The sequence below is a fragment of the Anopheles funestus genome, chromosome X, assembly GCF_943734845.2.
Source record: "Anopheles funestus chromosome X, idAnoFuneDA-416_04, whole genome shotgun sequence".
In the NCBI taxonomy this organism is placed as follows: Eukaryota; Metazoa; Arthropoda; class Insecta; order Diptera; family Culicidae; genus Anopheles; species Anopheles funestus.
This window is the reverse complement of record NC_064597.1, coordinates 4,805,471-5,054,306: the sequence shown is the minus strand read 5'-3', so window position 1 is coordinate 5,054,306 and position 248,836 is coordinate 4,805,471. Positions and strand designations below refer to the sequence as shown.

General features: G+C 42.8%; 26 protein-coding genes across 54 annotated transcripts; 16 read left to right on the top strand and 10 right to left on the bottom strand.

Annotated features, from left to right (window-relative positions):
• Positions 1–3,544: 3,544 nt before the first annotated feature.
• On the bottom strand, positions 3,545–15,327 carry LOC125771472 (cytoplasmic dynein 1 intermediate chain). 12 transcript variants are annotated; one of them, XM_049442130.1, is made up of 11 exons: positions 15,194–15,327; positions 14,168–14,358; positions 13,955–14,101; positions 13,759–13,883; positions 13,206–13,268; positions 12,521–12,541; positions 9,225–9,272; positions 5,858–6,031; positions 5,625–5,781; positions 5,170–5,542; positions 3,545–5,089 (listed from the first exon to the last, which is right to left on the bottom strand). In XM_049442130.1, the coding sequence occupies exons 2-11, from the start codon at positions 14,311–14,313 to the stop codon at positions 4,268–4,270; spliced, it is 2,076 nt and encodes a 691-aa protein (XP_049298087.1). In that variant the 5' UTR covers positions 14,314–14,358; positions 15,194–15,327; the 3' UTR covers positions 3,545–4,267. The 12 variants fall into 12 exon arrangements, with proteins under 12 accessions (XP_049298087.1, XP_049298105.1, XP_049298114.1 ...); XM_049442148.1 differs by having other exon boundaries at positions 5,858–6,007; XM_049442157.1 differs by having other exon boundaries at positions 13,206–13,238.
• A 744-nt stretch (positions 15,328–16,071) lies between these two features.
• On the top strand, positions 16,072–22,557 carry LOC125771385 (dynein axonemal intermediate chain 3-like). Its single transcript, XM_049441944.1, has 3 exons — positions 16,072–16,371; positions 16,443–18,697; positions 19,154–22,557. Exons 1-3 carry the CDS (start codon positions 16,205–16,207, stop codon positions 20,233–20,235), a joined length of 3,504 nt encoding a protein of 1,167 aa, XP_049297901.1. The 5' UTR covers positions 16,072–16,204; the 3' UTR covers positions 20,236–22,557.
• Positions 22,558–22,770: 213 nt separating this feature from the next.
• Positions 22,771–26,688, top strand: LOC125771416 (protein obstructor-E-like). The gene is made up of 5 exons (XM_049442006.1): positions 22,771–23,092; positions 25,321–25,518; positions 25,604–25,810; positions 25,898–26,111; positions 26,189–26,688. The coding sequence occupies exons 1-5, from the start codon at positions 23,047–23,049 to the stop codon at positions 26,226–26,228; spliced, it is 705 nt and encodes a 234-aa protein (XP_049297963.1). The 5' UTR covers positions 22,771–23,046; the 3' UTR covers positions 26,229–26,688.
• Positions 23,921–42,194, top strand: LOC125771420 (protein obstructor-E). Of its 2 annotated transcripts, none has more exons than XM_049442030.1 (3): positions 23,921–23,924; positions 38,290–38,435; positions 40,738–42,194. In XM_049442030.1, exons 2-3 carry the CDS (start codon positions 38,378–38,380, stop codon positions 41,367–41,369), a joined length of 690 nt encoding a protein of 229 aa, XP_049297987.1. In that variant the 5' UTR covers positions 23,921–23,924; positions 38,290–38,377; the 3' UTR covers positions 41,370–42,194. The 2 variants fall into 2 exon arrangements, with proteins under 2 accessions (XP_049297987.1, XP_049297977.1); XM_049442020.1 differs by lacking the exon at positions 23,921–23,924 and adding an exon at positions 37,852–37,957 and having other exon boundaries at positions 38,205–38,435.
• Positions 30,507–33,003, top strand: LOC125771410 (protein obstructor-E-like). The gene is made up of 5 exons (XM_049441992.1): positions 30,507–30,788; positions 30,883–31,077; positions 31,170–31,379; positions 31,471–31,684; positions 31,777–33,003. The coding sequence occupies exons 1-5, from the start codon at positions 30,719–30,721 to the stop codon at positions 31,814–31,816; spliced, it is 729 nt and encodes a 242-aa protein (XP_049297949.1). The 5' UTR covers positions 30,507–30,718; the 3' UTR covers positions 31,817–33,003.
• On the top strand, positions 33,926–35,373 carry LOC125771402 (protein obstructor-E-like). The gene is made up of 5 exons (XM_049441980.1): positions 33,926–34,207; positions 34,321–34,539; positions 34,611–34,817; positions 34,893–35,109; positions 35,207–35,373. The coding sequence occupies exons 1-5, from the start codon at positions 34,150–34,152 to the stop codon at positions 35,247–35,249; spliced, it is 744 nt and encodes a 247-aa protein (XP_049297937.1). The 5' UTR covers positions 33,926–34,149; the 3' UTR covers positions 35,250–35,373.
• On the bottom strand, positions 41,546–46,480 carry LOC125771387 (actin-related protein 2). 2 transcript variants are annotated; one of them, XM_049441959.1, is made up of 6 exons: positions 46,179–46,480; positions 45,935–46,045; positions 45,642–45,656; positions 43,385–43,960; positions 42,975–43,308; positions 41,546–42,904 (listed from the first exon to the last, which is right to left on the bottom strand). In XM_049441959.1, the coding sequence occupies exons 1-6, from the start codon at positions 46,224–46,226 to the stop codon at positions 42,786–42,788; spliced, it is 1,203 nt and encodes a 400-aa protein (XP_049297916.1). In that variant the 5' UTR covers positions 46,227–46,480; the 3' UTR covers positions 41,546–42,785. The 2 variants fall into 2 exon arrangements, with proteins under 2 accessions (XP_049297916.1, XP_049297925.1); XM_049441968.1 differs by lacking the exon at positions 45,642–45,656 and having other exon boundaries at positions 46,179–46,478.
• Positions 46,481–53,426: 6,946 nt separating this feature from the next.
• LOC125771915 (uncharacterized) lies at positions 53,427–56,085 on the bottom strand. The gene has a single exon (XM_049443081.1). It carries the CDS (start codon positions 54,756–54,758, stop codon positions 53,538–53,540), a length of 1,221 nt encoding a protein of 406 aa, XP_049299038.1. The 5' UTR covers positions 54,759–56,085; the 3' UTR covers positions 53,427–53,537.
• A 6,558-nt stretch (positions 56,086–62,643) lies between these two features.
• LOC125774862 (uncharacterized) lies at positions 62,644–65,083 on the top strand. The gene is made up of 2 exons (XM_049445253.1): positions 62,644–62,753; positions 63,665–65,083. Exons 1-2 carry the CDS (start codon positions 62,673–62,675, stop codon positions 65,081–65,083), a joined length of 1,500 nt encoding a protein of 499 aa, XP_049301210.1. The 5' UTR covers positions 62,644–62,672.
• A 4,323-nt stretch (positions 65,084–69,406) lies between these two features.
• LOC125760453 (uncharacterized) lies at positions 69,407–73,007 on the top strand. The gene is made up of 5 exons (XM_049420632.1): positions 69,407–69,492; positions 69,638–69,770; positions 70,431–70,553; positions 70,617–70,921; positions 71,420–73,007. The coding sequence occupies exons 3-5, from the start codon at positions 70,432–70,434 to the stop codon at positions 72,178–72,180; spliced, it is 1,188 nt and encodes a 395-aa protein (XP_049276589.1). The 5' UTR covers positions 69,407–69,492; positions 69,638–69,770; position 70,431; the 3' UTR covers positions 72,181–73,007.
• Positions 73,008–73,575: 568 nt separating this feature from the next.
• LOC125766465 (protein virilizer) lies at positions 73,576–85,582 on the top strand. The gene is made up of 4 exons (XM_049432902.1): positions 73,576–73,937; positions 74,923–79,916; positions 79,994–80,862; positions 80,962–85,582. The coding sequence occupies exons 1-4, from the start codon at positions 73,878–73,880 to the stop codon at positions 81,606–81,608; spliced, it is 6,570 nt and encodes a 2,189-aa protein (XP_049288859.1). The 5' UTR covers positions 73,576–73,877; the 3' UTR covers positions 81,609–85,582.
• Positions 85,583–88,439: 2,857 nt separating this feature from the next.
• On the top strand, positions 88,440–131,729 carry LOC125760417 (low-density lipoprotein receptor-related protein 2). Of its 7 annotated transcripts, none has more exons than XM_049424780.1 (16): positions 88,440–88,616; positions 106,043–106,807; positions 113,926–114,069; positions 114,137–114,268; positions 114,943–115,215; positions 115,318–115,572; positions 115,668–117,983; positions 118,507–124,367; positions 124,432–124,838; positions 124,935–126,442; positions 126,510–126,822; positions 126,984–128,752; positions 128,956–129,117; positions 129,194–129,461; positions 129,600–129,877; positions 129,960–131,729. In XM_049424780.1, exons 2-16 carry the CDS (start codon positions 106,648–106,650, stop codon positions 130,187–130,189), a joined length of 14,076 nt encoding a protein of 4,691 aa, XP_049280737.1. In that variant the 5' UTR covers positions 88,440–88,616; positions 106,043–106,647; the 3' UTR covers positions 130,190–131,729. The 7 variants fall into 7 exon arrangements, with proteins under 7 accessions (XP_049280737.1, XP_049297495.1, XP_049276460.1 ...); XM_049441538.1 differs by having other exon boundaries at positions 88,440–88,622; XM_049420503.1 differs by having other exon boundaries at positions 88,451–88,517.
• Positions 131,730–133,140: 1,411 nt separating this feature from the next.
• Positions 133,141–193,190, bottom strand: LOC125761781 (uncharacterized). Of its 2 annotated transcripts, none has more exons than XR_007418144.1 (2): positions 193,016–193,190; positions 133,141–134,866 (listed from the first exon to the last, which is right to left on the bottom strand). XR_007418144.1 is itself a non-coding variant. In XM_049423291.1 (2 exons), exon 2 carries the CDS (start codon positions 134,687–134,689, stop codon positions 134,285–134,287), a length of 405 nt encoding a protein of 134 aa, XP_049279248.1. In that variant the 5' UTR covers positions 134,690–134,866; positions 178,979–179,068; the 3' UTR covers positions 133,141–134,284. The 2 variants fall into 2 exon arrangements, 1 of the variants encoding a protein (XP_049279248.1); XM_049423291.1 differs by lacking the exon at positions 193,016–193,190 and adding an exon at positions 178,979–179,068.
• LOC125760770 (uncharacterized) lies at positions 177,599–180,853 on the top strand. Its single transcript, XM_049421269.1, has 5 exons — positions 177,599–178,943; positions 179,017–179,501; positions 179,586–179,870; positions 179,977–180,044; positions 180,113–180,853. The coding sequence occupies exons 1-5, from the start codon at positions 178,806–178,808 to the stop codon at positions 180,181–180,183; spliced, it is 1,047 nt and encodes a 348-aa protein (XP_049277226.1). The 5' UTR covers positions 177,599–178,805; the 3' UTR covers positions 180,184–180,853.
• LOC125771606 (acetylcholine receptor subunit alpha-like) lies at positions 180,907–191,442 on the bottom strand. 5 transcript variants are annotated; one of them, XM_049444419.1, is made up of 11 exons: positions 190,798–191,441; positions 188,144–188,969; positions 187,933–188,072; positions 187,498–187,833; positions 187,318–187,433; positions 187,083–187,251; positions 186,835–186,971; positions 186,280–186,429; positions 185,917–186,045; positions 183,974–184,688; positions 180,907–183,891 (listed from the first exon to the last, which is right to left on the bottom strand). In XM_049444419.1, exons 2-11 carry the CDS (start codon positions 188,190–188,192, stop codon positions 183,691–183,693), a joined length of 2,142 nt encoding a protein of 713 aa, XP_049300376.1. In that variant the 5' UTR covers positions 188,193–188,969; positions 190,798–191,441; the 3' UTR covers positions 180,907–183,690. The 5 variants fall into 5 exon arrangements, with proteins under 5 accessions (XP_049300376.1, XP_049298793.1, XP_049300160.1 ...); XM_049442836.1 differs by having other exon boundaries at positions 186,835–187,251; positions 190,798–191,442; XM_049444203.1 differs by having other exon boundaries at positions 186,835–187,251; positions 190,844–191,442.
• Positions 192,596–200,239, top strand: LOC125761132 (uncharacterized protein CG5902). Of its 3 annotated transcripts, none has more exons than XM_049422130.1 (6): positions 192,596–192,803; positions 194,176–194,488; positions 195,472–196,095; positions 196,326–196,411; positions 196,486–196,716; positions 196,813–200,239. In XM_049422130.1, exons 3-6 carry the CDS (start codon positions 195,674–195,676, stop codon positions 197,007–197,009), a joined length of 936 nt encoding a protein of 311 aa, XP_049278087.1. In that variant the 5' UTR covers positions 192,596–192,803; positions 194,176–194,488; positions 195,472–195,673; the 3' UTR covers positions 197,010–200,239. The 3 variants fall into 3 exon arrangements, with proteins under 3 accessions (XP_049278087.1, XP_049278008.1, XP_049278173.1); XM_049422051.1 differs by having other exon boundaries at positions 195,465–196,095; XM_049422216.1 differs by lacking the exon at positions 192,596–192,803 and adding an exon at positions 192,854–193,021 and having other exon boundaries at positions 195,465–196,095.
• Positions 200,240–202,117: 1,878 nt separating this feature from the next.
• On the top strand, positions 202,118–205,550 carry LOC125775023 (tyrosine aminotransferase). The gene is made up of 3 exons (XM_049445466.1): positions 202,118–202,874; positions 204,139–204,938; positions 205,010–205,550. The coding sequence occupies exons 1-3, from the start codon at positions 202,682–202,684 to the stop codon at positions 205,358–205,360; spliced, it is 1,344 nt and encodes a 447-aa protein (XP_049301423.1). The 5' UTR covers positions 202,118–202,681; the 3' UTR covers positions 205,361–205,550.
• A 1,140-nt stretch (positions 205,551–206,690) lies between these two features.
• On the bottom strand, positions 206,691–208,046 carry LOC125761305 (NADH dehydrogenase (ubiquinone) complex I, assembly factor 6 homolog). The gene is made up of 2 exons (XM_049422343.1): positions 207,615–208,046; positions 206,691–207,555 (listed from the first exon to the last, which is right to left on the bottom strand). Exons 1-2 carry the CDS (start codon positions 207,713–207,715, stop codon positions 206,745–206,747), a joined length of 912 nt encoding a protein of 303 aa, XP_049278300.1. The 5' UTR covers positions 207,716–208,046; the 3' UTR covers positions 206,691–206,744.
• Positions 208,047–208,194: 148 nt separating this feature from the next.
• Positions 208,195–210,841, bottom strand: LOC125774639 (lysine--tRNA ligase). Of its 2 annotated transcripts, XM_049444799.1 has the most exons (3): positions 210,570–210,841; positions 210,210–210,439; positions 208,195–210,031 (listed from the first exon to the last, which is right to left on the bottom strand). In XM_049444799.1, exons 2-3 carry the CDS (start codon positions 210,350–210,352, stop codon positions 208,294–208,296), a joined length of 1,881 nt encoding a protein of 626 aa, XP_049300756.1. In that variant the 5' UTR covers positions 210,353–210,439; positions 210,570–210,841; the 3' UTR covers positions 208,195–208,293. The 2 variants fall into 2 exon arrangements, with proteins under 2 accessions (XP_049300756.1, XP_049300836.1); XM_049444879.1 differs by lacking the exon at positions 210,210–210,439 and having other exon boundaries at positions 210,500–210,838.
• A 404-nt stretch (positions 210,842–211,245) lies between these two features.
• Positions 211,246–214,522, top strand: LOC125774821 (uncharacterized). The gene is made up of 3 exons (XM_049445124.1): positions 211,246–211,588; positions 211,684–213,371; positions 213,449–214,522. The coding sequence occupies exons 2-3, from the start codon at positions 211,745–211,747 to the stop codon at positions 213,568–213,570; spliced, it is 1,749 nt and encodes a 582-aa protein (XP_049301081.1). The 5' UTR covers positions 211,246–211,588; positions 211,684–211,744; the 3' UTR covers positions 213,571–214,522.
• A 112-nt stretch (positions 214,523–214,634) lies between these two features.
• LOC125760832 (tRNA methyltransferase 10 homolog A) lies at positions 214,635–216,294 on the bottom strand. The gene is made up of 2 exons (XM_049421394.1): positions 216,086–216,294; positions 214,635–216,000 (listed from the first exon to the last, which is right to left on the bottom strand). The coding sequence occupies exon 2, from the start codon at positions 215,761–215,763 to the stop codon at positions 214,759–214,761; it is 1,005 nt and encodes a 334-aa protein (XP_049277351.1). The 5' UTR covers positions 215,764–216,000; positions 216,086–216,294; the 3' UTR covers positions 214,635–214,758.
• Positions 216,295–216,429: 135 nt separating this feature from the next.
• LOC125760582 (sin3 histone deacetylase corepressor complex component SDS3-like) lies at positions 216,430–218,503 on the top strand. Its single transcript, XM_049420882.1, has 4 exons — positions 216,430–216,553; positions 216,625–216,801; positions 216,873–217,606; positions 217,678–218,503. Exons 2-4 carry the CDS (start codon positions 216,702–216,704, stop codon positions 217,942–217,944), a joined length of 1,101 nt encoding a protein of 366 aa, XP_049276839.1. The 5' UTR covers positions 216,430–216,553; positions 216,625–216,701; the 3' UTR covers positions 217,945–218,503.
• Positions 218,504–219,510: 1,007 nt separating this feature from the next.
• LOC125769716 (3'-5' RNA helicase YTHDC2-like) lies at positions 219,511–223,767 on the top strand. Its single transcript, XM_049438963.1, has 3 exons — positions 219,511–219,929; positions 220,006–221,121; positions 221,205–223,767. The coding sequence occupies exons 1-3, from the start codon at positions 219,734–219,736 to the stop codon at positions 223,145–223,147; spliced, it is 3,255 nt and encodes a 1,084-aa protein (XP_049294920.1). The 5' UTR covers positions 219,511–219,733; the 3' UTR covers positions 223,148–223,767.
• A 498-nt stretch (positions 223,768–224,265) lies between these two features.
• On the bottom strand, positions 224,266–227,936 carry LOC125761035 (uncharacterized). 2 transcript variants are annotated; one of them, XM_049421829.1, is made up of 3 exons: positions 225,868–227,936; positions 225,456–225,699; positions 224,266–225,176 (listed from the first exon to the last, which is right to left on the bottom strand). In XM_049421829.1, the coding sequence occupies exons 1-3, from the start codon at positions 226,481–226,483 to the stop codon at positions 225,059–225,061; spliced, it is 978 nt and encodes a 325-aa protein (XP_049277786.1). In that variant the 5' UTR covers positions 226,484–227,936; the 3' UTR covers positions 224,266–225,058. The 2 variants fall into 2 exon arrangements, with proteins under 2 accessions (XP_049277786.1, XP_049277874.1); XM_049421917.1 differs by having other exon boundaries at positions 225,456–225,696.
• A 130-nt stretch (positions 227,937–228,066) lies between these two features.
• On the bottom strand, positions 228,067–229,674 carry LOC125775078 (serine--tRNA ligase, mitochondrial). The gene is made up of 2 exons (XM_049445589.1): positions 229,556–229,674; positions 228,067–229,481 (listed from the first exon to the last, which is right to left on the bottom strand). Exon 2 carries the CDS (start codon positions 229,416–229,418, stop codon positions 228,099–228,101), a length of 1,320 nt encoding a protein of 439 aa, XP_049301546.1. The 5' UTR covers positions 229,419–229,481; positions 229,556–229,674; the 3' UTR covers positions 228,067–228,098.
• Positions 229,675–230,065: 391 nt separating this feature from the next.
• On the top strand, positions 230,066–240,241 carry LOC125770963 (katanin p80 WD40 repeat-containing subunit B1). The gene is made up of 6 exons (XM_049441539.1): positions 230,066–230,592; positions 231,429–231,556; positions 231,649–231,982; positions 232,085–233,954; positions 234,026–234,100; positions 238,098–240,241. Exons 1-6 carry the CDS (start codon positions 230,556–230,558, stop codon positions 238,333–238,335), a joined length of 2,682 nt encoding a protein of 893 aa, XP_049297496.1. The 5' UTR covers positions 230,066–230,555; the 3' UTR covers positions 238,336–240,241.
• Positions 240,242–248,836: the final 8,595 nt, after the last annotated feature.

Sequence of the window (248,836 nt, the reverse complement as noted above, 5' to 3'; positions counted from 1 at the left end):
TAACAACTTTTTTTTGTGAATGAACTCAGAGTGAATGAGTCGTTATTTGGAGTCAGCTCGTTTAACGACTCATTTCGGAGTCATAAAAAACCCCGGCATTACCTTTTTTTGAACAATTTAGCAATATTGAAAAATGTGATATATTTTAATGGGAATTTGTTGCAATATGTTTCTTTTCACTCAAATAATGCTTTAAACTAAAAATAGAATAAAAAATCGAAAAAAAAAATTCCAAAAAAATTCAACTCGAAAATTTCATAAGGCTTACCCCTTACGTTTTTTTTGAGAAATTTTGCAAAAAAAAATAAAATTGATTTATTTTAATGCCAATGGGTTGCAATGAGTTTCTTTTCACTCTAATAATGCTTGAAATAAAAAAAAAGAGTGAAAAATAATGAAAAAATCAAAAAATTCAAAAAAATGAAAATTTACTAAGGGTCATTTTTGCACCAAATTTTGCCTATAACTCGGTCGGTATCCAACGGATCGCCAATCTTTAACCTGTGGTCGATAGATGGCATCAATGGCTACATTTTCTTCTTGGACGGCCATGCCCTCAGATGTCTGTGCCAGAAGTTATTCGAGGAACCAAGTTCCTTACCCTGTTTGAGAAAATGTAAAATTTTGCTCATTTTTGCACCAACTTTTGCCTATAACTCGGTCGGTATCCAACGGATCGCCAATCTTTAACTTGTGGTCGATAGATGGCACCAATGGCTACATTTTCTTCTTGGACGGCCATACCGTCAGATGTCTGTGCCAGAAGTTATTCAGGGAACCAAGTTCCTTACCCTGTTTTTGAACAATTTAGCAAAATTGAAAAATGTGATATATTTTAATGGGAATTTGTTGCACTATGTTTCTTTTCACTCAAATAATGCTTTAAACTAAAAAAAGAATAAAAAATCGAAAAAAAAATTTCAAAAAAAATTTCAACTCGAAAATTTCATAAGGCTTACCCCTTACGTTTTTTTTTGAGAAATTTTGCAAAAAAAATAAAATTGTTTTATTTTAATCCCAATTGGTTGCAATGAGTTTCTTTTCACTCTAATAATGATTGAAATAAAAAAAATAGTGAAAAATAATGAAAAAATCAAAAAATTCAAAAAAATGAAAATTTACTAAGGGTCATTTTTGCACCAAATTTTGCCTATAACTCGGTCGGTATCCAACGGATCGCCAATCTTTAACCTGTGGTCGATAGATGGCATCAATGGCTACATTTTCTTCTTGGACGGCCATGCCCTCAGATGTCTGTGCCAGAAGTTATTCGAGGAACCAAGTTCCTTACCCTGTTTGAGAAAATGTAAAATTTTTCTCATTTTTGCACCAACTTTTGCCTATAACTCGGTCGGTATCCAACGGATCGCCAATCTTTAACTTGTGGTCGATAGATGGCACCAATGGCTACATTTTCTTCTTGGACGGCCATACCGTCAGATGTCTGTGCCAGAAGTTATTCAGGGAACCAAGTTCCTTACCCTGTTTTTGAACAATTTAGCAATATTGAAAAATGTGATATATTTTAATGGGAATTTGTTGCAATATGTTTCTTTTCACTCAAATAATGCTTTAAACTAAAAATAGAATAAAAAATCGAAAAAAAAAATTCCAAAAAATTTCAACTCGAAAATTTCATAAGGCTTACCCCTTACGATTTTTTTGAGAAATTTTGCAAAAAAAATTAAATTGTTTTATTTTAATCCCAATTGGTTGCAATGAGTTTCTTTTCACTCAAATAATGATTGAAATAAAAAAAAGAGTGAAAAATAATGAAAAAATCAAAAAATTCAAAAAAATGAAAATTTACTAAGGGTCATTTTTGCACCAAATTTTGCCTATAACTCGGTCGGTATCCAACGGATCGCCAATCTTTAACCTGTGGTCGATAGATGGCATCAATGGCTACATTTTCTTCTTGGACGGTCATGCCCTCAGATGTTTGTGCCAGAAGTTATTCGAGGAACCAAGTTCCTTACCCTGTTTGAGAAAATGTAAAATTTTTCTCATTTTTGCACCAACTTTTGCCTATAACTCGGTCGGTATCCAACGGATCGCCAATCTTTAACTTGTGGTCGATAGATGGCACCAATGGCTACATTTTCTTCTTGGACGGCCATACCGTCAGATGTCTGTGCCAGAAGTTATTCAGGGAACGAAGTTCCTTACCCTGTTTCTGAACAATTTAGCAATATTGAAAAATGTGATATATTTTAATGGGAATTTGTTGCAATATGTTTCTTTTCACTCAAATAATGCTTTAAACTAAAAAAAGAATAAAAAATCGAAAAAAAAATTTCAAAAAAATTTCAACTCGAAAATTTCATAAGGGGTACCCCTTGCCATTTTTTTGAGAAATTTTGCAAAAAAAATAAAATTGTTTTATTTTAATGCCAATGGGTTGCAATGAGTTTCTTTTCACTCAAATAATGATTGAAATAAAAAAAAGAATAAAAAATTAGCAAAAAATAAAAAGAATATAAAAATTTGAAAGTTTTATATGTGATTTCATGATAATATGTTTTCTTTTCTAAGTCCTTTAAGCTCAGTTCAAATAGAACTTATAAATTAAATTAGTAGAACTTAAATAATTCCATTCCGGTCAGATTTTACCGAACCCTGGTTTAAGAGATCGCGCGTCTGCATCCAGTCTCGTGGGATGAGTAATGTGCCAGCGTGTTGTGCGTAAAAACACAAATCCACACACACACACGCACACAAATGCAGTCAAAGATCATGTGTCGCTAGAGCGAGAGCAAACAATTAAGCTCTCTCTTTCTTTCTCTCTCTGTTCACGTTCATCAATTGATGGTTTGTCGTCATTGACGGGCTTTTCATTCTTCCGGCTAAAGGCTTCCTCCTACCAAGAGTAGTAATGTAATGAGCTCATATGACACGCGTTTTTTTCTCTTTCTCTCTCTCGGTTTCACTTTCCTTCCCTCTCTCCCCACTGGAAATGGGTGTTCGTGTACGTGGCGGCGTCAGTCATCAGGTTTTTAGAGGAAAGAATTAATGAATTGCGTCATTTTTTCGCACTTGATGACGGAAGCAGCATCCATGCACGGCAAACAAATGAAATGGAGGGGGAGGAGGGAGATGGAAGATTGGTGAGCATAAATAAAGCGTTGTGCATTGAATTGTTCATACCATTCAGCCCCTTGGAGTAACAATCTGCGGAGGCGAAATGACTCATTTGAATCGCAATGGTCCTTTACAGAAGTGGGAAATGATGCCGATCGTACATAAATTGTTCATCGCTCGCCCAGACGACGGACTGACCTCATTCTGTACCATATCGGTGCAGTTGCATGCAGTGCAGTTCTCTCTGTCGCCGTGGGCATGAAGATATTTATCATGCATATAAATTATGCTATAATTTAAATATTAAATCATTCACCCAAACAGACGCGCGCAAAATCTCTACAAATGCAATACATGTGTTGCCCTGGTTGTGAGACAATCGAGGACAATCAAAAAAATCTCTAAAATCGTTGCAAATTATTTTTAAAAACAAAACTTCGTGTAAATAAAGTAACAAATCTCGTTTACAGGTTCTGAAGGGAAGAATATATTTTATGGTTTTATTGAAACACGTCTATTTCAGCTTCAATGTTTAAATAACTACAGCAGTAAGCGCATATTGAGTTGTTTTCCTTCATGTTAGTGTGTATATGTTTTGTTTATTTCAGTGGCGGGGCGCTTGCAAATGGGGTCCCGGTTGCGAAATGCTTGGGATTGAGAAAACAGGTCTGATTTTATACACTTCCAGGGGACCCCCCGGCGTTTAAACCCGCCACTGGTACTTTTTTTTTACAGTGTTTCTTCATAAACAGGAAAGAGCGAATTACACTTTTCTGACACGCTGTACACGCGATTAATTACATAGTAAACCATTTTGTGTTGTTTCAATATCGCAACTTCGCACTGCCCTATCTATTTGCAGAACGCTGCACCGTGACAAAATGACTGTATGGCGTTTATTTCCCCGCCGCTTTTCGTACTACCCGGAATATTATGTAACGTATGTTTTGCATGTTAAGTTATGTTAATAAATTATACAATCTATGCGTGAACAGTTTAGCGGATCAAGCTTTACGGAGGCCCCCGAAGCGGAATGGTAGAGTTTGGGGCCGTTAAAACTAAAGATGGTGGTCGCCTCTGTCGACAAAAAAAACTCCGCCTACCATTAGATCCGCCACGTGCGTGCGTGGATTTACGCTATCATGGATCCATCCATTCCGCCTCAGTATGGTCGCATCATTGTGTTTCATATGAGCGGCGTGCTGGTAAGCGATGTAAGCGACGTGTTGTTTTGCGGCACCGGTGACTTTTTGTCCTTTTCGTCGAACTCATCCGTCTGGTTCATCTTCAGCTCGTACAGTACCGCGTTCAGCTTGTTCCATTCGTCCATACGCGGGTTGGCGAGATTGTCCGCCACATCGTACACGTAGATCCGGCCGGCCTCATCACCCACCGTCACGTGCAAACCGGATGGTGTCCAGGAAACACGATTCAACGCTGGCTGACCGTCCACCGTGATCGATGCGGTCGGTACCTCCGTGTCCTGGTTCAGGTTCCACAGGTCGAGCCGTCCGCTACCATCAACGCCGGCGAAAAGGGCGGGATGAATCGGCGACCACGCAACGTCCATCACGTAGTCCGAGTTGTCCTCGAACGAGTACAGTGGTTTGTTATCCTTCAGGCTCCACAGCTTGATCGTCCAATCGATCGAGGAGGTAAGGAACAGATGACCGAAGTCCGGTGACGATTGGTTATGATGTGCCGAGATGCCAGTGACCGGACCGAGATGCTTCTCGTACGTTTCACCAATACCGGACCGATTGCCGTGCCTGCTCGCCGAATACACGTAACCATCCTCACCGCCCAGCACGAAATTGTTTACCTCGTTGTGCGGGAATGCCATGCAGGTGACGGAGATGGCCTTTGACTGGCGATGCTGCAGTTCCAGCACGTCCTGTGGTTGTGAAAGCATATCCAAACTCCACGAACACAGCTTACCGTCCGAGCTGATCGAGATGACGTTGTGCGCGTTCTGCGTTCCAACCATCGAGAGACAGTACACTGGTTGCTGTTAAGGGCGTAGAAGCGAAAACACGATCATTAAAACAATGTACACGAGTGGAATGGGGCAATCCAGGAGACTCCTACCGTATGGGCATTAGCGCTCAGCGGCGTTCGATGAATCGGTGTACGCTTCTGTACCCGATTATCCCACAGCACAATCTGCCCAGAGTAGGTACCGCCAAGGATCAGGTTCGGATGGAACTTTGCGAAGCAGGTCGACATGACGGCACTCTGACAGTGGAACACCTCTTCCGGTGTTTGCTTCTTGAACTTGGTGTTCCATACGACCACCACACCGTCCGGTTCGTTCGGTGTTTCCTCGTTGCTGTGGTACGATGCAACCATCAGCTCCGGGTGATGCGTCGACCAGTCGAACGATGTCACGCATCGGTTCTTCGACCAACGGTCACAGTAGAAGGTGCGGTTCAGCGATAGCCGGGCATGCGATTTCTCGTCACTGAAGAATAACGATTGCAGAAAGAGAGCACAGTTACCCGTTACAATCAAGGTGTATAGAAGAATCACACTAGCAGACTTACTTCATATCATCCGCCTCACCGTCACCGATGTAGTCTGTGTAGATATCGACCGTTTCGGACAGTGCCCGTTCCATTACCTTGCCAGCGCGCAGGATGAAACGCTGAAAGTCTTCCGAAAGTATGATCATCTGTTTCTGCTCAGCGGAAAGTTCTTTCACTGTTGTTGTGAGCAAAAAGAAAAAAAAAGTGTACCATGAGTGATCAGCAGTTCGATCGATTAGATTGTCACATACCTTCCTTCAGATCTTCCTTCTTTTGCTCCTGTGGCGTGATGGCCGGTGCCACTTCCTTCACCGTTGGTAAACCGTGCGGCAGTATACCGGGCGGCAGCTTCGAGTGAAACCCATGGTCGATATGGGTGAGGGAGCTTTCCTCATCGTCACCTTGACCGTCCCCAAAAGTAAGCACTGTATGAGTAAAACTGTTTCTGATCTAGTATGGTCTGAGACACGCAGCAACAATAAAAAAAAACTTAACAACTAAAAAGTAAAAACTAATCTTATAAGAGCAACAAATATAGCCACAATCATGCATTACACCAATCCTTTCTCTCTCTCTCTCTCTCTTTTTCTCGCTCTTATCTTTTTCTTCGTCTCTCTTACTTCCAACCTTCTCTTTACATCACTCCCAACCGCTCTGTGTGGTTGTTACTTGTTTGCACACTTATAGTATGGCATTCTCGTTGGCATTCACTTTGCATAAAAAACCACTAATACAGAAAAAAAGCAATTGAAAATTCACATTCACTTAAAGATAGTGACAATCGTATAACAACATATGTACAAACATATTCGCACCATCGCGACTATTTGCCGCGATGAGACGAACGGATTAATTGAAGAAGATAAAAAAAACAACAACAAAATCGTAGTACGATGCCATTTAAGAGCTGCCTAAGAAAATCAGTAATAAGTACACAGAGAGAGTAGAGAATCAAGTGGCAAAAATCGAAAGGGAAAGATAAGAAGAGAAAAGATAGTGAGATAAAAGAGTGGGAAAAAAGATGGAAATAGAAATAGGAATACACAGCGTGTGAATCGGATTCGGTGATATGATAGAAACGATGGAAGGTGCAAAACGAATTGGCGCAGTGAGACGATCGAATCTGATAGTTTACAAACTTTATAGAATGGAGAAACATTTGATTAATATTTCTTCAATGTTCAACACTGTCACAGTCAATAATCTGTACGATTGTAACATCTTCGAGGCGTTGTGCTTGGCATTTTACTACAATTTTGACTAACAAGATTACAAAACTAGCGAATGGAAGGACACTGCATTGCAACCTCTATTCAAGCACAAATCGTGGGAGGAAAGCGACCGAAAGGCTAGTGTAAAGAGAGTTGGCACAGTGACCATACGGGTGGCAGTTATTTACATATGAGCGAGCTGTCAAATGTGGACGTGTAATTTATGTAAATTTATGCAAAAGAAAGAAAAGGACAGCATGATGTCACTCACACATCATTCGCAACTTATCGTTTTGTATACTATTTCGAGCGTATATCACTAACACACATATTGAGAAGAATGGTAATGGCGGCGGTAGTAGATGGTGTAGGAGGAGGTGATAGTAATAGTAGTAGTAGTAATAGTAGTAACAGCAGTAGTAACACATTAGTCATATGTAAAGAGTAACGACTTATTTGAAATGGTCATAAACAATTGTTCCTTGATTTTTTTTTGCTTTTCGATTTGGAATCGCGTAGCGATCGGAGAGAGTTAAGAGCAACATGTACTCCCCTGGATGGATAAGCCGGTACCACTCCAGCTGTGGAGTATTGGTCGGTATGAATATAAGATACTATTTATATGATACTATTTCTCCACCCATTTTTTTTTTGCAGGATATATTAAAGATAGGGAAATAGACAGGAGAGCAAGAGTAGTAGAAGAGATAAGGGTATAGGACGGATACGGACAGAAAAGATGGTATATAGATGGTTAGAGAACAACGTCATGTTGCTCATAAGGAACGTTAGAATTTAGACGGAGAACACACAGAGATGGTGCACAGTTAACAGTTTTCACATTCGAGAATACCCCTTAATAGCTAGGATGGTAGTAGAAATGTCAAAACAAATGTGTCTTTCCCCTTCCTAGCACTAACAGTTCTTATTGCGCTAACCATCGTTACAGCTAGTTGTATGGAGTAAAGATGGGCAGATTTGAAGATGTAAACATTACTACTACTTTCCGTCCATTGGATATGATAAGCGAGAATAATGAGCGGATGGTGCTGGTTGGCTAAACAAAACACGAGGGGGAAAGGTTATTGCCAGTGGGGTGGTGGTGGTGGTTAGCCAAGTTTGAACCCAAAACCAAAAGCTACAAGAGGCACGTTGACAAACGTTAGTCACCTGTCAGGGTGTTAAATCGACGTAGATGCGGGTTAGGGGTTGAATGTTATCGAGGTATTACAGATTAGTTTGCCTACGTGTTACAGAAGTGGGGTTAGTGTTAGGAGAAGAAAATAAAACACCAGAACAGCATTCCCAAGTTCGCGGTCTGTCACATCACCTCGCACAACCACGATCAGCGCTACTGATTGCAGTTTTACAACAAAAAAAAGGACATAAGGGAGTGACGTAGACAGGGGTTTTGGTCTAATGGTGCATTGGTGTACTACTACACCCTGTTGGCGACTTTCTCCTTTATTGGGTTTTTAAGTGTAAGCGCCTAAAAGTATGCAATATATCGTTTTTTGGAAGGAAATGTTAAATATTAGAGAACAAAACGTGTATCGAAAGCAGCTTCTAACACTCCGTGCACATTCACGGATGGAATCGAAAAAAACTATGAATTTATTTATGACAAACTACAATTATAAATGTAATTCTTGCATACTTTCAGGCGTAATTACACCAAGATACAACTTAACAGGTAGTAGGACATTATACACCTGTGCCTAACAGTATCGCAGAGGATAGTAAAAGGTAATAGCATCATCAGAGTACAGGAAGTAAAGAAAGAGAGAGAGAGAGAGAGTAAGTTTGAGAGCATGGATTAAAAAAAAGAAACAAGAATCGAATGTTCACGATGAGGCTACTCATCCGTTGGATACGTGTGTTCTAGTTTTTTGTTTCTAGAAACACTGGCGAAAATAAAACATAATAAAACGTCAAAGTATGTATCGTTAAAAGACAGCAATCGCTTTCAAACGAGCATAATCTAACAACCAATGGCTACATTACAAATAAACCTGTGCAGTAATAAGAGTTCACCCACAAAACAAACTACCTTACTAGCACGCATCACGTATAAAAACATTCAAAACAAAAAAAAGAAAATAGGTTTTCAAAAGGAAGCAAAGCGATTGAATGCTTCAGGATAGGGAAAACACCTGGCTACGCTTTTAGGGTTTTGTGTGGATGTGTGTAAAATTTGCAAAAGAAAGTACCGTATGCAAGGAAAATCTATTAACAACATGATAACAACATAGAACCGACTATGTGGCGTATATAGAGAATAAAAAAAGTCTAACGAATAAAAAAAAACGAATAAAGAAATTTGCGCATTTGCAATAGATGTATAAAAAAAAAGAGAAACAAAAACAAAAGAGAGCAGATTAATTTGTTTGTTATGGCAAAAACCTACCTGTAAACTCATCCTCCCACTCTAAACCGGGGTTAAGATTGTATTCATCTTGAAATGGGAAAAAAGTCTAACTTAAACTTTTGTGTATCTGAAGTTTATGGTTTAGGTTTTATTGTTGTTTGTTGTTGTTGTTTGTTTTTTAAAAAAAGAATAGAAGAGAACATGTGTTTAATGACATCAGGTTTAATAGCGCATTTAGTGGGGAATACCAATTCATGTGCCTGTCATAAAGCGAAGAACACATGCAAATTGTGAACTTTTTTTTTGGAGTGTAGTTTTGTTTTGTTTTTTTTTGATTTATTATTTGGCTCGTTAGCGGTCACAAACATTGTAAACTGAACGCAGATAATATGAAATTATGGCAGTATTGGCAGGTATTGGTTCGCCGTTATGATATTGATTCGGAAAATATACACTTATGTATGGGTGAAAAGTGTTTCGAGCATAACGTTGTGTTCGAAAGAACGCAGCCACATCGTTTCTGTTTCTCGTTTGTTTCGGGGTGGTTTGGGTGGAGGGGGGGGGGCTTTGAAAGGGTGGGTGGGAGCCTGGGGGGAACAAAAAAGATATGTGTGTGTGTCGAGTGCGCAGTACTAGAGAGATGATAATAGTAACTCAGTTGAGTGAGTTACACTCAGAGCGAATGAGTCCGTTATAGAGAGTCAACTCGTTTGACGTCTCGAGCGCGGTGAGTCGAGTTGCGAAAAGAGTGAATCAGTGAGTTGAAACGAACCGCGTGATGAGCAAGTGACTCTCATTCACTAGTATGTTTTAACTCACTCTCTCACTCATATGGATTATGCGCATCTCTACACCGTGTTTGTGTATGCACTCGCAAAAAATGTTCTAAGGGAAAAGGGGATCGATATTCTACTGCTGCTGTACGTGGTTCAAACCTGGGAAAACCTTATTTCACCGGCTCTTTCGTTAACGGAAGCGATAAACTACTTACCGGTTGGAAAAAAAAGAGTGAATTGGAAAGGTGGTGGGGATTTATCCAAAAAACGTTCAAATACTCGTTAACAGATGAAGAGAGAGGGAGAGGGAGATGTACCGAGAGATGCAACCTAGGCGTGTACGTAACTCGAACGCTACCAAAGCTATACAATAAAGCTATCCTTATCCGTGTATTACTTCCACCGAGAGATTAATCTTACATTCCAAACAGCACCTAGAACTGCTCTACTGAAATGATGGATGTTTGTGGCATTAGATGTGGAATAGTTTAATATTGGTTTCCTACGTACGACACATGACTAGAATGGAGCTTAGACAAACTAAATGGAATGGTACAGAACACTTACGGAAGCATTCTGGCTAACAAAGGGCCTCAATACGTGCACCTAATGTTTCGATGCGTCATTTTTTGTTCAAGAATACATTAATACGCCATTTCATATGACATTCGAAATAGCTTACGTACACCAATAAGACATAGCAGGATATAGAATGTACGGGGGATTATCGCTTAGTTCCAGCTCCCGAAACAATACTGAGAGGCTGCGTTCTTTGACACACTTGATTTTGTGAGGAAATCAGTAAATCAGTTTTAAAGCAAATTGTCTTTGTAGAGACGATAAAGAGTTTGTGCGTGTCACTTCGGATTGTGAGATTGTGTCTTTCCAGTTAGAAATTGCGTTAGAATATTGTTTTAAAATAATTTTGCTGAAATTATTCATCTTCCACTAGACTTGAAGAATGTATTGAGTGTTTAACAGTAAAACATTTAGGTTTTTTAAAACATTAAAACATTTAAGAATTACATCTGTAGTGAGAGCAAGTAACAGCTATTATCACATACAACTAAAGTCTTTTACTAAAACAATTCTACACGACACTCATCAATAGAAGCGAAATAGAAACTCCATCGTCTATACAAAGGTAAATGATTAGGGTGAAGATACAAAAACAAAAACGAACAAATGTTGCAAAAGAAAAAAATACTATTCAAAACGGGGTACCCTTTCGGTCAACCGAAACACATAAAACAAAAGGGTGGAAAGAAATTAAATAAACTTATTGCATGCAATTTGCCTTTTTTTTTATTCCGCACAGATAAACATAATGGGGTAAAGAAAACAGGAAAGGAAAACAAGAAACAATAACAAATATAAACTACCATGTTTTGCTTGATAAGAGAAAAAAAAAGTTATAAAACCAACAACTGATGTGAAGTTACATTTCAATTCTGTGGTGATATGGGTAAGGGTGTAGCAGAAATGAATATATAAAAAAAATATATAGAAACGAACAGGAATGGTACGATTAAACGAATAATATATCCCGGAAAACAAACAAACAATTACACTTAATAGATATAAGTGGAATAAATAGAAGAAAGAGAGAAAAAAAGGGGGGAACAAATGGGTGGAGAAACTAAGGTTGTATTAACGCGCGAAAGGTTGTTTTTTTTTGGGATTTTATGTGTTTTTTTTGGTATATTTTTTTTAAAAAAAAAGCTCTTCTCATAATACAGGGAGTAAATGAAGCAAATGTTTTTTTATAAAAGAACAATAAATTAATAATTAATTAAATAGATATCACTAAGATTATAGCCAGAGTTGAAAGGGAACATAGTAATGATAATGATGAGAGAAGAGAAACAAAATAAAGTATTCGTTGCTACTGGCAGGATGAGCAAGAGTACGATGAAAACTTTAGTGGTTTATAAGATTTGATAAAGGATGAATAAATGGCAAAACTATTTATCATCTACGTTACTAAAGTAAAAACAAACTTCTTCAATCTACTTGTGCTCGATAATATTTTTACCCAGATCAGTAGAAGTATTGATTTACTCGTAGAAACAATAGATGAGAAGAAAGTACATAAATTTTCCATTTGATATATTCAACTATTCGATCTTTTACTTTTTATACCCATTTCGCAGTTGTGTCTTATTCCCTACGTGGTTGCAATGAACATCTGAACAGATGCGCATGTCTCCAAATGATGTTACTATATCTTGAAACTACACGAGCACAATGGGAAATAAATAATGCTGAATGAACTCTCTCACAATCGATAGTTGGATAGTCTCCAAATAGAAGATAATATTTTTGCAATTAAAATTCAAAATTCCTACCAAAGTGAAGTTTATGTATGCACAATGCCACAATTTAAGTTTAAGATCAAAATAGATTAAATATATCAAATGCAAATTTATATCCATTGTAGCAAGAAGATGACGGTTGTTGTTAGAAATTAAATAAAAAAAAACCTGCCTCATTTTGGTTTGTAAATTAACTAGTAATACAAAAGGTGTCATAAACGTAAAGTTAAAACGAATTACTCACCGTAATAGTCGGTTGCGTGGGCTGCAAATCGTGTCACAGGATCCATCGGTTCATCCGTAGGTTGTGTGTCATGCCAGGGGGGAACATAAAGTGTACCGTTTCCCGAAAACACCGGAAACGAGGGGTGGGAAAGAAAGCAGTAGTTAGTTTCACTCTAGCAAATATGTTGTGTTTGATTTTTTTTCTTCATTTCAGCTTCTAGAGCTCTGAGCCTGTCTGTCATAAACAGTACGGAAACAGTGAACGATACAAGCTAAAGAAAACTTAAAGAGAGACAGAGGAGTTTCCAGAGAACTATACAAAATGGCAGAAAGGGCGATTTGTCTTTTTTTTTTGGTGTGAAAAATGACTAATCATTACGAAACGATAGATAGAAGCTTAAACAAAAAGCTGAAGCCAATTTCCTGCATCTAACGAGAGTAGAAAACATTAAAACGAAACAAAAACTTATAAAAAAAAACAAAAAACATGAGCAAACCAAAGTAAGCATAGGAAGAACTTAGGACGTAAAAGCGGTAGGTTTTTGTACGATAATTTCGGTACCGATAATTTTTTTCTTCTGTTAATTCATATGGTTCAACAGTGTATAATAGTACTGATAGTTTCGGCAATCAAGGATTTATCGGTATTTTTGTTTTTGTTGGTACGATAGATGCATTTGGTACACATCGATATCATGCTTTACCTTTACGCGGTCTCCACCAATCCTCCATATATCCTGATAGAGGTGAGGAATGGCAAGAAAAAACTGTATTTGTTATTTTATTTCAATAAATGTTCCTCCGGAAGTGGCGGGTTGTAAGGGTAGGTATTGTTTTGAAAAGCTTTTGCGAAGCGCTTTGTTGTTAAGGGACGTACAAGGGAAGGAGCGAAAAAACGTACACGACAACTTGTGTTTTATAATCGTAGATTATTTTTACTAAATATAATATAAATTCATTTTCTTTGCTGGCTAATCGATCGATATAACTTGCATTTGTACTATCGTGGGACTAGCAAACTGGAAGAAAATATTTTCCATCATAATATAAGTTCTGTTTTGTTTGATTTGTCTGCCGGCACGACAAAAGGAAGAGATATATGCTTTCTATCCTATTTTGCAACAGACACTCCCCTTACAAGATACGTGATTACGGGCTAGGAGTCGTTATTCATTAACGTTGAAAGGTTTATGGCATTTGTGTACAAGATATCGAGTCAATCTGATAGAAAACAAAAAAGGATTCTAATACACTTACCGTCGCGCTCGTGGCCACCAGAACTGTTCGTTTGAGTCTGTTTCGAGTAAACGACCGTTTCCTTCGGGGGAATGTTGGTGGCCTGTACGGATACCAGGCAAAGGTTGACCGGCTTTTTGCGATAACTGTCGGTATGAGGGAAATGAATTAGATATGTTACGATAGCAAACATCAAACGAAGCATTCCTTGCTCTACCTTTGTCCATTGATGCTGGGCTGCAGGCTTGCATCGGGCGTGTGTGTGGTTGATTGATCAGAAGTGGCCGAATTAACCGAAGATAATGACGACAGTACCTCCGATACGGGAGCCACACCCAGTGAGGAAAGCATTTCATCTAGATCCCTGCAAGAATGGATGCTTAGGTTAAAACTGTTCGCTTCAATGGTTTTTTTTTGGTGGTCGGCGTACTTTCGTGTGCTAGTTTCCGAATGACCTAGCTTCCCGGCGGCCTCTTCTAGATCTTTTTGCTCTTTCTCCTTCCGCCGGCGATCCTTCTCTTCGCGGAGGGCCTGCAGTTTGGCCTTCTTCCGCTCCAGTTCCGCCTTTCGGTTCATCTTGGAAAGTTTCGCGAGTTGCTCTAATTGCTCCAGCTTTCACAGCTGCAATAGGGGAGGGATGGATTGCAAACAAAATATGGTATGAAGTTACGATTTCCTTTGCAATTAACCGAAATGGGAGAAAAAAAGAATATAAAACCAACGACAACACAAAAAGAACTGCACGGTGTAGAAGAGTGTCTTTCCGAAACATGACGTCATTTTGTCATTAGGTTTTTATTTTTCGATGTTAAAGCAGCATAGCATAGGAATTAGTGTGTAACTACAGAAAGCGTGCGCATAAAACAGCAAAAAACGTTAGTATTGTTTTAGAAGCGATTTAATGAACAATTTTGCTTGCAGTTTTGTTACCGGGACTCACTTTTTCTGCTCCACCCCAGGAAGATAATTATAAGTATGGATTTTTCAACCGTTTGGGTAAGTATTTGCTTTTGGTTAGAGTACAGGCGTTCGTACGCACGATTACAGTTATGGAAGAGTCAGTAATAGTTCTTTCTCGCTTTCTCTATTGTGGTGCTACAGTGAAGGGGAGCAAACTTGCCACCTGTACGTGTAGTGGGAAGCTACGATTTTTGGGTCGTTAAAACTTTTTCCACAACCCGTACGATGATGTTATTAACATTCCACTGAGATGATAGAAGACGCGTGACGCATATCGTTGATTTGACTCGAAGGGGAGGACACACACGGGGTTCACAAAAAAGGATATCGGGGTATAGGGCGTTTGCAGTGGAACCGTATGGTTGGCTAAACGGATTATGGATTTTGTTTGTCTGTTCGAGAGAACAGATGATGCTGTTGATTGTTAGTTCACTACAACAATTTACGTGGTTTCCCTTTTTTTGTTGGTGGTGGATGTAAAAATATATTTCAATACCCGAGCTGTGAAGGAAATTATCACTTTTTATTCCTTATTTTACGTCTGCACTTCACAAGAACGTTGCAACCACAAACACATTCATTCACACCGTACAGAGAAATCTGGATTGCACACGGATATTCGGACAGCACGAATTAAATAACGTCTCGGCTGTGACGTATCTCCGCTGTGTTTATATTGTGTATTGCAATGCTTGACGGAACACGCACATAAACCGGCCGTTTGTTTTTCAAAACGGGAAGGATTAATTTAAAATTGATGTAATGTGTTTTTATTTAAGTAAAATTATGAAATAAATACTATCAAATACCATTTGTGTGCCATTGGTGTAGTTATGTTACGTACTGTGTAAATTTATTGAATGGAAAGATGAAAGGGATTCTTTCCTTTGATCATTTGCTTTTTTTTGATAGTATGTGAACAATAGTAGAAGAGTTTGTGAACAATCATAATCAAAAATAACATGCAGAAAACAGATGATGGAGATTAGTGTTACCTGCTGCCATGGATGCTCTCTTGATATCAGTAACAAAAGTTACCGTTACGGGTGGATTTTCAATTTTAAAAGCGATTAAAGATAAACTCCACTTCAAACCATCTTTTCTTATGAACAAAACCGATTAGAATTTAATTTTTTTTATGAGAAAAATAATTGATTAGCTCGTATTTATCGTTTTGTGTTGATTTTGAAGTAGAAGAAACGATATGCACGTTACCGCGGTACGAACAAACGCTTGAAATGAAATATTTCAATTTTGATTGAAAAATACCATGGCAACGGTTGCGCAACTGTTTGCGCAACTGTTTCGTACCATTTATCCTTGGTAACTTGTTTATTTGATTTTCAATATACTTCCATAGTACAATAACAATCTTAGCTATAGAATTTGTTTTGGTATCGTTGTTGCTTTGCTAGCATTACAATTAATTATTTAGCTAAATGAAATATAGGTGATTGCACTTCGGACTTTTTACGCACTTTGAACACGCAAACTGGCTGGCAAAAGCATGGCTCAGCTAAAGTCATCCACTTCGAACGAAGCGAAAAGTGACACATATTCCAAGCTCAACTTCGAACCGGACGATGAGGAAGTGTCGATGATATTCGGGTTCGAGGAAAACGATGCACGCCAGAAGCTGCATAACTTTCCAAAATGTTCGCGCTTGGTAATCAGGTAGGGGTGGTGCGAATGCGCGCGATTGTACAAAGCTAGTCCACTAGTTCACCATTTTGAACCGTGAACAGTCCCGACCTGCAGGCCGAACTAGGTATGGAGATTGGCACTGCCGTCAGCGTGGAGCATCCGTGGAAGGAGATCAAGAAGGAGATGCTGGAGGATCACCTCCCCGGGAAGACGAAGGTTCAGCGGCAGCTGAAGGACAAGCTGAAGGACATGGAACCGGGCAAGCTGATACTGGTGGGCTATCTGCCCGACCAGAGCACCGAGGAGGAGGACCTGTTCGCGGTCTTCACGGACAATCGGGAAACGCGGGAAGCCCGTGAGCTGATCCGTCGCTTGGAGTTGGTGGAGCGGCTGTCCGCGGCCGCAGCAATGAGGAAAAAGCCGCGCCGATGGCAGACACGTGGCAGTGAGCAGGATGTGGAGAACTTTATACCGCAGAAGCGCACGAACGTTGTGAACGTGGAGTCGCAAAGCATCTACCCGGCACAGCGCGTTAGCTCTTACCACTTTCAGCTGCGTATGGTTGGGGATGCACGTGATGGATACGTGGAGCTCGTGCCGAAAACCGTTTTCCAAAACATTGTACGCAAGTCGATAGATTTCGGTGTCCAGTTACGTCCACAGAAGGTACACAAGTTCCAGCAAACGGATCCAACATTTCCCACCAATGCCTGGTCCCAGTATCTGTACGAGATTGGTAATGAGCGGAAGATGGCTAGTGGCGTGACGACGTCGACGGCGATGGTGGGTACCGGTGGAGCCGACTGTCAGCCAATATCCCCTAGCGATCATGTGGAGCAACTTCTGCACACGCTGGAATTTAACCAGATTGATATGTACCGGAACGACTATCCGATCATTTCGCGCCACAAGTCTATCACCAAGTATGAGACACCCGTGGTGGAGGAGACAATGTGCTTCATGGATCGATCTACCTGCGCCAACAGGCATGTGTCCGCCATCGAGTGGCATCCTCAGCTGACAGGTATGTTTGTGGCCGCCTATGTTCACCACATTCCAAGCGTGGTGATGGCGGTACCAAGATCCGGAAATGCAACTTCCATCCCGGAGGGCGTAGTTGGTATGCGGACGATACCGTCCGGGGCAACGGTTGGTGCTGGCAGTAGAGAAGACGCAGTTAATCGGCTTGTCTTCGAGAAATGTCCCGTGCTGGCGTGGAATTGTGAGGAATCGCTAGTACCGAAGCTCTGGCTAGATTCGCCGCGTGAGGTGACAGCACTCTCCTTCTGTCCGTATGACGGCCGGTTACTTGTTGGTGGTCTTTCCAGCGGTCAGCTTGCCATCTGGGAGCTGACGGATGGGCAACTGGAACACACCGGACCACGAATGGCTGGCCGGGAAGGGAAACAACACGGACAACATCCAACTCCGGAGATGTACCGCAACGAGATTAAACAGCTGCTAGGCAACGCCACACCGACGAACCGTCTGGCCCGTGGCCATGCGGCTAGTTCCGGCGGGCAGGCCGGCACACTGACGGACGGTGCAGGCGCACCGGAAACACCGTGGCATGTGCGTCCGGCCGTCATCAGCGCCCTCGACCGGTCGGCACGCAAACCGATCACCGTGATCCGCTGGTTGCCACAGAACTATCACTGCGTCACCACCGGGCAGCTGCGCGTCAACGGTGCCGAGGACCGACCGGGCCGGTTCCTGCTGACGGCCGCACTGGACGGTACCGTCTCCATCTGGAACCTTGACCTGTCCGTCCCGGCGGCGCTGTCGACACACGCGCCGGACAAGGAGAAGGCCACCGGTGAGGTAGATACGGTCGGCGAAATACCGACCGGCAGTGGACTGGCCCGACTGAACCACCTGTTCCATCCGACGTTTCGCGTCCGGTGCGATGTGCCGCTGGTAACGCTCGCTCTGGACGAACAGCCGATATCGTTACGGAGCGGTGGACCGTCGGGTGCATTCCAGCTGCCGCCGGTCATCTGCAACCAAGCGTTCATCGCTGGCACCCTGCTCGGTGGGCTGTTCTGGGGCAAGTGGGACGGGTACGAGTTCGATCAGGGTGCAATCGTGAACGAGGAGCCGGTGCGCGACCGGGACAACTTTGCGGCGGTCCACAACGGGCCACTGGTGGCGATCGCACGGAATACCTTCGTACCGGACGTACTGCTGACGGCCGGCGGTAGTGTGCTAGCCCTCTGGACGGCCGATTGTCGCCAGTCGCCCATCTTTTGGCGCCTGAAACCAGTGTCCGTGACCGCCTGCGTGTGGAGTCTCGATCGACCATCGGTGTTTTATGTCGGACTGGCGAACGGTGACCTGGAGATATGGGATCTACAAAGTAGGCAAATCATATTAGCGTCATTTGGTGCTAGTACTCTTCACTGTTTGAGGACTGATGGAGACTAGTATTAATAAAATTCGTATCCTGACACCTAGCACAATTAGATAGAATTTCATAAATAAGTGTAGAATTAGACATCCACATGTAGAATTAGACACGTCTGACATAGTACTAGTGAAATGTACTGCACATAGCACCTTCTTCTTCGTTTGTGGCACTATAATCTCCAGAGGTCTTGGTCTGTCATTGTTGGATTTGATAGTAGAGACCTGGTAGAGACCAGCGCTGCTACCATCTCCACCACCGGACATACCAACAGGACACAAAATAAGCTTTTAGTTGAGGTGAAGAAGATAACAATATTCACCAAAAATCTCATGCCTTTGTATAAAATATCTCTTTACTTGAATTTCTGCTGGCTCTTTTAATATTTTGTCTCACCCACTCTGCCAGTACACACCTCCACTGCCTGCGTGACACTAAACCTCGGTGCGAACGTGTTGTCTATCATCACGCAGCAGCAACATCGCCGTATACCCCAGCGCCATCTGGCGGTAGCCGATGGGAATTGCAACGTGCGACTACTCAGCGTACCGGCAGCATTTGCCGAACCGCATCCAAGCGAACGGAAGCGTTTCCGGCAGCTGATAAGGGCCGAGCTGGCTCGCAAACACGATCAGGACGCTTGGGTGCAGCGGTACTACGAGCAGAACCGGGAACAGATCGAGGCGAAACTCCGCGCGGAACGGGAGGCACGCGAACTGGCCGAACGGCTCGAGGTGGAAAAGCAGGAGCATGATGACTTCCTGCGCCGGCAGGCGATCGAGGAGGCGAAGAAGAAAGCGCTGCGCGATGCAGAAAAGCGTGTCGATCTGAGCCGTCGGCTTGAAGGCCGATGGCGGTCACGCTACTACCGGGCCCTGATCCGTACGATGATGGCACGCCGCCACCTTAGCCCGGAGCTGCTGGCGAAGCAGATGCATCCGGAGCGCGAACGGCGCCGGTATGACGTGCGGAAGCGGGCGACTATCGGCGAGAGTGTTGCGGCCGCTCCCGAGGACTATCGGCGCGTTCAGACGTCGCTCGAACCGGGTGAACTTCGGGCTAGGGTAGCGCTATCGCTCACCGAGGAAGCGGCCCAGTTGCGGGAAACGGTCCGTGCCCGGTTTCGGGAGGAGCTGGCCGACTATCCTCGCGTCAGCTGGGAAGCGAAGGAGGTCCTGCGTAACTTCCGCTTACCACTCGAGCTGGACAGTGTGGTCAGCATCGTTGCGAAAGGTCGTGCCCGCCGGGAGCTGGTGCTTTCGGACGACCACGGCAATCTGGAGCATCTGCAGTCGTACCTGGCGAAACAGACGGCACGCGGTTCAGCTGTTGGAGACGGCGGTATGGACGGTCCCGGCAATGGCGACGAAGCGGAGACCGCCGTTACAAACGTCAGCCCCGAGGCACGACGCACCGTTGGGTTACAGCGTGCCCGCTCGGTGACGTTTATTGACGACGTGCCGAAACCGAGTCCCGACCTACAGGGTTAAACAGGTTGAAACGGTACCTTAACCGGAGTTCCCATCCCTAATACGGGAGACAAAGACATACAAGTCCCGTTAGGCGCGTTTTTTCTTGTGCTGGTGACACGACACCTGAGTAGTCAAGTTCGAACTGTTTTTCGGCATAGCGGTACTTTTCGCGCCATCCAGTGACGCAATCGACCGACTTCCAGAACCAAACCAAGATGGATAACGAAATGTCGACAGAATTCCAGATGAGGCGTTAGGCCGTAGATTCAAAGCCCTTTTCAGGGGAAAAAAACATGCCCAGGGAATAGACGATGTATGTTAACGTGCCTGGAAATAAATGTTAGCCAATTTCTAATCTCAATCACCAAGAAGACACGATTCCAAATGATCCATTACAATGCATCCCGAAAGTCTAATATGGTGAAGCTATTGAAAGATGAATGATTCGCTAATGGCTGACAAGGGTGGGCAGCATAATATTAAAAATTTGAAGTTGTTTAGACACTCCACCCAATGCAAACACCACACGCGTTACGTTACGATATTACCATACACCTTCATTTCTTTGCCAAAACAAAAAAAATCAAAATGTCAAAATTAACCACCAACTCCGCCTCCGCCTCACAACGCTAAATGGCGTTAGATTTATCGCACCCCCACAAATTCCTCATTAGCTGAACAAGCTTTACGGCGATTGATTGTGCTTTTGTTTGCTTAGGCACCACTTGTTTAGACCGCTGAATACCTGCTGTTGACAAATTGTGCACTTACAACACCCTGGTGTCGTTTCGCACTTTTATAGTGTCTGGGCAACTACTTCTTCTGCTGCGTTCAACTTGGGTGATGGTGTGTAGTTTGGGAAGAACTTCATATATGCTGAAGACTGAAGATCCATTAGGCCGCATGGAGAAATTGCACCTTCTTTGTGCGGTTGCTTCATGTGCCGTACATGTGCCGTAAGGCACCAATATGTACATGGTTACGCGAAACAAGGTAAGGTGGCGTGTGTTATTGCGCATGGATTATAATACACATTGAACATTGGTTTTGCGCTATGTGGAAACGACACACGAGCTGCAATCTGAATTTAGCCGAAAAAAGCTTCTACCTTTTTTGGAAACTGTTTTCCCACGCGGAGACCAGCGGTCTGGCAAGGACATCTTAGCTTTATCACAGACAGGGCAGTTACGCATGGTGCATTGGTTACGCTTCATTCATTTTTCTGACGCGTTACGCGTGACAAGATACAACCGCATAGTCGGAAATGCGAGTGTCGTCTAGCATTTCCTTCCAATACTGCTCTTTACCGTCAAGATATCCGGACAAGAAGTGAATCAAAACGATACCCTTCAATTTGGGATGGCCTTGACTTTACGTTGGTTGTGATGGTAACGGTATTGCCCTCAGATGAAAGTAGTCTAAGAGCCTCAAAATCTCCAAAAAACAATAAAAACAACAACCTGTTGTTAAATTTCCCTTCCCAAGGGTCACGAATGGCATTGATGGCTCAGTTGTTCCTGTCGAGAATTGTCGACGACACAAAGGTTCCATTATGGCTGCGAGTGAATCTTGATCTGGAAACGTGTTCTCCTCAAATTTCAACAGAAAACCTACAGCGAAACGTTCGAACGTACATATTGCTAGGAGCAAGGTTACAGATCACGAATCTGGATCATGTTCTGCCGCTTCATCTAGTGCAAAGTCTTCACAGCAGATGCCCTTACGGTAGACATTCTCGCACAAGATCTGGCACACACTGCCTTGGATGCCGTCCACTTAACTGTTGGGAGACATTTAGACAACGTCTACCACGTTTTGCCACATCGTTCCTTTCGCTCAGGGCGATCAGGGCGTTATCCGTACCAGGGAGGGTTTTGAATGGTGCTCCATTTTTCCGGTGATCGTATGGTGTGGTAAGAAGCCGCCCTTCGGATTGAGCGATTACGCACCTAGACGACGCACTTGCCCGACCACAGCACGAGTCATGCATGTCAATGTTGCTATTTTTATTACTACCCTTTTTTTTGTCTGCAGACTCCAACGCTTCGTCGACGTGTCGGTTGCATTCAACCGGAAGGTTTGTTGCGAACGGGACCCCCCCTCAAAAAGGCGTACATCCAATGCTCAAGTCACCATTAGTGGATGGTAGGTACCCCTTGCTTCTCCCACCCTAATGAGCTACGAACATGCTCGGAATATGACAAGACGGCTAGCGCGACTGACAGTAGACCAAAGCGAGAAAAATAAAACAAGTGCGTCAGAGCGAGAGAGAGAGAGAAACAGAGAGCTACGAAGACGGATGAAAACGAAAGAAAAACCCCAGCGAAATGGAAGCCCCAACCGCAAACTGAAACCGAACGAAAAAGGTAGACCTACTGCGTGTTGCGGTGTGAACGGGTCCGAACACATCCTGTCTTCCATCGTGCATAGCCCCACTGTGTGGTCCTCCTCAGCCTGCTTCTCCACTTCCAAGCCTGCAGTGGTTGTTCCCTACCCCGGAGGTGGCGTAGAGGGATTCATCAAAAATAAGAGTATTATCACCTGCGCTGGATAGTCCATTCAAATCTACTGAAGTGCTCGGAAGTGCCTGACCTGGCAAGCAGAGAGCTGCCACAGCAAGAAGAGCTTTCATTCCACAGTGTGTGTTACTCGTGCGTGAACGTACACGTTTGCCCGATTGTGCTCAGTAGTCGTTCAGAATAGACATTAGTCTTTGCAGCGGAAGGATCTGTCGCGAATTCACTGAAGTTAGAGCGAAGTGTCTACATTCGGCATAGCATTTATCGTATCAACAATCAACCCGACGTTCAACCAGGTGTCGGACTCATCATGCGCTACATTTTGATCGTTTTTGCGGCAACCGCCGTTTGCATCTGTAAGTATTTCCTGGATTATTTTTGGTGTTTTATGCGTCTTGAGTAGTAGAGGTTGTGCAGTAGAGTTATCTGCTTAGTATCAGACATTCGTTTCTTATCGAAAAGAGATTTAACAGGTTTTTGTAGCAGTTTGATATTCTTACATCACTCTGGTGCAAAAGGAATTCTTTCAAGAAATTTTCAAGGAACTCTGTAACATATTCTTCTTAATAATCTGCTTCAAATTTTGTTATCAATGGAACTTGGGGAATTGTAAAACCCCCCAAACTAGTTGTACTCGTTGCAAATTATGCAATACACAACATGTTCACTGAATTGTGATCAATTGCAAATAGTATCGTCATCGGCAGTACACTGGAGGTGACGCTTTTGCCGTAGCGAATATTTATTTAATTTTTTTTTATTTTGAAAAGCTTATGTCATCGTGTACCGATGGCAGGAAGCTATATTGGTACCCGCGGGTATTAATACACCGGGCGACAATCGTGTAACAGCCGAAACGGAACTTTTACTTTCGTAACTCATTTATCTGGTGGCGAAGCGAATAAAGCGTTAAATGAAAAAAGGGGAGATAAATATACGGAAAGTAGTAATGCCGGTAATACACTCGTCCATACCGATGGCGGTGCGAGCGTGTGCAGAAAGTTGCAGTTGCTCTGTACGGGCGGGAAAACTTCCAAGACAAATCGGCTGCAAAATGGAAACATCCGATCAAATCTGCAACGTGGTGGTAACAACAACAACAAAAAAAACCTGCCGGTGTGCCCTGGATCGTTTGCGGGTGGTTATATAACGCTATTATACTTGCTCCGGTTTTTGTTTGTTGTTTTGCCACCAGTTTTTTTGCCCATTTCTTACAGATCCGGTTTGTCTTGCACGATGGTTGCCGTGGACGATACAAGAAAACTGACCGAGAGGTATAGCTACCTCGCGCAGAGGTTTTCATATTAGTAGATTTGGCTGCGTACGTAGTCACTGGCTGGCTGGCTGAATTTGCATCAAACTATCAATGTCAACTGGTTGTCATGGATGCTTTCTTCTTCTTACTTCTTTTTTGATAGAAAGCTTCCGGGAACTAAAATGGCAACCAAGTGTTTGAAAATACATAATATAATGAATTCATTTGTTTTTCATTAAATTTTTATGGTTATGTAGGTAAAGGATATACAACTTAAGTGGTTGGTCTCGAATACTTCGTGATATTGGAGCGTAAGCCCAATATTGTAGATTAGTATCAGAAGATTCAGGAAGATCTCTATATCTTATCAATGAAGTGTCCTAGATACAGAAGAATCAGAAGAAGAAGTTGCTATATACGTTACGAGACCTTGAAGTAGACACCTAAGCCCTTGTCACCTTCTGTCCCCATTTCATCGAACTCCAATTGAATGGTAATAGTCTCGGATGGATCGCGTCATTTATCGTTCAATTGTTCAAGCTCAGATACCACGTCAAGCGTTCCGATTCTTGGAAGCATCCATACGAGCAGATTTGCAAACCGACCGCAGTAGACATGCTAACAAACGATCCGGCATTACTGTACCAACAAAAGCCTTGCACGACCCTGAATGCGGGCGAATCAAAGACCCGGCTTTTCCACGAAAGCTGGTGGTGCTTTTGGTGAGGTAACGCCACTTACAGTCAAGAAACAGAATATTGAAGAGGGAAAAAAACCCAAACCAACGCGTCTTGGAACGTTTCAACACAATGGTTTGGATGCAAACGAAAGATGCAACGTGTACGTTCTTGGTGTTTTGATTTCTGCCGGTTCACCCAACGCCGACAATGATATCCATCAATACCCAATATTGATTTAATGCACTGCGATGCAGCGCAATTGTGAGGTTGCGAAATTGCGTACAACACCACACCGCACTGGTAGCCATTTCAGTCAGGTGGAACGAGCTTGTCTAGCATGGTGAAGCGTTGCATCTTAGGTTCATTGCTCCATTACGCAGGTTTGCAACTCTCGGCAATTGACAAACGGTGCTGCCGGGTAATATGCCTCCAGTATAATGGGGTTTTTCTTCTTGCCGACCCCACCTACCGATCGTACCGACGGCACTTTCACTGACGACGCGTCGAATCGAGCTTCAATTATGATAGATTGCTACATTTCTCCCAATTTCGGTCGAAAGTTTTTGGCTGCCAACGTGACTCAATTGGTTTGTGAAGCTAAGATTAAATCTTCCAAGACTAATGCATTTCTATTTTTTCGCACTTCCAGATGCACAGAGCTTCAAGTGCCCGCCCAAGGATGGTCAGTACGAGGATGCGCTCCAGTGCGATAAGTACTACGAATGTATTGATGGCCGTGCCACCGAACGGCTATGCCCAGATGGTCTCGTCTTCGACCCTACCATTCGCAAGATTAACAAGTGCGATCAACCCTTCAACGTGGACTGCGGAGACCGTGTAGAGCTGCGTAAGTAATCCGTTCTTCAGACATGTTGGCAAGTCTACAGCTTGTTGGAACTTTCTTATTTCATATTCCAATATACCGTCTATAGAACCACCGCGTGGAAACAATCTCTGCCCACGCCGTAATGGTTTCTTCGCCCATCCGGATCCGGCGGTGTGCAACGTGTTCTACAACTGTATTGAAGGAGAGGCTACCGAAATTACCTGCACGGCTGGACTTCACTTTGACGAGTATACGGGTACATGCGTCTGGCCGAATGATGCCGGCCGTCAGGGCTGCAATCCGGGCGCTAATAGTAAGTATTCGACTGTTGTACATCCTCCAAGCTCCATGTTTGTTTTTATTAATGCTCTACGTTTCGTACCTCATCATCCTAAATCAGAGAAACTGAAGGATGGATTCACCTGCCCGAAGGAACAGAAAACGGATGAAGCTGGACAGGTTGTGGCCCACCCGAAGTATGCGCATCCGACCGATTGCCAGCGGTTTTACGTCTGTCTGAACGGTGTGGAACCGCGCGATCTTGGCTGTCAGGTCGGTGAGGTGTACAACGAGGAGACGGAGCGATGTGATGCACCTGAGAACGTTCCCGGATGGTAGGCAACTTTTTGACACTAAGCTTTGATGATGTCCGGCTACTAACATCCAACCCTTTTTTCATTCTTCATTTCAGCGAGGATTGGTACAAGGAGAGTGATGAGAAGAAGAACTGAGCACACATTTCTTTCACGTTAACTCCCCATCCCTGTAATCCCCATCCTTCAGTATCCCCATCAAAACTATCGTCCAATGAAATGAGAGACGGTGACTCCATTTAAACCAAGAATTTGCAGACTGAAGACACCTTCCCGGACGCCTTACAGATGGAGTTCAAGGAATGCATACATTCTTACAACAACAAAAAAACAATAACAAAAATAAGAAGAAGATAGGAGCTCAAAAAGAAGTTAATGCAAAAAAAAATGGCGACGGTCGCAGACCGTTCGATGCCGTTTGTCTGAAAGTGCTCGGGTAGTAGCGCACGCCAATGAAAAGACTCATTACGTTTGTACTTTTGTTTTAAAATATGTTAACAAACCCCCCTTACTGTACGATCTGTACGTTTTTTTCTCAATTATTATTGAGCAATAAAAAATAAAACAAGTGACACAAAAATAAATACAAAAAAAAACATCTTTCAACTGTGCGTGTGAGCGTCATCTAGATCTGTCGGTTTATATGCCAAAGGTATATGACATTTAGTAGAATGTGGCCACGTCGTTATATCGTAGCGAGTTCGTGCTCGAAACGCGTTCGCCTATATCAGTGCATCCACACGGAACGTGTCGACTACTAATTACTCTCGAAACGAGCAAGTGAAAGGAGGATGTGTGGGTAAATAAAGCATCTAGAATGCGGGCCCATTCCCTTCAATGCCCTGTACCGCATGCACATATGAACACGGCATTTGGCATACAGACGCTCCGGTTGAGTTCCCTTCGCTTTTGTGACATTTGGATCTGTGGGGGGCCGTGCAAAGATTGGGAAAGGAGGAAAAAAAAAACACACACACACAAAGGTATGGTTCCAGCACGATGAGGCGCGGCCCCAACATCCTTGAAATCGTGTTTACCACCCATGTTCGAGATCGTGCTGTCCGTACGGGATGGTGAAACTGGATCACATTTACGTGAAAACTGTTTCAACGTTCACCGGTGACAACGTTGTTGTTGACGGTGAGAGGTACCAAACCGGTTCCATAGACACTAGCGTCTGAGGGACTGAAACGGTGATTGCGGGCAGGAATCGATCGGCTAATAATCGTCTGACTGAGCAACACACCGGTGATCCTTTCGGTGACAAACCGGAGCAGCCAAAAATTAACAACATGCCTGGTAAACTAGTTTCGACACATGTTTTAACAGTCGTGTGATGATCATTATACAATTTCCGCTGTCTCTGAGGAGCGCTTAAGCTTCAAGATGCAGAGTTCGTTTCATTTTTGTGGATGAGATGTTTCTAGTAAAAATGTCACTAAGAGAGATGTTCTAAAGCTCTCGAAGGTTTGATATGCTAATATCGTTAGGCAAGAAAATAAGAATAACATAACGAATGAGGCACGATTCTGATGGGTTATATCTCAACAAACGGAGATACCGTCGAAAGGAAAGATGTGGAGAATTCTTTTTGGTTTATAGACACGACGGAAAGAGCTAGCTCAACAATACCTTCTGAGCCAAAAGCTCGTGAGCTAGCGTATAGCAAGGTCTGTCGATCATACTTTGTAAGCCATCCTTTTCAAGGATTTGTCGTACCATGAACTGTAACCAGAATTGTTGGAGATGATGTTTTATAGTCAAATGTATGCAAATTATAACTCCTTCGGGACACAATGCAAGGTTAAAACAACTTTAAGATTATTCATTCTGGAACCCGGTCCTAATAAAGTTAAATAATTATGTGTACAGGTTCTAGATAATGCAGTCACCCTTGAAACAACCAATACAACGCACACCTACCGTTGACTGATAACCATCGGAGTGAAACAATGAAGCAAACCAGCAAAACACAGCGGAGCAAAAGCACACCCCAAAAAACCGGTCCCGGACGCCCGACTTTAGCCGGACGGTACGATGGAATCTTCGTTTTGCACCTGGGAGCAGCGAAGGCTATGTAGCGAAATCGAAAGTGAACCAATTCCAACCGCATCGCATTCGCAGATGAGGATGTTGCTGGCATAAAAATGCGAACACGGCACGGCTCCAGCGTGTGCAGGAATGGGGTGACGTGTGCGTGGATAGAACCGGCCCGGACGATATTGAATAACAGCCGACCAGATCCCAGGGTGGATGATGATTTGCGGGGAGCAGATTTGACCTACAAACCGGCTGAGAAGGTGATTATGAAATGGGTAACCTGAGCCCCCGGCCCCAGAAAACGAGAGTGTCAAAATGGTGCGTGGAAAGCGATAGTGTAACGGCTCAACATCTGGTGGCTTTAGTGGCTTTGAAATTATGGATGCTTTTTATCTCCAAATTTGGAGTTTAGGAGTCATCATTTAGAATCCTTGCAGAATGTCGAACATGTCAGTAGATACTTGTCTCTTTGATGTTCTATTGAATAGATGTACTATTAGCATGGTAATTCAGTTATCTGTCAGAACAAATAATTCTTTTTCCCAGTCCTCTACATCAGGTGTCTGCAAACTACGGCCCGCGAGGCCCTCCCGAGATATCCCGAGATTAACCCACAGCTGTGGCTATTCCACTCAATGCAGCCCGCTATCTAAAAAGTTTGGAAGCCCCTGCTCTACATCATAGACTATGCTGTAGACGTCCAATGTTTTAAAGTGACTCGAGCAATTGGCGGAAGCATTATCAAGGCTAACAGCAGCAGTTGTTTCGACTATCACGCACCTTCAACTAATTTTGCGTGCCTTAATACTCTGTACCTAAACATCCCAACTATTGGTTTTCTCCTTCGTTATCGTTAGGTGCGCTGTCATTACACTCCTCCTGAGCTCCTTCAGCTCCTGAGGGGCCTACCTGGTAAGTGACCAGGAAGCCATTTGTTGTTGTTGCTATTACTAAGTGACCTGACCGTTTCGTGCATGACGAGAGTTGGCCTTTGGTCTCGGTCCAACCATGATGCGAGACGGGTCTTAAAAGCGAGAGAGCATAAACAAAACCAAAAAAAAGAAAGGAGGAAAAGGAAAACACAATAGCGTAACGGAGGTGGCTGCGGCGTCACGGCTAACTTACGTGTTATTACTACCCGTCACCTTATGCAGTGGTGTTCTCTGCCGGTTTTTTTTTCTTGCCGTTGTAAGCGGCAGCAAAGCACAGTGGTAGAGAAGCAGGAAGCCAGTGTGCTGATTTGCCGTGTGTGTGTGTGGCTCCGGCGTTTGGGGCGGTTTGCCAATGCCCCGATTACCGATTGCCGAGTCGAAACGAGAACGGAAAAATTGTCATGTTCGCAAACTAGCAGCGAACAGGAAAGGTAGACATTGAGAGAGGTGAGAAGCCTACAGCGTCACGAGTCTCTGAACGTCTTTTCGAATTGCCCACGCAGCTCGCAGCACATCACAATTACTTATACAACGATCGATTCCCAGCGAGGTACCTCTCATTCCTCATGTCACGTTAGCAAACTCCAAATTATACTATACTTCCAATGTCCAAGCAATCCGCTGCTTTAGTCGATTTGATTACCCTTCCTCAATTTTTCGTCTTCTTCCACTACTATTCGGCTGGAGAGGCCTCGCCCTTCTTGCTACATCCATACTGTTCCTATTTTCCTCACAGCTCTCGCACCTTTAACACCGTGACATAGCTACACATTTCACATTCTTCTGACGTTCGCACCCGGGGTCGCACCCAGATTTTAGCCGATTTCTGCCGATCAATCAGGGTGAACCTGAGTGGAGGGTGGAGGATGATGGGTGTGATGTTTGGCTACCCACCAAACCAAACCGATCACGATTTACGTCGCTCAAGCAAGGAACGGAGCCTGAAATTCGATTCGTACGTTTCGCAATGTAAGATCCCCCTACCACACCACTACCACATCTGGCAGCTCTGGACATCTGGAGAAGGTTGGGGGGAATGGGTAACACTGTAGCATATGAAGTAGGGCTCTTGTCGTACCTTTCCCGATTCGTTCGACGGTACGACGTGTAGGTAATTCATAGCGCGGGAAAGAGACGGACGAAACGGTGCTCGTACTGTGTGACCCAGGAACCCAGCCTATTCCAATATCTCCACCTTCGCGTCTTCGATCACAGTATGCTGCCATCAACTGCTTTCCTTTCCCTTCGTTGCCCAGACCCCGCCCCATCCCACTCGCTTCATCAGCGGCACAGTAAGTAACTTCCTCGCCCCCACCCATGCCCCAAGCTACACTGGACCGGATCCGCCCGGCGAGTCCTCCCTTCCCCATTTCTGTTCCCCAGAGCGGGCGGGTTTCGACCGAAGTCTCGGTCGTGAGTTGGTGGCGTGCTAACAAAAGTGAGAGTCGCGTCATCGGCGTCGCGTAGTTTATCGGTAACTACGGGAACGTTTGGTAGCGCAGCCACAGTCACAAGCCGCTACTATCATCCTGTCAGCGCTAGTGAACCATCGCCGGTGGTGTCTATTTTCTGATACCCAAAAACCTCTCGCACCAAAAAAAGCCCAGTTTTTCTAGCAGCTAGTCGCAAGCGTCCCGCCGATTTTTTTTTACCAATATGGTGGCGCCAGTTAGAAGTAGCGTGCTGGCAGTGATGCTACTGCTAGCAATACCAGCTGCAATCGTAGGTAAGTTTTTCGTCTCGGTGCTTATACCTGCGGGTGCAGCAGTATCGAGGTGATATCTAACACAAATCGTATTGTTGGTTTACATTATGCGCAGATGCTCAGTTCAAGTGCCCCAAGAACCGTGGCCAGTTTGAGGATGAGGTACAGTGCGACAAGTACTATGTGTGCGATGAAGGTGAAGCCACCGAAAAGCTCTGCCCGGACGGTCTCGTCTTCGATCCCACGATCAAGCTGATTAACAAATGCGACCAGCCATTTAACGTCGACTGTGGTGATCGTCTCGAACTGCGTAAGTGTGCACTGGACCATAAGTGTTGCCTAATTGCCGAATGCCAGCACTAACGTGAATGTATTTCTATTTGAACGGATCGCTTAAAACAGAACCAGCACAAGGCACTACTGACTACTGTCCACGGAAGAACGGGTTCTTCAGCCACCCGGATCCATCCATTTGCAACGTCTTTTACAGCTGCATCAACGGTGAGGAGCTGGAGATGAGCTGTACTGGTGGGCTACACTTTGACGAGAAGTCCGGCACCTGTGTGTGGCCAGATGTGGCGGCTCGCGAGGGCTGTGGAAGCAATGCCAACAGTGAGTATGGGTTCGCGTATGTGGTTTGCAAAAAGATAGTAGAACCTTGTACGCTAACAGGATTATGGTCTTTTTTGTTATCATCGCACAGAGAAACTTAACGATGGCTTCCAGTGTCCGAAGGAAACGCGCTACGACAAGAACGGACAGGTCATCACGCACCCGAACTATCCGCATCCGACTGACTGTTCCCGGTTCTACTACTGTCTGAACGGTATTGAACCACGTCTTGGACAGTGTGACGCCAAGATGGTATACAACGAGGATCTGCAGCGCTGTGACGATCCGGAAAACGTCCCGGAGTGGTAAGTTTGCCCTCTTCCGCTGGTGTATCGGCAACAAACCCGGCCCACTAACCGTCCGACATTGTTATTTGTTCTCAATATCTCCAAAACAGCAAAGACTGGTACAAGGAGGAGGAAGCTACCAGGAACTGAATAACCTAACCGGCCGCAGCGCCCTCATTCTGTGTGCCCAGAGCTGCTATATGGCTGCTACTTTGCTTTGTGATACATGCTTCTTTTCCATTCACAATAGATGACTGCTTACCGTTTCAAGCTTTACCGTTAGCGTAACGTTAGCTCACTGCAAACCTTCTAGGTACTAGGTACCGGGAGACACCGGACCAGGGCAGGGCATAACAGAAGAAACTTCAAATCAATTCCCAGAAACGACGGACAGTTTCGTCCCAAAGCAGTGCAAACGGTGCTGTCAGGTCACGTCCGCTGTGCACCATCAATCAATCAATCACTCACGATCAATCACCCACATGTACCTGAGCACTTGAAGCACACCGCTGAGAGCTCTCCAACACCCCGAGAGTCTATTGACCTTCTGTCTGTCTTTTCATCTCCTTTACCGACTGATCTGTTTCAATCTTGCTTTTATCTCTTGTACTGTTTTGTCTATCATTTCCAACATTTTCGGATTAACATACTCTCTCCATTGCTTTTCTATCTTCTCTCCTCCTTTACTTAATTCTTCTTACGCACCGACGCCACCTTTTCACATTCACCATTTGCCAACACTTAATGCAATTCACCTACATCCTGATGAGCGTCAATACCCGTATGCAACGCATACCCACATCAACTTCATACTTTCATCATCTCTATGCATTAATATACCTCCGCCTTCGGTTTTCTGTTTCTCCCTGCTCCGGATACTTTTCGTTTTCCGTTCAGTTGGTTCCTCATCTTGTTGTTGCACCTCAGCTGACGTGACTCAATAGCCGCCGAATGCAATAAAGATGCCTCTTTTTTGGGCATCGCATAGTTTCGTTGTCTTTTTTTTGTTGTTGTAAGTTTCTTCTCACTGCGTGCGTGATGCGCAACGTTGCGTAAGCTTCCTACCGGGAGCGAATATTTGCATAATCTTAATAATCTGAATCCATAAGTAGTCAAATGTTGAGAGGGGAAAAAGACAAAAACAAAAAATACAACACACCCCAAAACCCCCCCCCCCCCCCAGGTAGGACGAATCAATACAGCAAATAGAGTCTGAAAGAAGTTGACCTTCGGCACAGGTAAAACTTTATCGGAATAAAACATAATGCCTGATGTATAAAGGAATAAGAATAATAAAATGAAGAAAACAAAACAAGAATTGCTGGCGAAAGCGAAAATTGACCTTTTTTTCCTCAATTGATTGTAGTGGGAACGGTATTTAAGTTAAGAGACTCCCCGTGTGTAAGTACTTGGGTAATTACGTACCCAGAGTATCAGAACTGGGCATTTATCTGAAGGAACTGACCGCTTGTAACTTGCAAGAGTTTCAGAGTCTCCGTATGCTTTATCAATTATCTTCCAAACCACACCCCCGATAGCGTCGGGCAGAGTGCAACGTGTGTACGTCTATGGCGTCACACCGGTGATGTGTGGTTGCATAAACTTCCACTGGTCGGCAAATTGAAGAGAAAGTGCAACATTACCGACCAGCATCTTCAACGAAAGTTGTATTTTTCGTGTGGGAGGCGACAACGCAGGCCGGTTACCCCATGGATGGAGTGGCATCTGGAGCGAGGACAAACAATCGCCGCTCCATTCCCAAACCTACCGTTACCTGTGCAGACAGCACGAGGAGGAAATAAACCAGTTTGGCAAACAACTGACCGTTTACATAATTACCCCAATCGCGCGCGGGGATGATTGTGTCCTACGGTAGTAGGAAGCATAGTACGCGGGAGTTCAAGCTATATGGCCCGAAGGAGTCACCTGGCAGTGGTGTTACACTTTTACCGTAGCGTAGAAGGGGCAAATGGGCTGGTTTTGCTGTTGAATAAGATCGACACACAACGGGCGCGATGTGGAGGCTGCACCACAACACCGCGACGGTGGAACCGTCCAGAGCGTATGGGTCGAGTGCCACCAATCATGCTCATCCGCTATATTGCGCAGCGGCGGGACCTGTGACGGACCAGAGCACAATCCGGGCTCTATGTCTGCCGCCTGGGACTTTCGGTCCGAGGGAAGGGAGAACAACGTCGCGCCACGAGAGCAAAGCAAATCTCGTCCACAAAGCACAAAAAGTACGGGTCTCATCATTGGCACAGCCTAGTTATCTGCTTGCACTGCTAACGTTCGGTTCGGGATCCGGGCTCCGGGAGCTGGACTGTGCTGAGGTCGAAGTTTAGTCCGTTTGACCTGAGATAGAGAAACGAAGAGCGAGAGAGAGATCTCAATTTGAAGAGACAGCTTTTTGAAGAGCACCTTAGACCTTAGACATCAACGTCCGAATAGCTGTAGTCTTCTCATTAAGTATCACTATCATCATGAGCAGGCGTATACACATCGTCCTACCTTTCCTACTAGCGGTAGCGCTAGTTTGCTGTAAGTGACTACACACTTTACATCAATTCTGTTCGACCAAAACGACATCACGAGCGGTGGGACGTGTAGGAGGAGAGCAGGCGTTTTTTATAGACTTACTTTCTAACCTACAGCTGCCGCCGACGAGCCGGAGGATTACTTCGAGTTTACCTGTCCCAAACCGGACGGACAGTTTGAGGATCCGTACCAGTGCGACAAGTACTACGAGTGTGATGATGGCCGGGTGTCGGAGAAACTCTGCCCGGACGGGCTCGTCTTCAATCCCGCCAGCAAGCTGGTAAACAAGTGCGATCAGGTGTTCAATGTGGAGTGCCACGACCGGAAGGAGCTTCGTAAGTAGTGTGGCAAACTATCGAAACTTACATAATCCTACAAAAACCTTAACTGCGGTACACAATTCTAGAACCTCCGCGGCCTATTGGTGTGTGTCCACGCCAGAACGGGTTCTTCCCGCATCCGGATCCATCCATCTGTAACATTTTCTACAACTGCGTGAATGGTCGCGAGCTGGAGATGACGTGTGTCGCCGGGTTACACTTTTATGAACCGACCGGTACCTGTGTATGGCCCGATATGGCAAACCGTCAGGGATGCGGTAGTAACGCAAACAGTACGTGTACACTATGCGGAAGATGATGTATTTTTTGTATGGTTATCGATATACTTTCCCTGTACCTTTCAATAGAGAAACTCAACGATGGTTTCCAGTGTCCGAAGGATGCGAAAAAGATGGACAAGAATGGACAGATCATCACCCACCCGAACTATCCGCATCCGGATGATTGTCAGCGGTTCTACATCTGTCTGAATGGTATTGAACCACGTCTTGGACAGTGTGAGGAGGGCATGGTATATAATGAGGATCTGCAGCGTTGTGACGACCCGGAGAACGTACCGGGATGGTAAGTGCTACTACATTTGTAAGACGTGTGGAGGTTGTTAGACAAACACTCTGTGATACTATTCTTCGTTTCTCCATCGTTTCATTGCTTCCGACAGTGAGGATTGGTACGTGGTTTCCGAGACGGACCGGGAAGCGTAAGACGTGTATCGGAGTAGACGATTAAAGATGCAGTCCCACCAATGTTTTGCATCAATAATAGCTAACTAGGTTCGTGAAAGTTTACAATAAATTGAAACTGTTCGTTGTTGTTTTTTTTTTAAAACTGATTCTCGCATGATTAATGAACCTTTACATGGATTTTCGATTGTGTGGTGTTGAACCGTGCATAGCACAATTAACGGCAACGTAAGTAGAAATGCGTCAAGTAAACGAGTTCTAGGTTAGGTTTGCCTACGCAGCTTCTACCACAAGATAATAATCAGAAGTTGTCCTTGGTTTCGTGTTTTATGGTTGTTGCTGATGTTGATAACGAGTTTTGGAACGGTTTTTTCTTTGCTCATAAGTTCACTTTCATACAGAATAGTGCTAGTGGGACTTGGTAAAAAAAGCCTACATGATATGTGGAGCACTACCGTGTGTACTATGTTATGGCACTATTAGACTATTAGACCAATCGATCTAAAACCGTAAAAGATCTTCTCGGCTATTTTATACCAACCAACGCCCAACATTCCTCGTGATCGATGGCTGGAGGATTATTCCTTTGTGTATATATTTTTTTTGTTTGTTTGCTCCCCCCTCCTTGGGAGACATTGGAGTGCGCACATAACCTCAACACCGTGTACTACTTCCAGCACCAAACCATTACGAGCACTGGTCTATTATTTCTACCAAACGGGCGCGCTAATAATGTCGATGTCGACGTCGCTGAATGGGGCCGAACGTCTCGAGACCGTCCGAAAGGGCAGCCCGTAAGACCTTTCGAAGTTTTTGTCATACGCGCAGTGAGTGGCTTTTGGTATGCATTTGCGTCTATGCTACGGTTGATTAGCTAACGCAAGCGGCCCCGGTAAACGCAAGCTACTCACGCAAGCGTGCACGCAACCGGCCAAATGCGCACACACACACATATATATGCATACATACACGACGTCCTCCTGGGGAATTGTGGACGCGAGAACACATTATTACACTTTCGATTTCCGTTCACTCGCGGGGTTGCATCGGGTGAACGGTTATGCCGTCACATTTGTGCGGCTTTCGATCACCTTTCGCAGCCGGTCAGTAGTGTGGATGAAGGAGAGGCAAAGGGAGAGGGAAGTTAGCAGGGCATGGCAAGAATGGTGGGAAAAAGGTTCTACCACCTCCATTTGCGTATTGCACGGGTGAACGCAATGAATCATCTATATGATTCGATTGGCAAAAAAAAAAGATTCTATTGATTATATACTACACAAGGGATGACTTAGATAAACCGATCTAAACAAGAATGTATTAAATAGATCATTTAAAGCGAGGCTAAAACGGTGCTATAATATTCAGAAAAGCGAAAACAAAGAACGGAAAGTGTTTATAAAATGATAGTAACCCGTTTTGTTTACAATATACTATTTTCGATGACATTTGCCAAATGTCAAACTGACAGCATGAAATATTGGGGTTTTTTTTTGTATATATATGTTAGTTTGAGTGTTGTAGCCTTTTGAAAGGTTAAATTTGGTGATTTAATATACATATGCTACTTGTGGCGAATGTACCCATTAGTGTGTAAATTTTCGTGACTACTTGACGTTGGCGTACTCAAGTACATTAATTGATAAGCTAATTGATTAAGTAAGTATGGAACTAATACAAACGAATGAGTTTTTTTTCTATGGAAATCAATTGTATCTGTTTGTCTTTCCATTTTTACAGCTGATAAAATAGTGGATTTCAGATACTGGAGATGGCTTCCTGGTTTAAGTGGGCACCTATATTCAACATCCGCAATAGAAATTAGTTTGTGCAAAGAAACGAAAACCAGAAGAAAAAAAGACAACAAAAAAATACATGGTGCATTAGCAATAAAATCTAAAGTGGAGAATGTCAAACAGATCAGCATCAGGTCGACCTGTGAAGGAAAGGGTAAGTAGGTACGTGGGCTTAAGTGGTTGGGAACAACACTCTCAAAATGCTAATGTTAAACTGGACCCTGCGGTACGGTTCAGGTGGCCCAGGTACGGGTGAAGTAGCGCTCAGTTCAATAGTCAGAAGCGTCTGAATGTCGAATTGTTTTCTCCCCACCTCGGTCGGTCTGTAGCAGACTGTCTCAGTCTGTTTCGTGTGCGATTCCCTTCCCACCTCACCGTGCCTCCTATGGGACATTCGTCTTAACCGTATGGCGTAAGGATTGGGCGTTGCTGGTGGTGGTGGTGGTGGCCCGAAAGCTAATGAAACGAAACCCAACGTCACTAGGGAGGACCCGGCATGCGCCGAACTCCCGAAGCGGGACGGTTGCGAACGAAGCATCAGCGAGCTCGGCTAGTTTGCGCCCCGTGCGACAACCAAACACACACACTCACGCACGCGGCACGTCGGATTGCGTTTTGTGCCGTGCTGTGGGCTTGTTTCACGCATTGATTTTGTTTCGTTCCTTTTTTTGTTGTTGTTGTTGCTGTTGGCCACTCTCTCGTTTTGCGTACGCGTCACATCAGTGGGGAAGGGAGAAGGGAGGGTGCATGAGAAGGTGGAGGGGGGGGGGGGGGAGGGAGTAGGGGGTGAAGGTGGTTACTGCTGGTGCTACCGTGCCGAGGTTCGAAAAACGGGGGCTCGAACGTCGGACCAAGCGGTTCGCTGGCAGCTGCAGCTTGATCGTGATACTGCGCACCGACCGTCAACCATTCGTTAAGCGGATTCGAGCCACACCGGTACGATTTTTTCGGGGGCTGATCTGGGCACAGTATTTGCGCCTCTGCACAGACTCCACAGGCGGGCCATACGATCTATAGATCGTGCGCCCCAAGTGTTCACGTCGATTTATTCGCAAAAGTGCGCGTTTTTTTTCACACCTTGTTTTTCTCTCTATCTTTCCTTTCTATAATTCATCCACCCACATACACGCACATATACCACTATTATACACATACATACACACCCCCACACTAATACATATAGTGAGTGGAGACAGTGCTTGTGCCGTTTTGTCTGCCGTACGAAAGATCGGTCACTTCCTCAATCAAACGGCCGGTTGTTGTTGTTTTTCGTTGTTGTTTTATTACTCACTCCAATCAACCCGATCCCGGATCGGTTCAGCGTGCACGCAGTCCGGTGGTAAATATCCAGTCAGCATGAAGCAGTTTGGCGCACTATTTGGATCTCTCTTCGTCCTGGCCCTGGTCGCGCAGGGTGAGTAAAGCAAAAATATATTAAAAAAATCAAAACACATTATCTGCATCGTATCATCGACAAAAAAAAGCAAACAGTTAAAAACAGTAAACAAAAAAAAATATTTCATTCAGTTTTACAAACAACGTGCGAAATCGTTCCGTGCGAAGGGGTTCGTCGCTTTATTCCATGCGCGCCGTGTGGAGTCTTTCGTTTGAAATTCGTACGCAAGGTGCACGCGTGACAGGTCGCTTTTGGGTTGTTTGTTATTGTTGGTACTTTCGCTACAGGTACCGCATCGGCAAACCCCTGGGGGTCGATCCGACCTCGAACAGTTTCCGTTCGAGCCCTTTTGAGTAACCGGTCCCTTTGGCGGTCCTTTTTGGGGCCACCACACATACAATGCGGTTGCTTGGTAAAGGTGTGTTTTTTTCTTTCTTTTCTTTTCCTTCACCTATACAAACGTATTGCTGTGGTGGACTTACTGCTCGCTGTGGTAAGCTCGTGTTACAGCGTGATTGCTTTACAATTAAAATTGTGCAATCCGGAGTATACATACCGCCTCCTCTCCCCCCCTCTTCCCCTTCCTTTAGCGTGGTACCGCCCGACTTTCCCTTTCCTCTGCCACGGGTCCTCGTTGCCGTGACAGACAGGTGTGTGCGACCGTCGCGCTACAATGTCGCTGTGGCTTTTGAATTTGTTCACCATGGGTTTTTGCTATTTTTGCTGCTGGCAGAGCGAGCAACAAACGGACCCGATACGAACGATCGTTGACCGTTTGGCAGATGGTTTGCCAAGAGTGGACATCTCGCAACCGGTAATAACCACCCCGGGGAGAGGAACGGGGTGGGACGTCGTTCATTAGAAGTGAATTTGATGTTATTTCATTTTTTTTTTGTTGTTTTGCATCATTTTATTCATGTTGGTTAGATTTCACCTTCCACGGTCGGAATGATTGACTTTCGAATTTCGGTTACTGTTGGCTTTCAAAGGCTCTCCAATCTTTAAAAAAAAGGTGTCTTTGTGTGTGAGAGTTTTGTTGTTGTTGTTGTTGTTGTGATTGTGTTTCAGATCGTACATCTCGTCGCATTCGATGAACCATTTGACAGTGTGCAATTAAGTGGCGAACGGCAACGGACCGGCTTTCCGAATGGCGTAATGGTGAACCTAAGGCCATTTCCTACCACGCCATGTTCCACCCCCCTCTCCCGCTCCTCCTCCACCCTTTCTTCGCCCACGCGCAATTCCGGATTTATTGGGAGCTTGTTTTTGGGTGATTTGCAAAAAAAAACCAAAAAAAAATATCGAAACCCACATAACACAAGCTTACGCAATGGACCCTAGCAACAGCATTGAGGAAGCAAAAATTCAGGAACAGTCCATTTTCGACACTTTAACGGACAGATCCTTTCACCGGACTGGTCCTGAACCAGTTGACGATAAAAAACAAAAATCAAAAAAAAAAAATTAAATGAAGCCAAAGTCCTTGGAACCGCTTAAAATGGATTTTAGTTAGTAGAAATACAGGAGACAGTAAAATGAAAGAGAAAAAGAGTGAAACAAAAAACAAAAGAATCATTATTTTTTAACTACATCCATGCCACAATCTCCAGTACAGTAAACCAGTTTATTCGGCATCACACACTTTTTAAAAAATCATTAATCTGCGCTGGTCCTATTTTTTTGTTGTTGTTGCACGTCGAGAAAGGACAAAAGGTTTATAATGTTGTTTTGTGGTTGAATGTTGCCCCCATTAGTGAACAATCAGAATCCTTTTACTAACCGTATCGGACATCGTAATCGGTTGCTAACTGACACAGGCGTTGCCTTTCACCTTCGTTACGAACGAGCGTATACACGATAAGACAGATTAAGCGGGTCCTCGACTATTTTGCGGTTGTTGCTGTCTTTCTGCACAAAACTTAAACCATGGAAGCTGGTAATGGTTCAAAAAAGGAAATGTTAAACGTGCGAAATGACACGTAGAAATGTAAAAGGAACTATTGCCAGTGGCCATTAACCTTGCTTAGTGGTGGAGCACGTTTTGCAAGATGGTGATGTATGAGGTTCTGACAGGTTAGGTGGATCAACCGAACATGGAAACAATATCATAAGAAGAATAGTTGTCATTCATTTTTGAACTTGAATCACTTTTTACTGATTCTGATTCTTTTGATACTGAAGAAAATTTCGCATAAACTAATTTTTTAAATTATTTCCTAGAAGCGTAGAAAAATATTTTTTAAAGTATTAAAGATACATTTTTATGTGGATCGTACAGATGATTAATTTAATGAAATTCTTACCTTGCTCTTTCAAACAGCATCAGCGGCTGCGGCTCCTAGCTGCCCGGAACCGTACGGCGAACAGGCGTACCTCCATCCGGACCACTGTGATCAGTTCTTCCTCTGCACCAACGGTACGCTCACGCTTGAAACGTGCGAGAATGGATTGCTGTTCGATGGTAAGGGTGCGGTTCACAATCACTGCAACTACAACTGGGCCGTCGACTGTGGTAACCGGAAGTTCGCAACCGATCAGACACCCCTGTCGACGCCCGGCTGCGAGTACCTGTTCGGCGTCTATCCGGATGCGGCCGAATGTTCCACCAGCTATCACAAGTGCGCGTACGGCGAGGTGCACCAGGAGCTGTGCGAACCGGGCCTAGTGTACGATCATCGCATCCATGGCTGCAACTGGCCCGATCAGCTGCTCGACTCGTGCAACCCGGAAGCGGTCGTTGGATTCAAGTGCCCACAGTCGGTACCGTCTGGTACGGTGGCGGCCCGTTTCTGGCCGTACCCACGCTATCCCGTACCCGGCGATTGCCACCGGTTGATCACTTGCGTCGATGGACACCCACGTCTGATTACGTGCGGCGAGGGTAAGGTGTTCAACGAGGAGTCGCTCACCTGCGAAAACCCGGAGGATGTACCGCACGTCTGCCGTCACTAGGATGACATACTGAATATGTGGTGTAAAGCAAACAAACTCCCGAACGCCAAGATTTGCACCACCCGAAAGAGTAGTCGCCCGAACAAATTCGTTTCCTTCCGTTGTTTTGTTTTATCGCTCACTCTATTTCCTTCTCTCATTGTCTATTTTCACTTTTTGTTGATTAGTCGTGTACGTTTGATTTATCGTTTCACTTGTAACTTTTATTTCTCTACACAAATAATACGTTTTTTCTTTTTTGGATGTCGCACTACCCCCCTTACATCGGTTCACAATCCGCCTTTAACTTGTTTCCTGCTCTTTTCTTTTTTATGTAGCATTGTTTGATTAGCGTTCTTTTGTTTAACTAACACGTTCTCCTATACACAGTTTGCACCTGCATATTCTTCTTTTTTGGCAGGGACGTACGTTTTCGACGTAATTGCACCTTACTTAATAGGTTCTTATCTATTTTTTGTTGTTGTTGTTGTTCTAATTTCCCCTTTCTTCTATCGATAATTTGCCGTTTTGGTTGCGGCTCACAATTTCCGATACAAAATCGAGTTTAGTTTCATATCGCGCATGAACGTACTATTGGAATAGCGGTTTTTGGCGGTTATCTTTTCGGTTTTTTCCTTTAGCGATTACCACGGTAAACAAAGAAAGAAAAAAAAACAAATGCAGGAAAGGAATATGACAGTTATTAAAAAAAAGGCACTCTAACATACTCAGAATACAGAAATGACCAGATGGAACAAAAAAAAAAAAACATTCGAAATTATACATCTTTTGAGTAAACAAATTTCTTGAATAAATAAAAAAACCTACACACATACACACATTTAATATGCTAACGTGGTTTTTCGGTGATTTTCTTCTTCTTCATCTACTGCATCCGGCACGGGAAAGAAATGGATGTATAACATTATAAAACAGCGAGGAAAACAAAAACGGTTAAAATACAGGTAAATTCATTAAAATACAGCGCTGTAGTTACTATACTAGCGCTTTCAACACCTATTAAACTAACTGGAATTCACAATTAGATGCTGCAGCCATTCTACTGCATTGGCATTTCTGTGCGACAAAGAAAACCCCCCATCGACAAGAAACATAATACAAAATATATCGTTACAAAAGAAGGTGAAAAAATGCTTCATAATCATAACCTCAACATGGTTCACGTCTAACCGTCCCGAACACCTGGCAGTAAACAATTAGACTAATTGGAACTTTACAATTAGCAAACCTATCCCACTTGCCAACAGCGTACGGGGTTGTAAGGGATTTCATAACTTCTTCATTCTAATTCCTGGTTCAAAGGACATTGGGGATTTGAGCGTTAGCTTGCGTGTCAAATATTCCCTATAGTTCCGGCTCTTAATTATGGTTGGCGTCACCATCTCTAAGGCGCATTACAAGCCACCCAAAAACACTTTAGTTGCTCGTTCTGGTGCTAAGCTTTTTCAGCACGTTTAGCCCCTGTTCTTGGTATTCCGCTTTGGACATCCAGAATGCATCTCTATCCTTCGTTACTTCCGCTAGAACAGCACCACCTGCGAAGAGGGAACGATAAAAACACAGTTATCTTAACAGAACAGAAAGAGAAGCGCCGATCCAACTCACCGATGAAAACCATATCCTTTCGTCGGGGCGGATCCTCGATGCGGATTTTAAACCTGGACAGCTTGTCGATGTCATTCTTGAGCACACGTTCTAGATAGAGTTGCTTTATCTCGCGCTCGAGCCGTGACGGCAGGCCGGGATACATGGTAGACCCGCCGGACAGCACGATGTGCTTGTACAGCTCCGAGCGCATGTCGATGTCAGCCGCCTGGATGGTGGAGAATACCAACTCCGCAATACCTTGGCCCTCCACATTGATCAAATGTGGCTGGAACAGTGCTTCGGGTGCCTCGAACCGTTCACCACCCACCTTTATCATACGCCCATCTGGTAGCTGTACAAAAACAAAGATGGCGATACGTCAAAAAAAAGCTGGAACTAGGACATACGTAAGCCGGGTAAACCCTTACCGTGTATGATTCAACTAACACCGTTGTTTCCAAGGCAAGCCGTTGCTCCATCTCGATGTCGTAGCCAATGTAGCATAACTTCTCCTTCATCATGCGCACCGTTTCGAAGTCAGCCGAATGATTGAACGCGTAACCGCGCAGTAACAGTAGCTTGATCAGGTAGCGCGTAATGTCCCGCCCGGCAATGTCTAGACGGCGCGTCAGATGCGGCAATGCAAACTCCTCGTACACCGGGCAGATGTGCGTGACACCGTCACCCGAATCAATGACCACGCCACTGATCAAACCCTGCGCGTACAGCGTCAGTACTGCCTGGATCGCAATGTACGCCGAATCGAATCCATACTTCTCGAACATAACCTCAATCATCTTTTCCCGATTCTTGGTCGGATTCATCGGTGGCTCGGTTAGCAGAATTTTCGTGTTGGATGGTTCGATGTTCATCTTTTTCGGGCCGAACGTGTAATCCCACACGTGGCACATATCTTCCCAGTTGCGCACGACACCGTTCTCCATCGGGTAGGACACTTCCAACAGGGACCGTAACTGGGATGCCTCATCACCCACCATCAAGTCCTGGAATCGGTAGCGTGGGTGACAAAATTGGAAAGAAAAATAAACGAAAAAAAGCAGAACCAGTTGAAATGAAAATCTTCTTGTAGTAATTGCGGTGCAACTGCCTGACACCACGTCCTAGTGACGGTATCCAGACAGCAGGTTAATTCCGAATAGCACAACGCAACAATAGCATACTATTAGGCAAAAATACATGTAGAAGAAAATGAAACAGTATTAGCAAAAATAAAACAAACGAGTGAAACTAACGAAAGTGGAATAAAACCAACAGCAATACAAACTCAAGGACGATCAAATTAGCACCGCTTTCGAATGAGTATGAGAGTAAAAACGAAGCTTTGAAAATAAAACACATTTTTCCTCAATGTAATGTTACAAACATGGCAAAGGGAAAACACTCACACACTTTTCTAGCAAAACGCAAAGAAAAAACAACTAGAAGATATAACAAATCATCAAGTAACGTCAAACCGCCAACTTACTATTAGGGGAATCAAAAGGAACATACAGCAGTAGTTAATCGGTACGGTTAACAAAAAAAAATAATGAAAAAGTAAACACAATTCCGTTTTTTGTGTGTTTAATTGGGGAATTTGCTAAACGTCACAATACTTACTGGTAATGTGCTGGTAGCTTCGACCTCCTTTCAACGTAATTTGGAAGGAATATTGTGATTGTTTGGGGGTTTGAAAATGATTTTTGTTTTGTAGTGTGGATTATGATGAGGTTAGATTGATGTTTTGTAATTTGAGAGCAAAAGATTTGAATGCGGTGGTGAGAGAGAAAGAGTGAGTTTTTTGTTTAATGAGCTGAACATTACGAAAAAAAAGTAAAACAAAAACAAACGAAAGAATACGGCGGAGTGATTGCGAAGGGAAAATAGTTCCGGATGCGCTTTCCAATACACACGCGGGGTTTGCAGTTTCAACGATCAGAATGTTAGGGTTGATGGTTGAAAAATGTTAGTTCGTTTCGAGCAGTATTATGAGTGAATCAGAAGATGTGCTAGCCAGCCGTGCGTGAGCTGGTGTACGATGAGAAACGATAGTTAAGCGTTAAGAGACCGGGTTGAAGCCGGAAGTGCACGGTAAAACGATATGTAGGCAAACATTTACAAAAAAAAACAATTCTTATGCTGCTAAATGATTATCGTTTGGATTAAATTTCTTTTCGTTTTGCCTTTCGAATATATCCGCAATTCACTGGCACAAACCACATAATGGAATTTTAAGCTAATTCGTGGCGTAACGCAAAGGAAAATTGTGAAGAATTAAAGAGAATGCTAACATTTGTAATTTGCTTCATTATATAAACGCAACGAATTAAGTTAAAATCTTAATCTTATGTTTTAAATTTACCGTACATCTCTTCACTTGCGCATCAAATTCACAGACATAACACAAAACGGGATTGATGTTATTGCAAAACGGTGAATGATGATTATAAACTTAAATGCAGTTTTTTTTCGTAGCCACATAGCAGAGCGTTAAGTGCGTTAAGGATTGTTGTGTATTAGTAAAGAAATACGAACGGGGGCTTTTACAATGTAACAAAGATAAAAGGAAGAAACACGTAAAAAAAAAACACATCTGCCTCTCGGAACAAACCATACTGACTGCTGATTCCAGGTATGTTTGTCCGGGGACGTAAACAACTTAAACGCTACATCAACATGACTTACATCAACGTGTAAATCCTGCAAAAATGGTAGAATAGAAAATGTTAATAAATGGACTCAGCCATTACGGGTTCGGGAAAATGGCCCATGAAAGCTGGGAATGCAACGAATTATTTCGCAGTGACCGAACCGACCACACGGACGTATCGAATCGTATCACATGGTCTATACCCAGCTCTCCACGAGTGGCAACAAGGATGGACAGATGTGTCCACAAATTCCGGTTTATCCTCCCAACGCATCCGCATACACCGGACATGTACGCACACAACTCAAGCCGACGCAGCGATATTTACCTTCACCTCGATGTCTCCGATTTTGTTCACCGCCCGGATAATAGGCCTCCCGACCATCGACGGGAAGATGTGGGCCGGAAAATTGCTGCCGGCGTAACCACATTTTACGAACTGAAAATGATAATAAGGGTTTCGTTTAGCGATTTGCTGAGAAAGGTGTTGCCCCACCCGTGGAGGAAGTTATCGGAACGGCTCTGATAACACACTCGAAGGCAGGTTGATCGGTACCGCTGCAGTGACTTACTCCTGTTCCGTTGTCGCAAACAATAACGTGCCGCCCTTTGCTATCCATCCTGTTGTGGGTTGTGGATTCTGCTACCGAACGGGACAGTTACGATTTCGCTCAAAACTACTTAATAGCACAATTCACACGAAAACATTTACTAACTAAGGTGTTCCCTTTAGCTTAGTCAGCTTCGGTTGGTTTATGAATGAGTAATAGCGTTGATAAATACGATTCGTTTTTTTTTACGCTCTCCTCTGCAGGGAAACCACCCAGACACACAATCCACCCAGGCAAAAAGAAAGAGATAGCATGAGAAGCCCATCTCATTGGTGGCCATCTTAGCTTATAATTTGACACATGACGAACAAGTCGTGTTGCCGAATATGTATTAAATATCGTGAAATCTTTCATTATTCATTATTATTCAATATTTTTAACAAAATATTCGAAAAAGGTGTTTTTTTATTTATTAACACAAACATCCCTTATTCTACTATAACAGGAATTTTGTTTTTTTTTATTCGGTTTGTCCATGTGCAACCTTGTTGCAAATAATTTGAAATCCATCATTTCGAGAAATGTCAAATTATGACAGCGTGGTACAAACTGTCTGCCGCATTTGCAGGGTTCGCTCTTTTGGTGATGCTATAAACATTTATGGCAGATTTGTAAACAAATACAATAAAAAAAAACTTTGCATTTCTGTGCGATTTTAGGTTTTATGGAATACTAGTAACAAAATTAGCGTAATCTTCTACATTTACACAACTAAAGCACACGTTTAATATCAGTATTCGATTAGCAATCTGAAGATCTTTGATTAATGGAAAAGGATGAAATGTAGAGTGACCAGCTGGCATACTGTCATACTGTTCTACTGAATTATTCCAACAGTTCAAAATTAAAATAACGATTTGAAGAATTACTTTAATGGCCATATTGTATGATCAACTACACGCCCATATTTATAGAGAAAGGAACGTAATAGAGACTGTTTTGTAAGCGTAATATAAGAAGGGTATCGCGAAAGAAATCGTTAAAAATCAACAATATTATGATATTTCCAAGGCATTTGCTAACAATCCCGTTCACACCTCATCATCGTCATCAAATTCCCATACAGTTCATATCGATAATATAACATATCGATCATATAACGATATTCTCATATCGTTCTCATACAGGTTCGACTCATTCGAGCTCGCTGTGCTCCTCCTCTACATCTCGTGCCGAACAAGTCGCTGACGAGCCCCTTCCTGGTAGGGCATGAGTCCGGCATCCTCATCACGTGCCCCAGCCATCGTATCCTTCCGGCTTTGACAACCGTCAGGATATCTGCATCGCCAAACAGCTCAGCTCATTCGTGGACGTGGTTCATTCTCCATCTCCGCACGTCCTGCTCGCACACACCACCTGAATTGGTTGCAATAAATTTCTTTTCACTCAAATAATGTTTTAAATTAAAAAAAGAATAAAAAAATAGAAAAAAATAACAAATTAGAAAAAATTGAAAATTACATTAGGCTCATTTTTCCACAAAGTTTTGCCTATAACTCGGTCGGTATCCAACGGATCGCCAATCTTTAACTTGTGGTCGATAGATGGCACCAATGGCTACATTTTCTTCTTGGACGACCATACCGTCAGATGTCTGTGCCAGAAGTTATTCAGGGAACCAAGTTCCTTACCCTGTTTCTGAACAATTTAGCAATATTGGAAAATGTGATATATTTTAATGGGAATTTGTTGCAATATGTTTCTTTTCACTCAAATAATGCTTTAAACTAAAAAAAGAATAAAAAATCGAAAAAAAAATTTCAAAAAAATTTCAACTCGAAAATTTCATAAGGCTTACCCCTTACGTTTTTTTTGAGAAATTTTGCAAAAAAAATAAAATTGTTTTATTTTAATCCCAATTGGTTGCAATGAGTTTCTTTTCACTCAAATAATGATTAAAATAAAAAAAAGAGTGAAAAATAATGAAAAAATCAAAAAATTCAAAAAAATGAAAATTTACTAAGGGTCATTTTTGCACCAAATTTTGCCTATAACTCGGTCGGTATCCAACGGATCGCCAATCTTTAACCTGTGGTCGATAGATGGCATCAATGGCTACATTTTCTTCTTGGACGGCCATGCCCTCAGATGTCTGTGCCAGAAGTTATTCGAGGAACCAAGTTCCTTACCCTGTTTGAGAAAATGTAAAATTTTTCTCATTTTTGCACCAACTTTTGCCTATAACTCGGTCGGTATCCAACGGATCGCCAATCTTTAACTTGTGGTCGATAGATGGCACCAATGGCTACATTTTCTTCTTGGACGACCATACCGTCAGATGTCTGTGCCAGAAGTTATTCAGGGAACCAAGTTCCTTACCCTGTTTCTGAACAATTTAGCAATATTGGAAAATGTGATATATTTTAATGGGAATTTGTTGCAATATGTTTCTTTTCACTCAAATAATGCTTTAAACTAAAAAAAGAATAAAAAATCGAAAAAAAAATTTCAAAAAAATTTCAACTCGAAAATTTCATAAGGCTTACCCCTTACGTTTTTTTTGAGAAATTTTGCAAAAAAAATAAAATTGTTTTATTTTAATCCCAATTGGTTGCAATGAGTTTCTTTTCACTCAAATAATGATTAAAATAAAAAAAAGAGTGAAAAATAATGAAAAAATCAAAAAATTCAAAAAAATGAAAATTTACTAAGGGTCATTTTTGCACCAAATTTTGCCTATAACTCGGTCGGTATCCAACGGATCGCCAATCTTTAACCTGTGGTCGATAGATGGCACCAATGGCTACATTTTCTTCTTGGACGACCATACCGTCAGATGTCTGTGCCAGAAGTTATTCAGGGAACCAAGTTCCTTACCCTGTTTCTGAATAATTTAGCAATATTGGAAAATGTGATATATTTTAATGGGAATTTGTTGCAATATGTTTCTTTTCACTCAAATAATGCTTTAAACTAAAAAAAGAATAAAAAATCGAAAAAAAAATTTCAAAAAAATTTCAACTCGAAAATTTCATAAGGCTTACCCCTTACGTTTTTTTTGAGAAATTTTGCAAAAAAAATAAAATTGTTTTATTTTAATCCCAATTGGTTGCAATGAGTTTCTTTTCACTCAAATAATGATTGAAATAAAAAAAGAGTGAAAAATAATGAAAAAATCAAAAAATTCAAAAAAATGAAAATTTACTAAGGGTCATTTTTGCACCAAATTTTGCCTATAACTCGGTCGGTATCCAACGGATCGCCAATCTTTAACCTGTGGTCGATAGATGGCACCAATGGCTACATTTTCTTCTTGGACGGCCATGCCCTCAGATGTCTGTGCCAGAAGTTATTCGAGGAACCAAGTTCCTTACCCTGTTTGAGAAAATGTAAAATTTTTCTCATTTTTCCACAAAGTTTTGCCTATAACTCGGTCGGTATCCAACGGATCGCCAATCTTTAACTTGTGGTCGATAGATGGCACCAATGGCTACATTTTCTTCTTGGACGACCATACCGTCAGATGTCTGTGCCAGAAGTTATTCAGGGAACCAAGTTCCTTACCCTGTTTCTGAACAATTTAGCAATATTGGAAAATGTGATATATTTTAATGGGAATTTGTTGCAATATGTTTCTTTTCACTCAAATAATGCTTTAAACTAAAAAAAGAATAAAAAATCCAAAAAAAAATTTCAAAAAAATTTCAACTCGAAAATTTCATAAGGCTTACCCCTTACGATTTTTTTGAGAAATTTTGCAAAAAAAATAAAATTGTTTTATTTTAATCCCAATTGGTTGCAATGAGTTTCTTTTCACTCAAATAGTGCTTTAAATTAAAAAAAGAATAAAAAATCAGAAAAAAAATTTTCAAAAATTTTCCACTTGAAAATTTCATAAGGCTTACCCCTTACGATTTTTTTGGGAAATTTTGCAAAAAAAATAAAATTGTTTTATTTTAATGCCAATGGGTTGGAATGAGTTTCTTTTCACTCAAATAATGTTTGAAATAAAAAAAGAATAAAAAATTAGAAAAAAAAAATTAAAAATATAAAAATTTAATAAGGCTCCTTTTCCACACGCCCTGGTTGGATATACCGCCAAAAATAGCCCTTAGTACTTTCGTCCTGCCGACGCGTGGGAACGTTTCTTTCAAAGGATTACTTCAGAAAAGACCTAGCGCTGAGCGTATCGGGCAAACATCCTTTATCAAATCCCGTCAAGATTCCAAACTAAAACCAAAGACGAAGTCGATCGTTCAGTGTCTAGTGTAAAAGATGATTTATTTTAAAATGTTGTTTCTTGTAAACTAGGTTCATTATAATGTATTGGTGCGTGTCTGGATATGCCTTCTTTGTGTTGGTGTAGATTTAATATGATATTTTTTTATGTTGCTTGGATGCGCCCTTTCGCAAATTATTGCTGTTTTGTTATCCCATCCTTAAAACACACCATAGTGGTTCTTAGCATTGTCCCTATTTGATGTCTTTTGCCGACCATAGTTGTCCTTTATTAGTTTTAAATAGTTTATTATCTTTGTTCCTTCTAACCTCCTAATATTTTACCTGAAAATATCATCTCGTTTCTATCCTAATCCTCAATCCTATCCTATCGGCCTCGCTTTTCAGTCGAGTGTACGCCTCCCACATCACCACAGAAGACCGCCTGATGATGCCGATGTCATCCGCGAAACTGAGAAATTGAAGAGAACGGGTGATGATCGAAGCCCGCACTTCGCATGACACCTTCCAGACCGATGTTAAACAGCAAACAGGAGATTCCGTCCCCTTCCCTCAGACTCCTTCCAGATACCAGCTTCCCTGAGAATTCGTACTGCTGCATGGTGTTCATAGTTCGGTCCGATCTATGGTATCGTAGGCCGCCTTAAAGTCAATGAACAGGTGGTGCGTAGCGATCTGGTGCTCTCGGCACTTCTGGAGCATCTGCCGTAGAGTAAAGATTTGATCGGTGGTCGATTCACCCCCAACAAATCCTGTTTGGTAGCTTCCGATGAAATCTGTGGCAACGGGCGCAAGACTGCAGAAGAGTATTCGGGACAGGATCTTATACGCAGCATTCAGGACTGTGATGGCTCGGAAGTTACCACAGTCCAGTCTGTCGTCCTTTTTGTACACTGGGTATATGACGCCCACTCGTCTGGTAGTTCTTTCCGATCCCAAATCCTTGGGACCCCAAACGGTGATGACTTTGTCCAAGGATGACGAGGGCACTTCGTCATCATCATGCTGGCTGTCGTAGTACTTCTCTCCTCTACTTCCTGCGCCTGGTTCAGTCTCTCCTGCATCTGCTCCATTCAGGTGTCTGTCGAAGTAGCACTTCCACCTGTCGATCACCTCTCGCTCATCCGACAAGATATCTCCATCCTCACTGCGGCACATAGCGATAATGGAAGCCGCATTCAACATCCTGTAGAATGACAGCATACGAGATTCCCCTGGGAAACTGGGATAGCTGCTGCATCAGTTGCTCATCCAACTCTTCGAAGCTGCGCATTTTGTCCTGGACAAGGTCGAGTCTGCTGCCTTCTCAGTCGTCTATAGTTTTGCACGTTCTCGTGCTGGATGCACACGGGTACATACTGTGTGCTTCTCGGATAGTGCTTGCCTGCACTCATCATCTAACCATTCCTTCCACTGGTTACGTGTTATGCGACGGCCATGCTGTTGATAGCTTGCTCTCGAAGGTGATATCCGGCACCGCTTCCCCAAGTCCCGCGACACATCAGCTTGCTTCAACCGATCTATGTTGAACCTTTGGGGTGGGCTGATAGCATACTTAACCGTATCCAGGAAGTGGTCTTAGTCGACGTTTGCTCTGCTATATGTACGTACGTCGATAATATTCGAGAAATGATAACCTTTCATCGATGAGAACGTAGTCAATCTGGGAATATGTCTGCTGTGGTGATCTCGAGGTGTATCGAGGTGATCTGGAGGGCCGAAGCCCGTTGTCTTCGTATATGTCGTTGTTCTGCCGATTCCGCCATTAAGATTTCAAGATAATAAGTGCCTGACCTCTGGTGGTTTGATTGCGTTACAGTCCTCTAATCTTTTGATCTATTGAAAGCGATATTTCTCCTAACAATTGAGCTAATCTACATTCATCTGGAGTGAATACTTTTCCTATATAGGCATATTCATTTTCGCATTTTGATGTGTGAGAGAATGTTCCGCAATGTGTAATTGAACGCTTGATTAGTACTGTACATTGGTGAACGTGAACTAGTGTCTTGCAATACTTTAATCTCAGATTCATTAGTGGTTGTAATTCGATTTGTCGGAACGCATGATGCTGCTTTCATCAAACAGTAGCTAGTGATATTGATGTCGTTGTTGGCAGCAATCATATGCGATTAGTCCTCTCATAGTGTTCCCAGTGGCGGATCAAGCTTGTCGGAGGCCCTAAGCGGAATGCTAATCGGGCCCCAAAAGTATGGTCGCACTGTCGATAAACTGAATTTTGAAAAATGACTGGGGATTTAACTGTTTTCAAAAGTGCTGACCGGGGGGGGGAGTCATTTTTAGAGGCCCCTGCAGCTACGCAAACGATGAACGAGGGGGGGGAGGCTCGGTGAAATACCATTAGTCAAAACACACTCGCAAACCTGTGCATATGGTTTTCAAGGAAGAACAACCCAATGATAGTGCTGGGGCCTCGGCTGTCCAAATCATTCCTTGGAAAACAGTGGATAGTGGATGAGCGGGGGGTAGGGGGTTGTACTCGGGCTCCGTTACGTATGAAATGTTTTGTCTTCTTTCGGGGCCCCTCCAAACGATGGGGTCCTAAGCGCCCGCCTACTCCGCCCACCATTAGATCCGCTACTGAGTGTTCCTCCAAATGCCTGACTGAAAATAAACAAGAATGTCATGAGTATGCATATCCAAGAACTCAATTTTATAGTTTTAGATTGTTTTATGGTACAATTTTATTTCATAATTGCTATAGGCTTCATCCCTTCTTTCACACCTCTAACGTATCTTGTATGCGTGAGACCAACACAGCTCGGGAACTCAACTTCGATTTCCAAGGTATCGATGCAGCTGAAGTGTACAAGAAGACTTTACCTCACAACCGTGTAAATGTGGTATTTATATGATACTCCAGCGAATGTAAACTACCTTTACGTTGGACCATTGCAACAGAGATTTGTATTGCATAAAGAAAAACATGTGTGTCATAATGGAGTGCAAATATTGAGATAGTTGCAGCGAATCTGATTTCTTTTTTCTTAAAAAGGTAAAGAAAGCTTAATAAAAGTGTCATCGGAACTACTTGTGTAAACCACACTGTTATGCTTGCATTAGAACCTAGAAGTTGCATCTGTATTTCATTGGTATCACTTATCTGCGCACAATCATCACTTATCCATGCTTTTCCATTTCCATACGGCGTTTTCCAAACTTACCATTTACTTTGATGTCGTCCAAGTAAATGCGATAGATTTGTTTATGGTCGTGTATTATTATTTTAAAGCCATCTTGAATTTTTTTGATACGATCCAGCTCCTGTTTGTTATTACCGGTCTGCCTAACTGTTCTGGCAAGTTTCTCCACCTCCAGTGCTAGCGTGGGTAGAATTTCCTCCCTTTTGTATAGGTCGCGATTATCGTAGATACTCACATACTTTAAGAACTTCTCAATCACCTGAAAACGATGACCTTTCGCTTCGAACATGCTCGGTATCTCAAAGAGGCGACGTTTTTCGATCTTATCCCATAGTTCGTGAGGAAACGTGTAGATATCGTCCAGGTATAACGTGTAGTAGCGCGGATATTTGTTCGCTAGCCATACATTAAAGTCGAACTTTAGATTTCGAAGCTCTTTGCGCAGGTTGTGGAACAACATGAAGACAACATTGGTAATGTAATCAGCCTTTTCTTTCGGTGAAGTAAATACGGCAGCCGCGTCTCCGGCGTACAGTAGAAGCACGTAGGAGGTGTAAAGATTATGTCTGCCCAATACCGGCGCCAGGGCTTTGTACAGATCGGCCCGTGTAGCTTTGAGCGGTAAGCCGCGTGCAAACTCGAGCAGATGCAACACGGCTACCTCGCTAACACTGTCCGGGTGTTCTACGATCGCCTTCACTAACTGCTGCGGTGTCCATGGGTTTTTCATCGTGAGATATAGCAACAGTGCGTCCTCAATACGACCCGCTTCAATGCTGTAGACGAGCAGCTTGAGATTGAGCTCAGGTATCATCTGAGGGACGCGATGCGAAAGATATTCCGCGTCCAGCACATGCCGATGAGACTCGTGTGCCTTCTCGATCATCCCGTACAGAAACTGATGATCACCCTGCCAGTAGTTAATGCGGAACAGGAAATGTTCCCGTTCACTCTGCCGCTTCGAAGCATTGATGCGACAATTTTCATACAGCTGGTAGTAGCTTTTCAGAACCTCCTCCCGGTTGCAGGCGACTAGCGGTTTACACTGTATTGGTGGGGCGTCCAAAATGGCACCCACTTCTGACAGGCACGAGCTCTTTGCTGTAGATGGATTCTCACTCACAACGGCGTCGTCACATTTGTGCAGTGAAGCGAGTAGAAGCACTGCCGCCCATAGTTTTACCACCTGTGAAACCATCCTGGAAACTAGCGTAACTAGATGTTTGGCTCGTACGTTATAAGCCGTTCGTGCACATGTGCGCAGTTACCTCAAACAAACGATCTGCGATCGGTAAAATGATAGATGAGCAACAATTAATCTTCATATCGATGTCACTCGGTTGGTTGTTTCTAGCCAGAGAAAACTCTTCGCATTCGAATCATTCTCCACTTCAGAATGATCCGTCGTACGTACAGGAATGACATTCAACAGTATTACTTGCCAAACAGATCATTTATCACACCTGACACTAAATCTGTTCAAACAATGAAGATCTCCAGAGGACGTATAAAACCTCTACAAGGTCCACTTCGGGATGTATCACACAGTATAGAGCATTCACGATGACTCCATAAATAGACACTTCTCCTGAACATTCAGTATAAAAACTATTCATCAGAACCAGTCAATCCGAGCGCCTTAACAACAAGAGACTAGTCAGTGAGACAAGGTCCACCGTTAGGAACTAGTCCTGGGAACAAGCCTAACGTCCGATTACGTTAAATCTGCTGTTTCTAAGACTGCGACTAGACAGTATACGACCCCTTTAGCCTAAAGGCAAAAGGAGTAAAGCGCGAAGGTTTCCGGAATTAACCGATCTTGGCGCGGTGAACTCTAAGGTGACAGAACTCGCATTCTGAATTTGTTCCCGCAGTAACAATCGTTTAAACGAATCATATCATAAATAGATCCGACAACTCAAAAACGACGGTGTTATTATTTAACATATCCATCGTTTAACTGGAGGCTCCGTGGAGATACCTCTGTTCGAGACGTGTACAAGATGTAAAGTGCAAAAAGTGCAGTGAAACAAATTTACTAAAAGTCAATTTGATTCCCACAACAACGAAACGAATAAGAAGACACTTGGATCATCCAGAATCGCACCGCTTAAGTTTAGTAGGAGAAGTCCGGATCATCTCTAAAAAGGACAAACCCAAATGTGATACCGGCTTCCTGTTCCCCTGACGAGGACGCTTTCGCCAACCAAATCCAACGCACTCATTGGAATGTTGTCAGATTTTGTACGAGATTTAGGGAAATTTGATGAGAATCCAGACTGATTTAATCAGTTGGATAACAGATGTGGAAAACATCCTTGATTTATATGCGGATCTCCCGAAATATTCCAACGAATACGGAATCCTCATAAGAAATATCAGAATCCATTGTTAGTATATAAGCCGGAAGAAATTACTAATAAACGCTCGCTTGCAATTCAAACCTCAAACGGGCGAGTTCGAAGCTCAATACTCCGTCTTAGGTTCTGGCTAATCAGATACCCACGAAGGTCCACAGCTAGATACTTGATCTGGTTAACCCAGAGGCAAAGGCTAGTTGTCTGATCCAAGTTGATCTGAAAAGCCATCTTCCCGAAGAGCAGTCCGCGTCGTTTAAGTCCGCATCGCCAACCTACGACAGTCCACGGTTAGATACTTGTTCTGGTTAACCCAGAAGAAAAGGCTAGTCGTCCTGACTCAAGTAACTTTGGCACTTGCCATCTTCCGGCACGACCGCAACGCCAATTACGAAAGTCCACAGCTAGATACTTGTTCTGGATAATCCAGAAGCAAAGGCTAGTTGTCCTGACTCGAGTGATTTGGCAATCGCCGATTTCCGCAAGAGAAGTGCGATAGTTCCGCGACGCGAAAAGAAGCTAGCGCAAGAGCTTCAAATTGACTATTCTTCGCGTAGTCAACTCTGAACGGCGGACCCCGTAGTCCGATTTGTTCCCGTCAGTAACAAATGGTGGCTCCAGAGAGGAGTTTGCAATAACTTGCGCGAAATTGCATCCTCTACGAGCGAACTCTCGAAAAATAAGGTGTGCTGTCGCCAAAAGAACAGCAGTGTGTTAGCATTGTGTAGTGACAAGTAAAGTGAAGTGCGCGCCCATCGATGTGTCTACCACGATTCCAGGAGGAACTTGACAGAGAGAACATCCTGGAGGATCGACAGTGGGACGTCGAGATCGAGGAACCAGCTGCCGAGGAACCAGAAGCCCAAGTCGAGCAGTGGTACAGCGGCGGTTGGGACGAGGACGAGTGGGATCGTCGATTCGCCGAGGAGCTAGCACGTCAACGGGAGAACCCGGAAGAATACGAAGACGTGCATCCCTGGGAACCGGAGATTCTTGATTACCAAGAAATTCAAGAAGAATCGGACGACGACGATTATTACTTCAGGCGTCATCGCGTACCTACTTACGACGATACGGACGAGGTAACAGTAACGACAATAGATGCCATCGTTCAAACACTGAGCGAGGGAAGACAAATTCCACGCGATATCCTCGACGAGTTTGAGGATATCGTAGATCGTTACAGCAGGTTTAAAATACTACCTAGGGACGCGTACCCTAGGATAGTCGACCTGCAATACCAGTGTCTGTAAACAGCGAGGTGAAGTGCGTGATAATGAATAAATAAAAAAAAACTCTCAAATCAGTGCGTAGACTATCATAGTGTCACTATCCGAAAGAAAAACACACAGAAAGAAGCATTTACGAAAGAAAATTGAAAGTGAATCATCCGAAACAACGATCGCCAGGAATCATCCCAAATAGCCAAATTATCTTAAGCAGCTATTTTGAGCACGCTAAAGATCGCTTCTCTAATACGACTTTTGCAGTAGATAAACAGCTTCAAAGTTCGCCGTACTTTTAACCGACCCTTAAGCAGCCTGAACGTCAAAATGTTAAAGAAAGTATTTATGCAAGTTTTATTTTCACGCAAGATTATGTTATTATTATTATCGTTAATGTTATTATATTATTATATTACAAAAAACCAAAGAAAATGTGAAAAAATGACTCATTTCTGCTTGGAGTTGCATTTATACATCCTCCAGACATCAGTCACAATCACAATATTTTCTTTGAATGTCGAAAGATGCCGTTTAACATCGTTGAAACTGTGGACGCTTGAGGGCATAAGGAACTGTTAGCAGTTAGCAGTCAAGGCAAAACTTATCATTTGAGGTAAAATAAACGACACAAGAAACGTTTACATTAACGCACAGAAGACGACAGCGCTTTCATTTGATCGCGTTTACGTTAAATTTCCACCGATTTTTTTTTCCACCGGAAAACATTGCATTATTAAAGTTCACTTTTCGGAGCACATGGCGTCGTTTTGCGATGCCGACATTTGACAGATTAGCGATGGGATTGTAAACAAAATGCCATCGAGTACTGTGTGCTTCTTGTTGAACCTTGTAGTTGCATTGTGAACCACTAACCGACCAATAACAAGCCCCATAGTTCCATCGAGTACCGTGTGCTTATTGATGGACCTTATAGTTCCATAACGAACCATTAACCGACCACTAACAAGCTCCATAGTTCCATCGAGTACGGTGTGCAGTTTAAACGACCCCAAGGTTCGGGCAAGGTTCGTTTTTTCGTTAAGCAGCCTGCAAGCAGCGTTATGGTTGCATTTTTATTAATTTGGCTACTTGGGATTGTTCGCGCTTCGCCAAATAGGAGTCCAGTCGGTGTCGTCGCTAGAGCAATTAAATATTAAATAAAATAAAAATAAAAAATATAATAATAATAATAATAAATATTAAATATACTAAATAATCGCCAACGCAGAGCGAGTAGAATGCTCCCTTACGCTCCAGACCCGACGCCGCGAGAGCGAGAGATGCTGCAAGCGTAATCGCTGCAAGCTTAGTCGCTGCGATCTCAGGCGCTGAAAGATAATCGAATGATCACGCACTCTCTTAATCTAGGACGAGTAGGGATAAAAATTGTAAACATCGCTAAAACAGCACGTCGTGGGCGAACGGCGGTGCAAGGAAAAAGAATGAATAAATGTTCTCTTTCTTCTCTCTAAATCAAGGGCAACACATTTGTCTTTAATTAATTGAAAGAAAGGACCCAGCTCCCGTAAGCAGTGTTCGCTCGCTCTACAAAAGTCCGGCACCACTGGGTTTACTGCCCAGCGGTCTCGACAGTCGGTGCTTTAGGAAAGAAGTTCGAACCGAGGTATCGGGTAAGTGATTATATTCTTATAAGCAAGGCTGGAAATCTTTGATTCGTCCAAGATGCCTTATCCGTTTGTTTTGAATGTTAACGGCAGTTGCCGACTCTGCACAGCGGAGGATACCGCTGAGGAGAGTATGGTTGCTTGTACAGAGTGTGAGCGATGCTTTCACTTGAAATATGCCAAGCTAACGCGGAAACCATCACCATCGGAGTGCTGGTTATGCCGCAAATGCCAACAGATTAAGTATGAACTTAATCGGCAAAAGGACGAACTTAAGGCTTCTCTAGAAAGAGAAGCAAAGAATAAGGAGGAAATAAAAGCCCTTCAGGATGCAGAAGCAAAAAATAGGGATGAGCTCAGGGCATCCTGTTTAAACTCAACTCCAGTGTCGAACTGTTCAAATTTAAAGTGCATAACAGTTCAAATTAACTTGTTTGAAAAGTGAGTGAACTGAAATAGCGTTTATAGAAAGTGTTTGTAGTTGTGAACAATTTTGTAACGTCAACCATTTTATTCCCTCAGTGAGTTCCTTCATTACAAGTTGTACTTCAGAGGAGGAGTACAAAGATCGACTAGGTTTTGTTCCGGACTGGGACAATACCGAGGAATTAGCAAACGAATTGCTAAAATACCAGGCGACGATTCAGCACGCGGTGCCGGAGGTGTTGCGAACGCGACATATTATCATAGAACGAGCATGCAAGAACTTTAAGTAATCATAAGAAAGGTAGGACGGTCATGACGCGATACGTATAAACAAAGACAAACCAGAACGCGTTCAGACCCTTAAGCGTTAAGCGAGAATCGAAACATAATACGGTCACAGCGCGACGCGCGAAAACATAAAAACATAAACGAAAACATAAACGCGCCAGCAAGGAAATCATAACAATCAATATAAAACACAGAGGAAGCATTACGAATGCTAATGATCAACGCTATGGGATCAAACTCAAATGCTATCGTATGGAAATGATTTCATCTCGTTTTAATCCATTCACCTCATTTTTACCTATAAAACTCAGAATCCATAAGTTAGTATGTAAGCCGGAAGAAATTACGAATAAAGACACTTACAAGTTTACAACGCAACAAGAACGGTCGTATCCGCGTTTCAGTCTCCTTTAAAACTTCTAAAAAATATCGCGTCTTCGCGTGAATCCCACTCCAGTGGATTATAAGGACGAGTAGGGATAAACATTGTAAACATCGCTAAAACAGCACGTCGTGGGCGAACGGCGGTGCAAGGGAAAAAATGAATAAATGTTCTCTTTCTTCTCTCTAAAACCAAGGGCAAACCATTTTGTCTTTTAATAATTGAAAGAATGGGCCCAGCTCCCGTAAGCAGTGTTCGCTCGCTCTACAAAAGTCCGGCACCACTGGGTTTACTGCCCAGCGGTCTCGACAGTCGGTGCTTTAGGAAAGAAATTCGAACCGAGGTATCGGGTAAGTGATTATATTCTTATAAGCAAGGCTGGAAATCTTTGATTCGTCCAAGATGCCTTATCCATTTGTATTAAATGATAAGGGCAGTTGCCGACTCTGCACAGAGGAGGATACCGCTGAGGAGAGTATGGTTGCTTGTACAGAGTGTGACCGATGGTTTCACTTGAAATGTGCCAAGCTAACGCGGAAACCATCACCTGAAGAGTGTTGGTTATGCCGCAAATGCCAACAGATTAAGTATGAACTTAATCGGCAAAAGGACGAGCTTAAGGCCTCTCTAGAAAGAGAGGCTAAGAATAAGGAGGAAATAAAAGCCCTCCAGGAATTAGAAGCAAAAAATAGGGATGAGCTCAGGGCCTTAACAGAAGGCGCAAATAAGGTTGAAATTGCCGAACAGGAATCAACCGAAGTAGTAGGAAGTCCAGTAAAGGAACAATCCTTTGAGAAAATGATTTCTCAATTAATAGTTGTCCAACAACAGCAAACGAAGGAGTTCGTTAAACTGATTGCAACTAATGGTGGAGAGTCCGCCAAAATGGGGGTCCTGATCAGACGACAGGCCCTAACACAGCTACCTAGATTTGATGGCAGTCCCAAACATTGGCCAAATTTTAAGAAAACATTAGAAGGCACAACCCGAGAAGGGGAGTTTTCTAATTTAGAAAACTTAAATCGTCTTAAGCAGGTTTTGCATGGAACGGCTTATAGAAGCGTTCAGCAACTGATGATGGAAGCCGAAAATGTACCTGAGATTATAAAACGTTTGGATGAACTTTTCGGAAGACCCGATTTGGTATATTTGGAGTTACTGAGCGATCTCCAAAAGTTACGAAAGGAATCAAGAAACGTTGGAGAACCTCATCAAGAATGGAAGACCTGATGGAAAGGCCGACATACCTAAACGATCACAGGCTAGTAATGGATCTAACGGCCAAGTTACCGCATCACATTCTAGTGAAAAGAGCGGAACATATGGCAGCCGCATCGTCATCACTAGACGTTCAAAATCTAGATGAATGATGTCGGTGGCTGAAACCCTACGCCAAAACGGCGGAAATGATGAGCTCGATCACGATTCATACGCAAAAAGGAAATATTCATTTGCATTTGATTCATTGTCAGGAAGACCGGCTACGAATTAAAGGGGCAAACAGGCAAAAAAGGGTTGTCTAATATGTCTCAAACCGCATGAAACGGTTAAACTTACTTTTGCCTGAGCCTTGGTTTAGCTATATAACTAGTATTTTAATTACTTACATGATCTTCAAATAAGAATATATTTGAACTACCTTTACCAGACCTTTACTTCGTTATTACACAACGGCTGATTACGTTTTGCAGATTCCATTATGAACTTCTTTGCTGTCAACCTTGTAGACTGGCTGGTTCACCTTTGGACTCCCGGATCTTGTAGATATCGCTGCACCTCGGTTCTGTTGGTCCGCACGTCACAGTCTAGACTTACCACGCTGGATTTGCCCATTGTTCCTAGATGCTGGATTATTTTGGCCTTTCCATCAGAACTTTCAGACCGTAGTTTGCCGTTTGCAGGATAAATCTAGCTAACAGATTTACTTGTAACCCTTACCGATTCACTGGTTACGTTTCATTACCCTTGCAAACTGTTTTTCAATTATCCACTTTGTAGCTACACTGTACATATATGTTGTTAGTTCAACCGTCGTCTTAGGTATGTCTATCCACTTTTCAGGTAATGCGCTTTGCAAAGAACTTTAGAACTTATTCCGAGTCTGTGGACACTTTCACCAAGTAACTGTTCACCATCCTAACCTCAAATGTTGAATGGATTGGGATTTTCAAATCGTTACTTCGAAGAAGATCAAGCACTTGAGCGCATCGAGCACACATCTGTTCTTGAACCGTTTGTCAGCCACAGACCAACCTCTTAGACGAAAGACGATAATCTTCAGACGTGGGCTAAAACGAAGACCAAATGTAAGGTTTGTCCGTTCTCAAATTACTTTAGGATTCCAAAACCAAAGACGAAGTCGATCGTTCGGTGTCTCGAATGTAAAAGCTGCTTTATTCTAAAAACTTATTTCTTATATGCTACTCTTATTACAATGTATTGGACGCGACCTTCTCTTTCACGATTGGCTCTCTCGGTTCCGCTTGTTTGTATTAAAACATTGTAGATTTATTTTGCTTAGCTCGGACTTTGGTTAACTCAGATTTCATTTGTTACCCTCGGCTCTCTGCGATCTTAAACATTTCCAGAGTTTTTTCTTATTTTCTTTGTTTAAGTTTGATCTTCGTTCCCGGTGACCGTGTCGCGTTACTTCTCGCGTGTTTATTCAAGTGCATTTAGTTTATGTGTAGCATATGACTTTATTTATACACCTTTGGCAATCGACCTTATGGAATTGTTAATTGGGTTGCCGCACACACACATGAAGAGGCGCAGGAGCAGACCGCTTAGGGAAGGCAAGGAGATTCGATGTTCGACTATCGACGGGAGCAGAACGACTTGGTACGATACTACAATTGGCGACGAGGATTTTGGATTCGACTCGAAAAGGTGATGGAAATACAGAGTTTTTTCTCCTGTTAAGTGGAATGTATAATGTATTTTGTCAAATAAGCGAATAGAATAGTAAAAAAAAATTGTGATCAGACAGTGCATAAGTTTGTACATTAAGCAACAAGTGTAACAAAGAGTGAGGTTATGACAAGCGTCGGTTTCGGTAGCACGCGTGAAGTTCTCGGAAACCGTGGTGAAATGGCGAGTATGAACTGGATTGTGCATGTATATAGATTGTTGGCTGAAATGGCTCAACGTGAAAGGCGGAAAGTTAGCAGCGTTATTTTTTGGAAAACGTGTAGATATTAAAACATGAACATAGAAAATATGAAGAGTGGCGAAAACGATTCGAGTTTTCCCAGAACGATCACATGGCGGAAATCAATGGATTTCTCCAGAAGAAGCGCGAGAATTGTTTAGAATTCTCCGGGTTTATAAAATGGAGGTTGGCAGAAATCAGTGGATTTCTCCAGAAGAATGCGAGAATTGTTTAGAATTCTCCGGGGCTGTGCAAAGGAGATGGCGGAAATCAGTGGATTTCTCCAGAAGAAGCGCGAGAATTGTTTAGAATTCTCCGGAGTTGTACAAAGGAGGTTGGCAGAAATCAATGGATTTCTCCGGATGGAGTGCGAGAATTACTTACAATTTTCCTTGGAACGATATTATCGGAGGACACTAAACGTGTCATCGGGAAAGGTAGCGAGGATTGTCAGAAGCCTCGAATGTGTTAATGGTAATGGTGGTTCATCGAGAAGAGAATAGAAAATTGATTTGATCAATTTTGCCTGTTTGTTGCATGTTGAGTTGAACACTAATCTGGACACCTTTTTAGTTTGGTTTTTTTTCCCTTGTTGTGGAAAAATGTTTTATTGTGTTTTTGTTGTTGTTGTTATTTTCTTGCATTGCAGATGCAAGAAGTACGACCAGTGCCACTGTTCCAGTGCGACAAAATTGAAACGGCGAAGTTAGCAACAGAATGGAAAAGTTGGAAGGAAGCCGTTGAATGTTACTTCGCGGCATACAAGGTAACAGATCAAGCGGAGAAGAAGGCAAAGTTGTTACACTTCGGAGGACCGGCACTGCAGCGGGTATTTAGAAATCTGAAAGACCATGAGCACGTATCATTAGTAGTACTGGAAACCCGGTGGTACGACCATGCAGTCGAGAAACTAGATGAATTTTTCGGGCCGCAGAATCAAACCACCACGGAAAGACGGAACTTACGAATGATTAAACAAAAACCAGGCGAACGATTTGCCGATTTCATAATCCGGCTTAAACAACAAGCCAATCAGTGCGGATTCGACAAATACGGCGATGAAATCGGTTCAACGTTGCGGGAAATTTATCTAACAGATGCAGTAGTCGAGGGATGTTCCTCAAACGAGGTTCGACGAAAAATTTTGCGTAAGGATTTGGCGTTTTCCGAAATTGAGGACATAGGAGTTGCGCAAGAAAGCGTAGAAAGTCAAATAGTGGAAATGACAGCTGGTTCACCATCTAAGAAAATTTTCAAAGTAGAACAAGGAGGGAAGAAAGGAAAATCCATGACAGCAAGCACAAATACCACGGAAACAAGACAAGGTGCAGGCAAGCATAACGGGAAAGGTTGTTTCAATTGTGGTCGAGTAGGACACTTTGCGGCATCCTTCAACTGCCCTGCTCGTGGGAAAGAATGTAGAAACTGTAAGAAGATCGGTCATTTTGAGCAAATGTGCCGAAAGCCCACGGAAAAGGGCCCGATGAAGCGTCAAATAAGAGCAATTGATGAATCGTCAGAGGCAAAACAACCGAAAATGGAATCAAATGATACAAAAGCATATTATGCGTTCTATTCTGGAAATGAATCGAACGTAATTAAATGCTTACTTGGAGGAGTGTCCTTAGAGATGTTGGTTGATTCCGGTGCAGATGCTAACTTGATCCCAGGCGAAATATGGGAGAAATTAAAAACAGAAAATGTTGCGGTGGTTTCATCAACGAAAGGAAGCTCGAAGATCTTGCGAGCATACGGAAGCCAAAATCCACTTGTTATTTTAGGCACTTTTGCTGCGGAAATCGCAGTAGCGGGCAAACGAACTCAGGCCGAGTTCTTTGTTGTAGAAGGAGGACAACGTTGTCTACTGGGTGACAGGACGGCTAAACAGCTGGGTATTTTGAAAGTTGGCTTGGACATAAACAGAGTAGAAGGAAAACCGTTTCCAAAAATGAAAGGCATAACAGCAAAGATCAGGATGAACCCGCAGGTCATCCCAGTATATCAGCCGATGCGACGTATTCCCTTACCATTGGAAGAATCAGTTGATCGAAGTTGGATGGAATGCTGAAACGGGATATAATCGAGATAAAAACAGGACCAACGACTTGGGTATCGCCATTGGTCGTAGTAGGGAAGTCAAATGGTGAGCCTCGATTGTGTCTTGACTTGCGAAGAGTCAACGAAGCAGTATTAAGAGAACATCATCCGATGCCTTCGGTTGACGATTACTTGGCAAAGTTAGGACATGGACGGTTGTGGAGCAAACTTGACATCAAAGAAGCATTCCTTCAGGTAGAACTGGACGAGGATTCACGAGACATGACAACTTTTATAACTCGACGTGGTTTGTATCGGTTCAAACGGCTGCCATTTGGTTTGGTAACAGCTCCAGAGCTGTTTCAAAAGGCAATGGATGAGATTCTATCTGGTTGTGAAGGGACAGTTTGGTATCTTGATGATGTACTTGTTGAAGGCAAAAATCTGCAAGAGCATGATGAACGGTTGAATGAGGTGCTGAGTCGATTGAATAGTCGTGGAGTCGAATTAAATTGGGAGAAATGTCAATTTCGGGTAACGGAATTAGATTTTTTAGGACACAGTCTTGGGGAAACTGGAATTATGCCGGCAAGAAGCAAAGTTGAAACTATTTTATCATTTCGGGAGCCACAATCTGAAGCGGAAGTCCGTAGTTTCCTCGGTTTGGCAAATTACTTGAATAAGTTTGTACCAATGTTAGCTACTCTTGATGAACCATTACGCCGGTTATTGCATAAGGATACAAAATTTGAGTGGACCAAGGAACAAGCAAAGGCATTCAATGCCATAAAGGAAGCTATGGGAAAAATTGAGAATTTGGGATTTTATAAAGTCGAGGACCGAACCGCAATAATCACGGACGCTAGTCCGCATGGTTTAGGTGCTATGCTTATCCAGTTTGACGAGACCGACTGACATCGAATTATCAGCTTCGCATCTAAAGCGTTAACCGACACAGAGCATCGTTACTGTCAAACAGAGAAGGAAGCATTAGGCATTGTTTGGGGTGTGGAGCGTTTCCAATATTATCTACTAGGAAAACCATTCGACATATTCACGGACTGTAAGGCACTGAGTTTTCTCTTCTCAAAACGATCTAAACCGTGTGCGCGCATAGAAAGATGGGTATTGCGGTTACAAGCTTTTGATTACAGGATTAGGTTTTTGGCGGGAAAAGATAATGTGGCAGATGCTCTATCTCGGTTACCAGTACAAAAAGCGAAGCCATTCGATCCATCAGAGGAAATATTCGTTAGGGAAGTTGCTACACATGCGGCAAACACTTCGGCGTTGAATTGGCGGGAGATAAAAGCAGTAAGCAAAGAAGATGTAGAAACACAAGAAGTATTAACATTATTGACTACGGGAGAAATCCAAAAATTACCGATAGAATACCGCGTGATCGCCAACGAGTTATGCGAACTAGAAGGAGTACTTCTACGAGGAGATCGAATTGTTGTTCCATTAGCTCTAAGGGACCAAGTTCTTAAAACCGGGCACGAAGGACACCCAGGAATTACTATGATGAAAAATCACTTAAGATCTCATGTTTGGTGGCCAAAAATGGATGGCCAGGTAGAAAATTTTGTGAAAAGCTGTCGAGGCTGTACACTGGTAGGGGCTTCGACAAACCCGGAACCACTACAAAGAAGCAAATTGCCTGTTGCTCCTTGGCACACAATTGCATTAGACTTTCTTGGTCCTCTACCAGAAGGTCAACATATATTGGTAGTGGTTGACTGTTATAGTCGATTTATGGAGGTGTGCGAAATGAACACGACAACTACACGGGATGTTATAAAAGAGTTATCAACAATGTTCAGTCGGTATGGCATCCCAGTGGTAATGAAAGCAGACAACGCTCCCCAACTTAGTGGAGAATGTACTGAATGGACGGAATTTTGCGAGACAAATGGTATCAAATTAGTGAATACCATTCCCTATTGGCCTCAATCGAACGGAGAGGTTGAAAGGCAAAATCGTTCGATTTTGAAACGATTGCGAATATCGCAAGAACTTGGACGAGATTGGCGAAAAGAACTGTACATGTACATACTGACATACCATGCAACCAAACATCCGACAACAGGAAAATCTCCGGCGGAAATAATGTTTGGACGGCGAATTAAAAGTAAATTGCCTTCAGTGTCATCATTCCAGGAAGACCCGGAAGTGAGAGATAGAGACATATTGGTAAAAGAGAAAGGGAAGCAATATGCTGATAAAAGGCGGAACGCGCAGGAGAGCTCAATAGGAGAAGGTGATCATGTTTTGGCAAAAAGAATGCGTAGATTGAACAAATTAGATACGGAATTCAGCAATGAAGAATTTATTGTTCGCCATAAAAAAGGTACTGATACGATCATTCAGTCAAAGGAAACAGGCAAGGAATATAGAAGAAGTTCAGCTCATCTTAAAAAGATAGATCATGATTCTCCAGGCAATTTAATGCGTTCGAGTTCTCTTACTGAGATCATCCCGGATTCGGGACAAAAATCGGATAAAACAGCATCTGAATCAGGTCCATCCAAACGGTTAATACAACCACCATTGAGGCATCGGGACTATGTATCGCATTAACGTTTTCATAATAATACCTGAACTATAACGAAGTAATAACGAACTAAGGAAGAAAAGATTTATATTAAGTGCTTAATGGAATTTTATCAATAGAATTATACACAGATTAAAAATTATATAAAAGGGGGGATTGTAGCATATGACTTTATTTATACACCTTTGGCAATCGACCTTATGGAATTGTTAATTGGGTTGCCGCACACACACATGAAGAGGCGCAGGAGCAGACCGCTTAGGGAAGGCAAGGAGATTCGATGTTCGACTATCGACGGGAGCAGAACGACTTGGTACGATACTACATTATGCTACAATGGTTCCCTTTTTATTTATTTGTTTATTTTAAGATCGCTTTTGAATTTTGAATAGCGTTTCTTCGCGTTGATCCTATACTGCGGTCCATGCTGAGCATGTTCTTCATTATTTCCGTTCCATCGAACTTCTTGCTTTATAACTACGTAGTCTTGTTTTAAACAGTAGGTTTGATTGTTTAAATATAAAACCGAACGAAAAAGCATGCTGATTTGGCTAATTGGATAACCATGCGTTTTCGATCTACGCCGTTTTGAATCCGAAAAAGATGTGAATTTTTTCTTATGCTTTAGCGAAGTGATACGGCAAGGAGACAAACCGTTTGAAGAAATTGTTCTAGATAAATAATGGACGGTTTTGTTATATCCTTTTTGCTCTCTTCCTTCTTGCCTTCTGCCTTCGGACAGGTTGTTGGGACCTTATCTCGTTACTTTTGTAAGGTTCCAACAACCCCTATTACAAACACTACGGAACTTTGACCGACCAATGGTCACACTATAGTGGAGATACATAAATCAATAACATTTGCGATTTAGTGCAAAACGTTGTTTTAGCTTTATTTTCCGCAATTACAGATAAAATCAACATTCAGTTACGAGATAATCTTCTTGTTCTCTTCTTATTCTTCGTCCTTTTCTTCTTGAACTTCGATTTCGGTGTGACAGCAAAAACATCAACGATGTGATGACCAAGGTATCAATATCAACATTATCAATGCTTACTATTGTCAGCATAAAATGAAAATCTATGAAAAAAAACGTCTGAATGTGAATAAAACTTACGTTAAATAATAAAAACATCATTGTAAACAGAGGTTCAAGTAGATTTTCACCGTAATATGTAGTAAAAATGCTTTAAAAACACATCAACTCTTCGACACAGTGCTGTAAACCGACAAGCTGAGTCCGTCCGGATTTCTTTTGTCGATTGGGAAAGGAAACTCGGTGGTTGTCAGTTGTCTGCGCATACAAATATATGCATCATCTATTTTCAGCGCAACTGTCACAATATAAAAATCCAAGATGTCGATGTCAACAAAGCCCATTACGAGACCACATTACTCTACCAGACATTGAGAAGACACCCTTTTCCGGGCGGGTTTTAGGATTTGTCATACGCTCACGCTGAACGGACGATTTCCCGTTTGTTTTTGCGCCATTTACCCTGCCAATAAACACGATCAACCAAACAACAGTGAAACATCTGTATCCCGGAAACGATATCAACATTTTCCCACCGTGCGGTCGACTGCGAAGGTAAATCAGTGTGCCATATTTTCTGCTCTCGCTCTCTGCCCTTTCCCGTGGTGTTCTTTGTTATGGTGACATTTTCGTGATTCGCGCTTAGCATTTTTCCTTCCGCTTTTCCCCTTGTGTCCATCTCGTACTGTTGTGGGGGGGGTGGTTAGTTACTCAATCAGAATCCCTCCCACTCTACGATTCCAGCGCGTGAGCTGATAACGCGAAGTTGGTAAACAAGAAATTACGTTTCGCAGCGGAATCAAGGCCAATGCCATCGGGGTTCTACACAGTTTGACGGGTTGTGTTGTGGGTGTGTTTCGAGCGTTTTGCGAAGCAATATTGGACCGCATGTACGCAGTGTCCCGCAGATTAAATGCGTTGCGAATTAGAAAGGGCGCGTGTGTACTGTCCACCGACTGAAACAACTAATCAGATTTTTTGTTTTTGTTACGCAGAAAGGCCAAATAAGTTTGGTTTGGTGAAACCTTGCGCTTCGGTGGTACTAAATTGCAGGAAAAAATTATCTACCGTTCCAAAAGCAGCCAAAAGAACTTTTCCCGCAAAACGGTTAACCCGAATTGGAAACAAGTATGTACAATTATACTTTATGAACATGACGCAAAATTTATGGATCGTTACAATTAAATTTCGCCTTCAATTGTAACAAGCGGCACAATAACTCGTACAAGGTTTTGTCACAAATTCCATGGTAAAACCATTCCAACCGGACAACCGACTAAAGGATTTCCCCCCCCACGTCTCGAAAGTACACTAATTTGCTCTTTGTTTGTTTCGGCAGCAAACCGTACGGAGCAAACATCATTGAGAAATGGGTCAAAACCTGGTGGAAACGCAACGCGGTTAGTTATTTTTAAAACGCGATTTTTGCGCGTTTCGCAGTTGCAAACATCCTCATCCGCGCGCACGGGTGACTAAGACGGAAATCGTCTCCGAGCAAAACGCGTATCCACCATGAACCGGGGGGGAAAAACTGAAGCAAAAAACAAAAAACAAAACAAAAAAACGTCACATCTCATGTGCGTCGTAGTCAGCGGCCAGCAAACAAGTCTTGCGCGAAATGCGTCAACTCGTTGCGCCCAAAATGCCCTTTGTCTTGACGTCTTGATGCCCCATCTTGTTGTTGTTGTTGTTTTGCGATCTCATATCGTTCCATTTATCGCGACCGACCGACCGAATTGACGAATTAGTGCAGCAAAGTTTCACTTACCGTTCGCTTTACTTTTGCAGCATGCCGATGTTAAGGGAGAAGATGGCCAAACTGGCCGGCGGTGTACAGCAAGGCATCGCGTGGTTTAAAGCCGGTGGCATCATCAGCCCGATGGTACTGATCTACGTACTGCACATGATCTGGTAAGCATTTTTGCCAAAAAAGTGTCGTAAATTGCATTAATCACACCTTCCCTTCGAACGTAGGCCCGAATTTCGACCATTCAGTATTGTGTTTGTGATTGCGATTGGATTTCTCTGGGATCGTCCAGTAATGGAACAGCGGCCATCAATTAAAACTTCCCCATTGGGTGAGATTTGTTCCAAAGTTTGGGAGCTTCGGACGACCCGACCGATCAGTACCGTGGTGGGCAGTGTAGCAGGCCTGCTAACGCTTATCTACCTAGTTTGTAACGTATTGCCGCTGTGGTTGTCCCTGGCAATGGCCGGTTTGCTCGTGTACTGGGATCGATGGCAGCTTAGCGTTGCAGGTACGTTCAGCAATCCACCAAGTGAGTATAACGTGTGTGTTTTTTGTTACATTTGTTTTACACCTGTTTCCAGCTACGTTCAAATATCGTGCCATCTGCCTTAAACCGCATGTCGTCTGCTTCAAATCGCGTGCCACTACGTTCGAAATTGACAGCTGCTTGGATGCATGTTTGTTGTTTGTTGACAATTTGCCTATTTTTTACCCGTTTGATGAAAAATAGATTCAAAATGCAATTAATCCATAGTTTATTCGTTTAGCTATCGAAAACCGATTTAAAAAAATGCAATATTTGCGAATCATTTAGCAAAAGTGTTTGTTTTGTTTTGGTACGGCAATGCCTTCAGCTGGAGCTGTCAATTTCGAACGTAGTGACACGCTTTTGAAGGTGATGGCACGCGATTTGAAGCAGACGGCATGCGGTTTAAGACAGATGGCACGATATTTGAACGTAGCTGGAAACAGGTGTATTATCCAACCCCCATTTGGTACGTACTACATCCTGCGTGTATAATTCAAGGTTTGCGCGACACAATGACAGAGCAGGAGATTGACGAGTTCGTGCCCGAACTGACGGAAGTGAATCGCGTACTGTTGCAGGAGGTCGGTGAGCAGGGTGCCGACATGAACCCCTTAGCGGAAGGATTTACATCCGGTGCGATCGGCAAAAACAAAGCCGAAGAAGATGAAGAACTTTACCTGAAAACGCTCATACCGGAGGCGAGCAGCAATGATTTTGAATCGGCCGAACTGAGCGGTTCCAGCAGCGATGAATTGTTCTGCCCCGAAGGTCCGGTGGTAAAAAAGACACCATCCGGACGGTTACATGCGAAACATCACGCGGAAAAACCGATCGAGTTCAAGAGCAGCCATTTTAATGCGAACAGCTCGTCCGACTCGGATGACAATATGTCGCGGGGTCTTTGCTTTAATGACGAAAGTGATGGTGTGAGTCGACGCACCGCTAACAGCAGGCAGCAACCGGACGTGATGATGATGATGAGTGCCGGCAGCCTCGCCAGCAGCGTCCTGATGGACACGATGTGCAAACGCTTGCTAGACGTTGGTGCGCTTCAGCAGCAAACGCAGCAACCAGGCAGCTTACTTCAGTCGGTTGGTTTCGATCAACGAAATCCGCTGATCGCCTCGATCGGTAGCACGATACAGGCGCTACGGGGGCAAACGGTACAAGTGCCGGAAGAGGAAGACGACGAATCGACCGATGCGGACGAGGATAGCGATTTCGAAATGCTCAACTCAGAGGAACTGAACAATTTATGAGCATGAGGCTCTGCTTGCCAGGGTTTGTCAGGGCGTACGAGGGTAGAAGTAATGCGTTCGAAACGCATGTGTTGGAATCTTTATTTCCAACGTTTTATTTTTTTTTTGATCGCTTAAGTTGTTACCGGTTTGACCCTGTTGCCATCCCCAGAAAAAAGGGCTACCGAAGTGCCCTTTTTATTTAATTATTTGAACTATGTGTTATTTTTTTTAATTTAATCAATCTAGTATTTAAACACCATTTTGCCGCGGATCCATCCGTACTACCTTACACTTCTATTACTTGTTCAATTAAAACACTATTTTATCCTACACGGCTAAATGGCGGAACCAAGGCAGAAAGGAAGCGCGTTTAAACAAAAAAAAAACAGAAATAATTTATCTTACCAGATTATGTTAGTGTGACTAGTTTGCAACTCTACATCGAATGTAGCAGGTAACAAACGTAACCGTTTTTAAAAAGCATATTACGAAAACACAGCAGATTGTGTGTTGGGTTCAAGGATATTATTTTGAGTGTATAAAATTTAATCATTTTATTTCAAATTTTAGCACCAACGTGCGCGTTCGTGGACGATGCTCAAATTTGCGTTTCGACCGGATGGGAAGACAAAATTAATTTAGCAAAAAAACAAAAGAAAAAAAGCATTACATGCATGGATGATACGCGTTTGGCCCGATCGGTTCTCGGCGATCGTTACCGGAGTTTAAAAAAATGTTTTCCAGTCTAGTCTAACTTTATTATATGAGTGCAAACCAAGAAATGTATCGTATGAATTTACTCAAACAGCAGTAGAACTAGTAAAAAAAAACATTGTTGGACAAAACATACGTGTATGAAATGTGATATAATTACATCAGCGAAGTAAGCTTCTCCAACGGAGTGCTAATAAATGTTAAAAAAAAATGAAACCTTTAAAGTTTACAAAACGATGGAATTCTTTTCTACAGTGGTGATTTTGTTCCAGTGTCATACAAAAAAATTAAAGCTTCCTTTTTATACTCTTTTTCATTCTGACTATCCTCTGCTATTTTTTACAGCATTAAAAACAATTAGGAAAAAAAGAAACTGTCTAGATAGCAAACGATTATAATCATTTTTAGATTTTCAACGTCGCTCAAGGAAATAACTGTCATTTCAAAAATATCAAGAAAACTCTAAGAATGAATTTCTCCTATAGATGTCGCTTCAGTACAGAACCCGTGCGAGGTGTGATCAAGCGCTTCTAAATAGATAATTTCTCTGTTTAGTTTATTTGAACAGAATTAAATACAAGTTGGTATTGTTTCTTCAATGTGTTCCGATTGTTGATATTTAAAATTGAAATAAATCTCGTACGAATTGTGTTCAGATTAGGTTACTTGGGAATCCATCTTACCCACCTCACATATATGCATATTGGTTGTGACGCAGGGAAATGTCGCTGTCACAAACCACTTCCTGACCGTACAGCGGGCGTCCCAAAAAAAAAAGCGTCCGTATCCGCATCATCCGCTGGAAACAAAAAGTGTTCAAAGCGAACATTTTCGCTCCATTCAACCAGTGACATTCGTTGGGGAAATATCGTGTGATCTAGTAGTTAAATCACAGGTTGAATCAAGTGCCGCAATAGCAGTGATGTAGTGCAGAGTGCAATAAGAAAGTAACTGCATCTTGGTGTGTGTTCGCGCAGGGCGTTTGATAGATTTGGCAGAAGATGGAGGTCGAACTACCGGAGCTACTGTTTTTCGATACGTTTTCTCACGACACATACGAGGTAAGCATAAGCCGTTATGTAGTTTTCGAAGCAATTTATCCATCGCGCCGGTTCCCAAAAACCGAGAGGAAACCTCCTGCTGCAAACGCCTTATTACCCCGAACAGTTTTCCCATACGCATACACGTAAATGAGCACCGTGAAGCGAAATGCTAACTTAAGGAAAGAAATGCACAAAACTTGTACTGCGAAGTAATTTACCGGTGTATTCAAAATGCTAAGCTTAACAAATTCCACAACTGTTTTCCCTGTTGTAAAGTATTTTTTAAAATTTGTTCTAAAAAAAACTTCCTGATGCGTCATTGTTTTTATGGCCCTTTGTGCTTCGATGGAATGCAAGGTCTCACGTTTCGTATTGTATTGATTCGTCATCCATCAACCATTCCAGTACAACATCTACCAAAACCAATACAGATACAGCGCAAACGGCGTCCAATAGAAGAAACAAATAATAACAAAACTAACCCGCAACACCGGTTGTTGGTGCAGTGAATAAAAAAGTGTAAAAACTAAGCTAAACAAATTCAACAAAAGATGCTAGTTGGTTTAAAGCATTATTTCTATTTTGCTATAAACTAATATTTTCGTGATACTGAATGAGATTTATTGCTTTTGTGCCTTTACGAAATGCAATGCCTTTCCACGTTCTTGGGCATATGATTCATCAACTATCAACCATTTCAATACGATACCGACATACCAATACACGTAGCTGGATGTGGCAAATGGCGTCCAGTAAAGGGAGAAAACCCTTCATGTAATTCAGCAACAATAAACTCTGCTTCGTATGCAAGCGAACAGCACTAAAGCACACTTGGTAAGAAAGCAATAAAACGGGATGCTAACATGACGGTCATACACAAAATGGATGCTGTACAGACGATTCTCCAGCGAGATGTGGTTGGTTATTTTGAGCTTGCACCATATTTTAATATATTTTATCCTTAATTCTCTTTTAACACACCCTTCGAACAACGGATCAATAGCAAAACCTGGATCTGGTGCAGTTTCCGAAGCCGGTCTACATTACGGAGGTGCGCATCATCCCGCTCGGGGCACGCGTTCATGCGGACTTTCCGGGTGGCGTACGGTTGGGTGCCACCAATCCGTCCAACTTCCACATTCAGCTGTATGTAAACGACCTGGGCAAACCAGGCGCACCGATCTTCGAGAGCCTCGGTGAGCTGGAATACAACCAGAACAATTGCATCCATCTGCAGTGCAGCACCGGTACCGGGCCGGGCGATGAGTTCGTGCGTCGCATCCCAACCGATGGGTTGGTGCTGAAGGGTTGGTACACAACGATGACGCTTGCTGTGTACGGCATCCTGACGACCAGCATCGCCGAACCGATTGTGTCACCGCGCGAAACAACGCCACAGCCGAACGAGCAGTTGCTCGTCGTACCGGACCATCATCATCATTTGCTGCATCATCACCATCACCTGCATCATCATGGTGCGGGTGGTGTAGGCATTGCGGAACCGTCGTGTGGTGGTGGCGATTGGATACAGGAACCACCGTTACCGGGGCTGGTGACGGCCCACCCAGCGGAGACGGTATTTGTTCAGAAAGAGTATCCCGAAGATGATAGTGAGGATGCACCGAAGGATCCGCGACCGTATGCACGCCGGGCAGCGGCAGCAGCTGCTGCCGTAATTACCCATCCACTGCCGGCAAGTGCAGCAAGCCCACCGGAACCCATTTACGAACCACTGGAGGCGGGGAAAATATTACCCGGAGAGTGTGACCCACCGTTGCCGGAAAAACGCTCGAAAGCGTGCTTACCTTCGGCGCGTCCAGTCGAACCGGTGGTACCGGCGTACGGATACGAACGATCACCCCGTACAAGGCGCCACAGCAGCCGGGATGAGTTTTCATCTCGCTCGCCAAGCCTTTGCAAAGATTACGGTCCAATAGTGGGGAGCGGTGGAAGTGGAAGCGTTGGGTTGAGCGGTACCAGCGGAGGAAGCAAACAGCGCGAACAGTGGTCACGCAGTCCGGACTATGGTGAACAGCAGACAGCTCCACCGTCCCATCCCCCGCTGCCACCACCGACTCCTTCCTCCTCGGGTTCGGTTGCGCATCGCTCGTCAAGGCGGTTGCGCAGCGGTTCGTTCGAACGACTCCGTCGTGAACCGTCGTTCGAGCGGATGGAGAAAGAGGACCGACGGCCCCGTCCCAGATCACCGATCGATTCACCGAGACGGCCACGCTCACCCGATCGTAACGAATCATCACCGGACGAGGAAGAGGTGGTCGACGATGTCGAGGACGTGGAAGACGATCTCGATGACGATATCGAAATGGACGGTAGCTTTCATCGGGCGAACGGCGGCAAATATGGTGGCAAGCGCGGCATCCTTATGATGGAACCGTCCATCGAAACAATCCGCCAGCAACAGCCAGTACAGTCGGCAAAGCAGCATTCATCCTCCAGCCGTGGTTCGTCGCAACATCCGCATCAGCACCATCATCAGCATGCCCATCATCACTATCAGCATGGGCACGCACATCAGCATCATTCCAGCCAGCATCAGCTACCATCCCATCATCACCATCATCCGCAACAGCAGCAACCGTCGGAACGTGTTATCTCACCACCACCGCAGGTGCATCTTCCGCCGGTATGCGATACGGTATCCGCTACCATTACACCGGTAGCGTCCCCAACGACGATGCTGATCACGCGGGCCACCACCATACCGGACGAGGATGCCATTTCCGTGACGGAACAGTTCGAGCCGATATTGAGCGATGAAGAAATACCGGAAGATTTTGACTACGAGCAGGATGGTGGGGTTGGTAGTGTTGGTGGTGGTGCAGCGGTAACGGGTGGACACGCTAGCGCCGGATACGATCCAGTCGACGAAGTGCTTAACAAACAATTCGATCCATTCTCGATCACACTCGAACGTTACGTTCATCCCAGTACGAAGGGTGAGGAACCGGATCTGGTCCGTCAGCTTGGCCACGGCGAACAGAAGCTGATGCGTCAGTTAGAGCAGCTGCTCGGTCAGAGCCGGTACGGCCGTGAGGCAACCGCCTCATTCGAGCAAGAAAGTGCCGAATGGAAGGAACGATTCGTTGACTACGCCGAACAGCTCGTGCACGTACTGGGCCAACTACTAGCGAAAGATGACGTGCGGGACGCTTTCCAGCAGCAGCTCGAACGCTGGATACTTTCCCAATGGCCCGGCGTAACAGATCGGCTCGTTAACTGCATCTGCGTCGGGTTGGATTTCGAGCGTGCGATGGTACAACCGCAACCGGCGTTCAAACTACGCCACATGAAGAGTGGCATCCGGCTGGCCGAATTTCTCGGCCCGCACGAACCATTCGTTGGCCTGCTGCTGCACACCCAGGACCATTTCAATCTGTTCGATCGGCTGCTGGGATTGTACTCCCAGCCGCACATGGCACTTTCGATCAAGCTGATGATAATACGCACCATCTACGCGTGCTTGGATACACGGAACGCGATCCATTACTTTCTGTCCCCTTCGTACAACGGGTATCAGATACTGCTCGATCTACTGCAGGAGAATCCATCGACGCGTATCAGCTTTGCGCTCAAGTCGTTGCTGCGCAAAATTTCACTGTACGAAAATCTCGAACTCATTCACGGTACGATCGAGCAGCTGTACGTGCGCGCTGGGGAAGCGGACCGGAAGGAAAGGCAAACGACGGAACGGCACACCAGCACCGATCAGGAGCTGCTGGAACTGTTGCGTAGCGCCCTAACCGAGTTGACGAGTGCAATTTCGCTGCACGAAGTGTCGCTGGCGCAACCGAAACGGTTTCTACCGGTGTCGGCCAAGTTCGAGATACACAAGGATATTGCATCGTCGCTGAATGTAAGCCGTACCGTGGTGCAGTTTTTTAAGATACACCGGCTGGTGGAATCGATGGTGTTGCTGCTCGATCTGCACGTTACGCCGCCGGCGTTGTGTGAGCTAATTTACAATCTGCTCGCCTGTATGCTGAAAAGCATACCGAAGCTTCGCTACCTGGTTGATTGTCTGCCGTACACGAATCTGTTACTACGGTGGCTTTTCCAGCGGCTGCCAGCGTCGGTGCATCCGGCCTGTGAGGAAGGTCCGGCACAGTTGCTGGTGCCGGACGATATGCCCATTGCCGAACTGTCCCGACCGCAACTGTTGGGGGTGGAGTTGGTGTACAAGGTGCAAACCATCTACCATCTGGATGCAATCGCCGGTACGTGTGTGGTGCGCGACACAATGGCCGGCCCTCGCAGCGCCGACGAGATCGAACTGGAACGGGATCGTTTGGTGGAAAATTTGCACGATCTGTACGAGCTGTCGTGTGGTCCTGGGAGACGTTTCGTCGTGGAGGTACTGTCGATGGATGATAATCTGGCCGTGTTGCTCGAACTGATCGAAAAAGAGCAACGTGCGATAGCGAAGGAAGAGAGCGGGAGTATGCTTACCGCTGCGGCTACCAAGCACAAATCTCCCATCATCGGTTACTGTGTGGATCTGGTTGATTGTACCGTCCGGCATGGTGAAGCGGTTGGCTATCTGGCACAGCACGGTCCGGCACTGCTGGCGCTGGTGAAACAGCACGAACAGTTCGAACCGGGCGTTAGTGCCACGCTGCACGAGCTTGCCGTCTATCTGAAACCGCTCGAACTGCACGATCTGTTCGCGTACATCGATATTGGACCGCTGGTGGAGTTGATGCGCCGAAGTTTGGAGTACGTTACCGCATTTCCGGGTGATCTCATAACGGCGCTCCGATTGGTGCGGCTGCTCGGCATACCACCGTACGACGATTACGAGCAGCCGGGCGGACATGCCGAGTTCAAGTACAAGTACACGCTGCTTCAGTTTTATTCGGCCGACGGTCAGGCGCTGCTGCTTGCCATTTTGGACAAGCTGACGCATCATTTCGATCAGCCCGCAATACACACATCGAGCCTGGCAAGTCAACAGGGTGTGCTGCTAACGCAGCTACTCTGCCCGCTCGTTTACATCCTGCGCAAACTCGTCACCTATCTGATCGAGTGCCGCAACACGGAGTTCCGGGATCTGACGCTGATCGAACCGCTGCTGCGCACCTACACGCTCATGCAGTGCGTACCGATACATTCGGCGGCCGGACCGGACGCACGGCAGGTACAGCGGGAAGCGGTACGGATACTGCTTGCCTACACGCAACCGACACCGCCCGAAGGGCTCGACACGAACAACGTGCATCGCAGCCTGTGGACGCAGATGGTCGGCGAGCTGGTACGGTTTACGCTGGCCGGGCCGAATTATTTCCTGCCCGGGTTGCTGGTGCTGTCGGAGTTGTTACCGCTGCCGTTACCGATACACTGCCGGCAGCCGTTACTACCGGCCGAGCTTAGCCGGCTGATTCAGGAGCGTCAGCTATGGTCCGCTCATCTTCATCCGCAAAGTCCGGCCATCGGGGAATTGATTCAAACGCTCTGTACCTCGAGCTATACGCCGATGCTGGCCGTGCTTAGTCGCGTGTGTTTGCAGCTTTCTGATCTGGCACCGAACATGACGCTACTGATATCGAAATCATTGGCCGATCTGATCGTACAGGAGCAGCTATTACCGGGCGGTTTAGCCAGCACAAGCCATGCACGGTTGGTAAGCTTCCTCGCAACGTTGGTGTGCCATGCGTCGGTGAAGATTTCGGTACTCTCCATACTGCCGGGACGCATCATGGACATACTTATGGGTGTGTTGCTCAACCCGGGCCAAACACCTGCCCACCAGCAAACGCAACAACACATCTACCTAACGTTCCAAAGTTTGTTCGACGCCGAAATAGCGCTCATGTTCGGCGGCGCCATCGATCCCGCGTTGCAGTTAGCCTGTTCGCTACCACCGAAAGACATCATCGAATCGTTCTGTGTTGCGTGTGCAACTAACGTGTCCTGCATAGACATCGGACTGGGTGTACTAATGGCCGCCCTACGCACAATGTTGCTATTAATCGAACACGAGTAAGTATTTAAAATTAATTAATTTTTTTTTGGTTTAACTCTTGTCTTATGCTCTTTTTTGTGCTTTTCCATTGCAGTACCACATACGTCATACTGATGTCGAACATGATGCGCAAACGGGATGGATGGTGTGCAGTGTTAAACAAATTTATGCGCAAAGCAAAGGAAAGTCCAGCCACGTATAGGGCGTTGTTTGCACTGTTGAGTGACTTCTGGCGCTCGCTGGTCACGTTCGAGCACGATGGTTGTGTGAATTTGCCGAAGCGCACGGTAAAACTTCCGCTGGAACAACTCGGCCAGCTGATGCCGCTGTACGTGGAAGGCGATGAGGATGTGTTGCAGCTAACGCTTTCATACGTTGACGATCTTTTGGCACTGTTTGGTACGGGTGGTTCCCAAGAAATGGCGGACAGCAAGGAATGTCCGACGGAGGTGAATGGTTCAGCGACTGATGCAACTGGGCCGGCACAAACAACAACGACAACGGACAGTTTGGTCGATAACCTTACCTTCCTGCAGGCGCAGTTAAAGGCGGAACTCTCCAGCGCGAAGACGTCCCAAACCAAGGTAGTTACAGCCCCGATCGACTGGAGTACGGTTACCGTTGATCCGCTGCCGCAAGCCGAAGGTATCGTAACGCAGTACGGTTCGCGCAGCGTTTACCTGCTGAGCGAAGAGTGCGAGGAACAGCTGAAGGCAACGGAATGGTTCGGTTTCTCACCGTGCGATGACGATCTAGAGCGTGAGCAGATACCCTGCGACCTGCAGGATCTCGCCAAGGTGTGCCTGTCGGGCGACACAAACCTAACAGCGGATTGTAAACGTTTGCTGCATCTGTCCGCATCACCACACTCCAACCGGGACCGTCTAACAACGGCACCGTGCTTCCGGACACGCCGCGTTGAAGTGGAACCGAGCACGGGACGGCCGGAGAAGAAAATTTTCGGTAGTACAATATATTCTCTTTCTAGCTCTGCGTACATTTTGCTTGTAGTTGGCGCTAATTTTTTTTTGTTTTTTCGCTTTCGATGAACCGGTTTTTTAGCAACACCGTTGCGAGGTCGTGGATTTTCGCGCACTCCCACCACCCGGGGTGATCTGTTCCGTTCCCGACCACCAAACACTTCCCGGCCACCCTCGCTGCATGTGGATGATTTTCTTGCGCTGGAAACGTGCGGTGCACAACCAACCGGACCAACCGGGTACAATAAACTATCGCGCGATATCATCACAATCCGGGGCACTAACCGGAGCCGCGGACGTAACTTTCCCGATCGTGGTGCCCGGTCCGGTGGTGGTGGTGGAGCTGGCGGTGCCAACTCGAATGGTAGTGGTGGTTCCGGTGGTAATGGTGGCCACTGGCAAAGTGCATCTAGTGGGAATAGTGGCGGTAATGGAGGGGGCGGTGTTGGCGGTGGTTCCAACTGTTGGTCGTCGGCTGGTTCGTCCCAGATGCACGATGGTGGTAGCGGTGGCGGTAATGGCCCGGGGGGTGGTAAACACTTTGGCCACGGGCTGTCCGGCGGAGGTGTCGGACCTGTCGGTACGGGGGGTGGCGGTAGTGGCGGAGGCGGTGGCAACAGTGGTCACTATCGCGACCCGCCCAGCCATTTCGGTGGTTCGCAACGTTCCCGTTCCGGTCGTGGGTTTAACCGGTACAGCGTACGGATCTATACCCGGCAGCTGAACTGAACGATTCATTGAGATATGGTTGCGCTAAGGTAATGATGATACATTTGCTAACAAAATTAACACGCGTTAGGTTTTAGGCAAGAGCTTGTGCTTAGGTTTTTCATTAAAATTAGTTTCCATCTTTGCTATTGATGGGTCGATTATGAATGAGGTTTTACTACCGTGATTCTTTAGGTATACTAGACCAAATTTCGAAACCATGTAAATCCTGTGTAACTATGATAATTGTGCAATTATTTTTAGGAGAATTCCTTACAGCTTTGTTGTGAATATCAAAGATTTACATTTGCTACACAAAACAGAACATTTTCGAAAATTTTTGCAATATGAATTCAAATAAGACCGCTCATTGCCGTCATTTTTTTTTGGCAAACATTAAGCATTCGTAAATTGTGATAATAACTTCGAAGACTTTGGATTCTCGACCTCTATTAAACCCCTAATGGTAATGCATACTGATAATTGTCGAACCATTCGAAAGTGGATCGTACAATTGATTGCAACCATGCTTTATGTTAGTTTTTAAAGATATATAAACCTTTTTTTTCTTATTCAGATCATAGAATTTAAAGCAAATAATTAGTATTCTTGAGTTTTTTAGTGTTCCCGTAACGATAATATTACTCGCAGCGTAGATTCAGTCAGGCTTCTGATGTTAGGTTTTACACTTTTCCCCTCTTCTTTATTAAATTAACCCTATCCACGATAATTAAACAAAAACAATAATTTTTTGCTACTGTTCCGGCTGCTTTGTACAGTTGGGTAGCCTGGTTGACAGTTAGCAATAGCGTGTAAGGAGGATCGTTTATACGATCTTAGATAAGTATTCAATTTTATTAAAAAGATGGATAGGGTCGATCAATCGTAGTTCCCTTTCTTCACCTTGCCATAGTTCAAGCGTTGGCATAAAAAGAATACAGCGACAGTGATTGATTTAGTTCTTTTCGATCAACAGAAGTAGGGAACGGTGTGAAAGCTGTAAGCTGAAGTTGCTAGACCAGAATACATGTGTCTGTGTTTTTCCCCCTATAACATTATTAACATTAACAATGTAACCTGAATATTTTGGATTAACCTGTACAACGCTCTAACATAAATTCTCTTTTAATACAATCCTCCGAAATTTTGTCCGAAATTATCTAAAAAAAACCGTGTTACTAACCGTGACTAATTAAAATATTAATATTTTGTGCCAACATTTGGTCTATCCTTTCTATTTTATATTTTAATTTAAGCTTTTCTTTATCTTAAGTGTCCTTGGAGACCAACTATGCGTAAACGAAAGGTTATATTTGCTATTGTTTCGGTTCAGTTGTACAGTTCAGAGCCACGTAAACAGATTGCAATAGCATATAAATTGATTATACGTTTTAGATAAGGTTCTTTTGTTTAAGTTTGTAAATAATCACTGGTTTTGGGCTACTCTTTAATTATTGTAATAGGCAAGCAATTGAGAAGGATTTATTCAGATGGAATGTCTAACGAGCAATCCATATTCTCTAGTTTGTTATCGATTCAAAACCTGCTTGTTTTGCTTCGAAATTTAAGTTTATGTTTCACTTTTTCCCATCTATACAAAATTACCTATCCATCTGCAGCTCCAACGCGCGTCCATAAAAAGCACCCTAACTTTGTGAATGTTTCGGCCGCTTTGTACAGACGGCGCGCCGTGACAGAGAGCAATAGCAATGTAAGGTGGATCGTTTATACGATTTTAGGTAAAGCTCTTTAAATTTAAATTAAGATGGATAGGGTCGATCCATCATGGCTGCGGCCTGCTATCAAGCATTTGCATTGAATGCTGTGAGAGTGATGGATTTAGTTTTTCGATTATCATATTTCAAGAAACTGATATTGCAACTTTGCTCTTTTCGGATCTACTCAAGATGACTTTAGTGTCCATTTCACATTAGAACTAATTTCGAAATTCCCGATAAACCTTCAAAATTGTGTATTCATTTCTGAAAAATTTCTGAAGAATTTTCTAAATTCTTCTAAATTTTAAATTTTGGTAGAAACCACTAACAACTAATGCAAATATAGGACATTAGGAAATTGTGAAAGATCCTTCTGAAGCTTTAAACCTTCTACCTCTATTTAACCTAAGTTTTAATTTAATGTAAATATATTTTGCACCAAATACTGTTTACAATACTGCACCGATAGAATGTAATTCAAGTAACGAATACTGTTGTGCTTGTTTTCGGTTGAGATACGATATTACGAGCTACAGCATAAGTGTTAAGTTAATTTTTCTTCCCCTTCCTTTCTCCTGTCCTTTGCGAAATTACCTTATCCAGTAAAATTTATTTCTAGTCAATTCTTGTTCCGGCTACTTTGCACAGAAGTCGAGCTTGATTGACAGATAGCAATAAGATACGATGTTAGGTTAAGTTTTATTACAAAAAAAATTGGATAAGGTCGATCTGTCACGGCTCCATTTCTTCGCCATGCAGTTGAAGCATCGGCAGAAAAAGAATGCTGCGAGTGTGATTGGATTTAGTTTTTCGACATCAACATATTTCAAGAAGTTGCTCGTGCAGCTTTGCTCTTTTGCTTTTCCTATTTCTTTTATGCTTAAGTTCATTTTCCGGATGCTTCACCACCGGATGCTGGGTCACGAAAACGGTGAATTTGCTATTTGTATCGGTTACAACATTGTTGAGCCAGCAAGATATAAAAGCAATAGGAAGATAGATCGTTTCACGATCGATTCTGGATATGTTAGGATTAGACAAGAATTATAGTTGCACAGGGTCTTAATTTATCTCAATGGAGCGCAAGTCGTGTCCATCAGTCTGCAATTCGAGGAAGCTGTTCGGCCAAATACACCCAAAGTCATGAAGAATATCTCATCTGAATCGACCACCTTAGCAAAGACTTCACCATACGGCTACATGCTTCACAAAAATGCAATGATCCATACCATAGTTAGTTTTTTAAAGTAAAATATCGATTTTTTTATCGGCTTTTTCAACACTATTCAAAAAAATCATACTTAGACAGCTTTCAACTACTTGTACAGTGCAATGCACCATCAATAATAGTAGTAGCGGCAACCATTCAACAATCATGACGTTCAAGCGGCACACCAAGGGAAGATGTTGGCCGAAATGATGGGATCGTTAATGTTAAGATAAAATATATGATAACAGTTTAGCAATAAGATAAGGAAAAGTGTGACTATACAATGTTTTGGGTTGGCAAAACATTATATTTAACGTGCACAGCAGTGTCATTCAAATTTGTTGAAAATTCATTTGGCATACAATTTATTATGTGTAAAAAAAAAGTTTCACTACTGCTTCAGAACGAGCGATCAAGAACAAACGAGAAATGCAATCGCAACAAAAGAGAAATGCAATCGCAAAAAAAAGAAAACCTAAAACAAATACACAGCAAAAATGCTGTACATAAGAAAGGAAATTAGCAACAGAATAAGATAGAAAACGAAAATTTTATTACGAAGAAGCAACCTCACATATATTTACATATAATGCCGGTAAATTGGTTTGTTAAATGTCACTTTAGAAATTCATTTTTAAAATTTAAAACAAGTAAAATCTTTACAAAACTGCTGTAAAAAGGAAGAATCTGCTGAAGAATGAAAATAGAAACAAAAACAAACAGGGAATTCAGAAAAATTTACATCATGGAACAGTAAAATAGTATAGAAAAAAACTTTAATTAACCAAAAGTTACAAATTTATAGCAGCGGTAGAAAAAATATCAATCATTTATTTGACATTAGGGAATTTTTATTCTTTTTATTAAACAATTTTCTACACAAAAATGAATTACCGTCATCAAACATATTAAAAATTATTTAATTTCCTTCAAAAGAGTATTTGAAATTACCTTCCGTTAAAGCAATAGATATTTGAAAATAAATATTAACAGTCAACACATACCGTAAGCAGCAGTGGCTTGTATGCTTAACATTAAAACAATAAAAACCGGTTTTAGCACTAGTAGCACTGATATTTGGTGATCCGACCAATAGGAGAAATGTGATTAGTACCGACCGTGCCGCACAATCGATCATACACAACCACACATCTGCTAGATTTGTTCTTGCAACCTTTCGGCCGCCATTGTGCGCGTTCTGCTTCTCCCGTTGAACGCTCCCGCGCTCTACAAAGCGTACGGCAGTGCCTTTTGTTCACACACTTACTACATGCCGCATCTTTGCCACGGTCACGCTGTGCGGTAATAGTGTGTGCGCGAGGCTGCAAGGCGGCACGAGGCGCAGCAGCATCAGTATTCATCGCCATGCGGAGGAAGAAAGGTGCGTAGTGTTGTATCCGTCCGTCGTCCGACGTCTCCGGGTGTCTCTTTGTCATCGTCGTGTGATAGTGTTTGGGCCGCTGATTGAATAATGTGCCTGCTCTAAAACTGTTTCTGATTCAATTACGCGCCAAACAGATCACTTCAGTGCAGCTGACACACGCGGGTACGCGAACACACCCCGGTGTAGGTTTGCGTGCACGTAACACACGCCGCATCATCGGGTGAATTTCTTCTAGAACGTGTACAAAACCGCCATTGGGGAGGAAATGCTGCAGAATGTACAACATAAAAGGGAACGCCAAAAGTGGATGCCGAGAGTAAGGGAGAACGGGGTAAGGAAGCGGGTAAGTAGTAAGTAGAAGATTATTTTTCAACTGGGTCTTCCGCGGGACGCTTTACACGAAAGCTTCGGGTTTCGGAGAAAGGTGGATTGCATGAAATTAATCGTACGAGATTTATTGCGCGTTTGTTTGACAGTTTGCAGTGATTTCGCTGCTGCTCCGTTGGTTGGCTTTGGCAATTGGTTGCGGTATAGTGTCCTGCTTGTCGGCCATTTTGTGTTACGGAAGATATCTATCTGTTAGTTTATGTTGTAGCGGCCGGTGGTAGAGATGGTGTACTTAATACCGCAGGACTATTTGATCCTACTATGGGTAAATTATGTCAAGGACAGCCATTAATGGCATTTGGAATAGTATTGTGCTTATTGAATCTTTTGAAAAGATTCATTCATATGAATCTTCAGTGAAGAGTCATTCAAATCATGAGCCGGCTCCTAAAATGTTTATAAATTGAAATGAATCCTGAAAGATTCATTTTTTTTATTATTCGCTGCCAAGTAAATTAAATTCTAAGTTCTGAGGGGGGGCGGGGGAGGGTGTTCCAAAAGTGAGGGAGGTGGGATGGGCTTACTCCAAAAGTACCGACCGGGGAGTTGAGGAGCCACCACCCTACCACGAAACTCTTAGGATTCATAATTGAATGTGGATTCATGAATCTTCAAAACTAAGATTCAATTCAAAGATTCATTCAGATTCATGAATCTGAATCAAATTCACCCCACACTAATTCGGAGACCTCTTAAGGTTGCCACAAAAATGAAGTTTATTTTATTTTTTTTTACTTCTTAGAAGGGCCAGGCCCTATCAAGATTCATTTTACCACGTAGCAGGATAGTCTGTTCTTGATACGGGGGGTCGGTCCGGATGGGATTTGATTCCCAGTCCTGCCGTGTGGGGCGGCGCCATTTATCACATACACCATCGGGCCGCCCTAATCTTTAAGCATATAAACTAATTCCTTTTAAGAATCTCACCACTTATCGATCGTTTAGATCGACTCTATCGATTAGGCAGCGTAAAGGTAAAATCGTTCCGCAACCGATGCGCTGACCACTGACGCACGCAGGCCGTAAAGTTTGGACAAGGAAACGTAGTAACGTCGCGAAAGCTGTCATTCCACTCGGTACCGTGGAGGGATTCCCATGATTGGTGGAGATATAGATACACTCGATACAACAGTAGTCAATGGAGCGCGAACCATCCCGATCATTTGTTCGTTCGCGTTGCGAAAACAACTGCTAAGCTTTCCCTCTTCCTCTCAATGTCACTTCTCGCGTCATATATGTTGCTGGAACTCACCGTCTCATGTAGTGCCTGCGGGATTACAGTGGCTCAGAGGGGGATATAAGGTTACCTAAATCAAAATCCGATCGAACGATCGTGATGCTAATGGGAATGGTAATGGATGTAGTACTAACAATACTACTGCCTATATACTACCCAATATACACGGTACCTCATCAAATGCCTTTATAATGCATTCTAATTGGATGTGATAAATTTGTTTTCCTTTTCAAATTAAATTTATCCTTCAACAAGTCACCTAAAAATGTGAACTACCATTGGAGCAAATTCGACTCTATAACTTTCAACTATAAACGATGGTGTACCTGTATTCGATATAATAGTATCGAGGAGTACTTGCCACAATCCTCCAAAAAGTCACATAAAATTGTGAACTACCATCTCGAGCAAAGTCGACTCTATAACTTTCAACTATAAACGATGTTGTACCTGTATTTGACATAATAGTATCGAGGAGTACTTGCCATAATGCCATATTTTTCCTTCTCTGAATGGCAATTCACAATACCAAACAGTCGCATTTGCTCCATTCTTCGTTCGAGTACACCCTCAAGGGTTGTTTGTTCTCTTACTTCGCTTTCTGTACTGCTGGATATCGCGTACGTGTAACACTCCGGGTTTTGTTCTTTTCTCCACGAATACGTATCATCTACATCAGCATCCGTATTAGGTTGTGAGCGTCCCAGTAATTGCGCGATTTTCCTTACTCGCGAGTACCTACCCCCATTATGAGTTCCCTTGAATGAGGTGCGATGAGAATGTGTAATGATGCTGCGAGTGTCCGCCTATGGGTTATGTGATGCCCCCCCTCCACACACTACCAGACGAGAAGTGGGGGGGGGGGGCGCAACCCCCTGTACCACGTTGCGTACTGCTACGGTGGATTCAGCGCAACTCGCGCTGGTACTCTTCTCCAGTTGCTTCTGAGACGCTTGCGCAAACGGTCGCGCCGTTCCGCCGGAAAAAAAGAACGGTACGGCCCCCAAGTCACTTCGGTGGTTGTTGAGGCGAACAAGAAGTGTTATTTTGTTTTTTTTTGTTTGTAGGTGTGTACCTGCGTGCATGTGTTTGTGTGAGTGTATGTGAGCGCGCAATTAAATGGTGGTTGTGCCAAGGGGTGGTCACGGGTTTTCGTGTGTGTATTGAATCTGCTTGCTGGTAGCTAACAGACCAAAAGCCTAAGCCGTGTACCAAACTGCCATTCGATACAGGTTCCAAGCATCTTTTGCCTTTGCTTACATCTTCCGCTTGCCACACCTGGTACCAGATGCAGATTTGTGTGTGAAGGCACCCCGTGCCCGTGTAGAAGTCTGCGGACGAAACGAACGAAGTGTTTAGCAGCAGCGAAAGAAATCTCAAAGCTCAACGATAAAAAGGACATCATTCCCCCAACGAATATCCATTCCCCGATCATACTACATCACAGCTTTCTAGCACTATCTCTTCCCGTCCCAGATATCTATTGCTTTATCTCCAGTTGTTTCAGTACTTTAGCACGGAAGAGAGCTTCTCTTGTTTCTCAACTCCGTTGCGTGATCTCGTGTGTCGCTGCTTACCTGCCGTAACTCACAGAACTCGACCATCAACTAATCATCCACAACATCCGATATTGAACAGTACTGATCGGATGCTTATCAGCATCCAGGAGATGGTCTGACCAGGAATACGCTTTGCTGGGGGGTAAGTAGCAGTACAATTGTATTAACACAGCACGTGCGCTCATATAGCTAGCCCCAACCTGATAACTCCAACAGGTTCGGCTAATCCGTCGCCCAATTGATCGTTCTAGGGAGTTTGTTAATTGAAGTATGTGAAGTGTGTCTTTGTTTTTGTTTTGTTACTTTTTTCAATTTTAGCCTTATCATATAATCTCTCTCTCTCTCTCTCTCTCTCTCTCTCACTCTCTCTCTCCCTCTTATCGCTCTGTTTTTTTCTCTTCCTTATATTTCATGTCACGTTCTGATCCACTCACGCGTACTTACCTGCGTTTATCTTTTATCTGTGTCCGTTTCGTTGCGTGTCCTCCTTTGCGTGACCCCACACACAACCACACATACACACATCCCCCCCCCCCTCGGGCCGCTTCTATCCCGTCTTTTGCGCTTTCTTTTTACACGTTTGTTGCTCCTTCTTGTTCTTCTTGCTTTTCCCTTGTTGCGTTCTCCCCCAGGCGGCTGGGGAGTGTCCCACGTGATCCAGTCAATCCAGGGAAATGTGTGCACTCGTCACCGTGTGGTGCTCTGTACGTTGTTCCGTTCTACTTTCTGCCATCTACTTTAGACATTCCGCTGAGCCTGTGTCTCCATTTCTTCATGCTCTGTTTTACGTTCTTTCTCACCTCCCTCCCCCCATGTCTCTCTACTCTTGCTCTTTCTCTCTTTGTTTCGTTCTTCCTCGTCTGGGCAACGGGTTTTGGAGTTTCATCTTAAACTTCTTCCAAACGCTCCATCACACATTGGGGAGCTTTGGTGTTTTCTGTGTGTTCTCCACCATAACATGGAGAACTGTGGCTCTGTGGTGGGTTTAATGTTTTTTCCCCTTCTTTTATTACTTTAACTACGCCTTTGCCTCTGTACCGGTCGTCACCGATCGTGACATTGCGTAGAATGAATTTTGTCCATATTTGGTTTCTCTCAAACATTCAACCAACTCATCATTTGCGGAACTGCTCTTCTTGGAGCTTTAGATGTGTCGTTGCTTTAATGGCGATTGGTTGCAAATTAATCTAGCAATTGGATTTTGGACTGTCCACCAATATCTGACGTGTCTATGATTCCTTGGGTTTTCGATACAACCTTGAATATTGTGTTCCAACACTAGCGATATTGGAGTTAGGCTCTCTGAAGAACGTTTATAAACGATGTCTTTAGGCAAGAGTTGCCTCTCACTAAACCAGAATATCACCGATCCAAAAACGCATCCCGGTAGTGAACCATTTTCCTTTGCGAGTGCGCTCGTGCGTTACCGAAACGTTACGCGGGCGTTATACTCTTGACATCCGCAATTACCGCTTGGCGACGGTGTTGGAAAGCAAACACGCACACGTACCACCAGGGTTCAAAAACCTAACCCCCCCTTCCCCACCCTTACCCCATACAATTCACCCGTTCCTTCCCTCTGGTTACTCTGGCTTCTCAAGCCCGGCCAAAAAGGCCAACGTGACATGGAAAATAAGAAAGTTCCTTCGCGCATCGCGTCACGCTCGGTAGGCAAATATCTATCCAACGTTTTCGTGTCTGATTTTTGTTGCCGCTGTTGTTGGGGAGCTTTTTTGTTGTTGTTGTTGTTGTGTTACTTCTTTTGCTCTCCTACTCCACACACAATCGAACGTCATCATTGTCGTCGCTGAAGTAGTTGTCTGTTGTGTCTTGTGGCTTTCCAGCATATGTATCTAGCGCCGATTCTCTGCCGGGGCATTCGTGCGTGAAGTCATCCGGGTTGCGCGGAACGGTGTGGTCTGCACCAGAAGCAGCAGCTGAAACAATTGTGTTCGTTTCGGGTTTGCGATTTGGGTTCGATTTTGGTGGATCTTCCTTACAGAGATCTGGAATCGACCCGGGGCGGGGGGAACTGTTGGGAGTGGCGTAAAGCAATCGAAACTTTTTCGCTTCATTAGCATACCGGTGGCAAATGGTTAATAAGCATATGGTCAAGGGATGTCTCTACCTGTTGCCGATCGTTTGATCGAGCTATAGAAACCCTCTTTGCATTTGATGGCGAGCGAAACATTTTATTGGCCGGTATCGTGCGGATAGTTCCGGAAGTATCAATCGACCAACACCAAAAGGGAACATAAATGAATACTACAATAAATACGGGACAAGCTGTGTGAGCTATGTCTGTTCATAAGAGGCTTGTTGAATCACTTAGATGGAGGACATATTGAACGAAGTCCTTTTTGGTTTCGTGAGTGTCTGAGAAGTCTGTTCACATTTTTGTTGGGGAAGTATCCCGATAACTACGGATTATGTCTTCTGCATACTTACAGACGCTAAGAGGAGTAGTCGAGTCTGACCTATACCGTAAGGTTTATTATGATCACGATACAATGAACCTGCCGGTGAGATTGTTATACTGTTCTACACATTTTTTTGTTGTTGCTATTTTTCCCGACTCCCAATGTAGCAATGACTAGCCAAAGTGGAATCAAGTGGAACGCTGCTTGGAAGATGAGTACGCTGTCGGCAGTAGTACCAACAACAAAAACCCCACACAAACAAACAAATACTAATGGTACCATTGTCAGTTGTGTACCGGTGGATATACAATATGGACGCGGATTGTCGAGACAAATCCGTGATGAATGCAAACAATAATATAATGTCAGATTGTGGTTGTGTCTGCCGCAATGGGTCTGGGCAGAAGATGGAGGGGTTCGTCGGTAGACAGGTTTAAGCTGTACAAATGCAAAGCTACAGCATAGAGCGCTTCTCCCATAGTGCTCGGAGACGATATATTGTGCTTTAGCTTAGCGTCTCTACACTGTTAAGCGTGCTGTTGGTTTTAGAATAAAATATTCACAAGCAGGATGATATTGCCCAACATGTGGAACAGCATATCTAAAAAATTAGCGAAAAAGACGTAAATTTATCTTAAAGTCACCACACGGGCGCATACAAATAGATGACACGGATGGGGAAATACACAGACACATTTGCGGTTCAACACACAAGTTAATATGTGCGTTGCTTATTTTTTTTTACTTTTATCGTGATGTTGAGTGTGTGTTTGTTTTTTTTTCTATCGTGAATATAAGACGCCATCGTTACCTGTGACGCTGAGCTGGAGCTGAATGGATCGAAGTGTTGAAGTGGACCGAACGAACTTAAAACTCCCTTCGGTCGGGCTCTGGGAAGAGCGATGATGACGATGATGTACGCTGTAGAGATGAGCGAAAGATAGAGATGTTGATGTGCTGCTGAGTGGTACAGCATCCAGCTTCTTCTACGCGCCGTCACATTTCGCTCAGTTTGTGCACTCTCGCAATATAACCCGACAGCGCTGTAAATCCGTACGGGCTGGGCGGCGCGGAATAGACAAGCGAGCGGATGTGAGCGGTTGTGGAGAGGTCATTCCGGAAAGTCAATCCCGTCAATTGATGGTGGACTCCGTCCGTTTCGTGGACGACCGCGGAGGGGTGGGAAGGGGGAGTGGCAGAAACTCCAATTAACAGATTTTCGCCCCCTTGCCTTCGGTAAGGGCGGAAGTGAGGGTATGGGACAGGGTTACGAGGGAAAAAAGGAAAGGAAAGCAACTGGTGGTGACAACACGGCCCAAGGCCTTCGGCAACGCGGTGCAATGAAAGCAGAAGAAACGGAACAGTGAGCGAAGCAGGAGCGAATGAGAGAGATGAATGAGCTGCGTACGAGTGTTAGCAACATAATAATGGGTTGCGTGCTTAATGCTGCGCTCCTTTGCCCATCGCAAATTGTGCCATTGGCGGGAGACACACTGGTGAAGAATGTCGTGCAGTACAAGACCTCGCAGTACAGGGTAATGCAGTACCAGGCAGCAGTTTGGTTGCATCCGATGCATCCGTAGTCCGCGCTCACCCGTCTAAAACCAGCAATGGAACGAATGATTCCATTCATCCCGGAAAGTGCCCGACTGTGAATGAGTCCGCATGAGTGCAAAAAGGCCTAATCTAAGCGATAGCGGAAGAGAGCGAGAGATATCTTTGATTGGAGGTGCAGGAACTCTTTCTGCAAAAAACCGGGACGACTGCTCAGTAAAACTAGGTCCACGAAGATTCAAGAAATCAACGTTAGACGTAAGAATAGGGTCCCTTGGCGAACACCAAACATCACCAAGCGCACAGCAAATATACACGAACCCGGGGTAGAATGGCAAAATGGGGACCGTTGGTGGTATATACGGTGGAAAAAACATAAAAGATAAGCAAAGAGTTGGCGGTGGTGGAAGAGAGTTGGCACGGATGATCTGAAATAATAGTTGGAGAAAGATCTCGAACCTAGACAAGCGCTCCGAGGCGGAAACCTGGATCGATAAACATCAACCGAGAAGACGTTCCAAACCACACGGACACTGACGGTGTCCAAAGCAACCGAGAAGATGTAACGAAATCGAAAAACCAAAAAAAAAAGGAAAGAAAGAGAAAGCCTCCACATCTCGGGAAACTGCCGAGACCTACGGCACGTCTTCAAACTTTCGAGTCTTCTATATCAGCGCCAGTAGTAGTTATAGAGCATCACACTGTTGCAACGTTTGGCGAAATTCATCCGATGCCGAAACGAGGCTGAATGTGGTGCAACATTTTTGGAGCCTTTTTTTCTCCCTCTAGTGTTGGATGGAGGAAGATTTGGTCGACAATAGTCGTGATCGTTCGCTAGTCGCACACATCCCGTGTGCTGTGGACAATTGATGCTGGAGAAATGATTGGAGATGGAAAAAAGGTGATGGTGGGCAAAAACGATGGTTTGTGGATGGTGGTGTAATTTCAAGCGAGAAAAAGAAAAACATACGCGTATATACACGTATACACCGCACCGGTGGACGTTGGCACAACTTGTGGGGATGGGGGATGGCCACGGCGAATGCGCAAATGGCAGAATAGGAGATCAAAACAGGACATACAAAGATCAACGACCATAGATGGCCATAGTGCCATGGGCTTTTGCTTTCCTCTTTCTCATTTCTCGGTCTCTTGCCTTTCCATTTCTTTCTTGGGTCTGTGCGACGGCTCCAACTCAACTCTCGGACACACAAAACTTGCGGACCCGGACCCTCAGGGTTGCCGGAGGCCCTATGGCGAAACGCATTAGACGCAGCGTGCCTATTATACCTAACCGTTTTTTTGTCTTCTCTTGTTTCTATATCGTACCAATCTTTCTGGCGTGGAGTTCAGGTTCGAGGTTCCACCCTCGATCGATAGACTGTGCGTGTGTGTGTGTGTGTGTGTTCCTGACCGTGGAATACGCGTGTAAACATGCTAGTCGTCGTGCTTTTCTCTTTTTTCCGTGTTGGCCCCACACGCAACCACCTTGAAAAACGTTGAACCTCAGCTGTCAGACACGGACAGAAAGATGTCTTGGGTCCTTTGAGCAGCTTCAGGGAAGTGTACAAACGAAGACGTGATTGAATTGCAATTTAATTGCACAACAAAATACGAGGAAGATTTAGAATTTTAAATACGCTCTTGCTCATGCGCCAGTGAGTTGAAGAGGAAATGTGTGATTAGTGTATACTACTGGGAAGCTAAGAATTTATTACTATCTCGCTTTGAACGATGCGCGCGCTACGCGTTGTACCTCCACAGGGTGTCTGAAACAAGGGCCTCCAGTGGGGAATTCCCATCTAATTCATCGTAAACCTTTTACCAGTTGGATGTCCGACGGTGGCGGAAAGTTCACCTTCGGCATTTGTTTGTCACACGATAGAGGAGCCGTTTGAAGGTCGTACCTCCGGGAGCTTCTAGATATTTCGCAACCAGTTGCAAACCCGGCGCCACGTAAGATTGCACCCTAAATTACTCATTTCGCACTGTGGCGCGATTAATGGCGAGCGGCCAAACTGTTGGTCTACCGGACACTTCTATGCTCCTGCGGCGTTGGACAAGATGGCGAACAGTTGTGACCGACAGGTCCGCAAACTCACCTGTCCCGTACGGTTGTGCGAACGTATGCGTGTACGTGTGTGAGAGCGCCCGTGTGCAGGAAAAGCAGGAGAACGAGAGCCGCTTAACCATCGATCTAGCAGCGGTTTGGAAGAATCGTTTCATCCGGTTTTTCGCGTTCGGGCTGCGACCGGATTGACCGTAGTTACCGGGCCATTACCAATACAATTAATTCTGGGATTTTGTTGTTGTTGCTGTTCGTCACACAACTCATTTATATGCGCAACCCGTGTGATACACACACAGATTCGCTCTCTCACTGACGCGACTCGCATACCGCGTCGGGAAGGTGATGGACGACTGGTGTGATCGTGACCGTGTGCGAGAAGTCCTCTGCCGTATTGGACTCGCGCAGTGCTTCGTTCGCAGGCAGGCTACTGATGTTGCAAACCGGTTTCCGATGGTGCATCATCTTCTTCCAACCTGAACACAAGACAGAACCCTGCCGCTGGACCGGTGTTTTATGGCGGTAGGTGTTGTTGGTGGGTGGGTGCAAAAAGAAAGGAAAGACTCGAGATGTGCGGAGAACGAAATATGGCGTGTGTGTGTGTTGGCAGGGATCGTGATTCCTAGTTTCGTCAAGGTCGCATCACGTGCCAGAGGACAGCTTACACCGTAGGATGTTACCTGTTCGCAAAGTGTCTGGTGCGCGCAATTGCCCGGAAACTGCTCATTTCGGACTGAGGTCAACCTGGCTGGTGGATCTTTCTGGGATGTAATTGCCTGCGAAAAGCCTGTCGTCCGTGGAGTTGGAAATAGTCGAGTTCCGCAATGTCGGTGGAGGCACATACTCACACATATCCTGAATTACAGTACAGGAAGAATGAAAAGATTTGCTGATGCAATCGTAGAAATACTTATTCCTACTGGAGATACTTCGGAATTCTTCAAGATATTCAGATATTCAGATATTCAGAACACTTCTTCAGTACTATCCAATTCGAAAGCGTCTCTTGCGAGATATTGCGTCATTTGTTGGCATCTGGCGTTTCGTAACGCCACTCATCTTCCTATTATTTGATTGCAGCAACTCTAGGGCGCCAATATCCCTCCAATATTGGCCGTGCGCGGCTCTCAGAGAAAAAAAAAAACAGTGTTGTATACAGCGTTATGGACGATTCGGGCGATCACACGATAACCGTTTGCCAGTCATCTCAGCGAGAATTTGCCGCAGTGTTGCTTCGACGTAGTTGAAACCAGCAAAACAATGTGAAATGCGTTTGCCATGTTTCGATGTACCTTTCCATTGTGTTATGAACTTACCCAAAATCCGTCGGAAAGCCCGCATACGCTGGTATGTTCGCACGCGGCCACATGTAATTTTCGCAATGCACACATTTTTTGCCGCACCTCTCCATCCTATCGCTTACCCTACGGTTAAGCAGTTGTGGGGACGGCAATCGGACAGATGCACGTGCGCAACTGCATACCGTGGGGTAAGTGCATCGATGGTTCCTGTATTGTAAAGTTAGCGTGGGAATGCCTTCGAAACATGTAATGGAAATCGCGCACTGTGCGCAAAAAGGGAAATGGGGAAAGGAAAACAACACTCGATACGAACCCAGACTTCCTCGTTTGAACACGCATTACAATACCGCGCCATTTCCCCTTTTACTTGTCTGCTTGAGGAATGATTTCGGACATTAATGAGGTGTCCGCCACAGGTCCGAAGTCAGGTTTGTGAATCACGGTGGAGATGGGTCAATTTTACCACCTTCACCAATAGCTATAAGGAACTGGCGAATGGTTTCCAGTAACGGATGTTACCTCCGCTTCTCTAAACAAGCAATCAACTACTGCATTGTCAGTAAACCACTACCCGTATAAACAAAACACCTTCCACACGGCTTCCGTCAACATTCGTCCGTACCATTGCCGGTAGCTTGAAGGTCAAACATGCAATTTTCTGCTGATTCTTACGACAGCGGTTTGTCGCCTGTCCGAATGTACAGAGAGAAGAACGGACAGGTGTACAGTGTTTTGGCCCGAAAATAGTGCTGCGTTGGACAGAAAGTGGAATCGGTTGGTGAAAGTTGGAAGGTGCGCCTTCCAACACCTGACACAACATAGAGAAAATAGTTCTTGGGCGATATGTTTCGGAATTGAAAGCGGGAAGTTTTGTACGTTGTTTACATAACACCGGAAGGTTGTTGGAGACTGATGCAGCCCATGTAGAAGCGGTTGGATGTAAGCATAACAATACCTCCTATTGCTCACCAAGTTGTTCTTAGCAATTCTGCCACCAGAATTTACACGACTACGTGGAGTGGGATATTCAGCAATACATGTTTCCCACCAGTTAACGACCTAAAGGTAGTTACCTTCCAACAGGTTAGTGATTTTGAAAGATACACAATTTTTTGGCTAGATGCTCCAGGTTCTTGAAAGGAGTGTACCGTGCACATGGATCGTACAGTTCTGCAGGCAAGATTTTGCCGGAAGGACTGTGCACTCCACATAGCAAGGAGTGGCGGCACCAGAATTCGGCGGCACTAACACTGATGTTAAACTGGGCACGAACCCAATGGTACATCCTCCACGAAATGGCATCGTTTGTACGTTTCGAGTCGTGCTGGCATTTGCTGCAGCTTCTTCGAAGCTGATGCCTTATACCGGTGACCTATGGAAATTGTTTGCGCATTGTTTTCACTGATGCAGCTGATCAGATTGCTCGGGTTTTGTAAATGCGAACCATTCTTTACCCAGTGTGAAGTTCTATCATTAGTTGGAATGTTTTTTTTTCCGCTACGCTGTAGATCAGCGTTGTCAAACACGTGGGAGTCGAATTGCAGATCTAGTGTATCGGGTACTTCTTAGGACTTTTTAGATGGAAGGATTTATTCGCATTATACTTTGCTTAGGCTATAACTCAACTTGTGATATATTATCTTAATACGTGTCATTTGGTAAAGCTTTACTGAAGTGTCAAACTCCCAAAGTTTGACATATCTGCTGTTGGCTAATGATCAACATTAGGAGGGCTTGGCAATTGCTGCAGGGAATGGTTTTGATTGGTGAGAATTTGCAAATCACGTACATACTGCACGAAGATGCCGTGCAGCTAATGACGTGAAGAAACCCAAAATGGTTTTGCTGTGATTGTGAAATAGCGCACAATGGTAATCAAAACACTTTAGCTTGAGATACTAGTGTGTACGATCTGTGAAGTAGTCGTGTTAAATGTAGCTAAGAATGGAAAGCAAAAAGAGGGAATATTTGCAATATTTTAACGTTCCATTTCCACCGTCTGCACGGAGACTCGCGCCCATGGTACACGCCCATGACGTCCGGAATATCAACCAAACCCTTCCGGATGGTGACATCAGACAGAAGACATGAAAGGCAAGTGTTGAGTTAATATTATTCCCGGGACATGTTTGAACAAGTGCAACTGGTTCTGCGAAGGAAAACCACTGCTCATCCGTTCCAGCATTGCCCTAATGTGTGGCCGGCACGATCCGGTCCACATCCCACACACAATTCCCCGCTGGCTATGTTCATTATGACAGTGTCGATTTAGATTTTAAGCGACCCAGGTTCCGTGCTACGCACGTTTCGTTGGTACGCAGGGGTCAAGTGTGCTTAATTACGCTTTCTCTTCTGTCACCCATTCACGGTCGCATCTTTCGCGCTGTTGCACGAGTTTCGGTTCTGGAATGGGAATGGGATGTAGACCTAGTTCCGCTTTCATTTCCCGCCAAACCGGTTTTGCCAGATGGTAGATTAGGACCCGGATTGGTGCACACACACACACGTGCACATTTGGTCCGCTGCACGTGTACTTCAGCCGTCCGATGACAGACGAGTACGTTCATCAATGCCGTGATAAGCAACAATGGTGATAGTTGCCCACGCAAAACCGACTGCTATTAACATTCCTGATAATTAAGTGTCGGAATGCATGCAACTTGATGCACTGAAATTTACACCCATCAAACTTTACTAACGCGCCTTACTACACCTTAATTTTGCAGCCACGTTTTTACGTCACCTTTTTCTCTCTCTCTCTCTCCATCTGGTATGTAGGTGGAATTCTCGTTAAGTGCGAAAGGGAAAGAGCAAAGAACAAAAGCCCGGATGCGCAGCGGCAGCAAGTTAGTATGATGAGATGGTCACGATAAAGCCCATCCAATCTGATGGGATGAGCTCAGTGAGGCGGTAGTTATTCGTCCCGGTGTAGTTAGTGTGCCCGCTGCAAGGGAGAGAGATAGAGAGATAGAGAGAGAAAGAGAGAGAGAGAAGGTTAAAACAAATGTAAGAAGACTCGGATTGCACGATTGTTAGTGCGCGGTACTGCACACAATTACACACTCGAGTAAATTTCCCATCATCATCATCGTTCTACCCAGTTATGCATCAAGCGAGATCGGGGAAGGGAAATAATAGTTCCGCTCCGTACTGGAATGAATGGAAAATATTCTAAAACCCCTAATGAGATTCTAAAAGTAGTACAAAAAAAATAAAAACAATTTCCAAGTGACATTTCGTTGTGTCATATTAGTAACATTTGACAGTTAGTATCTGTCAAATAAAAATGACACTACGCGGATAAGCCCGTTCGCACACACAGGGTACTAGCATTAATTATTTCTGTGCAGCTTCTCTTTCTTTTTGCAACACAATTATCAAAAATGATAAATGCATTTTATATATTTTCCACCACATACACGGTGTATACACACTAAGAACGAATTAAGAAGAAAAAAAACCCCGCACGCGATCGAAGCGGAACGGTATTGTAAATCAGTTGAAGGGGGAAGAAGTGATGAGGAACGAATGGGGCAAGAAGTGAAACAGAATTAGTTAGATCATTGTGATCTGTGTTTTTGTGTGTATGTACACGGGGTGGTTTGCGAGTGAGTGAGAGTTTAATTTTCTCTCTCCCGCTAGAGCCGACACAACAAATGGTGTACAACTAAATGTCGCTCGTGTACAGAGAAATATTTTTAGCTCATTGTACGATGTGAAACAAAAGGTAAAAATCATATATTCACAAGTAACATATCAACCAAAATGGTTAAACGATGAGGGCCCCATTAACCTTACTTTTCTACATGCTAAAAAATTCACAACACGCGCGCGGATGTGGAAATCAAACTCGTGATGGGTGTGTTGCAAAGCGGTGTACTAACTACTTACTCTATGGTAGCATCTCACGTACCAATACGTTAATACTTGATTACGTTCGTAAGAATACAAATATCTAGTATCTCACTACTAGCTAATATTATTGCTTTAAAATATCGGTTAGAAAAAGTAGTAAATACGCAACACGCTAATCGATTCAGGCTCATTCGTACGAGCAGGTGAACATGAGCGAAACGATCGATATAGAGCCCAAACTCGATCGCAAAAAAAAACTAACATGGATATAAATTCCTAGTTCATCTCTCGATGCAACGGAAACATCAAAGTGAAAGAGAAAGGCACTCAGTTGGGTGTGTGCGTGGGGGTGTGAAACCGAAGGGGGTTCGGTGTGCACCGCGCTGCTCATCACAGGCTCCCACGCAAGGTGAGCGCACTGTGAATGATCGTCACGCTGATGCACCTTCGCCCTTCGCGTTCGATGGGAAAGTATAGTAAGTGGATTTGCGCTCAACAACAAAAAAAAACGTGGATATGGGGTGAAGGGTGGATGGAGGGGGGGGGTGGTATGGGACAAAAGGGATTGTATGGGGTGGGTGGTGAGGATGATTAGTAAAGCGAAATAAAAGGGTAGAAGGGGGTTGTAAATATGGGAAGGTGATCATTTCCTCTCTCGCTCTCTTTCTTTCTCTCTTTCTCTCCTGTTTTCAAGCATTAGCTGTGAGTGTGTTTCTTATGAACTTTCGCTAAATTGGAACCCGAGCGGGTGAAGCAAAGCTCTCCATTTTGACTATTCTTTGTACAAAAGGAGGAAAGAAAAAATCATCAAACACCTTTTGACATTTAAGCCTTCTAACACTTCGAGGATGCTTTTCATCTCTTGATGCCGGTTTTTATTAGAAATTCAAAGACACTCACTCTCTCTCTCTCTTTCCTTTGTTCTTTCTCTCCTGCTCTCTGATCCAAGAGGGAGACTCCATCGTCTCGTTGATTGAGTGTTTTTGTGCCGTATGCCGGAGCCGGGTGCCGGTTTGCGGCACTCACTCCAGGGTATCGTGAGTGCTAAATGCGTGCGGTCACTCGCGCCAGTTTCACCAGCGCGCGCTCGCATGCCACTCGCGAGCTTTTCATTCTCCCCGCGACAATATACGGGTACAAACTGCTGCGTTCAGTCTTTAGCGCACCACCGGACGGATCCGATCGCGTTCCGTTCTGTCGCACTGCTGGAAAAAAAACAAACACACACACACGGACGCTCACAGACAGCCGAACGGTAGTGCGAAACGAGTGGATAGTTATAATTGTAAACGAGGTGTGTAAGGGTGTGAGGGAGAGAGAGAGAGACGGGACGGGTGTTGCAAAGTGGACATAAAACCGGGTGTGAAAAAAAGGGTTAAAGCGGAAGCGGAAAAAACTGGAAAAGAAAATTTCATTCTGAAAAAACTTCATCGCCAAATCCCGATCCACAACACGGAGCACACCGAAACCTGCCCCCCGTGTCAACGTCCATACAACAGTGCTTAGAAAAGTCAACCAGCAGTAACCAGCAAGTGGAGAAAGGTGCGTTCGGCTACTTCCGCTACCACCGTTCCGTTCAGGTTTATTGTGTTTTTTCTGTTTGAACTTTTCTGTGTCCGCGTTTTTTTTTCTCGGTTTCTGTTTTCATCCCATTGGTTTTTGTTATTGTTTTTTCGCTTCAATGAACAGACCCACACACACTTTTACATGTGTATATATATTCACAACCAATGTATGTGTGCTTAAGCGCGTGAGATTGTGTTCATCCTTCTCTTCTGCTTTCTGCTAGTGATTTTCGAGATTTTCTTCCACTTGCCTACTTGCCCAAAAAAGCATTCCTTTACACGCCTTTTTGTCAGATTGTTTGTGTGAAAGTTTTTCATATTGCGAAACGTTAGTTCTGTCGTGTAAAACAACTGCGCACTACGAATTCCTTAAGCCTGTCCCTTTTCATTCATCTGCCGTACAAAGTGACCGCCACAAACAAACAAAAAATTGAAGTCGATCCTTTTTTTGTTTTTCTCACTATTGTTGTGCTAAAAAAAACAAACAAAATCACCCAATCACAACAACAACATTCGCGTTTTGCCCTTCGCGATGTTATTGTTACGCATTTATTTAATTATTTTTAAACACACATAACGTACACAATAATTTGCGTATAAACGCGCCCACACCCACACAAACACACACACACACACATACTTTCCGGCTTTTTGATGCTGTCAAGTGTATGCGCATATATGTGTGTGAGTCAATGGCAAGCCGTTCTCGCTTGTCTTCGGCAACGGGGTTCGTCGCTTTTCGTTTGTACCAGCGTTTGAGTTCTTTGATTCGATTTGACGTTTGCGCACGGTTTCGTTGCGTTTGTGATTGTGCGAGAAATTCGAAAAGTGGAAGAAAAACACGGTTAAGGTTAATAATAGGAACTAAACAAAATGCTTCATCATCTTTCATTTGTGGGAAGGCGGGCGGTTGGTTTTAGTAAGGGTGGAGAGTGTAATTATTGGAGAATGATTTTGTTTCTTTTTTTTTATTTTTTTAGCACAGATTAAAACACATTTTTTTTCATTAGTTGAGTGAGTGATGAGAACGTTTTTATATTTTATTAACTTTTTTGGTTTTTCTTGAAAAAAAAAATCTGCACTGTTAGCCGTATAAGTATTAAATTTAATCATTGGCAGTGTATATTGGAGTTTATTTCAAATAATCACTCCCATCTTGTTTCTAACTGCTTCAAAACACGTAAAAAAAACACCTCTTCTAGGTCGGCTATACGTATCTTCTGTACAGCCTCAACCGTAAAGGTGTTAAACGAAAACATGTTTCCGTCTTCTTTTCTTGTGACCTGTTTTTTTTCGCCTTCTATGCTCTCAACCCCATTCCACTCCACCTTCTGCAGGGAACACACCAGCCACACCAGCTTTCCGTGTGGATCCTGTTAGTGGCCGTGTGCCGCGTGGATCCACTTCTGGAGAGCTGGGCCGTACCGTGAAGAGACGGTATCTCTCTCTCTCTCTTTTGCTTGGCCCACATTCTCAAACATTCACAGCTTCATCTGCATCTTTTATGGGTGCGGATTCATGGATGTTTTTTTTTCTTTCTTTCTCCTGCTGATGGGTTGTTTTTCTTTCTTTCTTCACTTCATTTGTTCCACTGTGTGTGCCAAACGGTTGTACTTTTTCTTCTATAACTTTTGATCTGTATTATTTATTTTATGATTTGCATTGTACTTGGGGGTTTAGCTTTTCTTCCCTGAGTGTGTATTGTTGGCTACTTTCGTACACATTTCGGAATGTAGTGACGTCAACGAACTGATCGTGAGAATTCCTATACGAAGGAAAGGAAACAAATTTTTCGTTTAATATGTTCTAACGTTAAAAAAGAAAAGATTCGAGTGAAACTACTATAAAAAATATTAAATCTTTCACATACAAAAAAAACCATCGTCCCAAAACTACAAACCCCATCTTTTTATGCTTCATTATTATGCGTAAATAATTTCCAATTTTTACACCACTACTACTAATCGATTGGCCGGGTCCGTCTGGAGAAAGTTGCGTGCCGTTGTGATTGGAGCTTGGGGCTTCCCAAAAAAAAAAAAACCTTTCCGTCTGTATCACTTCTTAGCGAAGGAACGAAAAACAGGGGGGGAGGCATGCGAAGGTGATTATATTAATTTTTCGCACACTTCGCTTCTAAAGCCCCTGCACGCCAATATGCTTTCGCCATTTGGTGCAGTCGGAATCATCCAAAATGAGGAAGAGGGGTGGCGAATTCGGGGTTTTCCTTTTTTTCTACCTCCCCCCACCCTCTCCCCCTTCCTGATGAGCTTCGCTTCATAGTAAATTTCCATACACTTAAACCCTTTTTCTGCCTTCACACCATGCAAAGCAAAACGTTTGCTTGACGACGCGTGCCGTTCAATGCGCATACGCATTACATTTTGCGCATCAGCAACCCGAACCATCTTCGCATACGAAAGAGAGGGAGTGATTAAGCTAAAAGGCAACAACCACAATGATAAAAAAACAGAAGTTCGTAAATCATAAAACAAAACAAATGCGATTTTAGCTTCTTTTTTTTGCGTAAATATTAATTCCATTCTTTAGAGCTCGTTAGAGAACTTTGGTTGCGCGTTTTGTGTGTGTGTGTGTGAGTGTGGCTCGTGTAAATTTTCTTCTTCGTGGTTTTGTTGTTTGTTTTGTTTTTTTCTCTTCTCCGTGTAAAGCTTACTTTGCATTCGTGTAACGAATGGAACTCCGGTTTTTTTCACAACAGTTTGCGTGCACGTTACAACCCTAGAATGGATTAGTCTCTGCACACACACACACACACACATGCTTTCATTCAGAATAAACCGAAAAAAAGCGCCAACCAATCGCATGAATCTGACGTGGCCAACACACGGGGCTTACCGGCGGGGTTCGTCGCTTGTCCCTGCACAGTGCGCTCGTTGTAGTCTTTTTTTTGCGCACGGCCGTGTTGGCGTGTTCTGGCGACTTCAACGGTACTGCCGGCAACGAACTCCGTTGGTAGCGCGTCCAGGGTGGATGGGTACGCACCGTGCTCACAGCAAGAGTGCTTACTTTTTACCGAACCGCTCACCCACTCTCCCCCGTAAAAACCCCCCTTGTTTTGCACCAAACAACTCATTCGCTTCGAGAGGAAAAAAAAATTCGCCCCGCTTTTTCCACACGTTCCCGTTCTCCGGGGCGTACGTGTGTATGTGTGTGTGTGTGTGTACTTGTTGGGCGCGGTACGTGGAAGGAAAAATAAAACTTCATTTGTCAAGCCGGAATGTACCGTTACCCCCCTCCCCCTCCCGCCCGCCTCCCCTTTTTCCACCGGGCTTTCCACTGCAAAACCCCCGTTCACTGTTCGTTTACGCCACCGTCATCGTTCCGAGTGGAAGCCTTGCTTTTGGTCTGGTGCTGGAAGGAAGAAGAAAAAAAGAACCAACCAGAGAAAAATCATTACCGTGTGCACTCTCTTCGGATGCTTGATTTGGGATGGCTGGTTGGTTGGGTTGGTTGCTTGATGATGATATCACCACCCCTTTCTATCACCCTCGGACTGGATGTACTTCCCTACCTTTTCGTTAGAATTGGTCTCGGATGAAGGCGGGCTAAAGCTCAGAAAAAAAAATCGAAAATATATTGTGCGACTATTTTCAATCTATCGCGTGGTGGAGCCAGAAAAGAAAGCCAAAGCAAGAATACAGTTGCCCACGAGGAAGGGAAAGCAGTCACGATTCTTGACGCGCTGGGGGTCTCAAAACAATCTCACATTTGACAGCAGCTGTCAAAAGTGAGCAGCGAAGAATAGATCATTGATGAATGGGTGAGGTGCCTAACAAAAAAAAGGGAGATAGGGTTTTGGTTACAAGGGTTAAGCATGAAAAAGGTCGTTGAGCTATAAGAGGCTGCGTGCTTTCAGAATTCGCTTTTTCAGAACGATTTTTTCTTGCCATATGTATATTTTCTTTATATTTATTTATTCTCCAAACTTATTTCTTTTTTATTTTTCGCTTTTTTTGCAGGTTTGGATGAAAGTGCAGACACGAGCGTGCGATTGGTGTTGCTACAATCAAAATAAATCCCAAAATTCACCTATCAATTCACCAGCAAGCAACTAATACTAGTCGATTTAACGTTCATTTCCACCCACTGGGAAAAGTGGCAGAAAGCTAAACTAGGGTTTTGCTACTATTCGAGCTGATTCTAGTTTTTCTCTTCTCTCCATTCCTTCATCCCAACTAGTAACCTCTGCATCGCTCGTGAGTGTGTGTCGGTGTGATCGGGTTTTTTGGTTGTAATCGCGTGTATCTTTTCTTAGTGTCGGTCCTGTGTGAAAAAAGTGTAATACTTGCATGCGAGTGTATCGGTGTGCGTGTATGTGCGCGCGCGCGCATTCGTTTGTGTAGTTGTGTGAAATTTTTGGAGGAAGTGATTCCAAGTGACACACTGTGACTAGGGAAGGTTTTTGAGGTTAAAAGGTGATACCATAACCATCAACACGCGGAAAGGCGACCCTGTGGGAGACGCTCGCAAAGAGAAGGAATGAATGGTGGCCCGGTGTTACTAGCAGCAGCAGTAGTAGTAGTAGTGTAGCAGTGTGGTAGTAGTAGTACCCGCCTATCAGCCAGTGGAACGGAACGAATACAGCAGCAGTAGCGAAGGTCCACCATTCTGAGGACTAGCAGCCCGTCTCGCCTTCCCACAACGAGCGAAGGGTAGCGAGGACGTGGTGGTGCTTTTTCGAGGGGCACAAGCATTTGCTACCGGAACCGGTAACAGCAAACAATAGCAGCAGCAGCTACAGCAGCAGGGAGTAGTAATACAGCAACGACAGCAATAACAGCTGCATGGAGCTGTCAACGCCGGACGACGGGAGCGGAGGGTGGCGGCCAAGGTGGAGGAGGATGGTCCGTGGGGTTTCGAGGACACCGAGCTGGCTAATATTGCCGCTGGTGGCGCTCGTCTACTTGACCAGTACAATCCACGCCGAGTCATTATTAGGAATAGGTAAGTGAATCTCAATACGCCCTTAATTAGATCTGCTTATTAAGCTTCCATTTTTGGAATAGATCATACAGCGATCATACGAACAGATAAGGGTTGTTTTTTTCACTATTTTGTACATGAATTTCCATTTTTAAGCAAATATTAACTTATACATTTAAGTACCACTTTGCTATAAAACTTGCTATAAAAAGTCAAGTGGTTCTAGTGGTGGATGTTGTGGATTATAGCACGTCTATAATGTTCTACGATACGTCTTACAGCCAAACTACACGTATCGGACTTGCTATAAAATTTTTGCAAACGCGTTTCCCAAACCATTGGATCTAGTCGGGCCGGGCGTCGTCGGACGGCCCGCTGTCATTTGCTGATGAACTGCAAATCCACTATTTTCCTAAATGTATCACGATGTATTTTTTGGTATGGGCTTCACTGGTTTACATTTACTTGGGGGACCCGTACTGGCAAGAACTATTTCATTTATAACGTCAAATATTAAACAACTTGTAAATCCACTAAAAACATTTTTATCAAGAAATTCATTGCTTTGTGAAATATTTCAAGCAATCCACTTTTCAAACTACACTTATCGGATCTCAGCGGGCCGATTTTGTATGGGATTTGACAGCGGACCGGGCGGATTTTATAGCAACGCCCGCTAGCATTCGATACGTGTAGTTTGGCTGTTACGTCTCGGATGTCTTTGTTTATGGTTTTGTGGAGCTAAAACTTCATGAAATCTTCACCTTCTGTTTATGGCTTTTATTTGACATTTATTTATCCGTAACTGGATACTCAAGTTCTAGTCCTGCAGCAGGTCTATCGTGTGAAGATCATTGCCGCTACCATTGGATGTCACTGCTATAAAAAGTTAGTTCATCAAATTGACGTGGAAGCAATTTTATTTTCCGCGCCGAAAATATTGCAACAAATTGCGAAACATGAATTTCCCAACGATACTAAACGATCGTTGGAAGCTATTACCAATATATCTGTCAAAAAAGGCTAATCGAAAGGACTCTTCCTGATGTCTATTCTTTCATGATTGCTCGATCGCATCTTTGGGCAAACGATAGAGAAGGGTAACCGGGCTGGAACGATAGTTTCAATCCCGTGTTTTCTCTTTTGTTTGTTTCACCTTCAACATCACTGAATGATGGGGGGTTCGTTCAGGGGGGGGGGGGGGAGAACGTTCCGGAAGTAGTGTAAGAAGGATGGGTCGGCGGGGAGCATGATCGGATGAGATCTTAGCCCCATTTTCTCTTGGCTGAACGTTCGACATTTCGGAGCCAGATAGAAAAGGGCACGACCAACATGATGATGATGATGATGATGGCGATGGGAATAAGATGGAGCAGTTTGACAAAAACACACATTCGATGGTGAAGTTCGAAAGTAATGCTATAATTTGTTTGATATTTCACAATTCGTTGCAATGTTTCAAAACCCCTGTTTTTACTCCTCTCTTAACAAATGTTTAGTAAACATAACATGAAACAAATATGAAACTACCTTCTATAGTGTGCACAGTAAGTAAATTTTATCGAATTTGACTACACGCACACAAAAAAACCATTTCACACCAAAGAAATGTGCAAAATGTGAATAAAACGAGATCGAACAGAGGCAAACAGTAAAATCGAAACTCCGCACTCGACCGATGATGATGCTGATAATGATAAGCAAAGGAAGGAGAAAGGAAAAAAATCGGTCTGCTGGTGAGGAACGCGTAAAAGTGAACCGAAAAAAAATAGTTAAATAAAAACCTCCACCTTCCTCCCCCCCCCCTACTCCCATCCAAACACACACATACAATCGCATCGTGGCATCGCAGCCAAGATAAAGATGTGTGTCGAAATGTTGTTTGGCAGGATGGGATGGGGGTTTTGCCGTTGTGAGAAACACACATCTTCACAACTTCACCCTCCCTCCTTCCCAAAACCTACCCCGCCTTACATCACCCTATCATCCGAGTGAAAGGGTCGTCGCTAGTGAGCTAGTGAATGGAGCCAGGAGAGAAAACAAAATGAAGTAAAACGAAAGGTTACAAGAGCGGGGCAAGTTTTTCATGAAGGTTCGATACCACCGACACCTTCACAAACACACACACATACACACTCGACCCCGTTTCTCTCTCTCTCTCTCTTCCCTCTGTTTCATCTCTTCCCTTTGCTTCACAAATGTGTACCGGTTTTAGAAGCGCAATGCGATTGAACTTTTCCTTCCCGAAAAAAAAAATCCGACTTGCGCTCTCGAAAAGCGAGAAACCCTCCCCAAGCCGCCGCGGACGATGGTTGGAGCGCCACGATAAAGAAGGAAGTTAATCAATCCATGGCACCTATCGTCTCCTCTTCGGCCACACCCCGTTCCTCGGTTAGGTCCCCTTTTTTTTAACCATCTTTCCGCAAGCGGCTTATTGGTCTTGAGAAAACCGGAAAAGGGAAGTGCGGCACATCGTAAAAGCGAGCAAAATCGCAATCGAATCGGATGCCCTCCATATACTCAACCAATCACCCCCCCCCCACCCCTTTCAACCCCCCCTTTTTGCCTAAGAAAATCACACCACCACCCGCATCGTCACATCAGTTTGGTTGTTCGTTTTCCTTTTTGTTTTCTTCTTCGCTTTCCTTTCCTTTTCACGTGAGCTAGTTGAGGAGTTTGAACTGTTACTGTTCGAGTGTGTGTGTGACGGTAAGGAAAGGAAGTTTAAAGAAAAAGAGAAAGAGAGAGACACAGAGGGAGAGAGAGAAAGAAAGAAAGAAAGAGAGATGTGCAACTTTCACTTTCGTCTCCCTTTTGGGCAGCCGCGTTGTCTTGCGCGCGTTCGCGTTTTGTGCGTCCGTCGCCCTTCCGGAGTTTTGATCTGGTTTGATCGGTCCACGGCTAACCGGATGGTTCATATTTATTTTTTTCGCTTTTCCATATATGCTTGCACGTGTGTGTATGTGTGGGAAATTATTCTGAAAGGATTGCGAAGACAACAACTGGACATAGTATGGTAACGCTCGAGGCAATAAACGGTAGGAAGTTGAATTTTTGGAGTCGAAGTTAAAGATTGGCACCATTTTTAATTTCCACCGCTTACGAAGCTGATCACATTATTGTTTTTTTACTGCTATATTGTCTGATATAGCAGTCATTAGTATGAATCTTCCATGAAGAGCTATTGACTCTGAGTCTACTCCCCAAAAAAATTCAAAACAAATTAAACTAATTCTTAGACTTAGATACTCATTCTGTTAAAAGATTCATCCAAAGACAAGACTCTGAATCTGAGTCACCTCATCTTGAGTTATTTTATAAAATAATTGAAAATACTGACTGTGTTTTTCTAGTTTAACATTCTCATTTCATCAATTTAATACTGCTTGATAAAGTTGTATTGATCACATGTTGGTCCTTGGATAATTAAGTTCACGACTTTCAGAAATTCCCCAAAAACACAAAAAAAGCAAACATGGATTCGTAACTTTGCACTAGATAGCAAGATTTGTTCTTTCTTAGAAATCTTGGAAAATTCTTGGAGATCTTGAAGAATTCTTGGAGATCTTGGAGAGTTCTTGGAGATCTTGGAGAATTCTTGGAGATCTTGGAGAATTCTTGGAGCTCTTGAAGAATTCTTGGAGAATTCTTGGAGAATTCTTGGAGATCTTGGAGAATTCTTGGATAATTCTTGGAGATCTTGAAGAATTCTTGAAGATCTTGGAGAATTCTTGGAGATCTTCTTGGAGTCTTAATATTCAAAGAGTTTCCAGCTTTTTGTATTTGTCAGCCAGATTGAAAGAATTCCTGAGTAATAAAACCCCACAACCGTTATAGCGACAAACAAAACGTGGTAGGCAGGTCTTGGGCAATCGTCTGTTAAATAAAAAAAAGACAACGAACAGGTTGGTCGTACATCGGAAAGGGTAACGAACGGAAGTGTGAGAGAAAATAAAGCCCACGGAATCCGGAAAAGGATGATTGGGCCCGGTTAGCAAAAGGTAAAATGGGGAGAGAGAGAGAAAAAAAAACGGAAAAGCTTGTCAGCTCGTATTATTACGATACATCGTTTTCCATTTCGACTTCATCTTTCCACTCACGCAGCAAGCTTTTCCTACCTCTCCCCCCCATCTCTCTCCTCCTCGTTTCTTCTTCTTCGTTGTTTCCTTACTACGGTGCCACCGTATCGTTTGCAACAAACCTTTTCCTGCTATTGCCGGAGGGCTTTCCCTTCGCTTTTTCGCAGCCGTTGCAGGCACTTTTGGGTGGAGTTAACATTGGTGGTAAGACGGGCGGCAAAAACGAACGTCTTCCGTTAGTGCTGACGAGCGCCACCGGAACTGAAACCTGTCTCTTTCGTGCACCGGTACTGTTAACTGTCCTGGTCTGTACCGGTGGTAAGCAAGTTTATTGCCGCAAAACCTTCTTTGGGGGGAAATGTGTTATTTAGCACATCTCTCAAAGCTTGGAAAGCATAACCTCGTGTGTGAGTGACAAATGTTGTTGTTGTTGTTTTTTATTTCTTTATTTAACGAAGCATTCTGCGCCGGCGTGGTTTGCTAGTGCGATTTTTCTCATTGCTTGCATTGTCGGGCCCCGAAGAGAAACTTCACCTGTTTACATTTACATGTGCTGCCTATGATAAACATTCACCCGAAGGAATATATGGCACCGTTGGACGGGAAATGTAAATAGAAGCAACAGCATCTTGTTCTCATTTCTACTTTTATCAACGATCCTCCACCGATTCCTTCTTCTTACCGCCCGCGCAATCACAGCAGTGAGAATTCGTAGTGCTTGCTTATGTGTGTGTATCTTCCATTCGTGTATGAATACTTTCTATTGTTACGTGGTGTATGATCGACAAAGATGGCGGCGTCGGCGGAATCGACTGCTAGCGGTCAGAGAGAAATGAAGAAAAATAAACCACTCCACTCGTGATGTACTAACTATGTCGCCCGGAACCCTTGATGGACCACAACACGGATTGACATTCTATCCCAGCTGGCGGGTTCGTCCCATCTCCCCCCTTCACACCAAAAACCCTCACCCTCACGGCACCCTTGCACAGAGCATAATTTTCCTTCACTCACGAAAGCGCCGTTGCGTGACGAAACCCAGATTTACGGCGAAGGAGACGGTACAACGAAGCCGCAAGTGGCAGCGGGTACCGGAAATTTGGTTTGGCTTCAATTGAATAAACTACTTTACCCGCAACTTCGGGAAGAAGATGAGCGTACACGCGCTTGCTACGCTGTGTGTGTGTGTGTCTGTATGTGCGTGTAAATCACTTTCACGTCAATCTCCTAATAACGACGCACTTGTTGGATCCAATGGGCCCCTTAAGAGGTACAACAGCAAAGATAGAAAGATATTCCTCACATGGGTGCACTTTTTTTCAAACAGAACCTCTCAACCGACCTACTGTAAATCACACGAAGGAGGTCGTTTTAATGACGAACATTTGCAAAAGTTCTTCAACGAGTTCTTCAAAGCGTTTTGTTTCTCATTGCCTCTTTGTTGAGAAGACCTAAAAAGTAGGGTTAGAAGCGTTTGTAGCTGCCCAACTTAAAGTCTCAACAAAACGACCCTAGTAACAACGTTTGTAATTACGAAACAAAAAAAAAACACTTGGACATCCCGAACATCAAATGCAATAGCCACATACAATCAAAAGAAACATCTTGTTACTGACGCGCATTCTTTGTCAGCAGAATACAACATCTCATTATCTTCCCGATGCAAACGATGCAATAACTATTAACACTTTTAAAGTTTTATTGGAAGTTGGAACCAATAAAAAATAACCCTACATCCAAGCGTTAAAATGAGCAACGAAACACGTTCGTTCACGTCTGAAATACCTGGGGATATTGAGGGAGTTGTGCAAGGTTACAGACGTTGATCGATTTAACCTTGCTTATTTGTTCGGGGACTTTGTGGGTATTTGGAAAAAAGGCATTAGAGCTTACTTGCTAATCGTTAGGAGACCAGAATGTTATGTATATATTTTTTTTGTACATATCAGTATAGGAGGCATTACTTGCAATTTACATCGAAAATGAAACGTCCATCAGGTCAGCGGGTGAATGATCTTACGATTTCGGATTTTATGGCTGACGCTTACGAGACGCCTAATGGTCAAATTGCATCACGTCCGGGTAATAAACCTGCTGAATGCGTTGGAAACGTTTAGATTTAGTGTGTTGGTGTATGTTTGCGTTTCATTCGCTTTTGTTCACCGAAAGTCTGTGAATTTCCCAGACGCATTTCAATGGTTAACGTTTCCACCCGATTGGAATGCGATTCTGATAATGCGCTGGATAAGCGCATTTCGAGTTCTCAGGCTTAATTCTAGCTACCAACAAAACCATTTGCCTGCTGTTTGGCAGCTGTTCGAATCGTACACCTTTTTTATGTGAGAAGTCACGTAGAATGCAAATGGGCGACATTGCACCATGTGCCGCGGTGCGTCCATTCCGGAACATTCCGCCTGGTAGTCGTAACCGCAATGATGTTGGTGTGAGAAATGGCTGCATGCGAGTGACTACCATCAATCCCAACAATGCAAACGTAATGATAGCGGCGATAGGTACTAATAAGCAACGATCGCAAGTGACCGTAAACGCACACCGAAAAGCGTAAAGAGAGGAAGAGAGAGAGAGACTGAAAGAGCGAGAGTCCAATAGGGAGATAAAGGGTCGCTCACCACGCATATGTGTGGAGACGGGACTTTATCGAACCAACCGATCTGTAACAATAGCATTATCCAGATTAGCATCATCATCATTATCATCAACATCAGCAGGATGGTCGTTGAAGTCGTCATTATTCCGAGATTCGGGCATTACAATAGCTGCACGATGATGCAAGATGCGGAGCAGCTGTTTCTACCATCAATCAATGCTTATTTACAACGTGTTGCACTGCCGAACATGGGATAGTATGGATAACGTTCTCCAAGGATTTTTGGGCGGTTTAGGAAGACACTACATTTTATAGCTGTGACAGCTTACATGACTCTGTCATCCTACAACTCCTCATTATATCCATTATATTTAGTTACTTTAAAAACATGCAACCGTCATGGCTGTAATGACCCCTTATACTCATTCAATACGTTCTCTATGCTTTTACAGGTGGCAGTATATTTAGTAATGAAACAGACGTGCCATGTCCGTTCGGAACGTTCAAGTGCCCCGAGGGAAAGTGTATACCGCAGACATCGGTCTGCAACTATCAGAAGGACTGCAATAAAGGCGAGGACGAGCTAAACCATTGTCGTAAGTAGTCGCATGCAAACGGTTTTGCGACCGACCACCTTACCTTTACCGACTTACTCTTCCACAGCACCACCCGAATGTGAGCAGGGACAGATCAGCTGCGGTCAGTACGTGTTTAACAAGACGTACTGCATTCCACCGCACTACAAGTGCGACATGACGATTGACTGTGTCGACGGTACGGACGAGTCTGACTGCAGTAAGTATCGGGTACGGGGCACGGGTGTACGGGGACAGATGAGGTCAGCATTAGGCACGATCGGCGTGTACAGTATACGTGATATTTCCTCTGGGAAGTGTGGAACTAGCCTTCAATCAGATGTGGCACCAGTGCAACAGATCGTACCAGACTTAATATATCTGTGACGGCACGGGGAAGATATGTGGCTTGCGGGATGACTGTAAACATTCGTTGAGCAATGGCAGCAGCCTTGCTAGAACAGGTTTACTGTTCCTACTGTCCACTGGGCGAAAGCTGATACAACAAGAACTCGGGTTGATAGATGAGTTTCACAACCCTGAAGAATGGTTAGAATATCTACGTGACACTCGCGCACTTGTCTAATCTCCTCAAGTACATGTAATTCCCTAGTGTCCAATGTTATGGACATTGTACTACTGCCATTTTGTTTGCGTATCTAAATTTCAATACATCTCCCAGTGTTCTTATTGTTATCTGGGCGAAAGCTGACAAAACATGATAGCCTAGAACTGAGGCAGAGAGATGAGTGGCACAAGTCTAAAGAATATTTGGAATATCTCCATGATACTCACGTACTCGTCTAATCTCTCCCTTCACATCTTCGTCCAATGTTATGGACATTATGCCATTGCCATTTTGTTTGCTTATCTATAATTCACTCTTTCCACCAGCGTACCGTAAGTGCCAAACGGACGATATCCGTTGCGGTGCACCCTCGATGGGCGTTTTGTTGAATGGGCGCGTTGCTGAGATCTGTGTGCCGAAGGAGAAACGCTGCGACGGCTATCTGGACTGTCGGACGGGCAAGGACGAGGAAGGATGTACCGGGACGGCCTGCCGACTCGATCAGTTCCGCTGTGCGAACGGTGTGCGCTGTATCGATACGGCCCTCAAGTGTAACCACAAGAACGACTGTGGTGACAACTCGGACGAAGTGGGATGCAGTAAGTTTCAACCCATCGCTACTAGTCGCCCAACATGGGTTTTTGCGTATTCTAGATGAATGCTCTGTACTCCTTTTTTTCTTCTATTGCCTTTAATTGCAGATTTTCCACCTTGCCACGGTGGTCAATTCCGGTGTGCGAATGCACTCTGCATACCGGCAACGTTTCACTGCGATGGGTACCATGACTGTTCGGATGAGAGTGATGAGGCGAACTGTACAGCGATCGCCTGCCCAGACAACAAGTTCCTGTGTCCGAGAGGTGGCCCGAATGGACAGGCCAAGTGCATCTTCAAGTCGAAACTGTGCGATGGCAAACGGGACTGCGAGGATGGAACCGATGAGGAAACGGCATGCTGTAAGTGTTATAGACTCCACGAGATACTGGATAGCTGCTTGTTTCCACGATGCCTAACCTATTTCTGCAATTGAATTTATGTTTCTCGACAACAGCGACAACTTCGTGTCCAGCGTTGGGCTGTGAGCATAAGTGTGGCCCATCGCTAACGGGCGGTGTGTGTTACTGTCCGGTGGGGCGTACACTATCGCCGGACAATCGTACCTGTGCCGATCTGGACGAGTGTACGGTGTGGGGCCACTGCGATCAACTTTGCACCAATACGGACGGTTCGTTCTCGTGCGCGTGCGCCACCGGTTACACGCTGATGGAGAAGACACGCTGTGTCGCACCGACCGCCTCCAGTTTGGAGTTATTTTTCGCCTACGATCGTGCGATACTGCGCATGAGTGCGCATGGGCAAGATTCTCGCATCATAGCCAACGCAACTGGCGCTAGTGGGTTGTCCTACCATTACGCGAAGAATCTGCTGTACTGGTCCGACATTAAGACGCGCAAGGTGCAGTCGCAGGTGCTGGTGGATGGTGGTTTCGGTGGGCATGATTTCTCGCTGCCCGGTACCTGGGCACCGGTAGCGATCGCTATCGATTGGGTTGGTGACAAGCTGTACGTGGCAGATCTGGTCGGCCAGAAGGTGGACGTGTTCGAGCTGGATGGCCGTTGGCATGCGGTTGTGCTCGGTTCTAACCTAACGAGCCCAGCTGATTTGGCCCTCGATCCTACCGCGGGTTTGATGTTTGTGGCCGACGGTAGCCATGTGCTCCGTGCTCACATGGACGGTACGCACGCGAAATCGATCGTTTCTGAGGCCGCATACAAAGCATCCGGTGTCGCAGTGGATGTGATTGCAAGGCGCGTCTTCTGGTGCGACTCGCTGCTCGACTATATTGAGTCGGTAAGCTACGAGGGTGAACGGCGCGTCATGATACTACGTGGTCAGCAGGTACCGAGCCCGTCCCGGTTGGCACTGTTCGAGAATCGAGTGTTTTGGTCGGACGCAACCAAGCAGGGCATCATGTCGGTGGACCGTTTCGAAGGTTCCTCCAGCATACAGTCGATCTTCAAGGCGAAAGACATCCGGGAACCGCGGGCACTGATTGCGGTCCATCCGCTTACCCAGCCGAAGGTGTCGAATCCGTGCGGCAGCAACAATGGTGGCTGTTCGCAGATGTGTGTCGTGACCGCGGTTCAGGGTGCACCGTCCGGGCTCGGGTATCGATGTGCCTGCCACACCGGCTGGCAGCTGTCGAAGGATCTGATGAACTGTCACCTGGTGCGCCAATTTCTGATGTACTCCCAGCAACGTTTCATCAAGGGTAAGGTGCTCGATCCGGTAATAGAAGGCTTTAGTGATGCGATTCTGCCGGTGGTATCCCGCCGGGCACGTTTCGTCGGGCTGGACTTCGATGCGGTGGACGAACACATCTACTACTCGGACGTGCTGCAGGACGTTATCTATCGGGTGCACCGCAACGGTACCGGGCGTGAGATTGTACTTGCGTCCCAGAACGAAGGTGTCGAGGGTCTGGCAGTGGACTGGGTGTCGAAGAATCTGTACTACATCGATAGCCGGAAGGGCACGCTAAACGTACTGTCGACGCGTAATACTAGCTACCGGCGTACGCTGCTGAAAAATCTAAAACGCCCACGTGCGATTGTCGTCCATCCGAACCGGGGCTACATCTACTTCTCCGAATGGGACCGTCCGGCTAACATTAGCCGTGCGAATGCGGACGGCAGTGGGTTGATCGTGTTCCGTAACCTTACCCTCGGCTGGCCCAACGGTTTGTCGATTGATTTCCGCGAGGATCGTGTCTACTGGTGTGACGCTCTGCTCGATCACGTGCAGCACTCGAACCTGGACGGTACGGACGTGCGGACGGTAAACTCCCGTCTCATCCGTCATCCGTTCTCGATCGTCATACACGAAGAGTGGATGTACATCACGGACTGGCGGCTCGATGCAATCGTACGGCTGAACAAGCTGAACGGTGAACAGGAAGAAATTATGGTACGGGAACCGCAAACTAACCGACTGTACGGTGTGAAGGTGTACAGCCACAGTGTGCAGAGCATCGACGCGAGCCAACCGTGTGGCGTGAACAATGGCGGATGTGAGAAGCTGTGCTTTGCGCTGCCACGCAACGAAACGGAGGACACGTCAACCAGGACATCGAAGACAATGGAAACCAGCAGTCGGCTGGTGGTGAAGTGTGGTTGCCCATACGGTGAGCGGCTCGGTGACGATGGGCGTAGCTGTCTGTCCGATCCTAACGCGGAACCACCGGTACAGCCGTGCCCGAATACGTGGGACTTTACATGCAACAATCAGCGCTGCATACCGAAATCTTGGATCTGCGATGGTGACGACGACTGTCTGGACAACTCGGACGAGGAACAGAACTGCACAAGTACGTACAATGATCATACCTAGCGTTAGGTCAATCTGAATGAATCTTCAAACTAAATGAATAACTCTGAGTTATGAATTTCCAAACATTCATGAATCTACAAGATACTCTGAATTCCAAGATTACATGTTCTCTTGAGAATCGACAGCAGAGAGACTTTTTTCAAAAGATTCACTAAGCTTTAATACTGTTTATTATAATTGTTTTGTTACTTTATTGATAAAACCAAAGTCGAGAATACAAAGCTATGTCACTAGTAAGCGCAAGGAAAGCTCCTCAGGTCATCATCCACAGATGTTGATCTCTTAGGAGCGCCAAGGAACCTACAGATAGCCATTTTTGTTCTTAAGTTAGTGCTGAATTAGCTCTAGAATGGAATACCAATGCAATGTCTTATAACAAATCAATGATCGTTTATCACAGATGACTCTTAGATGATTTGGGTATTCGTAGAGTATCAGGCCAGTCCAAGGATCTAGAGAAGAAGATTACGGAACCTTTTTTTTATTTTTTTTTTTCTCAGAACCAACATGTGGCGCGAACGAGTTCCAGTGTAAATCAGGACGGTGCATCCCGCTCAACTTCCGCTGCGATCAAGAGAATGACTGTGGTGATCATTCGGATGAGTTCGAGTGTGGCAATGTGACCTGCGCTGCCTCACAGTTTGCGTGCGAAAATGGCCGTTGCATCCCGAACATCTGGAAGTGTGACAGCGAGAACGACTGTGGTGACGGTTCGGACGAGGGTCCGTTCTGTGCGGAGAAAACGTGCGCCTACTTCCAGTTTACGTGTCCACGAACGGGACATTGCATACCGCAAAGTTGGGTGTGCGATGGTGATGACGATTGCTTTGACAAGCAGGACGAGAAGGACTGTCCGCCGATAACGTGCCTGGCGAATCAATTCAAGTGTGCGGACCTGCGGCAGTGTGTGGAGGAACCGTACAAGTGTGACGGCATACCGGACTGTAACGATGGTAGCGATGAGCTCGGTTGCCCGACGATGGAACCGAACCAGTGCAATCTGGAGAAACACTTCCGCTGTCGGTCGTCGGGCGTTTGCATCCCGATCGCGTGGCACTGTGACGGTTCGAACGACTGTGACGACCATTCGGATGAGGAGGACTGCAGCAAGATCACCTGCCCGAACGGGTTCTACAAGTGTGCGAATGCGAAATGCGTCTTCAAGGCGTACATCTGCGACGGCAAGGATGATTGTGGCGATGGATCAGACGAGAGTGTAGAGCATGCTTGTGTCACACCGCCTCAGCGATGTCCCCATGGTCAGTGGGCATGTCCGGGTGTGACGGAACGATGCGTTAACATGACGTCGGTCTGCGATGATGTGCCGGACTGTCCGAACGGTGCGGACGAAGGGCTTGGATGTGATCTTGCCCAGTGCCAGCACCAGACCGGCCTGTGCTCGAACGGTTGCCAAAAGACGCCACTCGGTGCACTCTGCATCTGTCCACCGGGCGAAGAGCTGGCACCGGACAACTTCACGTGCAAGGATTTGAACGAATGCGATCCACCTGGGCTGTGTTCGCAGCGTTGTACCAACACCAAAGGTTCGTACTTTTGCTCGTGCGTCGATGGGTACGTGCTGGAACCGAACAAGCACACGTGCAAAGCGGTGAACCATCCTGCTGCATTCCTGATCATCTCCAACCGTCACTCGATACTGGTCGCCGATCTGAAGGAGCAAGGTCTCGAACGGGTACCGATCATTGTGGAGAACGTGGTAGCGACCGCATCGAACATGCACACCGGCACAATCTTCTGGAGCGATATGAAGCTGAAGAAGATCTCGCGCCTGGACCGGGGACTGGAGCCACAGGAAATCATATCCACCGGGTTGGATCTGGTGGAGGGGCTGGCGTACGATTGGATCGGCCAGAATCTGTACTGGCTCGACAGCAAGCTGAACACGATCGAGGTAGCGCATGAGAATGGTACGAACCGGTTGGTGCTGGTGCGGGAAAACATTACGCAACCGCGCGGTATGTGTCTCGATCCGAGCCCGAACGCGAAATGGTTGTTCTGGACGGACTGGGGTGAAAATCCACGCATCGAACGTATCGGCATGGACGGTACGATGCGTGAAACGATCGTCAGCACGAAGATTTACTGGCCGAACGGGTTAACGCTCGATGTGGCAACACAGCGCGTCTACTTTGCCGACTCGAAGCTGGACTTTATTGACTTCTGCTATTACAACGGTACTGGCCGGCAGCAGGTACTTGCCGCCAGCCACTATCTACTGCATGCTCACTCGCTCTCGCTGTTCGAGGACACACTGTACTGGACGGATAGGCAGCTGAATCGGGTACTATCCGCGCACAAGTATCGTGGCACCAACCAGACGGTTGTGAGTCATCTCATCTCACAGCCACTGTCCGTGCATGTGCATCATCCGTCGCTTCAGCCACAGTACGAAAGTCCGTGCCGTAAGGCATCCTGCCAGCACGTGTGCCTGCTGAGTCCGTCCGATCCGGCCGGCTATACGTGCAAGTGTCGTCCAGGCTATCGGCTACTGTCGGAGGGTCGCTGTACCGAGGAGGAGAACGCCTTCATCATGCTGCTCAAGGGTAACCAGATAGTGGATGTACCGTTTAACGGTGGTGATGCACGTTCGAGCGGACTGATGCCGGTGGTAGGAATCGAGGGTGGCATCAGTCTGGATTACGATCGGAAGGGTGAGATGGTGTACTGGGTGCAGGGACGGGATGAAACGGATGATGAAAACTGTACAATCTATGCGACACCGTACGGTGGTGGCAATCGAACAGAATTTCTCGGTCCCGATACTGGACTGGTCGGGGCAGCATACACGATCGCATTCGACTGGATCGGGCGCAATCTGTACGTGGGCAATCGGCTAGCGTCCAATATAGAGGCGATCAGTGTCGATGGTAAGGTGCGTTACCGTACGGTCGTGCTGGCAAACGATGGTAACCGTACGTCGGTTGCGAAACCGAAACAGCTCGCACTTGATCCCGCCGACGGTCGTCTGTTCTGGATCGACGAGGGTGGTTTCGGCGTCCTGACGAAGGTTGCATCCGCCGGTATGGATGGATCGGATCCGCGCGTACTCGACGATACGGTACAGTTCCCGGAATCGATTACGATTGATGCGGAAAAACGACGCGTGTACTACAGCACCCGGTTGCCGCCGGCGGTCCTATCGATCGAGTACGACGGTACCGGACAGCGGACGATACTCAGCGAAGAGAACGCAATCTCACGACCACGTGCACTGGCAGTGCTTGAGTCACGCCTATACTTCCTCGATCCGACCTACGAAAAGTTGGCCCGTGTCGATCTGCCGAATGGTGACAATGCGAAGCTTATTCTCGACAACGAACCAGACCTGCGCCAGATGGTGATCTACCGGAAGCGTTCATCGCTGCAACATCCGTGCACGATGAACAATGGTGGATGCGAACACCTGTGCATCCCACACACGGGCTCATCGCGCGTTTGTGCTTGTGGCGTCGGATACAAGAAGGAGAACGACGTGGCCTGCACGCCGTACAAAACGTTCGCCGTTGTGTCGCAGCTGGACGTGACGCGTGGTTTCAGCCTGCGCGATAGTACCGAGGCAATGGTACCGATTACCGGTCCGGGCCATCACATACTGCACGTGGACGTACTGTACCGAGAATCGTGGATCTACTGGGTGGAGTACAACAGGGGCCATTGGAACGGTATCTTCCGGGTGCGACCGAACGGTACTGAGCTGCAGCACATCATACGGGATGGTATCGGTAGCAACGGTATACGTGGTATCGCCATCGACTGGGTTGCGGGTAATATGTACTTTACGAATGTCTTCCCACACGAAAACTACGTGGAGGTGGCATGGCTGGACGGTACACACCGGAAGGTACTCGTCAAGACGACGAACGATGCACCACGCGAACTGGCAGTGAATCCGATCAAACGACTGCTCTACTGGATCGATTATGGGCAATACCCAAGGATTGGGAAGTGTTATCTGGACGGGTCAAACTGGACACCGGTGGTAACGTCGGGTATATCGAACCCGCGCGATCTTACCGTCGACATGCTGACGCACGACGTCTACTGGGTCGATTCGAAGCTTGACATGATACAGAAGGTATCGTACAGTGGTGGTCACCGGCAGGTCATACGACGCAACCTAGCGAACCCGATGGCACTGGCCGTCTTCCTTACCGACGTGTACTGGGTCGATCGTAATCTGGCGAGCGTGTTCCGTGCATCCAAGTTCCCGGGCAATACTACACGACCAGAGCGACTTCGCACCAATCTGCCAAAGTTGCGCGACATCACAATCTACGACATCAACAGTCAGCCGATGGATGACGCTAATCCGTGCCTACGGTTGGGCAATGGAGGATGCGATCAGCTGTGTTTCGCACTACCGCCCGACTACAGCCAGAAGCCTAGCTTCAAGTGTGACTGTGCAGTTGGACGATTGGCCGCCGATGGACGACACTGCGAGCTGACCGACGAGTATATCATCTTTGCAACGCGTACCGAAATTCGTGCCATCGATCTGGATCCGGTTTCGACGAACGTACCGTTCGCACCGGTGGTTAACCTTACGAATGTGGTTGGACTTGACTTTGATTACGCGGACAACAAGTTGTTCTTTACGCAGATACGCCCTTGGTCGAAGATTGCCTGGCTGCGCGGTGACAAACCGGACGCGTCCGCCATTACGCCTGTTATTACGCGTGGCATCAATCCGGAGGGTATTGCGTACGATTGGACGCAGCGCAAGATTTATTGGACGGACAGCTCGAACAATTCGATCTACGCGATGAATACGGACGGTACTGAGCTGGTGATGATTGCACGAGTCGAACGGCCGAGGGCTATTGTGCTGGATCCGTGCAACGGTACACTGTACTTTACTGATTGGGGTCGTTTCGGTACGTCCGGCAAGATCTTCCGCACGACAATGGCGGGATCGCTGAAGCGGGCTATCATCGATCGGGATCTGTCACAACCGTCTGGGTTGGCGATTGATTATGACGACCGGATGCTTTACTGGACGGATGCGGTGCGGGAGAAGATTGAACGTTCGCAGCTGGATGGTAAATTCCGCGAGGTGTTAATCTCCGCCACCATCTACCCGTTCGCGATTACCGTGTTCCGGAACTATATCTACTGGACGGATCTGCAGCTGCGCGGTGTATACCGGGCGGAGAAACACACCGGTGCCGGTGTGCACGAGATGGTAAAACGTTTGGAAGATTCACCGCGAGACATCCACATCTACAGTGCGACCCGTCAACAGTGTCAGGCGAATCCGTGCCTGCAGAACAATGGTGGCTGTGCGCAGAGTTGTCATCCGGGTGCGAACGGTAAGCCCGAGTGCAAGTGTGACGACAGTACGAAACCGGTGAACGAGGGACGCATGTGTGCGCCGAAGAATCATACGTGCGATGCGAGCAAGTTCTACTGTCAGAACGGTAAGTGTATCTCGCGGATGTGGTCGTGCGATGGTGATGACGACTGTGGCGATAGTTCGGACGAAGACGTCAACTACTGTGCGTTCCATTCTTGTGCACCGAACGAGTTCCGGTGTGCGAACGGGCGTTGTATCTTCAAGTCGTGGAAGTGTGACCATGAAAATGACTGCAAGGATGGATCGGATGAGGAGGGCTGTACGTATCCGCCGTGCGTGGACGGTGAGTTTACGTGCGCGAATGGACGGTGCATACCTCAGGCACAGGTCTGCAACGGTGTGAACGACTGCAAGGACAATGGTACGTCGGACGAGACGCATGAACGGTGCCCAACCAACACCACCTGTCCGCCGAACCATCTCAAGTGTGACCGTACGAACATCTGCGTGGAACCGTACTGGCTGTGCGATGGCGACAACGACTGTGGTGACAACTCGGACGAAAATCCGCTCCATTGTGCGCAACGTACATGCCCGCAGAATAGCTTCCGGTGTCCGAATCATCGCTGCATACCGGCTACATGGTACTGCGACGGTGACGATGACTGTGGTGACGGTGCGGACGAACCGCCAGAGTACTGCAAATCGGAGGGACGCACCTGTTTCGGTGATCTGTTCACGTGCGACAATGGAAACTGTATACCGCGCATCTATATCTGCGATGGTGATAATGACTGTCTGGACAACTCGGACGAGGACAACCGGCATCAGTGCAATGATCGGAAGTGTGACGAAGACACCGAGTTCACCTGCCACGAGAATAAGGCGTGGGCACGGGCCCAGTGCATACCGAAGAAGTGGATCTGCGACGGTGATCCGGATTGTGTGGACGGAGCGGATGAAAATACGACCCTACAGCACTGTCCATCGCCGCAACCGTGCGGTGACGACATGTTTACCTGTTCCAATGGTCGATGCATCAATCAGGTACGTGCGCGGACATTCGCTATTTGAAGAGCTGTGTGTTTCTAAATATTGGTTTTGCTTTCAGGGCTGGGTATGTGATCATGATAACGATTGTGGGGATGGTTCCGATGAGGGCAAGAATTGCAACAGCCAGTACAAGACGTGTACGCCGCAGGAATTCACCTGCCAGAACTTCAAGTGCATCAGGAACCAGTATCGGTGCGACGGTGAGGATGACTGTGGCGACCATTCAGACGAGGTTGGTTGCAAGAAGGAGAACAGTACGTGTGCTGAGGGCAAGTTTACCTGTAACAATGGTCAGTGCATCGACTACCATCTGGTGTGCAACAAGGTGCCAGACTGTTCGGATGAGTCGGACGAACCGCTACACTGCAACGTAGATGAATGTGCCAAGGTGGAAATACACCGGTGCGGTCACAAGTGTGTCGATACGCTCACCAGCTACTACTGTGACTGTAACCAGGGTTATAAGTGAGTATATCTAGACAACAAGCCAGACGATAGCTTCATGTTTGGGTGTGAGCAGTATTTTAAACAACAACAAAATCTTGTTCTTCTTCTCCACAGATTGTTGGAGGACGGTAAAGCATGTGCGGATATTGACGAGTGCATTGAGACACCCGGTGTCTGCTCGCAACACTGTTCCAATACGCCCGGTGGCTATTACTGTAAGTGTGACGAGCGATATTACGAGCGACAAAATGACGAGCATACGTGCAAACGTAAGGACGCAACGGAACCGTGGTTGATCTTTAGCAACAAGTACTACGTGCGTAACATGTCAACCGATGGTCACCAGTACAATCTGATCCACCAGGATCTGATGAATGTCGTGGCGATCGATTTCGACATGCACGAGCATGAGATGTACTTCTGCGACGTGACGGCGAAGACGATCTTCAAGTCAAGCTTTGGCTCACTGGTGGAGGACGGTGTGCGCATTGAGAAAACGCCGGTAATTAAGCACGACTCGCACGGGCTGGAGGGTATTGCGATCGATTGGGTTGGACGGAAGCTGTACTGGTTGGATCGCCATTCGAAGAACCTAGACGTGGCAGAGTTGGACGGTACGCGTCGCAAGACGCTCCGTTCGGGCGTGGTAGATCCACGAGCCATCGTCGTACATCCGGGTATTGGGTATCTGTACTTCACGTCCTGGCATCTACAGGCTTACATTGCGAAGATGGGAATGGATGGGTCTAACTTTACGCGCATACTAACTTGGGAGGATGATATTGCCTGGCCGAATGCACTGACGATCGATTACTTCACGGACCGCATCTATTGGGCGGATGCACATCTGGACTATATTGCGTTCGCCGATCTTGAGGGTCGTCACCGGCACGTTGTGTTGTCGGGTGCCCGCGTACCACACGTATTCGCACTCTCCATCTTCGATGACCATCTGTACTGGACCGATTGGAACTTGAAGGCGATACTGCGTGCGAACAAGTTCACCGGCGCAAACTATACGGTGGTGCGCAATACTACGCATCGTCCGTACGATGTGCACATTAGCCATCCGCTGCGTCAGGTACCGTTCCCGAATCCGTGCGGCACGACCAATGGTGGCTGTTCGCATCTCTGTCTGTTAGCGCCACCGCTCGAATCGACCTATCTGAATGTGGAGGGTTACCTGGAGGAGGGTGCACCAAGCTATCGGTGCGCCTGCCCGAACCAGTTCTATCTGGCGCGAGATCAAAAGACTTGCATTGCGAACTGTACCAGCGGGCAGCATCGGTGCGGTGGGGATGATGAGAAGTGCATACCGTGGTTCTGGAAGTGTGACGGCGAACCGGACTGTAAGGATCGGTCGGACGAACCGAAGAGCTGTCCGGCGCGGCACTGCCGTGCCGGCACATTCCAGTGCGGCAATGGTAACTGTACGCCCTCGACAACGATTTGTGACGGTACGGATGACTGTGGAGATGGTACGGACGAGCATAACTGCGATCTACCGTGCCCGGTGTCGGACTTCAAGTGTAAGTCCAGTGGACGCTGCATACTGGACAGCTGGAAGTGTGATGGTGATGCCGACTGCAAGGACGGTAGTGATGAAGATCCGGAGATATGCCGTAAGTATCCGTGCAGTGTGGCACTGTATGACACAGAGACGTAACTGTTAACTCTTCCCCCGCACAGATAAGCGCGTGTGTGACCCGGAGACAGAATTTAGCTGCAAGAATGGACGCTGCATACCGAAGCTTTGGATGTGTGACTTTGACAACGACTGTGGAGATGATTCGGACGAACCGGCGTATATGTGCCGGCAGCGCAACTGCACTACGGGATGGTCACGCTGTCCGGGTCAGTCCAACTATCGTTGCATTCCGAAATGGTTGTTCTGTGACGGTAAGGACGATTGTCGGGATAAGAGCGACGAGCTGCCTGAGAACTGCCCGCAGTGCAATTTGGAGACCGACTTCAAGTGCAACAATAATCGTTGTATACCGAGGTATGTTGGTAGACACCTTACAGGCTATTCAACAGCTTTAAAATGACATATTTAACGAGATTCTTTCAGCAAGTTATTCATTTGTTGACAAGTTCTTTAATAGTGCATCATTAAGTATTATACCTGTACTTAACCATCGATTTTTTGGTCTACTTTTCTAGACAATGGATGTGTGACTTTGCGGATGATTGCGGTGATGGTAGCGACGAGAGTGAAGCCCAATGCAAGGGCAAATATCGCGAATGTTCCGAGTCGGAGTTCCGCTGCGACAATGGCAAGTGTATCTCGAGCCGGTGGCGTTGCGATCACGAGGACGACTGTGGTGACAACTCGGACGAGTATGGATGCGAAGGCTTCCAGTGCAAGAATGGTACGTTCCAGTGTACATCGGGCCATTGCATTGCGGCCTACTTCCGATGCGATGGTGACCGAGACTGCCGGGATATGTCGGATGAGATCGGGTGTCCGCCCCGGTTCCCCGGTGGTCGCTACTGTCCCGAGTCACGGTTCCAGTGTGCGAACAATTTGTGCGTGCTGCCGTCGGACCTGTGCGACGGTACGGATGATTGTGGTGACAACTCGGACGAGGCAGCCTCTGTCTGTACGAACTTCAACTGTGACACGTTGCGCCGGTTCCAGTGTACCAACCATCGGTGCGTTGCCCGCTACCAGATCTGTGATGGTGTCGACAACTGTGGGGATGGTTCGGACGAGAACAATATGACGCTGTGTGCTGCACGACAAAAGCCGTGCGATCTGTACACACAGTACCAGTGCGCTAATCGGAAATGTATCGATCGGGCACAGATATGCGACTATGCGGACGATTGCGGGGATGGTTCGGATGAGCTGGGTTGCCACAGGACGGCCAGCTGTTCGGCACTGACGAAGGGTGGATGTGAGCATCACTGCGTCAATCTGACGGATGGTGGTTACATTTGCGCCTGTTACGCCGGGTTCATTATCGATGCGGAGAATAAGAAGCGTTGCACGGACATTGACGAGTGTGAGACGGGTACGCATGGCTGTTCACATCTCTGCACCAACCTGAACGGTACGTTCGAGTGTAGTTGCCGGGAGGGTTTCCGACTGTCCGATCGTGTATCGGGCGTGTGCAAAGCGGTGAAAGGTGAACCGCTGCTGGTGCTGTCTGGTGGGCCGGAGATCCGAGCGTACGATACAGCACAGAACCGCCAGTTTGATGTGATCGCGGGCGAAAAGCGCATCGAAGCACTCGATTACAATCCCGAATCGCAGATGATCTTCTGGACGGACAGCTACGATAAAACGATCAAGCGTTCGTACATGGTGAACGCGATGAACGGCGATGCAAAGGTTGGTTTCGCGCAGGATCTCAACATGAAGGGTGGCACAAAACCAACCGCACTGGCCGTTGACTGGGTCGCGGACAATCTGTACTGGGCGGAAACGGACCGTACCGGTTCGAAGCCGCGCGGTCGCATTATGGTAGCGAAAACGGATGGTCGGTACAGGCGGGCACTGGTGCAGGCTGGTCTCGAGGTACCGACGGCGATTGCCGTCGATCCACAGCTGGGACGTATGTACTGGGCGGATGCGGGTACCGCACCGAAGATCGAGGTGTCGTGGATGGATGGTTCGAAACGCTTCCCCATCATTACCGAGGCGATCCGTCATCCGGCCGGGTTGACCATCGACTACTCGCAAGATCATGCCGTCTACTGGGTCGACACCAAGCTGAACACGATCGAGGTGATGAAGAAGGACGGTACGATGCGTCGTACCGTGCTGAAGGGTGACCTGCTGAAGCACCCTGTGTCGCTGGATGTGTTCGAATCGAACCTGTACTGGGTGACGCGAGATACCGGCGAGCTACTGCGACAGGATAAGTTTGGACGGGGCGTCCAGGTGACGGTACAGCGCAACCTTGCCAATCCGTCCAGCATTAAGGGTGAGTAACTGCCGTGCTCTAAAGCAGGGGTCTCCAAACTACGGCCCTCCCGAGAGATCCCGAGATCCCGGCCCTCAGCTGTGGCTATTCCACTCAAAGCGGCCCGCCATCTAAAAAGTTTGGAGGCCCCTGCTCTAAACCTGGGTACCTTTGAGTTATGCTGACTGACTTCATTTTTGTGCTGTCTTTTGCTTTGTTCACAGTCTATCATGAGTTGCGTTACAACACCACGCTGAACAATCCGTGCTACCGGAACCCGTGCTCACATCTGTGTCTACTCGTCCCCGGTGGACGTCGCTGTTCCTGCCCGGACAACACAGTCCCAACATCGCACCGTAGCACCGCGGAAGTTATTTGTGATGCACGTAAGTAGAGGACTGTGAGCAAAAGGCCGTAATTGTACGTAAAGCTAATGCATGTTGCTATCTGCTATATCTGCAGCTGCTGAACGAGCACGACCGGCACCGCGTGTCTGTCCGTGCCAGAATGGAGGGCTCTGTAAGGAAGCCGACCCTGCACAAGGTGCCGCTACCGGTGAGTTGGTATGCGTGTGTCTGCCAGAGTTCTCCGGCATCCACTGCGAGGTGTACAGTGAGAAGATCCTTGGTGCCGCCGGTAGTAGCACGACCGCCATCTTTGTGCCGCTGTTGATCGTACTGCTGATTGCCATTGCCATCGGGCTGTTCGTCATTGTAAAGAAGCGACCATTGTAAGTGATACCCGGAGAGTAGGGTAGCGACCTAACACAAGTCACTTACACAAATCTCTCTCTCTCTCTCTCTCTCTCTCTCTCTCTCTCTCTCTCTCTCTCTCTTTCTCTCTCCCTCACAACTCACACGCTTTACAGTGGAAAACCGAGCCTCAGCTCGTCCCAGAGCGTTTCGTTCCGTCCCGGCACAAACGTGGAGTTCAACTCGTCCGAGTTCCCGTCCGCCCAACGATTGCCCGGTGCACCGGGTGGACTTGGTGGTGCCGCGACCGGGAACACAACCGGCACCGCCATCACACCGCTCGATGGCTACAGTCTTGATACGCTCAACAACAAGAACACTGACTTCAGCAATCCGATGTACGACGCCGTCCAGGCCGGATCCGATCCGATGCCAACAAGCAACATGCCCTCCGGTAGATGTTTAGCACTACACACACTGTGTTGTCAGCTCAGACACTAACTCTTTCCATTGTTCGGTTTTTCCTTCTCCATCAGACATCTACGAAGTACCGTCAGATGTGGGCAAGCTGAACGGCCGTAAGGAAGGATCGTCCATTTCTAGTGGACCCTTCACTGAACCCGTATCGGCCATACTGGCCCCCAGTAGCATCACCCACAAAACCTCGCCCCAGCTAAATCTACGTCCCAAGGAGCTGAACCCTTCGATGCACGACACGGGCAAGGATACGCAGCTGCTGGTCGAGGAAGATAAATCGGAATGCTAGGGAAGCTACTGGGAAACATAAAAAAAGAAGAAAGGTAGAGATGCGCTCCTTCTCATTTAGGGGGGAAGGGTGTGTATACATGTTTGTAAATGTGCTGTAGGAGCCAAGCTCAAATCCCAAGCAGAATGGGGAACCATGGGGAAGGGGTGGGGGTAGGGAAATTGAATGCGACAAGGGGCGGGGTATTGGGTCAGTGCAGCCAATGTGGGGCGTGCATTGTCGTGCAGCCTGGGGAACAGCGTGGCTGGGCTGGGGTATTATTGGCCCTGACACACGTTCCTCTTTTATGAGAAGCCTACGATATAAGCAATACATTATATAAACGTAACCTAAGTTTTTGTTAAGGTTTCTATAGAAACGGTTAAGATCAAGTGGGCAATAGAGAAAGCGATAGAGAAAGAGTGAAAGAGAGAGAAAGAGAGAGAGAGAGAAAAAAAAAGAGAGAAAAAGAGAGCGAGAGAGAGAGAGAAAAGTAAAATGGAAAGCTGAAACGAGATGGACTTAGGTCGTGAGCAGATTGTAAAAGAGCAAACAAATTGCAGTAACTTGAAGTGAATGTATTCAGGTGGATAGACGGACCATGATGTAACGGATGTGAATGAGAAGATTAACGGAACAAGAGACAGACGATACGTCCAACAGTTGAACAAAACGAAACAGAAGAAGGGAACAGTTACAACTACTAGTTTTGTATATAGTTAAACAAGTGATGGTGTGTTAAATATTGAAGTCACTGTGTTTGCAGTGCAGTTCCGGTCTGTTGCAACAATTTTGTAGTAGAACGTGCACACATAAACAACACACACACACACACACCCACACTCAAACAACAAATGTACACACACATCGGCAAACTGGTGCAAAAGTCACAGCACAAATCTTGCGTTCCTGCGGAGCGGAAGCGGTATTAAAAAAAAACAAAAAGCAGAAAGGTGTATTGATGTAGTGGGTCGGGTGCGTGAAGCAAATAAGATGTTATTTTATCTTGAGTATTGTTGTTCTAATGTAATCTTACGATGATATTTACTGATCGATGTGCTGCCCTTACTGACGGCAATGCCCCTACTACTGAGCTGTTCCGTGAGAGGGTACGGGTCGACTGGCAGCAGGGAACCGAAACGGACTGGCATCGAGTAAGGTGCCTTATTAGAGTCATATACCGGAATGTATGAAAAAAAAACGTAAGATGAAATCGTAATTAAAGGTTTTTAATTTCTTCGAATCGTACTAAAACAAAAACGACCAACTTCCTCGTTGTTTGACAATAAACACACACAAAAAATTCTTTACAAAACCTGCCCATGCTCTCCGAACAGTTTGTTTTAATGTAAAGATTTAAAAATTTTGATGTAAAAATTATATTAAGTTCGAAATCTGATCATTTTAGTGTCTTTTCAGGTGTATTAATGATCGCACAAGTATGCAACACACACACAAAGACGCAGAATCAAATTCTACACAAATCATGTGAACATTGTTGTTGGCTATCTCTTCAGGATTTCGAGTAATTCGCAAATAAAGAAAACTTTGAAATATTTCACTTCAGTTTTTTGGTAATAACTTTAGTACTAATGATCGGACAGGTAAGTAAAATACATACAAAGATGCAGAATTGAATTCTACACAAATCATCCGAACATTGTTGATGTCTATCTCGTCAGGATTTCAAGTAATTCGCAAATAAAGAAAACTTTGAAATATTTCACTTTGGTTTTTTGGTAATAACTTTAGTACTAATGATCGGACAGGTAAGTAAAATACATACAAAGATGCAGAATTGAATTCTACACAAATCATCCGAACATTGTTGATGTCTATCTCTTCAGGATTTCGAGTAATTAGAAAAAAAAGAAAATTTTGAAATATTTCATGAAATATTTCAAAAAGGTCAAAAGTGTCAGAGAAAAAATGAAACTTTTCATGAAATATTTCAACGATGAAAAGTTTCACAGAAAAAATGAAACATTTCATGAAATATTTCATGAAAATTTTCATGAAATATTTCATCAATTTTCGTGCCAACAGATTCATGAGAAGTCAAGGAGTCTAAAACAGTTGAAGTTGGGGGTCTAGGGGGCCTCAAACGGGTGGTGGAGGGGGTGCGGCGGTGAAAAACCAAAAAAAAATAAAGCAAAAAAAAATTGGGCCCACGAACCGAAGAAAATGTGAAAAATCAAAGTGAAAAAATACGCTCCAAAATTTGAAAATCTGGTACCGTCGATTAGAAAAAAGCAAAAAAAAAATTGGGCCCACGAACCGACGAAAATGTGAAAAATCAAAGTGTAAAAATACGTTTTGGTTTTTGAAGTGCTACCTCCTCGCCTGGTATGCTCTCCTGTTACTTCAAACCATTTCGCCTGATAGTTTTCGAAATCCAAAAGTACCCAAAAGTATCGAAAAAGTACCAGTTGCAGCAACCAAGTAACAGGAGAGCATACCAGGCGAGGAGGTAGCACTTCAAAAACCAAAACGTATTTTTACACTTTGATTTTTCACATTTTCGTCGGTTCGTGGGCCCAATTTTTTTTTTGCTTTTTTCTAATCGATGGTACCAGATTCTCAAATTTTGGAGCGTATTTTTTCACTTTGAATTTTCACATTTTCTTCGGTTCGTGGGCCCAATTTTTTTTGCTTTATTTTTTTTTGGTTTTTCACCGTCGCACCCCCTCCTGCACCTGTTTGAGGCCCCCTAGACCCCTAACTTCAACTGTTTTAGACTCCTTGACTCCTCATTAATCTGTTGGCACGAAAATTGATGAAATATTTCATGAAAATTTTCATGAAATATTTCATGAAATGTTTCATTTTTTCTGTGAAACTTTTCATCGTTGAAATATTTCATGAAAAGTTTCATTTTTTCTCTGACACTTTTGACCTTTTTGAAATATTTCATGAAATATTTCAAAATTTGCTTTATTTGCGAATTACTCAAAATCCTGAAGAGATAGCCTACTACAATGTTCGGATGATTTGTGTAGAATTTGATTCTGCATCTTTGTATGTGTTTTACTTACCCGTCCGATCATTAGTACTAAAGTTATTACCAAAAAACCAAAGTGAAATATTTCAAAATTTTGGTTTTTTGCGATTTACTTGAAATCCTGACGAGATAGCCATCAACAATGTTCGGATGATTTGAGTAGAATTTGATTTTGCATCTTTGCCTGTGTTTTACTTACCCGTCCGATCATTAGTGCTAAAGTTATTACCAAAAAACTGAAGTGAAATATTTCAAAATTTTCTATTTTTGCTAATTACTCGAAATCCTGACGAGATAGCCATCAACAATGTTCGGATGATTTGTGTAGAATTTGATTCTGCGTCTTTGTGTGTGTGTTGCATACTTTTCGGATCATTTGTATTAAAGTTATAACCAAAAAACGAAATTGAAATATTTCAAAAGTTTCTTTATTTAGCGATTTACTTGGAAACCTGAAGAGATAGCCAACTAGAATGTCTAGATGATTTGTGTAGAATTTAATTCTGCATCTTTGTGTATTTTTTGCATACTTTTCGGATCATTAGTACTAAAGTAATTAACGAAAGAAAAAGATGAAATATTTCAAAATTAGTTATATTTGCGAATTACTTGAAATACTTAAGAGATAGCCATCAACAATGTTCGGATGATTTGTGTAGAATTCAATTCTGCATCTTTGCATGTGTTTTACATACCTGTCCGATCATTAGTACTAAAGTTATTAACAAAAAACCGAAGTGAAATATTTCAATGTTTTCTTTATTTGCGATTTACTTGAAATCCTGACGAGATAGACATCAACAATGTTCGGATGATTTGTGTAAAATTCAATTCTGCGTCTTTGCATATGTTTTGCATAATTTTCCGATCATTAACACTTAAGTTATAATAAAAAAAGGAGGTACATGTATAATTTTTTCCTCGTTCTTCATGTTCTTGCTCGTCGGGTTGGTTTCTTGTCTGGGAACAACGACCTCATTGTTCTCGCCCTGTTCTACCCGAATGAAAACTTTTCGTATTTTATGCGTTTCGTCCTAGGTGGCGCTTTGCTACAGGTTCGTGTCCTAGCTAACTAGGACGTCTTGGTCGCCACAGTACTCCCGTCTTGACTGGTGTTACCGATAGCGCAGAGGGATTATAACTCTGCGTTGTGGTCTCGTAACGCCGGTCGATATGTTGTCGTCCTCCTTTTGTGGTAAGATCGGTGTAGGTTGGTTGCGGGTGGTGGCTCGTTCAGCTGTCTGCGGCGATGCTAGACTGGACGTCGGCTCTTGGGTTCTAGACGGCTGCTCGACCGATACCGAGTTGTCCATTGGTTCTTTTCGTCTTCGCGTCAGATCGGGTGGATCGTCTGTTGTGTAGGCCGGTTTCAGGCGATCTATATATATCTGTGACGGTTGTCCATTTACCAGAATCTGGAAGAACTTTAAGCTTCGCTGAAGTATCCGGTATGGTCCTTGGTAGGGTGTCGTCATGGTGGATTGGACGTTGTCGTTACGCACAAACACGGCTGGGTGCATTTGTGCAGATCGTTGTGCACAAATGCAGATCGATTGGTATGCTAAACGGCTTTCGTTGATCGTATGTTGCTCATCGCTTCCCACAGCATCTGGGGTTCATTCGCGTGGTGGTGTACCCTCTGCGACAAATTCCGCGGAGTTGGTGAGTGTCCCATAGACGAGTTATGCCGATGATACCTGGAAGAAAGAGATTTCAAACAATTGGCATTAAAATAAATCAATTTTATTTTTTTTGCAAAATTTCTCAAAAAAAACGTAAGGGGTAAGCCTTATGAAATTTTCGAGTTGAAATTTTTTTGAAATTTTTTTTTCGATTTTTTATTCTTTTTTTAGTTTAAAGCATTATTTGAGTGAAAAGAAACATATTGGAACAAATTCCCATTAAAATATATCACATTTTTCAATTTTGCTAAATTGTTCAAAAACAGGGTAAGGAACTTGGTTCCCTGAATAACTTCTGGGCCAGACATCTGACGGTATGGCCGTCCAAGAAGAAAATGTAGCCATTGGTGCCATCTATCGACCACAAGTTAAAGATTGACGATCCGTTGGATACCGACCGAGTTATAGGCAAAAGTTGGTGCAAAAATGAGAAAAATTTTACATTTTCTCAAACAGGGTAAGGAACTTGGTTCCTCGAATAACTTCTGGCACAGACATCTGAGGGCATGGCCGTCCAAGAAAAAAATGTAGCCATTGATGCCATCTATCGACCACAGGTTAAAGATTGGCGATCCGTTGGATACCGACCGAGTTATAGGCAAAAGTTGGTGCAAAAATGACCCTTAGTAAATTTTCATTTTTTTGAATTTTTTGATTTTTTCATTATTTTTCACTCTTTTTTTTATTTCAATCATTATTTGAGTGAAAAGAAACTCATTGCAACCAATTGGGATTAAAACAAAACAATTTTATATTTTTTGCAAAATTTCACAAAAAAAACGTAAGGGGTACCCCTTATGAAATTTTCGAGTTGAAATTTTTTTTAAATTTTTTTTTCGATTTTTGATTCTTTTTTTAGTTTAAAACATTATTTGAGTGAAAAGAAACATATTGCAACAAATTCCCATTAAAATATATCACATTTTTCAATTTTGCTAAATTGTTCAAAAACAGGGTAAGGAACATGGTTCCCTGAATAACTTCTGGCACAGACATCTGACGGTATGGCCGTCCAAGAAGAAAATGTAGCCATTGGTGCCATCTATCGACCACAGGTTAAAGATTGGCGATCCGTTGGATACCGACCGAGTTATAGGCAAAAGTTGGTGCAAAAATGAGAAAAATTTTACATTTTCTCAAACAGGGTAAGGAACTTGGTTCCTCGAATAACTTCTGGCACAGACATCTGAGGGCATGGCCGTCCAAGAATAAAATGTAGCCATTGATGCCATCTATCGACCACAGGTTAAAGATTGGCGATCCGTTGGATACCGACCGAGTTATAGGCAAAATTTGGTGCAAAAATGACCCTTAGTAAATTTTCATTTTTTTGAATTTTTTGATTTTTTCATTATTTTTCACTCTTTTTTTTATTTCAATCATTATTTGAGTGAAAAGAAACTCATTGCAACCAATTGGGATTAAAACAAAACAATTTTATATTTTTTGCAAAATTTCACAAAAAAAACGTAAGGGGTACCCCTTATGAAATTTTCGAGTTGAAATTTTTTTGAAATTTTTTTTTCGATTTTTGATTCTTTTTTTAGTTTAAAGCATTATTTGAGTGAAAAGAAACATATTGCAACAAATTCCCATTAAAATATATCACATTTTTCAATTTTGCTAAATTGTTCAAAAACAGGGTAAGGAACTTGGTTCCCTGAATAACTTCTGGCACAGACATCTGACGGTATGGCCGTCCAAGAAGAAAATGTAGCCACTGGTGCCATCTATCGACCACAAGTTAAAGATTGGCGATCCGTTGGATACCGACCGAGTTATAGGCAAAAGTTGGTGCAAAAATGAGAAAAATTTTACATTTTCTCAAACAGGGTAAGGAACTTGGTTCCTCGAATAACTTCTGGCACAGACATCTGAGGGCATGGCCGTCCAAGAAGAAAATGTAGCCATTGATGCCATCTATCGACCACAGGTTAAAGATTGGCGATCCGTTGGATACCGACCGAGTTATAGGCAAAATTTGGTGCAAAAATGACCCTTAGTAAATTTTCATTTTTTTGAATTTTTTGATTTTTTCATTATTTTTCACTCTTTTTTTTATTTCAATCATTATTTGAGTGAAAAGAAACTCATTGCAACCAATTGGGATTAAAATAAAACAATTTTATTTTTTTTGCAAAATTTCTCAAAAAAAACCTAAGGGGTACCCCTTATGAAATTTTCGAGTTGAAAATTTTTTGAAATTTTTTTTTCGATTTTTAATTCTTTTTTTAGTTTAAAGCATTATTTGAGTGAAAAGAAACATATTGCAACAAATTCCCATTAAAATATATCACATTTTTCAATTTTGCTAAATTGTTCAAAAACAGGGTAAGGAACATGGTTCCCTGAATAACTTCTGGCACAGACATCTGACGGTATGGCCGTCCAAGAAGAAAATGTAGCCATTGGTGCCATCTATCGACCACAAGTTAAAGATTGGCGATCCGTTGGATACCGACCGAGTTATAGGCAAAAGTTGGTGCAAAAATGAGAAAAATTTTACATTTTCTCAAACAGGGTAAGGAACTTGGTTCCTCGCATAACTTCTGGCACAGACATCTGAGGGCATGGCCGTCCAAGAATAAAATGTAGCCATTGATGCCATCTATCGACCACAGGTTAAAGATTGGCGATCCGTTGGATACCGACCGAGTTATAGGCAAAATTTGGTGCAAAAATGACCCTTAGTAAATTTTCATTTTTTTGAATTTTTTGATTTTTTCATTATTTTTCACTCTTTTTTTTATTTCAATCATTATTTGAGTGAAAAGAAACTCATTGCAACCAATTGGGATTAAAATAAAACAATTTCATTTTTTTTGCAAAATTTCTCAAAAAAAACGTAAGGGGTACCCCTTATGAAATTTTCGAGTTGAAAATTTTTTGAAATTTTTTTTTCGATTTTTGATTCTTTTTTTAGTTTAAAGCATTATTTGAGTGAAAAGAAACAAATTGCAACAAATTCCCATTAAAATATATCACATTTTTCAATTTTGCTAAATTGTTCAAAAACAGGGTAAGGAACTTGGTTCCCTGAATAACTTCTGGCACAGACATCTGACGGTATGGCCGTCCAAGAAGAAAATGTAGCCATTGGTGCCATCTATCGACCACAAGTTAAAGATTGGCGATCCGTTGGATACCGACCGAGTTATAGGCAAAAGTTGGTGCAAAAATGAGAAAAATTTTACATTTTCTCAAACAGGGTAAGGAACTTGGTTCCTCGCATAACTTCTGGCACAGATATCTGAGGACATGGCCGTCCAAGAATAAAATGTAGCCATTGATGCCATCTATCGACCACAGGTTAAAGATTGGCGATCCGTTGGATACCGACCGAGTTATAGGCAAAATTTGGTGCAAAAATGACCCTTAGTAAATTTTCATTTTTTTGATTTTTTTGATTTGTTCATTATTTTTCACTCTTTTTTTTATTTCAATCATTATTTGAGTGAAAAGAAACTCATTGCAACCAATTGGGATTAAAATAAAACAATTTCATTTTTTTTGCAAAATTTCTCAAAAAAAACGTAAGGGGTAAGCCTTATGAAATTTTCGAGTTGAAATTTTTTGGAATTTTTTTTTCGATTTTTGATTCTTGTTTTAGTTTAAAGCATTATTTGAGTGAAAAGAAACATATTGCAACAAATTCTCATTAAAATATATCACATTTTTCAATTTTGCTAAATTGTTCAAAAACAGGGTAAGGAACTTGGTTCCCTGAATAACTTCTGGCACAGACATCTGAGGGCATGGCCGTCCAAGAAGAAAATGTAGCCATTGGTGCCATCTATCGACCACAAGTTAAAGATTGGCGATCCGTTGGATACCGACCGAGTTATAGGCAAAAGTTGGTGCAAAAATGAGGAAATTTTACATTTTCTCAAACAGGGTAAGGAACTTGGTTCCTCGAATAACTTCTGGCACAGACATCTGAGGGCATGGCCGTCCAAGAATAAAATGTAGCCATTGATGCCATCTATCGACCACAGGTTAAAGATTGGCGATCCGTTGGATACCGACCGAGTTATAGGCAAAATTTGGTGCAAAAATGACCCTTAGTAAATTTTCATTTTTTTGAAGTTTTTGATTTTTTCATTATTTTTCACTCTTTTTTTTATTTCAATCATTATTTGAGTGAAAAGAAACTCATTGCAACCAATTGGGATTAAAATAAAACAATTTCATTTTTTTTGCAAAATTTCTCAAAAAAAACGTAAGGGGTACCCCTTATGAAATTTTCGAGTTGAAATTTTTTTGAAATTTTTTTTTCGATTTTTGATTCTTTTTTTAGTTTAAAGCATTATTTGAGTGAAAAGAAACATATTGCAACAAATTCTCATTAAAATATATCACATTTTTCAATTTTGCTAAATTGTTCAAAAACAGGGTAAGGAACTTGGTTCCCTGAATAACTTCTGGCACAGACATCTGACGGTATGGCCGTCCAAGAAGAAAATGTAGCCATTGGTGCCATCTATCGACCACAAGTTAAAGATTGGCGATCCGTTGGATACCGACCGAGTTATAGGCAAAAGTTGGTGCAAAAATGAGGAAATTTTACATTTTCTCAAACAGGGTAAGGAACTTGGTTCCTCGAATAACTTCTGGCACAGACATCTGAGGGCATGGCCGTCCAAAAATAAAATGTAGCCATTGATGCCATCTATCGACCACAGGTTAAAGATTGGCGATCCGTTGGATACCGACCGAGTTATAGGCAAAATTTGGTGCAAAAATGACCCTTAGTAAATTTTCATTTTTTTGAATTTTTTGATTTTTTCATTATTTTTCACTCTTTTTTTTATTTCAATCATTATTTGAGTGAAAAGAAACTCATTGCAACCAATTGGGATTAAAATAAAACAATTTCATTTTTTTTGCAAAATTTCTCAAAAAAAACGTAAGGGGTACCCCTTATGCAATTTTCGAGTTGAAAATTTTTTGAAATTTTTTTTTTCGAATTTTGATTCTTTTTTTAGTTTAAAGCATTATTTGAGTGAAAAGAAACATATTGCAACAAATTCCCATTAAAATATATCACATTTTTCAATTTTGCTAAATTGTTCAGAAACAGGGTAAGGAACATGGTTCCCTGAATAACTTCTGGCACAGACATCTGACGGTATGGCCGTCCAAGAAGAAAATGTAGCCATTGGTGCCATCTATCGACCACAAGTTAAAGATTGGCGATCCGTTGGATACCGACCGAGTTATAGGCAAAAGTTGGTGCAAAAATGAGAAAAATTTTACATTTTCTCAAACAGGGTAAGGAACTTGGTTCCTCGAATAACTTCTGGCACAGACATCTGAGGGCATGGCCGTCCAAGAAGAAAATGTAGCCATTGATGCCATCTATCGACCACAGGTTAAAGATTGGCGATCCGTTGGATACCGACCGAGTTATAGGCAAAATTTTATGCAAAAATGACCCTTAGTAAATTTTCATTTTTTTGAATTTTTTGATTTTTTCATTATTTTTCACTCTTTTTTTTATTTCAATCATTATTTGAGTGAAAAGAAACTCATTGCAACCAATTGGGATTAAAATAAAACAATTTCATTTTTTTTGCAAAATTTCTCAAAAAAAAACGTAAGGGGTACCCCTTATGAAATTTTCGAGTTGAAATTTTTTTGAAATTTTTTTTTCGATTTTTGATGCTTTTTTTAGTTTAAAGCATTATTTGAGTGAAAAGAAACATATTGCAACAAATTCCCATTAAAATATATCACATTTTTCAATTTTGCTAAATTGTTCAAAAACAGGGTAAGGAACTTGGTTCCCTGAATAACTTCTGGCACAGACATCTGAGGGCATGGCCGTCCAAGAATAAAATGTAGCCATTGATGCCATCTATCGACCACAAGTTAAAGATTGGCGATCCGTTGGATACCGACCGAGTTATAGGCAAAAGTTGGTGCAAAAATGAGAAAAATTTTACATTTTCTCAAACAGGGTAAGGAACTTGGTTCCTCGAATAACTTCTGGCACAGACATCTGAGGGCATGGCCGTCCAAGAATAAAATGTAGCCATTGATGCCATCTATCGACCACAGGTTAAAGATTGGCGATCCGTTGGATACCGACCGAGTTATAGGCAAAATTTGGTGCAAAAATGACCCTTAGTAAATTTTCATTTTTTTGAATTTTTTGATTTTTTCATTATTTTTCACTCTTTTTTTTTATTTCAATCATTATTTGAGTGAAAAGAAACTCATTGCAACCAATTGGGATTAAAATAAAACAATTTCATTTTTTTTGCAAAATTTCTCAAAAAAAACGTAAGGGGTACCCCTTATGAAATTTTCGAGTTGAAAATTTTTTGAAATTTTTTTTTCGATTTTTGATTCTTTTTTTAGTTTAAAGCATTATTTGAGTGAAAAGAAACATATTGCAACAAATTCCCATTAAAATATATCACATTTTTCAATTTTGCTAAATTGTTCAAAAACAGGGTAAGGAACATGGTTCCCTGAATAACTTCTGGCACAGACATCTGACGGTATGGCCGTCCAATAAGAAAATGTAGCCATTGGTGCCATCTATCGACCACAAGTTAAAGATTGGCGATCCGTTGGATACCGACCGAGTTATAGGCAAAAGTTGGTGCAAAAATGAGAAAAATTTTACATTTTCTCAAACAGGGTAAGGAACTTGGTTCCTCGAATAACTTCTGGCACAGACATCTGAGGGCATGGCCGTCCAAGAATAAAATGTAGCCATTGATGCCATCTATCGACCACAGGTTAAAGATTGGCGATCCGTTGGATACCGACCGAGTTATAGGCAAAATTTGGTGCAAAAATGACCCTTAGTAAATTTTCATTTTTTTGAATTTTTTGATTTTTTCATTATTTTTCACTCTTTTTTTTATTTCAATCATTATTTGAGTGAAAAGAAACTCATTGCAACCAATTGGGATTAAAATAAAACAATTTCATTTTTTTTGCAAAATTTCTCAAAAAAAACGTAAGGGGTACCCCTTATGAAATTTTCGAGTTGAAAATTTTTTGAAATTTTTTTTTTCGAATTTTGATTCTTTTTTTAGTTTAAAGCATTATTTGAGTGAAAAGAAACATATTGCAACAAATTCCCATTAAAATATATCACATTTTTCAATTTTGCTAAATTGTTCAAAAACAGGGTAAGGAACTTGGTTCCCTGAATAACTTCTGGCACAGACATCTGAGGGCATGGCCGTCCAAGAATAAAATGTAGCCATTGATGCCATCTATCGACCACAAGTTAAAGATTGGCGATCCGTTGGATACCGACCGAGTTATAGGCAAAAGTTGGTGCAAAAATGAGAAAAATTTTACATTTTCTCAAACAGGGTAAGGAACTTGGTTCCTCGAATAACTTCTGGCACAGACATCTGAGGGCATGGCCGTCCAAGAAGAAAATGTAGCCATTGATGCCATCTATCGACCACAGGTTAAAGATTGGCGATCCGTTGGATACCGACCGAGTTATAGGCAAAATTTGGTGCAAAAATGACCCTTAGTAAATTTTCATTTTTTTGAATTTTTTGATTAGTCATTATTTTTCACTCTTTTTTATATTTCAATCATTATTTGAGTGAAAAGAAACTCATTGCAACCAATTGGGATTAAAATAAAACAATTTCATTTTTTTTGCAAAATTTCTCAAAAAAAACGTAAGGGGTACCCCTTATGAAATTTTCGAGTTGAAAATTTTTTGAAATTTTTTTTTCGATTTTTGATTCTTTTTTTAGTTTAAAGCATTATTTGAGTGAAAAGAAACATATTGCAACAAATTCCCATTAAAATATATCACATTTTTCAATTTTGCTAAATTGTTCAAAAACAGGGTAAGGAACATGGTTCCCTGAATAACTTCTGGCACAGACATCTGACGGTATGGCCGTCCAAGAAGAAAATGTAGCCATTGGTGCCATCTATCGACCACAAGTTAAAGATTGGCGATCCGTTGGATACCGACCGAGTTATAGGCAAAAGTTGGTGCAAAAATGAGAAAAATTTTACATTTTCTCAAACAGGGTAAGGAACTTGGTTCCTCGAATAACTTCTGGCACAGACATCTGAGGGCATGGCCGTCCAAGAAGAAAATGTAGCCATTGATGCCATCTATCGACCACAGGTTAAAGATTGGCGATCCGTTGGATACCGACCGAGTTATAGGCAAAATTTGGTGCAAAAATGACCCTTAGTAAATTTTCATTTTTTTGAATTTTTTGATTTTTTCATTATTTTTCACTCTTTTTTTTATTTCAATCATTATTTGAGTGAAAAGAAACTCATTGCAACCAATTGGGATTAAAATAAAACAATTTCATTTTTTTTGCAAAATTTCTCAAAAAAACCGTAAGGGGTACCCCTTATGAAATTTTCGAGTTGAAAATTTTTTGAAATTTTTTTTTCGATTTTTGATTCTTTTTTTAGTTTAAAGCATTATTTGAGTGAAAAGAAACATATTGCAACAAATTCCCATTAAAATATATCACATTTTTCAATTTTGCTAAATTGTTCAAAAACAGGATAAGGAACATGGTTCCCTGAATAACTTCTGGCACAGACATCTGACGGTATGGCCGTCCAAGAAGAAAATGTAGCCATTGGTGCCACCTATCGACCACAAGTTAAAGATTGGCGATCCGTTGGATACCGACCGAGTTATAGGCAAAAGTTGGTGCAAAAATGAGAAAAATTTTACATTTTCTCAAACAGGGTAAGGAACTTGGTTCCTCGAATAACTTCTGGCACAGACATCTGAGGGCATGGCCGTCCAAGAAGAAAATGTAGCCATTGATGCCATCTATCGACCACAGGTTAAAGATTGGCGATCCGTTGGATACCGACCGAGTTATAGGCAAAATTTGGTGCAAAAATGACCCTTAGTAAATTTTCATTTTTTTGAAGTTTTTGATTTTTTCATTATTTTTCACTCTTTTTTTTATTTCAATCATTATTTGAGTGAAAAGAAACTCATTGCAACCAATTGGGATTAAAATAAAACAATTTCATTTTTTTTGCAAAATTTCTCAAAAAAAACGTAAGGGGTACCCCTTATGAAATTTTCGAGTTGAAAATTTTTTGAATTTTTTTTTTCGATTTTTGATTCTTTTTTTAGTTTAAAGCATTATTTGAGTGAAAAGAAACATATTGCAACAAATTCCCATTAAAATATATCACATTTTTCAATTTTGCTAAATTGTTCAAAAACAGGGTAAGGAACATGGTTCCCTGAATAACTTCTGGCACAGACATCTGACGGTATGGCCGTCCAAGAAGAAAATGTAGCCATTGGTGCCATCTATCGACCACAAGTTAAAGATTGGCGATCCGTTGGATACCGATCGAGTTATAGGCAAAAGTTGGTGCAAAAATGAGAAAAATTTTACATTTTCTCAAACAGGGTAAGGAACTTGGTTCCTCGAATAACTTCTGGCACAGACATCTGAGGGCATGGCCGTCCAAGAAGAAAATGTAGCCATTGATGCCATCTATCGACCACAGGTTAAAGATTGGCGATCCGTTGGATACCGACCGAGTTATAGGCAAAATTTGGTGCAAAAATGACCCTTAGTAAATTTTCATTTTTTTGAATTTTTTGATTTTTTCACTATTTTTCACTCTTTTTTTATTTCAATCATTATTTGAGTGAAAAGAAACTCATTGCAACCAATTGGGATTAAAATAAAACAATTTCATTTTTTTTGCAAAATTTCTCAAAAAAAACGTAAGGGGTACCCCTTATGAAATTTTCGAGTTGAAAATTTTTTGAAATTTTTTTTTCGATTTTTGATTCTTTTTTTAGTTTAAAGCATTATTTGAGTGAAAAGAAACATATTGCAACAAATTCCCATTAAAATATATCACATTTTTCAATTTTGCTAAATTGTTCAGAAACAGGGTAAGGAACTTGGTTCCCTGAATAACTTCTGGCACAGACATCTGACGGTATGGCCGTCCAAGAAGAAAATGTAGCCATTGGTGCCATCTATCGACCACAAGTTAAAGTTTGGCGATCCGTTGGATACCGACCGAGTTATAGGCAAAAGTTGGTGCAAAAATGAGAAAAATTTTACATTTTCTCAAACAGGGTAAGGAACTTGGTTCCTCGAATAACTTCTGGCACAGACATCTGAGGGCATGGCCGTCCAAGAAGAAAATGTAGCCATTGATGCCATCTATCGACCACAGGTTAAAGATTGGCGATCCGTTGGATACCGACTGAGTTATAGGCAAAATTTGGTGCAAAAATGACCCTTAGTAAATTTTCATTTTTTTGAATTTTTTGATTTGTTCATTATTTTTCACTCTTTTTTTTATTTCAATCATTATTTGAGTGAAAAGAAACTCATTGCAACCAATTGGGATTAAAATAAAACAATTTCATTTTTTTTGCAAAATTTCTCAAAAAAAACGTAAGGGGTACCCCTTATGAAATTTTCGAGTTGAAAATTTGTTGAAATTTTTTTTTCGATTTTTGATTCTTTTTTTAGTTTAAAGCATTATTTGAGTGAAAAGAAACATATTGCAACAAATTCCCATTAAAATATATCACATTTTTCAATTTTGCTAAATTGTTCAAAAACAGGGTAAGGAACTTGGTTCCCTGAATAACTTCTGGCACAGACATCTGACGGTATGGCCGTCCAAGAAGAAAATGTAGCCATTGGTGCCATCTATCGACCACAAGTTAAAGATTGGCGATCCGTTGGATACCGACCGAGTTATAGGCAAAAGTTGGTGCAAAAATGAGGAAATTTTACATTTTCTCAAACAGGGTAAGGAACTTGGTTCCTCGAATAACTTCTGGCACAGACATCTGAGGGCATGGCCGTCCAAGAAGAAAATGTAGCCATTGATGCCATCTATCGACCACAGGTTAAAGATTGGCGATCCGTTGGATACCGACCGAGTTATAGGCAAAATTTGGTGCAAAAATGACCCTTAGTAAATTTTCATTTTTTTGAATTTTTTGATTTTTTCATTATTTTTCACTCTTTTTTTTTATTTCAATCATTATTTGAGTGAAAAGAAACTCATTGCAACCAATTGGGATTAAAATAAAACAATTTCATTTTTTTTGCAAAATTTCTCAAAAAAAACGTAAGGGGTACCCCTTATGAAATTTTCGAGTTGAAAATTTTTTGAAATTTTTTTTTCGATTTTTGATTCTTTTTTTAGTTTAAAGCATTATTTGAGTGAAAAGAAACATATTGCAACAAATTCCCATTAAAATATATCACATTTTTCAATTTTGCTAAATTGTTCAAAAACAGGGTAAGGAACATGGTTCCCTGAATAACTTCTGGCACAGACATCTGACGGTATGGCCGTCCAATAAGAAAATGTAGCCATTGGTGCCATCTATCGACCACAAGTTAAAGATTGGCGATCCGTTGGATACCGACCGAGTTATAGGCAAAAGTTGGTGCAAAAATGAGAAAAATTTTACATTTTCTCAAACAGGGTAAGGAACTTGGTTCCTCGAATAACTTCTGGCACAGACATCTGAGGGCATGGCCGTCCAAGAATAAAATGTAGCCATTGATGCCATCTATCGACCACAGGTTAAAGATTGGCGATCCGTTGGATACCGACCGAGTTATAGGCAAAATTTGGTGCAAAAATGACCCTTAGTAAATTTTCATTTTTTTGAATTTTTTGATTTTTTCATTATTTTTCACTCTTTTTTTTATTTCAATCATTATTTGAGTGAAAAGAAACTCATTGCAACCAATTGGGATTAAAATAAAACAATTTCATTTTTTTTTGCAAAATTTCTCAAAAAAAACGTAAGGGGTACCCCTTATGAAATTTTCGAGTTGAAAATTTTTTGAAATTTTTTTTTTCGAATTTTGATTCTTTTTTTAGTTTAAAGCATTATTTGAGTGAAAAGAAACATATTGCAACAAATTCCCATTAAAATATATCACATTTTTCAATTTTGCTAAATTGTTCAAAAACAGGGTAAGGAACTTGGTTCCCTGAATAACTTCTGGCACAGACATCTGAGGGCATGGCCGTCCAAGAATAAAATGTAGCCATTGATGCCATCTATCGACCACAAGTTAAAGATTGGCGATCCGTTGGATACCGACCGAGTTATAGGCAAAAGTTGGTGCAAAAATGAGAAAAATTTTACATTTTCTCAAACAGGGTAAGGAACTTGGTTCCTCGAATAACTTCTGGCACAGACATCTGAGGGCATGGCCGTCCAAGAAGAAAATGTAGCCATTGATGCCATCTATCGACCACAGGTTAAAGATTGGCGATCCGTTGGATACCGACCGAGTTATAGGCAAAATTTGGTGCAAAAATGACCCTTAGTAAATTTTCATTTTTTTGAATTTTTTGATTAGTCATTATTTTTCACTCTTTTTTATATTTCAATCATTATTTGAGTGAAAAGAAACTCATTGCAACCAATTGGGATTAAAATAAAACAATTTCATTTTTTTTGCAAAATTTCTCAAAAAAAACGTAAGGGGTACCCCTTATGAAATTTTCGAGTTGAAAATTTTTTGAAATTTTTTTTTCGATTTTTGATTCTTTTTTTAGTTTAAAGCATTATTTGAGTGAAAAGAAACATATTGCAACAAATTCCCATTAAAATATATCACATTTTTCAATTTTGCTAAATTGTTCAAAAACAGGGTAAGGAACATGGTTCCCTGAATAACTTCTGGCACAGACATCTGACGGTATGGCCGTCCAAGAAGAAAATGTAGCCATTGGTGCCATCTATCGACCACAAGTTAAAGATTGGCGATCCGTTGGATACCGACCGAGTTATAGGCAAAAGTTGGTGCAAAAATGAGAAAAATTTTACATTTTCTCAAACAGGGTAAGGAACTTGGTTCCTCGAATAACTTCTGGCACAGACATCTGAGGGCATGGCCGTCCAAGAAGAAAATGTAGCCATTGATGCCATCTATCGACCACAGGTTAAAGATTGGCGATCCGTTGGATACCGACCGAGTTATAGGCAAAATTTGGTGCAAAAATGACCCTTAGTAAATTTTCATTTTTTTGAATTTTTTGATTTTTTCATTATTTTTCACTCTTTTTTTTATTTCAATCATTATTTGAGTGAAAAGAAACTCATTGCAACCAATTGGGATTAAAATAAAACAATTTCATTTTTTTTGCAAAATTTCTCAAAAAAACCGTAAGGGGTACCCCTTATGAAATTTTCGAGTTGAAAATTTTTTGAAATTTTTTTTTCGATTTTTGATTCTTTTTTTAGTTTAAAGCATTATTTGAGTGAAAAGAAACATATTGCAACAAATTCCCATTAAAATATATCACATTTTTCAATTTTGCTAAATTGTTCAAAAACAGGATAAGGAACATGGTTCCCTGAATAACTTCTGGCACAGACATCTGACGGTATGGCCGTCCAAGAAGAAAATGTAGCCATTGGTGCCACCTATCGACCACAAGTTAAAGATTGGCGATCCGTTGGATACCGACCGAGTTATAGGCAAAAGTTGGTGCAAAAATGAGAAAAATTTTACATTTTCTCAAACAGGGTAAGGAACTTGGTTCCTCGAATAACTTCTGGCACAGACATCTGAGGGCATGGCCGTCCAAGAAGAAAATGTAGCCATTGATGCCATCTATCGACCACAGGTTAAAGATTGGCGATCCGTTGGATACCGACCGAGTTATAGGCAAAATTTGGTGCAAAAATGACCCTTAGTAAATTTTCATTTTTTTGAAGTTTTTGATTTTTTCATTATTTTTCACTCTTTTTTTTATTTCAATCATTATTTGAGTGAAAAGAAACTCATTGCAACCAATTGGGATTAAAATAAAACAATTTCATTTTTTTTGCAAAATTTCTCAAAAAAAACGTAAGGGGTACCCCTTATGAAATTTTCGAGTTGAAAATTTTTTGAATTTTTTTTTTCGATTTTTGATTCTTTTTTTAGTTTAAAGCATTATTTGAGTGAAAAGAAACATATTGCAACAAATTCCCATTAAAATATATCACATTTTTCAATTTTGCTAAATTGTTCAAAAACAGGGTAAGGAACATGGTTCCCTGAATAACTTCTGGCACAGACATCTGACGGTATGGCCGTCCAAGAAGAAAATGTAGCCATTGGTGCCATCTATCGACCACAAGTTAAAGATTGGCGATCCGTTGGATACCGATCGAGTTATAGGCAAAAGTTGGTGCAAAAATGAGAAAAATTTTACATTTTCTCAAACAGGGTAAGGAACTTGGTTCCTCGAATAACTTCTGGCACAGACATCTGAGGGCATGGCCGTCCAAGAAGAAAATGTAGCCATTGATGCCATCTATCGACCACAGGTTAAAGATTGGCGATCCGTTGGATACCGACCGAGTTATAGGCAAAATTTGGTGCAAAAATGACCCTTAGTAAATTTTCATTTTTTTGAATTTTTTGATTTTTTCACTATTTTTCACTCTTTTTTTATTTCAATCATTATTTGAGTGAAAAGAAACTCATTGCAACCAATTGGGATTAAAATAAAACAATTTCATTTTTTTTGCAAAATTTCTCAAAAAAAACGTAAGGGGTACCCCTTATGAAATTTTCGAGTTGAAAATTTTTTGAAATTTTTTTTTCGATTTTTGATTCTTTTTTTAGTTTAAAGCATTATTTGAGTGAAAAGAAACATATTGCAACAAATTCCCATTAAAATATATCACATTTTTCAATTTTGCTAAATTGTTCAGAAACAGGGTAAGGAACTTGGTTCCCTGAATAACTTCTGGCACAGACATCTGACGGTATGGCCGTCCAAGAAGAAAATGTAGCCATTGGTGCCATCTATCGACCACAAGTTAAAGTTTGGCGATCCGTTGGATACCGACCGAGTTATAGGCAAAAGTTGGTGCAAAAATGAGAAAAATTTTACATTTTCTCAAACAGGGTAAGGAACTTGGTTCCTCGAATAACTTCTGGCACAGACATCTGAGGGCATGGCCGTCCAAGAAGAAAATGTAGCCATTGATGCCATCTATCGACCACAGGTTAAAGATTGGCGATCCGTTGGATACCGACTGAGTTATAGGCAAAATTTGGTGCAAAAATGACCCTTAGTAAATTTTCATTTTTTTGAATTTTTTGATTTGTTCATTATTTTTCACTCTTTTTTTTATTTCAATCATTATTTGAGTGAAAAGAAACTCATTGCAACCAATTGGGATTAAAATAAAACAATTTCATTTTTTTTGCAAAATTTCTCAAAAAAAACGTAAGGGGTACCCCTTATGAAATTTTCGAGTTGAAAATTTGTTGAAATTTTTTTTTCGATTTTTGATTCTTTTTTTAGTTTAAAGCATTATTTGAGTGAAAAGAAACATATTGCAACAAATTCCCATTAAAATATATCACATTTTTCAATTTTGCTAAATTGTTCAAAAACAGGGTAAGGAACTTGGTTCCCTGAATAACTTCTGGCACAGACATCTGACGGTATGGCCGTCCAAGAAGAAAATGTAGCCATTGGTGCCATCTATCGACCACAAGTTAAAGATTGGCGATCCGTTGGATACCGACCGAGTTATAGGCAAAAGTTGGTGCAAAAATGAGGAAATTTTACATTTTCTCAAACAGGGTAAGGAACTTGGTTCCTCGAATAACTTCTGGCACAGACATCTGAGGGCATGGCCGTCCAAGAAGAAAATGTAGCCATTGATGCCATCTATCGACCACAGGTTAAAGATTGGCGATCCGTTGGATACCGACCGAGTTATAGGCAAAATTTGGTGCAAAAATGACCCTTAGTAAATTTTCATTTTTTTGAATTTTTTGATTTTTTCATTATTTTTCACTCTTTTTTTTATTTCAATCATTATTTGAGTGAAAAGAAACTCATTGCAACCAATTGGGATTAAAATAAAACAATTTCATTTTTTTTGCAAAATTTCTCAAAAAAAACGTAAGGGGTACCCCTTATGCAATTTTCGAGTTGAAAATTTTTTGAAATTTTTTTTTTCGAATTTTGATTCTTTTTTTAGTTTAAAGCATTATTTGAGTGAAAAGAAACATATTGCAACAAATTCCCATTAAAATATATCACATTTTTCAATTTTGCTAAATTGTTCAGAAACAGGGTAAGGAACATGGTTCCCTGAATAACTTCTGGCACAGACATCTGACGGTATGGCCGTCCAAGAAGAAAATGTAGCCATTGGTGCCATCTATCGACCACAAGTTAAAGATTGGCGATCCGTTGGATACCGACCGAGTTATAGGCAAAAGTTGGTGCAAAAATGAGAAAAATTTTACATTTTCTCAAACAGGGTAAGGAACTTGGTTCCTCGAATAACTTCTGGCACAGACATCTGAGGGCATGGCCGTCCAAGAAGAAAATGTAGCCATTGATGCCATCTATCGACCACAGGTTAAAGATTGGCGATCCGTTGGATACCGACCGAGTTATAGGCAAAATTTTATGCAAAAATGACCCTTAGTAAATTTTCATTTTTTTGAATTTTTTGATTTTTTCATTATTTTTCACTCTTTTTTTTATTTCAATCATTATTTGAGTGAAAAGAAACTCATTGCAACCAATTGGGATTAAAATAAAACAATTTCATTTTTTTTGCAAAATTTCTCAAAAAAAAACGTAAGGGGTACCCCTTATGAAATTTTCGAGTTGAAATTTTTTTGAAATTTTTTTTTCGATTTTTGATGCTTTTTTTAGTTTAAAGCATTATTTGAGTGAAAAGAAACATATTGCAACAAATTCCCATTAAAATATATCTCATTTTTCAATTTTGCTAAATTGTTCAAAAACAGGGTAAGGAACTTGGTTCCCTGAATAACTTCTGGCACAGACATCTGAGGGCATGGCCGTCCAAGAATAAAATGTAGCCATTGATGCCATCTATCGACCACAAGTTAAAGATTGGCGATCCGTTGGATACCGACCGAGTTATAGGCAAAAGTTGGTGCAAAAATGAGAAAAATTTTACATTTTCTCAAACAGGGTAAGGAACTTGGTTCCTCGAATAACTTCTGGCACAGACATCTGAGGGCATGGCCGTCCAAGAAGAAAATGTAGCCATTGATGCCATCTATCGACCACAGGTTAAAGATTGGCGATCCGTTGGATACCGACCGAGTTATAGGCAAAATTTGGTGCAAAAATGACCCTTAGTAAATTTTCATTTTTTTGAATTTTTTGATTTTTTCATTATTTTTCACTCTTTTTTTTATTTCAATCATTATTTGAGTGAAAAGAAACTCATTGCAACCAATTGGGATTAAAATAAAACAATTTCATTTTTTTTGCAAAATTTCTCAAAAAAAACGTAAGGGGTACCCCTTATGAAATTTTCGAGTTGAAAATGTTTTGAAATTTTTTTTTCGATTTTTGATTCTTTTTTTAGTTTAAAGCATTATTTGAGTGAAAAGAAACATATTGCAACAAATTCCCATTAAAATATATCACATTTTTCAATTTTGCTAAATTGTTCAAAAACAGGGTAAGGAACATGGTTCCCTGAATAACTTCTGGCACAGACATCTGACGGTATGGCCGTCCAATAAGAAAATGTAGCCATTGGTGCCATCTATCGACCACAAGTTAAAGATTGGCGATCCGTTGGATACCGACCGAGTTATAGGCAAAAGTTGGTGCAAAAATGAGAAAAATTTTACATTTTCTCAAACAGGGTAAGGAACTTGGTTCCTCGAATAACTTCTGGCACAGACATCTGAGGGCATGGCCGTCCAAGAATAAAATGTAGCCATTGATGCCATCTATCGACCACAGGTTAAAGATTGGCGATCCGTTGGATACCGACCGAGTTATAGGCAAAATTTGGTGCAAAAATGACCCTTAGTAAATTTTCATTTTTTTGAATTTTTTGATTTTTTCATTATTTTTCACTCTTTTTTTTATTTCAATCATTATTTGAGTGAAAAGAAACTCATTGCAACCAATTGGGATTAAAATAAAACAATTTCATTTTTTTTGCAAAATTTCTCAAAAAAAACGTAAGGGGTACCCCTTATGAAATTTTCGAGTTGAAAATTTTTTGAAATTTTTTTTTTCGAATTTTGATTCTTTTTTTAGTTTAAAGCATTATTTGAGTGAAAAGAAACATATTGCAACAAATTCCCATTAAAATATATCACATTTTTCAATTTTGCTAAATTGTTCAAAAACAGGGTAAGGAACTTGGTTCCCTGAATAACTTCTGGCACAGACATCTGAGGGCATGGCCGTCCAAGAATAAAATGTAGCCATTGATGCCATCTATCGACCACAAGTTAAAGATTGGCGATCCGTTGGATACCGACCGAGTTATAGGCAAAAGTTGGTGCAAAAATGAGAAAAATTTTACATTTTCTCAAACAGGGTAAGGAACTTGGTTCCTCGAATAACTTCTGGCACAGACATCTGAGGGCATGGCCGTCCAAGAATAAAATGTAGCCATTGATGCCATCTATCGACCACAGGTTAAAGATTGGCGATCCGTTGGATACCGACCGAGTTATAGGCAAAATTTGGTGCAAAAATGACCCTTAGTAAATTTTCATTTTTTTGAATTTTTTGATTTGTCATTATTTTTCACTCTTTTTTATATTTCAATCATTATTTGAGTGAAAAGAAACTCATTGCAACCAATTGGGATTAAAATAAAACAATTTCATTTTTTTTGCAAAATTTCTCAAAAAAAACGTAAGGGGTACCCCTTATGAAATTTTCGAGTTGAAAATGTTTTGAAATTTTTTTTTCGATTTTTGATTCTTTTTTTAGTTTAAAGCATTATTTGAGTGAAAAGAAACATATTGCAACAAATTCCCATTAAAATATATCACATTTTTCAATTTTGCTAAATTGTTCAAAAACAGGGTAAGGAACATGGTTCCCTGAATAACTTCTGGCACAGACATCTGACGGTATGGCCGTCCAAGAAGAAAATGTAGCCATTGGTGCCATCTATCGACCACAAGTTAAAGATTGGCGATCCGTTGGATACCGACCGAGTTATAGGCAAAAGTTGGTGCAAAAATGAGAAAAATTTTACATTTTCTCAAACAGGGTAAGGAACTTGGTTCCTCGAATAACTTCTGGCACAGACATCTGAGGGCATGGCCGTCCAAGAAGAAAATGTAGCCATTGATGCCATCTATCGACCACAGGTTAAAGATTGGCGATCCGTTGGATACCGACCGAGTTATAGGCAAAATTTGGTGCAAAAATGACCCTTAGTAAATTTTCATTTTTTTGAATTTTTTGATTTTTTCATTATTTTTCACTCTTTTTTTTATTTCAATCATTATTTGAGTGAAAAGAAACTCATTGCAACCAATTGGGATTAAAATAAAACAATTTCATTTTTTTTGCAAAATTTCTCAAAAAAACCGTAAGGGGTACCCCTTATGAAATTTTCGAGTTGAAAATTTTTTGAAATTTTTTTTTCGATTTTTGATTCTTTTTTTAGTTTAAAGCATTATTTGAGTGAAAAGAAACATATTGCAACAAATTCCCATTAAAATATATCACATTTTTCAATTTTGCTAAATTGTTCAAAAACAGGATAAGGAACATGGTTCCCTGAATAACTTCTGGCACAGACATCTGACGGTATGGCCGTCCAAGAAGAAAATGTAGCCATTGGTGCCACCTATCGACCACAAGTTAAAGATTGGCGATCCGTTGGATACCGACCGAGTTATAGGCAAAAGTTGGTGCAAAAATGAGGAAATTTTACATTTTCTCAAACAGGGTAAGGAACTTGGTTCCTCGAATAACTTCTGGCACAGACATCTGAGGGCATGGCCGTCCAAGAAGAAAATGTAGCCATTGATGCCATCTATCGACCACAGGTTAAAGATTGGCGATCCGTTGGATACCGACCGAGTTATAGGCAAAATTTGGTGCAAAAATGACCCTTAGTAAATTTTCATTTTTTTGAATTTTTTGATTTTTTCACTATTTTTCACTCTTTTTTTATTTCAATCATTATTTGAGTGAAAAGAAACTCATTGCAACCAATTGGGATTAAAATAAAACAATTTCATTTTTTTTGCAAAATTTCTCAAAAAAAACGTAAGGGGTACCCCTTATGAAATTTTCGAGTTGAAAATTTTTTGAAATTTTTTTTTCGATTTTTGATTCTTTTTTTAGTTTAAAGCATTATTTGAGTGAAAAGAAACATATTGCAACAAATTCCCATTAAAATATATCACATTTTTCAATTTTGCTAAATTGTTCAGAAACAGGGTAAGGAACTTGGTTCCCTGAATAACTTCTGGCACAGACATCTGACGGTATGGCCGTCCAAGAAGAAAATGTAGCCATTGGTGCCATCTATCGACCACAAGTTAAAGTTTGGCGATCCGTTGGATACCGACCGAGTTATAGGCAAAAGTTGGTGCAAAAATGAGAAAAATTTTACATTTTCTCAAACAGGGTAAGGAACTTGGTTCCTCGAATAACTTCTGGCACAGACATCTGAGGGCATGGCCGTCCAAGAAGAAAATGTAGCCATTGATGCCATCTATCGACCACAGGTTAAAGATTGGCGATCCGTTGGATACCGACTGAGTTATAGGCAAAATTTGGTGCAAAAATGACCCTTAGTAAATTTTCATTTTTTTGAATTTTTTGATTTTGTCATTATTTTTCACTCTTTTTTTTATTTCAATCATTATTTGAGTGAAAAGAAACTCATTGCAACCAATTGGGATTAAAATAAAACAATTTCATTTTTTTTGCAAAATTTCTCAAAAAAAACGTAAGGGGTACCCCTTATGAAATTTTCGAGTTGAAAATTTGTTGAAATTTTTTTTTCGATTTTTGATTCTTTTTTTAGTTTAAAGCATTATTTGAGTGAAAAGAAACATATTGCAACAAATTCCCATTAAAATATATCACATTTTTCAATTTTGCTAAATTGTTCAAAAACAGGGTAAGGAACTTGGTTCCCTGAATAACTTCTGGCACAGACATCTGACGGTATGGCCGTCCAAGAAGAAAATGTAGCCATTGGTGCCATCTATCGACCACAAGTTAAAGATTGGCGATCCGTTGGATACCGACCGAGTTATAGGCAAAAGTTGGTGCAAAAATGAGGAAATTTTACATTTTCTCAAACAGGGTAAGGAACTTGGTTCCTCGAATAACTTCTGGCACAGACATCTGAGGGCATGGCCGTCCAAGAAGAAAATGTAGCCATTGATGCCATCTATCGACCACAGGTTAAAGATTGGCGATCCGTTGGATACCGACCGAGTTATAGGCAAAATTTGGTGCAAAAATGACCCTTAGTAAATTTTCATTTTTTTGAATTTTTTGATTTTTTCATTATTTTTCACTCTTTTTTTTATTTCAATCATTATTTGAGTGAAAAGAAACTCATTGCAACCAATTGGGATTAAAATAAAACAATTTCATTTTTTTTTGCAAAATTTCTCAAAAAAAACGTAAGGGGTACCCCTTATGAAATTTTCGAGTTGAAAATTTGTTGAAATTTTTTTTTCGATTTTTGATTCTTTTTTTAGTTTAAAGCATTATTTGAGTGAAAAGAAACATATTGCAACAAATTCCCATTAAAATATATCACATTTTTCAATTTTGCTAAATTGTTCAAAAACAGGGTAAGGAACATGGTTCCCTGAATAACTTCTGGCACAGACATCTGACGGTATGGCCGTCCAAGAAGAAAATGTAGCCATTGGTGCCATCTATCGACCACAGGTTAAAGATTGGCGATCCGTTGGATACCGACCGAGTTATAGGCAAAAGTTGGTGCAAAAATGAGAAAAATTTTACATTTTCTCAAACAGGGTAAGGAACTTGGTTCCTCGAATAACTTCTGGCACAGACATCTGAGGGCATGGCCGTCCAAAAAGAAAATGTAGCCATTGATGCCATCTATCGACCACAGGTTAAAGATTGGCGATCCGTTGGATACCGACCGAGTTATAGGCAAAATTTGGTGCAAAAATGACCCTTAGTAAATTTTCATTTTTTTGAATTTTTTGATTTTGTCATTATTTTTCACTCTTTTTTTTATTTCAATCATTATTTGAGTGAAAAGAAACTCATTGCAACCAATTGGGATTAAAATAAAACAATTTCATTTTTTTGCAAAATTTCTCAAAAAAAAACGTAAGGGGTACCCCTTATGAAATTTTCGAGTTGAAATTTTTTTGAAATTTTTTTTTCGATTTTTGATTCTTTTTTTAGTTTAAAGCATTATTTGAGTGAAAAGAAACATATTGCAACAAATTCCCATTAAAATATATCACATTTTTCAATTTTGCTAAATTGTTCAAAAACAGGGTAAGGAACTTGGTTCCCTGAATAACTTCTGGCACAGACATCTGACGGTATGGCCGTCCAAGAAGAAAATGTAGCCATTGGTGCCATCTATCGACCACAAGTTAAAGATTGGCGATCCGTTGGATACCGACCGAGTTATAGGCAAAAGTTGGTGCAAAAATGAGAAAAATTTTACATTTTCTCAAACAGGGTAAGGAACTTGGTTCCTCGAATAACTTCTGGCACAGACATCTGAGGGCATGGCCGTCCAAGAAGAAAATGTAGCCATTGATGCCATCTATCGACCACAGGTTAAAGATTGGCGATCCGTTGGATACCGACCGAGTTATAGGCAAAATTTGGTGCAAAAATGACCCTTAGTAAATTTTCATTTTTTTGAATTTTTTGATTTTTTCATTATTTTTCACTCTTTTTTTTATTTCAATCATTATTTGAGTGAAAAGAAACTCATTGCAACCAATTGGGATTAAAATAAAACAATTTCATTTTTTTTGCAAAATTTCTCAAAAAAAAACGTAAGGGGTACCCCTTATGAAATTTTCGAGCTGAAAATTTTTTGAAATTTTTTTTTCGATTTTTGATTCTTTTTTTAGTTTAAAGCATTATTTGAGTGAAAAGAAACATATTGCAACAAATTCCCATTAAAATATATCACATTTTTCAATTTTGCTAAATTGTTCAAAAACAGGGTAAGGAACATGGTTCCCTGAATAACTTCTGGCACAGACATCTGACGGTATGGCCGTCCAAGAAGAAAATGTAGCCATTGGTGCCATCTATCGACCACAGGTTAAAGATTGGCGATCCGTTGGATACCGACCAAGTCTAGGCAAAAGTTGGTGCAAAAATGAGAAAAATTTTACATTTTCTCAAACAGGGTAAGGAACTTGGTTCCTCGAATAACTTCTGGCACAGACATCTGAGGGCATGGCCGTCCAAGAAGAAAATGTAGCCATTGATGCCATCTATCGACCACAGGTTAAAGATTGGCGATCCGTTGGATACCGACCGAGTTATAGGCAAAAGTTGGTGCAAAAATGACCCTTAGTAAATTTTCATTTTTTTTGAATTTTTTGATTTTTTCATTATTTTTCACTCTTTTTTTTATTTCAATCATTATTTGAGTGAAAAGAAACTCATTGCAACCAATTGGGATTAAAATAAAACAATTTTTTTTTTGCAAAATTTCTCAAAAAAAACGTAAGGGGTAAGTCTTATGAAATTTTCGAGTTGAAATTTTTTTGAAATTTTTTTTCGATTTTTTATTCTTGTTTTAGTTTAAAGCATTATTTGAGTGAAAAGAAACATATTGCAACAAATTCCCATTAAAATATATCACATTTTTCAATTTTGCTAAATTGTTCAAAAACAGGGTAAGGAACTTGGTTCCCTGAATAACTTCTGGCACAGACATCTGAGGGCATGGCCGTCCAAGAATAAAATGTAGCCATTGGTGCCATCTATCGACCACAGGTTAAAGATTGGCGATCCGTTGGATACCGACCGAGTTATAGGCAAAAGTTGGTGCAAAAATGAGAAAAATTTTACATTTTCTCAAACAGGGTAAGGAACTTGGTTCCTCGAATAACTTCTGGCACAGACATCTGAGGGCATGGCCGTCCAAGAAGAAAATGTAGCCATTGATGCCATCTATCGACCACAAGTTAAAGATTGGCGATCCGTTGGATACCGACCGAGTTATAGGCAAAAGTTGGTGCAAAAATGAGGAAATTTTACATTTTCTCAAACAGGGTAAGGAACTTGGTTCCTCGAATAACTTCTGGCACAGACATCTGAGGGCATGGCCGTCCAAGAAGAAAATGTAGCCATTGATGCCATCTATCGACCACAGGTTAAAGATTGGCGATCCGTTGGATACCGACCGAGTTATAGGCAAAATTTGGTGCAAAAATGACCCTTAGTAAATTTTCATTTTTTTGAATTTTTTTATTTTTTCATTTTTTTCACTCTTTTTTTTATTTCAATCATTATTTGAGTGAAAAGAAACTCATTGCAACCAATTGGGATTAAAATAAAACAATTTCATTTTTTTTGCAAAATTTCTCAAAAAAAACGTAAGGGGTACCCCTTATGAAATTTTCGAGTTGAAATTTTTTTGAAATTTTTTTTTCGATTTTTGATTCTTTTTTTAGTTTAAAGCATTATTTGAGTGAAAAGAAACATATTGCAACAAATTCCCATTAAAATATATCACATTTTTCAATTTTGCTAAATTGTTCAAAAACAGGGTAAGGAACTTGGTTCCCTGAATAACTTCTGGCACAGACATCTGACGGTATGGCCGTCCAAGAAGAAAATGTAGCCATTGGTGCCATCTATCGACCACAAGTTGAAGATTGGCGATCCGTTGGATACCGACCGAGTTATAGGCAAAAGTTGGTGCAAAAATGAGGAAATTTTACATTTTCTCAAACAGGGTAAGGAACTTGGTTCCTCGAATAACTTCTGGCACAGACATCTGAGGGCATGGCCGTCCAAGAAGAAAATGTAGCCATTGATGCCATCTATCGACCACAGGTTAAAGATTGGCGATCCGTTGGATACCGACCGAGTTATAGGCAAAATTTGGTGCAAAAATGAGAATAATTTTACATTTTCTCAAACAGGGTAAGGAACATGGTTCCTCGAATAACTTCTGGCACAGACATCTGAGGGCATGGCTGTCCAAGAAGAAAATGTAGCCATTGATGCCATCTATCGACCACAGGTTAAAGATTGGCGATCCGTTGGATACCGACCGAGTTATAGGCAAAAGTTGGTGCAAAAATGAGGAAATTTTACATTTTCTCAAACAGGGTAAGGAACTTGGTTCCTCGAATAACTTCTGGCACAGACATCTGAGGGCATGGCCGTCCAAGAAGAAAATGTAGCCATTGATGCCATCTATCGACCACAAGTTAAAGATTGGCGATCCGTTGGATACCGACCGAGTTATAGGCAAAAGTTGGTGCAAAAATGAGAAAAATTTTACATTTTCTCAAACAGGGTAAGGAACTTGGTTCCTCGAATAACTTCTGGCACAGACATCTGAGGGCATGGCCGTCCAAGAAGAAAATGTAGCCATTGATGCCATCTATCGACCACAGGTTAAAGATTGGCGATCCGTTGGATACCGACCGAGTTATAGGCAAAATTTGGTGCAAAAATGACCCTTAGTAAATTTTCATTTTTTTGAATTTTTTTATTTTTTCATTTTTTTCACTCTTTTTTTTATTTCAATCATTATTTGAGTGAAAAGAAACTCATTGCAACCAATTGGGATTAAAATAAAACAATTTCATTTTTTTTGCAAAATTTCTCAAAAAAAACGTAAGGGGTACCCCTTATGAAATTTTCGAGTTGAAATTTTTTTGAAATTTTTTTTTCGATTTTTGATTCTTTTTTTAGTTTAAAGCATTATTTGAGTGAAAAGAAACATATTGCAACAAATTCCCATTAAAATATATCACATTTTTCAATTTTGCTAAATTGTTCAAAAACAGGGTAAGGAACTTGGTTCCCTGAATAACTTCTGGCACAGACATCTGACGGTATGGCCGTCCAAGAAGAAAATGTAGCCATTGATGCCATCTATCGACCACAAGTTGAAGATTGGCGATCCGTTGGATACCGACCGAGTTATAGGCAAAAGTTGGTGCAAAAATGAGGAAATTTTACATTTTCTCAAACAGGGTAAGGAACTTGGTTCCTCGAATAACTTCTGGCACAGACATCTGAGGGCATGGCCGTCCAAGAAGAAAATGTAGCCATTGATGCCATCTATCGACCACAGGTTAAAGATTGGCGATCCGTTGGATACCGACCGAGTTATAGGCAAAATTTGGTGCAAAAATGACCCTTAGTAAATTTTCATTTTTTTGAATTTTTTGATTTTTTCATTATTTTTCACTCTTTTTTTTATTTCAATCATTATTTGAGTGAAAAGAAACTCATTGCAACCAATTGGGATTAAAATAAAACAATTTCATTTTTTTTGCAAAATTTCTCAAAAAAAACGTAAGGGGTACCCCTTATGAAATTTTCGAGTTGAAATTTTTTTGAAATTTTTTTTTTCGATTTTTGATTCTTTTTTTAGTTTAAAGCATTATTTGAGTGAAAAGAAACATATTGCAACAAATTCCCATTAAAATATATCACATTTTTCAATTTTGCTAAATTGTTCAAAAACAGGATAAGGAACTTGGTTCCCTGAATAACTTCTGGCACAGACATCTGACGGTATGGCCGTCCAAGAAGAAAATGTAGCCAATGATGCCATCTATCGACCACAGGTTAAAGATTGGCGATCCGTTGGATACCGACCGAGTTATAGGCAAAATTTGGTGCAAAAATGACCCTTAGTAAATTTTCATTTTTTCATTATTTGAGTGAAAAGAAACATATTGCAACAAATTCCCATTAAAATATATCACATTTTTCAATTTTGCTAAATTGTTCAAAAACAGGATAAGGAACTTGGTTCCCTGAATAACTTCTGGCACAGACATCTGACGGTATGGCCGTCCAAGAAGAAAATGTAGCCAATGATGCCATCTATCGACCACAGGTTAAAGATTGGCGATCCGTTGGATACCGACCGAGTTATAGGCAAAATTTGGTGCAAAAATGACCCTTAGTAAATTTTCATTTTTTTGAATTTTTTGATTTTTTCATTATTTTTCACTCTTTTTTTTATTTCAATCATTATTTGAGTGAAAAGAAACTCATTGCAACCAATTGGGATTAAAATAAAACAATTTCATTTTTTTTGCAAAATTTCTCAAAAAAAACGTAAGGGGTACCCCTTATGAAATTTTCGAGTTGAAAATTTTTTGAAATTTTTTTTTCGATTTTTGATGCTTTTTTTAGTTTAAAGCATTATTTGAGTGAAAAGAAACATATTGCAACAAATTCCCATTAAAATATATCACATTTTTCAATTTTGCTAAATTGTTCAAAAACAGGGTAAGGAACATGGTTCCCTGAATAACTTCTGGCACAGACATCTGACGGTATGGCCGTCCAAGAAGAAAATGTAGCCATTGGTGCCATCTATCGACCACAAGTTAAAGATTGGCGATCCGTTGGATACCGACCGAGTTATAGGCAAAAGTTGGTGCAAAAATGAGAAAAATTTTACATTTTCTCAAACAGGGTAAGGAACTTGGTTCCTCGAATAACTTCTGGCACAGACATCTGAGGGCATGGCCGTCCAAGAAGAAAATGTAGCCATTGATGCCATCTATCGACCACAGGTTAAAGATTGGCGATCCGTTGGATACCGACCGAGTTATAGGCAAAATTTGGTGCAAAAATTACCCTTAGTAAATTTTCATTTTTTTGAATTTTTTGATTTTTTCATTATTTTTCACTCTTTTTTTTATTTCAATCATTATTTGAATGAAAAGAAACTCATTGCAACCAATTGGGATTAAAATAAAACAATTTCATTTTTTTTGCAAAATTTCTCAAAAAAAACGTAAGGGGTACCCCTTATGAAATTTTCGAGTTGAAAATTTTTTGAAATTTTTTTTTCGATTTTTGATTCTTTTTTTAATTTAAAGCATTATTTGAGTGAAAAGAAACATATTGCAACAAATTCCCATTAAAATATATCACATTTTTCAATTTTGCTAAATTGTTCAAAAACAGGATAAGGAACATGGTTCCCTGAATAACTTCTGGCACAGACATCTGACGGTATGGCCGTCCAAGAAGAAAATGTAGCCATTGGTGCCATCTATCGACCACAGGTTAAAGATTGGCGATCCGTTGGATACCGACCGAGTTATAGGCAAAAGTTGGTGCAAAAATGAGAAAAATTTTACATTTTCTCAAACAGGGTAAGGAACTTGGTTCCTCGAATAACTTCTGGCACAGACATCTGAGGGCATGGCCGTCCAAGAAGAAAATGTAGCCATTGATGCCATCTATCGACCACAGGTTAAAGATTGGCGATCCGTTGGATACCGACCGAGTTATAGGCAAAATTTGGTGCAAAAATGACCCTTAGTAAATTTTCTTTTTTTTGAAGTTTTTGATTTTTTCATTATTTTTCACTCTTTTTTTTATTTCAATCATTATTTGAGTGAAAAGAAACTCATTGCAACCAATTGGGATTAAAATAAAACAATTTCATTTTTTTTGCAAAATTTCTCAAAAAAAACGTAAGGGGTACCCCTTATGAAATTTTCGAGTTGAAAATTTTTTGAAATTTTTTTTTCGATTTTTGATTCTTGTTTTAGTTTAAAGCATTATTTGAGTGAAAAGAAACATATTGCAACAAATTCCCATTAAAATATATCACATTTTTCAATTTTGCTAAATTGTTCAAAAACAGGGTAAGGAACATGGTTCCCTGAATAACTTCTGGCACAGACATCTGACGGTATGGCCGTCCAAGAAGAAAATGTAGCCATTGGTGCCATCTATCGACCACAAGTTAAAGATTGGCGATCCGTTGGATACCGACCGAGTTATAGGCAAAAGTTGGTGCAAAAATGAGAAAAATTTTACATTTTCTCAAACAGGGTAAGGAACTTGGTTCCTCGAATAACTTCTGGCACAGACATCTGAGGGCATGGCCGTCCAAGAAGAAAATGTAGCCATCGATGCCATCTATCGACCACAGGTTAAAGATTGGCGATCCGTTGGATACCGACCGAGTTATAGGCAAAATTTGGTGCAAAAATGACCCTTAGTAAATTTTCATTTTTTTTGAATTTTTTGATTTTTTCATTATTTTTCACTCTTTTTTTTATTTCAATCATTATTTGAGTGAAAAGAAACTCATTGCAACCAATTGGGATTAAAATAAAACAATTTCATTTTTTTTGCAAAATTTCTCAAAAAAAACGTAAGGGGTAAGCCTTATGAAATTTTCGAGTTGAAATTTTTTTGAAATTTTTTTTTCGATTTTTGATTCTTTTTTTAGTTTAAAGCATTATTTGAGTGAAAAGAAACATATTGCAACAAATTCCCATTAAAATATATCACATTTTTCAATTTTGCTAAATTGTTCAGAAACAGGGTAAGGAACTTGGTTCCCTGAATAACTTCTGGCACAGACATCTGACGGTATGGCCGTCCAAGAAGAAAATGTAGCCATTGGTGCCATCTATCGACCACAGGTTAAAGATTGGCGATCCGTTGGATACCGACCGAGTTATAGGCAAAAGTTGGTGCAAAAATGAGAAAAATTTTACATTTTCTCAAACAGGGTAAGGAACTTGGTTCCTCGAATAACTTCTGGCACAGACATCTGAGGGCATGGCCGTCCAAGAAGAAAATGTAGCCATTGATGCCATCTATCGACCACAGGTTAAAGATTGGCGATCCGTTGGATACCGACCGAGTTATAGGCAAAATTTGGTGCAAAAATGACCCTTAGTAAATTTTCATTTTTTTGAATTTTTTGATTTTGTCATTATTTTTCACTCTTTTTTTTATTTCAATCATTATTTGAGTGAAAAGAAACTCATTGCAACCAATTGGGATTAAAATAAAACAATTTCATTTTTTTTGCAAAATTTCTCAAAAAAACGTAAGGGGTACCCCTTATGAAATTTTCGAGTTGAAAATTTTTTGAAATTTTTTTTTCGATTTTTGATTCTTGTTTTAGTTTAAAGCATTATTTGAGTGAAAAGAAACATATTGCAACAAATTCCCATTAAAATATATCACATTTTTCAATTTTGCTAAATTGTTCAAAAACAGGATAAGGAACATGGTTCCCTGAATAACTTCTGGCACAGACATCTGACGGTATGGCCGTCCAAGAAGAAAATGTAGCCATTGGTGCCATCTATCGACCACAGGTTAAAGATTGGCGATCCGTTGGATACCGACCGAGTTATAGGCAAAAGTTGGTGCAAAAATGAGAAAAATTTTACATTTTCTCAAACAGGGTAAGGAACTTGGTTCCTCGAATAACTTCTGGCACAGACATCTGAGGGCATGGCCGTCCAAGAATAAAATGTAGCCATTGATGCCATCTATCGACCACAGGTTAAAGATTGGCGATCCGTTGGATACCGACCGAGTTATAGGCAAAATTTGGTGCAAAAATGACCCTTAGTAAATTTTCATTTTTTTGAATTTTTTGATTTTTTCATTATTTTTCACTCTTTTTTTTATTTCAATCATTATTTGAGTGAAAAGAAACTCATTGCAACCAATTGGGATTAAAATAAAACAATTTCATTTTTTTTGCAAAATTTCTCAAAAAAAACGTAAGGGGTACCCCTTATGAAATTGTCGAGTTGAAAATTTTTTGAAATTTTTTTTTCAATTTTTGATGCTTTTTTTAGTTTAAAGCATTATTTGAGTGAAAAGAAACATATTGCAACAAATTCCCATTAAAATATATCACATTTTTCAATTTTGCTAAATTGTTCAAAAACAGGGTAAGGAACTTGGTTCCCTGAATAACTTCTGGCACAGAAATCTGACGGTATGGCCGTCCAAGAAGAAAATGTAGCCATTGGTGCCATCTATCGACCACAAGTTAAAGATTGGCGATCCGTTGGATACCGACCGAGTTATAGGCAAAAGTTGGTGCAAAAATGAGAAAAATTTTACATTTTCTCAAACAGGGTAAGGAACTTGGTTCCTCGAATAACTTCTGGCACAGACATCTGAGGGCATGGCCGTCCAAGAAGAAAATGTAGCCATTGATGCCATCTATCGACCACAGGTTAAAGATTGGCGATCCGTTGGATACCGACCGAGTTATAGGCAAAAGTTGGTGCAAAAATGAGAAAAATTTTACATTTTCTCAAACAGGGTAAGGAACTTGGTTCCTCGAATAACTTCTGGCACAGACATCTGAGGGCATGGCCGTCCAAGAAGAAAATGTAGCCATTGATGCCATCTATCGACCACAGGTTAAAGATTGGGGATCCGTTGGATACCGACCGAGTTATAGGCAAAATTTGGTGCAAAAATGACCCTTAGTAAATTTTCATTTTTTTGAATTTTTTGATTTTTTCATTATTTTTCACTCTTTTTTTTATTTCAATCATTATTTGAGTGAAAAGAAACTCATTGCAACCAATTGGGATTAAAATAAAACAATTTCATTTTTTTTGCAAAATTTCTCAAAAAAAACGTAAGGGGTACCCCTTATGAAATTTTCGAGTTGAAAATTTTTTGAAATTTTTTTTTCGATTTTTGATGCTTTTTTTAGTTTAAAGCATTATTTGAGTGAAAAGAAACATATTGCAACAAATTCCCATTAAAATATATCACATTTTTCAATTTTGCTAAATTGTTCAAAAACAGGGTAAGGAACTTGGTTCCCTGAATAACTTCTGGCACAGACATCTGACGGTATGGCCGTCCAAGAAGAAAATGTAGCCATTGGTGCCATCTATCGACCACAGGTTAAAGATTGGCGATCCGTTGGATACCGACCGAGTTATAGGCAAAATTTGGTGCAAAAATGACCCTTAGTAAATTTTCATTTTTTTGAATTTTTTGATTTTTTCATTATTTTTCACTCTTTTTTTTATTTCAATCATTATTTGAGTGAAAAGAAACTCATTGCAACCAATTGGGATTAAAATAAAACAATTTCATTTTTTTGCAAAATTTCTCAAAAAAAACGTAAGGGGTACCCCTTATGAAATTTTCGAGTTGAAAATTTTTTGAATTTTTTTTTTTCGATTTTTGATTCTTTTTTTAGTTTAAAGCATTATTTGAGTGAAAAGAAACATATTGCAACAAATTCCCATTAAAATATATCACATTTTTCAATTTTGCTAAATTGTTCAAAAACAGGGTAAGGAACATGGTTCCCTGAATAACTTCTGGCACAGACATCTGACGGTATGGCCGTCCAAGAAGAAAATGTAGCCATTGGTGCCATCTATCGACCACAGGTTAAAGATTGGCGATCCGTTGGATACCGACCGAGTTATAGGCAAAAGTTGGTGCAAAAATGAGAAAAATTTTACATTTTCTCAAACAGGGTAAGGAACTTGGTTCCTCGAATAACTTCTGGCACAGACATCTGAGGGCATGGCCGTCCAAGAAGAAAATGTAGCCATTGATGCCATCTATCGACCACAGGTTAAAGATTGGCGATCCGTTGGATACCGACCGAGTTATAGGCAAAAGTTGGTGCAAAAATGACCCTTAGTAAATTTTCATTTTTTTTGAATTTTTTGATTTTTTCATTATTTTTCACTCTTTTTTTTATTTCAATCATTATTTGAGTGAAAAGAAACTCATTGCAACCAATTGGGATTAAAATAAAACAATTTCATTTTTTTTGCAAAATTTCTCAAAAAAAACGTAAGGGGTACCCCTTATGAAATTTTCGAGTTGAAATTTTTTTGAAATTTTTTTTTCGATTTTTGATCCTTTTTTTAGTTTAAAGCATTATTTGAATGAAAAGAAACATATTGCAACAAATTCCCATTAAAATATATCACATTTTTCAATTTTGCTAAATTGTTCAAAAACAGGATAAGGAACATGGTTCCCTGAATAACTTCTGGCACAGACATCTGACGGTATGGCCGTCCAAGAAGAAAATGTAGCCATTGGTGCCATCTATCGACCACAGGTTAAAGATTGGCGATCCGTTGGATACCGACCGAGTTATAGGCAAAAGTTGGTGCAAAAATGAGAAAAATTTTACATTTTCTCAAACAGGGTAAGGAACTTGGTTCCTCGAATAACTTCTGGCACAGACATCTGACGGTATGGCCGTCCAAGAAGAAAATGTAGCCATTGGTGCCATCTATCGACCACAGGTTAAAGATTGGCGATCCGTTGGATACCGACCGAGTTATAGGCAAAAGTTGGTGCAAAAATGACCCTTAGTAAATTTTCATTTTTTTTGAATTTTTTGATTTTTTCATTATTTTTCACTCTTTTTTTTATTTCAATCATTATTTGAGTGAAAAGAAACTCATTGCAACCAATTGGGATTAAAATAAAACAATTTTTTTTTTTGCAAAATTTCTCAAAAAAAACGTAAGGGGTAAGCCTTATGAAATTTTCGAGTTGAAATTTTTTTGAAATTTTTTTTTCGATTTTTTATTCTTGTTTTAGTTTAAAGCATTATTTGAGTGAAAAGAAACATATTGCAACAAATTCCCATTAAAATATATCACATTTTTCAATTTTGCTAAATTGTTCAAAAACAGGGTAAGGAACTTGGTTCCTCGAATAACTTCTGGCACAGACATCTGAGGGCATGGCCGTCCAAGAAGAAAATGTAGCCATTGGTGCCATCTATCGACCACAAGTTTAAGACTGGCGATCCGTTGGATACCGACCGAGTTATAGGCAAAAGTTGGTGCAAAAATGAGAAAAATTTTACATTTTCTCAAACAGGGTAAGGAACTTGGTTCCTCGAATAACTTCTGGCACAGACATCTGAGGGCATGGCCGTCCAAGAAGAAAATGTAGCCATTGATGCCATCTATCGACCACAGGTTAAAGATTGGCGATCCGTTGGATACCGACCGAGTTATAGGCAAAATTTGGTGCAAAAATGACCCTTAGTAAATTTTCATTTTTTTGAATTTTTTTGATTTTTTCATTATTTTTCACTCTTTTTTTTATTTCAATCATTATTTGAGTGAAAAGAAACTCATTGCAACCAATTGGGATTAAAATAAAACAATTTCATTTTTTTTGCAAAATTTCTCAAAAAAAACGTAAGGGGTACCCCTTATGAAATTTTCGAGTTGAAATTTTTTTGAAATTTTTTTTTCGATTTTTGATTCTTTTTTTAGTTTAAAGCATTATTTGAGTGAAAAGAAACATATTGCAACAAATTCCCATTAAAATATATCACATTTTTCAATTTTGCTAAATTGTTCAAAAACAGGGTAAGGAACTTGGTTCCCTGAATAACTTCTGGCACAGACATCTGACGGTATGGCCGTCCAAGAAGAAAATGTAGCCATTGGTGCCATCTATCGACCACAAGTTGAAGATTGGCGATCCGTTGGATACCGACCGAGTTATAGGCAAAAGTTGGTGCAAAAATGAGGAAATTTTACATTTTCTCAAACAGGGTAAGGAACTTGGTTACTCGAATAACTTCTGGCACAGACATCTGAGGGCATGGCCGTCCAAGAAGAAAATGTAGCCATTGATGCCATCTATCGACCACAGGTTAAAGATTGGCGATCCGTTGGATACCGACCGAGTTATAGGCAAAATTTGGTGCAAAAATGACCCTTAGTAAATTTTCATTTTTTTGAATTTTTTGATTTTTTCATTATTTTTCACTCTTTTTTTTATTTCAATCATTATTTGAGTGAAAAGAAACTCATTGCAACCAATTGGGATTAAAATAAAACAATTTCATTTTTTTTGCAAAATTTCTCAAAAAAAACGTAAGGGGTACCCCTTATGAAATTTTCGAGTTGAAAATTTTTTGAAATTTTTTTTTCGATTTTTGATTCTTTTTTTAGTTTAAAGCATTATTTGAGTGAAAAGAAACATATTGCAACAAATTCTCATTAAAATATATCACATTTTTCAATTTTGCTAAATTGTTCAAAAACAGGGTAAGGAACTTGGTTCCCTGAATAACTTCTGGCACAGACATCTGACGGTATGGCCGTCCAAGAAGAAAATGTAGCCATTGATGCCATCTATCGACCACAGGTTAAAGATTGGCGATCCGTTGGATACCGACCGAGTTATAGGCAAAAGTTGGTGCAAAAATGAGAATAATTTTACATTTTCTCAAACAGGGTAAGGAACTTGGTTCCTCGAATAACTTCTGGCACAGACATCTGAGGGCATGGCCGTCCAAGAAGAAAATGTAGCCATTGATGCCATCTATCGACCACAGGTTAAAGATTGGCGATCCGTTGGATACCGACCGAGTTATAGGCAAAAGTTGGTGCAAAAATGAGGAAATTTTACATTTTCTCAAACAGGGTAAGGAACTTGGTTCCTCGAATAACTTCTGGCACAGACATCTGAGGGCATGGCCGTCCAAGAAGAAAATGTAGCCATTGATGCCATCTATCGACCACAAGTTAAAGATTGGCGATCCGTTGGATACCGACCGAGTTATAGGCAAAAGTTGGTGCAAAAATGACCCTTAGTAAATTTTCATTTTTTTCGAATTTTTTGATTTTTTCATTATTTTTCACTCTTTTTTTTATTTCAATCATTATTTGAGTGAAAAGAAACTCATTGCAACCAATTGGGATTAAAATAAAACAATTTCATTTTTTTTGCAAAATTTCTCAAAAAAAACGTAAGGGGTACCCCTTATGAAATTTTCGAGTTGAAATTTTTTTGAAATTTTTTTTTCGATTTTTTATTCTTGTTTTAGTTTAAAGCATTATTTGAGTGAAAAGAAACATATTGCAACAAATTCCCATTAAAATATATCACATTTTTCAATTTTGCTAAATTGTTCAGAAACAGGGTAAGGAACTTGGTTCCCTGAATAACTTCTGGCACAGACATCTGACGGTATGGCCGTCCAAGAAGAAAATGTAGCCATTGGTGCCATCTATCGACCACAAGTTAAAGATTGGCGATCCGTTGGATACCGACCGAGTTATAGGCAAAAGTTGGTGCAAAAATGAGAAAAATTTTACATTTTCTCAAACAGGGTAAGGAACTTGGTTCCTCGCATAACTTCTGGCACAGACATCTGAGGGCATGGCCGTCCAAGAAGAAATTGTAGCCATTGATGCCATCTATCGACCACAGGTTAAAGATTGGCGATCCGTTGGATACCGACCGAGTTATAGGCAAAAGTTGGTGCAAAAATGAGAAAAATTTTACATTTTCTCAAACAGGGTAAGGAACTTGGTTCCTGGAATAACTTCTGGCACAGACATCTGAGGGCATGGCCGTCCAAGAAGAAAATGTAGCCATTGATGCCATCTATCGACCACAGGTTAAAGATTGGCGATCCGTTGGATACCGACCGAGTTATAGGCAAAAGTTGGTGCAAAAATAACCCTTAGTAAATTTTAATTTTTTTGATTTTTTTGATTTTTTCATTATTTTTCACTCTTTTTTTTATTTCAATCATTATTTGAGTGAAAAGAAACTCATTGCAACCAATTGGGATTAAAATAAAACAATTTTATTTTTTTTTGCAAAATTTCTCAAAAAAAACGTAAGGGGTAAGCCTTATGAAATTTTCGAGTTGAAATTTTTTTGAAATTTTTTTTTCGATTTTTGATTCTTTTTTTAGTTTAAAGCATTATTTGAGTGAAAAGAAACATATTGCAACAAATTCCCATCAAAATATATCACATTTTTCAATTTTGCTAAATTGTTCAAAAACAGGGTAAGGAACTTGGTTCCCTGAATAACTTCTGGCACAGACATCTGACGGTATGGCCGTCCAAGAAGAAAATGTAGCCATTGGTGCCATCTATCGACCACAAGTTAAAGATTGGCGATCCGTTGGATACCGACCGAGTTATAGGCAAAAGTTGGTGCAAAAATGAGAAAAATTTTACATTTTCTCAAACAGGGTAAGGAACTTGGTTCCTCGCATAACTTCTGGCACAGACATCTGAGGGCATGGCCGTCCAAGAAGAAAATGTAGCCATTGATGCCATCTATCGACCACAGGTTAAAGATTGGCGATCCGTTGGATACCGACCGAGTTATAGGCAAAATTTGGTGCAAAAATGACCCTTAGTAAATTTTCATTTTTTTGAATTTTTTGATTTTTTCATTATTTTTCACTCTTTTTTTTATTTCAATCATTATTTGAGTGAAAAGAAACTCATTGCAACCAATTGGGATTAAAATAAAACAATTTCATTTTTTTTGCAAAATTTCTCAAAAAAAACGTAAGGGGTACCCCTTATGAAATTTTCGAGTTGAAATTTTTTTGAAATTTTTTTTTCGATTTTTGATTCTTTTTTTAGTTTAAAGCATTATTTGAGTGAAAAGAAACATATTGCAACAAATTCCCATTAAAATATATCACATTTTTCAATTTTGCTAAATTGTTCAGAAACAGGGTAAGGAACTTGGTTCCCTGAATAACTTATGGCACAGACATCTGACGGTATGGCCGTCCAAGAAGAAAATGTAGCCATTGGTGCCATCTAACGACCACAAGTTGAAGATTGGCGATCCGTTGGATACCGACCGAGTTATAGGCAAAAGTTGGTGCAAAAATGAGGAAATTTTACATTTTCTCAAACAGGGTAAGGAACTTGGTTCCTGGAATAACTTCTGGCACAGACATCTGAGGGCATGGCCGTCCAAGAAGAAAATGTAGCCATTGATGCCATCTATCGACCACAGGTTAAAGATTGGCGATCCGTTGGATACCGACCGAGTTATAGGCAAAAGTTGGTGCAAAAATGAGAAAAATTTTACATTTTCTCAAACAGGGTAAGGAACTTGGTTCCTGGAATAACTTCTGGCACAGACATCTGAGGGCATGGCCGTCCAAGAAGAAAATGTAGCCATTGATGCCATCTATCGACCACAGGTTAAAGATTGGCGATCCGTTGGATACCGACCGAGTTATAGGCAAAATTTGGTGCAAAAATGACCCTTAGTAAATTTTCATTTTTTTGAATTTTTTGATTTTTTCATTTTTTTCACTCTTTTTTTTATTTCAATCATTATTTGAGTGAAAAGAAACTCATTGCAACCAATTGGGATTAAAATAAAACAATTTCATTTTTTTTGCAAAATTTCTCAAAAAAAACGTAAGGGGTACCCCTTATGAAATTTTCGAGTTGAAAATTTTTTGAAATTTTTTTTTCGATTTTTGATTCTTTTTTTAGTTTAAAGCATTATTTGAGTGAAAAGAAACATATTGCAACAAATTCCCATCAAAATATATCACATTTTTCAATTTTGCTAAATTGTTCAAAAACAGGGTAAGGAACTTGGTTCCCTGAATAACTTCTGGCACAGACATCTGACGGTATGGCCGTCCAAGAAGAAAATGTAGCCATTGGTGCCATCTATCGACCACAAGTTAAAGATTGGCGATCCGTTGGATACCGACCGAGTTATAGGCAAAAGTTGGTGCAAAAATGAGGAAATTTTACATTTTCTCAAACAGGGTAAGGAACTTGGTTCCTCGAATAACTTCTGGCACAGACATCTGAGGGCATGGCCGTCCAAGAAGAAAATGTAGCCATTGATGCCATCTATCGACCACAGGTTAAAGATTGGCGATCCGTTGGATACCGACCGAGTTATAGGCAAAATTTGGTGCAAAAATGACCCTTAGTAAATTTTCATTTTTTTCGAATTTTTTGATTTTTTCATTATTTTTCACTCTTTTTTTTATTTCAATCATTATTTGAGTGAAAAGAAACTCATTGCAACCAATTGGGATTAAAATAAAACAATTTCATTTTTTTTGCAAAATTTCTCAAAAAAAACGTAAGGGGTACCCCTTATGAAATTTTCGAGTTGAAATTTTTTTGAAATTTTTTTTTCGATTTTTTATTCTTGTTTTAGTTTAAAGCATTATTTGAGTGAAAAGAAACATATTGCAACAAATTCCCATTAAAATATATCACATTTTTCAATTTTGCTAAATTGTTCAGAAACAGGGTAAGGAACTTGGTTCCCTGAATAACTTCTGGCACAGACATCTGACGGTATGGCCGTCCAAGAAGAAAATGTAGCCATTGGTGCCATCTATCGACCACAAGTTAAAGATTGGCGATCCGTTGGATACCGACCGAGTTATAGGCAAAAGTTGGTGCAAAAATGAGAAAAATTTTACATTTTCTCAAACAGGGTAAGGAACTTGGTTCCTCGCATAACTTCTGGCACAGACATCTGAGGGCATGGCCGTCCAAGAAGAAATTGTAGCCATTGATGCCATCTATCGACCACAGGTTAAAGATTGGCGATCCGTTGGATACCGACCGAGTTATAGGCAAAAGTTGGTGCAAAAATGAGAAAAATTTTACATTTTCTCAAACAGGGTAAGGAACTTGGTTCCTGGAATAACTTCTGGCACAGACATCTGAGGGCATGGCCGTCCAAGAAGAAAATGTAGCCATTGATGCCATCTATCGACCACAGGTTAAAGATTGGCGATCCGTTGGATACCGACCGAGTTATAGGCAAAAGTTGGTGCAAAAATAACCCTTAGTAAATTTTCATTTTTTTGAATTTTTTGATTTTTTCATTATTTTTCACTCTTTTTTTTATTTCAATCATTATTTGAGTGAAAAGAAACTCATTGCAACCAATTGGGATTAAAATAAAACAATTTCATTTTTTTTTGCAAAATTTCTCAAAAAAAACGTAAGGGGTAAGCCTTATGAAATTTTCGAGTTGAAATTTTTTTGAAATTTTTTTTTCGATTTTTGATTCTTTTTTTAGTTTAAAGCATTATTTGAGTGAAAAGAAACATATTGCAACAAATTCCCATCAAAATATATCACATTTTTCAATTTTGCTAAATTGTTCAAAAACAGGGTAAGGAACTTGGTTCCCTGAATAACTTCTGGCACAGACATCTGACGGTATGGCCGTCCAAGAAGAAAATGTAGCCATTGGTGCCATCTATCGACCACAAGTTAAAGATTGGCGATCCGTTGGATACCGACCGAGTTATAGGCAAAAGTTGGTGCAAAAATGAGAAAAATTTTACATTTTCTCAAACAGGGTAAGGAACTTGGTTCCTCGCATAACTTCTGGCACAGACATCTGAGGGCATGGCCGTCCAAGAAGAAAATGTTGCCATTGATGCCATCTATCGACCACAGGTTAAAGATTGGCGATCCGTTGGATACCGACCGAGTTATAGGCAAAATTTGGTGCAAAAATGACCCTTAGTAAATTTTCATTTTTTTGAATTTTTTGATTTTTTCATTATTTTTCACTCTTTTTTTTATTTCAATCATTATTTGAGTGAAAAGAAACTCATTGCAACCAATTGGGATTAAAATAAAACAATTTCATTTTTTTTGCAAAATTTCTCAAAAAAAACGTAAGGGGTACCCCTTATGAAATTTTCGAGTTGAAATTTTTTTGAATTTTTTTTTTCGATTTTTGATTCTTTTTTTAGTTTAAAGCATTATTTGAGTGAAAAGAAACATATTGCAACAAATTCCCATTAAAATATATCACATTTTTCAATTTTGCTAAATTGTTCAGAAACAGGGTAAGGAACTTGGTTCCCTGAATAACTTATGGCACAGACATCTGACGGTATGGCCGTCCAAGAAGAAAATGTAGCCATTGGTGCCATCTATCGACCACAAGTTGAAGATTGGCGATCCGTTGGATACCGACCGAGTTATAGGCAAAAGTTGGTGCAAAAATGAGGAAATTTTACATTTTCTCAAACAGGGTAAGGAACTTGGTTCCTGGAATAACTTCTGGCACAGACATCTGAGGGCATGGCCGTCCAAGAAGAAAATGTAGCCATTGATGCCATCTATCGACCACAGGTTAAAGATTGGCGATCCGTTGGATACCGACCGAGTTATAGGCAAAAGTTGGTGCAAAAATGAGAAAAATTTTACATTTTCTCAAACAGGGTAAGGAACTTGGTTCCTGGAATAACTTCTGGCACAGACATCTGAGGGCATGGCCGTCCAAGAAGAAAATGTAGCCATTGATGCCATCTATCGACCACAGGTTAAAGATTGGCGATCCGTTGGATACCGACCGAGTTATAGGCAAAAGTTGGTGCAAAAATAACCCTTAGTAAATTTTCATTTTTTTGATTTTTTTGATTTTTTCATTATTTTTCACTCTTTTTTTTATTTCAATCATTATTTGAGTGAAAAGAAACTCATTGCAACCAATTGGGATTAAAATAAAACAATTTTATTTTTTTTGCAAAATTTCTCAAAAAAAACGTAAGGGGTAAGCCTTATGAAATTTTCGAGTTGAAATTTTTTTGAAATTTTTTTTTCGATTTTTGATTCTTTTTTTAGTTTAAAGCATTATTTGAGTGAAAAGAAACATATTGCAACAAATTCCCATCAAAATATATCACATTTTTCAATTTTACTAAATTGTTCAAAAACAGGGTAAGGAACTTGGTTCCCTGAATAACTTCTGGCACAGACATCTGACGGTATGGCCGTCCAAGAAGAAAATGTAGCCATTGGTGCCATCTATCGACCACAAGTTAAAGATTGGCGATCCGTTGGATACCGACCGAGTTATAGGCAAAAGTTGGTGCAAAAATGAGAAAAATTTTACATTTTCTCAAACAGGGTAAGGAACTTGGTTCCTCGCATAACTTCTGGCACAGACATCTGAGGGCATGGCCGTCCAAGAAGAAAATGTAGCCATTGATGCCATCTATCGACCACAGGTTAAAGATTGGCGATCCGTTGGATACCGACCGAGTTATAGGCAAAATTTGGTGCAAAAATGACCCTTAGTAAATTTTCATTTTTTTGAATTTTTTGATTTTTTCATTATTTTTCACTCTTTTTTTTATTTCAATCATTATTTGAGTGAAAAGAAACTCATTGCAACCAATTGGGATTAAAATAAAACAATTTCATTTTTTTTGCAAAATTTCTCAAAAAAAACGTAAGGGGTACCCCTTATGAAATTTTCGAGTTGAAATTTTTTTGAAATTTTTTTTTCGATTTTTGATTCTTTTTTTAGTTTAAAGCATTATTTGAGTGAAAAGAAACATATTGCAACAAATTCCCATTAAAATATATCACATTTTTCAATTTTGCTAAATTGTTCAAAAACAGGGTAAGGAACTTGGTCCCCTGAATAACTTCTGGCACAGACATCTGACGGTATGGCCGTCCAAGAAGAAAATGTAGCCATTGGTGCCATCTATCGACCACAAGTTAAAGATTGGCGATCCGTTGGATACCGACCGAGTTATAGGCAAAAGTTGGTGCAAAAATGAGAAAAATTTTACATTTTCTCAAACAGGGTAAGGAACTTGGTTCCTCGAATAACTTCTGGCACAGACATCTGAGGGCATGGCCGTCCAAGAAGAAAATGTAGCCATTGATGCCATCTATCGACCACAGGTTAAAGATTGGCGATCCGTTGGATACCGACCGAGTTATAGGCAAAATTTGGTGCAAAAATGACCCTTAGTAAATTTTCATTTTTTTGAATTTTTTGATTTTTTCATTATCTATCACTCTTTTTTTTATTTCAATCATTATTTGAGTGAAAAGAAACTCATTGCAACCAATTGGGATTAAAATAAAACAATTTCATTTTTTTTGCAAAATTTCTCAAAAAAAACGTAAGGGGTACCCCTTATGAAATTTTCGAGTAGAAATTTTTTTGAAATTTTTTTTTCGATTTTTTGTTCAGTTTTTAGTTTAAAGCATTATTTGAGTGAAAAGAAACATATTGCAACAAATTCCCATTAAAATATATCACATTTTTCAATTTTGCTAAATTGTTCAAAAACAGGGTAAGGAACTTGGTTCCCTGAATAACTTCTGGCACAGACATCTGACGGTATGGCCGTCCAAGAAGAAAATGTAGCCATTGGTGCCATCTATCGACCACAAGTTAAAGATTGGCGATCCGTTGGATACCGACCGAGTTATAGGCAAAAGTTGGTGCAAAAATGAGAAAATTTTTACATTTTCTCAAACAGGGTAAGGAACTTGGTTCCCTGAATAACTTCTGGCACAGACATCTGAGGGCATGGCCGTCCAAGAAGAAAATGTAGCCAGTGATGCCATCTATCGACCACAAGTTAAAGATTGGCGATCCGTTGGATACCGACCGAGTTATAGGCAAAAGTTGGTGCAAAAATGAAAAAAATTTTACATTTTCTCAAACAGGATAAGGAATTTGGTTCCCTGAATAACTTCTGGCACAGACATCTGAGGGCATGGCCGTCCAAGAAGAAATTGTAGCCATTGATGCCATCTATCGACCACAGGTTAAAGATTGGCGATCCGTTGGATACCGACCGAGTTATAAGCAAAAGTTGGTGCAAAAATGAGAAAAATTTTACATTTTCTCAAACAGGGTAAGGAACTTGGTTCCTCGAATAACTTCTGGCACAGGCATCTGAGGGCATGGTGAAAAATAGTATTTACATTCACAATAATTATCTACAACACGTACGTACTTTGAAAAATAAAAAGTCGCTCGATTATTTTAAACTTTACAATATTTAAGCACACTCAACCGATCTAATTTTTCAATTTGTAATTGTTCGTCTTGTTATTGCCAGCAAAATCGAGCTAGTCTAGCTGTATGGCGTCAAGTCGCTTTTCGAATAGCGTTTTTTTGATGAAAATACACGTATTTTTGGAAATTTTTCTGAACCGCGTTCGCAAACACAATGGCCAGGCGTTTAGTGACGGGGTGAGGTATTGCGCCCCAGTATACCTTATGTGATGGTGTTTGTTTATGTTTGGACATTGATCAGCTGTCATTAAATACATGTCAGTGGTTGTGTTCTGCCGGGTGCGAAAACAGCAACCTATTAATTAGATTAACTGTGCTCGGAACAACCACACAGTTTGAGGAAAAACAAAGCATCTACTGAAAATTCTTTACTGCACGGAATGACAGATAGCAAACGTCAAACCGCACCATAGAAACGGAATCTTTACACCATCGCAAAACCCGGAACGTATCAGTAGTGTGGAGTGTGTTGTTAAAATTGTTTATCATAATTTGCCTTTCGGTATAAACTTAAGAATTAAATGAGTGTACACATATTCCCGTCAGCGCTTAACAAGGGTACACACGAGCTGTGGAAATGGTGTTGCTTCAGCTACGTTCCTTTCGCTCCTGGCTGGTGTCTAGCGACCGCAGCCCGCGCGACACATTGAATAGCATCTTCTGGTTAAGCTGTGCTTTGGGAATCATTTTCCTACAGTTCCGGCGGCTGGTTGAGGTAAACATCTGGTACAGAGATAAGTGATACTTTACCCTGCATATTGATTGTTGTTTTCATCGGCACTTTGTAGAGACTGTTGCGTTTGGGGCGTGTGAAAAGCCGTCAACATGGACCGATCGTGCAGCACCTGTGGAACATTTGCTTTTACACGAGCGCTACCATTTTTCTGCTGCTCTACCAAATGCTGTTGATCCGACCGGAGGTGGTACGGGAGAGTGGCAAATACTTTCCGCAGTACAACAATGCCATCTTTGCCAGCGCCTGCGATCCGGCCAAGTTTGAAATCATCACGGTCGTGCTCGTATCGTTCCGGGTGCTCGGTACCGTTTCGAAGCTGTCCAGCGCTGACTACTCGGTAGCGTTCTCTAGCGCCCTGTGCTCATCATTGCTGTTGTGTTGCTTCGTGCTACGACTAGAAAACTACAGCATCCTGCTCAACCTATATTTGGCGATCTACAACACGTTTGAGGAAACGTTTCAACTGTACGCTTCTCAAACGGACCAAAAGCACAACGTCAAGCTGACAATTCTCGTCCTGCTCATGTGTGGCACCTGGTATGATAAACTAATCTGCAGTAATCCATTCGTAACCTTACAGACTGTGTCCATTGATATGTTTTTTTTTTGGTCACTCCATAGGATTTATTTATTTTTGAACCTTTTACCTTTCGAGTTCCTGATACCGACTCTCTATGCTCGCCGTGAGTTGTTTCCCCTCAAGCTGTGCTTTTGGCTATGGTACTGCTCGTGCGTTTGGAACTCGCCGCTGCTGAAGCTTCTCTACCATAAAATCTACCATCCACACCCGAACGACTGTGCTGGAGGTGGTTCGGCCGTACGATGTATTCTATCAAACGACTGGCAAAGTTTTCGACATTTCCGTAACCTGGAACATGCCTACCTCGACCTGATGCTGCATCAAAGGTAATGCATCATGTTTCATTTTAATGTCACATTTAAATTTCAGCACCGAGTGCTTCGACGATGGCTCGCCATTCATTAATAATTATACCCGTTTTTTAATTTTTAGCCGTGCAAACACACACTGTGCACCAACGAATGAAAAAGCCACATTGACCGCCTTCCAGACGATTAAATGTAAGTGGCATGATCATTCATATGTTAAAATTAAATCCATCTGATAGTTGTTGATGTTTGTTTTGCAGGTGTTGTTTCCTTAAAGCGAAAGCTGAAACGTTTGCGTGAGAACAAGGAGCAGTTGGACAAGTATAAATAATGGTTAACACCTGAACGCAGGATCTAAATTAATCAATCAACATGTGATCTCGACTGGATGAAACTATGACTTTCTTTCTCTCTCTCTCTCTCTATCTCTGTTTCTTTCTGTTTCTATCCGTCTCCACTAATTCCTCTATCCTTATCCGTATCTATCCACTAAACCAATGGTCTCCAACCTGTGGTCCGCGGACCAGTTGTGATCCGTCGCATAAATAAAAATGGTTCGCGGAAGAAGTTTTCTAGTCGTTGAACCGATTTGTTAATGTTTTCTTATAAAAAAAACACATCTTCTTGAAAGCGGCATACATTACGAGTCACTTCATACACGGCACGTGTGGTTCAACATGATCTTGAACGGAATTTGGTCCGCGGCACTAAAAAGGTTGGAGAGCACTGCACTAAAACCACAATATCCATTCCTTGTTGCGCGCACAAGCAAATAATCATCGAATAACGCGAATAACGAAGGTATAGAAACGACGCGAAGCATCATTAATTGATAGTTACTAGCAAACGGAGGAAGGAAGCGAGAATACGTAGGTTACGAAAACACATTTTCTAAGAGAATAGAGAACATCACTAGCTGTACAAAGTTCACGTACACTGCGCCACAGCGATGGTGGCGTATTAACTTATAGGTTTGAATATAAGAAACGGTTTGCATCAAAGGCTTGGATGTTGTTCTGTTGTTTTTCGTAGGCGAACTAACCAATCAAATGCGTTAAAAGTGTTCGTGTATGATATTTTTTTTCTTTATTTCAGATATCCTTTTCTTTGTTTTGTTTGTTTGTCTGCTTTTAATATATTATGCTAGCTTGTTTGTTTGTTCATAAGTTAACTATGGTTCCCCTCCGTTGTCTTTCTTTCATTCTTTCATATATTTTTCGTTTGTTTAGTTTTGTTTTGTTTTGTTGTCATCTGTTACTCTCAAACTCATCCCCCCCGGCCCGTCTTCCGAGCGCTTTCAGCTGGTCGGTACACACCTCTTGCATTCTTCCGTTCGACTTCCGAATCGTTTGAGGTAATCCTTCTGCGACGACAGGTTGGTAGGATCTCCTTCTTTTTTTTGTTTGAGGAAGATGGTTTGTTTTCCTTCGCAACGTCCGGGATACGAAGATAGCTCGATTGCCGATCCGTTCATCGCCGAATTTGTTGCGTTTTGTTTTGAGCGTATTACGTTACTTCGTTGCGCTACTATACTTGATTACTAATTATAATTGTTTGTTGAGTGTTTTTGAGTGAGTTTTTCTTTTTGTTTTGTTTTTTTTTCTCTATCTGCTGAATACTTCAAATTTTCATTATTATAAAAATCAATCTTCTATCAGAATCTATTCTGTTTTAGTTTCCTCTGTCACTCTAATTTATACTTTCTCTTTTCACCTTATTCTTCTTGGCTAGCACTTCTGTTTCATATATCTATATTTTCGTTGAACGTTAATAATTCGGGTTTTTTTGTTTTTGTTGTTGTTGTATTGCTCAAAGCGAGCCGCAAATCTATGAATATGGAAACGAGCGTGTATGTTTTTTTCTAATAGTTACTGATTGTGTGATTATTTTTTTTTCTTGTGAGTCAGTGAAACGTGTGTTTAACTGCGCGTCTGATACACCGTAAAGCGTTCCCGTGCTGAAGGGGGTCGATGAAATAACAATTAGTAGATTCTCCATAAGTCCCAGAAGTCGATCCATATCGGCTTCCTGGGGGGTAAAATTAAATCACAGCTACCACAGCGCCAGTAAGCCTACAACGACGTAGTAGAGCCCAATACGACGAGGTGTTACTGGTGCGTATAATGATAAGGATTGCCGTGAAAGGATGTCTTGCTTTATGTACAATATTTCCTTTAACACTAAAACTACCCGCCATTTTTGGCTGGTTACGCTTTCATTTTAATCACATTAATTTTTGCGATTAAACATTTCTACCGCCGTTGATGTATGACTTTTATATATCTATTTTATATTACGTACTACAAAAAGAATCCAAAAACCATAATTCGGCTCTTGGGAAGATTTTAACAAATGTTTTAAAAAACAAACACTTCAATCGCATGGTAGTTCTAGTGCTAATCCCTCAGAGAACACATTGTTTTGTTCATCCTTTTTAGGATGCTCTTATATAAAACGTAGGAAATTAAAAACCGAAAGTGAATGTGCTGGCAAAAGAAGGATTAAAACTGCATCCCCATGTTCTTTCATGGTACAATGCAGGTAAAACAACCCCGTCCCCACTGGAGCCCCCGAAAGAGAAGCTGCACGCCGAAAACCGATGCTTTCGTGACAGTTCGCAGATAGTTTTGTTGGGTTTTTGCGGTTTTTTTAAAACACTAACGTTAGCCTTCGGTAGAAGACACGTATTTGCACTTTCATATTTTTTTCTTATACTGCTCTGTTGCTTGTTGTGTGTTTTTGTGTCTGTCTGTGTATTCGCTTATATCGATAAATAGTTTGTTCTCTTCCGTCCATTTTAAAACCCGCTTGTTAGGGAGGCACGTACTAAGAGAATACTAGCGTTTAGAACGGACTTGTGAGTAAAAAGTAACGATAGTAACGCAAGGGAACGATTGATTCTCCCATGCAAACAACCCCATGCTCCGATGACAGCGTAACGTGGCCCAAAGAACGAAATTGGAACTAGAGCAGTGACTCCCTCCGCGCTAGTGCCGCTGGAGGCATTCGTTGTGTGTGCGCTTTTCAATCTTCCCGCACACCCGCGTAGCACTCTAAATACATGAATCTGTTAACGTTATGGTAGTGCTTCCCTGTTGCAAAGACAAGCGTAAACTTGTCAAAAAAAAGCCCCAAAAAAAATCAACTATCAACGTACGAAATTTGACTGCGTCCTTCACTGTACAGGGACACCGGTTTTTTGTAAAACTGCATCGTACCAGTGGCTCCCGACAAATCGAACATTGCTCGAGGGATAACCGTTTGTGAGTGAGGTGTGTGAATAAGCTATTCGACGTCACCGATGGCAGGGTCTTGCTGCTTTTACCCAGATGGGTGCACTGAGACAAACGCAGGCAGCACAATTTGTTAAGCGTTGGAATTGAATAAGTTAGATTGGTCTGTTGAGTTAAACGTTTTCCCTCCCCCCCCCCCCCCCATTTTATCAGGTGCACGTGTTATATGCATGTGTGTTAATGTGTCGTTAGGTGCGCTGGTTTTGAAAGGTGAAAGGATGTGTCAAGGTGTTGATGACCAGTTCCATTAAAAAAGTACTACTTAGATATTAATTCACTACTAGCCAATTACCAACCGATCCTGGGCAGCATACTTACTTAATTGGCATGGCAAATGTGCATGCATGTGTGTGTGTAGGTGTAGTTGTGTAATGTGTGAGTGTGAGTGGATAGGTGTTTGTAGGTTTATAGTAGTTGAGTAGGTGTAGAGGACTTCAGAAAGGATCACACAACTCGTCATCCAAATCCACTGAAAAAAACACCTGTCGGGTTTGCTGTCTGCAGCCAACATGCTTTGTTTGCCTTGTGCGACGTCCAGGCACACATTATAGTATGGGTTTGGCGATGTAAGGCTTCGCCGTCGTAGTGGCAATCTCCGACATCTTAATGTCGATCGGCACGCGCGTATCGTAGAGTGTTGGTGCCTGCAGAATTATACCTGCCGTACCGAACACGACCGCTATCGTGAAGATCCACAGAAACAGTCGATCGAGAACCATAGCGACATACTTCCAGTCCTCCTTAACCTGGGTTGGTACGAGAAAACAAATGTCAAAATCTCGGAAATGTGAATATCTACAGTAATTCTTGGAGTCACCCAGTGCGTACCCTTGAGCTTTCCTCTTCTTTTCGTGTGTGGTCAGCAATGTACGTTACTCCATCCATCGCTTTCGTTAGCTCAGGACACTCCAGCCACCGGTTACGGTTCTGAGCCGTCTTGTCACCTTTACCGCCAGATGCCGCTCCCGTCGGTACGGTCGTGCCCGTATCGGTCGTGTTGATGATCATCCCGCTCGGCAGTACGTTCGTGGGCAGATTGTTGTTGAGCGGTACCGCAACACCATTATCGCCCAGCAGTAGATCAGCTGTCGTCGCACCGGTAGTAACGGCAGCCGTAGCTGCCTGCTGCAGATCGTTCAGAAATAGACTATTGCAGCAGCTAAGATGGCCGCCACCGGTTGCCGTAGTACCTTTCAACATCAGGTTAGCGTTGGTCTTGCTGTCGTTTGTGTTGGCCGCCGCTAGACTCTTGTGAAAGGTGCTGTTCGGATCAAGCAATCCCGTACCGGTAGTGGTACCGGTAATGGTTGCGCCGTGCTGCGGATTCGGCACAGCAGTACTAGCCGCACTGAGTAGATTAAAGTTGATTGGAGACATGGGCGAGTTGTGATGGTTGTGGTCGTGATATGGCAGTGGCATATCGTCCATCAGGTCCATGCCACGGACCAGCGCGTTATGGTGATGATGGTGATGGTGTCGACCACCGCCCGACCGATGATTGTGGAGGTGCGTCGGGCTACCGTGCAGTCGGCAGGTATTGAGGCTGGATTATTCAGATCAAAATGTTATTCACATAGTACTGGACATACGTATAGCGTATTATAACAGTGTACAGCGAAAGCCACAAGGAGGCTGTACTGCGAACGGAAACACTGCACAGCCTCACTGTCACGGTTGCAGCCATGAAAGCGAGGGATCTTAGTAATGGCTCATTCCACACCACACTACTAGGAACAGGCAGGATTACCAAATCGGGCCACAAGCATACCTTCATCCCGATCTTCACCATTGTTGGCGTGATGGGAGTCAGAAAACTTTAACCAAGAGGACAATCGGAACGACATAGACGAGCATTAGGAACAACAACAAAAAATAAACATCCAAATATAGAGGTGTCTTGCTGATCAAATGAGCCACTGGAAGCGTAAAGGAATATATGTACATTGGAATATTGGTAGTTTGATACTGCACAGACGTCCGGACACCTCCAACGCCCTCAAGTAAAATGCCCAACAAAACGGAGGAGTACTTAGAATAATGGACTGGAAACCGGGTATTAACAGAACTAACAAGAGCATCCAGAATTGTGAAGGGAAATAATTGAAAAATAAAACACTCACACACACACACGCACAACACACATACATTAGTAGGTCCAAAATGGCGATGAGTACATCATGCGATATGTACTATGAATGTTTGTACAGATGGTGGATGAAATGGAGCGAGAAATAATAACTTAACACAAGGTTTGAACACGGTAAGCGCTCTGCCAGAACTGCTCAATAAATACTACAGCAACGGTGCTATACATACGCTAGCAAACAATTCCCCTCCACTCGGCGACCGTTGTTTCTGGAAAAAAAATGTCTACATCGAACAACAACAATAACAACACATTCCATGGAATGGATAAAGCGGGGATGTTGAAGTGAAGCACCCCAAAGCCTAGGTACGACATGTTGGGAAGCTGTTGATGAAGCTGATGATTCTGCATGATTCGGTGAAGTTTAGGAGATGGATAAATTGACATATCCTTTTAGCCGAATGATCCCATTTGACGAATTATCTCGAACACACCCAATGAATAGATCGAATCCAAAAATGAATCCAACAACACATGAACGATTAACAACACAAACAAACATCAAGGTATGCACATATCTACAATCTCAAACAACAACAAAAAAAACGCTTTCGTTATCAAACACGCACACTCATATGGAAATCACTCACACAAGCGCATACGACCAGCCGTCTCCAACCCTTACCTTTCACTGGAATCGAGCAAATGGTGATCAAGCAGTACCGACGGATCAAAGGCGATCGTGGGCGGAAGTGGTGGAATATGGTCACCGAGGCTGTTGCACGAACGCAGCATAAACCGCTGAGAGGCGGCACTGTTTCGGCACGTGCGTGACCGGAAAACAAGAAGATATCATTGTACAGGTACGAATGTATCGAGAGCACAACTAGGACACCGGATATTGAGATGGAGAGTTGACGTTCGAAGGACGCACAGTATGCATCGTAGTCATTGGAAAAGGGAGTTCCATGGTGGAGGTTGGATTGTACGTCGAATACAAACGCGCGGTACCATTGGATATGTGTAGCAGGAGTTGGTCTTAACTTACCTGAAGTGATGGAGCGGTTGGTAGATCGGGCGACGCATTACGAGTAGTTTCGGCAGATGGTTGATGAAGATAGTCCTCACCCACGGTGCCATCGTATGGGTTTGGGGCGACCGGAAATGAATGTTGAGCACGATCACAGTTACACATATACTGCAATGGACGTAAAGACGGCAATGGTGAGTGTGGTAATACTCGCACCATATTTCTTGGTGTATCCAGACAAAAAAAAGGATAAATGGCCCCGTTCTGTACTCAAGAAAAACGATAGCACCACACTTCACGGAAGTACGCTCTTTCAAATATAGCAATCTACCAATATCTGGGCACTGCAAGCGATAAATGGAGTACGAGGATAACGCGATTAAGCGTTAAACCATTTACATGTAAACGTATCTCGGTGCTTCAGCTAACGGAACCGGAAATGGATTTTATCTCAACCGCAAAAAAAACCCGCACCACTCCACGCTGCTATACACCCAACGGACAGACGATGGTTTCATGGAAGCCGCTAGCAGGAAATTATCGGATGTGAAAACATCGGGGCCTGCAACCTACCTGAACGTGTCCAGTATCATCGTGAACAGGACGAACTTGCCTAGCAGCGGGACCACCAACGATGTGGGCGGAATGATTTCCGCCAGCAGCAGGAAAAACACAGTCAACGATAGCAGAATGGATATGCTTAACGATACCTGCACAGCGGGAATGAAAAGGGGATGAGATACGGAGAAGGAAAAGCGTTTTATGTAAGTCGGCGTCGGTAACGGCGAGCGGATGTGCATCCTTTTGCTTGATGTTCGTACCTTTTCACCACTGTCCGATGGCAGATAGAACACCAGTATGGTAAGGAAGCTAATGCCCATGCAGGGTATGATAAGGTTGACGGTGTAGAACAGCGTCTTTCGCCGCATCGTTATATTGAACGTAATGTCAAGGTACGGTTCGTCGCAGCACGTGTAAAACTTTTCATTTCTGCGACAGGAAAACAATGGCGTTAGTATATATCAGGCACAGTCACCAATGGATCTTATCACTCACCTTACGGCAGGTACCTCCAAAATATCCCATTCAACAGACGTGTAGAATTCGGACAAATCGACACCCACCTCGACGACGTTCGTTTCGTTCATTTCGTCGATGTGCCGTAGATCCACCTGCGAAGTGAAGAACTCCTCAGATCTGGACACCTACAATACGACGCACCTCACGCATACATACCTGAAAACCATCGTACGTCCAGCTACCAAACTTCATCACGCACGTCTGCTCATCGAATGGGAAGTACTCGACGTCGATTTCGCACGAACTTTTGTAAATAGCCGGCGGGCGCCATTCTACCCTGCCGGTGTAGTTAAGCGTTGCCTTCGTCGCGAGCGTCACCTCAAAGTTACCGTCCGCATTGTTGTACAGCACGATGTCCGGTCGCCAGATATGATCGGAGGGTACGTGCAGCATCTCCACACCACCATACTCCTTCGGTTCCCACTTTAGCTTGTAGTCATACCACGTCTGCTCTACCCACAGATTCGTAGTCATGATTTGATTCTTCAGGTTCTGCAAGTTACTCAGATGAGTCGGAATATTCGGGTATTGTCAGATTTATATTGCTTTCTTTTTATATTAAATCTGCCCACAAAACCATGGTCTACTTACCACATCGATCAGCTGGGACAGTTTAAGTTTGATTTTGACCGTTAGCGCATCAGTGACATTGACTACCGGCCGGACAAGCTTGTTATAGTTACTGAGCAGATCGTCGTAGAGTCGCTTTGCATCCGGGTTGCCTCCACACACTGCAAAAGCATGTATCACGAACAAACCGAACAATGTATCACGGCGCGAATTCACTACGCCTTCAACTTACCGGAAACGACGGCAAATATGGTAAAATATACACCGTGTAGTAGCCTCATCGCATTCCCCAAAACACTGGTGTCCACCAAACCTCACCTATTCTATATGTACTTTCGCTACTGTCCTGCTCCCCTGAAGGGATACGTACCATATACAACCTTTCCTATCTATTACGTTATCGTACCGGAAGGTACGGCTCTTCAGGCTGAACGGTCTAAATCGTCAAAGTGAATGGGAGAGCTTCATATGATGCTTCCAGTCAGCAACAGATACCGACGGGGCAGATACAAGGAGACAGTGATTATGGGTAGCTGCTGTCTTTTGCGAGATGAGCAGTTGATAACGATTGTCGGTGGCTTTCTTCGGTCGATGCAAACAACGGTTTGCAACGACGCTCCTAACCTTTGCGCCACTCGTACACAATGCACAATTACGGCCGAGTCCTTTCCAAGCCCCTTTCCCTAATACTTCTCAAATGGGTGTGAGCTGAATTTGAGCAATGGTTTTGAGCATTGGATGCTAGAGTTTTCTTCCACATCGAATTCTCAGTCGCGCCCGCCCTACCCTTGTGCTTCGTCGAATTTCTAGTTTTGTTATGCCCTTTGATCACCTCAACCTGGTACGACAAAATTCAATCCATCCGGTACGTGCGAGATGATACGGCTAGGCTCAACCCGTGTGTGTTTTTTTTTGCTAGGCCCTATTGCTGAACTAAGAGAAATTTTGCAGAAATGTCTTGCAACACCGAGAACTGGCAAAAAGGACGCTGGATGATGTCGTGGGTTGAAGGGGATTGAACGCGTCGATATCCTCTGGTCAAGAAGTGATCATTGTTCCTGCAAAGGAAGATGTAAAGGTTCGGTAATGTATAGCATACCCGATGTGGGTTGAGAATATCGGCAAAACATCGAAAAGACGACCCATAATAACAACAACAAAAAAAACAAACAGAAATGTATCACATTACAGAGGACTTCAACCATCTCCAATTGCTTCACTGGGAGCAAAACTGAAATGGTGCTCGTCCTTTTACCAAGCAAACACCCCCAGCAAGTCCCGTGAAGGTTAAGAACACTATAGCCACACCAGGCGCAGAAGTGGTCCTTCCCGTGCTTAGCGAAATTCGCTAGTAGGGGAAAAAAACCCTACCTCAAAAACCTACAATAAAGGCATCTTGTTGCTAGGTTTCACGTTTTCCACCATTTGCTCCTTTCCACCGTTAAACGAATTATATACTAAAAGTGCTACTACCGTTCGACACTACGGACACATACGGACTTTAACGCTGCATTCAATGTCTGTCTCTCATCGCAAATAATCTAAAATGCGGCTCACGTTGTGCCTTCCGTAGGTCTACCGTCCAATGTAAACATTATTAGATTAACGGTACACTATAAACATCAGGCACGAATTTGCACACATTTTGGGCCATACAAGTCATCGGCACCGACACCACACCGCGAAGATTCCAATGCCAAAATTTATGCAGCGAAGAAACATTGAAAGCAGGAAAAGTTTTCGGTCCGTGTGATACCCCGTATCACCATCGCCCAATGTTTTTTCTTTGTCTTCGGTTTTTTGGGGTAGATTGTATGATTAATTCTTTTTTGATTGTTGACCGAGTTTCTGGTGAGCTTCAAAATCGCCTTGCCTCCATTGCTATTGCCGACTTTCCCAGCAGTGTGTTAGCAGTGACGCCGACCGAGCCAAAAACCCCGTTTGTTGTTCACACAAGACACCACAAAAGCACCCTTTTATGTCAACACAAGGATGCCGAATGGTATATCTCGCCTTGTGGGCCAGATATATTGGGTTCGTATATACAAATTCTAGGCCAGCATCTACATAGAACGTGTCGTAGGGTTTTGAGCGCACTAGCGGGAAAATGGGTAACAAGAGCTGGGCATGGAAATCACTCTCTCACACACTTTCATACACGCACACATACACAAACATTCACATCCGTTCTTAACACCACAGGCACCGAAGCGAGCCTTCTTCGATTAGGGCACACAGGCACAGGTTATGGATATCCAATCAGCGCCCAATCTCTCTTCGCTTTCGCTTTACGGTTCTGTTCGGGTATGTTTTGGGGGGGTTTCTTGGGGACCTGTGAATCTTCACCGTATTGCCCGTTTCAACCGTTCCACCCCATTAGGCTGCGCCTGGTTCCAATCAAAGAATTGTGTGCTGCGAATAGCCAACCGATGCGAGCCTAATGTATTCTTGCCCGTGGATAAAACTTTGTTATCGGGACATTGTTGGGGCAGGACTGCGCGTCAACTTGCGCTTGGTTAGGTCAGCGGAATCGACACAAAGGACGATTAGAAGCAACAAACCGCAACAAGAGGGCAAATAAACGCACTGTTTTTTTTTCTTCTTTCCTTCACGTGGTAAGTTGTTGCACTCTGGTCCCTTATTTGCGAGACTTGAGATATTTTTCATCTGGATGTGCACCAAACTAGTTACGGTACTACAGGTAACGACCTCCAAAATCTTGATATCCACAGTTCGCGCTGTGTGTGCGCTTCAAGTTTTGCAAAACGTGATAGGATCCTAACGAAATGGAAAAGCACATCGTCCGAATATGTAACCAGCGACACTATAACACTAAAACACATTTAGTCACAATAGCTGGCGGAATCTGGTTCCGCAAATAGTTACGTTAAGTGGAAAGCACTTCGCTGCAGCAGTAACAGAACCGACTCACACTGGAAGAGCTTGGTGTGCTCCTAATGGCAGCATAACGATAGGAGGCACGGTATACATATATTTCTTGCCGTTTTCTGATATCGGTTCTGGGCAGGTATGGGGGGTTGCGAATGCGCATGTCGCGTCCTTAACCAAAGCCTCCCATGTGCTCCACCATCCACGCGCATCCTTGCACACAGCGGCACAGCGGGAAAAACGGTCGGTGGGAAACCAACCAACCAAAAAAAAAAGAAACAACAACAACAAAAAGAAGAAATGAACTGTGCTAATACACCTCCTGATAAGCTGAGCGAGGTGTTTTCGGAAGCTGTCATGAATAAAGCAAAAATGTGCCACTTTCCGCCATGGCTGACTGATAAGCGGGTGGGGCTGGAAAGGGGGGGGAAGATTAAGGACACGGGCAGGGTAACGATGCGACAAACCCCTTTTATTTTCACCCACTCTCGCGATAGTTTCGTACTATCAGCCGCGGCAATCAGTAAGGATCAATCAAGCATTCGCCAATTGGTTTCCTGTTGTTTGATTATAAAGCCGCAAGTGTCACTGTACAACGGACACACCAACATGCTGGGTGGAGGTGGTAGGAAGCCAACGGTGTAGGAGAAGGACCTGCAGCATCTAAATATGCTAAGCACGTGTAGTCTTTACCGAGAGAGATGCTATGAAATTTTGATCACAGCACCGTGAGACGCTTTCCAGCGACACACGGCAAAACGTGCATCTCCATAAATGTATGTCAAATTTCGATTTACAAGGATGTAAACCGGGTGCCAATTGGTTGGGAAATTTAGTATACGCTCCCACACGGCTTCCATACTGTGTCGTCCCATATACGTTTCCAATATTTCAACTCATCTCATACATCACTGATAGAGGAAGAATTCCCAACAAAAAAAAATCCAAAGTTGTTCAGGTCTTCTTCAGACGATGAATATGTAGATACATGTGTACGCGTGTATGAAAGAGCTCAAAATTGGGAGTTTGAACTGATGAATAAATCAAAGTATAATTTGTCTAATATTCTCCAGCTCATTATAGGCTGCATCTACGTTGAACACAGAATGATCACTCCTTCTCCGTTCTTGCTTTTTTCTGACAAATCGCATTTATTTAATGCGCAAGCTAAAGAGTAAAAAGAAATAATTCAAGCTTGCTCTCGTTTGCTTATATTTTTCAAACGAAACGGCAATCCGTTTTTGTTCTTCAATTTGTTTGGTTATGTGTTTCGTGTGAAGGCTCAGTACGCGACTTTTTTCAAAATTTTGTATGGGATTTGACAGATAAAGTCGGTTGACGTTTTTGGTCGTACGACCAAATCAAACATTTTTGATTCCGTCGGATGGTCGTGTACGACTTCTTGAACTTGAACTGGCTTGTATAAACGCGAAATTGGTGTTATTTTGTCGCTGTTCATGTAAACATGTTGTTTTAACTGCCAATTCAAAAATTGATACGACCAAATCGGATGAGCAATGACACCCCTTACGACAGTCGTACGACTGAGCACTGCCACCCGCCTAAAGACTAATATTTATCAATAAAAAGAGTTGTGCCTATTATCCGTGATATTCGCTTATCCGGCCTGGGTCGAGTTCCGATGAGTACGGATAATCGGCGTTTCACTCTATGTTGTGCAATTTTATTGGTTATGTATTTCCTGCGAAGAGATGCCATCAACACTGACAGCACGTCATTTGACAGTTCAGTCCCGAGATGTCGTCACTGCTTGACGGGTACGCTCAGCTGTTAGCAGCTCAGCTGTCATCTGGACGGTGGTCATTTAATGCCGTGTGTCGGAACGAGAGCGCAGACGGTGCTGGTGAGCGAAACGGCGCGCTTTGTGTTTATGCACCGTCGAGGTAGAGTTCTCAGTACCGTAGTATTCGTATGCAGCATCGGACGCAGTGAGGTTACCGTTTTGGCAATAGCAACAGCAGCTAGTGGCTAGGGAAGGGCAGGTAGGTAGCGGGGTCAACAACTGTGCTGCAAGCTCCTTTCACACCTTCACCTTTACGTGTTGTGCGCGCGTTTGCCTGTGTGTGCGTGTGCGTGTGTGTGTGTATGTGCATGTGTAAATCGTGTGAAGCAGTTTGACGCACCTTCAATGGGTTCTGAAACGCATTCCTTAAAATAGGGAAACAAAGAAAATGTGTACATCTCGTATTCTTACCTTGGGGTGAGCAGTTTCCAAACTCCATTATCCACCATTGATTGCCTTTACCGTCAGCGTGTGTGCGCTCATGTGCCTAGAAAGAGAAGGAGAGAGCCACATTATATATAGCAACGAGAATCTGCTAGAGTAAGAAACCATCCTGCTGCAGTAGCACGGTGTGGTTGTTTATTTATGCATTCATTCAAAATACAAAAAAATATTATCCACTGTACAGTGAATAAACAATTGGTACGCGATAAAGCTGCATTAGCCGTTTTACGGCCAAAGCTTACACATCTTTCATCGACCAGCGGGGGGTACGAATATGTTTCAGGAAGATGTTAATCGTCTGCAGATTGCAAAACCACAGCCACAGCTGTGACGTCACACGGGTACAAGCATCTTCCGCTTATGTCAAGCGCGCGAGAGTGAGATGCACAATGACACTTCTGTCTCTGCACTGCCACCACACCGATGAGGGCATCCATTGATCGTGCTTAAAAGCACCCTTAATGGCGCTTGGGAAGGGGCGGGAGGAAGGGGGAAGGGAAAACAGATCGTGGAAATGAATCAGTGTGTACGCAGGGGGGGGGGGGGTTCCATTTGTTGTTTGTTTGTTGCGTGCAGTTTGGCGAATGAAGCAATAGTTTGCGTACGACTTTTGTTCGAGTGTTGAAAACCTTCCCCTACAAACTTCACTCCTGCTGCTGCACCCAAGTCGGATACGATGGTTCACGGTGTAGGAAATTTTTTGTCCCAAAACGCACTACATAACGTGCGTGTGTGTGTGTGCATTATGTTGTGCTGGAGGAAAATGCGGAAGACTTTTCTCCTGAGACGGCTGGGAGAGGGAGAGGGAAAGATGTCAATAACGTAATAAGGGATAGTACGCAATATTTCCATCTGGCTTCAATCGCTCCAATCACTAAAAGATTGCTAACCAGCTAAGCAGCTTAACTTTAATCATTAAAGGTGTTATTTCTTGTGGTACGCAAAGACACCCATCGTGCGGTGTCTTATCACGCACCAGCTTTGTCGTAATAGTGAATCAGGCATACAGTGCCTTCCAGGCACACATCGTACATCAAAGGTCTCCTATAATGTTTCCATTCTAACAACACATTTTCCTTTCTCTTTTTAATGGTTTGGGCTCTTTTTTTGGTCCTTTCCCTCAACAGCAAAACGTTCGCCTCCGTCCGCATGCAGGGGCTGTTGACCGTAGGACGCTAAAGTCAACCATCGTCCAAGCAACGCAACAACTCCTAACAAACGCAGAAGATGCACGAACAGTGAGACATCCACCGCGCCCGCTCCAGCCCGTATCCAGCGTCCGTGTGTGTGTGTGTGTTGCGACACGTGGAACGGTCGTCCGAGAGTCGTCCTCGTTAGAATTTTATGGTTTCCACCTTCCACCAAACACGAAGATACGTAACCCCGGCCGGAGCACCAGCGGTCAGACATCGTCCGGATGCATATGACGCAGTTTAGGAGGTAGGCACAGGTTGACCGTTTATAGGGTGACGTATCTCGGCACTGGTTGTCCCACAACACCCGACAATCCAGTCAAACCGGATGTGCAACATCGTGCGACAAACGTGTTCTTGGCTTACTCTTGGTACAGGAAGGTACTTTTCCACTAAAACACAGGATAAAAGGCCCCTAAGGCCCTTTCGTATACGATGTTTCTAACGCCATCAACAAATGCGCCTAGGAACACGTCGATGTTGGGACATGACTAATGTCCATCCGTTACTGGAGAGCAATATTTAATCTTTTTTACTCGTGAATGATAATTGCAATAATGTTGGTTTATTAATTGTCATTTGATTACGTACAACATTCAATATGTTCACGAAACAGGTTATATTAATCAGAATATAGAATTGATTAGATTTTAGTGCTATTACACCTGTTTCCAGCTACGTTGGAATAACGTGTCATCTGCCTTGAACCGCAAGCCGTCTGCTTCGAATCGCGTGCCACTACGGTTGAATCGTGTGCCACTACGTTCGAATTTGACAGCTCGAGCTGAATGGGGTCGCTGTACCAAAGCAAAACAAACGCTCTTAGTAAATGATTCGCAAATATTGTATTTTTTTTTAAATCAATTTTCGATAACTAAACGAAAAAATTATGGATTAATTGTATTTTGAAAACAAGTTTCATCAAACAGCTAAAAAATAGACAAATTGTTAATAAACATGCATTCAAGTAGAAACGCATGTCAAATTCGAACGTAGTGGCACACGATTCAACCGTACTGACACGCTTTCGAAGGTTCGAAGCGATTCGAAGTAGACGGATTGCGGTTCAAAGCAGATCGCACGATATTCGAACGTAGCTGGAACCAAGTGTAAATGAATTGCTTCCAACAAAAACCAATCTTAAAGCGTTACCTTTACTTTATGTAAACTCGATACTTATGTTTCTTTTATTTTCATGTTTCCTTCCCCTCCCGCACGTTGAGATTCTAGTTGTGATTTCATCAACATCGACAAACCCTGCAACACTAGCTGCTAGCGCTTTTGCGAGTACCGAAAGTGTGAACTTGTACGCATCCAGCTTCCAAAAAAAAACCGCCCCAATCAACCATCAAACAAAAACACTTTCTGGCCCTTAAAAGCAAAGCCCGAAAAAAACAAGGAAACACCGTATTGAAAATAATACCGCTCAAACATGTCGTCCAGCTGTTGCGGCACCAAGAAACAGAAGCTTAACGGGAACTACTCCTCTGCCAACGGATACTGTACGTCCACGAGCAATAGTGCGGGACGCACCAGCAACGGTGTCGCCGAGGGCACCCAGAACAATCACAGCTATTACGGGCGCGGCTCGGGGAGTAGCGGTGGCGGCCAGCATCAGCAGGCGCAACAGCAGCCCCACCAGCAGTCATCCTCATCGTCCTCGTCCTCGTCCTCGTCGTCGTCGGCTGCGGCCTACAATGGCTATCTGATGAACGGGCACGGTAACCATCTGCCGCATCAACCGTCGATGATCGGTTCGATGCCGGAGATGTGCTTCTACTGCTTCGAGGTGCTGTACCGCGAGCTGCACAACCTAGAGGAACCACGCACACCGTGCTTTACCAATGATCCATAGTAAGCGAACAGTTTTGTTACCAAACCCACCGGTCGGTTACAAAAACGTAGAACGAATGTAGGAAAACGGTCCGACTTCTAATACCAACCCTATGTTAGGGTTTTTAGCACTTATTCTTCATTTCACTCCCTTTTAAATTAGGACGCGCGTACGACTACGGAATCGTTTGCGAACTATGTCGTTCATGCAGGTTTGCCATCTGCTTATCATTTTTCGTTATTTGTTACAGCCCACTGTTCGTGACCTGGAAGATTGGCAAGGATAAGCGGCTGCGCGGCTGTATCGGTACCTTCAGCGCAATGCGTTTACATTCAGGTAAGCATCGCTCGTTATTGTTCGCTCGTAGTGTTTGCCATTAGCTTACGGTTTTGTTTGTCATTTGCTTGCAGGACTTCGCGAGTATGCAATAACAAGTGCTTTAAGAGATTCCCGTTTCTCGCCAATCACCCGTGATGAGATCCAAAGACTGACCGTCTCGGTGTCAATCCTGCAAGGCTTCGAGGAGGCACGCGGTTACCTGGACTGGACGCTCGGCATACATGGCATCCGGATTGAGTTCTACAACGAGCGTGGTTCCAAACGCACCGCGACCTACTTGCCACAGGTTGCTACGGAGCAAGGTAGGTGCCCAGCACACACACACCACAAAAATCTTTCAATGGAGATATTGAAATGAATCTTCTCTCTCTTTTTTCTCTTCATTCTCGTAAAAAAAGGATGGGACCAAACGCAGACGATTGATTCGCTGCTCCGAAAGGGTGGCTACCGGGCCCAGATTACGCCCGAGACGCGCCGCTCGATCAAACTAACCCGCTACACCTCACAGGAGTGTCAAATGTCGTACAACGAGTATCGCGATCTGCTCGAGAAACAATCTCACTACCACGGCCAGCTCTGTAAGATGCAATGCTAACATCATCAACCGAACCGGCACCACAGGCGCACGGCGTTGCCATTCATCATCGTTAATTATCGCACGCAAGACGTTTCCGCGCGCGTTTCCGTCTTCGTTCGGCACACCGTTGTGCATTGCCTATTCTATTTTTTTATTCTTTTTTGTGGCAACTTTTTCTAACCATTTATTAACACAACCCGTGGCCTAGTTTTGCTTGACATATATCGTTAACTAATTTTTGCGTTTACCAGTTGGTTACGATCCCCTTTTCCTTTAGGGCTTTTGTAATGTTTTGTTTTTGTTTTTCTTTTTTGGCATTTGGCTTGAGTGTACAGTTTTTAGATTTACTTATTGAGTCACTGATCAGTTAGTGACATTTTCGCTTCAAAATTACACGCGTACGCGGCACCTGCTCTCGAGTGTAATATACGATACCCGCTCGAGTTTTCATTGTCAGCAAATCTTTCGTACAGTGCATTGGTGCATTCGTGAAGAGTTAGCGTATCTTTTTCAAATTGAAAAGGTTATCCAGTTTTGGTGGATAACACGAATCGTTTGCATGTAATCTTTTGTCGTTTCGTATCTGGTCAGTGGTGTTACTTTGATCAATTGTTAGATTAGTAGTCCACGAGATGCACTATTATAGTCGTCCGGTGCGATCCTCAAAAATCCGCGTATATCGAAACTCGGTGCAATTTCGTTAAACATTGAAAGTTATAGGATCAACTTCTTTCTTTGCTCGTAATGTATTCCACTTTTTGGGCGATTTTTTTTAACTAAAACATTAACACAAATAATATTTTTTGTTAATATTTTCCCTCAAAAAGGTGACGAAAATACGGAAGTCATTCCGAGCAGTGATGGAAGTTGGATCTGTAACTGTCAAATTGTTTGACCTACGTGAAAATTCGAGATACTTAGGGCAGGGCCCGGTGGTGCATGTGATAAACCGGTCCGGTCCACACGGGCAGGACCGGGTTCAAATCCCATCCGGACCGCGTCCCCCTCGTAGCAAGGACTGACTATCCGGCTACGTGGTAAAAATAAGTCTAGTAAGCCAGAAATGGCCGGCGTGGCCTGTGGAGGTCGTTAAAAGCCAAGAAGAAGAAGATTTTTGGGAACTTGTCGGAGATCGGATGCAGGCGTGGATGAAGGACTGCAGTCGTAGACCAAGTTTCCTGGAAACGGATTGTCGACCAGGCTATGTCTTCGCGACGTGCCCGACCATGAGCAGATCAAAAAGAGAGCTAAAGAGAGAGACTTTTGGGGGATTTCTGCAGTCTTCTGTAATGTGTATCTCAGAGGCCACCTACATTGTGTACAGATACCAAATAATAACTTGCAAAAAACCATGAATATGAATCGTTTCTACTTCCTGTTTGACAGTTCGCAAATTTTATCGGTCTTGGGAAGGCCTAGATTCTGTGGGAATTATGTCTGGGAGTTCTGGAGCGTGTGACTTTGACGTCCGGTTTCTGTGTCTGCCCAAAGACAGACGGCACACGATCCCGTCGAGATTTGAACACCCGAACCGGAACCCCTACTGTACCATTAGATCGGCCCATTTTTGTTCATCTAAGGCCTCCGGGCCACAGTGAATACAAGGAAATAGATGCAAATTGTAGCATTTATAGCTCTCTTGAGTAAATTTCTAACAATAAACAATGAGCTTTGCAAAATATCTGGAACGTCCATAGAAATGTTTGCAAATAGCAAACTGCTGTATTGGGCACTCTTGGTGAGTGTGTCTAATAAAATGAGATATCGCAAATGCAAAGCTTTTAAAATTTCGACTATAAACTCACGGTTGCAGAAAAGTGATTCAAGTGTCAAGATAAAGCTAAGTGATGCCGTGGCCCGGAGCATAACGTTACTAACTAATACTGTTTACGTGGCATGCAAAATACAAAGACCGGTACAAACCAAACCAATATCCTTACGCTTATCATACGACGATGGAACATGTTCGTGCTAATGGTAGCAAAATGGCGGTTGCATCATACGAGCGTTTTAATTTTAAGCTCTAAATTTCATATGCGTTTTATTTTTTATTTTTTTAATTTTTACTTCTAATCCCCTTAAATTGCACTACTCAGTGGTGAACTCGAAAGAATTCTTACACCCAGGCTAGTTTGCTAAGCGAGATAACGGATTGTTAATGTAGCAGTAGACGGGGTTAATAACTATTATTTGTCTATCTAAGGTATGAGCATAGGTTAAGCATAATCGAACATAACGTTAACGCTATCAGATAACACTAGTACCGTATACCGTGTTTTAGAAGAGCGGCAACAAAAATTATTGCTACACTGTTACGCTGGATAAAGCTATCCTTTCAATTCAGCAGGGCCTGAGTGCAATGCGCATTCGAACAGATACGTAAAGCCGAGCCGAAAATGTATCAGGTGAGGAGTGAGTTCTACTGGCACGATGGGCTTGTCAAACACTTACCGCTCAACCAGCAAAATCGGTGCATTTTCACGAAATGTGTTCGACTAGCTGCAGTGCTAATGAAAACAAAACAACAACAACAACAAAAACGGTTTATTCACAATAAAGCAACAACAAACAAAACCCGTAACCCAAGACAGCAGCACACTCTAAAGCAACCAACATTGATAATTGATAAGCAAATGAAGCAAAAACGATGCGAAAAATCAACCAAGCCGGAAATGTGGAAAAAAAGAACAAAATAATAACACAAATGCAAAGAAATGATAAGAAGAGAAGGATGAAAAAAAAAGAAAAAAAAAGATGTTATACTATTAGACATACGTTTATATTTTTCCTCTAATAGGATGCGATAAACTTAAACAGAAGAACCTTGAAAGAGAGTAAGAAAACGAACGAGACCGAGAGAGAGAGAGAGAGAGAGAGAGAGAGAGAGAGGGAAAGAGAGAAAAAACAAGCAGGTGATAATGTGATTGCACTTCACTGCCACATTACTTTAAACTAAGGGTGGGAGGCAACTCGAACGCATCACAGGAAGCCCGAGCACCGGATGCCCGCTTATGACGGATGTTTATTGCGACAACGACGATCCTTGCCAAGTGGCGGGTGTATAGATATTTATGTATTTCTTCGCGTTGATACGTATGTATATGCTTCTGGTATGCGCCTAGAGCTGCGCGTCCGGTGCGAGCGTTTCTTGGGTGGAAACATGCCCGTACAGCATCCCGCAAATTCGATTAATTCCAATACAGTGGAGAACGGTGTTGTTTTAATAAAAATAGATTCTAAAACCCAAACTGTGTGTTTACTGGCTGCTTTCCTATGTATAGACCGCGTGAGAAATGTATGGTTTTTTTTTGTACATATCTATTTTCTCATGTTGGTCAATGTTCGCGTCAATGTCCAATGTTGGTGAATGCTTACGGTTGAGAAATTATCAGCCAAAAATGTTGTATGTCGACGAACAAATGTTCACCACCGAATCTTTCATTTACCATAATTTCTCTGTGTGATGCTAACAGGCAATAGTAGAAGATCCCCTACTCAATATATGAGAACAGGCGTCAATATATGAGAAAGGAACAACTATATGAAGGACTGGCACGACGAATGACAGGAATTATTAAGGCATATTTGCTGGATATGAAATTGGTATTTGGTGGATATTGAAGCACAACACTGCAGTCAAGATTTCATCCTACAACTCCTACTCGTATCACTCAATAAACAGAATGGAGTTATCAGAAGTCTTAATGGACTTAACACCCGCAATTTGTAGTTACAGAGATGTTCTCGTCTAATTATCTTTAGAAGATTTACTTGCTACTCGCGAGGATGATGTGATCCTATCTCTACATGGTGATCATGGCGTCATTAAGAGAGTTGTAGCAAAATGTCTAGAAAGTTCCCAGTGGGACTTTGATCGATTCTCCGCCATGACTGATGCAACTCAGATCAATGTGCACATCATCTGTATCTGTACAGCAAGGTTCTGTTCCGATTCTTGCACTTAGCGATAAATAGAAATGTCCGATTCCCTCGTTAAGGCATGACCAATTTCCAGGGAGAACTACTCTGCCATTGCCTGATACCGGAATGATCGAAAACAGTCGCGTCCCAAACGACCGTTGTTTCCGAGTCAAGGGGCAATAAAAATGCATGAAAATAGCATCAACAACCAGTTACACCCAGTGGAGAAGGTAAGGCACAGGTTACAAAAAAAAAACTAAAACAAAAACCTTCCACAATCATCCACGTTCATTCGCTTCCCAGCAAATGGAACATATCCCCCATCTGCATATCGGCGTAGATCCCTCAAACCTTGGTTCCAAAGTCGAGCCGGGGCACGGGCATCATTAGCAATTGCAAGTGCAATTGCACAACAACAACGCAACAAAATCATGCGGCATTTGTGGAGGTTAACGTTATCCTTCCCACGAGCGTCGTACGCGAAAAACGCAGCAGGAATACATGATGGCGTATTGGCGATGTATATTTGAGGTTAGAAAAATCGTCGCCTGACTACGGTACAACGGTAGGACGGCCTGGTACAGGTTATTATTCGCAGTTGGTAAAACTCGTTCCACCGTGTTTTGTTGTTGTGCTGGCTTACACCTTCCTCTGGTGCTTTCCTCCCCCTCCTCCCCCACCCCTTCTATAGTGCCTTGCCCGCACCACATTCCACCAGAGCCTTTCTTTTTGTTCTTCTCTGGCCGTGTCTCACCCCCGGATAATCCTCCCGCTGCACTGGTGCTGGGAGTCTTTCATCGGTTTATCTTGTATGTATTCGTAGCTTAACTCTTTCACGATTTGCTGTTGTTGTTTGGTTTTGCATGTAAGTTAGCAATCGCCAAAGATGGTGGTCCCCTCCTTTCGAGCCGCCCGGAGACCCGGAGAAGGCTCTTCCGTTTGTATGATCGCGTTCCAGATCCATGCGACGTTCCAGCTCGCCAACAGCATCATACCACCGCGCTACACCGCACCACCGGACAAGATGGTGGACGGATCCGCGTCGAAAACAAACTTCGTTGCCGTTGTTGTCGTCGTCGTCGTCGTGGTCGTTGTCGTCGTCGTCGTCATCATCATCATCGGCTTGTGCTATGGAATCCAACTGGTTCGGGATGCTGTGAAGGTTTATAAACGCCCGCGACACCATGGTACGGCGGCTAGTAGTGAACTGGTATCCAAGCGAACATCCCGAAATCGTATCAAACTGGATTTTTCCCCGTTGACGGGACGGCGAAGCAACATCTCAACTGTGAAATATATGAATATCTCCTCGACAACGGTGTTTTTTACAGTATAGTGTTTGGAATAGTGCGTGCTGACGACACCGTTAATGTAGTGTGTGCGGGAGGTGTGGTTTTGGTTTCGCTCAAGAAGTGCGTAAAAAGTGCATTGATGTAAGCATCCTACCTGTACCGAATGTCCTATCCTGCTGTGAAGGACCCGTGCATAGTCTCAGGTTTAGTATTAGACACTCACCAAACCGACTGCTGAATGAACAACTTTCAACCGTGATTGTTATTTCAAGTAAGGACTTGAGGTGCGTGCAATAAGAGACTAGAATTGGACGACCTAGTGAGAAGTCCTCAGTGATTTCGGGGGGGTTTCATACCGAACGAGCAAGTTTTGCTGAAGGCAGGACCGTCGGAAAGTAAGGCACATTCCAGAATACTACCGAACACCGGCAGAAGGGTCAGAAAAGCTGTTGGCAGCCAATTTCTGTTTTGGTGACTATGAAAGATCTGGTCGATCTACCAACGACACTACACCAACTCAACGCACAGCGCCCGATCAAAAGCAAGCGCAACCGATGGAACGTGGCAATTTCGGACTTCGCCCGGCTCACGCATAACCCGATCCGTGCCATCGTCGAGGGACTTAATATCCAACCGAACCCGAACAAACCACTGATCGCACTCTCCATAGGTAAGCTATTGCGTTAGTACAGTAACTCAATTCCCGCCACAGTAGCAGTATTTCCCTTGAGGATATTCGTCAGTCCGCAAAGAATTTCACCAAAAAGGGGTTTCCTCCAAAAAGTTCCTCCGGATATTCGCTACCAATAAATCTTGGATCAGAATCTTGCGCAATCGTCTATGCAGAATTCTTCGTAGGTTCTTCATCCCCTTCCACCTCGTACCGGTGGCGCTTAATGCTGGTGGTGGTGATCACCCCGAAACCACTGCGTTATCGATGCGCACACGAGAAAAAAAAACATTCACGGTTGCTATTGATATATTTCTAATACACTCCTCGGATACACCCCCGTTGCGCTGTGCAAACCCTGAACCTGCTACTGCTGTGACTTCGTCACAGAAATTACTCGTTTTCTAGCCCGTATTTGCATAGTGCCCAAACTGCTTTGTCATGCTCCGCACGGATACAGTGTCGCCCGTCAGGGGAGTTTGTTCGTTTCTCTCTCGACGGGGACACGACACTGCGATTGGCTCTACTGCGCCAATCGCGCCATATCGCGAAGGGTACGTACCCAACCAATCGGCAACCGGATCGGATGGGATCCGATGGGCAAACAAACTGGTTTTCGTTTCGAGTTTTCATGAATCAAGCACCGAATCGGCAGGACCGTTCAAGAATCACCGGGACCAGGGTGTAGGTGTAAGCGTGTGTGTGTGTGTGTGTGTGCGAGTGTGATGGACGTATTCATATTAAAAGTAAAATCCTGAATTCCTGAGCCGAACGTCAACCAACGAAATGTTTCTTGTCGGTATCCCTCTTTGTAGCGGTATCTTATCTTAATTTGTTTCTAATGTAGAATACACCGTGCACCACATTCTGCTCTAGATGTATCGATCAATCTCAAACTGTCTGTAACTGTGCGTAAATTTGAAAATATACGATTCTATTACCTCCATTAACAACTGCTTAAAAAACACGTTCGGGGGAACCTTGACGAAGTTTACGCCGATCATCTTCGTTAGTGTTATAGTGTGTTGCTTTCACTTTAGCTAAATTCTGATCCAATCTGGCTTCCAATCCAGTTTGGGTTACTCCTGTCTTCTTCTCTTCTCTTTGGAACTCGTCCAAGCTTTAGGAATTCTACCTTCCGTTGTGTATGAGGTTCTGTTTATCTCGTTTTTTCAGTCTCCACGCTTTTCTAAGAAATTCGATCTTTACATTGTCACAAAACTCAACTCTTGCCTCTCTGCAACGGTTTCCCTCCATTCCATAGGAGATCCGACCACGTTCGGGAACCTCAAACCGTCACCGGAAACAGTCGACGCGATCCGTCAGGCGATCGAAGACGGCACTGGTAACGGTTATGCGCCAGCGAACGGTCACCTGGAAGCAAGGGAAGCAGTCGCCCGATATGTCCAGCACCAGGGTCCAGTAACGCCGAACGATGTGATCTTGTGCAGTGGATGTAGCAGCTCCCTGGACCTATGCATCTCGGTGCTCGGTGGTCCGGGCAAGAACATACTGATCCCGAAACCGGGCTTCTCGATCTATCGCACCTTGGCGGAAGGGTTCGGTATTGAGTGCCGCACGTACGATCTGCTACCGGAACGCAACTGGGAAGCAGACCTGGTCCAGCTTGAGCAGCTGATAGATGAACAGACGTGTGCACTGGTCGTTACCAATCCGGGTAACCCGTGCGGTAGCGTCTTCCCACGGGCCCACCTCGAAGCGATCGTCGATATCGCCGAGCGCCATTTTGTGCCGATCATTGCGGACGAGATCTACGAACATTTCGTATTTCCCGACCATGAATTCCACTCCGTCAGCTCGCTATCAAACCGAGTACCGGTGTTATCCTGCGGTGGACTAACGAAGCGCTTCCTCGTACCTGGTTGGCGTATGGGCTGGATCATTGTGCACGACCGGGACGGTACGTTTGGGGAGGTACGCCGCGGTCTGGCGAACCTATCCGTACGCATCCTGGGCAGCAACACGCTGGTACAGCGCGCTCTGCCGGCCATTCTTGACAACACACCGAACGACTTCTTTGACGATCTAGTCGCCACATTGCACGTAAGTTACCTAACCGGGAATGTCCTGAAAACGCCCATTCCATCTTCCATTCTTTCCAATCTTCCTTGCAGCGTCATGCTGAGTTGGCGTACAAGGGTATCAAGCAAATACGCGGTCTCAACCCAATCATGCCCGGTGGCGCCATGTACATGATGGTAGGCATCGATGTCGAACACTTTCCCGAGTTCGAAACAGACCTGAGCTTCGTCGAAGCGCTCGTCCACGAGCAGAGTGTGTTCTGTCTTCCGGGCCAGTGCTTCGAGTATCCCAACTTCTTCCGGCTGGTGCTGACCGTGCCGGAGGAGATGATTGTTGAGGCTGTGAAGCGACTGGAAGAGTTCTGCGAACAACACTACAAATTCGACAACGACATCCTGCTGCAGCAACAGAACGGATTGCTGAATCAGATGACACAGCTGTGAAGGATCCCCTATTGGGAACATTGCCTGTGTTATTACAACCAGAACATACAACAACGCAATAGGTCAAAACCATGTGTTAGAAAGAGCATTACTTTAGAGCGATATTATCCTCACTACACATTATAGTTACGTATGTAAACTGTCTTTCTGTCTTGGGAAATAAAGGTGCATATTTTTTTTCTTATTTTAACTACATGTTTTCTTCTATTTGGGTTCTATTAAATATATCATTTTTAGTTGTTAACAGGTCTTTGCTTCTTTTTCTCCTCTTATATCCCCGGAAGAACTTTGAGCGGTTTCAATTTTCTGAATGATTCTTTAGCGATTATTTATCGGACTTTAAAGATCTTAACAGTAATTATATTGAAACTTTTCATTCTAACTAGGAAATACTGAGGCACAAATTATAATTCGAACCAGTGGAGCATTGATGACATGAAGATGTATGACATTAAGGACACGATTGTTAAATATAACCAAAGTTGGAGTTGGAGTTGTGAATCGCATACCTTCTGCAACCAGGTCCTCCAGTAGCAGCTAAGATTAATATCACGACATTACTATCACAAGCGATAGACGGCAAAACTTAGGGTTCTTCTTGGCGTAACGTCCTCTGAGGTCATGACGGCCATTTCTGGTTTACGAGACTTATTTTACCACATAGCTGGATAGTAAGTCGTTACTATGGGATGGACGGTCCGGATGGGATTTGAACCCGGTCCTGCCGTGTGGACCGACCCCGTTTATCATATACACCACCGAGCCCAAGCCCGCAAACTTAAGCTACTAGTAGTAGATAATATAGTAAAAAAAGAAGCTGCGCTTACTATCCAATCAAAATGGTGGCAAGAAGAATAAGAAAAAAATCAATTGAACTAATACTATTGCATATTGCACCTCGCTGTTCACACACGTGAACAATAAAGCAGTGAGCAACACGTGATCAGCGTTGGAAAAAGGACCACGATTCTCACAAGACAGGTGGTTCTACATGAGGAGTACTTTTTGTGAGTGTGAGTGGTGAATGGCTTCAAATTATTTTTATCCCTCTACCATCACCGATTCAACTCGGTAACTGTAGCTGAAAATAGCATGTGGTGCATCAGCCATCCGTTCTCGATCACGGTCAACAAGGTTCCAGTGATGTTTTTCGAGCGAGGTGCAACTTTGTCACCTGTAGCATTTACGTAATGCTTACAATCCCGCGACTGTACGCCCTCGAAATCATTCACTGTATCGTTTCCGTTTCTTGCTAGGGGAACCATTTCAAGGGTATTGTAAAGGCGGAAACATTGATCGTGTTGTAAAGTACATATTTCCCCTTTTTGAATTTTGATTTATTATACATCACTACGCTTCTACAGCTGGCAGTTAAAGTTTTTCCTTAATAATTTGCACGTAATTTGCTCCAGTAAAGCACTAAAGGTAGTAGCGAATCCGTGCGCATAACGTTTGGATCGGTAAGGTGAAAGTTGGCAAGTCGCAACCGCTGCAGGTAACGCTCGATAGTGACAACCGGTAGGAATATTGGTTTGTTGGTGCGTGGTACGGTTTTGAGCAAACCCTTTGCCGTCTCCAGATGGCGAAAGGCTACGCTGGCCAAGCTGAACGTCACTTCCTCCACACCCTTATCATCCGGCCTGTTGCGTACCATCCGCTCCTGATTGACACCGTGCGTCATCAGTACCTCCTGCGGGATCGGTACCGCATTGCGGCGCGTCTGGTACGGGATCGACCGCAACAGATTCACGATACCTTGCGCTTTGCCGAGATGGGATGCAGCATGATCACAGTGCACGTTCCGTGTGCCGTGCACTTCCAGCAGCAGATAGAACACGCTCGAAACCGAATGTTCGGCATAATCCTCCAGCTGTTTCACCGTGAGAAAGTTCAGATTCGCATTAGCCCGTGCGCTAACCAACCGCTGCAGGTACATTTTCGATAGCTTATGTTCGCTAATTGCCCGCTGAAGCTCGTGTATGACGGGATGTTCCGGTACGTTCGTACCATCATTGCGGTATAGACTAGTGATCGTGTTTTCCCAAAACTTAAGCGGCAGCACGCCTACATTGCCGGCCGACACTTTCTCGCTAACCTTCGCTACCTCCACGTTGAATCCGCGCACAGCAAACGCTCCGCGACGCTGTGGATTCTTCAGCAGCAACGTGCAGAGAAAATTTTCCTTATCGTGGTTCCTGCAAGCGGGAAATTGTTGTGAAACGAAATAAGCAAACCCCTTTTGCCGGCATCTTACCTCACAAGGTTTAAGCAAACGTTCTGGGACGCCGCATCGCTAGATGCCATTCGTTTTAGACCACCGGAGGATGGGACTCGAAACAGCCGGGAGTACCACATTTTGTGGTAATTTAAATTAACTTATGGCACGCGTTCTTTTAATTTTCCATACTACACCTTCGGTAACAACCGGTTACAGCTTTCCTTGCAGCTGTCATAACACCGAACACTCCCGTTGTTGTTAAAGGAAGACGAACAACAACAAACAACACGTTTTGACACTTCCACCTTTGGTGACGATTGCTGATCGCGTGTGTGTAAAAATAATTTTTAATGCGTGTGCACGCATTGAGCAAACTTGACAGAAAATTTCATCACATTGGTGTATTAACATTACAAATTCATAGTTAAATGTCAAAAGTTTCTTATTATTTCACTTGAAAAGCGGGGAAATTACAAATCATACCATTTTTTAGACACAGTTTCAATCTGCTTACACGCAAAATACACATCTTCTTTGAATGTTGTAACACTTTCTCAATACTTTATAAATAAGCCAGAGCGTCAAACGCTGCTGTTCAAAATCACTGCTTGACGAATTGACATTTTCAAGTAGATTTTTTAATCGATCAAACGATACATAATGCTTCCAACTGGTGGACATAACGAGGACGCGGATAATGTGCGTCCGAAGCATTCTACACATCCGTCGCGTCCTCCCCATTGGCCGCCGCGGCCGGATGTTTACGGTTTGGATCGTCCGGCTTCATGGCCGGGAATAGCAGCACCTCCTTGATGTTGTTCGAATCGGTCAGGAACATCGTCAGCCGGTCGATGCCCATACCCCACCCACCAGTTGGCGGCAGTCCGTACTCGAGCGCGGTACAGAAATTTTCATCGACCATCTGTGCCTCATCGTCACCGGCCGCCTTGTCCGCGGCCTGCTGTTCGAACCGTTCCCGCTGTACGGCCGGATCGTTCAACTCGGTGTACGCGTTGCAAACCTCTTTGCGCATCACGAACAGCTCGAACCGCTCGGTGAGGCCCGTCATGCTACGATGGTACTTCGCTAGCGGGCTCATAATTTGCGGATGGTCGCAGATGAACGTCGGGTTAATGCAAGTCTCCTCCAAAAACTCACCGACGAGCTTGTCCAGCAGACGGGCGGCCGTACGCGGTGGCTTACAATCCACCTCGTGCTTCACACAAAGCGCATCGAGAAACTGGACCGCCTCCGGTGTGTGTAACTGGTCTGCCGGTGGAAACCGCACCTTGAGAATCTCTTCCAGCGAGCTGATCATCGAGATGCGTTTGAACGGGGGCGTAAAATCAACCTCGTACTCCTGCCCGTCCGGCCCATCCGGATGATACTTGATCTTGTACGATCCGTGGATGGCGTGCACCATGCCGGATAGCAACTTTTGCGTGATGTCTATAATGTCGTTGTAATCCGCGTACGCCATATAGAACTCGCACGTCGTAAACTCCGGATTGTGCGTTAGATCGATGCCTTCGTTGCGGAACTGTCGCCCAATCTCGTACACCCGGTCAAGCCCACCGACGGTCAACATCTTCAGATAAAGCTCGGGTGCAATGCGCAGAAACAGATCCATATTCAAGTCGTTGTGGTGCGTGATGAACGGTTTAGCCGTCGCACCGCCCGCAATCATATTCATCATCGGTGTTTCGACCTCCAGGAAGCCCAGATTGTCGAAGAAGCGCCTCACGTAGCTGATGATGAGTGCTCGCGTCACGAAAATATTGCGTACATTGTTGTTCAGCATCAGATCTAGATATCGCTGCCGGAACCGCGTCTCCTTATCCTTTAGCCCGTAATGCAGATGGGGCAACATGTGCAGACACGGTGAAAGCAGCTTTATCCTTCGCGCCATCGCAGACAGTTCTCCCTTCTTGGTCTTTCCCGGCATACCGGTCACACCGATAATGTCACCGCGACGTAACCGCGCCGTTTCCTCAAAGAACAGCTCCTCACTTTCGTACGTCTTCGCGTTCGCCATCACTTGCAGCTTTAATCCTTCGCCGCGCAAATCGAAGAAGATGAGCTTCACCCCAGACTCACGGATCGCGTGTACACGGCCTGCTACGCTCACCGTCACACTGTCCAGCGTTTCGCCGTCCTGCAGCCCGTTGTACCGCTCGATAAATTCGCCCAGCGAGATCGAAACGGTGAACTTGTGCGGGTAAGGATGCGTTTCGGGATCCTTCTTCAGTTCGGCCACGGCCGTACTGCGTAGCTTGAAGTACTCGTTCGGGGAGATCTCTTCCATATTCTCCTTTGCCGGTTGGACCTTCCTCTGGTTGGACGCATCCGGCTGATCGCCAGACTTACCGGCACTTTGATCATTCTTCGCCAGTAAGCTCTTTTCCTGCTTTTCCTTTTCCTTCGCTTCCGCCTTCAGCCGACGCTTCAGCTCACTGTGCATGGACAGAAACAGTTAACATAGGGGAAGGTAGCATGGATAGTACGATCGGACGGTAAAGAAAAGAAGCAGAGAAGAGAATACACATTAGTTGCACTGTTTCAGCATTTCGTAACCGCCAGTACTAAATTTGAAGCGGATGGCTAGTTAGGTGCGGTTGCGTGGCCAAGTACATTTTCTGTCGTTTCGATTTCCATCGCACCGTGGCCGTTGTGCCCAGGAGCGTTTGAACGGACGACGGCGGAAAACCAGGTACTACCGCCCTGTGGAGCGGTTTCCATGCCGACACAGTACGCCGTGCTAGTGCGAGCAGCATGTTTTCCACCGCGCTCTGTACTTTTTTTCACACAAGACCACTATTGAACTATCGCCCCATCCACGTCGAAGATGCACATGTGTCCAGCTGCAGCGAAAAAACGAGCAGAAGAGATTTGTGCGCGGATTAACATTACGTTACACTTACTTCTTCGACAGTTTCTCTTCGCCTTGCTTTGCGTCGGCCATATTTTCAAAGAGCAGCGAATCAAATTTACCGTTGAGAAGGTTTATTTTTCTTGTTTGCTATAAATGTGGCAATAATTTTGCCGAACGGATGAATAAGCGAACCGTGCGGGAATATAACGATCGACCATGCAGTGCCGGACGGACCGATGCGGATTGCTGTATATGGATATGTGTTTGTGTGTGTGTATGGGTGTTTCTTTTATTTTTGACGCACACCAGGTGAATAATTGAGTAAAGGAAGGGGATATACAAAACTATCTCCATCACACCACGCATGAAAGTGTGCGATAGAGAGAAGGAGAGCGGGAGTGAATAGGAAAACGAACTTCCTTTTTAGCATTTGACAGTTTTGCTCGTTTATCTGTCAAATGTGTCACTTTTTGACAGTGCCGTGTGAACTACAGGTACAAACATATATGGGAATATCAAATTGGTGAGGAAAATTTCCACAGTCTCTACTACTTATTTAGTTAATTTATGGTAGTAGTCATTCCTCCACCATCTACTATTATGCTTCTACAGGCAAAGAGAGAGAAACACTAACTTATTGTTGAAATAAATGGTTTTTCTGCCCGAAAGCTAAAAAACTAAAAAGTATACGGATTAACTATTTACAGAAACGAAAACATACACATGCGTTTTGTTCGTAAATAGCGCTAATATCATCAAAAATACATGTTTTCATTCATGATTCCGTGTCGATTTTACAAAGCGAGCCGTTTCTCCAGACTAAGGTTAATACAAACTCTTTCTCACTACTATATAAACCTTAACTTTGGTTCAGTCAAAATCTTTTTCCCTGGTGGAAAAGAATTTTCTGTTTGTTTAGGTGGGCGCGGGTGGTGTCCTGGGTGGCTTTTGCGTGCAAAGGAATTTTGGAATCGTCGTACAGCCAACAGGAGAAAAAGGCTGAGTGTTTGCAACAATTATCTTCCACCATGAACGATGCCTGGTTGGAGTTTTGCTAAATAGAGGATTGTCTTCCAAGGGACTTTACGCTCCATTCTTGCCATACCATAGCAGCATGTATGCGTTTTTTGTCGTTTAGGTAATTTAAAAAAGAAACTGTGTTGTTTTTTTTTAAATGTGTTCCTTTGTAAAATGATTTCTGTATACTTAATTCGTTTCGTTGCTCTTTTGTAGTTTGCTGTGGTGGTATTAGCGTTGATCGATAAAGCAGTTTGCTTCTCAAAACGCCAGACCAATGGATTTCTCGGAAGCATTAAAAATTCCCATCAGCAAATCGCACGCCCCATTGCCTGGCGGTAGCATTGTGAATGGGGTACCAGGTGCCGGAAGTACGCACGCCGTTAGCGGTCCGGAGCAAGGTGCTGGCTATGTTACGGAGAAGCTGTACATGTTGCTTCAGCTGTACCTACAGAACAAGGGTTGGAATCCGTCGGTGGAGCTGTTGCAGTGTTTTGCCGAGCTAAAGGACACACCGATTCTGCCGAGTGCGGCCTACCTGCAAGCATTGGCGAGCAGGGTTGCGTTGGACAATCAGGGACGGTTGGTGCTGCGCGAGACGGGTAAGATTGTGCTACCATACGAACATTTCGCGAATGCGGTCATGTTGAAGCACATGTCCGGACCGCACGGGTTGCATCTCAGCATCGAAGCGACGGTACGGGCCGTGATGGATTCGTACACGATCGGGCGTGACAGCTTCGGTATGGAGAAAGAGTTCATTGTGGAGGTAGTACAATCGTGTCCGAGTCCAGCCTGTCGGTACTACAAGGGACAGCTCGGTGTCGGTACGTTTATTGATCAACCCACATTCGGTGCTAGCAGTAGTGGTGGTGGCGGTGGTGCAAGCGGTCCACCACCAGGAGGACATCTTAACTCGGCAGAATACCTAACACATCTGCAACAGCAGCTCGGTCAGCAGAATGCTGGTCTTTTTGAGCTCGGTGCGAATGAGCGTGATCCCGCCAAAGCGTTAATGGGTCAAGTGAAACACTCGAAAACGACCGCTTCGCCCCAGCACCAGCAGCCCCATATAAATGCGGCTCTTTTTCAGCAGCAGCAGCAGCAGCAACAGCAAAATCGCGCTATTGTACCACCAAAAGCGCCACCGTTTGATGGTTTTAGTAATCTATCGGCGTTCGATAAGCAGCGCATGTTACAGCATCTCCAGGACAAGCAGAAGCATTTCGAAGCGGCACATATCGCACCACCGTCGCACGTTGTCGGTACAGGTGTGTTGGGCGCAGGTGTGATCAGCAAGCAGCAGCAGGTGCAACAGCAACAGCAAGCTGCCACTCTGCTTCAGCAACATCAAACACAGGCTCTTCAGTCGAGCAATGCATCCCATCATCATCTTCATCATACGCAGCAGCAGCAGCAGCAGCAACAGCAGCCACAGCAACAATCGCCATCGCAACCACCAGCAGTATCCGTACAACAGCAACAACATACCCAGTCATCCACCATTGTTGGACCACTGATACCGCCAATGATGAATCAACCACAGCAGCAGCAGCAGCAGCAGCAACAGCAGCAACAGCAACAACATCAACAACAGCTAGCAATGCAGGCCCACCTTAGTCAACCTCCGCTGCAGACGGTCAACATGGACACCGGGCACAAGCTGTCGGACTACATGCGTGGTGCTATCGATCCGCACGAGTGTGTGTCTACAGCCAGCAGTGAGCTGTTGGCCCTTCACAACGGAGCATGGAATCAAGACCGGGGCGATGGTGTCGCCATCAGTCAGGATAAAATAATCCGTGCATTCAGCGAGCTGATGCGCAACATCGCGAAGATGAAGACGTTCATACGGCCGAGTATGTGCAAACCGTACGGCAAACAGTCGGAAAGCCTTCAGAAAAGTAAGCGTACCTCAAAAGACGTCTAAAGTAGTCCCCATATTCTATTAAAAAAGATTTTTTTAAATATTTTCTTTTAGCACTTTTCGACACCATACAGTTACTGCAGATGCTGCGCAACTGTCTACCGGCACCACATATTCCGGTGTCCTCGTGGAAGGGCAGCGAAGTAACCGGAAGCACTGAGACAGCATTAAATTAAGCTAATCATGTGCTTCACCAGGGATGTTTCAAACCATAACTTCATTAGACGATGGGAAAACACTTTTCGGAGTATATTAGACCTTTTAGTCATTTTCCTCCTACGTCCCTAGCAAGACTTGCATGTAAAGGTGCGACAGGCCTAAGCAAATAGCGACCACAGAAGAGGGAGTTTCGCATTTCAAAGCGCGTTAAACAGATGAGAATAGGCGAAGATGGCTAATTGGTGTACGTGACGCTTAATCCTTTTAGACTTTGAATAGCAAAAAAGGGCAAACATTCGGCAAACTCCGTTTTACCACCGTGTTAAGGGACGTCTATGTATTCGCAACAAGCACAAATCTTCAAGACCAAAAACGACAATTGCATTCTGCATGTCGGGTTTTTACAATGACCCACTAAAGTAAAAGGGAGCAGGTAGTGTACCAAGGCCACTTCTATCACTATAATTATTACTGTGCTGGCGGTGTAACAGCTATAATAATAATATTTTCAATTATCTAGTCCTTAAATCCCAACCGGAACAGCACCCGGGAGGAAATTGATTGCCAAAGAGTAAGCGCATTAGCGCAAATAACTCCAGCTTAGCGGTAGTGTTTTTTTTACTAGCTTTTAGGAATCCTAATATCTTTAGCAACATTATTTAAGATTAATACCAGTGGAAAAGAGAAGGAAAGCAACATAGTGTAATGTATCAGTCGCAGAAGGGATAACAATTGCTTCGTACACCCCGTACAGCGGTACTTAACGAAGGGGCGAATCGTTTTCCTTAAAATTCTGATGTGATTTTTTTTCTCTTCGACCTCGTCCTGTCCATGTGCAATACACAGTTTACGAACATTATCTCATAATCTCCATTTTTTTTGGGGTCGACTAGCGCGCATCCTCAAGTGCTCATGTGTGATCATACAGTAAAATAAAATACAATAACTTAACATTAACACTAACCGACATATGAATGTGTTACTTAACACTTTAATCGTCATTAGCAACTGGCATCTGTTTCAAATTCGCTTGCAGTTACCGAATGAAGTATTTCAAAGAAAATAAATAGTAAATTAATCTACATTCTCATTATTAAATATTTAACACATCTATAAAGCATAAGTTTTGCAGTTGATTATATTCTTCTTGTTTCAGACGAAAATTCCTCAGAATAAGACCGGGGTTGACTTGCCTATATTGCATGTTAGGTTGTCTGCATGGTCTGATCAGTATTGGTTACTTCCAACGTTTTCGGTATAACGCCCTTCCGTGCCGGTAACACTTGCAACAGCGTCTGTAGCCAATCCTTTCCATTGTGCACATTATGCAATATCTCAAACACCTGATTGATCGTTAGAATGGTGCGCGTCTTGATGACCAGATGCTCTGCCAGGGGCAAACGAGCATGCCGAATGCCTTTCTGCTGCGCCAACTGGTAACAATGGCCCTTATGCTGGTTGTGATCCACCAACCCGCCGATCACATACACACACCCGGGTTCGAGCCGGTCCAGCACGTTGTCCGATTCGCTCGTCAGATACACAAGGCTAGATGGTTTAAAAAGATCCATAAAATGTTCGTTGCTAAAGCGTACGTCCCAGTGCCGGTAGCCATCGTTGCGCGATAGATGTCGCTCGACCGCACCACCTTTCTCAATTCCAACAAAGTGCAGCGGAATAGGATGCTCCGAACGACGATTTAGCGTATAAATACGTAACAGTTGCTTTACACATTTAGCCACATCCTTATCTATCATCATCTGATCGAAGCTAAGATCTACGACGATCTCTATCGAAGCATCCGAGTAGCTAATTTTACGTCGCTTCAACTCCTTTCGGCTGGGGCCATTCCGCACCGGTAGCCCTTGCTGAACCGCTTCCATTCGTTTAGCTTTCATCTTTTCCTTTTCTTTGAGACGTTTTTCCTTTTTCCTTTTTTCCCAATTTTCTAACTTAAGCAACTTTTTACGTTGGCGCTTAGAAAGCTCTGCAGGCGGCTGTGAGGGGTTTGGTTGATTGTTATCAGTTCCCTTTTCTATATCACATCCTTCCGGTTTAGGTTGTGGGATCTCTCTCTCCTTTCCCTCATCGAACGCTGATGAAGCGTTTGATGTTACCGAACTGTTTGGGGTTTCTGTTTGCTTTGAATTGTTTTCATGTTTGGAAGATGTTTCTTCTTTCTCCGTATCATGATGTAAAATATTTTCCATAACTTGCTCCCTTGCAAAATTGATATTTACCCGTAGGAGATATGGTCAATTGAATAGGATAAGTAACGTAGGCGTGCAGTATCTGCTCTATGAAATCATCAACAATTTTTTCTCAAAAGCTTGTCTTACGTACGTTTTTTTGTTAACTGCTGCATCGGTTGATTGGTATCCTGAGTTTACCGGTGGTATCATTTTCTACTGCTCGTAAAAAGTGATTGATTTTCCATCCTAGCAAACCTACGGTTATGCGAAAGATTATATTTATATTAATGCAAAGTTAACTGTGTTCTTTTAAAGTAGATTATAATGCCGTTTATTTTACCTTTAATATATTTTGTCTTATACACGAGGTGTTCGATTCGGAAACCGATGATAACGTATGCAGAAGCAAACAGACGAGCGTGCTAGCCTGACTAGGATTCTATGAAAGGCTAGAATTTAAGGATGCTATCATAATAGCATAATTAGTTGTTTCTCTACTAATTACAGAACAAATTGTGAATTTCTTATAGTGCTTAGCTGTACAACCAACTAATAATAAATACCACAAGGTGAAATGTAGACAATTTTGACATTCGCGCAAAAAAACAACACATTTGACAGCTGCATGTGCAGCGTGGTAATTGGGTCTTTGACATTCTCCTTCTACGCGTATTTGTTTACTTGACAAGTAGATTGAATACGAAACAACAGCTATCCCGGACGCATATAGCGCTTTGTTTTGTTTTGTTTTGTTTTTTTTTGCGCCGGCAAAATTTATTTCTCCCAAGCTTAATAATCTTCTATTCATGTAAGTATTATTCGTTCCATTGAATTAAACCATGATGTGGATAAAAAGATTTGGTACGCTTTTCGTTTCAGCTTGACTTTTGCCGAGCTGCTTCTCACAATCCAGAGCGTTCCAGAGTGGAACTACAAGCTTACAATAAAGAAGCATCATGGCAGCGAATCGCAATATTTCATCGTTTGTAGAAATCGACGGCCGTCAGAATGTAGGAATGGATCTCGACTCGGAAAACGATATCAACAATGGCGAAGGTAAATGAGTTGTTCATCGGTAAAATTGATTGGTTAATAATTCGATCCTGTGTTTGTTTTTTCTCAACCAGACACGGACGATGCAAGCGAAACTGAGCATTTGTCTGGACCAAATCATCATCCCAGCGTTGATCAGCGGATGGAAATTCGGGAACAAATGTATCAGGAAAAGCGTGCGAATCTGTTCGGACAGTTGGAGCTGTGTAAGCAGCGATTACATCCAGAATATTTAAAGATTGTGGAACGACTTCAAACGGAATTGAACGATCGGTTACTGCTGAATGAGGTGGAACGTGACTATTTGTTAGCTTGCGCGGAACGCGAATGTATCCTAGAGAAGGGAGCCGCCGAAAAGGAGTACGAGGAAAAGAAGGCCGAATTGATAGAAAACTTGATCGCGGATCTGGAGGATCAAAAGAAGACGATCGAACAGGAGTTCACCACCATGGAACTGACCGGAGATTCGATCGACGTGAAGCCAAAGGTTACCCGTAAACTACGCCGTCGTCCGAATGAACCTTTGCCCGTGCCAGAGAAACGCCGGAAGCCGACTACAAATCAGCTTACGTTTTTACTTGACGACAAGGAGATTGATCACGATTTGAAGCTTATCTCTCGGAGCAAACCAATCTCGGCTAGCCGTGCATCTCAGCTGACGACAAACGACGCGGCTAGTGGAAGCAATACAGGTAGTTCGACGGGCAACGCTCACAATCGGAGTGGAGGTAACCTCAATTCCGTTTCGAACGCAGCCGACCAGAATGGTTCTTCCTCGGAAGTGTACGGAAGCGGAAGTACTTCTGCCGTAAGTATGGAACCGTAAATAGATCATTTTTTTGTTATCATTTTAATATCTCTTTTTCTACTCTTATTCAGGGTCAAGTAACCAGCGCCCAGTCAAACCAACAACCATTGGCGGATACGCGAATCGAGGATGGCAAGTTATGGTACGAGCGGCGTTGGTTTCATCGCGGTCAACCAGTACACGTAGAAGGTCGAGATATTTCGCGCTTTTCGGCCAACATTTCCGCAATCGGCATCGAAGCAATCTGCGTAAAAAAGACATCCGATGCACAGAAGGTACGGATTTGTTTGTCTCATTTGCGCCGCGGCAAAGTCTCAATCAAACGGCGCGCAAACTAGTGTATTAATTGTATTGCTTTCTGAAAATAATTTTATCTATTCTGAGTTTCATAAGTTCATAAGTTTTAAGCAATAAGTATGATCCTCCAGGCAGCGAGTTAGTTTCCCTCCCATCCGTACAGTTTTCTTCGTCTGACACTGTACGATCCTGAGTTGTAGAGACAACTCAATTGGCAAAACAGACTAGAGAAAGGCTTTAATTTTGTTTTTATATTAATTCGTACAGTGGTGCATGCCCAGCTTTCCCCGAATATTAATTTACCTTTTAACTGGGTAATTTGAAGGGAAATTAGCGTACCTTAAATTACCCAATGTCACGTGTCAAATTCGCCGAACGGATAAATATAAACGAATGCTAAATTATCTTGTAAATTAAAAGTGATTTAAATGTAAATCAAGCAGATTTGCCTGACTGTTCTTGCTACTCAAAGAACGGTCCACGATCAGGATAGAATTTTGAACCGTTCCTATCGTGTGAAACCGGCACCGTATTGTGTAAAATTAGATGTACGACAAGCTCAAATCATCCTGGAAAAACACACAAACTGCGAGCAGTACGCTGAAACAGGTTGACTACCGTTCAAAAAAAAACAAATCGAGGTACAAATCAGTTTTTGGAATAAATAGATATTAAAACGTATTAATTTTACAATCTTTCTAAATGTAGTCGCTTTTTGCAGATGGTTAGTATCCGAAAGTGGTTTTAGAGTGTCAGAATGAAATCTCTTCTGTTTAATTTTGGATTGATCGTCTACTAAATTTTGAGTAATGTTTCTTGAAAAATTGCTCTGGTGTAAAACCAGTCGATGCTATGTTTGAATTTGGCAGGTCCACCGACAGGACTGAAGGTTCTGTACGTTTACGTTTCTAAAAAAAAACAATTTGATAAGTAAAAATATCACTTTGGAAGAAATGTTTGAGGATCTATAGATCGTTTTATAATCGTACAATCTCCTGAACAAAAAGTAAAATTGCATTCATGATACAGTGGAGCACCGATTATCCGGGTACCTTTTATCCGGCTGTCCCATTATCTGTGTAGCTCGGAAATGACAGTTCTAATGGCTAATTGACATATAAACTGCAAAACTAATGATGCCAAGAAATGAAAGTCGCAATACTGAAGGATACAATTTACTGAAGATCGTCCAAACAATATTTATCAATAAAAAGAGTTGTGCCTATTATCCGTGATATTCGCTTGTTCGGCAAGGGGCCGAGTCCCGATGAGCACGGATAATCGGCGCTCCACTGTGCTTGATTTCGATTTAAAAACTTGGGATTGGCAAAATATGCAATTGCTATTGAAGCGTGGAGTGAGTGATGTGAGCTTATATCGTCCGAAAAGAAACACGCCGGTGGTTAACTCAAGTACTCGGCGAGCAAAGAGAGCATGAAGTGAGTCATGTGAGCTTTCAAATGACGTCGATATTTTTAACCCAACGAATCTTTTGAAGTAAAACATACACAGAATCACGATTTCACTGAATGTCTACACAAATATAACGGAAGAACACGTTTTGTTGTCAATTTTTTAATTTCGTGAACCGTCTGAACAGAGTCTGAATTTCTCCTTCTTTACGAGCCCCTTTTCGAGCGAACGCTCTTTGTTGGTTGGGTCACGATTTTGGGTGGTTGCGTATGATACGTATTATTTCCCTTTTACCCCTACATCCCCTATACGGATTAGAGCAAGACACAAGGCTGTTCTGTCAATTTTACCCCCGTTTTTTGTTTGCTTGACGCTATCCTAAAAGGAAAAGTCGTGCAACTAAAAGTTTTGTGCGAAATGGCATCTAAAAGCAAAATTAGTGTAAAAATCGAAGAAGATATCCGAATATCAATCCACAGACAGATAGATCTGTTTCTGCAAGACGAAAATCAGATTGAATACGATTTTCCATCCGATCTTACCAATCAACATCGTGCGTACATTCACGAATATGTAAGAAATAAGCAATTGAAATCGAGATCGCACGGGAAAGGTAAGCATCCTTCCGATTGCAATTTCAGTCAATATTTTCATCTAATGAACTCTGTTTGAATATTGCCTTTCTTCAGGAGACAACAGGTACTTAACGATATGCAAAACAAGCTTGCCGGATGTTACGCATGATGATGCTGTGCTAAATGTAACACCCGAATCATCGGTATTGTTAAACAAAATCGAAAAGAGCTACAGTACGCTTCGTAAGCCTTATAAGCGTACGGGTAAAGGAACATCCGTACAATTACATTCCATCAATGTTACTTCGGTTTCGCCTTCAATACCACCACTGCCGGCTGGTTCTGCGGAGATACATGCCGTCCGTCAGCGTTTGCCAATAGCACAATTCCACGACGTGATACTAAAGGGTGTACAACACAATCAAGTCATTATCATATCCGGCAATACTGGATCTGGCAAGACAACACAAGTTCCTCAGTACATTTTGGAAGAAGCGGCACAAACCAATCAACCTTGTCGCATCATTTGCACGCAACCGAGACGCATTAGTGCGGTGACGGTTTCGGAACGCGTCTGCTACGAAAGAAACGAACCATTAGGCGATACGGTCGGTTATCAAATCCGTTTGGAAAGTCGCGTAAAACCCACCACTAACGCTTTGTTCTGTACGAACGGTGTGCTGCTCCGCTGTCTGATGGGTAAAGGTTGTTCAAACTTTCTGAAAAACGTTACACATATTATCATTGACGAAGTGCACGAACGCGATCAATATTCCGACTTTCTGCTGATAGCGTTGAAGGATAATTTGGCTAAAAATGCACACCTGAAGATCATACTAATGTCTGCTACCATAGAATCAGACACATTTTCGACTTATTTTAACAACTGTCCAGTGATCGAGATACCTGGCCGATTGTTTCCGATCAACATTGTTTACTTGGAAGATATTTTGTTTAACATTGAAACGTGCAACCACAGCGTGCGCGATATACGGACAAGGATCAGCAAAAACGCTGACGGTCAATTGGCAGAAGGATTTAAACCGATAACGGTGAATATAGACGATGAAACATTACTGCTAATGAACGACATTCTGGAGGTTTGTTGGATAGAAAACAATCCCAATGATTTCGCTAACTTTTTCGTCCTGATCGAAGAGGAAAACATCCCAATTGATTTTCAGCATACCGAAACACAGATGACGGCGCTGATGATTGCTGCTGCTAAAGGTAAGCTTACGGAAGAAAGTGTTTTCACAATATAAAGAGAATTTTTAATCTTTTTTTTTTTTATTTCTTCCCGTCAACAACAGATTACACTGAGATCGTGCTAAAGCTGCTAGATATGGGAGCGGATCCAAACATAAAGGAAAAGCACAACTACAATGCATACGATTGGGCTTGCTTTGTAAATGGAAATGGTAAATGTTCGACGCTGCTGAAACAGGCAATGGTCAAAACCGATTTACCAACCTCGCGTATCGTGACGGTAGCACCGAACAATGCCAAACAATTGCTGGACGCATATCATACTTCTGTGGGAGACGATAGGATCGATCATAATTTAATCTTCGACATTATTATGTACATCTGCCATCAAAAACCAGAAGGTGGCATACTGGTATTTTTGCCCGGGTACGACGACATACAGGAACAGTATGGGTTGATCAGTAGCAAAGCGCCGAATTTGCACAGCATAAAAGTGTTAATGCTGCACAGCAAGATGCAAACAACCGATCAGCATTCCGTGTTCAAGCCGGTGCCTTTGGAAGTGCGCAAAATAATACTTTCGACAAACATTGCGGAAACATCCATAACGATGGACGATGTGGTGTATGTAATTGATAGTGGTAAAGTGAAGCAGAAATATTACGATTCGCTTACATCGACCAGTTCGTTGGCTGCAACGTGGATATCGCAGGCTTGTGCGACACAACGTGCTGGACGGGCCGGGCGTACAAGACCGGGGACCTGTTTCCGATTGTACAGCAGAACGCGCCATTGTGCGATGGATCAGTACACGTTGCCGGAGATATTGCGCGTACCGCTTACGGAAATATGTTTGCAAACTGCGTTGATCATGAAAGATGCATCGATACAGGAGTTTCTGAACAAAGCAATAACGCCACCGGCGGCACAGAGTATCAAGCAGAGCATAAAATATCTGCAGAAAGTAGGAGCATTGGATGATGACGAAAGCGTCACGGATCTCGGTTACACGCTAGCGGAACTGCCCGTGGACGCAAGGTTGGGAAAAATGCTGCTGTACGGAATATTGATGAAATGTTACGAGCCTGTACTGCTGATTGTTTGCATCCTGAGCGTGAACGATCTGTTCGTCATACCGCCATTTTCAGGTGACAAAGAAAGGGCGAAAAAAATGCGCCGTGATTTGTCCGATAATTCGTTTAGCGATTGCTATTCGCTAATTCGTGCCTATCAACGTTGGTTGGGTACCCGGTCGGTTCTGAAGCGTAAAGAGCTGTGCAACAGATTATTTTTAAACTATGGCAAGCTTACGATGGTGCATGATTTACGCAACAAACTGCACGGACATTTATGTACGATCGGTGTCGTTAAATCGTACGGAGCGGGGAATGTACACAGTTTGAACGAATATGCCTCCAACTGGAGCTTGGTAAAAGGCATACTGCTGGTAGGCCTTTATCCGAATGTGTGCTATTTGGAGAAGTATTCCAAAACCTTGAAGACACGATTCGAAAAGAAGATTTTTATTCATCCCTCGTCAGTAGTGGGTGCAAAGATGACAAAAAAGCCCAAGGAAAAGAACAACACGCTTTCGCTACCAAGCGAATGGATGACGTTTGAGGAGAAATGTAAATCTGGTAGAGGATCCATGATCCGATGCAATACAGTTGTATCACCAATAACGATAGCAATTTTTGCCGGACCATTAGCGTTAGACGAGGCAGAGTGCATAGTTAGGTATGAGGGTGAGGAGGATCAGGAGCAGTGCCGAATAGCAATAGACGATTGGATAAACTTGACCACAACGGAACATGTTGCCAAGTCGGTACTGCACGTACGGCAGGCGTTAAATGAGTTGTTTTTACGATTCATTGAAAATCCCAAAGCGCATCAATCGAACCTGGAGGAGCTCAAGATGTTAGACTATTTGGGCCGAATACTTGCTGCGGAGGATGAATCGATTGAAGTGGCAAACCAGTTACCAGATTTTGCTAAGCCCGCCAATAAGCAAAGGGAACCATCATGCGGATATCAAAGAAGAAGATAAAATTTTCTTAACATAAGTATTTTTTCGCAACGAAGAAATATTGAATTATAATGCAAGAAGTGAAATAGAACGGAAATAGCCAAGAATTGTACGACAAAAACAAAAACACAAAAAACACACAATTAAATAAAGGAAGAAACACAGTAGTTTAAAAGAAACAAACTTGAATAAGCAGAAGTGAAAGAAGTGAAATAGAACGGAAATAGACAAGAATTGTACGACAAAAACAAAAACACAAAAAACACACAATTAAATAAAGGAAGAAACGCAGTAGCTTAAAAGAAACAAACTTGAATAAACAGAAGTGAAAGAAGTGAAATAGAACGGAAATAGACAAGAATTGTACGATAAAAACAAAAATACAAAAAAACACACAGTTAAATAAAGAAGGAAACACACTTGAATAAAAACGCACTATAAGAAGTAAAGCGACACGATCATAAACAGAACTCTGGAAATATTCAAGCGCGACGGTAACAAATGAAAAATCTACAATGTTTTAATACAGACAAGCGAAACCAAAAAAGGAAAATCACGAAAGAGAAGATCGCGTCCAATACATTACAATAGCACTGGTATATGAGAAATACAGTTTTAGAATAAAGCTTTTTACCATTCGAGACACTTTGGGTCTTTGGTCTTTGGTTTGGAATCTTGACGACATTTTGTACTTGGTTTTCTCCGAAGTAATTCTCTGAAAGAAACCTCAAGTACATGTCTGAAGATTATCGTCTTTCACATGACCTCGGAGGTCATGTCGGCTATTTCTGGCTTACGAGCCTTATTTTACCACGTAGCCGGAGGAGTCAGTCCTTGCTACAAGAGGGACGGCCCAGATGGGATTTGAACCCGGTCCTGTCATGTAGACCGGCACCGTTTATCACATACACCCGTTCGAGCTTTATACCGCTCAACCGTTAAAGTTCAGATTAGAACTTCTAGGTAGTGATGGGTAAATTATAACTCGGAGTCGACCAGACTCGACCAGACTCGCCGGAGTCAATTTTGGTTTTTGGTCGGAGTCGGAGGCAATTTTTCATACGTGGAGTCGGCGTTGTTCCACGATTCCACTCTGGATTACACAACACTACTACTTAGCCTCAGTGCAGAGCGATTGAGGTACTTCAATGTGTGCAATATGTGTTTTTTCTCAAACATAAGATTGTCGTTAGCATTTGTGCTGTGATAGAAAGAGAAAATTTTATTGGGGTTTTTTTTTACCAACAGAAATGCTGATCTGTATGAGGGGTTATGGATGGGGTTTTTGTTTTGTTTGCAATCAACAACTATTCGAATAGTACTTGCATAATTTATGCACATGATGGATCATCTAGATGGCATCTAGATCATAGGAACAAGCATCGTAGAGAATAACTTAAATCAAACCAAAATGTGAAGCTGATGTTGAAAGTATGGCATTTGCATTGAAGGAGTGGCGAATTGGACTTTTGGCGAAACCTTCCCATCGTTCGGTTGAGTTGGCGCATGAGCCGCGCACGCGTCTTGGTTCTCGCATCGGATATGCTGATATGATGTTGGTTGTTACGCTGCACGCCTCAATGCGCTGGATTTTGGGATGATTATTGAACCACTCTTCGAGCGTAGATACCTCAACGATGGTGAGGGATCGAACTAATCACGCGTAGCGCATCCGTCACGCAAGATTGCGCCGGCGTCGTAGTATACGAGGCGCACTGCTTGTCGTGTGCTGCAGGAGCAACGCGCATGATATTAGAGCTGTGTCGGGTTGATTGGATTCTGCACGTGGCCGGCGGCAGAGGTGAATCAGAAGTGCGTTTGCGAGCGAATGCGTGCGTGCTGTATGATCTCGCGGCAAGACATTACAATGGCGATGGTAATGATGGATACCAGCAGCCGCTGGCTGCTGTTTTATGCTGGTCCTTGTGCGGTTTATGGGCGCGGTTTAATTGTTTTCGATGCCGGCGGCGGAATTTTGCTAAATCCCGCTGCATCAAACACTGGGAGCAGCTCCCGCACACGCCCAGGAATGCTTCCGTCAATCATGCGTCTAATTGGAGGATTGAAAAAGTATGCTTCATGAGTACGTTGGGCAACCGAGCATGATACAACAGCATAATTGTTTCACCAACTGTTTAATAACAAACGTCTTAATGCTTCAAATGTCATTGAAACGTCTTAATTCTTCAAAAAGTAATGAAGAATGGCTGTCAAAGTAAGCAAACGTCTTAATGCTTCAAATGTCATTGAAACGTCTTAATGCTTCAAAAAGTAGTGAAGTGAAGTAGTAGCTGTCAAAGTAAGCACTAGCAACCATCTGTTTACTTACGTTCCCCGTTTAGTAGCAATTTTGGCCGCGTGTGGTGGTAGTTGGGCCTCGGTAGGGAAAAAAGTAGCCCCATAGAAGTCCAACCCGTTCTGCAGTAGGTGATTGTACTCATCGAGCGAGGCGAGCGTGATACGTATCGGTGGCGGTGGCGATTCTTTCTGCAGGGCCACGTCCTGCTCGTCGATCGGTTTGGTAGTCGGCAGCTTTGGTACCTGGGGTTTCGTTTGGGGCGCACCGGCGGCTGCTGGGTGTGGACCGATCGTTCCGATGCGGGATACCGGGATACCGGGTACACAGGTAGATCCGACAGACCGATAAAGACATACAAATTGGGGTAGGATGGGGATAGAGAAAATGCAGAAAAACAGAAAGAGAGACCGAATCAGTTGGGCGCTTGTTCGCCTACACTTACCGGTCGCGTGCATCTGACCGGGATCCGGCTGGATCGCGGGTTTCTGATACTGCACGACCAGCCGGACGACCTCGACCACCGAGTTGAAACGATACAGCGAGTGCCGGATGTCTTCCTCCGGCAGGTCCTCCGGTACGTCAAATACGTACAGCATGAATGTCTTTTGCGGCCGGCACGGGATCGCAATCTTTTTGTAGAACCGTGCACCGGTCACCTTATGGAAGCCCTTTTTGAACACCGCCTGATAGTCTTCCGGGTTGGAAAACTTAAACAATATGCCGGTGGCCGTCTTCGTCAGGCTGAAGCAACCCTTGAAGTTCATCTTTTCGCATATGAGCGCGGCCCGGTCCATCGACAGTTCGTGCGAGGGCGTCAGCAGAAAGGCACCCTTGGCGAGAAAGTTCTCGCTGTCTGACACTTCCGAGTCGTCGTCATCGCTCGCATTCACAGCACGGCTCGCGGCACGCTTATCGTTCCACAGCACGTCGGACATTTTCGGACTGCCGACCGATTGCTTTGTACCGGTCGGCATCAGATTGCTGGAACTGCGCTGTCGTCGATATTCGGACAGGTTTTTCTCCTGCTCCACATCGGAGGTGTTGCCAATGTAGGACATTTTTTTTTTGTTGAAATCCTTGTTTCAAGGTTCGTTTTACTATTCCCACCACCCAGTCACAACAGGCCAAAATTCAAATCTTGTCTCCAAAACACTTTAGCACAACTGTTCCGGTTACAAAGGATTCACAAGCGAACAGGATCGTTTGATGTACTTCGGTTGCGCACTTAGATCTCGTGTTGAGATCTACTGCTCGGTAGTAGACGTTTTTGGGGGTAGTTGTTTGATAGAAGAGTTTGAGGTAATCCTGCCGGGTCCGCACTACTCTAAGGCGACACAACACGATTCGGGATGTTACACCACTGCTGGCGTAATGAGACGACACACCACGGAGCGTTTGCTTTTATACCGCACACGTCAGGTTTTTAGGGTTATGCCTGGGTAGGTTAAACAATTTCTCAGCGATTGTTGGATGGAGACGTGAGACGCGTGCGGAATATTACGACCTAACCGATCGAACCACAAACAACAGTTGAAGACGGGACGAGAAGGACAATCGCGCTCATCGTAGCATAGTGGAACAAAGCACCAAAAAACTGGAAGACAATTTGAATTGTTTCAAATCAATTTGAGCTCACGCACGCAAATTGCAGACCATGTGCGCGCGCGCGCACACACCACCGTCGATCACAATCTTCGTCCGCGATGTTCCAAACCAAGCCCGATTGCCCCGTTGTGCATCATTTATCACATGATACGTTAAAACAAAAGGTGGAATCTTACAGGTTTGGTAGGGAATGGTGCGGACAAAATTGTTTCACCCGTTGCTGGTACTTTGGTACGCTCTTTAAGGGAAATTCCTTCATTCCTTTCGTTGTGTTTTTGCTTGATCTTCGCTGTATGTATTCTGTTTTAGCGGCTTTTTGTGGCATTATTAATTAAAAATTGGTCGAATAAAGGTGGAGATGAAAAAGCTTTAAGCGATGTAGCTTTTGAGGTGAAAATCTCCCCTTTAATGGTACTTTGACCATCATTTATGAGGATGATAGCGAAGTCACTGTATCTTACATTTCAAATCATGACAAGAGAACACTGTCCTCCCGACGAATATAGATCCTCTTTCAATATCGCATAACTTTCACGCCTCATTGCTCATGAGCTGTCGGATATTGGCGATGTTTAGCTTGCCGCATGCCTTATGGTTTTGCTGTCCAACGGTTGTTAAGTTGTCTGTTCCCTACGTCATACAGACAGGGAGGAGCCGCCTGCTAGATTTGTGCGTTTTTTTATTTGCTTTTATTTAGTTTTTGGATGCTCCGTACTGTTTGTTGGCTATTCATTTTCCATTTGTTGCTCGTAAATCTCGTGCATGGCATTCATGGGTTTCATTTCCTTGTAATGTGCGGTACGGCAACGGGGTTCTGCAAATTTCTGCTAAACCCGTTCACTGCATTGGATTGTTGGTGGGTTGGAGATATTTCGTTTTTTGTTCTTATCCAATCATGGGTGAGGCTACAACGAAATCACAAAACGTTATTACTCATGATCATCCCTAATCCAGGTTGATGCTTAAGATGCTTTCCATGTGGTTTTTTTCTTTTTTGTGAGTTCTCTTTTTAAAATCTAAATGGAAAGAGAAATCGTTTGCATTTGCTAGTGTGTTGAAATGTTTTATTCAAAACGTTTCCTCCTGAATTAATCGTTTCGTTAACTTTAGCTCTGGTAACACTTTTCGTCTACGGATAAATTCCTTCCCGTTCATAAACTTGCGTAACGCTACCGGGACCGTTACCGTGTAGTCTTCGTTCTGAAAGTTTTCCAGCAGTGCAATCAACATTCTCGGGATAGCACAGGCGGTACCGTTTACTGTGTGGGCAAACGTTTCCACGCCAGTGTGATTGTTTGCCACGCGAATACCGAGCCGGCGAGCTTGATAGTCTGTGCAGTCGCTGCAACTCGATATTTCACCGTACATGCCGCGTCCGGGCATCCACGCTTCGATGTCATACTTTCGGTGGGCTGGTGCACCTAGTTCGCACGGTGGCATGTCGAGCAAAAGAAAGTGTAATCCAAGCTGGTCAAACAGGCTTACTTCGATATCACGAAACTCTTCTAGCATGGTGGCGGATTGATCCTGCTGGCATACGGCAAACATTTCTACCTTTGTAAATTGATGCACCCGATAGATGCCTTTTTCCTCCTGCAGTGCAGATGTTTCCGCCCGGTAACACCTGCTCACAGCCATTAGCTTAAACGGTAGCTTTTCTGCTGGTATTACACGCCCAGCAAAGTAACCAGCCAATGCCATTTCAGACGTGCCCGAAAGACACATCGATTCACTTTCATCGCCGTTCAACTTGTAAACCTGATTACGTTCACCATGAACGCTCATCCCGCAGCTCTCAATAATGCGCCCTGGCAGTAAATCTGGAACGGTTATAAGCTGGAAGCCTCGCCGGCGTAAACCCTCTACGGCATAATTGATCAGGGCATGTTCAAGTTCCGCTAACTCATCAGTCAAATAGTACGAACGATGCCCAGTAAAATTGCCCAAATTCTCCATCCGGTATAAATTCATCTTCTTGCAGATATCGTTGAACTGAAAGTACTTGCGATCGGTACGTTTATGGTGCTCATTGAACCGCTTCAGGATTTTTGGTTCGTTACCATATTCGAGCACTTGCGGATGAGTGCGGTTAGGAATTTTCCCCAATTCCACTTCTAGCTGCGCTTTCAGTCTGGTCCGTTCGCTTTCCGTCAGTGCTGTTCCCGCAGAAAGTTGCTCATGGATGCTCTGCACAAGCCGTATATCGCCAATTCCCTTCCTGTGCTGTATGTTCGCTTCAATGTTTGGTCTATTGCTTGGGTTTAACAAATATTCCGTGTCAAAGCAAGGCTGCTGAAGATTAAATCGTTGCTGGGACATACGGCGGGCAATCAGCCGTACAATACTGTGCCTCATTGTGGCAGTCACCACGCACTTTGCAACGAACATTGTCGCCTTTTTAAAGATACACTTTTCGCTTGTTTCCGGATACAATAAATTTCATACTGGTGACTGAAAAATGATGACAAAAAAATTAACAAAAGCTGTGGTTGTCGATTTCTCTTATTACGCAAACTTTACTCTACCTATTGTATTATGTTGTTTTGAAATCATTAGCCGGTTCCGTCAGTTTTTATTTGTTGTTATTTTTGTGTTTGACAGCAATGGAAGCATTTTTTTTGCCCTGCATTTTTAACAACATAAAAAATTCAATACTAAATTTTTTTAATTTTAAATAGCACTTAACTACTAATATAATTATTATCATAAGAAATTTCATGTAATAAATCAAATTTCAAATGAGTACCTTTATTTCAAGGTTATTTGTTCGCTTCATCACAGCTGCTGCAAATTTTACATTTCATTCGAATTATACATCACCTTGGTGAGTCTATTCCATTTTCTCACTCTATTTGAGCGTGAAATACATTATTTTAGCTGATTATATGTTAATAAAATGTTGTAATTAAACATGCTGTGTAAATTTGTAGAATTTTTAAAATGGGAAAACATTGGAACATCCAATTATGTTTATAAATAGGAGTTGTTTTCTACACATCTGCATGTTTTCGTGGAAGTCAATCAACATTCAACCATAAATGCATAGAAGTGCGAGATGACAGACTACATCGAGTACCGTGTGAGAAGTAAACATGGCGCTATAAACCATTCCATCCCTCAAGGTTTTGTTGTGTGCGTAGCTGTCAGTCGGCCTTGTTTGTAAAAAAAATCGGCCTAAAAGCATAGGAAAGGAAAGAAAAAAAGTGCAACGAGAGTGTGACTCGTCTCGGCAGTCCGAAAATAAAGACAAGATTCTTTGGGGCCAGAACATCGAACGGCCCAAAAACCCGAAGAGACGGTGTCGGAGGCAAAAAATAAAACAAAAACCAACGGCAATAGTGCAGCGAAGGTAGCTGGGGGGAAAACGACGGATTGGCGCAGCGTTTTCGTCGGTTGCACGAATGATTACACCCAGGCCTGTCCGCTCGGAACGCGTACGATCGTACCGTAAAGGCATTGACTTGCTGTAGGTCCCGTACCAGGACGGTGATATTTAGTGCGATAAAACAGGGCCCGCTCTAGGATATGGCATCGGTGTCTCGGAAGCTGCCGTCCAAACTATGTGAGTCTGTTTTGCGGAATCTATGTGGGTGGGGAGCGATACTGTTTGTCGACTGGTGGTGCCCATCTGTTTGAATAATGTCCTTCACCGTCGCGTCGCGATGGGTGTCTTTCCTTTGTCGTGCGGTACAAAAAAGAAAACCGGAAGCAACGGAAATCCCTATCAATCAAGACCCTATCAAAACTGCATCTTCGCTAGCCTTTCGGAAAAAATGTCCGCGAATGTCGAGCAGGGAACGCAAAAACGACAAATAAAACGCAACATAAATACGACCACCAGCTCTCCCCCCCACCCCCATCCCCCGCTTGCTTCAAAAGCGAGCATTGTGATTGTGAGTGGAGACCGTCGTCACTGAAAAAGGTCGGATGTTGTGTTGGTGCAACGGAGCGCAAGGTTATGTGCCTGTACCAAATTAGGCATAATGTTCGATTTGCTGCTTCTGTTACTACCGTTCATTCTAGTTCTTAGCTCGTTGTTAGAAAAGCAATAAAAATAAGAAAACGATGCTTGTGTAGAACGGTGACAACCTAAAGCGTACGATAAAATTTAGAGTACAACAAACACTGCGGCTCTTCCAAACGCAAAATCAGCTACAGTACGGACTGGAAGCATCAAGAATGCTTTTGTTTTCAGCAGCGTGAACCATTTGTTCAGCCAAAAGTCAAATTACTTCCTTCTAGACTTGTTTTACATACAATCGTTTACAAAGCGAGAAGAAGCAGTCAACAATTATCCAGCGAAATCGAATTCCCATCATCTAATCTGACGATCAAATGTTTTGTAACAAACATTAAATGCTTTTAAATAAATAATAAATTTTCATTCCCGTCTTACAGATGCTATTCAAGCTCATAGCAGTAAAGTAACATGCCTAGACATTGGAGAAACAGGACGCGTGTTGGTTACTGGTGGTCAAGATCGCAACCTAAAGCTATGGACATTCGGTGACGAGAAGTGTTTTATGGTAAGCTGGTTGTTGCCAGTCGTTTGACAAATGACAAGTGAATCTGTAGCTAACCACATATTTTCCATTTTACTCGCCCCCCCCCGGTACAGACACTTCCCGGTCACAATTCGTCCATCGATTGTGTGAAATTTGCATATTCCGATGACTTTGTCTACTCGGCGGATGATACGGGCGTAATCAAGCGCTGGAATCTGAATGCATCCGATTCCACGTCACTGTTTGGGCACATGAAGAGTGTCCGGACGCTTGATTTCTATCCGTACAGCGATACATATCTGGTGTCCGGCAGCAATGATACGTCGATTCGGCTGTGGGATGTACGGGAGAAGGTGTGCATTAAGCGTTACCGGGGTCATATGTCGCATGTGAACTCGGTTAAATTTTCTCCCGATGGATCGTGGATTGCTTCTGCCGGTGCTGAAGGTAAGCTTTACGATTATATATTGTCTGTTTTCTTACCATCGACAAATGATCTACAAAGCTCATTAATTAACTCCAAAAATCTATTCATTTTCGGTACGGCAGGAAGCGTTATTATATGGGATATCAGAATGAGCAAACTTTTTATGGAGTTTACCGAAAGACAGACACCGGCAACATGCGTAAAGTATCATCCCACCGATCTGTTAATGGCGGCCGGTCGTAACGACGGTACGGTGGATCTGTACGATCTCGAAAAACGACAGTTGATTACACAAACGCCTGCACTGCACAGTCCGGGCGCTGGCGGCACTGGTCAACCCGTGCGTTGTATCACGTTCGATGAGAGCGGGAAGTGTTTGTTCGTCGGTACCGGGGCTGGCATTACCGTTGTAGGATGGGAACCGGACCGGGAGTACGATCGAATCGATTCCAACTGGTGTCAGCTGGGCGATATGAAGATTGCCGGTTCAAAGTTGCTGTTCGGCACGTACGAGGACGCGTCGGTTGCGATCCATGCCGTACCGTTAGGGCATCTGCGTGCGTTCTACAATCCGCAAAATACACAATCACAATCATTCACCCACAATCAAACGTCGCGGAAAAGCTTCAGCAGGGGAAGCGGCAAGGTGCGGTTGTCTATTGGTGGCAGTGGGGGTGGTACTGGACTGGCGTCGGATGTGGGCCAGGAAGGAGAGGGTGGCAGTGGTAATGGGGGAGGTATGTCACCAAATTTGAACATCGAAATGATTGACGAAGAGGACGCTACGTATGGTAGTGCGTTTGATTTCGATCTACCGCCGGCCAAAAGTTCGCTGGATGCTCTCGGGAATGGAGGGTTGGCGGTAGGTGGTGGTTCGAATGCAGGAATACCATTCCCGGCCGGTTCGGGTGATACGGTAATGCCATCGGCTGGTCCGCTCGTTAACAATCACTATCTGGTGCGGGAAGAGATGCAGATGTACAACTTGAGTAGCCTCGATTACTATCCACTGCCGAAGGGTATCGTGCCAGAGGTCGAAAAGGAAGACTTCCCCGTGAACAATGCTCAACCGCCGGACTACGCACCGAAGAGTGCCAGTCAACAGATGTCTGGTGGTTCCGGTTCCTCTTTTGTGAACGGTACTGCCGGTAGCACATCCGGTACGGGAAAGAGCACCAGTTCCGGAACGGGTGGACGAATAGCGAATATGCGATCATCGACCAGTACAGCGTCGGATCAACGACGGCCCGGTAGCATTCACGGAGGTGTCGGCCATAGCCGATCCGCCGGTAACCTTGTACGACGTCTTGCCACCTCAAAAAGTACACTTGAACTAAACAAGCTGCCTGCAGACGAAACGGTCACGTTTAAGAAACCGATCAGCCGCGGCAGCTCACCTATCCGCCAGCAGAGCCATCAACCCCCCTACCACAGTGGCACGGGATCGAGCATGAGCAAAATTCAGCGTAGCGAAAGTAGTGCCCAAATCACGAGCCTGCGTAACGGTACGAACGGTGGCGCTGAACGTTCGCGACAGCATAACGCAAACGTAAAGGTACAAATTGTCACCAAACCGGTGCGCTCGAAAACGTCACTGGACATACGCCATCGCACGACGGCTGGACCGGCCAGTGGCATTTACGGGCAGCGTGCAGCCAGCATTAATCCACACTCGGGTGTGAATGCACACGGCGACCCGTTGGCAGATTACGGTAGCGTTGGCAATGTGGGCGCGCTGATGCTAGATCAACCGACCGGTCCCACCATCCTTCGGTACGCTGGGCACGAAAGTTCAAGCATGGAATACGAAATACAGGTGTTACGGAACGAGCACGACACGACGTTACAGGCACTGTGCAATCGTACCGCACTGCTATCTGCCATCCGGAACTACACCAAATCGGGCGATGTAACGGGTGCGTTAAAGGTGGCAGTACGTATGAACGATCAGCACATACTCGTCGACGTGCTGGGCGCAATACTGGAGAAAACGTAAGTTGTTTGGGGGGCATGGCCGTGCGCTATACGATTGTAACGACATGTAACGGCCTGTTTTGTTACAGCTCCCAATGGACACTCGATATGTGTGTGCTGTTACTGCCAAAGGTGTACGATCTGCTACAAAGCGAGTATAAATTGTAAGTAAACCATTCGAATAATAGTCTGATTACAGTAGAACTTGGATTATCCGGGATGCTCGGGACCGGACTGATGCCGGTTAATCGATTTCCACGGATAATAGTTCCTTAAACGGATAATAGTTCCTTCAAATCCCATCCGGACCGTCCCCCTGTAGCAAGGACTGACTATCCGGCTACATGGTAAAAATAAGTCTAGTAAGCCAGAAATGGCCGGCGTGACCTGTAAGGTCGTTAAAAGCCAAGAAGAGAGAGAGAGAGAGTTCCTTAAATATTTAACGTCATTTATATATCTAGATAAGGCGTATATAGTATCCATATACTATATTATGGTAGTCGTTTTGATGCTAAAAATGATTCTGGATCAAGCAAATTATTATCAAATAACAATTAAAATTTAGAACGTAAAATAAAATCATTTCAAATATATCGTTTGGTGACGATTTTAATAATATTAACCAAAATTACATTAGTACAAATGTTCACCACGGTTAAACAGTTACGTTCTACTGTACTTTAAACTTCAATTACTCGTTTATTTTATATTTAAGCTATAATTTCATTCTGGTGTATGCTGACTTAATACAAAATTATACCAGATTGCCTTGTATAATTATACCAGATAGTAATTTAAAAGGTCGATTTCTGCAACGTTCTTTTTCTTTGCATGAAATTTGGAATGTGATCGTTGAACTCAAAGCACATTCCGGCAAATGTAAATGATTTTTGCATTAACATAAAGATGATCTGTTCTGCAAATAATTCTGGTACCTATTTCAGGCATGTCAAACGAACTTAACAGAGTAATTTCTTGAAACATTTCCTTCAATTATCTGTTTAAAAAAATATTTGTCTAACAATAAAAAAATTGTTGTCTGAGTGTTGAAAAGGAAATAATTTCTTAATGTGAATAGAATCACAAATCTCTAGCATTCCTGCATTTTGTTAATGTTCATGCTCTTTTTGCTATACTGTGAGTAACTTTTTTCCCAGATTTTATAAATATACTTACTCTACAGCTAGTGTAGTAAAACGATCTTCTGCAGTCGTTAAGAAAGTTTTTTTTATGTTGTAAAAATGGTTCCCAATTCCTATTGTCCTATGGATTAAATGCTACTGTATGCAATATTTCTGTACGACAAAGGTTTTGAAGACTTCCTCGTACAAACACGCTGCTTTCAAGCAGAATTTCCTTTCGTCCCTACCGTAGGAAAAAGATTCACGGCCACAGAGCACGAATTGGGAGGGGTCAATGTGTATCGTAACCAACAGCAAGCGGCATCCGCCGCGTCTTTCATCACCGCCGTGATTGTGATCAGACCGGTTTGATCCAAAACCCTCCACGGATAAATGTCACCCGTTGTCACTCCTTGATTTTGCTTTGAGCATTTGCACGAGGGAGTGGTTTCCCTTTTTTTTTGAAAGGCAAAAGGGAGCGGAGTGGCGAAAAGAGAATGCAACAATATTGCGTGTAACGTTATTAGCGATGAAGTGCGATGGCGATTAACGATTGGTACAGCTGGTAGAAAGGAGCGCATTTAACCGTTTATTCCGAAGGTGATTAGAATATAAGGTTTTATGTTATATAAAGGGGCTAATAATGGTTTGTTTTGAAAACAGTGTGCATTATAGCGAAAGGTATTATAGCATATTTAGAAAATAACAAAAAATGGGTTTTTTCTTCGTGTTTAGACTAAGTAATTTTTGGTTCATTTTCGCTTATGATGAGGGATATAATATCAGGGAATTGTTGTGAATTATATTATACTGCGTTTGGTAACAATTTTATATCACGCAGGATGAGACCAACTCAAAGGACATGGGAGAAACACTTCTATAACAAAACGGTAACAAGGGGGATAAAACACATCTTCTCAAGTGTGAAGTGGATAGCGTACCGAGGGATAGCCGTGCACAGCATATTAATAAAAAATAAGAATTGCTTGTGCTGCTCGTGTATCACTACATGCGCCATTGATGTTGATGACGTCGGCCCTTCGGCAAACAGCAAATCGTCCAACACGAATATGGTACCAGGACGCCTGTGTCGTCCTCCCTTTCGATGCAATCGCAGACATTTTATTCGCCGATCGCACAAATGTCAGCCCACTAGGTAGAGCTAGCCAGGGAAACGACCGAACCTGTATTTGATGGGAAGATTATGAAAAGTATCTATTACGGCAGCCTCTATCTTCCTGGCTTGTTTTGCACGGTTCCGTGTGCCGTGTCTGGTAGCGAAACGGATGCAGAAGTGGAAGGCGATAAAGCAGATATGATTTTGTTTTCATGCGTATGTCCTTCCCGTTTTCGTCAAGCAATCCCTCCGAACAATAGTAACTATTTTGCAACGGCAATGGCAAAACAGCAATTCGGTGTAATGGCAGTGAGCTCTTAAGGGCAGGAGATGAGACTTCCCTCTGTTTATGTGTACAATGTTTTTTTTACGTGATTTGTACGAATTGGGACATTACGAAACGGGGACGTGGCTTCGAACAATACGCTGCAACCTCCCCCCTCCCCCCGGGTTTGTCGTTTATATAGGGATGTTTTGTGCACTAAATGTGCAGATAGGTTTAATGTGCCAGTTGCATCAACAATATCAAATTACCGGTACCTAGCATCCTAGGTACAAAACACATGAATGTGTTAAAATGAATGTTTGACATTGTAATTTGATGTATTTTGCCGAAAACTTGCAGATGTGATTTAGTGTTTTTTTATTCCTTCTTTTGAAATATTGTTTCTAATGCTGAAATGGAGATTCCAGATAATCTATTTCCTGTAGAAAATGATGTCTCCACAAACGATTTGATAAGGGTGGAGCATTCTGGAGTACGCGTTGTACAGAAGGCAGTGAAATCGATTTCTTTTGCTAACAAAAGATTGTGAAAGTGTTCCGTATATCCAGTAAAATCGAGTCAGAATCGAGTCCCAATCGAAACTCAATTGAAGCTCAACCGTATCAAATCCCAGTCGAATCCCAATCGAATCGAGTTCCAGTCGAATCTTAATCGAATCCCAATAGAACCGCAATCGAATCGAGACCCAATCGAAGCCCAATGGAATCCCAATCGAATCAAGTCTCAATCGAATCTCAATTGAAGCTCAAATGAATCAAATCCCAATCGAAACACAATCGAATCGTAGTCGAATCCCAATCGAATTCCAATCGAATCGAATTCCAGTCGAATCTCAATCGGATCTCAATCGAATCCCAATCGAATTCCAATCGAATCGAATCTCAATCGAATCCCAATCGAATTCCAATCGAATCGAATCTCAATCGAATCCCAATCGATTCAAGTCCCAATCGAATCGCAGTCGAATCGAGTCTCAATCGAATTCCAATCGAATCGCGGTCGAATCGAGTCTCAATCGAATTCCAATCGAATCGCAGTCGAATCCCAATCGAATCGAATCCCAATCGAATCGAGTCTCAAACGAATCTCAATGGAAGCCCAATCGAATCCCAATCGAATCACAATCAAATCCCAATTGAAGACCAATCGAATCCCAATAGAATCAAGTCCCAGTCGAATCTCAATCGAATCCCAGTCGAATCGAGTCTCAATCGTATCTCAATCAAATCCCAATCGAATCCCAATCGAATCGAGTCCCAATTGAATCCCAATCGAATCACAATCGAATCGAGTCTCAATCGAATCGCAATCGAATTGAGTCTTAATCAAATTACAATCGAATCAAATCTCAATCGAATGCCAATCGAATCAAGTCTCAATCGAATCGCTGCCGAATCGAGTCTCAATCGAATTCCAATCGAATCGAGTCTGAACCAAATCCCAATCGAATCGAATCTCAATCGAGTCCCAAACGGATCTGATGGTGGATTCATGTAACTACAAAAACTAATCTACATTTTCAATGCTATTGAAGTCTAATTTGTATTTGTATTTTTAGAAACTCCCTTATTATGTTAACCAAAACTCTATATTGCTAATACTTTTAACATCTCTTTTTCATTTCTTTTCTTCTGCAGCCATTGTACCCGAGCTTGCGATACGCTGCGTGTCATACTGTCCACATTTCTGCCCGTGATTCGTGAAAACACCGATCCGTGGGGCGCATGTACGATCGGTGTGGACGTTAGCCGGGAGGAGCGCCAGAGCAAGTGTCTCGAGTGTAAGAACTGGCTGCTGCGAATACGATGTTTGCCCGAGAACCCGAAAATGGGCAGCAACTTGCAGCAGTTGCAGAACATGATAGTGGACATCTGATAGATGGTTTTTCCCCCTACCGCTAGATACTTTTCTAATGCTTTTTACCATTTCCCACTTCCTTTCTTGCCTCTGTACGCGTTTCGTTCTTCCTGACGGATATGTGGAGTTTTTGTTTTGTTATCTTCTGTCTGGTGATCAAATCGGAGCTTAGATCCAGTAGCCATGCTCGCGATCGTTGTAATTTGTTTTATATTTAAGATGATAACATATGCGCGTGGAATCCTTTCTAACCCTTTTGCGACTATAAGACGAAAGTAATCAAAAATCCCTCCGTTTGTGGGTTCGAACCTAACATTTAACCATTGCGTATCGCGTAGATATTTAATGGCATTATTGCAGATACTTATTACTGAACAAATTGAAATGAAATAAGAAAATGTTTGACCCATTCACATACCGTCATAAACTATGGAGCATCATCATGTGATCGTAAAACCTCAGCCTGGAAAAAACGGCCTTTTTGCGTCACGTGCACAGCGCGCGACAGCAACGTCTTGATTGGAATTGTTCATATCCGAGAAATATCAAAAGTAAGAGAGGACCAGTGTGATGTAGCTTTCAAAAAGCGTTGTGCACCAATTATAACCCGAACGCCATTAATCAATTGTTATATTGTGTGTGTTCTTGCTTTTAATTGTTTCTCTTACTTTCGATGCCGTACAATATGTTTGGTTTTGGTCTGTTTTTGTTTGGCCTGTCAGGGGCGGCACTGGTGGTGCATATGATAAACGGCGCCTGTCTACACGACTGGACCGGGTTCAAATCCCATCCGGACCGTCCCCCCGATAGCAAGAATACGGCCATTTGTGGTTGTTTCTCGACAGAGTATTACAGTTCTCGATCTGTTTCCGAAGGTTGGTTTTATTTGTCCGATCTATAATATTAAAAATGGATTGTGCCTGAAACATTTTTCTTTCGTGTTTGACTGCAAACCGACTCGAACAATTCACATTATGCAAACAAGCTCGCCATCCAATTGTTAAAATAAAATACATTTGCATTAGTGAGAATTTCGAATTTCACTTCTGCTGTTCCTTTCTTTTCCATTTTGTCCCATTCCTTTAAATTATATAACGCTCGCATTTTTTTTTTTAATCTAAGCTATACTTGTGTTTAGTGTGCTTCACACACGTGTAGGCAATCGGTTCGCTATTAATTTAATGTTTGAACAAAAAAACCATTTCTTTTCTTTCTGCTGATGATATCTAATAAGACTGATGTTATGTCGTTTGTTGATGAATGCTGTGTGGTGGAACCGGCCTGTACTAGATACATTAACAAAATAAAATTAAAAAAAAAAACAAATAAAAAAAAGCAAGAAAAGTTAACATATGATGGATTACCAGGACGGTTGGTAATGGAGGCGTACACTAATAACTAATTACGATCTTACTAGCTAACTCGCTAAGTTACTGCAGAATAAGTTACTGTAAAATATTAAGTTAACAGCATAACAATACGAACCCGAATGGTCGTGCAATGGATCAGCAGTTGGAATATGTGCGATGTGTGATGCGAATTCAATAGGTTCGATAGTCTAACGGAAGCGGAATTTAAAAAAAAAGGTTTAATGAATTTGAAAAAAAACAAGATAAAACATAAAGCGAAACGTTGTGTAGTGATCGGCACTAACCAAAAAATACTAGATTTACATTTAATAGCTGCATGCCTAAAAGTATAGTCAATATACATTTACGCCTGAAGGTAAAAGCATGGAAAAACGATGGTAGATAATTAGACAATAATGAGCAAAATTAGTATACTAAACCTTCCCCCCGCTCCCCCCCTTCCCCTCCAACCCATTCCCATCTTTTTACAAATTAATAACAGTTTTTTGTTTTTCAAGAAATAGTGCAAAAAAAAACAAAAGGCACTGTTTTGTAGGATGATTTGTAAATAAATCCCACTAAGCAAAAAACAAGATACACAAAAAAGCATAAAATATAACAAATGGTTGTAAAAACAAAAAACAAGATAATCAGTTTGAAAAAAAAAACGAAGAAAGATAATAACACGCTACAAACATATAACTCGCGAAATGCGATGCTTCGCGGTGAATATTAAACTATTTCTCTAAAAAAAAGAAGAAAAAAAAGATAATCTAGTTGTAAGGTGAGGAAACAATTATTGGGAACAAAAAAAGCTTCTTCACAAATAGGCAAATCTGCACAATACATTTTTAGCATTGGGCGCGTAACACAACGGAAAAAACCCCGACAATTTGAGTCCGCCTTACTTGTTACGAACTGCTCAAATTAAAAGTATTTTAAATACTCAATCCGACACAAACTTGCATAACAGTAAAGAAGAACAGTAAAGACAACGATAGAGACGTAAATGTTACAGCACTTAGCAACTGAAAACAGTCTTTCTTTTTTTTATTAAACTACAAACATAACTTTCGGTGTGTAAAAATGTACAAACATAACTTGCCCAATTTACATGCTGTTGGATTATTTTTTTAAAACATCAAATTAAATAACAGCTAAGCAGTAAATGTTTGTTGTGACTACATTTTAATTGCTTCGGACTGTCTAATTTTATTGAAAATTGAATTCGCCAACACATACACACACATATACACACATCTAAAAGTGATATGCCGACTGAAGCGAAGCGAAGAAACGTAAAACAATATCAGTGCACGTGATAAAACATAAATAGCAAACAATGCATTAAAAAAAAGCAAGATGAGAAAGATGATTTTGTGAAGGGAACAATTACGATGGTTTTAAATTAAAAATATTATAATAAAAAAAATGACGAAATTCTAACTTCAAAGTCACTGATGTTACCAGAGTGGTCCTATTGTGATGATGACTGTTTTGGGAAGATGCGAGATAAAAAGTTGTGAAAACCAACATCGTTTTCATTAAAATTAATTATTTTAAGAGTGAAATAAGTGAATATTTAATAGTGCATGAATATTTCTTACTTGAAGCGCAAACATTCTAATGGACGAATAGCAGAAAAAAAATGTTCCAAGGATTGCCGAATCCCGCCAGGTATTATAGAATCGCTAACGATCTTTCTCTTAGGACTAGGATGATTTAATTTGCCCATCTCCGTTTACAGTGGCCATCTTCCTCCGTTATGAAGAAAAAAAAGTTTCCACAAACAACTAAGTATTTTCCTCCCCCCACCCCCTTCTCGAAATGGGCCGCACTGGTCCGTTTAATATTAACCGTCCTAATCCGTGACAATAATAATAATAATTAACAAAAAAAAGCCAGAGAAGCTGTCTGTATTCACTACCCAGGGTCAAGTTTGGAAATGCCGAACGTCCGACGAGTTTGCCGCTAATCCGCTTAACGATGCAGCTTCTTTACCAGAGTCGGAATTAACAGTGTACAAGAAGAGAAGAAAAAAAACACACACACAAACAGTTTTGCAAAGAATTTGTGTTTTTTGGGTTCCGGGTTTTTTCACTTTCTTGTATTTCCGTGTTGTTTGTTTTTTTTTTGGAAATGCTTTTGAAGTTTGTATGTATTTTTTTTTCTTGAGCTGCTTGCTCTCCAGTCGTCCAGACGGACTATAAAGGGAGGAGAGACTGGTGTGGGAATAGCATTTAAAAAATGAAATACTTCTGCTCCCGGTCGCGATTTATGACTTCAAAGATTCACTTTTCGCTTTCGCGGACATCGCAGACATTGCGCGCGGTTACAATGTTGAAGGATGGTAAACACTGAAGTTTTTTCCAAGGTTTGCCCACAAACTACAAGCTACTGAGCGAAAGGAAGATTTGTGCGTCATAAAAATAATCTCTTAAGACATTGTGTTGCGTGGTGTGGAGGAGTAGTCCATACACTCACTTGTGAGTGGAATGAAAATAATTAATTGCTTAATATGTGAAACGTGGAAGGAAGAATCTGGATAAGGATTTGAGGGGATGGGTTTTTTGGTGGTAAGTTGGTGGGTGAAAATTTGTGCGTTCGGATGAGTAAATTCAAACAAGGAATAGAATGGATGAAGGCCCCGCTCCTCGTACAACTTGTACCGTAAGTAAACAAAGTTGCCCCTCGGTGCTGACGGGTGCTGAGCTCAGTTTCGCAATCGAATTTTAAGGGGGTTTTTCGGGAGACCAAAAAACACCTAATAGATTTCAGCCGACGTTACCCCTTATACCGGTAACTTTGCGCAAATAAATCTTGTCAGCCAAGGCGGAATTTTAATTTAGCAAACCTTCAGCAACATTCCAGCCCCGCCGGGGTCGGTCTTTTCTTATTGGGCGTTGGCGAACCCTCCCCCACGCTGTGTACTTATTATCACACTCTTCACAGCAACAAGAAACAAACGAGGCTTGAGAAGTTTTAAACAAGCGCCCCGTCAGCTCACCCCTTTTTTGTGAATCGGGACTACAGCTGGAGAAATTACTTATCTTCATTCTGGTTCACCTTGGCACCTGTTCGACTTACTGCTGTTCATTTTGCCTAAGCGCACGGTACGATAACCATCAAGCCGTGTGTACACAGCAGCCATCTTGTTCGGTGCGGTTATATTTGAGGAGGAGGCGGGGGGAGTAAGTAAAGTCATATTCGGATAAGCAGAGCTGAAATGTGAGGTTAAGCTGTCGTTGTACGAGCTTAACATTTCACCGTGCGATTTGCTTTAAACTTTTTCCAAAGCAACTCATATTAAAGACGACTCGTCGAACCTAACGTTCATGTAATGTTGCATAGTAATTATGTCTGCTCCAAAAAGTAACTAAACCGGGGAAACTTGCTTACAAATGAAACCAAATAGAACCATGATAAGATCGGTGTTAAAGGTGGTAATGATAATCTTCAGAAGAAGAACGTTTTGTTTTTTCTCGACCGAAAAGAGGATATTCGATATCGTATGTGTAGTCCGTAATGCAACAGTAGAAGAATTCATGAACATCAGATATTCGTGAGGAATCTTTGAAGTTTGTTGGTCCTCGCCTGTCATGTCACTAGTGTGATCAAGGTATTATATCAAAATTCATGACAACTGGAAGATGTATAATTTACACGTGATCGTGCTAGTCTTGACTCGAAACTCTTTACCTTATCCACTGTTTCGACCTAGAAGAGGTTAGACGTGATCTCTTTTGAAGAATCTGTTTAGACACTAAATCGGCTTTAGACTCAATTTCGAAAGGTATTTAATGTAATTCAATCTTGAAAATATGTCATCCATCTTAGGTGTGTGTAACGATCTCTTCTTCTCGAAGACCATATACGTCTGTTTTGTGATCACAAAAGCCCGTAACTGCAAACATGACTCCTTAAGGACATCGTCTAAACGTTGGTGATGTATTGTGAACTACTGCAAAAAATAATCCAATAATGGACAATGCCAACTACTTCTACCAAGAAGCGAAATGCAATCAATCGTAACTTTCTTTCTTTGCCGTGTCACATCCACAGCAGCAGGGACAGCAGCAAAGGTCAGAATGAAAAGGGACTTCGGCACATTCGACTTTCCTTCGGGAGAGGAATCAGTTCCGACAGGCAATAAAGGAACATGAACCATTCGTTCTAATGGAATATAATATGATCGAGTCGAGAAATAGAGACATCCAGAAACCCGTGTCGTTCATCCATTGCCGCTTCTTGCGCCGCCCATCCCTTCCCAAAAAAGGATACTTTCCGTCTCGTTGCTTTTTTTTGCCTATTCCGGCTGCATTGCTGCAACGCTACTTGAGATTATTCACCGCTTCTCGATAATGGGCTTGTTGCCCATTCGGGTGTGTGTGCGCCTCCCCGCCGTGATCGAGACTTGAGCGCGCAGCAGGCGGTCGAGGCGTTCGTGGGCAACTATCAAAACATACCGTCCCTTCCCTTGATCGGCCGATCGGCCAAAAAGTGAGGTCGCCTGTCACTTGGAAGCGCAACAATCCCGAGAGAAGAACAAATCACACTCCTGCACCCGAAAACGACAGCAAATGTACACAAAAACAAATAAACATTGAGTCCGGACCACGGCTTCAGGATCTTCACGGATGAACAGGGTGAAGTCACCTTAGCGGGTAAGGTATTCTTGATCCCATAGGCGAAAGGTAGCAGCAATATCTCGCCGCTGGGTGCCACCAAGGTTTGTCGCGAGACATCGATAAGCTTGATACACGTTCTCGGGTGCTGCTCGGGGTATGAAAGGTGGCAAAGACAGCAATAAATAAAGCATCGGCTATGACATTCCTCACCGAACCAGCAAGTCTTCCAGATGTTGTACGGGTGGAGATTTAACGCAAACGCGAACTATTTTCCAAAGGTTTGTTTTGTAAACTCCGTTATTACAAACGTTGTCGCTTTTTTATCAAACAAAACACTAAAGGTGTTTATTGGAGAAGGAATGTCGTTTGTGAAAAAAGGAGACACAAGCTTTGAGAAACGATCCGATTAGCTGAAGGGGGAAGTCAAGAGGCTTAAGAGGGCTTTTCTTTGGTAGCGAATGCTGACAAAAGCGGATGATGAAGGTTTGCTAGCAGCTCACTGCTAGATCACTGCTTCTGGGTGTAATGAGAAGTTTTGGTGCAGGAAACAGATAAGAGCTTTATTGTAGTTTTTAATGCCCCAAGAACGGAACCGTCCCTTGGAGAACCGTACGGAATAAGTTGTATTGTGTGAGTCCGCTTTTTTCAAATCAACTTTTGCTGGCACCTCATATTATTTGAGTAAAACTTCAGAACTCGCCATTTGGATGATGGAAAGGGAAAATCCCAATGAATTCTTACGTCGATTCAAATCGGCAACGGAATTAGATTAATGTACCATTCATACCAGGGCAAGGTGGCTGCCGAGTACTTCATCGATGCGCGAGCCAGACTGCTCTTGTATTGTTCATTTTTATCCACAGTATACCTTTTTTTTGTTGCTCTCCTTCCTACTCTATTACATAGCTCATACTTGTGTCCAAACATAATAGCAGCAGCATGTGGACATGGGTGCCGGGAGGTGGTATAAATCTTTACTCTCACGCACACAGACCATGAGTTATGTCTGGACATCAATTATGACGCTTAGGCTGGCGGGTCCACAATTGAAGTTGGTTCCTTTGCAACGAGCGTGGTCTAAGGAAGGTCACGCATTTTTGAGGGGCAGCCGTTACTTCGCGGTTACGAAGTGAGACGATGATCAAAAACCTCGTCTAAATGAAGATATTCGGATATTCGGTCCAGTATCTTGTGGCTAGCCTTAAGCCATTAAAGATCTTTATCCAGAGGAATAAAAATTGAAGAACATATTCTCTTTCATCGTTAATACGAGACATCTCCCGAATTACCAGAGTTATGGTCATAACGCAACCCCATCTCATAGAGAAGTACCTTCCCAAAAAAAAAGCTAGAATTGAAAGACACTGGAAGAAATCTGAATGCATTTGAGTTTGCATCTCTTGATGGCGAAGAAATGTTCAAACCATTTCATCCTTGGTTCTTTCGTGTCTTTTTGATTTATGCTCTTGCTTTGTGCAATTGGTTTCACAGTAATGCTTGAAATATTGGAACAATTTATTTCTTCTGTACATCTGGTACAATTGTCTCATGGATCTTGGGACCTGATATACTTCTCAATTTTGGTAACGTGTCTGTGGCGAACAGGTGATGAAATTATCGCACCTTGGAAGGGCCCGCACGTTGTCACATTACAAAAACCACAGCGTGGACGGCACTGATAATGGTAATATCGGTGCAAAATTATGATGCTGTTGATTATGTCCACACCGCAAAGTGGTTGCTTCCGTGTGCGGCGGTGAAGATGAAGATCTTCCAAACAGCTTCTAACTACTTCGGTTCTTATACGTGCACTCATGCATGGCGTCTGGTTCTGTTTTGGTATCGAGGCCAGCAATCGACCAGTACACTGGTCACCATTCTTCCTAACCCTCCACCCAGCGGAGGATCTCCTCCAAATGTCGCTTGGTAATGGTAGCCGTTCACCAGCATGTAATATCCATTCGAGAAGTAATCGAAGCGGCACGAAATCGACAGCAGAACAAATCGATTTATCGGCCTGTGCGTTTTCTTGCCTTGTTGAATCTTTTGCACAGCTCTTGGTGTATTCCTTTCTTGCTTTCTTGCTTTACCGTTACCAATCTTTGCGAGGTTGGCGAGTGAAAGATTAGCACAGACCCAGTTTACCCTGTGCCAGTGGGGGCAATAGCAGATTAAGGAGAGTTGCAAAAAAAACACACACATCCCACACACACAGAACACAATCGAGGGAGAACAATTTGAACCTCACCGTAATCTAACCTCAAATTGTAGCAGTCGATGTAACCGCAGTATATCGCTTCGGGACTCCCTGCGCCCCCCCCCCCCGTCCCCGCACGTTAGGGGTTTTTTGGGGGCAACCCCGGGTGGGGGAACCCGGAGGATCGGCAAGTTCGCACCACAGCCACAACTACCAGTCGTCGGCGGTTTGCCGTTTTGCGGATCCGCAAAACAGTAGCAACCTTGAACTTGCCACCTTCCTCTCACGGATGCGGTTGAGCGGTGGAGGGGCGTCCGTTGTTTGGTCCGGCCCTCCACTTGCCTTTAACCCGGGGAAAAGGTAATTTACAACAAAACGAATGTGACGTTGATGATGTCGGGCAGAAATTTATGAATGAGCAGCCGCAAACAGAAAAGAGGTTAAAATGTTTTTTTTTGTTGTTTTCAAATATAGCTCACCCGTTTACTAATAGCTTCACTTAATCGACGCTAGAGACTAAGATATTACGAGGTACTTGGATGTGCGTTACTTTAACTATCAGGCTATAAAAGATATCCTTAACTGAGCATTCCTTATGTCTTTATGATACACATGTATATATATATAAATCTCACATCAAACGAAAGAGTGAAATGAGTGAAGAATCTGGATATAAATCTTCAATAAACTCACATCAAAAGCTTGGGATCCAATAAATTTATTCTTGGACGACTGACATAGACTGTAAATTCTCAGCAAATATCCTGCAACCTTGCTTGCTACAAATGTTCTCAAATTAGCAATCTACGAATACCCGATCAGGCCAATAAGTACCGGTACCAACAAGTCGCACTAGATTGGCTTCAAATCGGGCTACTTCTACGGCGACTCCTATAGCAGATGCCCAAAACCCACAATTATTCACATTCATAACCCCACTCGGGTGGTACGAAACTGACCGATTGCCGTTCCCGGAGAGGTCAATCAGACGTCCAAATCAATGGTCAGAACTGTACCATGCTACCGGGGTTCATCATCATTTCTGCCTGCTGGCACTGACCTGCCCTCCCCCAGGTAAATCTGATGCCCTTTTTTGTTTCCGGGGCCCCACACGGCGTACGGTTCGCGTGTCTGCGCACTCCGTTAGACGAGCGAACGTTTTTTGGGGGGCAGTACCTGGGCAGATCCGGTAGATAATAGCTTCAGCAAACCCAAACCGTGGAGGGCGTGAGTACGTACGTACAAATTCGATAAAGTTTGATTTTGGGTGTAGCAAAAAAAAAAAAAGATAAAGAAACTGAACACACGATCATGGCCCGGGGATTTGTAAAGAGCTGTAATTTTTGCAATCACCCTCTCCAATGGTGACGTTGAACACAAATGGTGCAGGGATGCTGACAGGAGTGAGTCCAGCATTCGATTGATTCGTTTCGTGCCGGGCAGATAATTACAACCTTTTTGCGCGCAAAACGGTGTGCCGAACGGTGTTTCGTCACAAAAGACAGTCATTTGGCGGGGATTGGCTTCAAGTAAAAAAAAACACACACACAAAAAAGCCAAAACCCCTCCTGGACGCGGTGGCTGGATGCCCCGCGACTGTCAGCGGGATTCAACGCCATCAGATACAACAAATCAGCACCAAAAACCCGGTACCCTTGTACCAGGAGGGCATCGCGGGTGCTCTAGCTATAGCACGGAAGGTCACAAACGCGATTTGCACAGCATTATTACCGACACCGGTTTCCTGCTCGTTTCCATCGCAGAAAAAAAAATCGGTTCCCCGATGTCGGAAGATGGTGCACGGCAGGAGCTGTGTTTTTATAGAAATTTGATTTTGTTGATTAAAAAAGTCGAGCTCCCGTCGGGTTTTTCGTACGGCAGGACGGCGATCTCCTGCAGCTGCAGTTTCGGTGCTGTACTTGTCAACTTGTGACCATTTTAATATTGGTACAACTTCGTACAACGGATTCTAGCGTGATAGTTTTACCAGGAGAGAAATATTTACTCGTAGAAGGATAAGCTCTGCACATGGTGGGACCAGAGCGACGTCATATATTATGAACTGTTTTGATGAGAAATTCTACCTCAAAATCTCCTTATAGTCTAGCATTGATACTTCTTCAACCACCACTTGTTTCAATTTGTAGTTGCCGATAATTGCTCCATTTAAGTCTAGGAAATCCCAATGTCCGTTCCTGGACTTAAAAGACGAGAACTTGTTTTAAATCGGGAATTCATATTTTGTCAGAATGTCTCAAAGTAAACTCACTTGTACACCCAATAGTAATTAAATATGATCTCAAATATTTTGCCCTAAAAAGACCAAGAGTTCTTCGTTGCATTGG

Bases quoted from the DNA above. Each gene is read 5' to 3' on its own strand.
- LOC125771472 (XM_049442130.1), bottom strand. From the start codon at position 14,313: ATGAACCGAAAGGCGGAACTGGAGCGGAAGAAGGCCAAACTGCAGGCC. The intron at 6,032-9,224 runs GTAGGTTTTTGC...TTACTCATACAG, and splicing joins GTGGGAGGATGAGTTTACAG to TGCTTACTTTTGGGGACGGT. The intron at 5,782-5,857 runs GTATGTGACAAT...TCACAACAACAG, and splicing joins GAAGGAAGATCTGAAGGAAG to TGAAAGAACTTTCCGCTGAG.
- LOC125771385 (XM_049441944.1), top strand. From the start codon at position 16,205: ATGGCTCAGCTAAAGTCATCCACTTCGAACGAAGCGAAAAGTGACACA. The intron at 16,372-16,442 runs GTAGGGGTGGTG...AACCGTGAACAG, and splicing joins TGTTCGCGCTTGGTAATCAG to TCCCGACCTGCAGGCCGAAC. The intron at 18,698-19,153 runs GTAGGCAAATCA...CCACTCTGCCAG, and splicing joins GGAGATATGGGATCTACAAA to TACACACCTCCACTGCCTGC.
- LOC125771416 (XM_049442006.1), top strand. From the start codon at position 23,047: ATGCGCTACATTTTGATCGTTTTTGCGGCAACCGCCGTTTGCATCT. The intron at 23,093-25,320 runs GTAAGTATTTCC...TCGCACTTCCAG, and splicing joins GGCAACCGCCGTTTGCATCT to ATGCACAGAGCTTCAAGTGC. The intron at 26,112-26,188 runs GTAGGCAACTTT...TCTTCATTTCAG, and splicing joins CCTGAGAACGTTCCCGGATG to CGAGGATTGGTACAAGGAGA.
- LOC125771410 (XM_049441992.1), top strand. From the start codon at position 30,719: ATGGTGGCGCCAGTTAGAAGTAGCGTGCTGGCAGTGATGCTACTGCTA. The intron at 31,078-31,169 runs GTAAGTGTGCAC...CGCTTAAAACAG, and splicing joins TGGTGATCGTCTCGAACTGC to AACCAGCACAAGGCACTACT. The intron at 31,685-31,776 runs GTAAGTTTGCCC...TCTCCAAAACAG, and splicing joins CCGGAAAACGTCCCGGAGTG to CAAAGACTGGTACAAGGAGG.
- LOC125771402 (XM_049441980.1), top strand. From the start codon at position 34,150: ATGAGCAGGCGTATACACATCGTCCTACCTTTCCTACTAGCGGTAGCG. The intron at 34,208-34,320 runs GTAAGTGACTAC...TCTAACCTACAG, and splicing joins AGCGGTAGCGCTAGTTTGCT to CTGCCGCCGACGAGCCGGAG. The intron at 34,818-34,892 runs GTACGTGTACAC...ACCTTTCAATAG, and splicing joins ATGCGGTAGTAACGCAAACA to AGAAACTCAACGATGGTTTC.
- LOC125771420 (XM_049442030.1), top strand. From the start codon at position 38,378: ATGAAGCAGTTTGGCGCACTATTTGGATCTCTCTTCGTCCTGGCCCTG. The intron at 38,436-40,737 runs GTGAGTAAAGCA...TCTTTCAAACAG, and splicing joins CCTGGCCCTGGTCGCGCAGG to CATCAGCGGCTGCGGCTCCT.
- LOC125771387 (XM_049441959.1), bottom strand. From the start codon at position 46,226: ATGGATAGCAAAGGGCGGCACGTTATTGTTTGCGACAACGGAACAGGA. The intron at 46,046-46,178 runs GTAAGTCACTGC...TATCATTTTCAG, and splicing joins TTTGCGACAACGGAACAGGA to TTCGTAAAATGTGGTTACGC. The intron at 42,905-42,974 runs GTGAGTTGGATC...CCCTCTTCGCAG, and splicing joins AAAGGATATGGTTTTCATCG to GTGGTGCTGTTCTAGCGGAA.
- LOC125771915 (XM_049443081.1), bottom strand. From the start codon at position 54,758: ATGGTTTCACAGGTGGTAAAACTATGGGCGGCAGTGCTTCTACTCGCT.
- LOC125774862 (XM_049445253.1), top strand. From the start codon at position 62,673: ATGTTCGACTATCGACGGGAGCAGAACGACTTGGTACGATACTACAAT. The intron at 62,754-63,664 runs GTGATGGAAATA...CTTGCATTGCAG, and splicing joins TTTGGATTCGACTCGAAAAG to ATGCAAGAAGTACGACCAGT.
- LOC125760453 (XM_049420632.1), top strand. From the start codon at position 70,432: ATGCCGATGTTAAGGGAGAAGATGGCCAAACTGGCCGGCGGTGTACAG. The intron at 70,554-70,616 runs GTAAGCATTTTT...CTTCGAACGTAG, and splicing joins TACGTACTGCACATGATCTG to GCCCGAATTTCGACCATTCA. The intron at 70,922-71,419 runs GTGAGTATAACG...GTATAATTCAAG, and splicing joins TACGTTCAGCAATCCACCAA to GTTTGCGCGACACAATGACA.
- LOC125766465 (XM_049432902.1), top strand. From the start codon at position 73,878: ATGGAGGTCGAACTACCGGAGCTACTGTTTTTCGATACGTTTTCTCAC. The intron at 79,917-79,993 runs GTAAGTATTTAA...TTTCCATTGCAG, and splicing joins TTGCTATTAATCGAACACGA to TACCACATACGTCATACTGA. The intron at 80,863-80,961 runs GTAGTACAATAT...CCGGTTTTTTAG, and splicing joins GCCGGAGAAGAAAATTTTCG to CAACACCGTTGCGAGGTCGT.
- LOC125760417 (XM_049424780.1), top strand. From the start codon at position 106,648: ATGGAGCTGTCAACGCCGGACGACGGGAGCGGAGGGTGGCGGCCAAGG. The intron at 126,823-126,983 runs GTATGTTGGTAG...CTACTTTTCTAG, and splicing joins AATAATCGTTGTATACCGAG to ACAATGGATGTGTGACTTTG. The intron at 129,118-129,193 runs GTAAGTAGAGGA...CTATATCTGCAG, and splicing joins GGAAGTTATTTGTGATGCAC to CTGCTGAACGAGCACGACCG.
- LOC125761781 (XM_049423291.1), bottom strand. From the start codon at position 134,689: ATGCACCCAGCCGTGTTTGTGCGTAACGACAACGTCCAATCCACCATG.
- LOC125760770 (XM_049421269.1), top strand. From the start codon at position 178,806: ATGGTGTTGCTTCAGCTACGTTCCTTTCGCTCCTGGCTGGTGTCTAGC. The intron at 179,871-179,976 runs GTAATGCATCAT...TTTAATTTTTAG, and splicing joins GACCTGATGCTGCATCAAAG to CCGTGCAAACACACACTGTG. The intron at 180,045-180,112 runs GTAAGTGGCATG...TTTGTTTTGCAG, and splicing joins CGCCTTCCAGACGATTAAAT to GTGTTGTTTCCTTAAAGCGA.
- LOC125771606 (XM_049443666.1), bottom strand. From the start codon at position 188,192: ATGAGGCTACTACACGGTGTATATTTTACCATATTTGCCGTCGTTTCC. The intron at 184,689-185,916 runs GTAAGGGTTGGA...TGAATAATCCAG, and splicing joins TTGCTCGATTCCAGTGAAAG to CCTCAATACCTGCCGACTGC. The intron at 183,892-183,973 runs GTACGCACTGGG...GTACCAACCCAG, and splicing joins AAGAAGAGGAAAGCTCAAGG to GTTAAGGAGGACTGGAAGTA.
- LOC125761132 (XM_049422130.1), top strand. From the start codon at position 195,674: ATGTCGTCCAGCTGTTGCGGCACCAAGAAACAGAAGCTTAACGGGAAC. The intron at 196,096-196,325 runs GTAAGCGAACAG...TATTTGTTACAG, and splicing joins TGCTTTACCAATGATCCATA to CCCACTGTTCGTGACCTGGA. The intron at 196,412-196,485 runs GTAAGCATCGCT...ATTTGCTTGCAG, and splicing joins CGCAATGCGTTTACATTCAG to GACTTCGCGAGTATGCAATA.
- LOC125775023 (XM_049445466.1), top strand. From the start codon at position 202,682: ATGAAAGATCTGGTCGATCTACCAACGACACTACACCAACTCAACGCA. The intron at 202,875-204,138 runs GTAAGCTATTGC...TCCATTCCATAG, and splicing joins ACTGATCGCACTCTCCATAG to GAGATCCGACCACGTTCGGG. The intron at 204,939-205,009 runs GTAAGTTACCTA...TCTTCCTTGCAG, and splicing joins ATCTAGTCGCCACATTGCAC to CGTCATGCTGAGTTGGCGTA.
- LOC125761305 (XM_049422343.1), bottom strand. From the start codon at position 207,715: ATGTGGTACTCCCGGCTGTTTCGAGTCCCATCCTCCGGTGGTCTAAAA. The intron at 207,556-207,614 runs GTAAGATGCCGG...TCCCGCTTGCAG, and splicing joins GTTTGCTTAAACCTTGTGAG to GAACCACGATAAGGAAAATT.
- LOC125774639 (XM_049444799.1), bottom strand. From the start codon at position 210,352: ATGCTGCTCGCACTAGCACGGCGTACTGTGTCGGCATGGAAACCGCTC. The intron at 210,032-210,209 runs GTACTTGGCCAC...GTCCATGCACAG, and splicing joins AAATCGAAACGACAGAAAAT to TGAGCTGAAGCGTCGGCTGA.
- LOC125774821 (XM_049445124.1), top strand. From the start codon at position 211,745: ATGGATTTCTCGGAAGCATTAAAAATTCCCATCAGCAAATCGCACGCC. The intron at 213,372-213,448 runs GTAAGCGTACCT...ATTTTCTTTTAG, and splicing joins GTCGGAAAGCCTTCAGAAAA to CACTTTTCGACACCATACAG.
- LOC125760832 (XM_049421394.1), bottom strand. From the start codon at position 215,763: ATGGAAAATATTTTACATCATGATACGGAGAAAGAAGAAACATCTTCC.
- LOC125760582 (XM_049420882.1), top strand. From the start codon at position 216,702: ATGGCAGCGAATCGCAATATTTCATCGTTTGTAGAAATCGACGGCCGT. The intron at 216,802-216,872 runs GTAAATGAGTTG...TTTCTCAACCAG, and splicing joins CGATATCAACAATGGCGAAG to ACACGGACGATGCAAGCGAA. The intron at 217,607-217,677 runs GTAAGTATGGAA...ACTCTTATTCAG, and splicing joins GAAGCGGAAGTACTTCTGCC to GGTCAAGTAACCAGCGCCCA.
- LOC125769716 (XM_049438963.1), top strand. From the start codon at position 219,734: ATGGCATCTAAAAGCAAAATTAGTGTAAAAATCGAAGAAGATATCCGA. The intron at 219,930-220,005 runs GTAAGCATCCTT...GCCTTTCTTCAG, and splicing joins ATCGAGATCGCACGGGAAAG to GAGACAACAGGTACTTAACG. The intron at 221,122-221,204 runs GTAAGCTTACGG...CGTCAACAACAG, and splicing joins GATGATTGCTGCTGCTAAAG to ATTACACTGAGATCGTGCTA.
- LOC125761035 (XM_049421829.1), bottom strand. From the start codon at position 226,483: ATGTCCTACATTGGCAACACCTCCGATGTGGAGCAGGAGAAAAACCTG. The intron at 225,700-225,867 runs GTAAGTGTAGGC...GTCCACACCCAG, and splicing joins CGGTCAGATGCACGCGACCG to CAGCCGCCGGTGCGCCCCAA. The intron at 225,177-225,455 runs GTAAGTAAACAG...TCCTCCAATTAG, and splicing joins ATTGCTACTAAACGGGGAAC to ACGCATGATTGACGGAAGCA.
- LOC125775078 (XM_049445589.1), bottom strand. From the start codon at position 229,418: ATGTTCGTTGCAAAGTGCGTGGTGACTGCCACAATGAGGCACAGTATT.
- LOC125770963 (XM_049441539.1), top strand. From the start codon at position 230,556: ATGGCATCGGTGTCTCGGAAGCTGCCGTCCAAACTAT. The intron at 231,557-231,648 runs GTAAGCTGGTTG...CCCCCGGTACAG, and splicing joins GTGACGAGAAGTGTTTTATG to ACACTTCCCGGTCACAATTC. The intron at 234,101-238,097 runs GTAAGTAAACCA...TTTCTTCTGCAG, and splicing joins CTACAAAGCGAGTATAAATT to CCATTGTACCCGAGCTTGCG.